Source organism: Podarcis filfolensis, assembly GCF_964270895.1.
Source record: "Podarcis filfolensis genome assembly, chromosome: 1".
Lineage (NCBI taxonomy): Eukaryota > Metazoa > Chordata > Lepidosauria > Squamata > Lacertidae > Podarcis > Podarcis filfolensis.
The window spans coordinates 119,689,792-119,978,149 of NC_139604.1; the positions used below are offsets into that span (position 1 = coordinate 119,689,792).

A 288,358-nucleotide genomic window follows, 5' to 3' on the forward strand; every position below is an offset into this window, starting at 1 on the left:
GGTATTGGAAGACAGGATTTTTTTTGTCCCCCTAGGCTACCTTCTCCGATGGTGGAGGATGGTATCCCACTGCTGGTGTTGACCAAAGATACAGCTGCCAGTCTGGTTAGCTTTCGTGCACTGAATTGGATTGGGGGGGGGAGAAGGAGGACATGCTGTCTTTCACTTTAGGCAACAGCATAGGCCACACTATCTGTCTAGCCCACTATATTCTGCTCTGATTTCCTCGGCTTTTTTGAACACGTGAAGCCAGAGATTGAACCTAGGACTTGGTGCGTGCAAAACATGTGTTCTCTGGTGAAGTTACGTGCCCTCCCTGAAGACCAGCCAAGCACAGAAAGTCTTGTTTCAAAGTGTGAAGTGCTTCTTCTTGAAACAGACTAAGAGACAGTGGTGCATAAAATGCGCTATTGACCTAATTTATTTAGCTTATGATAACCTTATTGTGTTGGAGCCAGAACACATAGGCTGCCCTAGGATTGAGCAGGCCGTAAAGAGGTAGGTGGACCAGTGGTCAGATGTAATTCGGGAAGAGCAAATGTTTCAATTCAGATTTCTCATTTGTCCAACATTAAGCTGAGATCTCCACATTTCCTCATTGCTTTGCAACTTTTTAAAAACTCAGCATTTAAGTGCAAATTTCTCTTATTCGCTTCCCCCCCCAAAGCAACTTTCCCATATATAATGCATTTTCGTATGCTGTTTTCATTAATACAGTTGTACCTTGGAAGTCGAACGGAATCCGTTCCGGAAGTCTGTTCAACTTCCAAAACATTTGGACACTAAGGTGTGGCTTCTGATTGGCTGCAGGAAGCTCCTGCAGCCAATCAGAAGCAGCGGAAGCCCCATCAGACGTTCGGCTTCCAAAAATAGTTCGCAAATCCGGAAAAGTCACTTCCGGGTTTGTGGCGTTCGGGAGTCAAAACGTTTGAGAACTAAGCTGTTCAAAAACCAAGGTATGACTGTATATGCACTGCACACTTTACCATAGTATTTGCATTTTTCTACACATTACTTGGCTGGAGAACTGTAATACAAAATTCAGAGACGTGCAAATTTCTTGGGGTGGCTGTTTTCAGTTCACAGCTTGTTCCAGAACTTGAATAAAATATGGGGGGGCAGTTAATCCCCACCCTACATAATTGCTTGCTTGATGGGACACACCCAGACCATTTGAATGGCATTGCTCATCTACTTTGGAGGGGCCCAATTTTATGCGGTAAGGCAAAGGGACTTTAGCCCTAGGAGCTGGCTCCTATGTTCCGGAAAATGTGAATTAGGTCGGTTCACCTTTAAATGCAAATGGAATTGTCTCCCCCATACCTAGTTGTGACTCCTCTTAACTGCTCATCTTGATCTGAATCTTTGGGCAGAACCAAAGACAGAATGGGGGAGTCCATAGGGATAATGAATCAAACTCCTCCTCCATCGCTAGATGCAGTATTTGCAACTTCACATGACTATAAACATTACATCGGTACCAAATTGACCCTGCTGAACACAATACTCATTAACAGCATTCTCTTAGAACATCTTTTAATGACCAAAAAATAAAAAATCAAATAAAAAAAAATCAAAACATTTCCACTGGTGTCTTTTATTAAGTAATGCAAAATACAGTACTAATTATGACACTCCATGCATTTGAAACAATATAAATGCAAGCCTACAGAAAAATAAGTGACAAAGAAACCCTCAATTAATTTTGAGGTAGTGTACAGGGCAGAAAAGTAGAAACACAATGGGACAGACCAACCAAAATATCTGTATCATTTTGTGCATTTGTCCCCCCCCCCAATTGTTCTTACTCCGAAATACATTTGTATTAAAGAACTTAGTGGGTCATTTTTGTTTCCATTGCATTTTAAAAAATATACTTCTTTATAACATCACCATTCTTGTACATCCTGCACCACACACAACCCAAACTTTTAAAGAACCATATAGAGATTTGATTTGTCCTTGTGATTCTCTCTTTCTCTCGCCCCCCCGCCCTCCTCTCTTTTTAAACCCTTCTCCTCCAAGAATTCAGGCACATGTGGCCTCATGCACAAAAAGTAAATAAGAAACCTACTTGAAGGGGACAAAAAAGTGTCACTCGAAGCGCTTGAGAGTACTAAGGACAGTCTAATAAATACTGATTTGTTTATAAAAATATCTCAGGATATAAAAGTGGGCAAAGGGTTGGTATCCAAGATGGAAAAGTCATCGTGTGAAAAGTGCCGCTTAATGTTTTATTTTTTTCCTTTTTAAATAATCAGATTTGGGTTTCCCCCATCCCTTTAAAACAGTACTATTGTGAATATGAATATATATTTTGTAATACTGTTGCTCAGAAGCCTACCGTATGCTAGAAGTATCAAATGTCACCTTTTGTCATTGTGATGTTTGTCTCCTTATTGCAACTTTGGAAGATGTTTAATTGAGGAGGGTTCCGTACAATTGTGCTTTCGTGAGGCTGTCCTTACGACTCAAGCCTGTACTTCCAGTCCGTTGAAACTGTTGCTGCTTGCTATGGAGGCTCGAATGGCTTCCTTGCTCAATGGAAGACTGGTGGATCTCTGAAGCCTCCATAGAACTCTGGTTGAGGGACTCGGCTGAGCTGTTCGGACTGACGTCAACGTATTCTCTTTTCAACACCGGGCTTCCGTCAATGCTTTTACTACTGCACACCTGGACTGTGATCCTTTCGTTCATTTTGTCTCTCGGCTCTTTCGTTTTGTAAGAGGAGGACAGCTTGTCCTGTTTGCAGCTAGTGCTGATGTCAATGTTCAGGCCACTGTCGGTCCTCAGGAAGCAAGAATCCACAAGCCTGCTCTGACAGATGTCGTCTCCCTCTGAGAAGCTATCGCCTTTGTAACTGGCGTAAATGGGACTCGACCGGCTGTCGGCTTTCTTGATGGGGCTTCTGTAGTACTGCTCCGAGAAACTGCAGGGCGAAAGCCTGCCACTGTTCCTGTAAGAATACGCACCGATATCCTCAACACTCAGCTGCCTCCAACGTCCCGGGAGGTCCTCTTCGGACAAGTTGGTGTTCCTGCACTCACTGTGCATCTTCTGCGATGCTAAAGCTTGTTGGGTAGTTATGGCCGAGAAATGATAAGGCTCACTTGCATAAGGCGACATAGTCCTAGTGAAGGTCGGGGAGTTGTTGTCGTCAGCCAGCTCCATGTGCTGGATGGACTTAGACTTTGCAAACCTCGGGCTCCCCTGGTGGTCATAACCTGAAGATGGCTTTCTTTCAAACATCTCATCCCGGCTGCTCAGGTAGATTGCTTGCTGAGAGGCGGTCAGCGTGCTAGCTTGGGCGTTCTCCTTCTCCTCGGACGTCACGCTGAAGCTGGAGTAGGAGCTAGAAGTTGGCAGAGAGGTAACGTATTCTGGGAAAGCTTCGTGGGAGAAGCTAGAATGGAAGCCATCTTCTTCGACGGTGCTGTCCGTGGAATTCTGGGACCTCAGGAACCCAACATCTTTGACTTGCATGTCAACACTCTGCCTCCTCTCCCTGCGTCTTTCATCAGGGCAGTAAAGAGCTGTATCGCTGCAGTAGATGTCGGACTTGTATTGAGGCCTTTGGGCAAGCTTTCCGACAGAGTCCTGGAAGGCGAGATCTCTGTTCGATGAGCTTGACAAGTGCGAAGAAAGGCTGTTGGGGTCAGGCTTTTCCAGGACCTTAGCAATGACGCAAGTCGGTATGTTGTCTGCAAAGGATGTATGACACAGAGGTACTGAGAGGCTGCATCCGTGCTTCTCCAGGTGGATGCTGACACGTTCCTGAAATTCAGATGGCAGCTGTAATAAACAGGAGGTGGGAGGAGAAAGCTGGGTGAAATGTGGTCAAATCAGGAGCTCACTAAGGCAGCAATAGCCAGCATGGCGCTGTTCAGATGTGGAGTAGAATTCCCATCATCTCTGACCATTGGTCATGCTATCTGGGGCTAATGGGAGTTGTAGTCCACAACATATGGAGGACACCAGGTTGGCGACTACTGTCTTAAGGCATCGTTTGTGACCCAGAAGCCCTAGCTCCTGAAGGCCACAAATCTGACTTCTTTTTTTTTTAAGGAAGGATGGAAACAATATAGTTGCATTCATCAGCTAAATATTAATTCAGGCACACAAACATGATTAATTGCACTGCCTAGTTAAGGATTTTAGCTGCTTACTGAATTATTATCAGTAATTTGCAATATTTTAACATATCTGCCCTCCCTTGCTTCCCCTCTTCTGAACTCATACACTCTGCTGAGCCTTCACTGTTGAACACAGAAATGCACTTGCAAATTGTCAACCCAGAATTGCAAGCTTCTGTTTTCACTTGTTTTCGTTGTGAATGTAAAGCTTGTAGCTCTCATGCTTTGGAACAACACCCCAAGGACACAATTGCACTCAATTTTTTATAAGTGTCGGACTCAGCAATGGCCCCGAATACAGTGTGGGGAAGAAGGCAGGGAGGATAAGCATGCACATTGCTTGTGGGTTTATGGCGTTACAGTAGCGGATTTTGTGGCATCCCTGCACAACAAAATGCCGAAAGTAGCTTTCAGGTTTGTTGCCATGACAAATATTTGCAAGAGAGGAGCTGTCCATGGCAGCAGGCTTTACTTTTTTAAACTGAAGTGTTTTGCAGGAGCAATGCACTGATCTTAATTTGAGTTTTAGGAAAGCACTCATCTTGCCAGGAAGCCACTACTAGTGTTAAGGCACCAAATTCATTGCAGGGTGTGTGTTAAACTACACACAGTGCTTTTCTCTCACTCTCGAAAAACAGGTGTCGGTACTCACCATGAAGTTGTTACAGTCTGTGCCATACTTTTTAACAACAACAAAAAGAGGTGCCAGAACTGTGTACCATTGAGTACCCCCTGGAAAAAAAGCACTGACTACACATTAGTTTAACACTAATGTGTGTGTGTGTTAAATCACACAATTGTGCTGGTTGCCCTTGAGTGGAAAATCTTTCTTTCACAAACAGCCAGCGTGGGTTCCCAGTCAAGATTCAGATATTGGTACATGTGAGGTGAGAGTTTAACCATTTTCTACCAAATGCAACCCTGAGATGGGGGGGCACCTGCTATTTTCATGGAGGGGGGAGTTCTCAATGGGTGCTTTGCTCCCTATGCAACTAATAAATGTGAGGTGCCTGATCCAGTTTCAGACTGCAGCAGGGGACCAAGAGTTGATGCCACCATTAGCACACAGCTGTTGTCAGAGTCCTGATCCATATCAGCCCCCCCCATCCATGCACAATCCTATTCAGTGAAGTATCTATAGGGTAGGACAGGTGCAATGGACCCCACCTTTGAAGGTAGTGGTGGGCTTGTGGCTACAAGGCCCTAGCCTTCTGCTGCCTTCTCCTCTTGTTCAGTTCCTTTCTCTGGACCAGAGCTTTCTGAACTTTCCATGTTGGGGACACACTTTTTAGACATGCATCATTTCGTGACACAGTAAATCAGTTTTCCTAGCAAACAGGAGGTTAAACTAACCCCTTTCCAGTCCCGGGAAGGTGCATGGGGAGCGTTTGCATGACACACCTACACACCGCAGCCGACACACTCATGTGTTGCGACACACAGTTCGGAAAGCCCTGCTCTGGACCCTGAACTCCTGACTCCTGGACCTGTGGTTGCTATTAAGCCTGTATCACTGCTAGCTTGAATGAAGACCTTACTCTGAAGTAAGCGCTGCTGTGTTCTGGGATGGAAGCCTGACAATAAGTACATTAGAACTGTACATGCTACGTCAGACTTAAGGTCCATGGAATTCAGCACTGTATCTCTAAACAGCCAACTAGACACCACCAGGAAGTTCACAAGAAAGATCATGATTACTATGGCCATCCCATTCAGGGAGAGAATGTTGGGTGGGGTTGAACTTAATTTCTTTTGGTCCAACAAGCACCACTGGGCTTGTTGGACCCTCTTTAGTCTTCCAGTTTAGCCTTGCAGTCCTTGAGTTATGAAAAGACTTCCTTTACTTCCACCCTATCCTTGCTGCCTTGCCACCCAATAATTCCAATCCCAGGAATCCCCTTCATCATCATCATCATCATCATAATTTATTTGTACCCCGCCCATCTGGCTGGGTCTCCCCAGCCAATGTCACACATTAAAAACTTCTCTGAACAGGGCTGCCTTCAGATGTCTTCTAAATGTCAGGTAGTTGTTTATCTCTTTGACATCTGATGGGAGGGCGTTCCTCAGGGCGGGTGCCACTACCGAGAAGGCCCTCTGCCTGGTTCCCTGTAGCTTTGCTTCTCACAATGAGGGAACCACCAGAAGGCCCTCGGCGCTGGACCTCAGCGTCCGGGCAGAACGATGGGGGTGGAGACGCTCCTTCAGGTATACTGGGCCGAGGCCGTTTAGGGCTTTAAAGGTCAACACCAACACTTTGAATTGTGCTCAGAAACGTACTGGGAGCCAATGCAGATCTCTCAGGACTGGTGTTATGTGGTCCCAGAGGCTGCCCCCAGTTACCAGTCTAGCTGCCGCATTCTGGATTAGTTGTAGTTTCCGGGTCACCTTCAAAGGTAGCCCCATGTAGAGCACATTGCAGGAGTCCAAGCGGGAGATAACTAGAGCATGCACCACTCTGGTGAGACAGTTGGCGGGCAGGTAGGGTCTCAGCCTGTGTACCAGATGTATGCAGGACTTTTAATGAGCGTGGACTACGGTTCATATGTTACCCTCCACTGATACTGCGGTTGCCTCGTCATTCTTTGCTCCTGCCCGCCCTCTCCCTTCCATTGCTCTTGAGGAGTAGAAGCAAGTCACAGCAGCAGCTGCTTGAGTGATTTTCAGAGATGCATTTAGTTTACATTACCTCGGAAAGCTTATGCGCCCTGTCGTAATTCTTGCTACACTGGAGCAGCTGAGCAGCTAAGTTGCAATCCTTCCTATAGAGCTCCTGTAAAAATAAAAATAAAAATGATATGGAAACAGAGATATAAACATTGAACAGCCTGATTCCTACAGCCGGCAATGAAATGTATGTATCTATAGATGTAATACCCCATGTATTAGGAAATACACTTATGGGCTTATAGTTCAATATAGTGCACATGGAATGGTAGAAAACTATTTTCAGGAACCTTGTGGTCTGAGGATGCATTAGAGTCCAGAGAGCTTCACTGGACTGCTGTGTGTGCTTTTGGGCTTCCCCATTTTAACCTGGCAACTGACAGACACATCCTTCCTTGTCCATGTGGGCGGGAACAAACAAGGATGACATCAAGGGGTTTATTGTCATCATGACCAAGTGCAATGGTTGCCATGGCTATCTAGTAGCCTTGTTTATTTTCGTGATTCGATGCAGTGTTGTAAAACATGCCAGCCGCCCACTATTACCATACACAGCAATTTCCGTTTCCAAAACGAGAACGGAAAACAAAACACTATGCATTACTTTGCTACAACACTACTCAACTTATTTGATAAAAAAACACACACACCACACAAAACAAAACAATTTGTTGTCTCCAGAGGCTCCTATTTTCCTCCTTTAATGCTTTGGGGGAAAATGAAAGCCACACTGATTGAAGGTCGTTTGGACACACACAAGTCTGCTATCACAGAAAATAGGGGCAAACTGGGTTCATGACCACTTTCCTTTTCTCTTCTGGACCAGAAGAGGCTGGTCTGTGGCAGTGCTACAGAATCCAGCGGCTTACAAAGATGGCACTGGTGCCCGAACCTCACTAACACTCTGCAGCAAAGCAGCAAGGATGCTGCTGTTGGGACGGTGGTTCCATGACACCGTCCCAACATGCTGGTGACTCCCCTTATGGGCAGCTCTCTCAAAATTATGAATAGGTGACAATATGGAAACGAGATAGGCTCCCATGGTAACAGGTAGTCTATAGTCTCAGCATCTATTTGGCTGGCATGACCACCCAAACCCCTATCTCAGGGGCAGCCAACGAGGTGCCCTCCACATGCTTTGGACTACAACTCCCACGTCAGTCCCAGCCAGCCAGCATGGCTAGTGGTCAGGAATGATGCTGTTATCTCTTCTTTACTCTCCACTGCCCATCTGAATATTTTGTTAAATAAATTCCAGACACTGAATTCCAGATCTTCAGGGGCCCTAGTTCGGGGTTGAAAGATTATGTGATGGAGGGAATAGAAAAAATCAGGGGTGATCAAGCTATCAATCAATTCTGGTCATGAGGACTATATAGAGTGCTGTTGCATGCAAGTCTTGCTTGGGGGCTTCTCATGGCCACTGTGAGGACAGGCTGATGGAGTAAATAGGTCTTTGGGCTGATCCAGTTGAGTTTTTCTTCTTTATTTTGCTTTTGTGTTTTAGACTCCAGTTCCCACCGTCCCTGACCACTGGCCATGCTGGTTGGGGCTGATGGGACTTTAAGTCCAACAACATCTGGAGGGCGCAGGGTTGGGGAATGCTGTGTTAACTTCAGGAAGTTCATGGCAGGAAAGTTTCCTATCTCATCCTGTCCCAGGTGATGGTGGTGCGGTGAAAGAGGGAAAAAGGGATGGGAGACTTTTCTTCCATTTTGTTCCTTAATTTAACTTACTTTTAGGACCCAGAGAGAATACAGGAGAAGCCTCAAGGACTGAACATGTTCCACGTGCCCCTCAAAGGGCAGACTGATGCTGTTTACTTCAACCAGTATAGCTGCTGGCAATCTTTCTTGAGTAACAATGAGAAGAATGATTTTGAATCGAATGAGCACATGCTTTCTGGCCTGAAGAACTGCTCTTCTATCACTTCCATCTTTCAGCTTGATTCACACATGCAATTAGCATTGTGATTGAAAATTCAGCTTGGGGACAATGGAGAGACTACCCCTCCCCCTGCTTGTTACTAAAAACCTACTCCTTGCATGGTATCCAACATAGCCAGGAGTGTTTTGTTTCAGTGAGGCTAACTGTGCTAATCACTGCCAGTTTGCATAAATTCAATTGCCATCCCTGTGTAGCCCGGGTATGTATGGGTGAGGCAGGCAGCTAGCAATGGTGTGACCCAGGGGTGCCAATTTGAATAAAATATTGGGTGGGGGGCAGGTAAGTCCTGCCCTACATAATCAATCACAAGATGCGGTGTACACACACCAGTTTCATGGCAATGCCCATGAACTTTGAGGGAGGACTGGCCCCCTCAAACATTTTATTGGGGCCCCCAAAGGGACTTCGACCCCTAGGAGTTGGCTCCTATGGTGAGACCACCATGCTTCGACTGGAGAATGCAGCTGGGGGTCTTTTAGGTGTCTCCACTGTGTGGTCAGTGATAGGACCACGAAAAAATATGGTACGGGGAGGGAACACACCCAGAAGAGATCAGATGCATTTCTGGGGTGGGTAAGACTTGTCCCACATGTTATATTTCCATAAGAGAAATAACAGTACAGTATATTGATTTTTTTTTTGGGGGGGGGATATGTTTAGATCCTATAGTAAAGATTTTCCCTGAAGCAAGTCCTCTTGATCCATCCTTAGGATTGCAGCTCAGCACTGTCTTATTTCAATTTCCAATTTATGGCTCAGTTTTTTAATTTGCTTATGCAAAGTGACCACAAGGATCTGACAAAAGAGGTAGAGGATAGAGAGAGGTGTGTTATATCTTGGGGAGGGCCACCTCCTTCCTCTGGTGCCACCAACGTGTGTGGAATTTTCTCATGGATAAAAGATTTTTGGCAGCAACCGACTGGGGGTGGGGTGGGTGGGGGAGAAGTAACACCTAAATTAGTCCTGGATTAGTTCTGGTGATTTTCACTGCCGAATCACACACACAACAAATAGGACAGGGAAGGGGGACTTGCGGACCTCCCTATGTTGCTGTATTCCATCTCCCAGAAGCCTCAGCTAGCATGGCCAACGGTTAGGGATTTAATTAATGAATTTATGAATCACTTCCTGCGAAGCGATTTTCAAAGCAATTTTCACGATAGACGATAAGGGCGATAAAAGCTTTGACAATGAAGCATATGTAAAATAATTTCATATATATATATATATATATATATATATATATATATATATATATAAATGAGATGATGAGTTTGGAGTCCAACAACACCTGGAGAGCCACATGTTATCCACCCCTGAACTAATAGAGAAAACTTCTTAAAGCAGCCACACTGATACAGGTACGTGGGATAGTTGAATCTGAGTAGTTAATCCAGCAACCCACAATCTCACATAACATATATTTCCATACGTGATCATGACAAATAGCCACTATTCAAAGTACTTACATTATCTTCTGACAATTTATCAATTGTCACCTTGGCTTCTATCAGATGGTTATTGAGGGCTATTATTTCGTGGCTTAAAGCTCTTTTTTCTTCTTCGTAATGTTGACCCTGCGAACAAAGACAATTCAATCAACGTCTTTCCCCTCACAACACGCGCTGTCAAATGCTGTTTCCCCAAGCTAAAGAGCAATTGTATGAAATGCCATTTCCACCCCCCCTTCCGAATATTTCTTTTCCTCTGCTGTGTTCTCTTCCTTACTAAGCAGCATATGACGGAGAACTGAAAGCACACTCGTTTTGCTTTTTAAAATAATGGAAGCTTGACATGGGGCATTTTCACACATCGGTTCACTCTGATTCCAAAGTTGGACATGTGGAATTGGTCTGTAATCCATACGTAGAACCTTCATTGACAAGAAAATATACAGGCGACGCTCAGCTTATGCCAGGTTGCCTTTCTGGGGAGATAGCGCGTAAAGCCAAAATTGTGTATTATCAAAACACATTGGGTTGCATGGTGGGTGGAGTTGCTAAAATCTTTCCCCCGGATGCCCATCCCCTTTCTATTTTTTAAAAAACTCTTTTTTGCCAAGTGTGTAAAGCTAAATGTGCACAGGTTAAATGCATGTAAGTTGCAAATGTACCTAATTTTTCTCCCATTCATCACAGACACATTAAAGGTAAAGGGACCCCTGACCATTAGGTCCAGTTGTGACCGACTCTGGGGTTGCGGCGCTCATCTCGCTTTATTGGCCGAGGGAGCTGGCATACAGCTTCTGGGTCATGTGGCCAGCATGACTAAGCCGCTTCTGGTGAACCAGAGCAGTGCATGGAAACGCTGTTTACCTTCCTGCCAGAGCTGTACCTATTTATCTACTTGCACTTTGACGTGCTTTCGAACTGCTAGGTTGGCAGGAGCAAGGACCAAGCAACAGGAGCTCACCCCGTCGCGGGGATTCAAACCGCCAACCTTCTGATCGGCAAGTCCTAGGCTTTGTGGTTTAACCCACAGTGCCACCTGCACCCCACAGACACATTGCAAGCCATTATTACAGCCTCTGATCCAAAGTTCAGTTTTATGTTCCTACAGGAAACTTGTGTACTCCGTGGAAGTTCCTAAACCACCAGAGTAAAATGCGAGTTGACCTGCACAGCTGGATTAAAAATATCTGAAGGCTCCTGAAACAAAGTTCTCAGCTATGAAACAGGTGGAAGCTGAGCCACGTGACTGCTGAATCACATGAGACAGCTCTTGACTGGACTGTACCATTTCAGGCTGCAGGTAGGGGAACTGCATTTTTGGGTGTTCACATGTTCTAACCCGCACAGAGAAGGGTTCCAGACAAACCTTCTCCTAACACCCCGATTTTCTATGTCTAGAATTAGATAGGAAAGGCATAGGTAGAGGCAACAGATGGACTCCCAGCATTAGCCTGACCCAGTCAGCCACTGGCACTGTAAAAGGAGGCCAACTCCTTTGCTAAGCTGAAATTTTGATAGTATAGAATAGATAACAAACTGGGAATTTAGTAAATAACACCTGGCTTGGTGACCACCTCTTATGAGTAGATGCCATTGGGATGATCCTCAGGATGAAGAATATTTAAGCCCATGGCTTAAAGTTCCCTTTCGAATCAGTTGTTTCCCAGTCAAATAATTCATTTACACACTTTTTTTTTTAAGTGTGCAAGAGCTATTGTGAAAATAGGCTGGACTGGTTCTCTAGAGTCAGCCATTTGCTAAGTCTGGGAGCCTGCAAAGACCAAATTAGGTTATGCATTCCACACATTTGCTTTCAATATGGATGCCTTGTTTGCTGAAACGTGCTAATTCTGCAAAGCAGGGTATTCATCTGAAGTGTCTTGGGATCTGAAATATCTATTCTGTCTGCTGACACACACATCTATATGCTCCATAATTCTCCAGAGGACATTTTCAGATTTGGGGGTGGAAGAGAAAGAAATAGAAATTCAGGGAAGAGGCACATGCAAAATTCAGCAAGGTTATAGTACAAATATGAAAAAAGAAGAAGGGTGTATATTTAAGGCCATTTGCTGTGACTTTCTTTTGCATACATTACAATGTCTATATTAGCATTAGAAGCAAATGCTCCACCCTTCCTTTTAACACCCCATTCTCTTTATTGCTATCTTCATTACTCAAAGATGCACCAAGGAAACGATCCGTAATGTAAAGCAAAAGAAATATAAGGAACTATACATTAAAAAGATAAACACAGTAATGGAAACACAATTCACAATCTGTTAAAACAAAAACTGGCTTGCAATGTTCACAGCACACCCAATAATCCATGTCGATTTCTGTTCTCTCGTACTTTACTGCACCAGTAGCCAATTTTTCCAAGCATCCCACCTGCTTTCTTTAAAGGAAAAGGAACCGATGCTAGTGCAAGTCTAGATAGTACAATTACTCTTCAGCATAGAAGTCCATTGAGGACAGGGGCTGAGGCCTCCATTCTACACTGCGTTTCACATTATGGAGGGTTTTTTTTTTAAAGAAGAAGAAAAAGCCTAAATCCTCTAGGTGAGGAAACACTTTTGTTATCTCACTAAAGAAGAATCCCCAATTGGAAGGCACACCATAATGGAGAGCCTGCTTCCCCAAGGCAGCACTGTAGGCAGAGCATTTAATTATGTAGGGCAATTTTAACCTATCTATCTATGCCGTCCAAACTCAGAAAAAGACTTTCTCATTTCCATCTGCATGAGAGTGTCATTTTTGCAGTTGTTTCTTTCCTAACTTCCTTTCCCATTTTTTAACCTACCTCCCCCCTCCCTCAATTCTCCACATGTACTTATATTCCTATGGGCGACAACTCTGGTCTCCTCAGGGAAACGTTCCTTAAACTTTGTGAGCTCTGTGGAATTTGTAGTAATATTTACTCTTGATTAAGTATATCGGCAGTTTTATCTGAAGTTCACTGGTGTCCTGTCTCCCTAGCATCCATTTGAGATAAGCATGGCTGAAGATGTGCTTTTATGTAATTGATTTATTCCATTCTTGTTGTGCCTTTCCTCCCTCTCCAAGGAGACCAAGGTAGCACACGTGTTCCCCTGACCACTGCATTTTTATCCCAACAGCCCTGTGAGATAAGTTAGGCTGAGAGATAGTAACCAGCTCAAGAGCACCCAGTGAGCTTCATGACGGAGCAGGGACATGAACCTGGGTTCTCCCACTCCTGGTCCATCACTCAGACCACTATACCATACTGGTTCTTTCCTACATGGCATAAAAGGAGAAGCCATGAATATACTGTGGGTGGTATTTATGGAATCATGGAATTGTAGAGTTGGAAGGGATCACAAGGGTCATCTAGTCCAATTCCCTGCAATGCAGGAACCTCAGCTAAAGCATCCATGACAGATGGCCAACCAACCTCTGCTCAATAACCTCCAAGGAAGTGTTGGGATGTTCCGTTCCACCTTAAGGAACATGCATGATTGTTGTGTGTCACATGCCTGTTTACACTCCAGCACAGCTTGCTGGGAACTTCCGTTTGTGTATAGCTTTTGCTTATGCTGCCTTGCTTTGGACACGAAGGAGATCAGACATGTTTCCTTTTGTCCTGATGTATGCTAAATAAACTGCTTTTAAATATGCTCACACAGCCTCTCCTGCCACTTCTGTTGCGTAGTGTTTACTCTGCTGTGTAGCGTGTCCTGGCTTCTGAAGCTCGGGTTGCAGATTCATGCTGCACCAAGGACTGGAGTTCGCCTGGCACACCAGCCGGTGGGCTGGAGCCAGCTGGGGGCCTGCCAATTGCCCCCGTTTCCCTGGTTGCATGCCAACAGGAAGGAGAACCCACCACCTCCTGGGGGAGCCCGTTTGACTGTCAAACTGCTCTTGCCACCATAAAGTTTTTCCTGGTTTTTAGTCAGAATCTCCTTTCTTGTAACTTAAAGCCAGTGGTTCTACCCTCCTGAGCAGGAGAAAACAAGCTTGCTCCATCTTCCATGTGACAGCCCTTGAGATATTTGAAGATGGCCATCATATCTCCTCTCAGTCTCCTCTTATTCAATGCCATTCTACTCAGAACAGGTCCGCTGAAGTTACTGGACATGACTGAATTGGGTTCATTTATTTCAGTGGGCCTACTCTGACTAGGGTTTAGTTGAATATACAACCCTCTGGTTAGAAGCCCTGCTTTTGGTGGACATTTGGAGTCGAGGCACTTATTATTATTATTATTATTACATATCTATCCTAACATTAGGGACGCGGGTGGCGCTGTGGGTTAAACCACAGAGCCTAGGACTTGCCAATCAGAAGGTCGGCAGTTCGAATCCCCGTGACGGGGTGAGCTCCCGTTGCTCGGTCCCTGCTCCTGCCAACCTAGCAGTTCGAAAGCACGTCAAAGTGCAAGTAGATAAATAGGTACCGCTCCGGTGGGAAGGTAAACGGCGTTTCCGTGCGCTGCTCTGGTTCGCCAGAAGCAGCTTAGTCATGCTGGCCACATGACCTGGAAGCTGTACACCGGCTCCCTCGGCCAATAAAGCGAGATGAGCGCCGCAACCCCAGAGTCAGTCACAACTGGACCTAATGGTCAGGGGACCCTTTACCTTTACCTAACATTCTTCCATGGAGATTATCTCCCATTTTGTCTTCACAACAACCTAACTTCTGTATTTAACTTACCCAACAGGGTTGTTGAGAGGATAAAATGCTGGAGGGATTACTATGTTTGCCACCTTGAGCATCCTTGGAGTAAAGTTAGGGCATGGATGTGATAAATAAATAAAACCATTGCCCTTTAGCAAACAATTGAGTTTGCCAAAAACCATTCGCCTCTTCAGTCTTCACTTGCGAGAGTAACATTTTCATTGCCGCATGCTGACTATTCCTATTCTTTCTTTGAAGAAGCTTTCTTGCTTCGAGAAGTTCAGGGCCCCACTCCCTCCAATATTTACTATTAAAATGAAACATGAAAGATTAGGTGTGATAAGCAAACCAGAGTCTTCTCCCAAACGTCTTGCTTTGTATCAATATGGCACAGCCCTTCCATCATCACTTTCTGTATCGCTGATAACTGACAGCGTGGGGAATTATTTGTACTGTGGGCCCTGAACAAATATCAAGGTTAATTATCCGCGTGTGTGGAACACAGGGCTATGATATAAAGGAGATTATTAAAATCAGAAAGTGGCAAACTGCTCACACTAAGCAGCTCCTGGGTGATTTCAAAGCACGTCAGAGAGTGATTTCGGCTTCCTTCCCACCTATCCGCCCACAGATTGAATTAGCTTTGTCCTGATCAACAGAAGAGGGACAATTATGGCCATGACAGGTCATGTTGCTCCAAACAAATTCATAGTATATGGATCATAAAACCCGTGATGTTAGTTTCGGCTTGATATCTTCCACACAGACAAAAAAGGAGACCCGGTCTTGTTTCCAGTAGAACAGTTCCAAAGGGAGAAGGCAAAAGCATGGGAGTGTAATTGGCAGGTTATTAGCTCTGAGCAGACCGGCTCAGAATTCACTCCGCCTATAAAGAAGCCGTCTCAGAGTGAGCAAACAGTGGTTTCTAATGCTCCCCTGGATGTTAATTTTTGAGAGGTTATAAGATCCGGAAGCCACAAGTGAGTGCATGCAACAGATATAAAGTGGGAATGTGTATGTTAATGAGAGCTGAGGAACTGACCAAGATAAGAAGAAGAAGAAATTGGGTTTAGTGGCTTGTTCTTGGAACATAGAGGTAACTTGGACTTGGGGGAGAAATTCAGTTTGGCTCATGTATAAGCACACATCTGCCTAATCTGTGCTTCCTGAAACAATACACGAACTGATACACAGCTAGACTTAGAAATCTGCACTTTTCTGAATTTTGTAAATTCATTATTTTATTTTAGTGGTTGCATCTATAACCCACATTTTTTTCTCTAAGGTGGCATACATGACTCTCCCCCTCCTTATTTAATCCCCTGCTGACTGGGGATATGAACCCTACACTCTCAGGTCCTGGTCCAACACTCTAACCGGTACGCCACATTGGCTCGAATTTAGTTCTCGGCAATGTAGCTCTCCAACCAAAAACGTGCATGGCAGTCCATATGTTAAAGGAAAGTATGGGTGGAAATGCCTTTACTAGTTTGAATGCAAACCCGCCAATTATATGCAATCCCTGAAACAATAGGCAAACTGTAACACAGCTATCCTAATAAATTCACACTTCCCTGAATTTTTGTACTTTAGTTCTCCAACCAAAAATATGCAGAAAAATCCACACAGCTGGGGAAACTGTGTATAAAAGTGCCTGCAGTGGTGAAAGTAGATACAAAAAATGCATTATATTATAAATAATGTGCATATTAGGCAAAATGGGATTTTAAATGTACACTTTAGTGTGCTGACAAATTTTTACAATGACTTTTTTTGTTTTATTTTAAGCAAACTGACGTGGAAATATGGCAAACCAGGGCTGCCATAGTTCAAAAAGTGAAAATCGGGACACAAAAGTTGTTAAGCTATTTTTCAGGGAATTTGTCAAAAAAAATATCAATGCTTCCGATGTGGGCTGCCATACGCCCGGACGCCATTTCCGGCGGGCGGATCCCAGCATACATCTGGGATGTATGGCCGCCCTAGGCAAACTGAACTTAAGATGGGAAAAATAAGAACCAGGAGAAATGAAAAGACTTGCTCATTCCTGGTCAGAGCCCTCATATGAGGATGATGTGTGCTGCACCACTAGCACCACACTACACAGGTACTTACCACGAGGAAAGGCCATGGCATAAGGACCCAGGTTCAATTCCTGGCATATCAAGGTTGGAAAAGACTCCTCAACCTAGAGAGCCGCTGCCAGACAATTCTGAGCTAGATGGACCAATGGTCTGACTCAGGAGAAGGCAGCTTCCTCTGTTGTTATGATATACAGTGGTACCTTGGGTTAAGAACTTAATTTGTTCTGGAGGTCCGTTCTTAACCTGCAACTGTTCTTAACCTGAAGCACCACTTTAGCTAATGGGGCCTCCCACTGCCGCCGCGCCACCAGAGCACAATTTCTGTTCTCATCCTGAAGCAAAGTTTTTAACCCGATGTATTATTTTTGGGTTAGTGGAGTCTGTAACCTGAAGCGTATGTAACCTGAAGCGTATGTAACCCGAGGTACCACTGTACATGAATCACAGAATTGCAGAGCTCTGATTGCATTCCCATCTATTTTGGATGCATTACAATGTGGAGAGTATTTGGTAGTTCGATAGGATGGATTGCATCCTGTTTGTTAAAATGCCCCTAACAGTGGTAGATTGGCTGGCTAAACGGAGAGTTTGAACCTTGTGGAATAAAGATTTTGTTCCATTTGCTCATGCTGTTTAGAGACATCCTCATAAATATTTGCATAGCTTCCGTAAAATAATTGAAGATTGCTGAACAAATCCTAATCATGTTAATTTCTGTTAGCAAACACAGCAAAGCAACAAAAGCAATGTTTTCACTTTGTAGCTCTGATCTGGAATTGCTAATGTTTAGGTGTCTGTTAAGGTGCTAGAACAAGCTAAGATTTATGACACAGAATTATAAACCCAGTCACTCATATTTCCGTTTTCATCCTCTCACCTCACCCACAAAGCTTAATTCTCTCTCTCTCTCTCTCTCTCTCTCTCTCTCTCTCTCTCTCTCTCTCTCACACACACACACACACACACACAGAGCTGCTGCCATACTGTCTATAATATGGGGAAAATAACAATGACCTACCTTTCCAGTTTTTTTGCAAGGGTTGCAGAGAAAATGCATGGGAAGCTCTTAAATTGAACACCTACTATATAGCAAAGCACATAGCCTCCACTTTGGCAATCAGTATTGTACAAGATCAGCAATTCAATGATGTCACTCCCAAGAACATCCTGATTTTGTCTCTGGTGAAATTATATTTTGAGACTACTAAGTACAGTAAAAGCATTCTCTCTAAGCCAAAATCCCAGAGACATCTAAAACCATTCAGAGCTTTTGCCATTACGGTTAGCTCAACACCAGTTATAACTGGGAATCCTATGGAACTCAGACAGAATCTGCTTATTAAAGCTGTACACTTAGAGACTTATGCCTACAGGTTTGGCTAAGAAAGGTAATATAATACAAGGCACTAACTTCTCTCTATTTTTATATGCATTCCTTTAAAAGGCACATCCCACATGACAGTTGAACCTTGTGTAATTTGTATTTCTCCTTTACCTAAACTTATGATTACCCACGGAGTTTTATATGCCTGTTGTCTTTGTCCATGGAGTTTCCTTGGCAGGGATACTGGAGTGGCTTGCTGGTTCCTGCTCCAGGTGGATCACGTTTATTCAAAACTCTCCACTATGACCTGTCCATCTTGGGTGGTCCTGCACGGCATAGCTCATAGCTTCTCTGAGTTGTTCAAGCCCCTTCGTCACGACAAGGCAGAGATCCATAAAGGAGCTGGACCATAAAGAAGGCTGATCGCCGAAGAATTGATGCTTTTGAATTATGGCGCTGGAGGAGACTCTTGAGAGTCCCATGGACTGCAAGAAGATCAAACCTATCCAATCTGAAGGAAATCAGCCCTGAATGCTCACTGGAAGGACAGATCCTGAAGCTGAGGCTCCAATCCTTTGGCCACCTCATGAGAAGAGAAGACTCCCTGGAAAAGACCGTGATGTTGGGAAAGATGGAGGGCACAAGGAGAAGGGGACGATAGAGGACGAGATGGTTGGACAGTGTTCTCAAAGTGACCAACATGAATTTGACGAAACTCTGGAAGGCAATGGAAGACAGGAGTGCCTGGCATGCTCTGGTCCATGGGGTCACGAAGAATCGGACACGACTAAATGAATAAACAACAACAACATGATTACCCAAGTGATTTAAGCATCCTCCAGGCTATTTGGATAAATGGGGTCATGGTGTTCTGGCCTTTTCTCTTTATGCTAATGGAAAGATACCATGAAAGACATTCTGAAGCTTGCAAATTGCTTCCACTGAAGCACTTAGGTGAGGAAGACTCATAACCTTCACAAGTCAGCTTCTTGCTTGGAAGAAGACAGGAACCCTGGCACAGTCTCTGAAACCTGAAGAGCTGTGAAAGTCAAAGGTGTACAAAAGACAAACACACAGTTTTGAGGGTCCATTCATCTCCTGTAATCACCTGGGTAGGGATGAATGAATCTGACCATTTCAGTTTCTTTCAGTCTTGCATTCCCCCAATTTTGAGTTCTGTTTGCCACATTTCCTTAATCAGCTTGCGATTTATTTTTTAAGTCCTCAAGAAAATTTGTTAGCCTTCCACAGTTTGTTTCTCCTAATATACACATTTATGTAAGGAATTTTGCCGAATATAAACATTTGGGCAAGCTATTTCCCCTAATATAATTAATCTTTGCTTGTCATTTTCAAAAAAATGTGTAGTATATTTTAAAGCATGCTTCCCCCTATTACAAACATTTTGGGTTGGAAAACTTCCTGGAATGGAGAGAGAAAACATGTGGTGTTTGGCAATAGCTAAACTAAATAAGTGAACTATCCATGCCATCCAAAATTACCCTAAATACTCAATTCAGAGCAAAAACGTTTGCATGATAGCTCAGTTGGCAGAGCATGAGACTTGTAACCTGAGGGTCGTGGGTTTGAGCTCCGTGTTGGGCAAAAGATTCCTGCATTGCAGGGGGCTGGACTAGATCAGTGGTGTCCAAAATTGTTTCAAAGAGGGCCAGATTTGAGGGTTTTTTAAGGATTTTACCCCAGGAACTAAACTGCCACAGGCCAGATTAAACCGACCGGCGGGTCGAATTAGGCCCCTGAAACGGACTTTGGACATGCCTGGACTAGATGATCCCTTACAACTCTACAGTTCTATGATTCAACCTTCATTTTACTCAGATCCCCAATCTGTTTTTATTGTGGATTATAGTAAATGATATCTAAACAGTGTGCATTCACTGCCACATTTATAATTCAATCCTGTGCATGCCCATACAGATGTATGTCCCACTGTGTTCAATGGGGCTTACTCCCGGGTAAATGGATATAAGATTGCAGCCTAAAAATCAGACCAAACCTGTGTGAAAGGCAATGTAGTGTAGTCGTTAGAGTGTTTGAGATTAGGACTTGGGAGACCAGCCTTCAAATCCCCAAGAAGCTCGTTGGGTGACTTTGGGGCCAGTCACTACCTCTTAGGGTTGTTGTGAAGACAAAAGATGAGAGAGGAAGAACTAGGCATGTTACCTTGTGCTCCTTGGGTAGCTTGTCCCTTGTTGTTGTTAAGCTGGGTTTTTTCAATATTGTGTTTTGATTGTTGCAAGCCACCCTGGGACCTTACACTGAAGGGTGGGCAAATAAATATATAAATAACTTGGAAGAAAGTCATAGACTTGTCGAGCTGTAGAGTCCGAAGGGCATCCAGCCCAAGCCCGCCACAACACAAGTCCCATGGAGAGAGATGAGACTCGCCCTTGTATATCTTAATGGGGAAAGTGTGTTGTGAGCTTAAACAACACGGAGATAGTTTGTAAATTAACAGCAGCTATAGACCTCATAAGCAGAAGTAGCGCTTTTACACTTGGGAGGATAACACTCTAATCTATTGTAGTCCAGTTGATTATAGCAGCTAAAATAGCCTCTTTGATGAATAGCGGTTATTTTTGTATTTTTAATTCTATAGAAGGAAGCTCTATTTTCAGTTTGACAAAATGATGGAGAGCCCTAGATTTGCTGCACGACTACTTTGCTGATTGCTCAAAGCTGGCAATTTTGTTGCAATCTCAGCTTTTAACGGTGATGGGTTAATAGAAAGCTGATAGCTCACAGGGAGATTATAACAGCAATGTAAAAACAGGTCGCTTTTCTCTTTTGTAAAGCAAGACGGCTCATCCCCTATTTTAAGGATTGCCCCGGATTTTAAGCCTTCTGCTGTTACAGAATAGCATCCCCATAGAACATTTTTGCTTCCCTTCCTTTCTACATGCTCATTGGCTTATTCTATTCACCATTATTAGTTCTTTGGATGATTTATAGACCACCCTTTACACGAGCCAAATAAGTGGTCAAATAAGATAAAAAGAGCCCATCAAATAACACCATCCTTAAAATGCACAACAACTTGTAACTGCTCACTAAATACCAGTTTACAAATAACAGCAGCTAACCCATTTATCAAAAAGAGTCCATCTCAGCCATTTGCCTGAAACTATAAAGAGAAGGGATGCGGGTGGCGCTGTGGGTTAAACCACAGAGCCTAGGACTTGCCGATCAGAAGGTCAGCGGTTCGAATCCCTGCGATGGGGTGAGCTCCCATTGCTTGGTCCCTGCTCCTGCCAACCTAGCAGTTCGAAAGCACGTCAAAGTGCAAGTAGATAGTCTCATGTGATTCAGCAGTCACGTGGCTCAGCTTCCACCTGTTTCATAGCTGAGAACTTTGTTTCAGGAGCTTTCAGATATTTTTAATCCAGCTGTGCAGGTCAACTCGCATTTTACTCTGGTGGTTTAGGAACTTCCACGGAGTACACAAGTTTCCTGTAGGAACATAAAACTGAACTTTGGATCAGAGGCTGTAATAATGGCTTGCAATGTGTCTGTGGGGTGCAGGTGGCACTGTGGGTTAAACCACAAAGCCTAGGACTTGCCGATCAGAAGGTTGGCGGTTCGAATCCCCGCAACGAGGTGAGCTCCTGTTGCTTGGTCCTTGCTCCTGCCAACCTAGCAGTTCGAAAGCACGTCAAAGTGCAAGTAGATAAATAGGTACAGCTCTGGCAGGAAGGTAAACGGCGTTTCCCTGCACTGCTCTGGTTCACCAGAAGCGGCTTAGTCATGCTGGCCACATGACCCAGAAGCTGTACGCCGGCTCCCTCGGCCGATAAAGTGAGATGAGCGTCGCAACCCCAGAGTCAGCCATGACTGGACCTAATGGTCAGGGGTCCCTTTACCTTTTATAAAGAGAAGAGGCCAGATGCACCGTTGCAGGTTTTAAATCAGAGATTGGATGGCCATTTGTCATGGACGCCTTAGTTGAGATTCCTGTCTCCAGTGGGTTGGACTAGATGGCCCTTGGGGTCCCTTAGAGGAAATCCTACAATTCTACTATCATCCAGGGACTCAAAGGTTCCATGGTCTTCAATATAAGCTTCACATGACCTCCAGAAAAAGAAAATATCCATGCTGGCATTTTGCGTTTGGAAAAGGCAGAAATCCAAATATCAGCTGAAGATTCCTTGTCATCTTCAGTCGTCTTTGCACAACTATGATCTCGGCTGATCAAGAGATACCAGGAACCTGTGCTTCTTATTAGCATAACAATGCACATTCCTTGAGAATTACACCCTTGTCCATCTCCGTCTTTAAAAGATATGCATGTCTTGTGATTTTTAAATTGCTTCTTTTTTATATGAATTGATTAAAGGCTACTTTCTCTATCTAAGGGAGGCCTGACATGATTTCCAGAGACTGGAATCAAAGACCACTGTGGGCCCAACTGCACCTTATGCTAAGTGCGTGGTTTGTAGCTTTGCCTCCTAATTATTTTTAGCTTCTAGACACGTGAGGGGTGGTGGTTTGTTGCTGCTGCAGGAGTCGCAGCATGCAGTGAGGGGACATAAGAACATGCGAAGAGCCAAAAGACTGTCTAGTTCAGTGCTCTCTTCTCCCAGTGGCCAGTCAGCTGCCTCTGGGAAGCCCCACAAGCTGGACCTGAGCACAACACCAACTGGGGTCCAAAGGCATAATCAGTGCTGGATTTACGTATAAGCTAAACAAGCTATAGCTTAGGGCCCCACTCTCTTGCCCCCCCCCAAAAAAAAAATGAAAGGAAAACAAAAACTGGATGTACATTTCCAAAATATAAGATAAAAAACAAATAAAATAAAACCTACATACAGCAAGAGTGTTTTGTGCTGTGTAGGCTCCTATGATGTAAGTCATGGGCCCCGCCTGCTAGCCTGCTCCCTAAAATATCACTCATTTCTATATATAGGGTGCCTACACTCTGCACGGACTGCAGGTTGCATGGCAACATGTAGCATGCAGCTGCAGACTGCAGTGCAGCACAGTTAAATGTTAAAATATGTATTTTAACATTAGATAACAGGTACAACAGCTGTTGTACCTGTTATCTAATGTTAAAATACATATTTTTGTTATGTGCAAATGGCTTTAGATACCTGTTAGGTTTACCATATAGCATATATTCAACACACAAAAAACAGCAGCAATTTGTTGTTGACAAAGGACAGCTGGACATATAAAGGGCCCCATTACCTTCAGTAGCTTAGGGCCTCATCAAACCTAAATCTGGCCCTGGGTATAATACTTCTAGCTGTGGAGGCAGCACATAGCTACTGGGTCTAGTAGCTACTGATAACCTTACCCTCCATAAATGTGATCAGTCTAATCATGTTTAAAAGTCATCCAAGTTAGTCACCATAACTCTCACTTGCGGAAACGAATTCCTTAGTTTAACTAGGTGCTGTGTGCACCTTTTTGTCTGAATCTCCCAGAGTTCAGCTTCATTGGGTGGCCTCAGTTGGTAGAACATGAGTTTCTTAACCTCAGAGTCATGGGTTCAAGCCCCATGTTGGGTACAAGATTCCCGCATCACAGAGGGTTGGACTAGATGACCCTCGTGGTCCCTTCCAACTCTACAATTCTACGATGCTATGATTTCTATGATGCTTATTGGTTGCCCTTTTCCGGACTTTGTAGGATAATGCTTCAGCTCACTGTATGATTGCTTGTAATCCCGTTACATTTTAACAGAAACTTAAAATAATACACAGCCTGACATTGATAAATAAAAAGAAAATTTATCTTTTTTCATAGCAATTAATACTATTCTGTATTGTACTTGTGTAGCATTTCAATAACATTTGTAGACACGGAGAAAGGCGAATTTAATTTTCATTATGTATTTGCATTTGACAATATTATTTAAGATCACATGAGAACTCTAAGATATTATCTGACAGCAAAAGCACTGTGCGCCTCTGAACAAACCTTTATCTCTCCCTTTTATATTAACACAAGAAAAAAGAAATGGTTTCTTGAAGTTTGATGCATGACAGGTTAAGTAACTTTGGGGGATTCTGCTGGGTAAGCTAAACTCTATCTGGAACCAAATATAGGAAACTCTCTTGTGATATATTTATCATGGCCATCATGAGACCTTTGAAAGTTGTCTCTACCATTCCTATAAGAAGGAAGAAGACAGAATTTCATCCCTAGCCAGCTCCCCCATTCCTGCTATATGTAGTCTGTAGCCAGAAGAATATTAGTGTTTGAGCATTTTTCAGGATGTCAATATGTAGGCATCTGATCATTTGAAGCGGATATTCACTGTGGGAGAATGACAGGGGAAAGTCATCAGACAACAACTTTTTTTTTGATTGCCAGCTGTTATTGCAGACGAGCTCTTTGTACAGTTTCTAGAGGAGGAGAAAACAAAATAACACAAGGAAGAAGTAAATGCAACGGTCTTGAACTGTTGCTCACCAGTGGACCCAGAATATCCTTATATGGGGGTTGCAGACCAATTAGAAAGTGTTTTTCTTGACAGCTCTTTAGAGCTGACAAAAGCTGACAGAAGCTGAAAAGGGCACCAGTATTATAAGTTCCATGCTTTTGTCAGTTACCTGCTTTTACAGCCCTTTTCCTAATTTTACAACCGAATGATTTGAGGTGGGCTGTGGGCACACTTGAAATTTTGAGAGAGTGCCGCAGGTGCCAGCCACAAATTGGTTGTCATGGGGGGCATGGTATAACCCCAAATGGCTGCTATTGAGGTGGCACAACACAAAATGGTTGCTACATCTGGAATCGTAGAATTGCAGAGTTGGAACACCAAGGGACATCTAGTCCAACCCCTACAATGCAGGAATCGCATCTAAAGCGTAAAGCTTGTTCAGGGTAGGAGATGCAGAGTCAACGCAAACAGGAACAGAGCAGGAAGAACGAACTTGTGAGTCGAAGACCTGCCACCCGCTTAGAGATAAATAAGACACAGGGACACATGAATTTAAGGTTAATGGGCTAAAGAAGGCCACAGCTTTATTGGTTACAGCATGTGAGTGGTATTGGCTTTAGGCATTGGATCAAACAATCTATACATGACTCCACCCCGCTCAGTGGGGAGTCATCTGAAGATTAACAACCAGTGGGAGGAGCTTGTTGATGCAAATACAACTGAAGCTTCCCCTGATGTCACCGGGAGCTGTGCCATGGCCCTAGCCACCAGCAGGGCATCGGACAGGATCCACGACCGCCGGATTCCTTTAACGGAATACCCAACAAGGGGAGGGGTAGGTGATGGCCACACCTGCCCTCGAACACACGTCACATATTCCAATGCCTAACCACCAATACACAAAAAGTTGTGACGGTTTGCTATGAGGTAGGCGAAAAACCAAGAGGCTGGTTCCAATTTGCCAAATGAATAAAAATTCCTACCAGGCCCTCTGGGCAACCGGGCCAACCAACCTGAGTCTATAGCAAGGTCAGACACATAACTATGACCTAAAGGGAAAGTGGGCGGGTGATCCGACGACGAAGGGGTGCAGAATGAGAAGATGGAGCTGCCACGGCCACTTGAATGTGGCTAAACCCCGCCCACAAGCCAGCCCTATTGGCTGGCCTATGGGCACGGCACAGCAGCCAGGTAAGCTGACGCATGGGTCCGAATACGCCCCCCTGCCGACATGGGAACCGGCTCCCACTCACAACTCCTCCCCTCTGTTAGGAGGCTTTGTGGGTTTTTGAGGGGATATTTTACTGAGAACTTTTGTGGGTGCTACAGCAGGCACCAATGGGTGCACTGGTACTTCTAGGCACTCCTGCCTTATGGGGTGACGTGAGATATATCACCAAGCGACAACTATGCTCCTTATCTCTCTGTTGTGGAGATCTTCTGATGGGGCACCTCTGGTGGTTCCTCATGCCCCTGATGTTTGGTCCATGTTCACTAGGAACTGAGCCTTTAGGGTAGCAGGCCCTGCCCCATGGAACTCCCTCTGAGTAGAAGTTCAGCAGGAGCCAGAGGCGACACGTCCTGTTTCGCCACCTGAGGCGAAATGGGAAGGTGACGCCCTGGTAGTACAGCCTCCCACACCCGGGCTGCAAGATCTCACTGGATGCCACTGCTGTCGCCACTGCTTCTCTGATAGCGGTGGAGGCGATGGAGAAGAAGAAGAGTTTGGATTTGATATCCCGCTTTATCACTACCCAAAGGAGTCTCAAAGTGGCTAACATTCTCCTTTCCCTTCCTCCCCCACAACAAACACTCTGTGTAGTGAGTGAGGCTGAGAGACTTCAGAGAAGTGTGACAATCCCAAGGTCACCCAGCAGCTGCATGTGGAGAAGCAGGGAAGCAAACCCAGTTCACCAGATTACGAGTCTACCGCTCTTAACCACTACACCACACTGGCTGAGTGCCTGCAGGGCTGCTGCCTCTTCAGGTTCCGCTGCCTGAGGCAAATGCCTCAGCTCGCCTCATGGGTGGGCCGACCCTGACTGGAACTAAGACTGCTTTCTTTCAGGTTTCTACTGCAAACGGTATTGTTTGGACAGGCCTTTGCAATATTGTTTTCTGTTTTTAACAAAACTGCATTCATTCATGAGGTTTTTATTTAAAAAAGCAGTGCTAATATGGACGTGCTTGCTGATTTCATTATAACATTGTATGCTGTATACCACCTTGTTATACTTTTATGAAAAGCAAGAATTATAAGAGGCAAACAAACAACCTACAATACTGCACACAAAACAGGTCATCCAATTTTCTGGTTTCAGTTTTGCTTTTTCCGCGTTCTCCCGCTGCCAGGGTCCTGAAGATGTGCATCCCGTTTTTCAGCATCCCTTCCTCATGCTAATTCCACCTTGGCTCCCAGGAAGACATTTAGGGATCTCATCAAGGGTAATTAGCAATGCATTCTATTTATTCTGTAGCATACCAGCTATTTGCTTAAAGAGCTTTGCTGTTTTGCTGTAACTGCCAGAGCCCAAGACATGTAGCCTGTGGAGACAATTTCTGGGCACAGAAGATGCTATAATACACACTTTTCTTTTTGCAAGGGTCAGGGAAAACAAGTTGTTGATCTGTATTCAATCTACCTCAGGGCATTTATCTATTATAGGAATCTGTTTCCTGACAGGAGCAAAAAAACAGATGAAAAGGAAGCAGAGAGAAGCTCTTGGGGAGAGTTCCAAAGCGGATTCTCTTCCTTAAACCCAAGTGAAGATATTAAAGCAGGAGTGGGGAATTCTTTTCAGTCCAGGGGCCCCAGTCCCCTTCCGGACCACCTTCGGGGGGAGGGCATAGGCCAATAGTGGGCGGGACCACAGGCAAAAGTGGGCGGAACAGTAGATGTGACTCAAATCTTTCTAAAGCAGGCTACTGTACTTTCTTCACATTGACACATCCTTCTCTATCCTCTATCCAGGGAAGCAGTAGGCGTGATGAGATTTCAAAGACATAGTCTAGCCAGGCAAAACCATTCAAGGACAGCCTACTAGGGATATGGCCAAGGAAGAACACCAAGACCCAGATAGAGAGGCCAGGAGGGATGCATTTCATGTTACAGAAATGTCATGCTACCAACCCACCACAACTGCTATCTGCTGGGCTTCACAGTAAATTGGAAGTCCCCACCTATTGAGACACGGAGGTGGTGCTGTGGGTAAAACCTCAGCGCCTAGGACTTGCCGATCGTATGGTCGGCGGTTCGAATCCCTGCGGCGGGGTGAGCTCCCATCGTTCGGTCCCAGCTCCTGCCCACCTAGCAGTTCGAAAGCACTCTTAAGTGCAAGTAGATAAATAGGAACCGCTTTATAGCGGGAAGGTAAACGGCGTTTCCATGTGCTGCGCTGGTCTGGCTCACCAGCTGCAGCTTCGTCACGCTGGCCACGTGACCCGGAAGTGTCTTCGGACGGCGCCGGTTTATGGCCTCTTAAGCGAGATGAGCACGCAACCCCAGAGTCGGACACGACTGGCCCGTATGGGCAGGGGTTCCTTTACCTTTACCTATTGCTTCAGGAGCCACAGAAAATCTGGACACAAAAGTTGAGCTTTTTTTGGTTTTGACATTGAACTTTTAAAAAATATTTTGGAGCTATTTTTAAGGAAGTTTGCCAAAACCTAGACTTCCAACAGGGGTTGCCATACATTTGGATTTTCCCAGACGTTTCACTGATTTCTAACAAGACACTGATTCAGACTGCTTTATTCTGGCTATGTCCAGAATACCGTAGGTGAGAGCCCTCTAGATGGTTGAAGATGGCAATCATATTAACTCTTCTCCAGGCGAAACAGACCCAGCTTCTTCCATCTCTCCGCATAGGACTTGGCCTTCAGGTCCCTCACCCCCTTTGTCTCCTCCTTCTAGGGATGTTCCAGTTTGTCAATATCCTTCTTAAACTGCTGTGCACTGGACACAAGACAGGTGAGGAATGACCACAGCATAGTGGAGTGGTACTATTACTTCTCATGATATCTGGACCCTAAACTATGTCAGAATCATAGGTTTTGGGTTCTGGAAACCTTGATTTCTTGAGTAAACACAAGGGGTTCCAGCAGATCCAGGACATCACACTACATAGGCTCAAGTGCCTCTTGGGTTGGTAAGAGCATCAGACTAGGACCTGGGAGACCATGGTTCAAATCTCCACTGAGCCATGAAGCTCATTGGGTGACCTTGGGATACAGTGTCTCAGCCTCACCTACCTCACAGGGGTTTTGTGAAGTTAAAATGGGTTGGGAAGTTTTTAATGTTTGATGTTTTATCGATTTTTAAAAATTATTATTATCTGTTTACCTCTATAATGTAAACAGAAGTACTCAACTGGCTGGCTAAACTGAGCATCTTGGGCTTGCCGATTGGAAGGTCGGCGGTTCGAATCCGCACAATGGGGTGAGCTCCTGTTGCTCTGTCCCAGCTCCTGCCAACCTAGCAGTTTGAAAGCATGCCAGTGCGAGTAGATAAATAGGTACCATTGTGGCAGGAAGGTAAACGGCATTCCCATGTGCTCTGGTTTCCGTCATGGTGTTCCATTGCGCCACAAGCGGGTTAGTCATGCTGGCCACATGACCCGGAAAGCTATCTGTGGACAAACACCGGCTCCCTTGGCCTAAAAGCGAGATGAGCACCACAGTCCCATAGTCGCCTTTGACTGGACTTAACCACCCAGGGGTCCTTTACCTTTACCCTTTTACCTATTATCTTACCAAGGATATGGGTTTGACTGCTTTCTTTTTATAAATTCCACCCTACATGGGATCATGGGTTCAAAGGGCACTCATTGGGTATTATCAGGGCTTTATTTCAGTTAGTGTCTGGGACGTAGTGATTTGAATGGTGACTGTGCATAACCACCAACCATCACACCTTGCCAACAAAGGTCCGTATAGTAAAAGCTATGGTTTTCCCAGTAGTGATGTATGGAAGTGAGAGCTGGACCATAAAGAAGGCTGATCACTGAAGAATTGATGCTTTTGAATTATGGTGCTGGAGGAGACTCTTGAGAGTCCCATGGACTGCAAGAAGATCAAACCTATCCATTCTTAAGGAAATCAGCCCTGAGTGCTCACTGGAAGGACAGATCCTGAAGCTGAGGCTCCAATACTTTGGCCACCTCATGAGAAGAGAAGACTCCCTGGAAAAGACCCTGATGTTGGGAAAGATGGAAGGCACAAGGAGAAGGGGACGACAGAGGACGAGATGGTTGGACAGTGTTCTCGAAGCTACTAGCATGAATCTGAACAAACTGCGGGAGGCAGTGGAAGACAGGAGTGCCTGGCGTGCTCTGGTCCATGGGGTCACGAAGAGTCGGACACGACTAAACAACTAAATAACAACAACAAAGGACTTGCACAAGCGGAAGATGTCTGGATGATGTGCATAGTCTAGATATAACACAAAGCAAGCTGGGGAGTGAGAGTAGGAAGGGATGTTGCTGTCATGTCCTGCCTGGGGGCTTCACAAAAGCATCTAGTTGGCCAGTTGTGGAGGAAGATGCTAGACTAGATGAATCTTTGGTCTGATCCACCAAGGCTCTGATGCTGATGCAAACCCCTACACTAACGCTTCTTTTATTTGGCGATCACTCGTAGCCGAGTAAGATTGTCTTCCATAAACACAGTTTTAACAATGAGTCCATAAGTGACAGTGGAGGCCAATTCTGGATCCACATGTCCTTCCACAGTGGGAACATTGGTTTCTGGGTGGGAGTTGATCGTGGTGTGGATTTGCCAAGCGTGCCTTCCTCTTAGCACGTTTCTCCCTTGCGTCCTGAGTTTGAGTAAGATACCTTTGGTAAAGGCTGTTCTCCAGTTGGAGCGCTCGCAGGCCAGTGTTTCCCAGTTAGCAACAGGACGAAAGAATAACACCCCCACCTCCCTCTCTCCCTCCCTCTCTCCCCTCCCTTTCCCCCCAATCGCAAGATGTCTATGACAAAAGTTACATGTAAACAAACTGTGAAAAAGACTATGTACTGAAAGTGGAGACATAAGATGTACTTTCCCCTGTTTATTTGTTTGTTTTGTAGCACAAGCACACCTTTAATAAGAATCTTACCTACCCTTCATCAAAAAAATCCAGGGCAGTGTGCAAGCGTAGGAATAAAATCTATTCACAAAACATACAGATGGACAATTTAAAAAACCAGTAGGTTCTTATTACAGTCTAAACAATTCCCAGTTTGTTGTGCTAATCCGTGCGCATTAACTGCAACTTCACTTTAGGTTCAGCCAGCTGTTATATATTGTGTTAGGCCAATGGTCCATCTGGCTGAGTATGGCCTACACGGACTGGCAGCAACTCTCCAAAATTAGAGAGAGGAAGTCTCTCCCAAGGCTACCTGGATATGCCAGAGATTGAACCATTGAGTTACAGCCTTTGGCATAACAAATCCATGATCTCAAGCCCTTTCCCAACGTCGTCATGGATATACAGAACCCATTTTATCTGAGCTTTTACTGATCAAAGCATTTTTGATGCCCACCAGCTACATGGTTAGTTTAGGGGCTGTATTGGATAATCAGCCTATAGCAATTTTTGCCTGTGCAGCAACTGAGGTTTTCTGTTGTTTTTATTATTCATAATTTCTGCAGAGCTTTCCTGTGGACTATTTCTGTATCTCATTAGTCCTCCTAATCAGGGGTGCCATTTCAGTAGGAAGAGGAGAAGCATTCAGCAATGTCCAAGGAGCAGCTTGTAGATGCATTCAAGGTTAAATTGTGAAAAACTGCAGCAATCTATTTTAGGAGCATCCGTTTTCCCCATACCTCATAGGAAATCAATAAAGAAGACAGAAATTTGGTTTAGAACAGATTGGCTTGCAATTGGATTTTGGGTGCATGAAGAGTCTCAGCGATTGTACCCAGGCTCTGGAACATTTTCCTCTGGGGAGACTTGCCTGGTGTCCTTGTTCTTTGGCTCTCTAGACTCTTCTATTACTACATTCATACCCCAATTTCCCTCAAATTAGCTCAAGGTGGCAGACACGGTTCTCCTTCCTCTGCATTTTACCCTCACAATAGTTCCCAGGTTGGTTTAACAGTGAATTGCTCTTCACAGGGAACTCTGGGAATTGTAGCTCTGTGAGGAGAACTAGGGTCTCCAAACAACTCTCTCAGCACCTCTTGTAAATAACAGCTCCCATAATTTGGGGGGGGGGGGGAAGGAAGCCTTGATTGTTTAAAGGACTAGTGTTAGGTTGTGGGTGAACATATCAGACGACACAGCAATTCTTCAAACAGCTCTTGTTTATTCAGAGGCCAGAACAGAACTGACTGAAGGGCTCAGTCAGCCTGCTTATATAGAGCTCCAGTACAATGTTACTGTAGCAACTTTCTAAAACTATCCAATCACTATCTACAGTATCCCCCTGCTGGCCCAGGGTGAGAACTTCAGTACATAACAACTACAGCCTTGCTTTAGATGTGTGGTGCAAATGCGGCTTAAATCAGGGATGGGAAATCTGTGCCCTTCTTGATGCTACTGAACTACTACTCCTTCATACCCTCCATCACTTTGAAGCCAAAATATATGACACCATCTTCCTGGATGCCATGTTCCCATTTTTTATTGCAATTTTATGCCTTGGTTCACCCCAAAAAGCTCTTTTATGTGGGCATGGTGCCCCAAAAAGTGCATTTTGGGGTGTTGCACGAGATCACAGACCAGGGAAAAAGCTTTTTTTGGAGGGAAACCATGCCATAAGATCATGCAAGATCACAGCAACCAAGATGGCTGCTGTCCTCTCACCATAACAAATGGGACGTCCCTGTTTTTCCGGGACACCCATCAGGTATAATCCCTGCATCCCTGAACCTTGACTATGCTGGCTAAGGCTCATGGAAGCTGGAGTTTAATAGCATCTCTGGAAGGCCATCCCTGCTTTAAAGCACACTGTGAAGATTCATGATCATACCATAAAGTTATTTGCTGTAAATAAGCATAACAAAATGTTTTTAGCTTTGCACCCAGATTCACAGCTCACACCTGCTTTTGAACAGAATTGGAAGTGCATGTAAATTCTCCATGCAAAGCCTTCATGTAAATTCCTCACCCCAAACAGCTTTTGGTATAAGGAGTGCCTGGAGTTCTGAAGTCTATCTTATATGTAAATCGGTCTCTGTGGTCTTATAAAAATAATAACAAAATCTTCATTATTCTTTTCAAAGAGCTTCAATCCAGATGATGATATTTAAGTTTTTAAGATTTAGGTGCCCCCACCCAAATCATGTGGAGCTCTCTAGGATACAGAGAAAAATAACTTCATAAACATTTTTCACTACCCAAGAGAGAGAGAAATTCATTAATATAAATTGCTCCGTTCCGTTCTTCTCTCCCCAATCCTCTTAATTTGAATCATGTTTTTAAAGCCAATGTGTCAAATAAATGAAACCTCTTTAACCCAAGCGTAATAACTATATTAAATAACTTATATTGAAAAAATGTAAGTGTTAAAGTGGGGTTTGTGTGTGGAATTATGGAAATTGCAATCCTGGGAAAGAAAGGAAGAAACAGATTTGGCTTCCGAAACCTCTTTAATATGTTACTCAAGTTCCTTTTGCCTCTGTTCGGTTTCCCCAGAGTAGCCTGTGATCCCAGCTGCTCATAATAATTGTTCCATGATGCTCGTATTAATGGTTAGTTAACACAGAGAAGAAGACCAATAATTCAGCTCCTTCAGAGGTGTGGAACACACAGTGATATACATCATTATATAAGACAGGAGACTGCCTTTTTGGGGGGCCATAAGGACATTTGTAAAGAGGGGGAACTATTGTGGGCGCCTCCCCTCCTTTTCTATTGGCTACAATGGGATGCTTCTTTCAAGCCAAATTTCAACAGGGACAGAGGTCCTAATGGGCACTAGGGAATGACTTGGTGGGCAGATGCGAAGACAGCACATTGGCAACTTCTGACGTAGGCCATGAAATTGCTACTGAGGAATCTGTGTGTGGCTGCCCTGTGTGGCAAATCAGTGAATTGCTCTCTTGGAAGTGAAGGATCTCCTAGACTGAGTCTGCCCACCCAGGCTGAACACTGGATCCTTCTAGGAAGGTTGATGAATGCAAATTTCTGCACGAAGCAGAGTTCTGGAGAAGGTAGATCTTGGTTTGACCTTGTTGAGGAAATTCTTACACACCACCAAGTCCTCTCAATTGACTTCGCTGTCGCATATGCTCCAACACTTCACAAAAAGCAATTGGGGCATTTCTTGCCCAATCACGCCACCAACGCCAATGTTTGCCAGCTTGCACCCCACCCACAACCACGCCAACAATGCTTCCCGACTCGCACCCCCACCACACAACTACGTCAGCTATGCTTGCCCGCTCACACCCACACCCACATACAACCACGCTGTTGACGCCACTCCCTTGCCCACCACCTTACCAGCTCATGCATGTGCATGCCCGCCAGTGTGTGCCACTCTGAACCGCCACCCACCTGCACACAACCAGCAGCCCCCCACTCGCTGCTACACATGCACGAGGAAGGCTGCAGCGATGTACTTCTGGAAGCAGCACTGTACTTTATGAAGCTGCACCCCTCCTTGTGCGTCTGTGGCAGGTGGTGACCAGCTGGACAGGAAGCAAAGAGTGTGTGGAACCAAGAGAGAGCGAAACCAAAACACATGTGTATTTCGGTTCCGTGCTCTTTTGGTCCCCCTTAACTGAACTCCTGGGACATCCTGAGATGGAATCAGAAGTCGGGTCAGCTTCCAGTGGCAGAAAGATATATCTAGATTTGTCTGGCAGGGCAAGAAGCCCAGAATAAAATTTAAGATATTAACTGATGCAAAGGAAAGGGGTGGATTTGCCCTGCCAGACTTTTAAACTTTACTATGAATCAGCAGCATTCTGCTGGTTGAAAGACTGGCTGCGTCTTGAGAACACAGACATTTTGGATTTAGAAGGTTTTAACAATGTTTTCGGGTGGCATGCATATTTGTGGTACGACAAGGTTAAAGCACATAAAGCATTTAAGAACCATATTGTCAGGAAAGCTTTGTTCAATGTTTGGATAAGATATAAGGACTTCTTGGAAAATAAAACCCCAAGGTGGCTGTCACCAATGGAAGCAAAAGCCCAGAAAAAGCTCAATATGGAGGCTAAATGGCCGAAATATTGGGAAATTTTGGAACAAGAAGGAGATAGATTAAAACTGCAGAGTTTTGAGAAATTAAAAAACAAAGTGCGAGATTGGCTTCATTATTATCAGATAACGGAGGCATATAATTTGGACAAGAAAATTGGCTACCAGGTGGAAAAATCAAAATTAGAAACAGAACTGTTAGAACCCAAAACTAAGATTTTGTCAAGGATGTATAACTTGCTGTTGAAATGGAATACACAGGATGAAACGGTGAAATCTGCTATGATTAAATGGGCACAAGATGTTGGACATAACATTATGTTTGCTGACTGGGAACAGTTGTGGACCACAGGTATGAAATTTATGGCATGTAATGCCTTAAGAGAGAATATTATGAAAATGATATACAGGTGGTATATGACCCCAGTCAAGCTTGCAAAAATATATCATTTGCCTGATAATAAATGTTGGAAATGTAAAGAAACTGAAGGTACATTCTTTCACCTTTGGTGGACGTGCCCAAAGATTAAGGCTTTCTGGGAAATGATCTATAATGAAATGAAAAAGATATTTAAATATACCTTTCTGAAGAAACCAGAGGCCTTTCTCCTGGGCATGGTCGGCCAATTGGTGCCAAAGAAGGACAGAACTTTCTTTATGTATGCAACAACAGCAGCAAGAATACTTATCACAAAGTATTGGAAGACACAAGATCTACCCACCTTGGAAGAATGGCAGATGAAGGTGATGGACTATATGGGATTGGCAGAAATGACTGGCAGAATCCGAGACCAGGGAGAAGAGTTGGTGGAAGAGGATTGGAAGAAATTTAAAGACTATCTACAGAAATATTGTAAAATTAATGAATGTTAGAATGATGTTGGATAGAAATTAAGTGGTTTCCAGCTGTAATGCTTTAAGAATATGGAAAAAGGGTTATAAATAGGTAAAAACATAATTAAAATGATGTTGGATTGGAAATAAGTGGTATTAGCAACAAAGTTAATAAGAATATGCAAAAATGAATTGATAATGGATGAAAATACTGAGTTATAAAATGTTAAGCTATAGAGATAAGATAAATGAAAGAGGGTAAGGATTTGCTGATTTGATTATTTAAATGGGAATACAAGAAGGGGAGGTGTGAGGAAGTCAAAGAAACAAGCAAATGAATTTTAAGTTATGAAAAATGGAATTGTTTTTAATTTTACTTATTTTTTCTGTGTGTTTATTCATATTTTTTTTGTTTCTTTTATTATGTGTTTTTGTATATCTGTTTCTGTAAAACCTTATTTATTTATTTTTTTAAAAAAGAAGAAGTCGGGTCAGCTTCTGTAATTCCAGGATGTCCTGGTAAAAACAGGACAGTTGGAGGGGCTGCTGTCCTGCTAGTGGGCTTCCCAGAGGCATCTGGTTTGTCACTATAGGAAATGGGTTATTGGACTAGATAGGCCTTTGGGACGCAGGTGGCGCTGTGGGTTAAACCACAGAGCCTAGGACTTGCCGATCCGAAGGTTCGAATCTCCACGACGGGGTGAGCTCCCATTGCTCGGTCCCTGCTCCTGCCAACCTAGCAGTTCGAAAGCACCAAGTGCAAGTAGATAAATAGGTACTGCTCCGGTGGGAAGGTAAACGGTGTTTCTGTGTGCTGCTCTGGTTCGCCAGAAGCGGCTTAGTCATGCTGGCCACATGACCTGGAAGCTGTACGCCGGCTACCTCGGCCAATAAAGCGAGATGAGCACGGCAACCCCAGAGTCGTCCGCGACTGGACCTAATGGTCAGGGGTCCCTTTACCTTTACCTTTAGGCCTTTGGTTTGATCCAGCAGGGCCCTTTGTATGTTCTTATGCCATGTCATCAGAAGCTTGGGAAGCTTCTTTAGTTGGGCTATTGGTCCATCTAAGACCTTCTGCATGCAAATCATGTGATTGGCCACTGAGCCCCAGCCCTTCCCTTCTCCTAAGACCATTCAACAGTCAAGGAACCAAGTAATTACAGAGTTGTGTACCTTCTCCATCTGCCTCACGCCATGCTAAATGAAATTGTTTTGGCTTGTTTTTAAGCCGGCATGAAGGCGGTTTCTAAGGACGGGTCTTGGCTTAGAAAGAACAAAGAGGCATTTGCCTGACAGCTGAGGCAAATGAGCTGCCCGCGTTTCATCTTTGTTTCAAGGCTGGTTCAATGTGCAGGTCGTGTTCATGCCTCATTAGCGAACGAGTGCAACTCGCAGAGGCCGTTTCAACTGTTTCTTTGTGCAGCTGTGATGGAGGAAGATGCTTTCAAACATTTTGGGGCAGGGGGAGAGGTTGGGGGCGGGACAGCGCGGGGGGAATGTAAAGCAACGCAGAACAAATGAGGTTGAGTGACAGGAAAATGAGAACAAAATGAAGCAAGCTCTAATGAGCCTTGGTGGTGGAGAGACATTGTCAATGAACTGTCCGTTTTTCTGAAAATGTATTGGAAGTTGTTGAATGAGGGAATGGGGATTTTGCCAGGCCCCAAATCTAGCATTTATTGTGAACCACACCACTTGAACTCACTTTAAAAATCCATTTAAAGGATTGCTAAGCTTTGTCTCTTAAACTGCTAATAAATTAAGGAAGGCCAAATCTATGTGCAGGAATCTGGAAACAAAGGCACTCTCATTGTGTAATAAGACCCTGGTGCCTTCAAATTATTTATTTGATGCATTTATCCCTCAATTTACAAACTGCTTATCAACCAAAAGTTACCAAAGTGATGCACACTAAAATCAAATAAGGTACAATATGAGATACAAAGGCTCACAAACTCAGTAAACCAAAGGTGACAAAACCATTTCTGAAGTTGTGTGATTGTGGTTACATATGTATGTGAGACACCATATTCTCTTCTCATCTACTGAATCATGGGGCAGATGCTTTTGGAAGGTGCTTTTGGGTCCCTATCTGATTAAATTCACTTGCTTTGAAACCACTAATGGTACAGGAGCCATGTCCTCATTTGCATCTGGTCGCCCTACCAGACTGGTGTCCTTTGAACACCAACGGCAACAGGATTAGTGATTCTCTGTTTTATGAATCAGATTCTTCTACTATTGTTACAGCTGCTGGCTGCTTTTCTAAGGCAGCTTGCTAGCTAATGAGTCCAGGGTGGTCAGCTGCTGCTGCATCTATAGTAGCTAATGGCCTGGTGATGGTCTCCTGATAGCTGAGGACCTCTTTGTCTCTTGGAATAAGGGATCCATCACAGCTCACAGAAGCTGACAACCCTCCAACCAAGGGGAGGTGACAGGTGTTTGTGCATTTGAGAAATAGTAGTTGGCAGTTTGGAAGAGGTAATGAGAGAGAAGCTCTGTCTGTTTCAAATTAGCTGTACCTTGGAGGTGCTGCTGGGGGCAAATGCTGCCCATGTTGCCCTCTAAGGTATCTTCTGCCTTGTAGGAAAGCCTGCTTGCTTCCAATTATGTTCTGCTTATACATTTGTAAACAAGACAGCAACTTAGCCTGTAACTAAGCCCCGAAGCACATGTGACTGAAATAGCTGTATAATGTTTCCTTCCTTGCCCCTTGCCGTCAGTTCTCACCATCCTTGGTTTCCCCTGTATCTATTTTTAGAATATAATCTCCTTGGCAGGAACATAAGGAACTGCCTTATACGGAGTCAAGCCATTGCTCCATCTCTTGCTTAGGGCTGACGACAACGACAAGCAGTGGCTTTCCAAGGTTTCAGGTGAAGGTCTCTCCAAGCCTTACCTGGAGAATGATCCTGAGACCTTCAGCACACAAGGCAGATACTGTGCCACTGAGCTACTGTCCTTCTCACTGATCCTAGGGTTTCAGATGAGTGGTCTTTCTCAGCCCAGCTGGAGTTGCCTGAGACAGAACCTAAGACTTTCTGCATACAACATGTGTGTGCTTCTTTTGTACCCTGCAAAGCAGACTTCCTCAAACTCGGCCCTCCAGATGTTTTGAGACTACAATTCCCATCATTCCTGACCACTGGTCCTGCTGGCCAGGGATCATGAGAGTTGTAGGCCAAAAACATCTGGAGGGCTGAGTTTGAGGAAGCCTGCTGTAAAGTACTATCAATATTATTGTTATGATATGCCTGGTGCCTTCATTATATATTTTTAGGTGCCAGGTGAACATTCGGCATCCAACCAGGCCTTTGGCTGATTAATATTCTACAGCCTTTTAAATGAGTCTGTGGGAAGGGGGGTTATTGCTTTGTTTTTAATTATTTGCTTGTTTTATGCTGTATTTTATTCTTTTTGCCCTGAGATTGTATATAAATATTATTATTATTATTATTATTGTTGCTGTTGTGGTTATTACAGTGGAACCTCGATTTTCGAACATAATCCGTTCTGGAAGACTGTTTGACTTCTGAAATGTTCAAAAACTGAGGAGCAATAGGCGGTCGGCAAAGTCCATTGAGAAAAAAGAAAAGCACACAGCGGAAGCCGTTCGACTTCTGAGGTGCGTTCGAAAACGGAAGCAATTAACTCTGGGTTTTCGGCATTCAGCTTCCAAAATGTTTGGCTTCTGAGATGCTTGAAAACCGAGGTTCCACTGTATTATTATTATTATTACTACTACAAAGCTGCCATAAGTGAACAACAACAACAGCAGCATCAGCAGCAGCAACAACAACAACGTGTTAATAATTACTATTACTAAGCTGCTTTAAGTGTCTAGTCCCTTTCATCCAAAGGAAATGATGAGTGCACCCCCAGCATGTCTACTCAGAAGTAAGACCCAATGACTCCAATGCTCCTGACTCCCAGGTAAGTATGTGTAGAGTATTGTATGGTTCAGCTGTCAATGGAAATTCTTACAGCACGGGAAGCATTTAACAATTCTGTCTACCAGATAGCAGTCTTTGAATAGAGTATTTGCTCTCCTCTGATATAGCTTCCCTCCCTTCATATGGCTGCCCTTTGCCTTCTCATGATTTAGGCGCTGATGTACACTATTATTATTATTACTACCATGACTAACACTTTAACACATATACATTGTCAACAGCAATGTATTACTAAAATTGCGAGCCATTTGCCTCTGTTATTTCTTTGCTCCAAGACCTGATATTTAACACTTAGATTCCATCACTGCACCAAATAACAATGATAACAATAATTTAGATACCATTACCTCCTTCACCCCAGCTACTCCCTCCCATTATTCTGGCAAATACGGCCAATAATTGAACATTAACTCCAATACGAGGGTTGCTCCAGAAAATAAGTAGAGCTGCTTCTCTTAGAAGTCGGAGGCAGCTTGGGATGTTTGCGAGCCTAACCATCCATCACGGGAAGATGCCTTGCACTGAGTCAGACCGTTGGTCCAACAGCTGGTGCTGCCTCAATACAGCTGCACACTTCCATCACCGGTCTCCATGCGGACCAGGACGTGACTTCTCCAGACAATGGAACGGCTGCAATCTCCTGTGTGATGTGGATGCCGTTAGACAGTTGAATGTGCATGTGTACTCTTATCTGTTTCCCTCCCTCCAGCCCGTTCTGCGTGGCCCTGGGTGCTGGCAACCCATGATATGCTGGGGGTCACAGGTGGGGAGAGTGCTGTTGTGCTAAAGTTTTTATTGAGGGCTTCCCATGGCATGTGGTTGGCCACTATGAGAATAATAAGAAGAAGAGTTTGGATTTGATATCCCGCCTTATCACTACCCGAAGGAGTCTCAAAGCGGCTAACATTCTCCTTTCCCTTCCTCCCCCACAACAAACACTCTGTGAGGTGAGTGGGGCTGAGAGACCTCAGAGAAGTGTGACTAGCCCAAGGTCACCCAGCAGCTGCATGTGGAGGAGCAGAGACGTGAACCCGGTTCTCCAGATTATGAACCTACCGCTCTTAACCACTACACCACACTGGCTCTGATGAGATCAGGACCTTGGACTAGATGGGACTTTGGCCAGATGCAGCAGGACATTTCTTATGTTCTCCACGCCGTCTGGAGCACAACTGCCCCATGGACTACTTTAAAAGGGTATCAGAAACTTTCCTGGACCATAAAGCTATCAACGGCTATGGTGATTAATGGCATAAGTGGCAAGATAAGCTGATTTCATCTCCCCACCCCATCCCTCTGCCTTATCTCCCCAAGTACATGGGGATAGACAGATTTGCATTTTATAATGGGTTAAACTATGCTGTTCAGATTTTTAAAATATATATAATAATAAAGGTCCCTTACCAGAACTGCAAGAGGCTGTGAAGTTGCAGGGTAGTGGTATAAATTGGTTACATGTTAAGCAAATTCCCCTCTTTATTAGGGAACCAAAGATACGGGCAAGAGATACACACTCTCTGAAAATATTTGAAACTTATATTTCATTTTGGGACTCTGAAAATGCTCTCACCTCCATTTTAAATTTTATAATCCCCACAGTTCTCCCCATTTGAGAATTCATGAGCAGTCTGGGAAATGGACCTTGGAATGGAAATCCATCCCTCAAAATGGGCAAAAATTGGTCCATCTAAATCCTTTATCTTGGAGTCTGCTAATGTACATGAAAATTCATTAAAAGCACTTCATAGGTGGTTTCTGATTCTGGCCCGCTTGAATCATATCTCAAAGTCCCCTCCTTTGCTGGAGAAGGTAAAATTCCAGAGGAACCTGACATCATATGTGGTGGGACTGCACCCCTGTAAGTTCTGGGGTTTGAAAATATCAGAAATTGGGACCATCACTGGACTGGATCAGTCTAGAGTTATAGCACAAGGGCGGAAGGATCCTGTCATCATATCCCACGACAAACTGTCTCCATGAGGCTTTGTAAATTGCAACTTCTGAAAAAGGTCACTGGACTTTACAGCAAAGTGGTGGCTCTTTGTAACCAATTTGTCATAAGAAACACTGGGTCATCAGATCCCTTTAAAATGTGATTTTATCTGGAAATGCTTATGATTTGTGGCTGTATAGGTTTTTCCTCTGCTTTATATTTTATGTTATGGATTCATGCACTACTCTTTCTTGGTGGTTAGCATGAGTGTTTATATCCCTGCCCATCTTTTCTCAAGTTTACAAATAACTGAAAAACAAAACCCAGCTGCTCTCCTTTTCTCCTATGAGAGAAGAGATGCAAGGCTGTGTACAAGGAGGCAGTAATTGATCTCTAAATCTGAAATCAACCAGAATATGGAGAATGCAGTTTAGGTAATCAGCCCTGCCTCAAATCCCTGTTGCCTTTTGTTTACTGTGGAAACGAGCCTGGTAAGACCTTGATCCTCACTAAAGCCTGTGTGCAAAAGCCAGCGCTGATGTGGAGGTTTTGCAGATAAGCTTCTGCTTGGGGAAGACTGCTTGTCGACGGCTATATAGTTAATCTCAGAACAAGCATGCATATTTAACTCTTCTTAATGTGAACTTGCCTTGATGCTAAATGATTATTTGGAACATTAAACCAAAAGGGGAACATTTTGGAATAGCTCTGCAGCTATAATGCCCCAACCTGGCCATCGGTGATAGCTGATTCTAATTGGAACCGGTAGGGTGGAAGGCAGGGTGACCAAGCCTAGATGGAGCCAAAGCTAACAACAAGCCAAGCCAACTAATTCCGGTTTTGTCCCCATCCTCCTCTGATTCCCACAAAGGCAACACTAAGGAAGAGGAAGCCAACTGCCCTGGAATGGCTATATGTAAAAAGGTAGGCAAGTGGGGGCTAGCTGAGTGCAGTCTGAGGTTGGAGGATCCGTGCCCCATTTGCCTGAATGGACCAGCTTCCATTGCTGACCACCTTCAGCAAGCTGCAACACTGAAGGGAGGGCATATATAGTGTCCATCCCACTTACTGTCATTGGTACACATGCTCCCTGCTTCTCTCTGGCACTGCTTCCTCATAAGGAGCCAAGGAAATTGGCTTGTGTTGGGTCAGGTCATTAGGTCTAGCCTAGGATTGTCTCCTCTAACTGGGATGAGCGCTCCAATATCTCAGGTGGAGGTATTTGCAACCCTGACCCTGGAGACCCGCACCATGCAAAGCACCATGCCATTCCACTGCAGTCCTTTTCTCAGTGCTTTCTACCGAGGAGATGCTGGAGTGAGGTCAGGAAGCATCATTCCCTTCTCCTGGACAACTGGTGCTCAGTGGCCTGCTGCCTCTGAACTTAGAGCTTGCCAAGTTAGGTTTTGGATGCAGAACATCTCAAGCATCCCTAGTTGGAAGAGGTGGGAGATGCTTGGGGGAGTGAGATGTGAGCTTATTCATGATGGGGGAATCGCAGTCTAGTTTGAGTATTAATTTGGTCAGCGGAGAATATGCTGAGGCTGAAATTTTGGACATGAAGTTTCATAGGGCACCTAATGAAGTTTCCAAGGCATTTGCCCCTGTAGCAGCATCTCGAGAATCAGGGAGGGAGAGAACGAGAGAAGGTGGAACCCTTCCCTGCTCTCTCCATTGCTGCTGCATCAGCTGCTGCAACAATGATGATAATGATGCAAGTGGACGTGGCGACTTTTGAAGGGAGGAGGCATTGGGAAGTTATGAGGTTGGGGGAGGGATCCAGATCCCAGCATGCTCATTGACTTCTTCCTGCATTTACAGCAAGGTTAGGGTGGCGCTGTGGTATAAACCACTGAGCCTCTTGGGGTTGCCTATCAGAAGGTTGGTGGTTCGAATCCCCGTGACGGGGTGAGCTCCCGTTGCTCTGTCCCAGCTCCCGCCAACGTAGCAGTTCGAAAGCATGCCAAAAAGTGCAAGTAGATAAATAGGTACCGCTCTGGTGGGAAGGTAAACGGCGTTTCCGTATGCTGCTCTGGTTTGCCTGAAGCAGCTTAGTTATGTTGGCCACATGACCCAGAAAAACTGTCTGCAGACAAACGCCGGCTCCCTTGGCCTGTAAAGCGAGATGAGCGCCGCAACCCCAGAGTCGTCTGAGACTGGACTTAACTGTCAGGGGTCTTTTACCTTTACCTTTTAGGGTGAACTGTAATATGGCCCAGCTGTCAGTGTGCCATAACCTCCAATATAATACCTGTGCATTGATGCCACCAGAAGCATGCTCAGAGGCCCCAACTTCTGGAAAAGACTGTGGGGCCCTGATGCAACGTCTTGACTTCATGTGCATGATGTCACAAGGATCCAGGGGATGGAGCTGAACATGGCAGTAACACAGGCCCAGCAACCGGGGGACCCCATTCTTCCTGCTGTGCAAGGGAAAGACGGGAGAAGACACCCCTGGCCAAGGGCGGCAGCAGCAGCAGGAGAAGCCACTGGCCACCAAAACTGTGCTGAGCCCAGCTCCATGTTCGCTTCCCTCCACCCTGTGAAAAATGGAGGGCCCTGGCCCCTTCAAAGAAACATTGGGAGACCACAAAGCGCCTCAACTCCTAGGCGTTGGTGCCTATGAGCATGGTAGAGACTGAAGTAGACTTGATTTGAAATTAACTAAGCTCCTTTTAGTTAAAGCCATGGTTTTCCCAGTAGTGATGTATGGAAGTGAGAGCTGGACCATAAAGAAGGCTGATCGCCGAAGAATTGATGCTTTTGAATTATGGTGCTGGAGGAGACTCTTGAGAGTCCCATGGACTGCAAGAAGATCAAACGTATCCATTCTGAAGGAAATCAGCCCTGAGTGCTCACTGGAAGGACAGATCGTGAAGCTGAGGCTCCAATACTTTGGCCACCTCATGAGAAGAGAAGACTCCCTGGAAAAGACCCTGATGTTGGGAAAGATGGAGGGCACAAGGAGAAGGGGACGACAGAGGATGAGATGGTTGGACAGTGTTCTTGAAGCTAATAACATGAGTCTGACCAAACTGTGGGAAGCAGTGGAAGACAGGAGTGCCTGGTGTTCATGGAGTCACAAAGAGTCGGACACGACTAAACGACTAAACAACAACAACAAAGCTCCTTTTCAAGTTTCGAGGGAGTGAGGAAGCTTGGATTGCTGAGCCTAATTCCAGACTAGGGGTGGTTGTTTTGGATTACAACTTCCCTCCTCCATAATCATTGACTGGCGAAAATTGTTGTTCAAAACATCTGGAAGGCACCAGATTTTGGGCAGCAGCCCTATACACTGACTTTTCTGCAGTTAGGAATGAAAATGGCGGGGAGGGAGTTAAGGGAGGGCCAAAAAGATTAAAATGAGCAAACTCACAGCTTCCAGGTGCTCTTATTGCGCTGGTGCACTATGACTCCCCCCTTTTTATCTCATACAGAGCCTGCTTGGGATGACATATTTTTTTTGTATCAAAGGCAGCATTTACAAGTTCCTTTTCCTGGCGAATTTCAGCTAAATAGCCATCGAAGAAAGCAGCTCTGCTAATGTTTGAAGCAAAGCTCTTAGATCCAGCATTAAAGGTGTCAAGACAAATGAGTTTACGTTGAAACCCAAAGCAAGAGTGGAGAGAGCCGCTCCCTAAACGAAAACTCATTGTTTCCTGTTTCTGCACTAGAAGGAAGCAGGGAGGGAAAGAAAGAAAGAAAGAGAGACTGCACAACACCCAAGGGCCACATTGTGCTTCTGATTATAATGTGAGGCAGAAATCATTCCATTGCTGCAACCGCCGAGCCCAGTCTAATTTCCAGCTTTTGGCGGGGAAGGGGGGGGTGGAATGGCAAATGAAACCAACCAATAAGAAGTGGATATCTTTGAAACCCTGTTCGTTTTGTATTTCTCCATCATCTGTTCTATGCTTGTTCCATCTCCCTAGTGCTACTTAGAAAGCTGGTTGTTAGTTTCAGGGATAGTGGGCATGTATCTGCCTGCAACAACAATAACAACAACAGCAATCTATTACAGTGGTACCTCGGGTTACATACGCTTCAGGTTACAGACTCTGCTAACCCAGAAATAGTGCTTTAGGTTAAGAACTTTGCTTCAGGATGAGAACAGAAATTGTGCTCTGGCGGCACGGCAGCAGCAAGAGGCCCCATTAGCTAAAGTGCTGCTTCAGGTTAAGAACAGTTTCAGGTTAAGAACGGACCTCCGGAACAAATTAAGTACTTAACCCGAGGTACCATTGTATTTGTACCCTGCCCATCTGATTGAGTTGCCCCAGCCACTCTGGGCAGCTATAGCATGTTTGTGGGGTACGATCAGGTATGATGGCAGGATTGGGAATATAAGAACTTAAGAAGCTGCCTAACGTCAATTTACAAATGGCTGACATCTGCTCCCCCCGAGGGATAGCCCCACTGATCCTCTGCGACCAGTTCCAGTCAGGCTGGCTGACAGCAGTTCTGAACACCCTTCAGAAACTGGGTTTTGCCCCTCAAGCCCTTCTAAGTCTAGGGTTGCACCAGGCAAAAGCTACAGTCAAGCAGAGAATCATAGACACGGAGAGAAAACAGGACTATTCAAGGTGCCCTGATTATAAAATTGGAGAAATCGAGAGAGATATAGCCGCACCGACGGCATATCTCTTCTTTCTCGTATCCAAAAATGCTAGAAGGGCCTTTACACTCACCAGAAGCTCGGCTCTGCCCTTGCTGGTCCTGGAAGGAGCCTTAAAAAAAGTCCCATATGCTCAGAGACTTTGCGCCTGTTCATTGGGGGATATAGGAAGCCCAGAGCACTTGTTCTTTAGATGTCCCTTTTTATGAAGAGGCAAGTAGTAAGACCATTGATCCCCTACTGGTGAGGCTCGCTGACCTCCCGGAAAAGCAAAAATTCGACCTTTTCCTGTTAGGCAAAGATCATAAGACGACCTGGATGGTTGCCAGATTCTGTGTACAGATCTGTAGGTGCAGACTATGCCCCAACTCAAACTAGTTCATGAAGAAAATCCCCAAACACGGTTCCATGGGTGACTCTGGGTCATATCTTTGCGGTAACTTATCTTAAAGTTTTAAGTGTCTATATGCTTATCACATTAATAAATTTTAAATTTATTGTTGTACATTGTTTTAACTGTTTGTTTTCTTTCTGGGATTGTACCCCCAAGTGTGTTTTATAAGCTGGTCTCTGACTGTAATAAATTATCTTAGAAGAACCTGTGGTTTCTAGCAACTGGTATTCAGAAGCATTAGTGCCTGGGGCAGAGCAACGGGAGCTCACTCCGTCGCAGAGATTCAAACCACCGACCTTCTGATCAGCAAGCCCAAGAGGCTCAGTGGCGGCAACTCTTTGCAACCACCCACAGATTTCCCTGCAGCCCAGAGAACATGCATCGACATTGCGATGTGGCTGCCTGCCACTACCTCTCCCATTGCTTCCTTCCTTCGCCACATCATAGGCTCTGCTGCATAGCAAACCAGGAGTCCTGTTCATTACAGCAGGTCGGGGGAGAGAGAAGGAAGGGAGGATGGCGAGAGGCCATAGGCCAGAAGCAAAGCATGTGCCTTGCATGCACAGGGTCCTGAGTTCAATTCCCGGTATGCCCACTTGAAAGGAACCAAGAGAGCAAAATCTCTGCATTGGCTGCTGTTCGTCAGAATTGACAACACTGGGGAATGTATGTGGGGAGTCATTTATATGCCAGGTCACCACCCAAAGATCTAAGGCAGATTCTTCAGTATGCGTTCAGGCGATCCAAGTTATCCACAGCATTCCATTGAGGAATCTTCCATATACTTCCTCCTCCTTCTCCAGTACCTGCATTCTGTTCCATTCTGCTTTTGATATTCCATCCCATGCCCGTCTCACTGTACTGTGCTACGTTTAAAGCAGGACGGGGAAGCCACCTAGGTTTATAGGCAATGCCACGGGAAGCAAATATTGATCATTAGCTCCGTCAACTAAGGAACGGTCTCTTTGATCCTGTTGGCAGGGAGAGAAAATATTGCCGCTCAGCTGATTTCACACATCTCTTAATTAGGCTACTTAATCAGAGTGCTTTTTGATCCGAGCATTATTGTTCCGCATTGCAATCTAGGGGGGATTTGTTGGGCTAAGATTGAACCTATGGAAACCCAGCCATATTTGCTTTGAGGCTAATAAAAAAGGGATGATCCTTAAAAAATCCCCACACCCCTACCCGTAAAAATTATTCCCATAGGTGCTGCCTCACAACCACAGTGGATTGCATAATTCAGATTTATTCAAACTGTTTAACTCTTTGTTCACCATGTTGGAAGAGAGGGGTTTTTTTTTTGGTTCTACGTGTTGTTTGCTATCATGGTGAAACTAGATGTTTCTGAAAACACACGGGGTCTGCTACCCAGACAGCAACCCCATGATAATTCCCCACACAGAGTAATGTTTCTCTTTCTCTTCACTGGTTCTCCCAGCAGCCAATAAAGTGGTGAGAGATGGGGAAAGGCATAAATTGATGAGATGACAATCTAGAATGCAACGACATTGAGTACAATTCTGGTCACCGCATCTTAAAATGGATATCGTAGAGCTGGAAAGTATAAAGAACAGGGCAACTAAAATGATTAGTTTTGGGGGCTAGAGCACCCCCACTACAGGGAAGAGTGACAACAACTGGAGCTTCTCCTTTTTAGTTTAGAAAAAGCCAAGTAAGCAGGGGGACATGGCAGGGGCATATAAAATTATGCTCGAGGAGAAGGCAGTAGATGAAGGGAATGCTTTTCCTCCCTTGCTGATCATTCTAGAGCAGGGTTTCCCAAACTTTGGTTTCCAGCTGTTATTGGACTACAATTCCCATCATCCCCGACCACCGGTCCTGCTAGCTAGGAATGATGGGAGTTGTAGTCGAAAAACAGCTGGAGACCCAAGTTTGGGAAAGCCTGTTCTAGAGCCTGCAGTCATCCAGTCAAACTGAATATTGGAAGATTCGGACCAGACAAAAGGCTGTACTTTGTACAGTGCATAGCTAAACTACGAAATTCTTGAAAACAAGATGTGGCAATGGACCAATAGAACCCAGAAGCATCTGGATCACCATGGTTGGAGACTATTGGGCAGAATAGGCATTTGCTCTGATCCTGGAGGGTTTTTTAAAAAAATTATATAAGCACTTCCAAAAACGTTTACCTCTGCTGCAGGTGGCAGAGGAGCTAAGGTGAGCAGCCCATCTGTGACTTCTATAGAATGCCAAAAATGAGAATGGCAATACTCTAGGTTGTTTCAAAGCGCATTCTGGGGCAGGTTGAAATATGTAGCTCTGATTTTGGCCCAGCACTAATCAAGTCATGTCCTAAGATTATACTTTTAAATGGGCAGAGCTGTTCATATTGTTTGCTTGGATGCAACAATGAATGCACTTTGCATTTTGTCTGTTATTAGCTCATTATGCATCCTGCCTGTGCCAAATTATAATTCCAATGCTTGTGATTAGTGGCTGTATTCTATATTTTTCTTGCATTGTCTGGTCTCTAGTTCATCAGGCTTCCCTTTTCTAAGTCTCACACTGAAAATCTTATTCAGCAACTTCTCCGGCTTCTGAGATAACCAGCAGGCATGGCACACAGTGTTTCAAGGATATCTTTGCCAGTAAATGGCTGTAAATGTTGCTGTCTTAAGAATGATATCAATCCTATTGAAATGGGACTTTATGCCCCTTGCCACACTTTTTCATGTTTTCAGTATTTTGGAGAAATTGTGGCATACACACAATGAGGGATGGGGGAGAAAATTGATCCAGTACGTATTTAAAGGCAAACCTACCCAATTCACTCTTTCTGAAAGAACAGGTGAACATAAACACAGCCATCTTTCAAAATTTGCCCTTCTCCAAATTTTGCAGTTGAATTATACAGAAAAGTGATATGCTCAAAAAACAAACAAACAAACAAACAAACAAATAAAAATGCTTGGCTAATAAAATGTGGGCATATAGTAGTCGTTGGAGGATGAGTAACTTTGAGGCCTTAAGCAGACCTTAGTGAAACATGGTAGATCCTTTAGGGAGAGACAGAAAAACACAACTCTCTCAATGCTAAAGTAAAGAATGGCATATTTTTGTGCAGTCCAATGAACCTTTTGTGTACTCTGAGAGAAGCATCTGTTTGACCCAAGTTAAGCGCAGGGGAATGTGTGCAAGGTTTTTCTGAGTTTTATGCACATTAGTGGGGTTAATGCAGTGATGCACTTATACCTTGGTGCATGGCAGTGAAGTCTACCAGCTAATCTTTTGCTCACCTAAGTGATATATCCCATTGGAATTCCATCCCAGAATAGAAATCTGAAGAGAGGCTGCAAAGCTATCACACCCCAATTAATTGGAATGAGCTTAATTAGGATCTCTGCTTTTCTGGCAAATCTCCCAGGGAACCCAGACTAATGAGAATGGATGCTGGTTGACTACTGATTAACTAGAAGAAGGTTAGCATGTGTTTAGCTTAATGAGCCTGGATTGGCCAGCATCTCTGTTCTAATGTGCACCTCGGAAACCAGGGTGTCTGGCCCTAGTTTAACAGTTCTGCGGTGCAAGGCAGCCTCACTGATCTGAATAGTCCAGGAGACATTAAAACTGACCAATAAAATGGGGAGACATTAGTCAGTGGTGCTAAAGCACACACTTTGCAGGTTGAAACAATCTAAAGGCAAAGTTTTTCTGACTACAATGGCTTGGCTTCTGCTTCCATTTCTACTCCTGCACATCCATTTCCCTACCTACCCAAGGTCTGGTCACTGCATTTGGGTCTACACAAGTAGGAATATGAGGTGGTGGAATCAATTGTGCTATTTTAGGCTGCAGGTGGAGAATGTTGTTTTGAATGTTCCTCATGTAAAACAAATCCCTGTAAGAAAAACGAAGTATTGCTAGCATATCAGAGAACAAGATTCTCACTTAGCATATTCCTCCCTGTGCTAGCTTTCTGCTTGCATGGAATTCACCCCCAGGAGCTGTCAAAAATGTGGTATCTGCTCCCCTGTAGTCCTACCTCACAAACACAGAGAAGCATATGTATGTTACCTTGAGTTCTACAAGAGAAATGCAGGCTATAAAGGCAATAACTAAAATAAAGTGTATCATTAAGATCCTTGATCTTCTTTTAGACTTGCCATATTTGGAGTGCTGTAGATATTTTTTTAAAAAAAAAAATGCTTTCCAGCAAACCTTTATTTTTACAGGTACATAAGCAGGATCACTATAGGTTAGCAAAAGTGAACTCAAGACTCCAAATTCATCATCTTAGCAATGAAGACGAGCCTGCAAAGGCTTCCAAAGGCTTCTTTTCTCTTTAATTTGGCATATACTTAAAGGTTGGTGCTGTTGCGTTGTAAAGTGCCTTGCAATCCCTTGCATGAAAGCACAGTAACAATGTAGTCTGAATGATTGATGGCGGCTGTTAAAACACCAGTCCAACGTTACCGTTTGCAATTCCAAACGCTGGCATCATCTATAAAGTTGTCCAGCAGGCCTGCTTAGGATCATATAGAATAATCCTGGATTTTACAGTGCTATGACCAACCATGGTAATTAGGGGAATTAGGATAGGCTCTGCCTCTTCCCTTAGGAAGAAAGGGTTTCACTGGAATAGAAGAAGCTGCCTTGTACCAGGACAGAATAGATCTTCCTCTAACCAGAACCAATGCCAGCTGCTGGCAGCAAAACGTGTTCTCCCTAACAGAGAGCATGTGTTGCGGTGGGGGCCAGCAGGCCACCCCACTGTTACTGGGCAGATCCGTTTGGATGTCCACAGGCAGTGATTGGGTAATTTAAGTCTCGGGGGAGACTTCAATGTTGCCAATTTGGAGGTGGGGTCAAAGGTTTTAAATACTGGGCACGCAGCCTTCAGCGTCCTCTTGGGCTGCGTGCACCGGATCACCCGCCCACCCTCCCTGAATTGGGGTAGTGTGCTTGCTTTGACCTTGCTATGCCTGTCATGGGGTCGCCTGCTGTTGGGGCAGGGGCCTGGTAGGAATTTTGTCCATTTGGCTGATTGGCTGGTGCCATTTGGTTTTTGCCTACTGCATAGCAAATCGCCACAACTTGTAAGGTTTGCGGTTAGGCATTAGTTAAAACTGGTTGGTGAAGGGGTAAGTGCCTACCCCTCCAATAGTGGTGCTGCAAGGGAATTCCGTTAAAGGAATCTAGGGGCTTGCCATCCTTTTCGTCCAAGTCCCTGGCATCGGGTTTGGGCCGTGCAAGCCCCAGGAGCATGCGGGTGAGAAGTGAGGGTCTGCTGCCCAGCTTCATCTCTCCCCAATATTGTTTTCCCTGACTGGCTTCCGCTGGAATCCGGAAGTCAGTTCTGTCCCTGGGGCAAGGACAGATAGTCGTAACCAATGCCTAAGCAACCACTCACATGTGTATTTAAATAAAGTTGTGGCCAAAATCATGCCAGAAACCTTAAACAAAAATTGATGTGTGAAGTGTGAGTTTATTTGGGGTGGCTTGGGGACCTCGGTGCGCAACAGTGTGAGCTGTAGTGGGCAGCTGATAACTGTCCAGTGTTGTAATCACATAGGAACATACCTTGTACTGAGTAAGACCATTGGTCCCTCTAGTGTATTGTCTACTGTCATGGTATTGCCAGAGAATGAAGGGGAGGAGCAGAGACAGGCAGAGGAAGGGGGGCAGGAAGTGGCGGTGGAGGAAAGAAGGGAAAGCCAAGAGGAGGGACAGCTCACAGATGTTGGACCAGAGCCTCAACGCCGCACAGTAAGTTCTGGTACTGTTATGTACTGAGTTGAATAGGATCCAAACTGCAGCAGTCTGATTGGTCCTAGAACAATAGGATCCAAAAGGCAGCAGTCTGATTGGTCCTAGAACAATGCAGCAGTATGATTGGTTGGCAGGAACCACCCAATCATGCTCCAGATAGAAGTGAATCCACAACCTGATTGGCTTACAGTAGAATTCCGGAATTAGCCAATCATGTGCAGCCCATTGTGTAAATAATGTATATAAAGCAGATAATTTGAGGGGATACATTGCTATAAAATCAGGCAATAATTAAATTACCTCCTAAAAAGAAGTCAGGATCAAATTAAAATCTAATTAGATGGCTTTCTGCAGGATTGGGGTTGGGAACAGTAAATGCTCATCAGGCCCAGCTGTTTACGCTGTTCTTATATAGGCCTGCAAGAGTGCTGGGAGGCCTCTTTCATGCTAGTTCTTATACAAAAAGAGAAGGGGAGTCAGGCTGAGTCCTGACCAAAGGCCTGGCAGAACAACTCCGTCTTGCAGGCCCTGCGGAAAGATGTCAAATCCCAGAGGGCCCTGATTTCTTGTGGCAGAGCGTTCCACCAGGCCGGGACCTTTATTTGTAAATACAAGATAAATATGGAAATGATGGTGGTGTTGGGATCAGTGCCCTGTTTGTGAAACCTCAGCTGGCACAGAAAAGGAAAACTTTCTGTCTTTCCCAGTCCTACCTGGAGATGCCAGAATTGGACCTGGGACCTTCTGCATGCATGTGCATTACTCACAACACCTCAGTGTAGCATTGCTCACCAATGTGATGCACTCCATGTTTTAGGCTGCAGCTCTCTTCACCCCTGAATACAGTGGTACCTCGGGTTAAGAACTTAATTTGTTTTGGAGGTCCGTTCTTAACCTGACACTGTTCTTAACCTGAAGCACCACTTTAGCTAATGGGGCCTCCTGCTGTTGCCGTGCCGCCGGAGCACAATTTCTGTTCTCATCCTGAAGCAAAGTTCTTAACCTGAAGCACTATTTCTGGGTTAGCGGTGTCTGTAACCTGAAGCGTATGTAACCTGAAGCATATGCAACCCGAGGTACCACTGTAGTAGTATCCGTTTAGACACCATCTCTCCAACATTTCACATTAGGAAATATTAGGGTATTGGGATGTGGAGGTACAAGGATTTCATATTCCCAAACCTCCATTTTATTTACTAGAGTTCATGGGCGGCACTTCAGCTAATATTCCCCACCCCTGTCGAGAAATCTGTTCCCATTTTTAGCAATCCGCTCAGTTAAGTTCTGCCAAAGCTCTATGCAGTTTGAGTCAAGTCTGATCTCTTGTTTAATAATGCATCAAAAAATAGATATCTTGCCATCACAGCCCAGAGCTAGCCAAAGAACACGGGGAAAGAAAAAGAACTTGCAGATATAACCGGAAAGCGCTACACCAGGAGGAGGCAAAATATGGCTTTTTGTAGCACGCTATGTTCAAAAACAACTTTTCACACATCAGAGAGCCAACAACATCTCAGCACTAAATTTTCCATGCCATATTTTCTGCTGGTCAGTGGGAACTCTTTTTATCTAAGGATATAATTCTCTTGGGACAAAGATAGATATTTACAGAAGGAGTATTCCTAAAAGTGAAAGTTATGGGCCAGGAGTTGCCAAGGTACCAGCAGCAGGCATCAATAGCACCTGCAATGGCTTCAGTAAATATCTGCTCAAAAATGCACAATGCACGAGGGTTTGCTCCTCTTGCTCAGTTCCTGTTTACACTGGCTTCTCCTACACTGAACACCACCCCCACCCCTTAAACATGTTGACCTTTTATTGGATGCCTGGAATGAGCACCCAGCCTTACTTCAATTTCAGGACAGAGGAGAGGTGCAAAAGAGCTTCTCTGTGAGTGAATGCAGCAGTAGCTGTCTCCACTACTGATGGAGGAAGCACATTTCTTTGAATGCCAGCAAAACGACAGCAGGCGTAACAAAGAGTCCTATGAGATCAAAGCAAAGTTCCATCTGGTTCCTCACATTGACAAGTCAGATGATTCCAGTAGGCTTAGAAGCATGAATGCAACAGTTTCCCCACACTGCTCCCCCCCCTGCAGCAACTGATATCCAACCACATCCTACCTCTGCATCTCTTGTTCTTGTAAAACTCTTTTTTCATTTCCCCTCTCCTCCAGGATGGACAAACGAAGCCTTCAAATGTCAGCAAATCTCAGCATCATATTTTGTTTACAAAGTGCCTAAGGTGTATTACAAGCATGCATACAATTCTATCCCACGTAAGTAACCCACCATCTAGATGCATCTATTGTAACATTGACACTTGTATGTGACATAGAAGCAAAGTGGATTCATTGCTTTGAAAAAAAGATTCTTGCCCACAAGCTGGTGGGAGAAAAATGAATTGCTTGCCCCACCCTATGATTTGTCATTTTCATTCCCAGTACCCAAACATACTCACCCTGTCTTTTTCATTTTTGCACCAATCATTGCTCAAATTAAGTGTATGTGGTATCATCTATCTATCTATATCTATCTATCATCTATCTATCTATCATCTATCATCTATCTATATCTATCATCTATCTATATCTATCTATCTATCTATCTATCTATCTATCTATCTATCTATCTATATCTATCTATATCTATCCATCTATCTATCATCTATCTATCTATCTATCTATCTATCTATCATCTATCTATCTATCATCTATCATCTCTCTCTCTCTATCTCTCTATCTATCTCTCTATTTATCTATCATCTATCTATCTCTCTATCATTTATCTATCTATCTATCATCTATCTATCATCTATCTATCTATCATCTATCATCCATCTATCTATCTATCTATCTATCTATCTATCTATCTATCATCTATCTATCTATCTATCTATATCTATCTATCTATCTATCATCTATCTATCATCTATCTATTTTTTTTTTATAATATTTTTATTTTTCCATATAAACACAATACAACAAACATAAACATACAAAAACAAAAACAAAACAAAAAACATGTATCATTTCATATCCTAATTTCATATCCTATCTTCCCCGACTTCCTCATGCCTCCCCTTTCTGTATTCCAGATTCTTATCGATTGTTCAGCAAATCTTCCCTTATTTTAATTTAAATTTAGACTATTCTTCCTTATTCTCCTTGTCTTAACCATTGCTAATAGTAACCATTTACTTTCCAGTCCAACATCATTCTAACTTTCATTAACTTTGTGATATTTCTTTAAATAGTCCTTGAATTTTTTCCATTCTTCTTGCGCTGCTTCTCTTCCCTGGTTTCGGATTCTGCTCGTCATTTCTGCCAAGCCCATATAGTCTATCACCTTCATCTGCCATTCTTCCAGTGTGGGTAGTTCTTGCGTCTTCCAGTACTTCGCAATGAGTATTCTAGCTGCTGTTGTAGCATACATAAAGAAAGTTATATCCGTCTTTAACACCCCTTGGCCGACAATACCCAAGAGAAAGGCCTCTGGTTTCTTGGGGAAAGTATATTTAAATACCTTTTTAAGTTCATTATAGATCATTTCCCAGAATGCCTTAATCTTCGTGCAGGTCCACCAAAGATGAAAAAATGTACCTTCAGTTTCTTTACATTTCCAACATTTGTTATCAGGCACATGGTAAATCTTTGCAAGCTTGACTGGGGTTATGTACCACCTATATATCATTTTCATAATGTTTTCTCTTAAGGCATTACATGCCGTAAATTTTATCCCGGTGGTCCACAACTTTTCCCAATCAGCAAACAAGATATTATGACCAATGTCCTGAGCCCATTTAATCATGACCGATTTAACCGTTTCATCTTGTGTATTCCATTTCAGCAGCAAATTGTACATTTTGGACAAATTCTTAGTACTGGGTTCTAACAGTTCTGTCTCCAATTTTGATTTTTCCACCTGGAAGCCAATTTTACTGTCCAGTTTAAACGCTTCATTTATTTGATGGTAGTGGAACCAGTCTCTCACCTTCCCTTTTAATTTCTCAAAACTCTGCAATCTCAGTTTGTCCCCTTCCTTTTCCAAAATTTCCCAGTATCTTGGCCACTTGGACTCCATATTTAACTTTTTAACTGCCTTAGCTTCCATTGGCGACAGCCACCTTGGAGTTTTATTTTCCAGCAAGTCTTTATATCTGTCCCAGACATTTAATAGTGCTTTTCTGACAATATGATTTTTAAAACTTTTATGTGCTTTAACCTTGTCATACCACAAATATGCATGCCACCCAAAAATGTTATTAAAACCTTCCAAATCCAAAATGTCTGTGTTTTCAAGAAGTAGCCATTCTTTCAGCCAGCAGAAAGCTGCCGCTTCATAGTAAAGTTTAAAGTCTGGCAGGGCAAACCCCCCTCTTTCCTTTGAATCCGTTAGTATCTTAAATTTAATTCTGGGCTTTTTGCCCTGCCAGACAAATTTAGATATGTCTTTTTGCCACCTCTTGAAACAATCCATTTTATCAATTATTTGCAATGCTTGGAACAAAAACAACATTCTTGGCAATACATTCATCTTTATAGCTGCAATACGGCCTAACAAGGAAAGCTTTAAGTTGGACCAGATCTCCAAATCTTTTTTCACTTCTCTCCAAGTTTTTTCATAATTATCTTTAAACAAATTCACATTTTCATATTTATACCCAGATATTTCACTTTTTTAACCACAGTCAACCCTGTCTCATTCTGGAACCTTTCCTTTTCTATCTGTGTCAAATTTTTCTCCAAAACCTTTGTCTTAGACTTATTCAATTTAAATCCTGCCATTTGACCAAACTCTTGAATTATTTCCAAAACTCTTTTCGTGCTAGCTTCTGGCTCTTGCAATGTAAGTACTAAGTCATCTGCAAATGCTCTCAGTTTATATTGTTTAGCTCCGACCTGAATCCCTTTAACCAACTGGTCCCTCCTAATCATATTAAGCAAAACCTCCAGGACCGATTATCTATCATCTATCTATCATCTATCTATCTATCTATCTATCTATCTATCTATCTATCTATATCTATCATCTATCTATCATCTATCATCTCTCTCTCTCTCATCAGATCAGATTCAGGGAAGATTGCTTGCTTGCTCAGTGACATAGTTTCATAATGGCATTGCTGCTGCCATACCCATTTCTGTGTCGGCACATCTCAGATTCATTCATGCAATCACTGTTCAACCTGCTTTTCCATCTGTGTAGAACTGCCTTTAGGGTGTGCTTCTGGCTTTCTAACATTTGGATTGACAGCAGACACAAGATCTCTCTCTCCCGCCCCCTCCCCCCAATTTGCTAGCAAGATGGCCAGTAGGTTAGATAGTGGAAAGCACCAGAACAGTCTGTTCAGCACCTCCTGGAGGGACAGCGTCCAGAATGATCGTCACAATCATCTAATGTACAGTTTGGCTCTGGTCCCGCTACACCTACATTGAATTGGAATTGTCAGTGGTGCTCAGTTATTTGAAGAACTGGAGCTATCAGGTTTGGGGCTGTAAATAGGCAGATGCCTGAGTTCCATGCAACCTTATTGATAGAGATGTTTAAAGAGCATAATTTCCTCTCTTCGTTTTTGGAGACATTAAAGCCACAAGTAATTGAGTTTGAGACACTTCATTGAAGAGGTTGGCAATGGCTCAAATGCTCTTTGTTTCTGTTATAATGGCACTAAATCAGCACTAAACAGAGTTAATTATAGAAAATGTGTATGAGGATAAAATGTCACCAGCAGAAACAGCTGGCATATCTACCTCCCATTCTACTTTCTCATCGTGTTATAGCTCTTCTTTTCCTCCCTTTTCTGAGTTTAGATGTCTTGTATTTCATTCCTTCTGACAACATAGGGGAATAATAATTTAAAAAACCGAAAGAAATTAGGGAGTGAAGACAAAGGTGGATGAAAGAAGAAGAGTTTGGATTTGATATACCGCTTTTTCACTACCCGAAGAAGTCTCAAAGCGGCTAACATTCTTCTTTCCCTTCTGTGAGGTGAGTGGGGCTGAGAGACTTCAGAGAAGTGTGACAAGCTGCATGCGGAGGAGAAGGGAAGCGAACCCGGTTCACCAGATTATGAGTCTACCGCTCTTCACCACTACACCACACTGGCATGACAGCATGACTTTGATTAAAATCCAATTTGAAGAAATAGCCAATGTTTTCACCGCCATAAAACAACAACAGAAAACCCCAGCTTATGATAAACAATCTTTTTTAATTGCTCAAGAAGATTGGGGATGGTAACAATGCCACTAATCCTGCCCTGATAGGTTTGTTGCTCAGATCCAGCACACAAATCTTAAATTCAAGAATGAACTTGTTACTGATAGACACACACACACATGTACTGTGCCCAGTTCTGAGCACCTCATTTTAAGCAGGACATTTACAAGTGGGAATGTGTCCAGAGGATGGTAACCAGGATGGTGAAGGGTTTTGGAAATCAAATCCTGTGAGGCCCAGTTGAAAGAGTATGTTTAGCATGGAGAGGAGAAGGTTAAGCACAGATATGCTAGCAGTCTTCATGCAGAAGGTAGGGCAGGCTTGTTCTCTATTGGTCCGAAGGATGCATGCTAGAATCCAGGGAAATATAGTTTTCATGGTTCCTGACATCATGAGCATGCATGACAACCAGATTCAGGAACCATGGGAAATATAATTCCTATGGACCCTGATGACTTGAGCATGCTCACAGAATCATATCCTAAGGACATCAGAAAGCACTTCACATAATTACTGACCCCACTGATGCTCTGTATCCTTGTGGTTCAATGATCCCATTAAAAAACCCATATATTCCAAGAATGGCTTCTTCAAGGATCAGTCCTGTTTACTGAGGCTACTTGGGCCTAAAAAGAGTATTGCTTGGATAGCAGAAATGGTAGCTAACTCCTCCCCCTAAAAGGAAAAGTTGCAGCATTTGGGACTTACTAGTTTAAAGAATGGGACGCGGGTGGCGCTGTGGGTTAAACCACAGAGCCTAGGACTTGCCGATCAGAAGGTCGGCGGTTCGAATCCCTGCGACGGGGGTGAGCTCCCGTTGCTCGGTCCCTGCTCCTGCCAACCTAGCAGTTCAAAAGCACATCAAAGTGCAAGTAGATAAATAGGTACCGCTCCGGCGGGAAGGTAAACGGCATTTCTGTGTGCTGCTCTCGTTCACCAGAAGCAGCTTAGTCATGCTGGCCACATGACCTGGAAGTTGTACGCCAGCTCCCTCGGCCAATAAAGCGAGATGAGCGTCGCAACCCCAGAGTTGGTCATGACTGGACCTAATGGTCAGGGGTCCCTTTACCTTTACGTTTAAAGAATAATAGAGGTGACACAGTAGAAGTTTAGAGAAAGTCTTGAATTCCGAAAAGTCTTTCTCCTCTCACAGCACTACAACTTGTGGAAATGCAATGAAACTGAACGTTGGATGATTCAGCACAGTTTTTTGTTTTGTTTTAGTAATTCTGCACGCAGTACATAGTTAAACTATGGAACTCAGTCCCACAGGAGACAATGACAGCCTCCAACGTCAGATAGATTTAAAAGATGATTGGACAAATTCATGAGGATAATGCTATCAATGGCCACTGACCTCAATGGCTTGGCATTGAAGGAATGCTTCTGAACATCCATTGCTGTAGACCACAGGAGGGGGAACGGCATTTGCAACTTGTAGCTGTTACCTGGTTCCATAGCAAAGAGCAATCTTTTTAAAATATGATGCCAATTTTATGCTGCTTTTGTTCTCAATGGTTATGTGCAGCTAAGGGGATGTCTGTGCACTTGAATGTGAACACACGCACAAAGTCAGAACCCACCCCTTCAATCCCCTGAAGCTACATCTCTGGAACAGACAGACATAATTTAATAATGTGCAAGAAGAAAAAGAAAAAGAACTTTGAACAGCGGAGTTCCAACAAGTATTTTACAAACAGAGAATATTGAACCGTGTATCCTACCACACAGGGAGACACCACAGACACCTGCAGCTCAACATAATCTGTGGCTATCTGGGTATGTCAAGGAGTGAGTGGAGGGGATGAAAGAGAGGCAGACAGAAGTCTCTACAAAGCGCAGTATGGGCTCTTTGCAAGAGGGCTTTCAAATAGCCCCTTGTTGCACTTTGGCTTCATTTTCATGTTCCCTGCAGGAATAGCCATGAGTATACAGCCAAAATGAACAAGATTGAACCATCTGCTCACTGAGGTGTCTTGGATTGGATCTGGGGGCATGCACTGCCTTAGCAGTTAGCACCCAAGCTTTAGGGCTTGAGTCATCAGCACCCTGTTTTCCAGTTTATGGTGGTGAAAACAATGTCTTGTAGAAAACAGGGGGTCTATGCTTTCCTCCCATATCCCCACCCAGACCATTTTCTCTGGACTGTGCTGGTTATGTGTGCTCTGGAGCCATTCTGAAGTATTATCTCTATTTTAGAAAATTAAATGAATTGAGCAGGGTCTGATGAATTTATGGAAGCTGCTGCTGTTTTTATGTTTCTGGAGATTGGTAAATTAGCTAAGCCTTTGCAAGACTCAGTCTGGTTTTAACACTGATGTGTACTTTCAAGGTGCTCATTTCAGAAGCATGTACAAGCACCTACTGATTAGTGGCTCCTTATTGTATTGTGTACTGATTAACAAGGCATAATATAAATAAAATTTCCTGGCTGCAGAACAGCCAACCATTAGTTAAATGGCAAGTGATAAGGAGAAGACCTGCTGATTGGTACATATGAATGATGACCAACTTGGTCTTATTTAGCCTTAGTTCGCTAGATGTGGAACCTTCAAATATTTCTCCCTCTCCCATAATACTATAATTTGGGGTTATCCAATGAAGCTGAATTTTGGAAGATCCAGGATAGACAAAAGGAAGGACTTTTTCACACAGTGCACAGTTAAACCATGGATTTTGCTGCTGGCGGTCACCAACTTGGGTGGCTTAAAAGAGGATTAGACTGTTAAGATTCCCGCTCCGTGATTGCAGTCATGGGATTGTTGTCTATCACATGACGCTGTATGTTTTGACTCCACAGAGTGGGAAGTGACGGAGACAGGATGTTTGTGTTACTGTGTTCCGTGAAGTGGGACTATTGTCCTTTGTTTTCTCTCTTTGCAGTCTTATGAGAAAGAGGAAGGAGCTAAGTCAGAATGCTCTGAGTGGTTTATGTGTAAATAAATGTAGATTAGCCAAATGCTGAGCTACTGAGTTCTGTTATGCAAGCTGTGCAAACTCTGCAGATCCCTAAGTGTGCTGATGTCTGTTGGCATCAGTCACTGTGACGTTCGGGCAGAAGAAAGCTTCTGAAGCTCCTGAATGATAGACCAGGAATGAGAGAACATGCCAGTCGGGCATGTGTCTCTACCAGGGTCCTACACGAGTGTGAGATGGATCCTGACATAGACAAGTTCAGGGAGGAGAAGACTATCAATGGCTGCTAGCAACAATGGCTATGATCAACCTCCACTGTTAGATACCAGTTGCTCCAGTCTGCAAGTGGTGATAGCACTGTTGCACCCAGGTTCTGCTTGTAGTTTCCCCACAGGCATGTGGCTGACAGCTGTGAAAACAGGATACTTTACTACATGGACCAATGCCTTAAGCCAGCAGTGTGCATACAGCTAAAGGTAAAGGTAAAGGTAAAGGTATGAGACACGGGTGGCACTGTGGTCTAAACCACTGAGCCTCTTGGGCTTGCTGATCAGAAGGTCAGTAGTTTGAATCCATGCGATGGGGTGAGCTCCCATTGCTCTGTCCCAGCTCCTGCCAACCTAGCAGCTCGAAAGCATGCCAGTGTAAGTAGATAAAGAGGTACCGCTGTGACCAGAAGATAAACCATGTTTCTGTGTGCTCTGGTTTCCGTCACGGTGTTCTGTTGTGCCGGAAGCGATTTAGTCGTGCTGGCCACATGACCCAGAAAGCTGTCTGTGGACAAACACTGGCTCCCTCACCCTGAAAGCAAGATGAGCGCCACAACTCCATAGTCGCCTTTGACTGGACTTAACCGTCCAGGGCTCCTTTACTTATATAGCTAAAAGATCAAAATTACAGCTCTCAGAAGAACCTAAATTTCCTGCAGCTGGTGGCTCAGCCCTAATGCAGTGATATGTAATTTTAGACTTCGGTCTTAATAGTCTTATTAGACTACTAATTGTCTAAAGAGGCAACCTGCTTTAGATGGGGAACACATATTACTTCTCCTATTTCTGCTCATTCTGCTGAGGGGAGTCTTAGACTTCTGTCCCTAAGTCCTAACCTGACAGCACCATCCCTGCTGTTATATGAATGAGGACAGCTTGTGATGCAACCCCATATTTCCCATTCCACCCAAAGTCTAAGCCATGGCATGGTGAATGGGAAGGCGATCAAGCAATGGTACGTGCCAGTTGAATCATGCAGAGTCATTGATGTTTGTTCTCCGGGTGAAATTGTGCATCTATTGCACAGCATGCATGAATAACGTGGCACGGCACTGTAAAGCAGGAGATGGTTTATAACAATGCATTATACAAGATATTTCTAGCTGGAGGGAAGAGATGGAACTAATTCACGGTTAATTCCCTTGAGTCCCTAATGTGATCTTCGGAGATGAGATTGCATTGACAGTAACTTGTACAATGGAAAGGGCTGCTTCCCCCAAATGCAGCAAATAATTAAATCGATAAGTAACTAGAGGTGAACTAATAACACTGCTGACAGTAGATGTCATAACATTACGGATTCTATTTGCTCCAAATACTGTTGTAGGAGCGTGGAGGGCCCAATTATAAAAAATCCATATCCATGCAAGCCGTCTAGCCACACAAACAGCAATACTCATATCTTGATTAATGTCATGCCTTCCTCTAGGCCTCCCAAGCTCTAGACTGTCTTATCTAAGCAGGGAGATATCCCTCACCCACCCTTCTAGGCTGAGAAAATGAAAAAGATTTAAGGAAAGATTGGCAATGTCTTAGGAGCTAGAGACACATTCCACATGAATGGGTCCACGAGAGCTCTGATTCCTTTTGAGAGGGGGGTCATGTAAGTGAAAGTGTGGGGTGGGGAGGTGCTTAACTCTCCCTCTGCCAGGAAGAAGCATTTTGTCTGGTGGAAGCAGGAGCTGCCATGCTAGTTCCCCAGCAACAGCATTGCTGTACCTTAGTGGGAGCAAGAGGAGGAAGGGTGATGCTGCGAGGAATTTGGTTCTGTCTGGCACAGGTGGCGCTGTGGTCTAAACTTACCATACTTACGGGACCGCCTCTCCTGGTATGTCCCACAGAGGACCCTAAGGTCAATGAATAATAATAGCTTAAAGGTCCTGGGCCCTAAGGAAGCCAGACTGTCCTCCACCAGGGCCAGGGCTTTTTCAGTGACGACTTCGACCTGGTGGAATGCTCTGTCCCACGAGACTAGGGCCCTGCAGGACTTGATCTCCTTCCGCAGGGCCTGTAAGACAGAGCTATTCCGCCTGGCCTTCAGTTTGAATTAGCCTGATCCTCTATTCCCTTTTCCTCTTCTATGAAGAAACCCTCTTTGGGACCCCACATTTAAATTCTTCCCTGGTCTCCTTGTTGGCCCTAGTAAGAGCAACTTGGGACAACCTGAGACAACTCTTGGGTTGGGGCAACTGCCTAAAATGTTTTAAAATGCTTTAAATGCTTCTACTTTTGGTTCCTCTGTTTTGTTTTTTTCGGGTTGATGTTGGCTATATGGTTAGTTGGGGTTGGCGGTTATAGCTATAACTATAAAGTGTTTATTACTGGTATTATTGTTCTTCTTATTGGTTTCTGTAGATTTCTTGGTTTGCTAATTGCTAGTATAGGATATTTTGTTTTTTAATGTTTGATGCTTTGTTGTATTTTTAGATATGCTGTAAGCCACCCAGAGTTGCTGGGGAAACGCAGCAAAATTGGCGGGATATAAATTTAAAAATATATTATTGTTTTATGAGGAATGGCAGAGTTCATTTTTAAAGGTGAACCTACCTAATTTGCCCTTTCAGATAAAAACATGTGAACCGAAGTGCAACTATCTTTTGACATTCATACTTCTCTGAATTTTGCAATGGAGTTCTCCAGCACATAACTGCACATACTTGGGTAAAGTGTGCATAAAAATGCATATATAGCTAAAAATAACATCAAAAAGGTGATAGATAGATATGGGGAAATTGTTTTGCAGAAATGGGTGCATTAGAAAAAAATTGCATACAAAAATGGGCATATTAGGAGAAATTCAGCATTAAAATTCACCCAAGTCATACTAATGAATCCTATATACTGATATATCCAAATATATGGATACCGCCCGCTTGCTGCCTGCTTATGTGCAGGGCTTTTAGCTAGGTGACCACGCAGATGTCTGTTTTTACCCATTTCCTAGCCATGGTTTGTCCTCTATTTATGCTGCAGGGTACAAAATTCCTGGGGGCCAACCTGCCTATGGCAACCTAGAATTCTCCAGGGTAGGCTCGCAAAAACTTTACCTCTGGGACAGGTAATTAAACAGCAATGTTTTGTCGATGTTTTCTCTTATAACTTTCTGCTGCTTCTTGTTTTTTTAATCCCTCTCTTCCCCTGCCAGCCATTTCCCAGCCGATAAGATAAAAGATGCAGCATTTTGGAAATTAGGGACCTGACAACAGCTCCATTTGACTGCATGCACCATAGATTTCATGGCAGCACTTTGCAGGATAATTAATACCAGTGCATGATATGTGCTGGCAAGAATGTTGCTTCATAGAAAAAAAAGGGGGCAGCTTCATTAATCTCTGAGATCACAATGGGCATCACCAGCTCCCTGTTTTAGCTCCATGTTTTGTCCACTCTTGCGAAAGACACCCTCCATGCAGTGGTGGCTGGCGCCCAGAGGGACTGGCGACGGGTGAGGGGGTGGCACAGGGCCCAGCAGTAAGTGGAACCAGAGCCAACTTGTTCTACTTTTGCCCTCAGCCTCCTCCCTGCTGCACTGTTTTCATGAGGACTTTTAAAGAGAGAATTTGCAAACTGATGTGGAAAAAAATAAATCCTTCCAGTAGCACCTTAGAGACTAACTAAGTTTGTTATTGGTACGAGCTTTTGTGTGCATGCACACTTCTTCAGATACACTGAAACAGAAGTCACCAGACCCTTATATATAGTGAGAGGGTGGGGAGTGGCATTACTCAGAAGAGTGGTGGGAATGGGTGATTGGCTGATCGGTGTGGTAAACCTGTTGATTGTTAACGACTGCAATTGGTCTTACAGGAAAAAACAAGGGGTGAGATGACTAAAAATAGCTATATCATGTATAATGAGATAAGAATCCAATGTCTCTATTCAGACCAGGTCTCTCCATGGTTTTAAGTTTGGTAATAAGTTGCAATTCAGCAACTTCTCTTTCCAGTCTATTTCTGAAATTCTTTTGTAATAAGACAGCTACTTTGAGATCTTGTATAGAATGTCCTGGGAGACTGATATGGAAAAGTGATCTTAAATTGGAAAAATGAGAAACTGAAACAGACAGATTCAGCCATCCGTTCTGAAGTTCAACAGGGAGCATTATTATAATTAATTAAATTTGTATAGTCAACGATCACAGGGTGGTTCATGACATAAAAATACAATGATTGCAGGCTCCAGGTTGGTTCATATGGGGAGAGGTGGTCCTTGAGGTGTTAAAGGTAAAGGTAAAGGACCCCTGACAGTTAAGTCTAGTCATCTCGCTTTACTGGCCGAGGGAGCTGACGTTTGTCCGCAGACAGTTTTTCCAGGTCATGTGGCCAGCATGACTTAAGCCGCTTCTGGCGATACCAGAGCAATGCAAGGAAATGCTGTTTACCTTCCTGCCGGAGTGGTACCTATTTATCTACTTGCACTTTGACATGCTTTCGAACTGCTAGGATGGCAGGAGCAGGGAACAAGCAACAGGAGCTCACCCTGTCGTGGGGATTCGAACTGCCGACCTTCCGATCGGCAAGCCCTAGGCTCAGTGGTTTAGACCACAGCGCCACCCGCGTCCCCCTTGAGGTGTTAAATGAGCCATTTAAGACTTTATAAGTCAACACCAGTTCTTCATCATCAAACCATGAAGACTGCAGAGAGGTTGCATACAGATATTTTCTGGGGGGCTGACTGAAAAGGCCCAGGGTGCACTAGATCCCAAGTCAGCCCCACTGCCATCACATGATTACACCAGGCCTGAGCTAAACCTGATCACCGTGCCAGCTCCAGGTTGTTACAGCCTGTGGCGTTTGCCCTCCTATGTGCGTGTCATCATACTGGGTTCATAAGGAAAAGGTTAACTAATTGTAAAATGACTAACCAATGGGAACCCAAGGGGCAGAATTAACTGTGTATAAGTTTAAACACAGAGGTTTTTTTTTAGAAGAGTTAAGACTTAGAGTGGTTGAGAAGACGGTCTGGAGTTAGACGAGAGAGGGAAGATAAGTCTGTGGTTTGGGCTAGTCTGGTGTGAGGGAGGGAGAGACTTTGTTAAGAGGAGTCAGTCAAACAGTTGAGATTCATTCAGAAGGTATTAGGAAGGTATAGGCCGGTAAAGAAACTAAAGTTAAGATGTTGTTGTTGTTGTTTAGTCGTTTAGTCGTGTCCAACTCTTCGTGACCCCATGGACCAGAGCACACCAGGCACCCCTGTCCTCCACTGCCTCCCGCAGTTTGGTCAAACTCATGCTGGTAGCTTCGAGAACACTGCCCAACCATCTTGTCCTCTGTCGTCCCCTTCTCCTTGTGCCCTCCATCTTTCCCAACATCAGGGTCTTTTCCAGGGAGTCTTCTCTTCTCATGAGGTGGCCAAAGTATTGGAGCCTCAGCTTCAGGATCTGTCCTTCCAGTGAGCACTCAGGGCTGATTTCCTTCAGAATGGAGAGGTTTGATCTTCTTGCAGTCCATGGGACTCTCAAGAGTCTCCTCCAGCACCATAATTCAAAAGCATCAATTCTTCGGCGATCAGCCTTCTTGATGGTCCAGCTCTCACTTCCATACATCACTACTGGGAAAACCATAGCTTTAACTATATGGACCTTTGTTGGCAAAGTTAAGATACTGACAGGAATATTATCTGAGAAACCATAAACTTGTTAACGTTTGTAACATAAACTTTGTTTTTTTGGTTCACTTTTAACAACTGACTGGACTCCGTGTTTTACCAAAGAGTAACTGGTTGATAAAAGTGGTAAAAGGGATAAGACAATTTAAGGATTGGAAAAAAAAAATTAGCGAAATTTGTCTGGCAGGGGAAAAGGCCAAGGATAAAAATGAAGATACTAGTAGATAAGAAAGAAAGAGGAGGTTTTGATTTACCAGACCTGACTTTATATTATGAAGCTTCGTGCTTGGTATGGTTAAAAGATTGGCTGACTTTAGAAAATACTGACCTATTAGATCTAGAGGGCCACGACAATAGATACGGTTGGCATTCGTACCTATGGTACAACAAAGTAAAGGTACATTAAGGTTTTCTAAACCATGTGATCAGGAAATCTTTATATGAAGTATGGGATCGGAATATAAACCTCCTGGAAAGAAAGACACCGTGGTGGATATCACCAATTGAGGTGCTGACAACAAAAAAAGTAAACATGGAAGGGGAAAGAGTAACATATGAGGATATTACTAGGAAAACAGACCAAGGGATAAAGCTCAAACCAAATGACCAAATTGAAAAGATGTTAACAGGGTGGCTGCAATACCACCAGATCAGTGACTTATTAAAGGAAGATAAAAAGAGAAATGGGTTCGAAGACAAAAAATCGAAATTCCAAATCGAGTTAATAGACTGTAAAGATAAAATTTTATCAAGAATGTATAGCTTATTGCTAGAATGGTATACAAAAGACGAAGAAGTAAAGGAATCAATGATAAAATGGGCAATTGATATTGGGCATAACATTGAATTGGATGCGTGGAAAAGATTATGGAAGGAGGGTTTGAGATTTACAGGATGCATGGCTTTAAAGGAAAACTTGCTAAAAATGATGTATAGATGGCATTTGACGCCAGTAAAATTAGCTAAAATGTATAGGAAAAAAGATAGAAAATGTTGGAAATGTAAAAAGGCAGATGGCGACTATTTCCATATGTGGTGGACCTGCGATAAGGTAAAAAAATTTTGGGAATCAATTTATAATGAACTCAAAAAAATATTTAGATATACTTTCCCCAAAAGACCGGAAGCGTGTCTATTAGGCTTAATAGGAACAGAAATTAAAATAGAAGATCAAAATTTGTTCATGTATGCTACAGCTGCCGCGAGGACCCTTCTGGCCCAAAGATGGAAAGTACAAGATATACCAACTATTCAGGAGTGGCAGGCGAAGTTGACAGAATATGCAGAACTTGCCAAACTGTCAGGGAGGATCCGGGACCAGGGAGATCAAAGATACCAAAATAACTGGAGTAAATTTATTGAATATTTAAAGAAGAATTGTAAAGAGGTCAAGACACTAGCAGGATTGACAGAATACTTCCAATGTATAATAGTACTAATATGAGAATGATGTGCGTGATGGAAAGAGGATAAATATACCAGTTGTGGGGAGGGAGGGGGGTCGCGACTCGGCAGAGTCAAAGGGAATGTATGGTGCTATTACAATTTGTTGGAAAAGAATATGTAAGGAAAACAATAAAAATTCACTTGGAGAAAAAAAAAGAGTAACTGGTTGATGGCAGCGGGGAAGAGAGCACAGTGGTGGCACAGGGCAGTGGCGTAGCGTGGGTTGTCAGCACCCGGGGCAAGGCAAGCAATTTGCGCCCCCTAACCCGTGGATTTGCGCCCCCTAACCCGTGGATTTGCGCCCCTAACCCTAAGCCCCAGATGTTGCGCCCGGTGCGGCCGGCCCCCCCCTGCACCCCCCACGCTACGCCACTGGCACAGGGATCAATAGACCGTTAAATGTCCGGGGACCCTGTGTGATCGCCATACAGCCATTTACCTACCTTTCTACCCAGACCAGCGTGAATTGGAGGGCTCCCGATGCAGCTGCCCTGTTAAGCCTTGTTACTCCCTGGTGAACATTTGGATCTCAAAGAACTGGTCCATGTTTGCTTCCCCAAGTTCCTTGGCATCTCTGCCCATGATCCTGTAGATTCTGATTGCACTTGAAATCTATGTCTTATCTGGGATTTTAGCAATAGTTTCACTCCTGGGAGGAGGAAAGTTGGCCAGACTTTTGCAGTGTCAAGCTGGCAGACCTCATGCATTTTTGTTCTTTTATAAAGGGCGACGACTTTGAAGATGACTTTGAGCAGTTGAAGTGATTTAAAGCATCTCGCTTACTATTTCTTTTCTGAGAACAGCTTTTTTTTTTTTTAGTATGCCCTGTGAAAGTTAAGCGTGGATGACCTAAATATAGGCTCTATAGAGGAGCTGCAACTCAAAAGACAATCAAAGTTTAGAGTCAGCCTGACAAGCTCATTTTTCTAGGCATTTGGTGATGATAGCTCTGAATTTTCTGATAACATCCAGAGTAAAGTCAATAATTTGAAGTGGGACTCAGGGATACTTTGCCCTTAGTGGAGAATATTCTAGATTAAATTTCTCCACATCCCAAAGCATTTTTTGAATAGCTTTTCTTCCTTAAAAGATTGGGGTTTCTTTTCTCTGATGGACGTAGATGATGACCACAATATGTGATTTCATATTTGAGTGGAACTACACATTATAACAGGCTGGCATGGGGTCATTTTTTACTTTCAGGAGAATTTTAAAAACATTCTGGTGTGCACAGGCGTTGATTGATCTTGGGCATGGCAGATGTGAAATGAATAACTGTGGAGTGTGTGTTTGCATTTAAAAGTTTTCAAATGTTCTAAATACTTTTAGATGGTTTTTAAATGTTTTTACTTCATTTGAAATTGTAACATTAATCTTATAAGAACACAAGAAGGGCCTGGTGAATCATGCCAATGGCCCATCTAAATAAATAAATTGTTGTATGTCTTTGTTTCTCAATTTGATCCTTTTACATGGTTTTATATGTATTGTGGCATTTTATGCGTTGTGACTACAGTTATTTTTATTGATCATAGTTTAGTAATTATTTACAGTATTATAATTGTTAAGAGTGAATATCTGTATAATTATTACTTGTTTGTTTAATTATTAATTGCTTGTGTTAAATATGTATTCTGTAGTTGACCTCCTTTGTAATGCTTTATTTTGAAATCTTTATTTTAGTTTTCTGTTAATTACGGTGCTTTGACTGTATATTCTACATTGAAACATTAAAATGCAGCCTCATCACAGGAGGAGAAAGGAAAAAAGAAAGAGGGGGAGGGAATCAAATTGACTCCAAGCCAAAGGCCAGGCGGAACAACTCTGTCTTACCGGCCCTGTGGAAAGAAATCAGATCCTGCAGGGCCCTGGTCTCATGAGGCAGAGCATTCCACCAGGCTGGAGCCAGAGTTGAAAAGGCCCTGGCTCTGGTTGAGGCTAATCTAACTTCCTTAGGGCCCGGGACCTCTAGGGTGTTGCTATTTATGGACCTTAAGGTCCTCCATGGGGCATACCGGGAGAGGCGGTCCTGTAGGTACGAGGGTCCTAGGCTGTGAAGGGCTTTAAAGGTCAAAAGCAGCACCTTAAATCTGGCCCTGTACTCCACCGGGAGCCAGTGCAGCTGGAAAAGCACAGGGTGAATATGCTCCCATGGCAGAGACCCCATGAGGAGCCTCGCTGCAGCATTCTGCACCCGCTTCTGGGTCAGCTTCAAGGGCAGCCCTGCATAGAGCGAATTACAGTAGTCAAGCCTGGAGGTGACCGTTGCATGGATCACTGTGGCCAGAAAGGTGAAAGGTGGCATACAAATTAAAAGTGAAATGAAAGTGTGTGTGTGTGGGGGGGGGAGGATCCTGTTTTTGAAGTTGCCAGCCAGATGCCTGTGGGAAATCTTCAATTCCCCTTCATACGTTTGGAGAGAAAATTCTCTCATCTGATGGCTTGGAGGCAAGTAAGTGCAGAGATCTGAAGCACATGGACAACAACTCCTGTCATTAGCAACCATTGGTCATGCTGACTGGGATTGATGGGAGATGTAGTCAAAAACATCTAGACAGCACCAAGTTCAGCGGTCTTTTTCCCCCAGTCGGAACTCAATTCTGACACCTCTCAAGTGGGTGCCATTGCCATTATAAGAGAACAAGGGAGGTGTTCATGGTGAGTTCCAGCACCTATTTTTCTAAAAAAAACAGAACTCACTCAGTTGATATAAAGAAAACACGCATTCTAATTTCCTGATCTGGAGTTTAAATGTGTGGCCAATTTGCGGGCAGAGATGTACCAAAATTTGATTCAGTTGGCTGTAGAAAGTTGCATTGTGCGGAAACCTGCCCTCCAGTTTCTTGACAGTGCCCTGCCCAGCCCAATCTGGCTCTCGTCTTATTATCCATAGACCCAAAATCAAACGATAATGTAAAATGCAGAGATAATAAGATTAAGATTATTAGCTCCATTAGCAATACCCTTCTATTGGAAACAATTTATTGAAATTCCCAGTGAAATCTGATTAAATAATATTTGGAATGTGACTGTATCAGAACGCCTCACTTGCCACAAGAGAGCAATTAAAGATACTTCAAGGAGGGATACTTGGGGTGAGATTGGCTCCTTTCTTTACCTTTATAAATAAGACAGAAAATACTGCTGTTCCACCCTCAACACAATAATCTTTAAAAAAGATAATTTGAATTGATAAATGCGTAAATAAATCTATTGGTTGTGTTCTTTGTACTGAATATGAGACTTTATAAGAATGTACCACTGGGCAAGTTACTGTTATTGTATGTTGTTCTTGAATTTCAATGAAAAACAATAAAAATTTATTGGGGGGCGGGGAAGAGAATTAACCTGAGTTAATTTGGGCTTTGGTAGAATACCGTGCACATCGCTAATAAAAAAGAACTCTGCCTATGAGAATTTCCCTGCCATTTCCCCTCCCCTTTGATAATTTTTGAATGTAGGGGGGCCACTAGGTGGCGCATCGGAAGATGGCTGACAATAACATCTCTCCGACCCACACGAGGTAATTTGGAGGCTATGATGGGGGTAATTAGCCTCCTTAACCCCCCCAGGATTGTGGGGGGGACGGCCCTTGCCTGCTGTGCCCTATACCACCCCCGAATTTGTGGGGGTAGGGGCACTAGGCACAAAGCCCTCCTGTGGGATTCCGGCACTCCTGGATGCCGTCCCTGATTCGCGCTGCTAGTTGCAAGCATCTTCAAAAGAAACAATTTGGACGAGATAAATTGCACATGCTTCAAGGAAAAAGGGGAGTAAAGACTGCTGACAGAAGAGATCTCTGATAACAAGACAAGAATAAAATATGAGAAGATACGTCAAGATACGGTATGACTGAGGGGGGAGGGGGAAAAAAACCTGCCTTCCTTTTTCTTATGTGATTTAACAAGAATCCCCTCCCCTAATGAGTCAGAAACTAAGGACTTAAGCTGTGGATTTAAGGCTGTGTGGAGATAAACTTTCGAACCAAAGCAATGTTTCAAGATGAAGCTGGAAAGCTAAGAGTTTTGGAATGACGCAGTTAAAAATGCCGTCGCCATTTTGGGAGGCATTGTTGGAGCTCTTGGGTCTGGGAGGAGAAAGAGAGAAATAGAGTTGTTTACATATCGTGGATCAACTTCTCGGTGGGATTTAAGAGCAACAAATGCCAAATTTATGATGGAAAGAGCGATGTTATCTACGAAGGAAATATATGGAAACCATCTGGACTTAGTGGAGGAACGGGAAATCCACACAGGATTATTATTTTGCTTATCGGCTTAAGGAGACTAACAGAAGAGATCGTAAAGGAAAAATAGAAATTATATGAACAAGATATGATGTGGAAACACCAAGATAAGACTGGATAGAATTATGAATTTTGTTTGGACTGATTGGGACTGATTTGGACATTAACGCAGTAATAAGAAGATGATCTGAATCCCCCTTTGGATCTTGAAGTATGGGTTCCCCCAACAAAATTTAAAAATTTGGCTTTGTAATTTGGAATTTATGTGATGTGATTTAATTTGATGTGATTGGCCAGTTAATAAATTTTTTTTTTTAAAAAAGATAATTTTTGAATGTATTTTTTTCCTCTCATTAATGGATGGAAAATGGTTGGCAGGGAATGCCGCTAGCATTTGGTAATTCTTCTTTGCAGCAGAATTTGATCAGTCCCAGGACATTTTGAGGTGAAGTATGTCTATTGATGGGAAGAGAGCTTAAAAACAAACTCATAAGAATAGTTTATGCCTGTTATATGTGGGTAGAGGTTGTGCCATAAAACATTGCGTAATAGAACCCTCAAGGGATTTGTCACAAAGATAAACCTGTCACGCCCTTGGACAAGGTAATTCAAGATGCTGTTATTAAGCCTCAGAAACAGAATGCAGAACATGGAGAAAGTGAGTGATGTATAAAATTCCTATGGCAGCCAGGATGTTCAACATTAATCTATAGGAAAGAACAATCCGCTCAACGTCTAATACTAAGATGGTGGCTGAGCGGAACATTGGAAAGACAAATTCTTCAAAGGGCCAAAGCAACCTTTGTAAAACTTAAGAACTGTAACCAGCACGGCTTTGAAAATCAGTGGATTTTCAAATCATAATCATCATTGTTAGCATGATAAATCTCAAATATTTTAAAATGCATTCCTTCATGGAAGTCACACAAGGAACATGCATTCACAGTTAGATCAAAGGCAGTCTCCAACCCTTATCATTAACACGAGTGAACGCCCCATTCAAATATAGTGAGCCATCTAATACGTTCTCCTAATGGCATGATTGCCGTTGCTGCCACAGTTTCTTCCATGCCAAGCAGAGGATGCCTTAAAAGCTCTCTTGCCCTGGGTTGCTGTTAAGTTGTGTTAGCAATTAGATAGGGCAAGGGGCTTGGGAAGCCATTTTCTATCTGAACGCCACATTCCCTTTTAGGCAGCATTCTGGAGGCCACACGCCAGTGGTGGGTGGGCCTTGAGGTGATAGTAGGCAGAGAAACAAATGTTAATTTCCGCATTATACAGCGGTCATGTGTCAGGGACTGGCTGGATTAGGAGGAATAGTAGGAGCCGCTGCCTGGGAGCCCCCCTCCAGGAGGACAAGAAAGATGAGGAAGAAGAAGAAGAGTTTGGATTTGAAATCCCACTTTATTACTACCTGAAGGAGTCTCAAAGCGGCTAACATTCTCCTGTCCCTTCCTCCCCCACAACAAACACTCTGTGAGGTGAGTGGGGATGAGACTTCAGAGAAGTGTGACTGGCCCAAGGTCACCCAGCAGCTGCATGTGGAGGAGCGGAGACGCGAACCCGGTTCCCCAGATTACGAGTCTACCGCTCTTAACCAATACACCACACTGGCTGTCACAGGACTTGTGGTGGTGGGACAGTGGGGAGGAGGCTGGGGAAGGGATGAGCTGGGAGGTGCTGGAAGCAATCAAGGCGGGTCTGAAGGAGTAGGCCCTTCCAGAACACTGGCTGGAGGCTGGATGTCTCGATGTGAGCGCAGATGCAGACAGGAAGGAATCAGAGGGTACATTTGCCATCCTGCAGCAGGACAGTCTCAGTCCTGCTGGCTCTCCTTCTTTCACACCCTGCTCCAGGGGAGTCCTGCATGGTGCAGAGCAAAGGGCCAGACAGGCCCAGAGGAGGAGTTCACCCCTATGTCACGGTCTCCGTCTGTTGGGGAGGGCTCCAGAGTTGAGAGGCCAGAGGAGAAAGGTGGGGCTGGTGGTCAGTTTCCAGCAAACTTCTCAAGCTGAAGGAGTCGAGCCAGGGAGACCCCGCTGTGTTTACTTTTTTGGTGAATGAAAGTCAATTGCATGCCAAGCCCCTAGCTTTTTCCTGACCTGCAGAGAACCAGCATTTCCCTGCCAGCCTCATGACATCATGTTTCTAGACCTACTCACAAATTCTTCTCTGTCCTCCTTCCAGGCAAGCAAGAAGCGCTCGCTGCCAGAGCTCAAAGGACAAGTTCCACTCAGGTAAAAACACTGAAGGAAGGTACAAAGCAGAGCTGGTGAGGAGTGTGGCTCAGGAACCCTCCTGTTACCTGGGGAGAGTCTGAAGGACCAGTTAGAGTGGTCTACAGGGTCATATTTGGCCCCCAGGCTTGAGGTCCTGCATCCCTGAGATATGGGTGTGGGCCTAACAGAGATACAGAGGGTCCTACTATGGCCTCACATTCACACTATACCTTTAAAACCTCTTTTAAACTTTAAGGAAGTTCAAACTCCTAAACTAAAAGGAAGAATGGCATGGTGGCCTCCTTAGATGGCCCCAATTAGAGTTGTTTTGATAAAAATCTCAAGGTTCTCCTTCGCACCAGCTGGAGATCTCACACAATGGAGTGAAGGGTCTACTGTTTTGTATGATCCTGTTTGACGGCACGGCAGGGGATGCAGTTGTGTCAGGCATCTAAATTTGGCGATGCCTTGTGACAAATTAGCAAGAATAATTTCTCGAGGGGAGGGGGCGTTTCCATTAAACAGCAACACTCTGAAGTCTCTTCCTTGAATTTTGACCCATTTTATAGGTGTCTTGTGCTTTATAATTCTGCAGGATAAGTCACTGCTGTTCCCATGCAGAAGCGGGCAACCTTGAGTAAAAGATAGTCCCTTGTTTAAGGGTATGCAGTAAATTTTATTGCAGAGCAAGGAGTCTGAACCTTGGGGTCTGAGATTTCTTTTCAAAACCCTCACTCAGCCTCCCCCAACCTGCTGCTTCCCAGATGTTGCTGGACTACAGCCCCCATCTGCTCCTGCCAGCATGACCAATGGCCAGGGATGATGGGTATTATAGTTGCAAGTACTTGGAAGGCAACGGGTAGAGATGGGGAAGGGAAGCCTGATTCTGTTCACATTGAAAGGCTCACCTATGTCAGTCACACTTACTGAAACAATATATGAACCAAAACACAGCCATCCTTTAAAGTTCACACTTCCGCAAATCTTGGAGCTGGGCAAAAGTGTCAAGCCACCTGAGGTTCAGTTCGTTTCAAGATAAATATTGCAAGAGATGGAGGACCATCTCAATGTCTCTACATGTGCTGGATTGATTTTGCATAATATGTCTGTTGTGATCCATTCCTGTGATGGTTCTACAGGCCAAAGGACAAGATATCAACCCGCCTGCCCCCCTAAATAAAGAATAAAATAATAAAATAAAATAAAATAGCAGGTTGCAACACTGGCAAAAAAAAAAAAAAAAGTTGAGTTGGGAGTAAGATTTAGATATTGAACGACTCTTATCTTCCCAAAGCTTAGGTAAAGGTAAAGGGACCCTTGACCATTAGGTCCAGTCATGGACGACTCTGGGGTTGCGGCGCTCATCTCGCTTTATTGGCCGAGGGAGCCGGCGTACAGCTTCCGGGTCATGTGGCCAGCATGACTAAGCCGCTTCTGGTGAACCAGAGCAGCGCACGGAAACGCCGTTTACCTTCCCGCCGGAGTGGTACCTATTTATCTACTTGCACTTTGATGTGCTTTTGAACTGCTAGGTTGGCAGGAGCTTATTCTTCATTAAATCTGAAGCCAGAGCCTGGAAGGAAGGATATTGCTCTGTTGACTAGGTAAGGACAAGAAGCCCCAATGTTTATACCAGGCCTAGCCAAACTTACACACCCCTTTTCAGCTTGAAAAAGGCTCAATGATATAAGAAGACAAGCCAATGGCCCACAGAACCAACGCAGTCAATAATATATGAAGACAGACCATCTTTGCCATTTCTGCTATCCCTATAACGAAACCCAGGTCATTTCTTCTTTGCTGGCTCTTTCCCTTCCCTGAACACTTGAATGCCAAGGCTGGAGTCTAACATCTGGACCACAAATCTCATTGCAGGTTATCCATTCCTGCCCTACAGTGATACGGTTAGGATCACACTGTCAAAGCTTAAATGTAAGTTTCTTCAGTGCCAGCTCTCTGTCACGATGTTATGCGCTTGAAGAATCATAAAGATATATAGAATAGTAATATAACAACCCCCTGTACTTACCATCCTGTACAATTTGTCTTCTAGGTCTTGATTAATTCTTTGTAAGGCTAGGTAATTGTTTTGTATCCTAAAACAAAGATGAAATCATATAATTAACATACCTCTGCACACTCAGCACCACACTGTTTAACGTCAATTTTTGCATAAGAGATTGCAATTTACTTCCCCCACTAACGCTTCTTAGCTTATTTGATCCTTGCTTTCTGCCGCTTAGCAAAGCCTTTTTGATTAACGGAAAGCTAAGATTTGCAGACTTCAAAATCCCACCCAGTCTTTGAGAGAACTGATTTGTAACAAGGTGCTTTGAGGTTTCAATCCTGGCTCTTGAGGCAGGGCCACAGCTCAGTGGTGGAGCATCCACTTTGCATGCAGCCTGGGTTCAGTCCCTCACTTCTCCAGGCAGGGCTGGGAACATTCTCTGTCTGAAACCAGGGAGAGCAGATCCTAGACAGTGTAGAAAATACTAAGCTAGACAGACCAATTGCCTGACTTAGTGAAAGGCTGCTTCCTAAGGTTATGGGTCTATTGACACATAAATCATTCTGGAGTTGTTGTTTTTTTTTGGGGGGGGGTAAAATGCAGATGCCATTTCTCATAAACTTGCCATGGTGCCAACGCAAAACGGCTGCCATGGACAACAAAAATGTACAATTATTGTATAATTTCATCTTGTCCTTATCTACCTTAAATAAAGTGTTGTTTTTTTTAAAAAAAGAAATTACACAATTGAATATAAATAGATGGGAAACGGCTATGTATAGTGAATACTTATCTACTTTTAAAAAATTTCACCTATGATCTTTTTCTTTTACCTCTTTATTTTTTCTTTGTTCTTTTTTTCTTTTTTTCTGATACCTTACCTTTCATTTCACTCCTTTATTGTGAATAGCATTTTATAGAGATATAAATAACTGTAAATATGAAAAGAGACAACGTATTCTCTAATTCTTTTCCTTGGTTATATGTATTTTCTTTTTCTTTTGTATTTTCTTTTGTTGTAAATATGTAGGTTTTCTAATTTGTACTTAATAAAAATTGTTTTTTAAAAATGTACAATTATTCTGTACCGGTGAGTACTCTTACAATTTTTTTTTTATAGGTATACATCTAATATGTTTTCAGTTTACCCCTCTCATGCCAATGCAGAGACTGATGCAGAGCTAGTCCTGCCATTAGGCAAAGTGAGGCCACAGCTAATTATTAGTTATTTGATTAATTGATATTGTATTTTTGCTTCCAGGGAGCAGGAGAGATTATTGTGGGATTTTCTGCTTCAGGTGCCACAATAATTTGGCTGGGTTTGGCTACTATGCACCTTTATTTTGGTGTGTGTGTGTGTGTGTGTGTGTTTACTGCTTTGCTTCAGGCCCTGAATGAATGTGCCACGTAGATGCTGGGAAACAGACACATTATAGATATACATTGGTAAATGGGAGAGCCAGCTGGGGTATACTTAGGCTAGTTAGTGTCTCTCAGCCTAACCTACCTACCACATAGGCTTCTTGTGGGGGTAAAGAAGTGAGAAAACTGTGTATTATGCCGAGAGCTCCTTGGAGCAAAGGTGAGATAAAAAATGGACTCCATAATATTTCACCCATCGTAGCTCCCTGCTGAGTATATAAACCCAGAATTGCTTTTTTTAAAAAAATGAAATGTCCCTGAGGAAACAAAAGAGAGGTTGAAACACACTGACAGTAGTGCCCTGGTGCTCTGGCATTGGTGAAATCCACCTTTTTGAAGCATTTTCATATCATTTAGCTTCGCCAAGTCAAAATTGTGTGCAGGGACCTTTTCTGAGAACAGTTTCAGTCCTCTGCAAAACCTGGCCCCTTTTTGTGATGAGGTAACAATGTTCTCAGCATAGCTCCAGGCTGACAACCTTTCAGAATGAGGATTGCCCAGTTGGCAATTACGAGAGGAAAACATCTTTCCAACGTATTTCAAAGAAATCATCCTAATGGAATATATTTGGATTAAATGTGCGGTATTTTGAATGCTACAAGATGAGATCTACAACCAGAGCCTAGACCCAGCATTCCACTGAAAAGATGTAGCACGGCAAATCTTATGATCAGTTCCCATTGCTCATCACTGTGAAGTTCATTTTCTAGTAACATGGCAAAAATGGTCTCTTAGAAGACAGCAGGGGATTGTAAAATGTGTCCTCTCTTGAATTACTGAGCCCCCAAAGGAGTCTTACTGAGACAATGCAGAACGCAGGTGGAAGCATAAGAAATGTTGCCCATGGTGAAGTTATTGTGAGGGAAAGGAAACTTTTGCAAGTGAAATCCCCTGAAAGCCCGTGTGAGACAGGGCTGGTGCTTGGTCTTTGCTCAGAACCGAGTTTTGACTTCAGAGTTTCACTTCTATTCTGATTCCAAAGCAAAAAATAAATCAAAACCAACCACACCCTCTGCTAGAGATCCTTGAGGGAATTCAAACCTTGCAAATGCTGCTGCCGACCAGATCTGCACCTCCCAGATGAATGCGCAGATCAGAACATGACTAGCCGCATTGGATTTTTCCACTTCCCCAAATGTTGCAGTGCAGTTCTATATATACAGCAATAGATTTCAAGGCAAAATATGTTACAAAATGTGTAACTGGATGTGAATTTTTTGTTAGGATCTCTTTTAAATTGCAGATTTAAAAGCAGAAACGAAACAGAATGAACAAATGCAAAAGTGACATGGGCCAGAAAGAGACGGATCTGTCCATCTTATCCACTTTTGAAAATGGACAGAAGATCTGCCAAGGAAGATAGAAACCATCTTCTGGGCAAAAGAGGCCTTGCTGCAGTGTTTTTTTGCTTGCTACTCCTGAGCTGTACAATATCCACCCATGGGCTGCATATTAAGCACATTTCCTTCCAGAATTCCACACATCTACAGCATTCACCAACTGTTTGTTGTTCTACTCCTTTGCTGCTCACTTTTTTGGTGTTCTATTGGATTGTTCTAAACTTGTTTTCCTGTCTGTATTCATTTGACAGTCAACTGCTTTTAAACTATTGGGGGAAGGTTGAATAAAAAGATTGTGAGTGGATGAATAACCGAAAGGGTTTATCCACAGAACCTTTTCCACCACTGGTCTTGAGCACTATTCACAACACAGCGACCTCTGAAAACATTACTGATAGTAGTTACTAATGATTTGGAGACTCAGTGTATGATTATGGGGATCCTCATAATAAGCCACACTTGGTGGGACAGAATATGCTACATGGAGGCTATTTTTCTTCCAGTCTTGGCAAATGTTGGTCCTTACTGGTCAATGAGCAAAATTAAAGTGTGATATTTATTGGCGTGTCTTAAAATGAGCCAGTAGGGCTGCAGCACTCTGTTAAGTAACTTGAGAATCAGCCCCATGAAGTTAGATGGTGCTTATTTTTGAGCAGACATATATATGATTGTGCTGCTAATCTCAAAAATGGGTCAAAGACTCACTTTTGGTCTTTGCACATGGGCCATGTTGAAGGTCCAAGAGAGGATTAAAAACGGCCATTTACGGAAGGAAGTTGCTTAGAAATTTGAAGGTGGTTGCTTAGAAATTTGCCAGTTAATGTTAGCATTTCCTGATGGCCTCCTTCAGCATTTCCAGCAGATTGCAACATTTCCCAAATTACCTAAAGTGAAATATGACATTTCTTTTGAGGAAAGGTCAGTGAATTCAACAACTAACCGTCTCAGCTTTTCAGTCACTTTTTCAAGTTCTTCCTGAGCACGTCTGAGTTCTACTTCAAGATATTGGCGTGTAGAATCAAATTCTGTTTCAAGCATTTCCAGTTTGTGAGTTGTGTAGGAGAGACGCTTGCGAAGTTCCCCCTTCTGTTCCTGCAACGTGCTGGAAAGACAAAAGATTTGCATCTGATTAACAGCTTGACGGAGGTCCTAGTGACAGAAGTGGTCACAGTCTGCGTAAATTATACTACTTTAATGTAATATAATGAATCATAGTTCTTAATTGTTCACATTCAGCACTGCTGTCATTATAGCTGTCCTGTGGATCAAGATTACAGGCTTGCTGCTATATGACATTTGGAAAATGTAAATCACCGCCAACGTTTGTTTTTGGAATTCGCTCAGGAACATACAAAACTGACTTATTCCAAGTCAGAATGTTGGCCTAAGCAGCTCAGAACTGTCTATTTTGGATTGGCTGTGGCTCTCCATTGTGTCAGCCACATTTATCAATTTATCCATTGGTTTATTTATTCAATTCATCCCCACTTTCTCCCAAAGGAGCCCAGGATGGAAAACACACAAGAAGTAAAATGACCAAAACATTTAAAAAGCAATTCCTGTACATATGCAGATTGGCAAAGATCTTCACTTTAAAAGTATTGTTGAAAGATAAAGGTCTTCAGTAGGAATCAAAATGACAACAGAGATGGTACCTGTCTAACATTGAACAGGAGAGAATTCAGAAGGGTACGCGCTACAACACTGAAAGCTTATTCCTGTGCAGAAAGGAATTTCTGATAAAATGGTACCTGCAGGAGGCTCTTTTTGTCAGAACGCACTGATCATTTGGCTATATCCTGAGTATAGGAGTCTTTTTCCAGTCTGGTTAAAAGGTAAAGGGACCCCTGACCATTAGGTCCAGTCGTGGCAGACTCTGGGGTTGCGGCGCTCATCTTGCTTTATTGGCCGAGGGCGGCGGTGTACAGCTGGTCATGTGGCCAGCATGACTAAGCCGCTTCTGGCGAACCAGAGCAGCGCACGGAAACGCCGTTTACCTTCCCACCAGAGCGGTACCTATTTATCTACTTGCACTTTGACGTGCTTTCGAACTGCTAGGTTGGCAGGAGCAGGGACCGAGCAACAGGAGCTCACCCTGTCGCGGGGATTCGAACCGCCAACCTTCTGATCGGCAAGTCGTAGGCTCAGTGGTTTAACCCACAGCGCCACCCACGTCCCTCCAGTCTGGTTACTTGATAGGAAATGACAGTGCATGGATCTGGGACGTTTTGCACACAAAACGCAAGGAGATGGATAAAACTGAACCCTTCTTTTCATGGAAAGAGATCTTCCATAAATGGAAAGCTCTTTGATGACAAGGAGACTCCCACCAACGGAAAGGGGAGCGGGGAGGTGATTTTTACTGATTCTCCCTCCCCACTGTGCTAACCTAGGCCCAAAGAACAATCAGCTTCAGCAAACTTTAGTGAACAGCAGCCATGAAGGCCTAAAATGAATGAAAAGGATGGAAACAATAGATAAATTCTAGGTCCCTTTGTGGAGGCTGCTTTTTGCTAGCTCTCAGTTGCAGTCAGACGAGACACTGGCTTCCTGAGTGATAAGTACATGTATGATAAGGTTAAAAAAATAATTAAACCTAATAACATGCTAAGAAAAGGGTGCTCTATCTAGGTCTCAGGACTCGCCATAGGCCACACCCCTTCTCAGTCCTATTTCATATCTTTCTCCAGTGTTTTCTGGGTAGAGAGCAGTGTGGAAGTGTGTGTAGAAGCTGGCCTATGGCACAAAGGTAAAATTGATATTTTCTGCCCCGCCCACTTTCGTCTCTAGACCCGCCCAACCACCCCTAGCATGGGGCCCCCAGAAAGTTGCCCAGAAGGAAATGTGGCCATTGGTCTGAAATAAAAAGGTTCTCCACCCCTGTGATAAAAAGGACAGCAACAACAACAACAACAGTGTCACAATGGAAGTGGGATTATAAAGACGGTTGGATTGTTTTGAAGAAAATACTCGAAGGTGCCAAAGTGACGATGACTTAAGGAAATGCCGGAAAAGCAATACAGTGGTGCCTCGCAAGACGAAAAGAATCCGTTCCGCGAGTCTCTTCGTCTTGCGGTTTTTTCGTCTTGCGAAGCAAGCCCATTAGCGGCTTAGCGGATTAGCGCTATTAGCGGCTTAGCAGGCTTAGCGGATCAGCTGATAAGCGGCTTAGGGATCAGCTGTTAAGCGGCTTAGCGGCTTAGGGATCAGCTGTTAAGCGGCTTAGCGGCTTAGGGATCAGCTGATAAGCGGCTTAGCGGCTTGGGAAAAAGGGGGGAAAAGGAAAAAAACCCCGCAGGAACTCGCAAGACATTTTCGTCTTGCGAAGCAAGCCCATAGGAAATTCGTTTTGCGAAGCACCTCCAAAACGGAAAACCCTTTCGTCTAGCGGGTTTTCCGTCTTGCGAGGCATTCGTCTTGCAGGGCACCACTGTACTTTCCCCTAGTTAGAGATGAACACCCACAATCTACAGCTTACATGAGCTACAGTTTAAATTTATTGCTCCCCCCATTGCTCCCAAAGAAGTCCAGGATGGCAAACACACAAGCAGTAAAAAACAGTTACTAATTCATATGCAGACTGGGAAAGATCCCTACTTTGAAAGACTTGTTGAAAGTGGAAGGTCTTCAGTGGGATTAAGGATTGATGTTTTTATTATGTTTTTAGATATGTTGTAAGCTGCCCAGAGTGGCTGGGGAAACCCAGTCAGATGGGTGGGGTATAAATAATAAAATTATTATTATTATTAGGCACCAAAAAGACAACAGGGATGGTAATTCTCTAATGTTTAATGGGAGGGAATTCTGATGTGTACTGTAGGTACCGCGAAACTAAAATGGTTTCTTTTCTTCCACACGGTTCATTTGAACAAATGGTCCTTTCTCTCCCATGAGGGGGGTTTGGGCATATTAACATGATGCACAGAAAGCTGAACCTCAGGTACTGAGGGGTCATAGCGCAGTTGTATGCTCACTTGCAGTTGGTTTCTTGGTCGATGCTCTGCACCCCAGTCATAGGATCGCAGACAGGGAAAGAGCCCTGCCTAAGCGTCAGTGCCAGTCAGATAAGAACCTGGATATGGCTGAAATCGGGCACATATTCAAATGGGAGCAAAGAGGCCTAGGACTGAAGGGGTACACAAATTACTTCCCCCACTCTGTATAGCTCCATATATGTACAACCATGTGGAAGAAATGTAGTGCAGATGCACAGTGATGCTCATGAACAGGACAGCACTTTCCCAATCACATATTTTTTTTTAAAAAATGAAATAATTTTCTCATATTTCCAATCTTAAGTTCAATACATTTCCACATTAGGTTGCAAATCACCAGCAATTCTGGGAGAATTTCTTTTACACATTTTTGTATATAGATATTTTCCCATTATACACACATTTTTGCAAAACAATTTCCTGTTGTTGTTGTTATTATTGCAATTTATTATCCGCCCATCGCCCTAAGGTCTCAGGGCAGGTTACAACAATTGAAACACAACATTAATATCAGAACACAACGCTAACAACAGTTTTAGACAACTTAAAATTACAGCGATAAGGTGGGTCCCGGAAATATGCACTGAAAGTATCAAAAGCCAGGGCAAAGAACTCACGAAAAGCTATACAAGGAAGGTGCTAGAATGCACCTCTGTGGGAAGTGTGTTCCACAACTTAGGAGCTGCCACAGGGAAGGCCCTCTCCTGAGTCACCCTTCCTGAGCTTCTGAGGGCAGTGGAGCAACCAAGACAGCTCCCTCCACTGATCTTAGCTCTCAGTAGGATGTGTAGGGAAGGAGAAGGGCCTATTTGGGGACTGTGTAATATTGGGCTTTAAACACTAATATGAGTGCCTTGAATTGAGCCTGGAAATGAACTGGCAACCAGTAAAAACGCTAATAATGCACCATTGCGTTTTATTTCTCCTAATATATGCATTCACACACACGGTTTACCATGGTATATGCATTTTTGTAGACCTCTCTTGGCTGAAGAATGGCATTGCAAAATTCGGAGAACTGCAAATTTTGAAGGATGGCTGTTTCAAAAGGAGTGAATTAGGTGAGATCTCAGATCTGGTGGTCAGTATAAGGCACCTTCCTGTGTTCCTATAGCAGGGAATGGGCAAACGGGTTCTTGTTTCTTTGAGCAAAAAAGGGACAGCGTTTAGCTAAGGCTGCTAAGTTTTCAGCCAGCTCCCATAGCTGGGATTTTAATAGCAGCTTCTCCTGGAAACATTTGGAGGTGAAAATGCTTATCTCCGTGCCCATTTCTGATTGGGGCAGACTTCCACCAGGGTCAGCTTCCTGCATGTAGAATTTGGCCGCAAGTCATAACTAATGAGAATAGCAGTTTGACCTCCTGGTTTCCTCAACTCCAGCTGCTATTAAAGACACAAGAGCAGGTCAGGGTGAGCTCCTCCACCCCGCTGCCCCCTGGCCAGCTGACAATGCTACAGCCAGTTTGCTTCTAATAGGTAATTTGGTTAAGTAAAGCAGAGATGAAATGAAGTCAAGTGTATATATAAGAATACACAGAACTATTGTTGGCCTGTATTTGCACACGTGTTTTTTTATAGATTTCTTTGCTGCTCTTTAAAAAAAACGAGCTTCAGAAAATGCATTTCAAAAAAAAACTTAACATTAATAGCAAATGGCAAACAGTGAAAAGATTCCTCCCGTCTAAATCCTGAAAAGAATGCATAGCAACACAGAGATAATGATCAAGGGTTGGCTTTCTGCAGGTAATGTTCCTCTTGAGCATAGAGCAGGCATCCCCAAACTCGGCCCTCCAGCTGTTTTGGGACTACAACTCCCATCATCCCTAGGACCAGTGGTCAGGGATGATGGGAATTGTAGTTCCAAGACAGCTGGAGGGCTGAGTTTGGGAGTGCCTGGCATAGAGGATCTACAGCTTGGTCTCCTCCCACTTCACAAGAGACTTCTAAGAACATAAGTACCTAAGAAGAGCCTGCTGGATCAGGCCAATGGCCCATCTAGTCCAGCATCCTGTTCTCACAGTGGCCAGCCAGATGCCTGTGGGAAACGCCCATGCAGGGCCCAAGCACAAGAGCACTCTCCCCTCTTGTGCTTTCCAGCAACTTGTATTTCAGAAGCAACTGTGGAGGCTAGTGGCTAGTAGCCATCGATAGCCTTGTTCTCCAGGAGTTTGACCACTCCTCTGTTATATATTCAGTGGTCAGCATTTGCCTGAGCTTGAGTCTGGACTAAGGATTCTGAGCCCCTGTGTTCTGATTCCATACATGATATCCAATCACAGAACATTTCAGGATTTGGGCCACTGCCATTGGCCCTTAAACTCTTGAGTTATGATTCACAGCTTGGGAGTTTAGACAGCCAATCATGTTGAGAGTGGGAGTGGCCCAGGCCTTCAGAAATGTATATAAGCAGTTGCTTTGCCCCTGTTGTCCAGTTCTGTTCGTTCAAATAAAGGTTCTTGTTGTCATCACTGTGTCTTGCTTCGTGGGAACGTACCTACACTTCAAGAACCATCCCAGCTTGTGGTCACCATTGCGTCCTGTGGGAGTGACTTCCTTTTATCTGACCTAAATCTTCCAATATTCAGCTTCACAGTATGTCCACAAGTCGTAGTGTTACGAGAGAGGGAGAAAAGCCCCTCTTCAGCTACAGTTTTTATGCCATGCATAATTTTGTGTTCTATCATGTCACCTCTTGCTCGCAAGCTTTCCTCACAGTGGAGAAACACCATCCCCTTGGCTTTACTTTTCTGAACCTAAAAATACTTCCCCTAGACATTAGGTTGGCCACTGAGAACAAGATTCTGGGCTAGGTGGCCTTGTGTGCCTTCATGGCATGGAAAGGAGTCATGTTCCCCCAGCAATAAAACATTGTGAGAAGAAAGCCTGGAGCGCTACAGGCTTCTAAACAGAGAGAACGCCATTGCTAACCTGACCTGGAGTCTTCATAATGCATTGCTAGTTTTTATTAACAAGATATCTGGTTTTGCTGAAGAGACAGTTCTGAGGGTTATATATCTGGGGGAGGTGAAGCTGCATGCTGGAGGAAGATAAATTACTCTGCTCAGACCAAGACATACAGGGGAGTTGCTGCCAAATTCAACAATGACTAAGGGAATCTAAAGTAGGCTGGACACGTAAGGAAGCTGGGATTGTCAAACATCAGCCTTCTGAGCCTCTGTAGTGTGCATTTCACTTCAAATTATACTAGATGATGCAGGTTGCCTAATTCTGGTAATCTGATAGGAAAAGGAAGAGAGTGGCATCATCATCATCATTTTTATTTGGATTTCTTACTCGTCTTTCACCATAAGGTCCCAGGATGGGTAACAACAATACAATATTACACCCAAATTATTCCTTTCCTCAGTAACTCTCTAACCTTTTTGCCCTGCTGGAGTATTGTATTTCCGAAAGACCAATTTCAGTACATAAAAACAGAAATTCTCTTTCTCAGTGAAATGCTCAGATGCCTTTGATGTGTGTATACAAACTTCCTTGCTCCCACCAAAAATAAAACTTTTGTATGTTCATGTCTGAGCCTAAGAAGAACAATAACAATAAAACACAATGTTAAAACCAGTTAAAGCATTTTACGTTCAGAAGAATAAGGCATATCTCTTGCCATAGACATACAAAAGGCGCCATCATGCTCTGCGGTTTGGTTGTTGTGGGGGTAAGGTAGGGGTGGGTCAGGCAGTGCAAGAATAGACAAGGGGTGCATGTGGTGCAAAGGGAGGTGGGTTTGGTTGAATATGGGGGAAGGGCTAAGAGTGGCAACAGTCATATATATATGTACACACATATATAGACAAGGGTAAAGATGTGCCTTCTCAGAATATGATGGGAGCTATACAATGAAGGAGTGCATGCTGAACTTTCCTCCATCCCATTTTCTGATTTTGAATTGTACCTCTAAAGCTTTTACCAGAAAACGAAAACTAGATAGATACATAGACACATGTTAAACGGCCACAGCTTTCAACACCGATGACGAGCACCAGAAACAGGGAGCATGTCATCCTCCTCCTCACCTGCCCAAAGAAACGAATTATTGCATAAGTTCCCTGAGAATGGAATCCTAGAAGGAACCAAGGAGCTATTCTGTTGCTACTTTTTCCACACAGAGAACCAAATTTCTGGGAGGCAGAGATTAAAGGTAAACACTTAAAAAAAAAAAGCAGACAGCTAAAAAGAATAAAGCAAGCCATCCAACCAACCTCTGGCTATGAAGAGATGGCTTGAGTCCAACAGCAGTGATATTGAGAAGTGCTTATTTTCAATGCTACGGTTGCCAACTGACCGGGTGGGGTAAGACTGCTCCCACACTTTTAATAACTTTTAAGAGACTCTGATTCCTTTTCCAGAGTGACAAATACCAAGAGTGGTTTAACAATCAATCCCTTTCCCCAGGAAACTCTGTGAGTTATTATTTATTATGACGTATTGCCTTTATATCTCTTCCTTCCTCCGTGGGACTTGAGGTGCTATACGTAATTCCCCTCCTCCCCATTTTATTCTCATGACAACCCTGTGAAGTAGGTTAGGCTGAGAGGCAGTGACAGATCCAGGGTCATCCATTGAGCTTCACAGCTGAGCAGTAGGTCGATCCCTGGTCTCCCAGGTCACAGTCCAGCACTCTAACCACTAGGCCACAATGGCTGTCCCACAGAAGTGCAACTGTGAAGGGAATGGGGGTTTCTCTAGGCACCCAGAATTCTTCTAGGGAAGCCAGGACTAAAGTGCTACCATAGTTGCTTTAAATGTATGGTGTGAATGTGGCCATGATCTCAATATTGCCCTGGTTGGAAGCAGGGAGGAAGACAAAGCTAGAATGAGCTGGATTTGGTTCCATCTATTGCTAGGCCTCCTGCTTCCATCATCCTACTAATCTCACTGAGCACCAGCCACAACTACATGGAGGGTGTCTTTCACAAGAGCAACCCAAACATGGAGCTGCTGCTGTCCATTGTGATCTTGCAGATTAATGAAGCAACATTTTCTATGAAGCAACGTTCTTGCCAACACATATCGTGTGCTGGTATTAATTACTGCAATGTGCTGCCATGAAATCTGTGGCGAGTACATTCAAGCGGAGCTGTTGTCGGGTCCCTAATTTCCAAAACGCTGCATCTTTTATCTGAGCGGCTGGCAAATGGCTGGCAAGGGAAGAGAGGAGTTTTAAAAAAACAAAAAAAAACAAGCAACAGCAGAAAGTTATAAGAGAAAACATCAACTTGACAAAACATCGCTGTTTAATTACCTGTCCCAGAGGGTAGGTGAAGATTTTGCGAGCCTGCCCTGGAGAATTCTAGGTTGCCATAGGCAGGTTGGCACCCAGGAATTTCGTACCCTGCAGTATGAATAGAGGACAAACCATGGCTAGGAAATGGGTCAAAACAGACATCTGCGTGGTCACCTAGCTAAAAGCCCTGCACATAAGCAGGCAGCAAGCGGGCGGTATCCATATATTTGGATATATCGGTATATAGGATTTGCTAGTATGTCTTGGATTAGGGATGGGTGAATCTGTCCATTTGGGTTTCTCCCAGTTTCTCATTCTTCTTATCTTAAGTTCATTTCTCCACCTTTCCCCGTCATTTTGCAAAGTTTTGTTTTTTTAGAAGTCCTCCCGAAAATTCATCAGCATTTTAATGCTGAATTTCTCCCGATATGCTCATTTTTGTATGCAGTTTTGCCTCATGCACACCTTTTTTTTGCAAAGCAATGCATTTCTATTTGTTAATTTTTACATATATATATATATATATATATATATATATATATATATATATATGCATTTTCCTGCACACTTTACAAGAAGACACATCACTTAGAGAACTGCATTGAAAATTCGGATATACGAATTCTGAAGGCTGGCTATGTTTTTGCTCACAAATTGCATCAGATTGTGCAAATTTAGGCAGGTTTGCATTTAGGTTGAATTTCTCTCCCATCCCTAGTTTGGATACATACAAGATGCAAAATTAGCATGTGATTTATTCAAGCATTTTAACTTCCAACAAGATCTGCTGTCTATATCACAAAGCAGAAGTTCACAGTGCAATCCTACGCATGCCTTCTTTGATGTAAGATTCATTGAGTCCTCAGGCAAGTGTGTTTAGGATTACAGCCTGAAGGCCTCATGCAGTTTGGAGAGCATCTCTCCTCCTCAGTCCTCTGTCTCTCCCTCCCCCCCAGCAATTAGGCTAAGAAATAAGGTCTCATCTCAAAATACATACAGCATTTCTTCCTAAGCCTAATCGCTACACAGGGTGGGGATTTGTGGGGGTATTTGTGTGTGGCAGTAGAGAAGGACCTCACACCAAATTATGCCTTCAATGCAGCAAATAGACTTGAAATCCCATTGATTTGAACAGACCATTCCCCACACATACCCATCATTATGGGGTGGAGGAGGGTGATTTTTGGAGCTGGTGGTGGTGGCAGATGGTGGATTGCACTGTATAGGATTGCAGTGTTAGGGTTAAGATAAGGGATGGGCTTATGCAACCTTTGAGCTTCTGGTGGACATTTCCCCCACCTGCCAATAATCAACCAGAGGGGTTGCAATGGGTCACTGGGATACCTCTAGGTACAGCCTGGTTTGTTTGTTTTTGAAGTCCTTTCACATGATCCACAAGAAAGGAGGCTGGTCCTGTTACTTAAGGTCCTTGGTTGGTTAGCTGGGTCCTGAAATTTTCTTATTTCCAAAACTAGGACCTTTGGGTTGGATTCAGACAATTGTTTTCTAGTACCTAATGTTTTGTCTTGCATGTTACTCATGGGAACCAAGTAAAACGAGGTTTCTGAATCTGTTCAATACATGATGGACACTACAGATAATACTGACTCTTTTTGCCTTTGGGTCAGATTCTTCCCAAGCCCTCATTGAATGCCTTAATCTTAAATGTGCGTATATGTAAACAAATGAATGTGTGAAACTGAGTGATGGCTGTATTTGATTTATATATACCAATTTTTCCTTCCTCACTGGGATGGTGTCAGGCCTGCCAAGAGAGCATCAAGGCAAACACACTGATGTACTTCACCAACCTGGTGCCCTCCAGGCATCAGCTGGTGCTGATGGGAGTTGTAGTCCAAAACCATCTGGAGGGCACCACGTTGGCAAAGGCTGATGCACTGTGTCCACTGCTTCAAAGCTTTGGGGAAGGCAACCTCAAAACCTGGGAAAATCGAATTCTGCATATATCACCGACTGAGCACATCCAGCAGCAGTGGCAGAACAAGAGCTGTGAAATGTTTAAGCAGAGGAAAAAGAAGAAGAAAACGAAGGCACAATGGGGACCAAACCCTGAAGAAGCAAAACATATATTAAGGCAGAGCTAAAGCAGGTTGGAAACCTAACAGAACACCAACAGGTAAGCAGACATGTAACAGGAAGTACTGTATGAAAACCACAGCAGCGCAGCATCAACATCAAGCACCAGTCCTAGTGTTGAATGCAATTTAACCATCTCTCTTTGGTGCAGCTCCTTGTATTTCCACTAAAACCCTTCTGCACTGGTGAGGAAAACAGATCCCCCTTATTTTTAAGTTCTTTATTAATATATATATATATCCACATTTTTCTTCTTTATGGTTGACATTTGTATCCCACCTAACGGTTTTGCAAAAGCAAACAAAAGCAAACAAACAAAACAAGAACAAAACATAACCTGGGGCAGGTGGGGGTGTTTAAAGAATGGATAGCATTCTATTGCTAAAGGTTAAAGCAAAAACAACACCATTATAATAAAGAAAACCCACAAGCATTTGGTGGATAGCACAACCGCACGTGTTCATCACTAGGTGACACTAGATTTAGTTGCATGGGGGGCACGAAGAGTCAAGAGTTTTCCTGTTCCTGTCCTGCTCATGTTGGAGAAAGGCAACAGACTTCCTGTATGGCTCCCTGACCCGTGTGCCCTCTAAGTCAGGGGTCAGCAAACTTTTTCAGCAGGTCCACTGTCCCTCAGACCTTGTGGGGGGCTGGACTATAATTTTTTTTTTGGGGGGGGGAGAACGAATTCCTATGCCCCACAAAAGACGCAGAGATGCATGTTAACTAAAAGCACACATTCTACTCATGTAAAAACATGCTGATTCCCGGACCATCCGCGGATCGGATTTAGAAGGCAATTGAGCTGCACCTGGGCCTTAGTTTGCCTACCCATGCTCTAAGCTATCCATAATAGCCACCATATTTCCCCATCAAAACACAGTGTATGGGATTCGCCTGACAGACCCCATCAACACAACCTGTGCAACAGGAATCCCCCCCGCGTGCCCTCCGCACCCCTGAAATTGGCTCGAGGGAGGGTGTTGGGTGAACTCCCACAAAAGTGCATGGGAGGGGGAGAGTGGGGTCATTCTGTCTGGCAAACTTATACATGCAGAGGGAATGTTTGTACAGTGGTACCTCAGGTTACATATGCTTCAGGTTACATACGCTTCAGGTTACAGACTCCGCTAACCCATAAATAGTGCTTCAGGTTAAGAACTTTGCTTCAGGATGAGAACAGAAATCGTGCTTCGGCGGCGCAGCAGCAGCAGGAGGCCCCATTAGCTAAAGTGGTGCTTCAGGTTAAGAACAGTTTCAGGTTAAGTACGGACCTCTGGAACAAATTAAGTACTTAACCTGAGGTACTACTGTAATGGTGTGATGTTGAATTCCACCTTCTGAGACTGAAATAATATTTACATGACAAATAAACTAAACATCTGTGCACTGGGGAAAAAAGCGACTTTCATTACTTACCCAAATATCACAATAGGGTGGGCCTGCTGAGTTTCGCTGTGGGGTGGGGTGTTCCAACATTCAGGCACCATCGCTGCAGAGAAGGTTAGGCCAGCCAACCTTGGTTCAGTATAGAGGCCAGGTGAAGAAGAGGACCAGTCTCCTGCATCTTTCATAGTTTTGTGGAAGAGGAAATGTGAACAAGTGTAGCTTGCTGTGCAAATTGCATTGCAACCATGTTTAGCAATCTAGTTAGTTTGCATGTCAAGCTACACCTGCTGGCGTTTCCTCTTCTACATAACTATGAAAGGTACAAGAGCCTGGTTTAATTTTTCACCTGGCTACCCTAAAATTCAGGTCATGCTCGTGCTTGGGGCACAGTCCCACTAATGGCCTTTGCACACGAGGAAGCACTTATTAAAAGAAGCATTCCTTGAACTGCCATGTGGAAAGCCATCCAGTCATGTGGAGTCCCACCTCAAGTCAAGGGCTGTTCCAAGACATTTTGCTGCCTGAGGCAGGCCAGCATATGCTGTCCAGAGACTGCTCCTTCCTCCAGCCTCGATGTGCAGCCATTCTACTCATCTAATGCCCCAAAAAGGGATCTGGAGGAAGGACTGAGCCCTGCTGATCACTTTGCTGCTGCAGCAAATTCTGTTTAAATATTGTTTGCATCCACAGAATAGCAGAGGTAGCACAGGTGCCCAAGTGATCTCTGATGAAGGACCCTACGTCATGTTGTCCACAGGCCTCTGACAAGACCAAAAGCAGGACATAAATTCCACACAGAATATATTGTTTTGTTTTATCTCGCTTGTTTGATAAACTCAGAGACTGTGAAAAGTAATGAGGATTAACATCGGAATGATTTATGGGCACTATCGTGAAAATTATGAAAGTAGTAGAAGTATGAGATGATCAGACTCCCTCGACCTCAGAACATGGGAAGATACCTCCATTTTTTAAAATAATTTGGTATAATATTTGGACTGTTTGATTATTGAATAATATGTATAATTTGGAATATTTAATATGGTTTGATTGGATTTTTAAAGTGAAAAATTTAATAAATAGTATTTTTTAAAAAAAGACAAGCCCAAAAGCAATATCCTTCCCATGTGGTTGTTCCTCAGTAACTTCTATCCACTGAGCTTCTATATACAAGAAAATAAGAAGAGGCTTGCTCAGTGAAGCCAAAGGACCATCTAGGCCAGGATCCTCTACTCACAGTGGCTTGTGGGAAGCCTGCAAGCAGGACCTGAGTGCAACAGTGCTATCACATCTACAGCCTGGAGCAACTGGTAACCAACAGCAGAGGCTGAGAATAGCCATAACAGTCATTGAGAGCCTTCTCCTCCCTTAATTTGTCTCATCCTCTTTTAAAGCCACCCAGGTTGGTGACCATCGTCAGCGAATTCTATGGTTTAACTATGTACAGTGTGAGAAAGTCCTTCTTTTTGTCCGTCCTGAATCTTCCAACATTCAGTTTCACTGGATGGCCCCAAATTATAGTATTATGGGAGAGGAAGAAATACTTGAAGGTTTCATATCTAGTGAACTAAGGCTAAATAAGACAAAGTTGGTCACCATTCATATTTAACAATCAGCAGGTCTTCTCCTATCGCTTGCCATTTAGCTAATAGTTGGCTGTTCTGCAGCCAGGAAGTTTTTTTTCTATTATGCCTAGTTAATCAGTACACAACACAATAAGGAGCTGCTAATCAGTAGGTGCTTGTACATGCTTCTGAAATGAGCACTTTGAAAGTACACATCAGTGTTAAAACCAGACTGAGTCTTGCAAAGGTAACCGTGGCTTAGCTAATTTACCAGTTTCCAGAAGCATAAACACAGCCGCCGCCACTGCCAATAAATTCACCAGACCGTGCTCAATTCATTTAATTTTCTAAACTAGAGATGATACTTCAGAATGACTCCAGAGCACACATAACTAGCACAGTACAGAGAAGATGGGCTGGGTGGGGATACGGGAGGAAGGCATAGACCACCTGTTGACTTCAACTATCTGGCATGTTTTCACCACCATAAACTGGAGTGGGTGGAGAACAGGGTGCTGATGACTCAAGCCCTAAAGCTTGGGTGCTAACTGTTAAGGCAGTGCATGCCCCCAGATCCAATCCAAGACAACTCGGTGAGCAGAGGGTTCAGTCTTGCTCAGTTTGGCTGTATACACATGGATGTTCTGCAGGGAACATGAAAATGAAGCCAAAGTGCAACAAGGGGCTATTTGAAAGCCCTCTTGCAAAGAACCTTGTACTGCTCTTTATAGAGGTTGCTGCCTACTTCTCCTTTTTTCCGTCCACCAGCCATTGCCCCACCTTTTGACACACCCAGATTATGTTGAGCTGCAGGTGACTGTGGTGTCTCTCTGTGTGGGAGGATATATGAATCAATATTCCCTATATGTAAAGTACTTGTTGGAACTCTGCTGTTCAAAATTCTTTTTCTTTTTCCTCTTGCTCATTATTAAATTATGTCTGTCTATTCCAGAGATGTAGCTTCGGGGGATTTTTTGGGGTGGGTGTGGGGGTTGTTCTGGCTTTGTGCATGTTTTCACATGCAGGTGCACAGACAACCCCTTAGCTGCACATAACCATTGAGAACAAAAGCAGCATAAAATTGGCATCATATTTTAGAAATATGGCTCTTTGCAATGGAATCAGCTAACAGCTACACAGTCCTAAATGACTGCAACTGTTAGCAAATTCCATTGCAAAAAGAAGAAGAAGACACAATTGCCTAGAAAATGCCCAGAAAAGGCATTTAGTACAGACAAATTACTGAGTAGGTAAGCAATAATAATCTTGAAATATCTGCAGCTACCAAAGGCAAAATGTAACTTAATAACGGGGATGAATAAACAAAGCAATTTATTATAAAGCCAAGATCCTTTTCTCAGTCTGGCTTTAGAAGACAAGGCTGCAATTTTAAAGGCCTCGCATTGCATTCCGACAGTTTTGACTCTTAATGGAAAACGAATAGTGAGAGGCAACTTCAACAAAGACTAAATATCTTATGTGAAATATTCACAAGAAAGGTGTCTCTAATGTGTTGGGTTTGGGGCCCGGGTTTATCTGCTCAATGCCCTCCTCTGTCTTGATCACCTGTGTGTGTGTGTGTGTGTGTGTGTGTGTGTGTGTGCAGGACTGCTCGTGGGATCACAAATGAGCAGGGATTACATGGAGTGATCAACTGTATAATGTAGCCCCTCCATATTAAATACCCCCTGTATGAGTTCCATCGGGGATGAAGACCCTTTATTGCCACCTGTTTGCTTCCTGGTTCATGCACAGAAACCAGATGAATCTTAGTTCAGCATTGAAAACAGGGCCAAATCCACCCTATAAATCACTTTAAACATTCATGGCGTCCCCCAAAGGATTATAGGAAGTGTATTTTGTTAAGGGTGCTTAGAGTTGTCAGGAGGCCTGTCTTTCCCTCGTAGAGCTACAATTCTCTGAGGGGTCTAATTCACAATCCCTTTTCAGAATTCTTGAAATTATAGCTCTGGGAGGGGGATAACAGCTCTCAGCACTCAATGAGGACATGGAGCAGGAGCAGTGATAGAGTGTGGCCTGAGGAAAGTCCTTAGGGTGGATACAGGCCTTAGAGGCTATGTTTGACCTGAGATTCCTCACCCGCTTTCAAGCATTATAGCAACTCCAGACCCAAGTACGGGTTGGAGAGCCAGCATGGTGTAGTGGTTAAGAGCGGTAGACTCGTAATCTGGTGAACCAGGTTCGCGTCCCCGCTCCTCCACATGCGGCTGCTGGGTGACCTTGGGCTAGTCACACTTCTCTGAAGTCTCTCAGCCCCACTCACCTCACAGAGTGTTTGTTGTGGGGGAGGAAGGGAAAGGGGATTGTGAGCCGCTTGGAGACTCCTTAGGGTAGTGATAAAGCGGGATATCAAATCCAAAATCTTCTTCTTCTTCCTACCCCTCATGAGGAAATTTGACTTGCAACTTGACAATCACCTGACATCACAATGACATCAGCGGATGGGCTGAGCTCCGTCATGGAGTTGGCCATACAGCCATTCCAGACATACATCTACCTGCACCATAAGATGGCAGGTGTGGGGAACTGGTAGGCATAGCAAGCCAAATTGGGACCCAGATTTGGCCCATCGGCCAGCAGTTCCCAACCCCTGCTTGCTTTATAGATCACCCAAAGTTTCTTTATGCCTCTCTTCTTTATCTCAGCGGTACTGGTGACATGCTTTGCTAAACGAGACTTTAAATAATTGCTCCTAAGTGAACCAATGCTGAGAGATGCACTGTGCTGTAATAAATGTGGCATATATATATATATATATATATATATATATATATATATATATAAAACCCACCCAAAGGGATTAAATAACTTCCTGTCAGAGATAATCAGTGTCAGTTGTACCCACACTAATCCAATTCAAAAGTGTAAGGCTGAGAGATAATGAGCAATTATATGACTTATTTATTTGCCTGGCATATTAGAAATATGAAAACGAAGCTACCAACGTTGCGAAATGGTTTCATCTCCAGCAAAAGTGGGTTTGGAGGGGGGAAGAATCTGACACAATCCGGAATTAATTCTCATCTGGAAGAAGGTCGTTTCCTTGAAAAGCCAGCTAGGTGGGGGAATTGCAGTTTGACGAGAACCCCGTTTAGAAACCAGCACTTGCTGAATCAGTGTAGGCACCAATTTCTATATGAGCAATATTTTTATTTTGTCTTTAGTATGAAGCTGGTGAGATTTCCCGTAGGGAAAGGGCTTCCTTCTATAAATAGACCTGCAAGTGCTGAATATACTGTATTTCAGATTAGAAATAAGGGAGCTTTTTTATTACACTGTGGCACGATAATGCAATTTGTCTTCCCCACTTCCCTCCCCTCCTCAACCTCATTATTGATTCACTTTTAGTATTTTTCTATGCTGCAAAGCATGCTTGGGATTTTCTCAACCCACCCTGCTGCAGATAAGATAACCAAGGGAAGTTCCAGAGTCAAGCGAGGCCTTGATCAATGTGATGGCCGTGTGACATTTTGCTGTGACACCCATAATAGGGTAGTTCATCATCTTTGGGGGTGTTCCTGGGCCACATGTGTGCAGCCCCCGTGTGTGGTCAGCAGGGCAGTCATTTATGCATTGCCAATGAAGGGAAATTAGCTAGCATAAAACAAGGCGGAAATCTGCATCAAATTTACATCTGATTATTTGTATATATACATGCACATTTAGAAATAATGCCTCGGGGAGGGGGCAGTACACCATTTGTTTTGTTGGTTAAAACTTATCTTTTTCCCTGTTGGGTTGGCACCCTTAACCCTACTGGATTCCTACCAATCCAAATGGAAAGCTACACTGCATGAAAAGCTAAGAGGCTTGGGGTTTTCCCCACAGGCCCTGATAGCTGTAGGTTATGAGAAAGCTAGAGCAATAGTCCGCCGACGAATTTGGGATGTGGAACTGCAATGCCACGTGAGCGAGATGAATAAACACCCAGCAATAAAAGATAATGGGTGAGGATTTACCCCAGCAAATTATTTGACAAAATTACAAATACAGTGGTACCTCGGGTTAAGTACGTAATTCGTTCCGGAGGTCCGTTCTTAACCTGAAGCACCACTTTAGCTAATGGGGGCCTGCTGCTGCTGCCACGCTGCTGGAGCACGATTTCTGTTCTCATCCTGAAGCAAAGTTCTTAACCCGAGGTAATATTTCTGGGTTAGCAGAGTCTGTAACCTGAAGCATATGTAACCCGAGGTACCACTGTACCTAAATACAGATGGTCATTTACCCTCGCAAGATTCAACGTGCTGCCATCTGCCTTATTGCAGGGCAGATTCGAGGGTAAACTATACGCAGAACGAGTCTGCCCCTGCGGCTTGATGGAGGTAGAAACTGTCTCTCATGCCTTGTTACGCTGCCGTTTCTACGGGGATATACGCTCGGTATTTATTACCCCTGCTATGCAAAAATCTCCAAATGAATCCGAACTTCAATGTCTAAAATCCCTGGTAGAGGACAAGGATCCTGAGATCACATTAAGGGTAGCCAAATTCAGTGCGATTGCCATAAAACTTAGGGAACAAGCCGTGCTATCATAATGATTAATGCCTTAAAGGTTAATTTTAGGTTATATTTTAGTGACTAAGTTTTAATTTATATATATTTTTAAACTGTTGCTATATCTGTATTGCCCCTGTTATACATAATTGCAAATTCAAATGTATCCCTATCGTGTTTTATGACTTCCTTGATATTGTATGTGGGCTGGAACTGGTCTGTGACCGAAATAATAAATTCATTCATTCATTTGCTTTGTATGCAGAAGGTCTCAGGTTCAGCCCCTGGCACTTCCAGGTGAGGCTGGGAGAGAAGCTTAACCTTCTGAAGCGGCTCCACGCTTGTGGAATGCTCTCCCCAGGGAGGCTCGCCTGGCACCTTCCTTATGTATCTTTAGGTGCCAGGCAAAAACATTCCTCTTCTCCAAGGCCTTTGGCTAATTCAGGGGTCAGCAAACTTTTTCAGCAGGGGGCTGGTCCACTGTCACTCAGACCTTCTGGGGGGCCGGACTATATTTTGAAAATAATAATAATAATAATAATAATAATAATAATAATAATAATAAACACATTCCTATGCCCCACAAACAACCCAGAGATGCATTTTAAATAAAAGGACACAATCTACTCATGTAAAAACACGCTGATTCCCGGACCGTCCACGGGCCGGATTTAGAAGGTGATTGGGCCGGATCCGGCCCCCGGGCCTCAGTTTGCCTAGGTAAAGGTAAAGGAACCCCTGACCATTAGGTCCAGTCGTGGCCGACTCTGGGGTTGCGGCGCTCATCTCGCTTTATTGGCCGAGGGAGCCGGCGTACAATGTGCAGGACTCTTCATGTTCTGGAGGTTAGTGGAGGAGGAGAGCTAGTTGGAACGGAACTGTCCAGTTGCTGAGTAAAAAAAGCAGCTTCTGCCTCCTCTCTGTCAGAGTCTGTACTCACATTGAGACTCTCAGCATCCTGCCCTGTCCCAGAATGTCTTCTTTCTCCTGCCCACCACCCATCCCCGTGTTCACTCAAACCTCCTGCTTCTAGCACCTCCCAGTTTGTCTCTTCTGCAAACTGGTCCCCCGTATCCCACCATCACTGTCCTGGGTCTAAGTCTTCTTCCTCTGTGTCATCCCTGGGGTGGGCAGTGCCAACCACTCCTCCTCATCCAGCCAGTCCCTGACACTAGCCCTAGCAGGCCAGTCTCCACTGCAGTTAGGTGATTCTGGACTTAATAGTCTCATTCCAAACACACACACTGGCCTAACTCTGTATAAGGCTTATGTTCCTAGCGATTATAAATGCCAACTCAAGAGACTCTCCTAGAGCTGCCTTGGCACCCTTAAAGTTCAGTTGTTGCCTTGGAGTAAAGCCGAAAATCTGTGTTCAGTTAAACATGCAGAATGCATTCATTTTCCCCCTCCAGGGATTATATCTACCCACTTCCTCTGAGTACTGAATGCGGAAGCCGACGGCTCCTGTTATGACTGGGATGGGTTCCTAGAGTTGCTTTTGTTGCGAGGGTGTATTTTTGGAATAATATTCAAAGGGGGAGTGGAAGCAATGTAAGAAGGAAAGACAAAGGAGAGGGAACAAATACCACCAGTGTGAACAACAAGCCCTGGATATGGGTAGAAGCCAAGGCAACGCAAGGCATTCAGTAACCATTGACTTGGCTGAGACGTTTCTCCTCTACGGATGTAATTTCCTTTTTTATTATTAAAAAAAGTAACAAATAGTAATTAAGCATTACAGAGCTAAACAGAGAGAAGAAGAGTGTGGTGTTCAAGTCTTTTTAGTAACAGTGAGTATATCACTTTGGGTGGTCTCCAACTGACATGTTCCATCAGCACCAGGATTTATCCTCTGGCAACAGAATTTACCCCCTCCTGCCTCCGTGTCCCTTCTAAATCTGTTCTAGGGGTTCCTCCAACCTGCCCCGTGAACATATATGGGGAGGGTTCAGGGCATGTGTGTGTGTGTGTGTGTGTTGTGTTTGTGGGAGGAGAGTTCCATTGCTTAAGTGTAAATCCTTACACCTGGTGTAGCTCAGTTGGTAGAGAATGAGACTCTTAATCTCAGGGTTGTGGGTTCATGCCCCACACTGGGCAAAAGATTCCTGCCTTGCAGGGGGGTTGGACTAGATGATCAGGGGCAGAGCTTACCCCCCCAACCAGCACTCCCTGGAACTCATTTCTGGCACCTCTCAGGTGGTCACCATTGCCATTATAAGAGAACAAGGGACCTCTTTTTCTATCACTGATCCTCATGGTCTCTTCCAACTCTACAATTCCATGATGCTATGATGGAATGCATTGGTTGGGTGCTGCCATTTGTACTCAAAGTGCTTTCCGTATTCAAAACATGCCACATGTGTTACCTAGCTGCAGTCCTTATATTGATCCTGCAAGGAAGTCAGTATTACTATTCTTCCTCACATCTCCCACACCATCTCCTTACTGCTCCTTCAACTCACCTGGCCCCCTCACATGGCCTTCAACTCTGCATCCCTGTCTACCCACCTTACCACCCCATTCTCAAGCTCCTTCCTGCCTACATTTTTGGGGCTTAAACTGCTACGGGGCCACTTTGCAAGCAGCAATGAGGTCTGGGTAACCACTGTTATCTTCTTCAATGGGTTTGTTCCACAGCAGATCGTCACAGCTTTACTACATCTGTGCTACTGACTCTCAAACCTTGGGATTGTTGAAATATATACAAAATCATCATCATCATCATCGTCATAATAATAATAACAGAATTGTGTCCTGTGACTAGACAAATTTAAGCAATGTGGACTAAAGTAACTTCTTGGGCCCTCCGGGATTAGGGGCCCTGAAATGTAAGCTTCATTAGTTTCATAGTAGATCTGCCCTGCTCTACAGTTGGTTCCAAACTCCCCCATTCTCCACTCCTATTCCCAGCAGTGACGTATGGAAGTGAGAGCTGGACCACAAAGAAGGCTGATCACCAAAGAACTGATGCTTTTGAATTACGGTGCTGGAGGAGACTCTTGAGAGTCCCATGGACTGCAAGAGGATCAAACCGATCCATTCTGAAGGAAATCAGCCCTGAGTGCTCACTGGAAGGACAGATCCTGAAGCTGAGACTCCAATACTTTGGCCACCTCATGAGAAGAGAAGACTCCCTGGAAAAGACCCTGATGTTGGGAAAAATGGAGGGCACAAGGAGAAGGGGACGACAGAGGACGAGATGGTTGGATAGTGTTCTCGAAGCTACCAGCATGAGTTTGACCAAACTGCGGGAGGCAGTGGAAGACAGGAGTGCCTGGCATGCTCTGGTCCATGGGGTCACGAAGAGTCGGACACGACTAAATGACTAAGCAACAACAACATTCCCTCACAGCTTGTCCCAGTTCCAAGGTTCTGCTTCTGCTGCTGTTCTGAGATGAGAAAGGAGTGAAAAGGAAAAAGTCTTTCTCCCCTTTGCCTCATTCTCCACCATCAACAAAAGAAAAAGCTTCTGTCGGGTGAAGGGGAGAAGTATTTTCTCCTCTTCATTCCCATCTACTCCACGAGCATCCTTTTTACATGTCTAAAGAGTTGGCCGAGGTGTCATAGGAACAACTGATCAGTGATGCCTCTAGAAGAAGGGCTAAGGCTTTCTCCTCTCACCTGGCTGGAAGCCACACCATCCCAGAGGTAGGAGAACAAAAGTCTAGTGGCTGGTCTGGGTTAGGTGCTGAGATCTAGGAAAACACTGAAGCTGGACTTGCTCTCTGTGTTGAGTTCAAAGCTATGGCTTTGAGGGCCTCCCTGGAAACGCAGTGAAGGAGCAAGATTTGTTAATGCTATGAACCCTGCTATCTTCTGATCAGCTTGTATATACATGTGTGCGTAAATAAAATCATTTATCAAAAAGATACCACGGTCTTCTGTGACCTTCATTCCAAGGAAACTGAACCTAAGGTATATGTCTCTCACTCTTCAGAGATTGGAGTGTGTGTAACAAATGCATATTTTTAGATTAGACTTATTTTGTCACATAACACAGAAAAATGCCCCTAGGTGACTTACAATTTAGAATAATCATAATAATACAAGAGATGTAAAACTTTTAAAACAGAGTAATGACAATGATAAACCCACCACAAACTCTGAAATATTTAAGCTGTTTCCCCTGCAGTTACCAATGGCCACTAAAACTTTTTGAAATCTAAAATGCCTTGGTGAGAACGAAAGCCTGAAAGCTGCACCACAAAATTCAAAGAAGTGTGTGTTCTGAAAGCTATCCGCCTTCTGATCTTATGCAATAGTCCAGGTGGTACGAATTAGGCAGCTTCCTTTAAAAATGCAGATGGAACAAAATTCTCCTCCATCTGGGCCACCTGATAGATAGTAGGAGATGGGCGAGATGGTGGTTCACGTCACATTTTAAGGCAAACTTACAGTACCTAATTTGCACTTCCGAAGACAATTTGCAAACTGACGCACAGCCTTCCTTTTAAAGTCACGCTTCTCTGAATTTTACAATGCTGAAACAATGTGTAAAAAGGAAGACTATGGTGCTGGAAAGGGTGAACAAAAATGCATGTATTTGGGAAAATAAAATTGCACAATATTACTATATTCATTCTACCTCTTCTCATCCTCTGCAATGATATGGAAATCTTGAGTTGTTCTAGTGTGTGTGTGTGTGTGGGGGGGGAATGATGGTCAACCTCAAGAAATATTTGGAGGCAATTTTGCAAAGTAGCCTTCTTTTTCTGTGTGTGTACGTGCGGTGGGGGTTGGGGAAGAAAAATCTCAGAAAGCTTTTCAGAGAAATGTTTTGGTTCGGCTTGGAAAGATCTGCTCAGTTGCTACTGCAGCGTTCTGTCCAGTTATCTAATGCAATACCATAGCTTTGCCAAGAAATTAATCAAACGGAAGTGCCCCAGTCCATCAGAAATCCTGAAAACCTGTTTCTTGCATGTCCTTGACATTTGTCAAAGGGTACAACATGCAAATACTCTTAGCAAACGTTGGCTATTCTTTTTAGATTTTTAAATTTTGTTTTAAAAGATGCCGTCTGAAAAAGAAAGAAAGAAAAGATCCCAGCAGGTGTGAGCAATCACTGTACAATTAATTCCATTATGAACTAACTGAATTATCTTCCCTTCCATCCTTTAAGCCCACTGTTGTCGAACATGTCACATTTAATAATTAAAAAACCCTGCAAATTCAGGTGAGGTTTAAAGCCACCTGGCTAAGTCCCGTCAGCTGCTCCTTTGTGCTTTCTGCTCAAATTCAAAGAAGGCTTTGCAGCAAAAGAGAAGCATCAATCCTTTTTCTTTCTCATGCATATAAAATCTGGCGGGCGTGGAGCCTTTGATGTACATTATATAAAAAAAAACTTAAAATGACTATATTAGAGCAACATTTAAATTTAAATGTATTTAAATTTAATGCAATGACACACAGCCTCCCCACATTTGATAGAGAGCTTCTCGGAAAGTTCTGTCTGGTTACAGAAAAGACGGAGCGAGTTAAAGGCAGAGTTTCTATTGCGATCTGTAAAGTGGCATCATGCTGTTGGTTTTCTCTCTTTTTCTGAGTTTTATTTATTTATTAACGTTCTTATGTTACATTGGTAAACATCATCATATTACATCACAAGGCTTATTATGATATAATTTTCAGCATGTATGCAAAGTTTATATACAAAGTTTATATACCTAAAGAAAAGACACAAGGACAAAAAACTATTCCAAAATCATATCTGTACCAACACTTTGGACTTCCTGTCTATCCCGTTGTATATTCCTTTTTTACAAATGAATGTACTCTTATTATTGTATATTTCTTTACATTTTATCTAATACATTCCTATATCAATATGTACCCTTGGTCTTATTTCTCAGCTCAGTCTCTCTCCAACGTCAATCGAATGCTAGCATAGATAGCGAACCTTTACTGTATTTTTGAACATATATCTTATATCTATCCCACTTTCCCATAAAATTTTGTTTTGAATTGCCTCTCAGGCTATTTGTCCACTGCGCCATTTCAGCAAATTCTTGTAGCATGTTTGGCATCATGCTGATAGTTTTCAGCTACCTGATGGTTCATGGGGAAACAACTCTTTGTCCCAGGATGGGGAGTCTCAGTCCTGGTGCCAAATTTGGCTGTCTAGGTCTTCTTCTTGGGACTTTCCCTAGTTCACATCCCTTACTGACCTTCCTTCACAATCCTGGCTGGGATGTCAAGCCCTGCTAGCTGCTTTAAGACTTTAGATGACTCGAAGCTGTGGCTGAGACAACGCCTCCCCAAATTCAGCTAGCAGGGTCCACTGAGAGCTCTCCAGGGTCCTGCTTTTTGACTGGTCTTGGACCTTATCTGACAGAGGCTCTGGTACTCAGCGCCAGTTCCCCTGTGGTCTCCAAGCAACGGGAGAAAGAGGACAACTGATATCCCTGCTCTCCCTTCCCAACTGAATATGGACATACTCAGGTGGGCACTGCTGCAGTGAAGCCTTCTCTAGCAACTACTGGTGGTGTATTTACTAGTAATGATTCAGAGTCCAAGAGAAATTCAGCACCTGCTCTTCCCTTCAAATACGGGGTTCGAATCAAAGGTTGAATGAGACGGAGGATGCTTTTCCACCCAGATACCTCCTGTATCCCCTGAAAAACCTCTCTAGAGAGCTGCAGATCTTCTTGAATGGTGTGGACTTCGTTATGGGGAACAGCTGGGAGAGGAGCAATTTGGGCAGAGTCAGATAGAGGAACTTTGAGCGAGTAGGACCCCACTAATGCAATATTCCTCTGCCTGACTTTGGGTAGTTCCTCCATACCACTGCTACCTCTGACACAGCCCACACCATTCAGGAGGGGTGTGTGTGTGCAGGGAGTGCTGCGGGTGAGGGCTGCAAGTGGCCTACTGTTTCTGCAACCCTGGAATTCAAGGCTCCTCAAAACACTGCCAAAGACATGTTGGTGAAGAAGACAGAAAATCAAAATGGTGGTAAAAATAGAACAGCAAAACTAAGCAAGCAACAATTAACTATACAGTGGTACCTCAGGTTAAGTACTTAATTCGTTCCGGAGGTCCGTACTTAACCTGAAACTGTTCTTATCCTGAAGCACCACTTTAGCTAATGGGGCCTCCCGCTGCCGCTGCGTTGCCGGAGCAAAGTTCTTAACCTGAAGCACTATTTCTGGGTTAGCGGAGTCTGTAACCTGAAGCGTATGTAACCTGAAGCGTATGTAACCCGAGGTACCACTGTACTGTAATGCACCCCCACACCCTGGGGTGTTATGGTTCCCTCTATGATAGAGGGCACTATGTTGGTTAACGCTGGTGTAGACCAGGTCTATGCACATTTCAGTTCATACCGGCAGACTGTGTGTGTGTGTGTGTGTGTGTGTGAACATATGGGTCCGAGCAGCTGATAGCCTCTAAAGTAGCTCTGTACTAACTACCCACATCCTTCAGCAATTCCTGGTTCCTTTTTGTTTTTCCCTCAATAGGAATATCTGAATTGTTTCCACAGATGTCACAGAATAGGGCATTTTGCTATCTTTCAAAGGGTGAAACAAAACAGAGGACATTAATCCTGAGCAGTGCTTTGCAGCTAATGCACTTGTCTCAGAGAATCATCTGGTGGTAGATTGAGAGATGAGAGGGAGGAAATTGAAAGATTAAAAGTTGGGAGAATAAAATGGAAAATAACAATTAACGAAGTTGCTGGCTGATTATAAGCTGCAGACATTACTGGCTTAAAATGTGCATTTCAAGGATTTTAAGAAATGTTATGTGTATTACTGATAAAGCAATCTTCAACAGTTCAGATTTAATATATATTAATTTCCAAGGATTAAAATATTGATAGAATTTATCCTTTCCATCTCTTTAATCTTCAATTTATTGTTCTTTCATATATATATATATATGGCTGCCATCTGCCAAGAAAGTTCTCCCTGAGCTGCTGTCAGCTTGGTTACTGTTATCTTAGCATATGCTTTCCTCTCAGAGAGCTGGGTGGTAATCTAAGAAAGGAACTCATAGGCTGAAAAACCATCTGAGTTATTGCTGTGATTTTCTAAACACAGACAGAGCTGATGATACTACCGCATTGGCAATTTCACTGCATAGTCTCCCGCTGGTCTCCTTTTCATTCATTCTGACCTGACAGGTTAAATAAGAATGAAAACTGAAACCTAAATGTATGGTAATATTTCAGAGTTACGGAGTAAACTTTATAGAACCAGTGGTCTAGGGTGTGGAGTGCATGAAATGGTGCAGAGTGGAGTGGTCCTGATCAGTGTCCTAGTCAGATAGCCAACCATGCCCTCTTACAGAATCCTCCTTTCATTCCTCCACCTCTTCTGTACCCCCATCCAAAAAACACTCAAAACTGTGGTCACCAAGTCTCTCTTTGGACCGTTTTAGCTGTCCCTCACCCTTTACATTCCCCCTCCAGTGTGCAAAACTGTTCTCTATCCAGAGCATAAAACTGATCAAATTCCATGTATGTTGAGTCCTCTTATAGTTGTTACTTAATGTTCCAATTGTGGGATTGCTTTTGATTCAATATTCTGGGGTCCCCAACCTGATTCAATATTCTGGGGTCTCCAATATTTTCAGTTCCAAGGAATATCTAGTTTTTTAACATGTACACATGTATTTTCCTGAACAACCAGCCACTAGTTATAGTATGAATTTAGTATGAATTCCATGAATTTCATGGAAACTCGGCTTTTGTCAGAAGTTCACAATTCAAATTCAAATTATTGAGTTCGCTTGAGAGCAGTCATGGAAACAACCCCTGAAGGAGTGGGATCTCTTACAATGTTTATCCAGAGATCATGAGGGAATTGTCTGTATTTACTGCAAAGAAACTTGGGAGTGAAGCATTAATATGAGTGAGAACTCACTGGTTTTAGAGACCCGCAGCACTCCGCATGTTTGACCACGCTAACACTTTGCAAAGTCTGTGTGTGTTGTAGGAGGGAATCTATAGCTCTCCAGACGTTGTTAGATTAAAATGCCACAGAATGGAAGATGGCAGGATCCCCAAGGATGTGCTCTATGGGGAGCTGACTTCAGGCACCAGGCCCCTTGGCAGACCAACTCTGTGTTACAAAGATGTCTACAAATCTGACATGAAGGCTGGCCACATCAACCCTGCAATGTGGGAATCCACATTGTGCAGATGACAGTCAGTCAGGTTGTGCCTCCACAGCAGTGACCGGAGGAGGAATGACCGCTGGGAGGAACGCAGAGAGAAGAAATGCCCTGTTGCATCTGCAGCAGCCCAACCAGATGCCTTCATCTGTCCCAGCTGCAACAAAACATGTCTCTCCTACATTGGTCTCTACAGCCACAGCAAGCGCTGCAACCTCCCAACACTTTGACTTCACCTCCAAAAGCACATTCCTCCATTGCATTCCAAGACAGATGGATGCCATCTTGCTGGCTGGAGCTGTTGGAGTCCAACAGCATTTGGGTGACCTCAAGTTCCCCATCCGTGATGCAAAGCCTTTGTGAAACACCTCTAGGCATCTCTTTTTAGCAGGCCTCGATGAACCCTCATGTGACTGTGTTAAGTTGTCTTGGAGAAAGGATGTCTTGTCACCAACTGATGGAATCATAGCACTTTCATTGCTGCTAATAGCTGTTAGGCACATGTAGTGCTTGAGAGGAATCAGCCTCTGTGTCTAACAAGACTGATATAGTACCTGTGCTCCTTTAATGTGCCCCTTAAGTGCATTAGGAGCATGTAAATGTTGGAGAAACTAAATGAGCCAAGCTCAAATACCCATCGCAGAGAACGCACTATGAATGCAAGTGAGCTACTGACACTATGTCATCTGCCATCGTCCCAAGCTGAGGCTACGAAACGCTGAATATTCAGAACCAGGGGCTCCTTTCCCATTTAAGAGACCCACACAGAGGCACACATCCCATTCTTCAACCACGGAAGCATCCAGTTATGGTTAGCTGCTTTATAAGGGACACCTGTAGCTTCCAACAGCACCGAACCATGTTCAGAGCAGCATCAGCAGTAGCAGTTTGCTAATTTAGTTAACAGAGCTTCCAAGATTCCACTTCTGCACATTGTAGAACATAGGAAGCTGCCTTGGGACAAGCTGAACTATGAGATCATCTGGCCCTGTATTGTCCAATCAGACTTAGAATGGCTGTTCAGAGTCTTAGGCAGAGGGTCTTCCCATTACCTGCTCTCTGCCCATAGCAGGGGTGCCATCTCACCCTCAGGATTGTGGGAGCCCATCACCATAACACATCATATTCACATGCCTGCACAGGTGATGTCACATCCACTATGTGCAGGAATGTGCATGTGACGTCGCATGTCCGTGTTGTGGTGGCCGACAGCAGCTCCTCCTCCTCCTCTTCTCCCCAGTGACTGAGGCACCCTTTTCTGCTGGGAGGGGTTCAGGCTCTGAGGCAGAGAGAATCTGACTGCGCATCTGTACCCCCCTCCCCAGGAAAAGGTGCCTTGCTCGCTGGTTGTGGAGGGCGGAGCTGAACTGCTTCTATCTCAGAGGCAGTGCTGCCACAGTCTCCTGGCTCATTGACTTTGTGGGTGCCCAGCTCCCATGCTTATATTATTGTGGGTGCCAAAGCACCCATGGCCCCCTGGAGTTGCCTCCTATGCCCCATAGTAACAGGAGATTTCAGGTGGCAAACTTGGGATCTTCTGCAGGCAAAAGCATGTTCTCTCATCTACATCAGCAGGAAGGAAGAATTATTGCAATATGAAGGGTACCTAGTTTTCAAGCATGGCATTTCTTTTGCTTTAAACTATATTGTGTTTCAGTAACATAAGAACATGAGAAGAGTCTGCTTGGGTCAGGTCACTGGTTCATCTAGTCCAGCATCCTGGTCTCACAGTGCCCAACCAGATGCTAGAAGGAAATCCTCAACAAGCAGCCTATCATGAGAGCCTTCTCCTGCCCTGTGGTTTGCAGCAACTGGTATTCAGTAGTTATGTGAAGAAGTACTTCCTCTTATCTCTCCTGAATAGCCCAGAACTTTTCCTCTTGCTCTCACAGTGTTATGAAAGCGAAAGTGTAACATCTCTCAGTCTGCTTTCTCCATGTCAAGCTTAATTTTGATAACCCACTGCTGCCATGTTCACAGTTGTGCATGGAGATGTCAAGAACTCAACCCAAGACCTACTCAGGGTGTCAGTGCGTCCTATTTTACAGAGCACAATCTCAGTGTGAAGATTTCTCAGAGGACAGACCTCTATTTGTAGGAGCCCTCTATGTGAAAAGCTGTCCGATCTTGGTTGGGTTTAAAGATAAAGGACCACAAGGGAGAGCAGAAGCCTTGAAGCTGCCCATTGACCACTAAGTAGCAGTTGAACAGCAGATAGAGCAGGTACACAACTCACTTACTCACAGTCTCCTCCATTATGGCAGAATGCACCACAGTTCTTTTTAAATGATAGTAATGATTTCCAAATTTCCATCTGTGCATATACATTAGCATATGCAAATGCTGTGCAAATCTCTGCCCCATATTTGGTTATCTATTGCTGTTAGTTACAGACGGGGGAGGAATTTGTTTCAGCTTGCATGCAAAGCCAAATCTATCCCATCTGCACTTTCCAGAACAACATGAGAAGCAAAAGACAGTCTTCCTTCAAAATTTGCACTAATCGGAGGTTTGCCATGCATGTCTCAGGGAAAAGTGTGCATATAAAAAAATTAATGAAAAGAACATACAAAAATGCATTATATTAGGAGAAATTGTGTGTGTGTTCGTGTGTGCCAAAACTGCAAATGAAAATGTGTGCAGCAGAAATCCACACTAAATTGCTTACGAATTTTCATAATTTTTTTATTTTTTTAAAAAAGCCAAGTCCAACAAATTGCAGCAAGAATGCAGAGAACTGAATTTAGGATCAGGAAAAATAATGAGAAACTGAGATAACTGAATCTGACAGATCCACCCACCCATCCCTATTATCAATTTCCTTTCATCCTAATGTATAAACAACCACCCTAAACCTTCTCTATGCAAGGGTCTGCACCACTGACCTTTCAAAAATAAGGAGACACACACTCTCTCTCTCTGGTCCCACTATAATTCGAAAGACTGGCAGGTGGGCTCCTTCAGTAAGAAGCTCCAGGGAAGGAAAGTTCACACTGAACTTGGAAGTTCACCCCTATGCCTGTCTTTTACTCTACACCAACTTCTAGAAAGCTACTTTCTCCATGGCATTATTTAAGCTTCGCAATTAGCATTTGGCAGGAGAGGGGGGACTGTTCCCCTGAATTTCATGTGCAATTTCAACTTGCATAGTCACCCAGGTCCAGCTTAGAATTGTGGAATTGTAGGGACCCTGAGTTTCATCTGCTCCAACCCGGTGTTGCTGTCTCTTTCGTTGCTTGCTAGAAGTTCTCAGAGTTTGATCTGAGGCTCTGTCCGCTATTGAGTCTGGTGAGTATTTGTCCTACATGGTTTCATTCATTGACCGCTGGTCTCATGAACTGGAGAGTCTTGCTGGTTGTTGACTGCTTTTTTTATTTTTAGACTGATCTTTGACCCTCAATGGGACGGGGAGCATATTCTTGGCAGTGCACACACCTCATGGCAATTTTTAAACAGAAGTTGGTAGTAAAACTCCTGCAGTGCCAAGCTCTTGTTATTGACCTCACTCAGACAATAAGAACATCACAATTATGTTCCTTTGAGGCAAAATACTTCTCACTGCTCAAGCGACTGGAGTTTTTGTGAAAAGAAATGGAACCGTTCAGACTCTGTGATGAAACGAAAGAGTAGGACAAGCATTTAGCATTTTAAACTGGTAGTTTCTGAAGCCACTGCACTTGTTGTTGTTTAGTTGTTTAGTCGTGTCCGACTCTTCATGACCCCATGGACCAGAGCACGCCAGGCACTCCTGTCTTCCACTGCCTCCCGCAGTTTGGTCAAACTCATGCTGGTAGCTTTGAGAACACTGTCCAACCATCTCGTCCTCTGTCGTCCCCTTCTCCTTGTGCCCTCCATCTTTCCCAACATCAGGGTCTTTTCCAGGGAGTCTTCTCTTCTCATGAGGTGGCCAAAGTATTGGAGCCTCAGCTTCACGATCTGTCCTTCCAGTGAGCACTCAGGGCTGATTTCCTTCAGAATGGATAGGTTTGATCTTCTTGCAGTCCATGGCACTCTCAAGAGTCTCCTCCAGCACCATAATTCAAAAGCATCAATTCTTCAGCGATCAGCCTTCTTGATGGTCCAGCTCTCACTTCCATACATCACTACTGGGAAAACCATAGCTTGAACTATACGGATCTTTGTTGGCAACACTGCACTTTAGATCAGCATATTTTTAGTGATGCAGAGTACTGTTCTGTGCTGCTTTACTCTCTGGTGGTGAAATCTTTATGCTGAAATCTGTACGCTGATTTTATTGTTTTGTGGTTTATTGACTTTACTATTTCGATTGCTGTAAGTCCCCCAGAGCTTATGCTAATCAACTTCACCATTATGGATGGTGGCTGACAAAATCCATCTCAGAGTAGACTGATTGAAAACGCTCAAAAATAAGTTAAGCCACGATTAAATAAATAAATAAATAAATAAATATGAACAATATCTCTGGTGTGTTGAAGATTAACATTGTATGCTTGGGGCACTTCTCCTAAAAACAGATATGAGGGCTGAAATTTCCGATTTGTTAGTTTTCAAATTAGTTCAGTTCCTAGCATTAGTCTGCATTGCTTCCTGTCCCTTTAAAGGCAATGAGGCCTTTTAAATTTATCTGGGTTTTTTCCTGCAGAAGCGCATATGTGCATGTCCTTTTTTTAAAAGAAAAAGAAAAAAAACCTTCAAAAACTGTTCTGGATAAGGAGAAAAATGGCACCCTTGTGCATGGTTCTATATTTAAAGCCAGCCTGCTATGCTCAACTGGTTCCCTATAGAACTCCTTAACTGGGTGCTTATCAGAAGATAATATTCAAAGCACTGCATGGGATTCTATTGTGCAGAGTGAGGAGCTGGGGTTGGGTGGACCAAGCTTAATTTTGCAACACCAAGTGCAATGAGGCATTGCTTTCCCCCCTCTTTGTGTGCGGAAATCATCCATAATTGCTTGGAACACACTGGTTTTCTTCACAGTACTTTTAGGTGCACACCTAAGTGATGATGATGATGATGATGATTAACATACCATTAAAATCCAAGAAGGTAGACACACATTTCCCGCCTATGCATCATAGAAGTATATTTTTCAGAAAACCAGGTTTGGCTACAGCTCCCTTGTGATCATATGCTCCACATGTACCAATGAACCTGAATGGCTTTAAGAAGTGTTTAGACAAATTCAAGGGATAATAAAGGTATCAATGACTGCTGGTCCTTATGGCTGTGTATCACCTCTGGTATCAAAGCTGCTATACATCTGAGAAAGCCAGTGTGGTGTAACAGTAAGAGTGTTGGGCTCCGACCTGGAAGACCTGGGTTCGAATCTCCACTTAGCCACATGAAGTGCACTGGGCAACTTTGGGCCAGTCATTGACCAACCCACCTCACAAGGTTATTGTGGAGATTAAAAAAGCAGAGGAAGAACCTTGTACACCACCTAGAGCTCCTTTTAGGAAAAGGTGGAATTTAAATTCAACAAATAATGATAATAATAATCCGAAACACCAGTGGCTGGGAAACACAAGTGGGGAAAGTACTATTTGTTGGGATACTGCCAGGGAGATGGAGGCATCAGGCAGGCCTCCACGTCGTCTCCGGACGATCTCCAGTCTTCTGTTGGAACAACATCAGTCAGTTAGCGACACGAGCCTCAGATACATTCCAAGACTCATGCACGCCCTTTTCGCAGAGTTTCCACAACGGAAGATTCAGACACGAGAGCATATTTACAGCTTTAGTCAACGTAGATCAGAACAAAGGAAAAACATGACTGCTTGCATCCATGTCCAGGAAAACAGCCAGAACAAAAGCTATATACAAAACGGAAGTTCCCAACGAGAACAGTGCTGGGAGTAAACAGGCATGGGACACACAACAATCATGCCTGACTCTTTTAAGGTGGAATGGAACTATATCCTAACATCCTCCCCCTTTCTGTGTAACCTGTAGTACCTGTGGTTCAACCCAATTGCAACCTCTGTACATAAACCTTAAGTTGTTCTCTCTTAACAACCTTAGACAACAGATCAGCAGGAATTTCATTTCCTGGCATGTAGGACACCTGAATGAGTCCTTTCTCAATACACTCTCTTGCACGATGTAACTTAATCTGCAAGTACTTGGTTCTCAGGTCTTCTTTGTGGGCTTCTCATAGGCATCTGGTTGGCCACTGTGAGAGCAGAATGCTGGACTAGATTCCCTGATCTTGCCACACTCTCTTACGTTGATACCTGTTTGCAGCTGTAAATATGCGGCTTTCACTCCCTAAGCAAAAGCTCATGGGTAGTCAATGCTTCCATATTAAAAACTAAAGCAAAACTGCAGTTATGTATTCTAGAACAGGAGTGGGGGACCTGCGTCGCTCAAGGTGCAGTTGGACTATAACTCCCACCATTCCTGGCTATTGTCTATGCTGGCTAGTGCTGGTGGGAGTTGAAGTTCAACAGGATCTGAAGGCCTACAGGTTGCCCATGCTTGTTCTACAGGATGGGATTCACCTAGCGAGCCCCATCAATGGAAGCCCTGCATAAGGACTGCATGCGCAATGTGGCTTCCCCCATCTGTTGCTCCTGTAAATGGCTCTGGGAAGGTTTGAGAGAATCATGCACAGAGGGAAAAGATGGGAGATCATTCCATTTGTTGTCTTTCAGCTAGATCTACTATTTTCTGTGTGTATACGTGGGATAATAATAATAATAATTTGTACCCCGCCCATCTGGCTGGGTCTCCCCAGCCACTCTGGGTGGCTTCCAACAAAGATTAAAAATACATTAAAATGTCACACATTAACGATGGGGGTGGAGACGCTCCTTCAGGTATACTGGGCCAAGAGCTCCAATATATTCTAACCACACACCCCAATGACCACAGACAACCACACCACCGATTCCTAGCACAAAGGTAACCCATGCTCACTGAAGGACAAAACTAGTTTACAAGTCACACAACTGGCTCACAGTTTTTGTCCCACAAGGTTTGGGATTTTATTTCTGCTAGGAAGATATGCCAAAGAATACTCACACAAAGGAGCACATCAGCCCCTCATAAAATTGGTTCTTTTTGCAGGAGGTGGTGGAGGAAAGACTGGGTAAGTTATCATTAGGTGCAGACAGTTTTGACATTCTGGAAAGATGGATGACAGGTGCCTGAGTTTTGATTCCAGTTACTCCACTGACATGTAGTTTTGAAACTATAGTGTCAGCTTCCTACAATGGAATAATTAACGCAGGCTTAATGCAACAAAGGCATTGCCCATTAAAGCCACTGCTAGCAATTAACTTGACAGTTTTACTCTAAGCACTCGTTGCAAGAGCTCTTCTCATGTCCTCACCCTGAAGCCATTCAGCGATTATATGTCTGATTAAGATGGGTGGGGATGGAATAGCTGTTTGGGAGAACCCAATGGGAATAGCCTTGGACAGCATCAAAAGAGTTATCAAATAAGAAAATGTTCAGTCAATGCCAGCTTGGTGAAGGGCAAATAACAGGAGGCTGAGCTAATTGGGCAGAGAAACTTCAAGGGAGGAAGAAAAGAAAGAAAGGTATGACATTTGTCAGGTTCTGTAATCTAGACCTGTGCACGGTGCTGTATACATATAGGGAAGAGCCATAGCTCAGTGGTAGAGCATTTGCTTTGTATGCAGAAGCTCCGAGGTTCAATTTGTGGCATCTTAAGGTAGGACTGAGAATGGGCCCTGTCTGAAACCATAGATTAGCTCAGTTGGTTAGAGTGTGGTGCTGATAATGCCAAGGTTGCAGGTTCAATCCCTGTATGGAACAACTGCATATTCCTGCATTACAGAGGGTTGGACTGGATGATCCTCAGGGTCACTTCCAACTCTACAACTCTAAAAGCCTATGTTTATGTTCCAAATACCAAGGGGTGTCTACACAAATGTACCTGAAGGAGCATCTCCATACCCATCGTTCTACCCGGACACTGAGGTCCAGCGCCGAGGGCCTTCTGGTGGTTCCCTCACTGCGAGATGCAAAGCTACAGGGAACCAGGTAGAGGGCCTTCTCGGTAGTGGCATCCGCCCTGTGGAATGCCCTCCCACCAGATGTCAAAGAGAACAACTACCAGACTTTTAGACGACATCTGAAGGCAGCCCTGTTTAGGGAAGCTTTAATGTTTGATGCATTACTGTATTTTAATATTGTGTTGGAAGCTGCCCAGAGTGGCCGGGGAAACCCAGCCAGATGGGCGGGGCATAAATAATAAATTATTATTATTATTATTATTATTATTATTATTATTATTAACCTTCTGCATGCAAGGCAGATGTTGTAAAGATGAGCTCTGGTTTTGAGCTATGCTCACTGAATTGAATTTGAATATAAATGTTAAAAACATGTTTTTATTTAAAGGAATGACTTGAAACGATGCACTTAACTCACTCATGAAATAATGCATATTTCAAGAGCTGAAGTACCAGAAGTTAAAGTGGTGTTCACAATGATGTGCTGTGATTCCAAGGGTGCTATTATACCCCACAAAGCTTGTTGCATACACTTTCTTGTGTTCTGTCACTTTAAGCATCCTTACGGCTAAATCTTGTGGATTCAGAACACATCACGACACAGAGCCATGTGGATTCCAGTTCTACTAGAAGGTGCAGGCACAAATCCATTCATACTTAGTTCTTCGGAATCATGTCATGCCTTTTGCTAATTGACTGTAGCACAAAGAAATTGCTGCATGTATCATGTCCCTGCTTATTCTCTTTTTAATGATAAAATAACCCCAATATTCTAATGTTTCCCCATAGAGCAGTTGCTCCAGACCCCCTGGTCATTGTGATCATCCCCTTTCTTCACCTTTACCAACTCTCCAATATCCCCCCACTTACACATATTGACCATAATTGCAGTATTCCAAGCTGCCCGTTATTCACTAAAGAATTCAGCTGACTTGCTAATTAGTTACATTGCTGCTTAATTGTTCTAAGACAATATTAAGGTCTTATTGGCTTTTTCAAAAGGCTTTTTTCACATTCTACGAGTATCTTGGGCTTACAGTTGCCAGGATACAACGCAGCAACTCACATATTTCTTTTTAAACTTCCCACAATGCAGTGGGTGAAAAGGTCTGCACAGACAACCACTGAATTGGTTGCTATACAAGCCCCGGTCATCTGCTGTGCACTTGCAAGCTGATTATCAGCTGACCAGGGCTTGCAAAGCACCATGTATGATTTTGTTTTAAAAATAAATATTTTTTTATTAGTTGTCCAATATGTACCATGTATGATTTTCATGGGGGCCTGCATACCAGAGATTCCCCGTCTCTGTGACATGCAGAGCTCCCTGCCCCAAGAGGCAAGAGTAATTTGTCTTCCATGTTCTACTAGTGACTTAAGTCATTTAAAGGAGCCATTGATTCTATACCACTAAATTCATTTACTGTTTGCTGTGGCTACCTGGGTCCCAAATGTTCTTTTTTTGTCCTCTGTTGTTGTTCAATGATGAGGTGATCATTATTAGTAAGTAAATTTTTATTTATACCCGCCCTCCCCGGCCAAGACCGGGCTCAAATATCAAATACATTAAAACACAATCGAACAATTGATTAAAATACAGCTTAAAAATTAGAATCAAGATAAAATTAAATGACTGCCCATGAATTACAACCATAGGGGTTGGGAACCTCAAGTATTCATCAGGGTCAGCTATCCATGTTGGTCCCACATGAGCTGATAAAAGGCCAAAGAGGGAACTTACAGGTACTTAACCCGAGGTACCACTGTATAGGGCTTTAAAGGTTAAAACCAGCACCTTAAACCTCACCCTGTACTCCACCGGGAGCCAGTATAGCACTGGGTGAATGTGGTCCTGCGGCAAGGACCCCGTAAGGAGCCTCGCAGCAGCATTCTGCACCCGCTGGAGTTTCTGGGTCAGTTCAAGGGCAGCCCCGCATAGAGCAAGTTACAATAATCGAGTCTGGAGGTGACCGTCGCATGGATCACTGCGGCTAGATTAGGGCGAGAAAGGTAAAGGACCAGCTGCTTAGCATGACGAAGGTGGGAAAATGCCACCTTTGCTGTAGCTGCAACCTGTGCCTCCATAGAGAGGGAAGTGTCAAGGTTACACCCAAACTCCTGATGGAAGGCGCTGGCAGTAATTGAGCCCTCACAAGAGATGGGAGTTGGCCCCCCAAACCCATGTCGTCCCGATCCAGCCAGAGGACCTCTGTCTTCGAAGGATTTAACTTCAACTGGCTCCCACACAGCCATCCAGCCACAGCTTCCAAGCATCTGGTCAGTGTGTCTGGGGCCGAGTCAGGATGGCTGCCCATCAACATATAAAACTGGGTGTCATCAGCATATTGATGACAACCCAGCCCAAAATTCCAGACAAGCTGGGCAAGGGGGCGCATAAAAATGTTAAGAAGCATCGGTGAGAGGATTGCGCCCTGTGGTACTCCACACAACAAGGGGTGCTGCGACGACAACTCCTCCCCTAGCGCCTCCCCACTTCTTTTTTATATTTTGTTAACCAACTCCTTTGGTGAGGAATCTAAATCGGTGTGTAAAAAATATGAGTCTAGGTCAATAGAACCTAAGGCGGGTCATGCTATCCTGGCACATGAAACAGAAAATCCTACAAGCACCTCCCCACCCACTCCGTCCCTGGCAGCCAAAGTATGAACAGTAATAAACAACAATAACAACAAATGAAATAAGTAGCATTTTGCTGCCCTTTCATGACAACCCAAATTGGCTGCCTGAGGCAGGTTCCCCATTCTGCCTAACGGCAGGACCAGCTCTGCATTTTCTTGTACACTGGAGATTCCCCTCCCCCTTTAAAAATCTGCATTTGCTTTGAACTTCCTTAAAGGATAGAAACTTAGAATATAATTATGTCAGACAGGCAGATGGAGGATTTTAAGGGCAACAATTTGGATCTTCAGCTTGGTAAACCTGCTTGTGCTGTTCTTGAAGAAAGCCTTTCATTCTGAGGCAGAGGTGCACACCCTGTGGCCCTCCAGATGTTATTGGACTCCAACTTCCATCAGCCCTGGCCAGTTTGGCCAGTAGTCAGGGATGATGGGAGCTGCAATCCAGGAACAACCGAGGGGCCAGAGGTCTCCATCCCCATTTTGAAGGCATGACAACATAGTGTTGATTGGGGGAGCCAAATTAACTTCTGGGTAGGTGAGCTGTTTATCACTCAGTGACTGCAGCAATGTGATGTTCTGCATTGATGAAACAGGAATCAGATCAGTCAGCAAAGGCAGAGCTAGCCTGGTGCCTGAAATCATCTTCGACAACTGATTGAAGCAGTTCATGCCAATGGAAATTGAGTAAGTTAATTGGTTTTGATTCCCACAGCCACAGGCCTCTACGGGTCAGTGTGCACAGTCCTATCAAATAAATGGTGATTTGTCCTCATCCTGAACAGCTGATGTGTATGAATGTACCTTATTTGAAAGGTTTTCTGATGGTCAGGCATGCAGAACCCCGCTTCAGTGCAGGAAAGGTAGTAGCTAGAATCTGCCAACTTTCTCAGCTGTAAAATTCCTTGAAACTGCACGAAGATCAGAAAACACTTCTGATCTCTCTCTCTCTCTCTCTCTCTCTCTCTCTCTGAGCATAATCATAGCCATTGTGTACACAAGACAGGTACATTTTTTTGCACTAGGTATATGTGCAAGCTGGATTTAGAAGAGGCAGAGGAACCAGAGACCAAATTGCAAACATGCGCTGGATTATGGAGAAAGCCAGAGAGTTCCAGAAAGACATCTACTTCTGCTTCATTGACTATGCAAAAGCCTTTGACTGTGTTGACCACAGCAAACTATGGCAAGTTCTTAAAGAAATGGGAGTGCCTGATCACCTCATCTGTCTCCTGAGAAATCTCTATGTGGGACAAGAAGCTACAGTTAGAACTGGATATGGAACAACTGATTGGTTCAAAATTGGGAAAGGAGTACGACAAGGCTGTATATTGTCTCCTTGGTTATTTAACTTATATGCAGAATTCATCATGCGAAAGGCTGGGCTGGATGAATCCCTAGTCGGAATTAAGATTGCTGGAAGAAATATCAACAACCTCAGATATGCAGACGACACAACCTTGATGGCAGAAAGTGAGGAGGAATTAAAGAACCTTTTATTGAGGGTAAAAGAGGAGAGCGCAAAATATGGTCTGAAGCTCAACATCAAAAAAACGAAGATCATGGCCACTGGTCCCATCACCTCCTGGCAAATAGAAGGAGAAGAAATGGAGGCAGTGAGAGATTTTACTTTCTTGGGTTCCATGATCACTGCAGATGGTGACAGCAGCCACGAAATTAAGAGACGCCTGCTTCTTGGGAGGAAAGCAATGACCAACCTAGACAGCATCTTAAAAAGTAGAGACATCACCTTGCCAACAAAGGTCCGTATAGTAAAAGCTATGGTTTTCCCAGTAGTGATGTATGGAAGTGAGAGCTGGACCATAAAGAAGGCTGATCGTCGAAGAATTGATGCTTTTGAATTATGGTGCTGGAGGAGACTCTTGAGAGTCCCATGGACTGCAAGAAGATCAAACCTCTCCATTCTGAAGGAAATCAGCCCTGAGTGCTCACTGGAAGGACAGATCGTGAAGCTGAGGCTCCAGTACTTTGGCCACCTCATGAGAAGAGAAGACTCCCTGGAAAAGACCCTGATGTTGGGAAAGATGGAGGGCACAAGGAGAAGGGGACGACAGAGGATGAGATGGTTGGATAGTGTCTTCGAAGCTACAAACATGAGTCTGACTAAACTGCGGGAGGCAGTGGAAGACAGAAGTGCCTGGCGTGCTCTGGTCCATGGGGTCACGAAGAGTCGGACACGACTAAACGACTAAATGACGATATGTGCTAAAGGTATACAAGATGGCTGGTTTGCAGATGAAATAATTTTTGGTCTACAAAAGTTCTAAAAATCCTCTCCAAATATATCGCCTCAATATTATCTTGAGATATGGGTCACTCACTTGCTGAACCACTGCAAAATGAAATTAACCCTGGATTATTGACCCTGTATTAGTGGAGCTTAATTTCTTCCATGATATGTGAAGACCTTGTTGGTTTCAACATTCCGTGGGTCATTTCTTTATAATGAATTGCTGCTCTAGCTTGAGGCATTGACTTGCTGAGCAGCATTAGAAGTTAGATCACCAGTCTCAGCTTTCCACAACCGGCATGTTGCTGTAAGAGTTTTCTCTCCTGGTCAGTACTGAACTAATCACCCCATTAATATTCATTCTTATTACCAACTGAAATTTGACCTGAAAATCAGTTAAATTGGTGCCTGAAATAGAAAGATCACTTAGGCAGAAACGGCCGGAGTATTTCCTATCCCTTATTTGAAATTAGCATTTAAAAATACATTCACCTAACTAAAGTGAAGTGTCATAGTTTAGTGGAAGAACGTGGGCTTTGTATGCAGGAAATCCCAGGGTCAATTCCTGATATCACATTCACTGGCAGTGTGGTATAGTGGTAAGAGTACTAGACTAGGCTGGGGGAGAACTGAGCTCAAGTCCATCTTTGCTGTGACTCCTGCAAGACCTGGTCTATTTCCACCTGGCCTAGGAGAGCCGGACCCTGGCTGACTCCAGGTATGAACCTTGCACCTTAACTGTGAGCAGTGGTGGAGCTTCATGCTCCAGCACCGGGGGGTGGAGAGCAGGCGGGGGTGGGCTGGCGTGCATCCTGGGGCATGGTGCACCACCAGCAGGGGCGTGGCACGCCACCTGCAGGGGCGGGGCACCCAGCATGGGGCAGCCACGATGGCACCCTACTGGGATCGCGCTACCAGGGTCGGTGCGCTCCCCCCGCACTCCTCTTCCTCTGGCTGTGAGTCCTGCAAGAATTGCTGCTTGGGATGCCTAGAGAGACTACTGTATTGAGGTGGGGCATTGTTTAAGAGTTTGTCTTGGGGTTAAGATTTAATTTTGGAGATGCTTAATTTTTGCTGTTATCGATGGATTGTATTTATATTCCACCTTCGCCCTCCAAGGAGGTTGAGGTGGTGTACATGGTACACCTTCTCTTTATTCAGTGTGGTGTAGTGGTTAAGAGCAGTGGACTCGTATTCTGGTGAACTGGATTCGATTCCCTGTTCCTCCACATGCAGCTGCTGGGTGACCTTGGGCCAGTCACACTTCTCTGAAGTCTCTCAGCCCCACTCACCTCACAGAGTGTTTGTTGTGGGGGAGAAAGGGAAAGGAGGTTGTCAGCCGCTTTGAGACTCCTTAGGGTAGTGATAAAGCGGGATATGAAATCCAAATAATTCTTCTTCTTCTTCTTCTTCTTCTTCTTCTTCTTCTTCTTTCAACCCCATAACCACCCTGCGAGGTAGGTTAGGCTGAGAGGCAGCAACTGGCCTAGTGAGCTTCATGGCTGAGCAAGGATTTGATCCCTGGTCTCGCAGGTTCGAATCCGACACTCTGACCACTTTACCACCACTGGGTCTCTAAACAGTAAAGTTTTAGATAGAAGTGCAGCACATCCAACAACAGATGGGCCTATGGGCCTGCTCAGCAGTGCCAGATTTAGGGCACAGCCAAGCAAGGGGGCCCAACATTGTGAAGATCCATAACTGAGAAGATCCATTGGGGGCGCCAAGTTTTGGCCTTGCACAGGGTGCCATATTATGGAAGAAGAAGACTAAAGTCCGCTCCTGCTACTCAGTCTGCTGTCCAGGTGTTGGTGGACTACCTCCCCTTCTCCTCCATGTGTATGCCCCCTAAATCTCCCTAGTGGTCCCCTTGACCCCCTGGAGCAGATTTGGGCAGGGTGTGGGGCACACACAAGGGGAGGAAGAAGTCCAATTGCACATGTGGAAATCCTTCAGCTGATGGGACTTGTTAGCCAAACCTGTCCAGAAATAATAACTCTCAACGTCCCAACCGTTGACTGTGGTGGCTGATAGGAGTTTGAGTCCAAGGAGATCTGGAAGGGGCACCGACTCTCAATATCTGCTTTGGCAAGCAGCACAGATGCTTTAAATGGTAATAATAATCCCTGTGTTGTCGTTTTGCCAGCCTGGGAAAATGGCAGAAGGTGGTGTGTAAACCAGACCGCTTATGACAGCCTGGGAGCAGACAAGCCACCGCCAGGCTCACCACCATAGCATGCTGATTTCAGATTACTTCTGCGTGGGTTCGTTTAAGTATATGTCTTGTTCATTTTAGATTAGCTGAGTGGAATGATCACCGATGGCCCTCTATGAGGACTTGTCATTCGAGGAAAATGTTGGCAAAGTCATCCGGGAACAGGGGACAGCACTGTGACTCATCCGGAGAGGATCTTGTGTATGCAGCAGGCACAACATTTTAATGACGGGGAATAGGAAGCAGGGGCAACCCGTGGAATCGCAAAGGGTTTTGAGTCACAGGTGACAGGTCCCCCCTGCCTTAATTACTACAGTCTCACAGCTTACAGGGGAATGCAAGCTGGAAAAGGCTGACAGGCCTCCAGTATTCTGCCATTGTTTTTGTTTCCTAAACCTCTTGAAGAAGGATTGGCAGCATCTGAGACGGCAGCGATGTATTCCTAGGGTCCCTCCATGGTATTTGTGGGTGTGGGTGTGTGTTTTAAAGGCCAAAGCTGGGCCACAAAGCAATTGCTTTGCATGCAGAAGGTCCCAGATTCAACTCCCAGCATCTTCAAGGTAGAACTGGCATAGACTCTTTGTCTGCAATCCTAGAGACCGGCTACCAGACAGTGTAGACAATACTGAGCTAGATGGACCAACGGTCTGACTCTGTATAAGGCAGCTTCCTGTGATCCTGTGTTGACTGGCATCCGTCTGTCTCAGGAGACAATGGAAGAGTGCTCCTTCTGGGGTGAAGTCATACTGTTGGAGAGTTACAGCGCCTGCTGTGGCTGTAGAGACCGATTCAGGAGAGACATGTTTTGTTGCAGCTGGGGCAGATGAAGGCGTCCGGCTTTGCTGCTGCAGATGCACCATGATGTTTCTTCTCACTGTTCTCCTCCCAGCGGTCATTTCTCCTCTGGTCACTGCTATGGATGCTCAACCTATCTTGTCTGTCTCCAGACAGTGTGGGGTTATCTGCAAGGGATTCCCACACAGTGGGGTTGATGTCGCCAGGCTTCATGCCATGTTTGCAGACATCTTTGTAATGCAAGGTTGGTCTACCAATGGGTCTGTTCTCCCTGTAGACCAAGTCTTTGGGGATCCTGCCATCTTCCGTTCTGTGGACATGACCAAGCCAGTGTAGACGTCGCTGAGACAGGAGTGTGAACGTGCTGGGAATGTGGGCTTGGGAGAGCACACCTTTGAGACTCTGTCCTGCCATGTGATGTTCCTGTGTAGATCCTATTAGACCAAGGGTGCAGAACCTAAGGAACAAATGCAACTCTCCAGGCCCATCTTGGTCAGACTCTACTTAGATGACACCCCTGTGACGTTAACATATGAGAGTGCTGGAGGTGAAATAGTTAAACAAGTTACCCAATCAGAACCCAGGGGGTGGAGTCAGAGGGACTATAAAACCAGCTCTGGGAGGGCGAAGGAGGAGTTCGTTGGGAGTTGGGTGGTTGGTGGGAGTGGGAGTGAATTGGGATAGAGTCTGTGGGTAGGTTGAGTTAGTGTAGCGAAATAAGCTGAGTCAGGAACAGTTAGGAGCTAGGAAGACAAGTAAATATCTGAGAGGTGCTTTAGTGAGTGAGAGCAGGTAGCGGAAGTTATAGGTCTGGATAGGCACCCCATGATTGTAATGGACCGATACCGTTTGTGAAACCACACGCTTGTTAAACTGCAATAAATAAACAGAAGTTTATGTTCCAATTTAACCCTGACTAGACCCAGTATTGTACCAGGTAGGGCCTGGGTGGTGGCAGCGAGAAATAAAGTGGTGGCACAGGGATCAATAGACGGTGAAACGTCCAGGGACCCTGTGTGATCGCCGCAACCCCCTCCATAAGTCACCTTCTCAATAGCCTTGCTCCATGCCTTCATTGGATGCTTTTTCCTCCGTAAAATGTCCTTGAACTGTGATCATGCTACTTCCTTGCCTGAATGGAGAGTGGGCATGTCTCTGTTGGCAGGAACCCCTGGGTTTTTTGTATGGCTGGAATGTAGCCTACTTCAGAAAGGGAGCAGCCATATCAGTTGCTCTGCCCCACTTTTGCCTTTGGCTCAGCCAACTACCAGCATGCATCCCCCCCCCAGGTTGCCTATGATGGGACTGCTGAAAAAGCTTTCACCCCCCCCCGGGCATTCAAATGGTTGCTCCCAGAAAAGGAGACTGTAAGCCCCTATCCATAGGGTTAAGTGAGTAATTGCGTTTGCTGCCTGTCCTTGCAGTGGCCTTTTAATTGTGGCTTGTCAGCACAATTTGCAGGCTTCGAGTAATTGCGGAGCTATTTTCTTCCCGAGAGATTATTTTTATATGCATACGCTCTAATTTCGGTTTCCAAATTGGGAAGCTCTAAGAATGGAAGTACTCATCTTTTCCCCCAAAGATGCACAATTCAAAAAAAGGGAAAGAGGATAGGGTGGGTGGGGAGAGAGAGTGAATGGGCAAGACTTGAGAAAAAAAGGACGTAGGGCTGTGCCAATACACTCGCAGCCAATTAGCAGGAGTGAAGCGGCACTCTGCTTCAGTAAACAGAGAAAGCAGGCTTCGAAAGGGAGCAGCGCAAGGAAGAAGATGCTCCCTGGAGTCTGTACATTGTTACTGGCTCTGTTGCAAGTGCCACATAATATGCATTTGGCATCTGTAAGAAATCAATCTTTCAGGGCAGTGGCAGCTAGACTTTGGAACTCCCTGCCTATTAATATCAGGCACTCACCTTCACTGTACCTGCTCAAAGCTTTTTGTTTACTTGTTTAAGCAAGCCTACCCAGATGCATAAAATTGACGAGTATTTTAATCTGCAATTTTACTTTATAATGTATGTTTTAAAACTGTTGGTTTTATTTTTGGGGGGGGGAGGGGGAAAGCAGGCTAACCTGCTTTTAACATTGATTCCCACCCCCCAGTAATTTTAATGCATATTTTATGTAACACACTTAGAAGTTTTGATGATTAAGCACTATGATGTTAAATGAAATTGTGAATATTTTCCCCCTTTCCTAGAATGCTATATGGTTATGCCAACTTGGGACTCAGCAAAATTAATATGGCTAAAGAGTCCCACATAAAAGACTGGGGGTTAATTATAGAATTGTAGAGTTGGAAGGGACCATGAGGGTCATCTAGTCCAACCCACTGCAATGCAGGAATCTTTTGCCCATTGCTCCCCCCCCCCCGGAGTACTCAAAGGTATGCAGTCCCTGCACCTTTCCCCCCCTACAATAAAGGCGCTGATTAAATGTGTGGCATTTACTGTAACAACATCATAGTGAGTGCCACCACCTTTATTTCTGTAAGAAAAGCACTGGTTTTGTCCAAGGTAGGGTTTGAACTAATAATAATAATAATAATAATAATAATAATAATAATAATAATAATAATTTATTATTTATACCCCATATTATTTATATGGGTGGCTTGCAACAAAACACTAAAATACAATAACCTATTAAACATTAAAAGCTTCCCTAAACAGGGCTTCCTTCAGATTTCTTCTAAAAGCTTGGTAGTTATTTTTCTCTTTGACATCTGGTGGGAGGGCGTCCCACAGGGCGGGTGCCACTAGTGAGAAGGCCCTCTGCCTGGTTCCCTGTAACTTGGCTGGAACAAAATGAAACTGTCCAGACTTGTTCTTTTTACTGATGCCAGGAGGTGTAATGTTGCTACGTTTATAACACTGAGTATTTATTTTATTTTTTTGCATGCTGTTGTATTTACCATATGTTGCTGTTTCGTTACTGCTGTTATTATGAAATGATTCTTACAACTGTTAGTTTTTACAGTTATGATATATTCCATCCAAGGCAGTTAGCTCAGTTGGTTAGAGTGCGGTGCTGATAACGCCAAGGTCATAGGTTCAATTCCAGACACGCATTCCTGCTTTGCAGCATGTTGAACTAGATGATCCTCAGGGTCGCTTCCAATGCTACAATTCTACGATTCTCATTGCCGTAAGTCACTTTTTAGGCAAAAGGCTGCATACAAATAAAGTAGTTGTGCTGACGAAATAAAGCTGCTTGAGCAGTAAGTGGCAATCGCCCAGGGAGGCTCTGTTTCCTATTACTGGTATGAGAGCATTGTCTTTAACCTTTGCATTCTCCTGCTCTACGAAGGCAAGTAGCAAAGTCCCATTTAATGCTGGCAAAACAGGTTGCCCTGATACAGCAGGTGGCTCAGTCTAAGCAAGGCATAGGCAAACTTTGCCCTCCAGATGTTTTGGGACTACAACTCCCATCATCCCTGACCACTGGTCCCATTAGCTAGGGATCATGGGAGTTGTAGTCCCAAAACATCTGGAGGGCCAAGTTTGCCTATGCCTGGTCTAAGCGATAACTTGTCAGGTAAAAAAAGTCTTAGAGTGGCTAGATTGATGGAAGCAATACGAGTCATGTGGAGATGTTTGTGGATCTTGTAAATAATAATAATAAAGCTGCTAACAAGAAGTTGATAAATACGGTATGTCCCTGGCCTGCAAATACCAAAGATTCATGGAGAACATTCATACCTCCCCTTTCTCCTAACTTCCCAGGAGCTGTATAACTCAAACTATCTACACATCATCCAGGGTTCACCCACATGGTATCCTTCAGGTATTGTTGGACTACAACGTCCATCATCCTTGGCTACTGGCCATACTGACTGGGGCTGATGGGAACCAGAGTTTGACAGCATCGGGAGAGCACATCCCACTCTGTTTATATACCATAAAAACAACTATAGGTGCCAGAGGCTGAGCCTGTGAACTTGTACATGCTGTGGCATGAAATTGCCTCCTGAGAAAAAATTAAAGAGGCCCAGTGAATTTCAATTTCAAAAATGAACCTAAGAAGACTTCTTTTTAGTCTGGAATGTGCTATTATTATTTTTTAGTAACAATATATGACAGAAAGTAGAAGAAAGCCAACATTGAGTTAGTTTTGTATATTCTAGCCAATGATGGAAATGAAATTATGGACTTCAGAAATGCAAAAAAGAAAAAAAAGTGATATGCTATTCAATGCTATGCATGTCTACCTAGAAGCAATTCCCATTGGGTTCAACAAGGCTTGTTTCCCAGTAAGGTGGTTCTGGGGTTGCACCAAACCAGTCTTTCAAACTTATCCATTTGAGGTGGAAAGCAGAAAAGAAAAAGAAAAGAAAAAAACCTAATTTCAAAGGCAATGAGATACGTGTGTGAGATAAACTTTCACTTTGTGTTTTGACAGCTAAGGGAAACACTTTCAAATTCTGGTCTGGAGAAAACGTAATTGGCTTCACTTGTTAGTCTTCAAAGCACTTTGATGGTAACATGGCCTGCTGCAATGAGCAGGGCTCACATGCACACAGAATGGCTTATGGATTGCAGCTCAGGTCTCTGAAGTTGAGCATGGAGTGGGGTTTAACTTAACAAGCTATCAGAGGCAGCAGAAACCTACGGTAATAAAAGTGATATTGATTGGAGGGAAACAGAAGACTGTTCCGAGGCTGTATTTCTTAACTTGGGCTGCTGACAAAAATAAAACAATAGATATAAGGGGGGGGGGCATGTGGACAGTACCAAACAAAGAAAATGTTTTGGTGGGTTATTTCTGGTTCTAGGATATTCCACCCCGTCTCTCTCACACACATTTCACTGGAGTATTGTTGAGTCACCCAGATACTTCAAGGCATTGGTATATTTAGATGATGCAATTCAGGTCTGGTTCCAGCACACAGCACTCTTAGAGGCATTGTGGGAAATTAAAAATGGCCACCAATTGGTGCCTATGGGAGCACTGTGGAAACTGCCACCAGCAGGTAAGTTTACCAGGAGTAACTAACATTGAAGTGGACTCACCAGAGGATACTTTATGACTTCCCCGCTCAATGAGGAGCCAGTCCTGACTTAATTAGGTTAAGTCCTGATTTAATTGTGGCCTGTCCACCAATTTTGCTGCCCTCAGGGTAGCTTGACTTCAGGGGATAAGCAAGGATTCATTGGAGCTTTGGAGGCCATGTCAGGCTCAAAAGCCCTAGGTTAGGACTGGGCAATCTGTGGGCCTCCCAGGTGCAGCTAGACTGCAACAAACATCATTCTTGGCCAGGCTTGATGTGGTTGATGGGAGCTGGAGTACAACAACATCTGGAGGGTCACAGGTTCCTCACCCCTGCCCCAGAAACTCTAAACCTGCTGCTGCCTGCAATGCAATGCAGTGACTTCTCAAGAACATAAAAAGAGTTTGCTGGATTTGACCAACAGCCTATATGGACTAGCATCCTGCTCTCACAGTGACCGACCAGAAGCCCACGAGCAAGACCTGAGTGCTGTTGCACCTTCTGAACTTGTGATTCCCAGCACTTGGCATTCAGAGGTTTACTGCCATTGAAAGCCTTCCCACAACACAAGACAACTCTCTATGAAGACAGAAAGATTCTCGAAGCACACACTTGCTTTACCAGCTAAGGTGACTTTTCAAATAGCTGGCCCTTGCTCGCTTCAGTGGCAGCTGTCACCAAGTGGCACTTACATAGGTTTAGTATTTCCTGCCGGTGCCTAATGTTATCGTTCTGATCTACATTATGCTTGTGCAAAGGTTAATGATTCTTACATCCATCCTCCTTGTGCGAGACATTTGGCAGTAAAAACCTCTGACACCAATTGGCTGAGCTGGTCTAGTAGCTCCGAATGTTCAGTTGCCCAAGGAGCAAAACAGTCTGCATAGCAAGGGCGGGGGGGGGGAGAAATGGTCATTTGGGATTGCGTTAAAACCCAGGGCAATATGGCACCTTGTACGAGACCAAATTTGATGCTGCTCACCCCCATGCCGCCTTCCCAAAGCCGGCTAAGAGAGGTGCTGGGCTTTGGGAAGGAGGTGTAAGGGCTCTGGCAAGGGCCTAGAGCCCTCCCTTCTTCCCAAATCTGGGCACGCATTAACTAAGTTTTGGGAAGAGGCAGGAGGACTCTAGGATCCTTCCAGATCCCTCATGCCGCCTTCCCAAAGCAAGTGCTTGCTAGGCCTTGAGAAGGAGGCAGACTGATGGTCTGTGTGTGGTTTGGGAGCTGCACGGTCAGGGAAAAAACAATGCTATCCAGGGTTGTAAAGACTGTGACGAGAATAATTGTGCTTCCAGGTGCCATAAGAAAGCTGCAGAGATAGCACAAGATAGTGCATGATCTCTTTCAGCTTCTGCCTTCTGGAAGAAGGTACAGGGTCATAAAGACTAGGACTAGCTGTCTGAGAAACAGTTTTTATCCAAATGAGATTTTGGTTTTAAATGCAGTGTAAGGAGTCTCTAGGAACGCGGGTGGCGCTGTGGTCTAAACCACTGAGCCTCATGGGCTTGCCGATCGGAAGGTTGGTGGTTCAAATCCCCGCGATGGGGGTGAGCTCCTGTTGCTCGGTCCCAGCTCCTGCCAACCTAGCAGTTCGAAAGCACATCAAAGTGCAAGTAGATAAATAGGTACCACTCTGGTGGGAAGGTAAATGGCATTTCAGTGGCTGCTCTGGTTCGCCAGAAGCGGCTTAGTCATGCTGGCCACATGACCCGGAAGCTGTACGCCGGCTCCCTCGGCCAGTAAAGCAAGATGAGTGCCGCAATCACAGAGTCGGACACGACTGGATCTAATGGTCAGGGGTCCCTTTACCTTTACCTAAGGAGTCTATATTGTATTTAAAAATGGGGTATCAGAGTTTTTAGGGGGCTAAACAGGTTGGGATAGCAGGCTTATTGGTTTTTGAATGTCTTATGTAGATTTTTCAATTTTGTTGTTCTGTATGGGACAATGACAATAAAGATTGTATTGTATTGTATTGTATTGTATTGTATTGTATTGTATTGTATTGTATCGTATCGTATCGGAAGGTGCCCCCTCGGCTCAGCACCCTGTGAGGGGGAGCCAGTTACACTGCCCTAAATGTGCATTTGTAAAACTTCACACAGGAGCAAGCTGACTCGGAAGAGGTCCTGGGACATAGTCTAGAAACTGGTGCACTATAAGTCTAAGTGGGGGTGGGTTAAGGCAGATGGTTTTGCCTGCTGGTAGGATTTGCTGAAGCTCGTCTTTTGGTCTCCCGAACTCTGTGATTCTGTCACGACACACAGCTACACATTCAATATTTCTAGTATTATCTATTGAATTTGTACTCTCCCCTTCAAGCCAAAGGTTCCCAGATGTAAGCAAGTGATAATATTCTGGCTGTGAGGAGTTTTCACTTGCTGACTTCTGCAAATCGAGAGGCTGTTAGAAGTACAAGAGCAGATCAGGCTGTGCTGCAGATTCCATCCGCGAACCCCGCCCCCCAACTCCCATCACTTGGCACCATAACAGAACTTTGCCCATGATGGCTAAACCAAAAGTTAAATATCACACTAGTTAACAGTGCCAGCATTCCGTGCCAATGCATAATGTAATGCTGAAGCCCTTAGAGGCTGACCATCTCCCCCCCCCAAAAAAAATCCAGCTTCATCCAGCTTTGTTTTGTAGGAGCACTAGGTAATTAAATTGCAGCTGGTTTTTATTTATTGTAAATGCCTCGTCTGACTTGGCTAGGAAAACAAAGTGTCTGTACCTCTGAATTATCCATCTGTATGGCTGCATTCTGCTTCTTAAAAATGGTCTGTTATTGCAGATCCGAACATTAAATATTTAGAGGCCTAGAAGTTCTTGCATTTGTTATACTTTGGGCTGGGTTTTGGAGGGTGGAACAGGCATGGTTCAATAGATGCTTGAGAAGCCTCTCCACCACCACCCCCGCCGCCGCCCTTTCTATATTTTAAGTCCCAGGCAGGCATCAAAGAATAGGATGTTCATCCATTCCTTTGTGGGCCATACTCACTTGGGTGGATAGGCTTGATTTTAACGCAGCTATGTAAAGTGTTGTTGCAGATCAAAGTGAGCAAGAACAATTCCAGGAATAAATATGTATAGGGTACAAGGCAGGAAAAACCCAGCTGCCTTCTCACTTCAGCAGTTAAGGGCCTTGTTAGAGTGAAACATAATGTATGCCTCAGACTGTACTTTCATTGCACTCAAAGGACTATGGTGTGTTTTTTTTGCACTTGTTTGTAGACACGGTTTGGGGCTGTGCGCTTTCGAGTCAGCTGTAATTAGTGGGATGTGTGTGTGTGTGTGGTATTTATTTATTTATTTATTTAAAGCATCGTCAATGCAAACCTATACAGCCAACCTACATAAATGCAGATCCTTTTTTTAAAAGAACAAGTTTGTGATTAATTTAGCCTCACTCCCAAGCTCCGAGAATCCACACTCAGTCTTGTGAACACAACTCTGCAGCCTGGCAAGTCTCTAATAATTAGGCACAGTCTGCTTCAGCAGGTATTCTGGCAGCTGGGGAGGAAAACAGCACATGGGCATTTCAACAAGCAGTTTCCCCTGTACTCGTGGCTAATTTCTGAGGATTTCCCAATTCTCTCTCCACCAAAGTTATCGTTAGGGCTGCAGTTCAAAAGGATCAGGTGTGACACAGGAGGTCTGCACACTTCTTCCACCAACAAGCAGAATTGCTGCACAGAGATGTACATGCCTCTGTGTCTGTTCATAGAATCTTCTTACACCAGTTTCTGCGTTTCGCCCACACACTGCTGATTTCATTCGTTCTTTCTCCTCTAACACCATTGGACAAAAGCAAATGAAAATGAGAAGAATCCAAGTTTTCAAAATGAGGGAGCTCAGCAGACCCCTGTGATGTCATTTGCTTACATTTTTTTTGAATTCCAGTATGAGCTGACCTGATCCCTGCCTCCTGGACTAATGTGCTGATTTTTCTTCTCTCTGAATTTTGCAACACAGTTATTGGCTTCAAAACATAACAAACATGCATTTTAAATGTGCTTTTGAGATCAAATAATTTTTTTCCCTTTTATTAATTTCATAACGTTTATATATCTCGTGGTTTGCTTTTAACAAAACTAAAAGCTGTTTACGAGTAAGTGAAATGATGAAATTATCAGTAAAGACAATTGTAAACAACTCATTTTAAACATTAAAAATAATTAAAAACCTCATTAAAACACATGCCAATATTCTACATATCTAGGTAGGCTTGCCAGAAGAAAACCTGATTAAAACACTAAGCTAAAAACCTGATTAAAACACATGTCAATATTCTACATATCTAGGTATGTTTGCCGGAAGAAAAATGTTTGTAGCTGGTGCTGAAAAGAGTATAAGGCGCTGTCTGATGTCAAAAGGCAGGGAGTTTCAAAGTATGTGGGCTGCCACAATAAAATATCAATTTCCTACAAATATGGAACTCAGAGAAGTATCATGATTGAGAAGGCTGGGGGCAGAAGCCACACCTTCAGAGAACCTTGCAAATACTAATTGTATCGGAGATTTCTACAAGAGGAGAGTTCCAAAAGCTAGCACTGCCAGTATCTTCTTTCCCTGAAGATGCCACCCAGAAACAGTGCATGACTTTTTTTTTTAAAAAAAATGCTTTTATTAAAATGTTTTTAGTGTTACAAAACAAACAGGGAAAGGTACACATCTACTGTCTGCACTTTCAATTCATATTCTTTTTCAGTTTGTTTATATTAAGTGAGAGATGCTTTTGTCATAGACATCTTGGGGTTGGCTTCCATCAGAGCGAGGGGGTGCAATTCCTTGGCTGCAGGACTGTTTGAGTTTACAGTGGCTTCCAGGGAATTGCTGGAGCAACAGCTATTACTAGGAATGCCTTGTGTGTTCTACAGGGATCTGTCCAGGGTCCTGAACTACTGCAAACTAGCCTGCTCTGCAGCTGTTGGCAGCACCACTGCAGGTTCCCTGCAGCCTGAAAGCCAACCTTGGTAGATTTGGGGGTTTAGCCTTCCAAAGATGCATTTTGGACCAAACTCAAGACTTATCAGAGTCTGCTGTTGGTTTAAAAGTGTTTCAAGACTGGGAATTTCTAGGAAGGTTGCCAAACTGAGTGCAGACATTGAACCATAATGAATGTCCTACTTCATGGTCATTGGGTCCATGTTGGCTGGGGCTGGTGGAAGTTGTAGTTCAAAGTACCTGAAGGACACCAGGTTGGGAAAGGATGAAGCCAACGATTCAGTTATTGGTAGGAAAGAGATATCAAAGACAGAAGAAAATAACAACTCGAGTTTCAGATTCAAGTGTGCTATAAACATTTATGAAGTCTCGTATTTGGTTCAAGCTCCAAGGGCTGCTAGAACTTAAATATATATCATATGGCCAATACTGAAGCCAGCATTCCAATCTAATATGGACTGCTTTGTGCATGTTTTATTTTAAGAAATATACCAAGAGATACAAAACAGCTTTGGTGGTAGATTGCAAAATAATTTCTGTTGGTGGAAAATCATGCAAAATGTAACAGTAATCCATTTTTCTATAAGTATGCCTGTACCCCTGTGTACAAAAATATTTTTTTGCATTTGTATTCAAATAACTTTCATTTGGAGTAGACTCATTGAAATTAATGGCCATGGCTAACTTGGGTCTGTTCATTTCCATGGGTCTACTCTGAGTAAAAGTTGCGTGAATACATCCCATGATATCCACAAATATAATATTTTTACCTGTTCAATAAATGACCTTACTCTTATGCTGTACATTGTCTGATATATTGACTAAAGCCTGTATACCATTGGTCTCTGGACAGAGTATTATCTTTTTATTTTATTTAAGACATTTTTATACCACTTAATTATTCAAATTTCTAAGTACAATGGAGGCTAGTTCATTAGGGCAAATGAGGCTGTGCCACACCAACCTCAGTCTGTCCTTTGCCAGCCCGTGATCTGCCAACCTTTTAATTTCAATCAATCAAGGAACTGCCCTGCGTGTCTGCTTCCTCCTCCTCCTTTGTCTCAATGTTGCCCCTTAAAGAACTCATCAGGGAGGAGGATGGGAACAAATTTAGAACAGGTTGGCTCCATCCATCATTTGCTCTGGCTCCACTCACTATTTGGGTTCCCTACTTTCTGCCCCACACATCCCAACAGACACCAGCCACCCCTGCCTGAGTGGTGTACATAAAAGCAATCCACAATAAATGGGCCAATAAAACAACAGAAATGTATCATAAAATCCTATTTCATGCAGCAGAGTCAGCAAGAGCCCAAGTTTACCATTGAAGCCTGTTTGCATCATATATAGTCACAAATCTATTTAAGTATTCTTAGGCAAGACACTGACTTTTACACACTTCCGAATAAGTGCTACTTAACCTCTGCTGAGAAACTATTGTCCTTCCTATTCTTCACACAATGATGAGTCACTTCTATGTCTATTTTAGAATGACAAATGGAATACTTCTGATTGACTCTCTACTATACAACAAGCCCATGGTATAATCTGACTCTTAATAGCAAACAATCTTGTTTTGCATGAAGTATGTACCAAGGACTACTGGACTGACTTCAGTCTTGCATACCTGAGCAACTGCTACAATAGATACCAAACACAAGAAATGAACTTTGATTCCAGCATGCATTCGTGATATTCTAACACCTTGTAACTTCAAAAATCCCTTACTGATTTTTTAAATGTCTAAAGATAAATCATCACACAGTGAATCTAGAATGATTTGTAATAGATCTTTTATTTTCCTGCAGTTTTGCCCTGCTTTTTCTGGATAAACTTTCCCCTACATTCCAGAATCTTGCCTTGGGTATAATGAAGTTCTGGCTTCAACCTTATTGACTCTGCTCCTTAAATAATATTTTTCAGAGCGCTGAATGGTTAAGCTGGGAAGTAATCATCACTTGTTTGAAATAAGGACTGTATTTGCCATCGTGGCAATTTCACCTCCTGTTTTGCCTTATTAATCTGGTAACTTTAATTACTGGGATACAAATATCCCAGGAAAGTGATCAGATAATAGCTGTACTCTGAGTGAAGCACCAATGTGAAATTTAATTAGTCTAGTTCAGTTCCTTCATGATGAAAGTCATACCCAAGAGCCTCAGATATGTTGACTCAAATAGATCATCCCACCCATCTCTATTATTTATACAGCACCTTTAGATTTTTATCCATCATTTGGACTGGCAGCAGAAATCCACCAGAAGCAGGGAGAAGAATGGCATATCCTAGCCATGGTTCCCCCTGGTTCCCCCAACCTCGTTCCCCCAACCTGGTTCCCCCAACCTGGTTCCCCCAATGTGTTTTGGATTCCCACCATTCTTTACCCTAACCTCTGACCTTGGCCAATTTCTCCTTACTTGGAATCTCCTAGTCTCTAGGCTCATCTAGACTTTCCAGATACAGGTCCACACTTTCAAACTGTGTGTCCGAATGGGTTTTCTTTGTCCCCAGTGCTTTTTCCATGGAAAACCTGGTTGCTGTTTGCTCAAATTCAGTGGTAAAACACAGGTTTTCTGAAGAATGGCAGATGAAGATGATGGACTATATGGAACTTGCCAAACTGCCTGGGAGACTCCAGGACCAGAGAGAAGAGACGGTGGAAGAAGACTGGAAGAAGTTTAAAGAACATTTGAAAAAATATGTTAATATTTAAATCTTAGAATAGCTTTGGAAGTGGATATAGGCTGTAGGGTTAGAAGTAGAAGATAGTGTATTTTAAAACAGTATTATCTGTAAGTAATAAAATGTGAAGATTTTTATGGTTAAAGTAAGCGTGATGAAAAAAATGGTTAGAAATGATGATATATGTAACTGCTAAAGATGAGGTAAAATGAAAATCAGATAGGGCGGATTTGGGGAAGCCCACCTAACAATGTTTAGAAAAAATAAGGACAAGACAAGAATTTGTTCGTATTGTTTGTTTTCTGTTTGTGTTGTTTATTTGTGTTATAAAATGAATATTTTTTGGGGGGGAAACAAACAAACACAGGCTTTCCTGGGGAATGCGCTGTAGTGGTGGTGGTGGTGATGGAGAAACCGCTTGGAAACACGGAATAGAGGTAAGTTTGGATGAGCCCTGTGCTAATGCAAAGGAAAACGGAAGGAAACACTTTAAAAAATAAACTGATGCAGCATAAAATGTCAAGCTTCATTTAAGTCAACGTTATTCTTTCTACTGTACCATCAGTGCACACAGAACTTGATATTGTTATTTGTAACATAGGACATCAGTCAATGAAATAGTTGTGTGCACACAAGGATTAGTGTTAGGAAAACCAGACTTCTCCCCCTCTCCTCCCACCATGTGCCCCCACACTGTTCCCACATCTGCTCCAGAGGGTTGGGGGGAACCCCCAGAATGGATTTAGGGGGCATACAGGGAAAGCTGAGGAGAATATTCCATTGTGCAAGGATAAATCCTTGTGCTGACAGCACTGTAGCCTTAGTGTTATGTTGAATACAACCCATAATAAGCAAAAGGAAAGTCCCAGCTCCAAGAAATCTACAGCCTAAACTAGCCTTTGCCAACCTGATGCCCTCCAGACAGTGTTGGACTCCAACAAACGTAAGGTGAAGCATGTCAGGGCAAAAATGTTTAATTCCCCATAGGGCCTGAACTGACAGTGATGGACCAGGAATGAGAACTTGGGGTCACTAGGATAACTTGACGAAGATGTTGACCCAGTGTGTGGCAGTTGTGAAAAAAGGCAAAATCCATCATTAGGAAAGGAACTGAAACGAAAACTGCTAATATCATAATCTATGGTGGGACTGCATTTGGGATATTGTCTACAGCTCTGGTGACCTCGCCTAGAAAAGGATATTGCAGAGTTGGAAAAGGGTCAGAAAACCACAGCCAACATCATCAAGAGGGTGTCATGGCTCCCCTATGGTGAAAGCTTGCAGTGCTTGTGACTCTTTATAATTATGCATGGCATGGAGAAAGCAGATAGAGAAAAGTTTTTCTCCCTCTCCCGTGACATTAGAACTTGTGGACATCATCCCTGACCACTGGTTATGCTGCCACTGGCTGATGGGAGCTGAGAGTCCAAAACTACCTATCGAGGGCACCAGCTTGGTGAATTCAGTCCATCCTAAACTGAAACAAAGTAAAATTTTTGTATGGCAAGGGGCTCATCATCCCCCTGAGTTTGTGGCATAAACCAGATTTAAAATGTAAAGCCTTTTTTTAAAAGAAATAGTTATGAATAACTAAAATACCCAAGATGGTAAGGAATAAGAAAATGTGGTACTGACAAAGAAAATATCAAGGCTTCCTCTCTGTGGTGCTGCACAGTTCTTCTACCTGTACCAATCTTTGATGGCATATAATCATTCTCCTGACCCACTCTCCAGCAAAGAGAATATGATATACAGGATTACATCACAGTATTGAAGCACTGCTTCTTGCTGAGAAGGTTTGATGTGAAGAAGAATTCTGACCCAGCAGTTGTTCCGGCTGCCATGGAAGCAGACAATAGAACCCTGCCCCTTTCACTGGGCGAGTGCTGAGATCACACATTTTGCTTCTTTAGAAGAACCAAGCCCATATGACTCAGGCTGAATCCATCCCTGAGCGCATTTCTCTGGGAGTGAGTCCTACTAAATTCAACATTACTAGAGTTTCCTGAATAGACATACCTAGGATGATGCTGTTTGGGCTTTTGCGAACTTTGCTCGCTTTTTAGACTATTTGCTACTTGCTCGTTCATTTGCACAGTTCATTCATCTTATTCTCTGAATTGCCTTCACTTTCCCACAGCAACATCATGGCATAACAACATCTGATTGGCTACGAAGTTTTTGCAAAATCAAATCATTCAGTTCAGGACCCCAGATTCAGTGGGATCACTCTTGCAACTAATCCAGGAAGGAGAAGGAAGGAAAGTAGAAGCCAAGTGAAACAAGGGTGAATGTTGAAGACTGGAAAAGAGATGAATCTCAGTATCCATGGGACTTACTTCTGAGTAGACAGGTTTATGAATGTGCTCTAAAACTGCTACAGTAAACCTCAACATTGAAACCAAAGAATCAGAGCTCTACTATTTAGTGTTCCCATCTGGCTTCTCCCGTCTCCACATCTTTACAAAGATCTGTCTTGGAGTTCATGGTCCATCATCTATCTTTCAATTTTCTACAGTGGGAGCACCTTTCCAGTATTACTACCTTTTAGTAAATATAAATGGAGAGGTAGAGTTTAAATGAAGCCCTGTTAATGAACCCTTAACAACCCACTCACATCAGCATGCACTCTCTCTGTTTTCCTTTTAAAGCTGGGAATCTAAAGATGTCGCTGAAACTCTCTCATGACGAGAGGAAATTATCTCAATTTTTACTTGTGATGATTTTGTGGGTAGCTGAGATATAGGAGGGACAGTCAACGTGGAGTCCTCCAGAAGTTGTTGTTGAACTATGGCTCCCACAATCTCTGGTTGAGCTGATTGGAATTTTAGTCCTGCAGTTTCTGAAGGCCACCATGTTGGCAAACCTCCTGAGCTACAGGAGAATGATGTGATTCACACACGTGGTTGTGATGTTGTGATGTATATGTAAATGATATTGTGCAAATATCAGCGTAATTACAGTAAACTAGTATGCGACAGCATGTATTATGTTAAATGTGTAGGTAAGTATATCAGGTAAATTAAAATAAGTGTTAGGCTGAGGTGATAGCACTGAGAGGGAGTGGTAGAGAGAATTTGGAAGATTGTGGCAGGGTTAGTGAGATCATAGAATCATATCGTTGGAAGGTACCACAAGAATCATATCTAGTTCTGTGGTTCCTGATTAGCTAGTACTGCGGGCCCCCTGTTTTTCAAAAGCCAAGCCATGGACCCCTTACTTTTGAAAATGTTGTTGTCTCTATGGTAGTTTTTTGTTATGTGAATGGTGTCACAGTCCCCTTGGGTGGATTATGTGGACCCCCTGGGGTCTGAGGACCATCAATTGGGGACCACAATGCAAGTCCAATCCCCTGCAATGCAGGAATCTTTCCACCAACATGTGGCTCAAACCCGCAACCTTGAGATTAAGAGTCTCATGCTCTACTAACTGAGCTATCCCATCAATATGGAGGATTGTGGGGCTCTCGGGCTCACCACCAGTGGTAAGGTCGATGTTGACTCTGAGTAGCATGCCCAGGCACCGTTCGTGAGGAACTCACTGATGTCACTCTTGATAATTAGGAGGTCCATTTCTACCGAAGGAAGTCCAAGATGAACCTGTCCCTCTGGAGTGGCGAGTCATGGCTGCATTCAGTATGAGGCCAACCAACACCTCCGTGTTCAGGATGCTTCCACCTGCCAACACCCTTAGCTTCTTGCTGTGATGGCCTGGGAATCTGATTCAGAGGCTGAATCGGAGGAATCCCAGCCTGCACAGGAGTCCCCGCCTCCAGGGCCGGCTGAGCCGGGGCAGGGGCTTGAATCTGAAGAGCCCCACCTGTGCTGGATCCTCAGGAGCTGAATCCGCTCTGGCCCCGGAGGTGATCGAGGACCCATTGCCTGCAGGTGCTCCTCTCCCAGCCCTGTCAGGGGAAGGTGAGGTTGCCTCTGGGTCCAGTAACTCTCCAGCTTCTCCTGAGCTGCAGAGGCTCAGGGCAGAGAGGCGGAGGGAACTAAGTTCTCTCAGGAGGAGTGCTTGCCTTAAGGCCAGGGAAGGTGAATCACCTGTGGGCTGGGACCGCCCCAGGCCTCAGAGGAGATAAAGGCCAGTCAGCCCAGTCCCAGGTTGCAGGAGCAACATTGTTGGAAACCTGTTCCTGCCAGCACCCTGACCTGCTCGTCTGGAGTTCATGATCACGCCCAGCTCCTTGCCTTGGACCCCGCTTCACCCTTGAGGGACAGCCTCCAGACCCTTGACCCAGGACCGGACTCAGACCACGCCGCACGGTACCCCCCCCCTCGGAACCAGCACACATGCCTTCCTTGTGCGGTGGCCTGAGCACTGAAAGCTCATCCAGGCCAACAGGATCTTGCTGAGGCTTCCTCAGCATCTTTGTGGTAGCCTCTCCCTCCTGCCTGATGGGCTTGGCTGGCTGCCCCAGCTGGGGAGGCTGGGGTAACTGCTGGTGGATGGGCCGTGGCATGGCCAGAGCATCCTGAATATGAAGGCACTGCTGGGTCTCCTGGCTGGCCTCTACACCGAGTGCAGCCACGGCTCACTGCTCATCTCGGACTTCCTCGAGTGGAAATGGACCTCCTGATTATGAAGAGTGACGTGGGTGTGTGTTATAAATGGAAATGTGTTGCTTAAAACAATATATTAGAAGAGCACCATGCAACCCAGATGTGATAACTCCAGGTTGTGCTCGTGTTGGGACAGCACCAGAGGCAAAGAAACCCAAGTATCTATATACAAAACTGCCTTTTAAGCCAAGATGGCAAAAATAAAGAGAGAGCTGGTTGCATATCTAGAAGCAGGATGCTCTTTCAGATTTTCAGGAGACAGAGAAGCCTGTCCCCTCCTCCAGCAAGGTTTTAAAAGCCCAGCCCTTGCATACACTCAAGATGAAATGGCCCCAAAAGGAAAAAAACAAAGCATATTTTTAGGGAGTGTATTGCATTTACTTATGAGTGTATTGCCTCATAAAACTACAGTGGTACCTCGGGTTAAGTACTTAATTCATTCTGGAGGTCCGTTCTTAACCTGAAACTGTTCTTAACCTGAGGTACCACTTTAGCTAATGGGGCCTCCTGCTGCCGCACGATTTCTGTTCTCATCCTGAAGCAAAGTTCGTAACCCGAGGTACTATTTCTGGGTTAGCGGAGTCTGTAACCTGAAGTGTCTGTAACCCGAGGTACCACTGTATAGCTATTTGCACTGGATGTCAGACAGCCTGTTTTCTGCAGGAAAGGGGACCTGTGCCTTTGGCATGCATGCGGAGTATATCAGTCCACTTTATTACTTTAAGAACAGATTGCAATTGTCCCCTTCTTGCTGCCATGATGCAACCCTGATGTATTGCTGTTGTGGTTTGGTTTTTTGTTTAAAAAATTGTTTTATCATGTAGTATATATTTCCATGTTGTGTCCTGCTCTAGGATTGAGTTTAATGATGAGTAGAAGATGCCTAAATAAATGAAAATGTAGAAGCAGTCAGTTGCACAGAAAAAGAGGTACCTTTGACTAGTTAAAGCAGCAGTAGCCAACAAGGTGCTCTCTAGTCATTGTTGGACTACAACTCCCAGCATTCATAGCTATTGGCTATGTTGGCTGGGGCTTGGAATTTGTGTTGGCTGCTCCTGAAATCAGTGTTTGAAGTTCTGGGGCTACGAAGCCTGCTTAGCTTTCCGTGGTTCTGCTTGCCCCAGAATACCTTCTGTTATGATGTTATTGCTTTGTTTGGAGGAAACACATTTTCTTTCAACCCCACTTTCCCATTTGCGAAAGGGACAGATCAGTGATCATATCTTGCGGTATGTGATTGCAGAAAAATGTACAGCTATGAAAATTTGGGCCCTTCTTGAGCTAATGCCCAACAGAGTCTTTGTGTGTGTGTGTGTGGGGGGGGGGAGTTGCATGACAAAATCATTGAGCTGTGGCAGAAGCAAGAATTAACTTACATTGAATTCACAATTCGGGAGCTTTTCTGGCTGAATAATGAGGACCGGAGCATAATTCTGTTGACAATATTTCCCTTCGCTTGAAAAGGCCTGGGCAGCCCATCTCTTCCCATTCCTTCAACTTCTTCAGTCGAGGGAGCTCCGAATATTGCCAGACCACTGACTCCCATCATCCCTGAGCATTGGTCATGCTGGCTAGGGCTGGTGGGAGTTGGAATCCAACAACATAGCAGGTTGCAGGTTATCCAACTCTGTTCTATATGGTATGGAAATACTGAAAGGAAGTGTAACATCTTCCGCAGTTAGGCATGCCTAGAGGCAATATCCTATACGTGGGATTTGATTCAGTGCTGTTCGTTCCCTGACTGGTGGAATTTGATAACTAGAAGGCAACATGCACGACGATGGGTGAATAATGCAATCTTTCCCCAAAATGGTGCCACCCAGATCTTGTTGGACTACAGCTCCCATCATCCTCAACCATTGGCCATGCTGGTTGGAGCTGAAGGGCCACAGGTTGCCTTAAATCAACGGAGGACACAGAAGAGGACCCTTCGCTCAAAGCAGCAGCAAAGCTCTTCACAGGAAGGAAAGTAAATACTTTTGGACTACACAGACTCTTCCCATCCCCATGTATTTGTAGACCACTAATGAACCATAACGAACCTCCAGGCTAGTCCCTGATGGCCATGAGGCCAAGCAGGAATGAATGAGAAATGAAAGAAAGCTACCAGTGTCAAGGGTGTGTTCAGAAGCAGTGTCTTCGTGAATACTAATCCTGCCTGCACTTCCCCCAGCTAAGATCCAGCTAAAGGAACCCAGTCAGTTTTCCTCTTCCCCCCCGTTTGTGTTCGTCTACCTTTTCATCAGAATCCACAGAGCTTTGCAACTTTCTGACACTTTTTAATAACTTTGTGGCCGCCCTTTTGACACCAACGAGTTTGAAAGCTGTATTCTGTTGGCTCTACCGATGGCAATGGCTTACTGGAAGCTGTAGGAAAGACTCTTGATAAACCCCAGATCTTTAAACAGAAATGGAGAACCTGTTGGACTCCAAATCCCATCAGCCCCAGCCAGCACTGCGAATGGCCACGAATGATAGGTACCATAATCCAACAACAGTTGGAGAGCCACAGGTTCTCCATCCCTGGCTCAGAAAACATTTGGATGGTAATATAAACCTTGTCAAAACACAGGGAGGATGTAACATAGCTCCAAACCCCACTGTATTGCATACAGTCCAAATCCTATGCATATTTACTTTGAAGAAAGTCCCATGGACTTCAGTGAAGCTTATTTCCAAGTGTGGACAAGATCATTCACACTTAATTGTGCGCTGTACAAAAACAAGTCGTAATTGGTTCCATAAGAAATCTATGGCTTTTCCTTCCTTCCTTTCTTTTTTAATGCCTTGCAACGACATACAGAAACGAAACCTCCCAAGCAACACTCAAAACATGAGCTCGGAAACTTGCACATTTTCCAAATGCCATCTCCCCTTTGACTGAAAGCAGGGGGTTGATGCTAAGAAGAAACTTCTACAGGCAGACAACATTTTGAACACAGAAGAAATGACTCAAAACAAAACCCCAGCTAGAAAATAAACATAAAACAAAAAAACCAAACACCAATATTACACCATTTACACTGAAACAAACAACAGGCAATTGGATGCTTTGATGCAAAGTTGATTCCCACCCAGCCCCTCAACTGACAGCTCTCTCTTCCTCTTCTTTCCCTGTGAATTATTTGATCTGGCTTGTTCTCACTGAGCAGAGGAAGCATGCTCTGGCAAGAGACCCAAGTGGTGGCTACTGCGTTTGTTTAATCGACTGTATCGCTTCCTATTTTATCTGGCAATGGAAACATGGCATTGTGCAGACAGAGGCTCCTTCTGAAATAGACATCTTTGCAAAAGGCTCTCAACAACCACCCACCACCCCAGTTTCCTCCAGACCCCTGAGATTTCCAAAACCAGGCAACCGAATCTACTTCCAGATAGCCAAAGTACCCCAAATAAAGAAATGAATGGTCTTCAATCAGTATAAGACCCAGCAGACAGCCTGCTTTATAACAAGCAGTGCAGGAGGGCGGGTGGGAAGGGAGGGGAGGGGAAGAAGAGAGAAAGAAAGAAAGAAAGAAAGAAAGAAAGAAAGAAAGAAAGAAAGAAAGAAGGGGAGACCCCCAAACTGGTTGACTTACCTTATTTTCTCCATCTCTGCCGCAGAGGCCTACAAGAAATCAAACAAACAAGGTGCAAGTGAATGGAAAGGGAGCAGCAGCGTTCACTCGGCAGATTTATGCATAGTTCAGGCTATCCAAAAAGGCTGGCTGGCAGGCTTGGCTGGCTGCTGCCGCCGGCTCCCGTCTACCGAGCCCCGGCCAGACCCGGACCCCAGATCTGCATGGGAGCAGCAGGGCTGCACGTTGACTGGTGAACTCCCGAAGAACGCAGCAGCAGCAGCGGCGGAGGCAGCAGCAGCAGCGAACACGCTGCAGAAAGGCTGGCGAGCTCCCCAGGAGACATGGGCAACACGGAATGACTCAGTTTGTAGCGCCCAGGCGAAGAAGGCAGAGGAGGAGGAGGAAGGTGGAAGGAGAACCAGTAACAGGTTACTGTGCCGAGCGGGTTCCGCAGGAGAGAAAGTTGAAATCGAGGGGTGGCCCCGTCCAACAGGAGCCAAGGGAGGGAGGGAGGCAGGCAGGCAGGCGCGCACCAACGTGGCACATAGACGCTGCCTCGATCTCCAGTTTCTCTCCTCCCTCGCCCTCCCCCCTCCCCCCAAAAAACCCCCACACCACCTTGGAGTTTTTAATTCATCACGTTTCCCCGAGATCTCGGCAGATGGAGCGCGCGCACGCAGCTCGAGCGAGAGTTTCAGGGATCGCGTTAGGGTTGGTTTTTTTGTGTGTGTGTGTGTCCCCCACCCACCCTGTAATTCATGATCTTAATTCATCTCTCTCGCATTCCGCCTTGCCCTTTAAGATCCACGCCGGGGTCCCTTTGATCCGCACCGGCAAGAGGGTGGGGGGAAAGTTTCAGGCGGACTCCTTTTTTTAACCCCTGTTCCGCCAGACCCGGCCAAGGAAGACACCCCTCTCCAACAGCGCTTGACTCTTTGGGAGCCTGAATAACCCTTTGCTTCCTGAGATCTGCCCAGATGAAGCCACCAGGATGGTGCGGGGGGAGTTCGGATTCTGTTGCAGCTTTTACCATACTAGTGTGTCCTTCCTTCCTTCCTTCCTTCCTTCCTTCCTTCCTTCCTTCCTTCCTTCCTATCATCTATCTATCTATCATCTATCTATCTATCTATCTATCTATCTATCATCTATCTATCATCTATCTATCATCTATCTACCTATCTATCATCTATCCCTGCATCGTTTCATTTCTTTTGAATTCTTTCCCCTTTCAGTGTATGGCGTGCAACCATTTTATTCACCCTCGATCGACACAATTCTCTCCAATATTTTGAGCTGTCAGGCTTCTTTTGGCTCCGCCTGCCCTTCACACACATCTAGAGTGGGTGGGCGGACTCTTCTGCTTTCCCCCTTCCATCCCAGTTTTGTGAATTAGAGGATGAAAGCGCCAGGGCGAGTCTGGGAACCCGACATCTCAAAAGTATATTCCCATCCTTTTTTTTTAGTCCCAGAAGATTAGAAGACCTGTCTTTTCAAAGCCTCTTGTTTTAGATAATCCTAAAGCACATTTCTCCCCTACCAAACATAAAAATTAAAAAAGAAACTGGGAAATGCTGTTTAAAGGTGCTAGGAATTGTAGCTCTGTGAGGGGGGAACTACAGTTCCCAGAATTCTGGGCGGGGTGTGTGCTTTAAATGTATGGTATGTACTTAGCCTGTGCAACAGATGGTGGTTAGGTAAGAAAAGGAAAAACGAGGCATGATCAGAACAGCAAAAATGAAAATCTACACTGAAATATCAGTGGCGTTCGTGTTCTTCAATTGCCAACAGATCCCTATTTCTCTCTCCCCCCCCCCCCCCGCGTCCTTCCTGGTTTTTTCTCTGGCCCAGTCACTTATGATCTCATGATGTGGAAGTCCTTTCCTCACATCCATTGTTGCCTTGGCAATGCCTTGCAAAATGCATCGAGAGGCAAGCCGAGCCCACTGATTGAACGGTTCCCCCACACCAATTCATTAACATACAATATTGCAGCGCGCAAGATGAGACGACTTTTCTGAACACCACCCCGCTGGTTCCGATCCGGGGAGTCCTAAATGCCAAATGATAACCGCCAGTGTCCACTCTATGCAAGTGGAACCTCCAAAAATGGATGGGCTTGTGCACTGGGGGAAGGAGGGTGTCCTTCTGTGCTCCACAAAACAACCCTCCTGTGCTGATGATGCAGCGCAACCCTGAATTCTCATCCTTTCACGAACGTAGGAGACAGAATCACGGCGCCCCTCTCTGCACTAGCAAACGCCTTTCCTAAGCTGCTATGTGGAGCTAAAAGGAGGAGGGCAATGAGGAAGGGGAAGAGCTCATAAGGACATGGCACTCCGCTATGTGCTTCATACTGGGCACATAGTTAGAGTATGGAACAGGCTCCCACAGGAGACAATGCTGTCCACCAACTTGGGTGGCTTTAAGAGAGGATTAGATAAGAGAAATTAATGGAGGATAAAGCTCTCAATGGCTAACAGCCACGATAGCTATGTTCTACCTCCACATTCAGAGGCAGTAATACTTCTAAATACCAGTTGCTGGAAACTGGGGGAGACGAAGAAGAAGAAGAGTTTGGATTTGATATCCTGCTTTATCACTCCCCTTAAGGAGTCTCAAAGCGGCTAACATTCTCCTTTCCTTTCCTCTCCCACAACAAACACTCTGTGAGGTGAGTGAGGCTGAGAGACTTCAGAGAAGTGTGACTAGCCAAGGTCACCCAGCAGCTGCATGTGGAGGAGCGGGGAAGCGAACCCGGTTCACCAGATTACGAGTCTACTCCTCTTAACCACTACACCACACTGGAGGAAGTGATCTAGGTCAATGTTTCCCAAATTTGGGTCTCAAGCTGTTTCCCATCACCCCTGACCACTGGTCCTGATAATTGTGTGGACACGCGGAGTCCCCTCAACCCCAGGCGATCCCCGAGCTGAATAATCCTTCTGTTGTGTTGGCAGGGCGGTCCTTCCCCCTACCTGGCCGATCCCCTGGCAATGCCCCCCCCCCAGGTGGGATTGGGCGAGGTAGGCAGAGACCTTCAGGTATCCAGCCTGGGGAGGGCAAAGCCAGCCCCTACTACCAGGAGCCGCACTGCGCACGACCACGCAAAAGGCACCCCCCATTTGATGTGGGGAGCGGTCATTAGGGATGATAGGGGTTGTAGTCCGAAAACAGCTGGGGACCCAAGTTTGGGAAACACAGCTCTAGATGTTGTAGTCCAAATCCCAGGATCTGGAGGGCCACAGGTTCCCCATCCCTGGCATCAGTCAGTTCCAGGCTGGTGCTGGAGCAACATGAGTAGCTTCTCGCTGAGTCTGGTATCTGGCTTGTTTTTCCTAAGCTAGCTCCATGGGTATGCACCTTGTCTTACCTGACTAGAATGTACCTCCTTGAGCTCAAGGCAGTTGTCCAGAACAAGAGAACCAAGCTGGCAACATGACCAGGAGATTTCGCAAGTTTCTGCTGCACCGGCATACATGGTTGGTGGGTTGCATTTAACGTGGTATGCTCTGGCTGGAATGCCAATTGCTGGACTACGACAGCCTGGTCCAGGCAATGGTAACCTCAAGACTTGATTACTGTCATGCATTTTAGGTGGGTCTGCCCTCATAAATGGTCTGGAAGCTGCAGGTAGTACAGAATGCCATGGCCAAACTGCTCACAGGAACAGGTTACTGGAACCCTGCTACTCTGCTGTTGAGAGAAAGCTATGCTACTGGGCCAGGTTCAAGTTACTTGGATTAATTCACAAAGCTCTAAATAACTTGGGCCCAAAGTAAATTAAGGACCTTTTCATCCCTTATGTTCCATTTAAGTCAACTGACATCCTCTGATAGAGCACTTCTGGTGATTCCTGCATGTCCCTGAGGTTCAGTTTGCTTTCATGTGGCAGGTCCTGTGCCAAACAGGTAGAAGTTTGGCAGGAACTTCAGATTCCTAGACCATAGAATTGTAGAGTTCCCTCCTTCCATCCAGGCCTCTTTTGAAAACATATTTTTTTCCAGATAGGCCTTTTGCAACATGATCTTGTTTCCTTTTAACCAATTGGTATTTATTGATGTTCTTAATTCTTTTAATGGGTGCTTTGTATGTTGTATGCCAACCTTGATATACTTTATGAAAGTGTGGATTATAAATATATCACTAAAAATAAAATAAAATAAAGGTGTGTCACAAGCTGTGCAGGCATTTTCTAGCATGTTGCTCTATACATTTTGGAGTAGGCAGCTGTTAACGCCATGTCATCTTGCTTTATCATACAGCCGTACAGATGATAGGTGTTAAAAAGCCATGTCCAAATGCATACTTACAGATTGCTGCAATGGGTTTCCCATACAGGCAGAGATGGAAAGGCTTTTAGTGTTGTGCTAACATTCCAAAAGCCTTTTATGTTTCATTCAGCTTTAGCTTTTGCAAAGATGTCTGCATCAATTTTTTATTGTGTTCAGATGCATTGTTCCATAAGTAAGCCTACTCTAGTAGTACAGAAGGTTAGAAGCAAAGTTGTTTGTGAACAAAAGTTACTGGGGTGTGTGTGTGTGTGTGTGTGAGAGAGAGAGAGAGAGAGAGAGAGAGAGAGAGAGAGAGATATTTTGTAAAAGCACTGGTGATGTCAAGTGGATACCCTTTTCTGGGTAGATATTCTGTTAAAGGACTCAGACAAGAACTTTGATTGAACCAACAGCATCGATGGAGGAGAACACTGAGCTTTGCAATTGTGTAATAGTTGTGTAGTAGCACCTTTTAATGGATTGACTGTAAGAGTTTGAAAGCTTCTGAGATCACCAGCTATTTCCCATGCAGAAATAAGTAAAGGGGCTGAGTTTACTCATACAACCAGTCCCTTGGTGTACTTTCTATAAATACCCAGCACTTATATCTCAATGCATTAGATGAATCTGTCCTTAGTTCCAGTTTCTCATTGTTGGCTATTAAATGAGAGCCTGCATGATGTCATGAGTAGCGTTGCGCGATATCTGCTTTCCAGTGTCATAATATACCACCTGCTAAACTTTGTGATATGGCAGTATATTATGATGTCAGAAGAAGAAGAAGAGGAAGAGTTTGGATTTGATATCCCGCTTTATCACTACCCAAAGGAGTCTCAAAGCAGCTAACATTCTCCTTTCCCTTCCTCCCCCACAACAAACACTCTGTGAGGTGAGTGAGGCTGAGAGACTTCAGAGAAGTGTGACTAGCCCAAGGTCACCCAGCAGCCGCATGTGGAGGAGCAGGGAATCGAACCCGGTTCACCAGATTGCGAGACTCCCGCTCTTAACCACTACACCACACTGGCAGGGAGGAAGAAGGCAGCTGCCAGCCATGGAGACAATGAGCATCACTGTGCACAGCTTCTGCCGCTTCCTGTCAAGTCCAAGAGGGCGGCACTGCTCTAGACGGAGTACATCAGCCAGGGCACCACATACCAGGGCACTGTGGAGCTGCCTCTCCCAGTCTCTTGCCTCCTCCTCCAGCGCCTGGCACATGGAGGATGGAGCCTTGGCCCCACAAGGCATGGGGCGAAGCTACTTCCTCCTCCAGTGCCTGGTGCACAGAGGAAGGAGCCCCTAGGGTGAAATTGTTCTTAAAGGTAAAGGTAAAGGTAAAGGTACCCCTGCCCATACGGGCCAGTCGTGTCTGACTCTAGGGTTGTGCGCCCATCTCACTTAAGAGGCCGGGGGCCAGCGCTGTCCGAGGACACTTCCGGGTCACGTGGCCAGTGTGACAAGCTGCATCTGGCGAGCCAGCGCAGCACACGGAAACACCGTTTACCTTCCCACTAGTAAGCGGTCCCTATTTATCTACTTGCACCCGGGGGTGCTTTCGAACTGCTAGGTTGGCAGGCGCTGGGACCGAGCAACGGGAGCGCACCCCGCCGCGGGGGCTTGAACCGCCGACCTGACGATCAGCAAGTCCTAGGCGCTGAGGTTTTACCCACAGCGCCACCCGCGTCCCGGTGGTGTCCCGGTGAAATTGTTCTTAGGCGTGCTGTTTTGGAGGTCAGTGACATGTGTGGGGTGCTGATTGGCAGACGGAAGCACAGTTCCCATGCGTGCATCTACTTCTATCCTCCTGAGTTTAAAGCAGTTGGCCTGAAACTGAGAGGTGAAATACTGTCAGGTCTAAATTGCATAGTAATAATAATAATAATAATAATAATAATAATTTATTATTTATACACCACCCATTTGGCTGGGTTTCCACAGCCACTCTGGGCAACTCCCAACGGAATATTAATAATAATAGAAAAGCGATAAAACATCTAACTTTAAAAACTTCCCTAAACTGGGTTGCCTTCAGATGTCTTCTAAAAGTCAGATAGTTGTTTATTTTCTTAACATCTGAAGGGTGGGCGTTCCACAAGGCGGGTGCCACCACCGAGAAGGCCCTCTGCCTGGTTCCCTGTAACCTCATTTCTCGCAGTGAGAGAACCGCCAGAAGGCCCTCGGTGCTGGACCTCAGTGTCCGGGCTGAACAATGGGGGTGGAGATGCTCCTTCAGGTATACTGAACCAAGGCCATTTAGGGCTTTAAAGGTCAGCACCAAAACTTTGAATTGTGCTCAGAAACGTACTGGGAGCCATTGCAATCTAGCTCTCAAACTGATCCTGGATGATGCATCGATACACCGCCCAGGCCTAGTCATGAGGATAAAATGGAGAGCCACCCTGAGCTCTTTGGAGAAAAGGTGGGACATAAATGAATAAATAATAATAAATAATAAAGCTGGCAGCTGAGAACTTCTGGCCCTCAAGCTGTTGCTGAATTCTACCAGCCCCAGTGTAGCAGCTGGAGTGCCAGACAAGTATTAAGGAGGCCTGGGTTCAAAATTTCAGCTAGCCATGTCACTCGCTAGGTGACTTTTGGCCAATCTCTCACAACCTTGCAAGGTTGCTGTGAGTATAGCAACATAGGAAGCTGCCTTGTACTGAATCAGATCTCGGGTCCATCTTAATCAGTATTGTCTACACTGACAGACAGTAGCTCTCCATCATTTCAGACAAGGGGCGTCTCTTAGACCTACCTGGAGATTTCGGGAATTGAACTTGCGACTTTCTGCCTGCAAGGCAAGTGCTCTGTCCATGAGCTATGGCCCTTCCCCAGATAAAACCACTGAATGAGACAAGAGGAAGAGAGTGGTCCTCCCCCCTTCCTTTCCTTCTTGCTAGGCTTGTATTTTGAAAATATCAATCCATGATGACCTTTGATTCGAATGGCTTCTACTTAAAATACGCAGAGGTTTAAATAAAGATGGGACAGTACTACATACCACTCTCTGTGTTGGTAGTTCACCTTGGGGGGAAGCTTAACTTAGCATGACCTCACAAGGAACAATGATCTAAGAATAACATGAACTGAGAAAGTACCAGAAACCAGGAGAGTGTGAAATCAAATACCCGAAGGACTGTGCCTGCCTCTCTCTCTCTCTCTCTTGGGCGAGTGCACTGCTCTTTTTGGTATGTACCATACCTTGCTTAATAACTTGTGTGGGTGGGTGTTGAAACATAGCACAGAGAAACAGTTCGCTGGGATGTTTATAATTACACCAAGCAATTTAGGCACAGAGGTTGCTGTTCAGGAAATCGGGGCAATAAGTGGCTGTTAAATCACAGCAGTATTTGGGATATGATTAAACTTCTGTGGGCATCCTTTCAAAAGCCCTTAGCTGATGGGACCTTTGAGATTTGACCTCCTGGGCACCCCATCTTGACTCTGGCAAAAGAACTGTCTGTTTTTTGAGAAACTGGGCAGATTGGTAGGTATTGAACCGGTGGGACTTAACAAAGCTGATGATCAGCAGCCTGGAAACCAAGCCTTACAGGGAAAGGCTGAAGGAGCTAGGTATGTTTAGCCTTGAAAAAAGGAGACTGAGAGGAGATACGATAGCCATCTTCAAATAACTTAAGGGCTGTCACATGGAAGAGGGAACAAGTTTGTTTTTTCCTGCTCTGGAAGGTAGTACTTGAACCAATGGCTTCAAGTTTCAAGAAAGGAGATTCCGACTAAACATTATCTTTCTGACAATAAGAGCTGTTTGACAGTGGAACGGTCTCTCTTGGGAGGTTGTGGACTCTCCTTCTGTTATGTACTGAGCTGAATCCTAGAACAATAGGATCCAGAATGCAGCAGTCTGATTGGTCCTCAGGAGCCACCCAATCCAGCTCCAGGTGGAAGTGAATCAGCGACCTGATTGGCCTGCAGGAGCAGCCAATCAGGCTTCTGGAGAAGGTGTATCTGCAACCTGATTGGCCTGCAGGAGCAGCCAATCAGGCTTCTGGAGGAGGTGAATCTGCCACCTGATTGGCCTACAGGAGCAGCCCAGAATTAGCCAATCACGTGGGGCCCATTGGGTAAATAATGTATATACAGCTAGACGTTTTGGGGAAAGTTTCATTCATTGCTACTATGAGCTGAATAAAGAGCATGAAATTCACACTCGACTCCAAATATATTTCACCTTCCTTGGAGGTTTTTAAGCAGAGGTTGGATGGCCATCTGCTATGGATGCTTTAGCTGAGATTCCTGCATTGCGGGGGGTTGAATTGGATGAACCTTGGCGTCCCTTCTAACTCTTACAATTCTACGATTCTATGATGGAAAAAGCAGGTGGGTTTTATTGGTATATTTAGATCCCAACTTTCCTCCAAGGTAGCATGCATGGTTTTCTCCTCATCTTATTCTCAGAACAGCCCTGTGAGGTTGATTAGACATAGGCCATTCATACAATACATTTAAAACACTATGAAACCACTTTAAACAGTCATGGCTTCCCCCACAAAATCATGGGAGCTACAGCTTGTTAAGCATGCTGGACTTGCCAGGAGACCCTGTTCTCCTCACAGAACTACGATTTACTGAGTGGTGTAACAGTCAATCCCTATTCCCAGGGAACTCTGGGAATTGTAAGGAATAGGGTTGAGCAGAGCTTTGGCTGAGATTTAGAACTTGTTTTCATATCAAAGCTCAGTAAGTGAAATAACAAGGATGGTGGAAAAGGCACTGGCTTTTGTACAGACTGCTATTCCTTCAAAGCTGACTGTTGTCAATATCCCCCACTCTTCCCCAGTCAAGGTCATAGTCCCCAAGACTGGTTAAGTTATTTTGTTCCACACAGTGGCGTAGCGTGGGTTGTCAGCACCCAGGGCAAGGCAAGTAATTTGCGCCCCCTAACCCGTGGATTTGCGGCCCCTAACCCGTGGATTTACGCCCCCTAACCCGTGGATTTGCCCTAACCCCAGATGTTGCGCCCGGTGCGGCCGGCCCCCCTGCACCCCCCACGCTACGCCACTGGTTCCACAAATACCTCACCCTCGTAGTAAAAAAATACAATGAAATAACAAGTGATTTCCTGCTCTTTCTTAATACCCAGCACTAGTTGCTTGAGGCAGCTACTTCATTCTGCCTAATGCATACCTGCCAAGAGCCCCGAAAAACTGGACATCCTATTTTTTCATGCAAGATCTCAGCTGCCATTTTGGGTGCCACAATATTGCATGCTCAGGGCCACACTCTAGACCCAAAAAGCATTTGGGGGTGCTCTAGAGCGTGGTGTGGGTCACATGATTCACCCAGAAGCACTTCCCAGAAGACACGCATCCGAAAAAGTTGGATGGTATGCTAATGATAGGGACGTACCAGTTTCTTGATAAGCAATGCATAGGATTAAGATGTTAAATTGCAATGAGTAGAATGAGTACCGTGCTGCATATTTAATAATATTTTGAGCTTTGATTAGCAATAGATCCAAGCTCCTTGTATTATAACAAATAGGAGCTAATAGGGTTGGGTAGGGTAGAAAGGTGCTGTCTGTATGACAAAGCAGGTAAAAAAAAGTCAATAATACATTAATACAAAAGAAATGAGTTAGCAGGTGTGGAGCAGCACTCAGAATCATTTTGGTCTGATCCAACAAGGCAATTATTATGTTCTTTAGCACCCCTGAGGTCCCCCCCTCTCAACCCCTCCCCCATATATTGAATTAAATGAATGTGTCAATATCTTTGAAATAGGAGGGTTAATGTTATCCGATTCCTTGAATATATCTGTATCTCTAAGTCTGCCTGCCTGTCTGCCTGTCTACCTATCTCAGTCAGTAGAGCATGAGACTCTTAACCTTAGAGTTATGGGTTTGAGCCCCAGGTTGGGCCAAAGATTCCTGCATTGCAGAGGGTTGGACTAGATGACCCTCGTAGCCCCTTCTAACTCTACAATTCTATACATCTATCTATCATCTGCACACATTTCCCCTGAATGTTCTCTCAGCTCTCCAAATGTTCGTTTCGATCTTTTCCAAGCTGTGGGTTTGTGTGTTGCCTGGAAGAAACAGGCTCTGTTTAGCTTATTATTGAAAGAGGGGCGTCCTACACGGCTCCTCTACACACACGAAAGGCTGGAGTGGAGCCTGTACTGGACTGGGATGCTATTTTAATAGCCGAAAGGTCACCAGAAGTCTCCCCGTGGTCCCTCGACACCCTCTCTTGCGCAGCGCATTAGCATTCCTCTCCGCAGGTCCCTTTCTACTAGTTTGAAAGAGTCGGCTCTCAACTCCTACACAAAATGTGGAGTTGTTAGGATTTGCAGAGGAGACATTAAATCAGCCTCTGGAGATTCCTTTGTCAAAAGGAAGCCATATTTATTAAAAGTGCAGTTGGCTCTCCACATGTGTCATATTCCCTCCCGCTTCCCTTGGCCTTTCCCCTCCTTCCGGCACATCCACCCCCTGCCCAGGGTGGGGGAAAAGCCCTCTGCAGGAACATCCAGTGAATATTATCTAGTGGCTCGTGCTTGTCATTCTGTCCTGTGTGATACTATTTTTAGAAAGGGATTTTCATCCAATTGCCGTTCAGTAGACTAGTTGTCAAGGCAAACACCGAGAAGGTGGTTGAGGTTGAATTTGTCAATGATTCAGCAGTGCGGGCTGTTGTTAGCAAGCCAGGCTCGCCTCTCTGATAATAATGTGCGCTCTGGCATTTCTGAGAGCCGGTGTGATGTTGCAGGTAGTGTGTTTGGCCCTGAAAGTGAAGGACCTGGCGGGCTCTAATAACTCCCCAGGGATGAAGCTTACATCTTAGCGGTCCCTGGACCAATAACAATGCATAGCATCTGTAGCAATGCTTTAGAGCACTTAGCACAAAGGTGGGCAGTGGGGTTTTTGGACTATGTCATACCCTCCAACATTTCTCTGATGAAAATAGGGAGATATTATTCTATACCTTCCAACATTTCTCCAGTGAAAATACAGACATCCCCTCCAACGTTTCTCTGATGAACATAGGGACATCCTATTCCATACCCCCCAACATTTCTCCAATGAAATAGGGGTGTCCTAAGGAAAAGGGGGACATTCTGGGATCAAATCAGAAATTGGGACAGCTTCTGTAAATCCAGGACTGTCGCTAGAAAATAGGGACACCTGGAGGGTCTGCTATGACTCCCACCACACCAAGGCAGCATGGCCAATAGTCAAGGATGATGGGTGTTGCGGCCCAAAACATCTGGAAGGTTACAGGGTCCCCACTAAGGGGTTAAATCTGTAAATTTCAGTTTTTCATAGCCCCCCCATCTTGAGTTCTTCACATTTCCACACCCCTTTGCATTTCCCCCACATTCTTCATTAAAATTGTTCGGCATTTTATTGCGAATTTCTCCTAATAGACACTTCTTTTTTTTGCAAACCAGCATCCTGTAACGTAATGCACTTTCACATGATTTTCAGCAGTATATGCATTTTTATGCACACTTTGTCCTACTATATGCATTTTGTATGCATCACTTGGCATGTTTCAGAAGATGGCTGCACTTACATTTACAGTTTTGGGGAAGCTAGAATTAGGTAGGATCGCCTTGAAATGCAAACAGAAGCAAATTTGTTTGCCATCCCTATTCCCCACCGTGCCCGAGTAGACATTAGTGAGATAGATAGACCAATAGCCTGATTTTGTTTAATGCAGCTTATGACAATCAAATCATAAGCTGGAGTAGGTTATCACCTGTACTGTGTTGTACAAGGGACTGCCTTTCAAGAACATTCAGAAACTCCTGTGTCATAGAATCGTAGAGATGGACGGTATCCTAATTCAGGAATCTCAGCTAAAGAATCCCAGACAGATAGCCAACCACCCTCTGTTTAAAAACATCTAATGAAGTTTTCCATCACTTTCCGACGTACTCCACTGTTGCAACAGCTCCTACCGTCAGAAAGCTCCTCCTAAAGTTTAGTTGGAATTTCCTTTCTTGTAATTGAACCCATTGCTTTGGGTCCAACCTTCTGGAGCAGCCCTTTGGGTATCTGAATCTGGCTATGATATCACCTGTCAGCCTTCTCTTCTCCAGGTGAAACATACCCAACTCCCTCAACTGCAGATGGAACTATTAAGAAGGAGTCACCAAAATGAACACATCTGCAGTTCATTTAGAGAAGTGAAATTCAAAGTGGTGGGTTTGTTTCAGAAGGTCCAAAATGAACCGGGACCAGGGTGATGGTGTCTGAGGGACCATATTTGCCTGTATGGACTTGCCTATGCACAAAGATCACCATTACAGGCCTGCTAATCCCACCTACAGGGTTCAGTATTTTAAATATGTCTAGCTCACTTTTTAGAACAAGGCCCTCACAAAACGGCATCCATAAAAACATATACAATACTATGTCTATCTATCTATCTATCTATCTATCTATCTATCTATCTATCTATTGATCTATCGATCATCTATTGCTATAGAATCAGAAACTTTCAAAAAACAGTGAAACAATATATCTCCCAATTATATAAAAAATCAGTAGCACAAAATATTATTATGATATGCACTCTCTTATTCTTGCTTCTGGCATTGTCAGACTGGTATTCCACTGATCATATATATACTATTATATGTAACAATACTGATTAGACTATGGTCCCCACTGTTAAAAGACAGACACTGTAAGGCACAAACCAAGAATTCTTACATGGGCTAGGATCATATTCCTGGGAACTGAGAAAGAAGCAAGCACCGATTGAAACATCAACGCAGTAACAAATTGCTAGGTTTTCAAATGTGAACATGGAACTGAGCAATTAAGCAAATTATAGACATTTAAGGCCAAGAAAAATCATCCATTGACTACCTACCAGCCCCCACCCCATGGAAGCCATAGTTACCAGTAAAGGATGGTAACTGTGGAATAAAGCCAGAAAACAGAGACATCACCAGAAAGAGTTACGTTAAATTCAGGAGATCTGGGTTTAACTCTATCCCTTTCCCATGGTTAGAAAACCAAGATGAGCGCTGCAACCCCAGAGTTGTTCGTGACTGGACTTAACTGTCAGGGGTCCTTTACCTTTACCTTTGCTTTAAGCTTCTCTTCATCCTGCATTTCCATTGCATGGACATTTTGTGAAACTCCACCTTTCTGTCATTCCTACCAAATGGAGAACGTGCTGGGGTGTCTTCCAAATGGGGCACTGAGCTAGCAGTCCCACGTGCTGCCTTCTTACTTCTACCCAGTCCGAGAGGTGACTCTGACTGTCGACCTCCTCCTCCTCTGACTCAGTGTTGCTATTGCAGAACTCAGCAAGGAGGAAGACAGGGGACCAGTTAGCGTTAGTTGCCTCTGCCAGTCCTGGGTTCTGGCTCCACCTGTCCTTGAGCTCTCTGCTTTCCACCCCACCAGTCCCAATAGCTTCCAACCCATCATGAGGTCTGGAAAACTGGGGAGGCTGTAGCATACAAATCAAAGTGATAGAATGCAGACCTGGAGGTTCTTTGGATCTGGGACGTCACATCTGTCTCCTCCACCTCCCCTGTAAAAGCTTCTTAGCAGGAATTTTGCAAACCTCCCGTTTAAGCCCAGCAGCGAGAACCATTTGTTTGCTTAGAGATTATTGAGGGTCCCTGAAGAGTGAGGTTGACCAATATTGAATTTGTTAATGCAGATAAAACAACTTACAAGACGCTGGTTTCTAATAATACCAAGGTGTTGCTTTAAAGATTAATTAAACTCTAACATATTGAGCCAGCCTAGTAGACTCGTGAATAAATTCCCGGTGACATACTGGGTTTCCTTTGCTCCCAGGGTTTGTTGGAGCTTGATGCATGGCAGAAATGGCAAACTTCTGCTGATTATGCTCCCGTCTTGTTTGCTACGGCTCTTGCATTCCAAAGCAGTTGCTGCGTCCCGGCGGACTCTTGATTCAATAGGCTTAATTACAAAGTTGAAAAATTGAGTCATGCGCACAGGTCAAATTAGAATGTACTTAATATCCCTCCAAAGGAGAATTTGGACCAGTTTATCTACAGGGCTCCCAACTCCTGGGAAAATGAAAGCACAATCCAGATCAATAATGCTATTAAGGGCTGAATTAGAAATGAGTTCAGACAGGAATCGCAAGGTGATCATGTTTGGACCACATGCTGGTTTGAATGGAAAGAGCTACAGTAAAATAGACTTCGTGACACCAGTGTATGGACTACTTAGGAACATAGGACGAGGCCTTATATGGAGTCAGACCATTGGTCCACCTAGTTTAGTATTGGCTACACTGGCTGGCAGCAGCTCTCCAGGGTTACAGGGAGGGGGTTTCTCCCAGCCCTGCCTGGAGATGCCAGGGACCTTTTGCCTGCAAAATCCAGGCTGTGCCACCAAATTATCATATTTCCCAACACCTCACAGGGTATGTTAAGCTTAAGTATGTGCATAATTTCTCATCTCCTTTCCCCCCACCCTAAAACTAACTCTAACTCTTTGCTTGACATTCTCCGTTATTTATTTGTGGCTCTCATCAGACGCCATCACTTCACAACTCAGAAGATCCAGACTCATCAGTTGAAAAGCATCAACTTGAGAGTACAATACAGTGACACTGGATTTGTATAATGATGACACTGAGGCAATTCTACTGTAAAACGATCTGTACCATTAAACTCAAGAAACATATTCCTTGCAAAGGAAGAAGGGGAAGAGAACCCCCCCCCAACCTGTGCTTTCCAAGGCTGCTAGACAACAATTTTTGATGCAAGATAATGTGTGCAGCATGGGAAGATTTGCACAACTGAGGCAACAGTTTCCTAGCAACCATAGATCCTCTACGAATCCTTTCACTGATAACCATTAAAATGTATGTTAAATAGCATTAGGCACTGAAAAAAGAGAGAAAAGAAATGGAATCATGAGGAGATTCACGAATTACAAAGACTGGGAACTGTTTAAGCAGTGCAGTGTTCAAGTTTTTGATGTAAAATATATCCATGCCCCAAAATAATGATGCTACTCTCAAAATAGTTATCACTATTTTTCTTATTACATTTATTACCTGCCCTTCATCAGCAGGTCCCAGAATGGGTTGCAGCAATTTGAAATTGCAACCAACCCTAAATTAGGCTGCCATTTAGTAGTGGGTCCTAACGCGGGTGGCGCTGTGGGTTAAACCACAGAGCCTAGGACTTGCAGATCAGAAGGCCAGCAGTTCGAATCCCCGTGATGGGGTGAGCTCCTGTTGCTCGGTCCCTGCTCCTGCCAATCTAGCAGTTCGGAAGGACGAAGTGCAAGTAGATAAATAGGTACCGCTCCGGCGGGAAGGTAAGCGGCGTTTCTGTGCGCTGCTCTGGTTCACCAGAAGCGGCTTAGTCATGCTGGCCACATGACCCGGAAGCTGTACGCTGGCTCCCTCAGCCAATAAAGTGAGATGAGCACCGCAATCCCAGAGTTGGCCACGACTGGACCTAATGGTCAGGGGTCCCTTTACCTTTACCTTTAGCTAACCTACCAGTTGAAGATCAATGTCATAGAGGACCAGGGATGTGCATTCTGCTTCCCTCCCCGACCGATGCTTTGAAATAGCCAGGTAGAAAGACCTATGTTCTCATTTACAAGAGAGGCCAATGAAAGTCTTGATCCTGGCTCAGAGGAGAACTTTGGAGACAACAACACCTGGCCTCAAAGTGAGCTCTACAAGGTCTGAATTTCTTCTCCATCTCAGATCAAAATCTGAGCTACAGAAGAATCCCTGTCTTCTATGCCAGCTTTCTCTAACCCAGTTCCCCTCCAGATGTTTTGTACTGCAACTCCCCACTAGCCTCACCAGTGTTGGGGAAGCTTGCACCACACTCTTCCTTTCCTTAACTTGGTGACAATGGGAGCAGCAGCAAGCCACATGGGCAGGAAAAGAAAGAGAGGGGAGATTTTTATTTCTCCTTCTTCTACCAACTGCCCATTGCACTGATCCTACTTTGCATGGGGAACATTGGGAGATGTCATTCCCACAAAGGCTTCACAATTGTATTATATTTTTAATTAAGAATGATGAGGAAGTTTGTCTGGGCCACCTGCAGTAACAAACTTCAGGGTCTCAAAATTGCAATTGCAGCAGTCTTTGGGAAAACTACATCTCCCATGAGTCACTGGGATCCGATGCCTGGCACATTGCTAATTAGCCAGTACACCAGAGCATCTGAGAAGGAAGTGAGGAAGTGGGGGGGAAACCCTTTCCCTGGGGAGAAAGGCTGGCAGGCTGGCAGGGACCACCTCTGGAGATAGGTAGTTTTCCCGAGCTTCTTGAATTGGCTCAGATTCAGAAAATTTATCTGAGTTCTCCACCCCCCAAAAAAGGGGATAATTAACAAGGTAATCTGAAATATGTTTTAGAGAGCTCACACATCCCCAATTTTTATTGGACAAACAGCTTCACATAATTGAAAAGTTTATTTTTGGGTGAGGTCAGCCTATCAGGGAACTATTTTCCCCCCTGAAGGTCTATCTAGCCATTCCCTTCATAGGGCAAGTTTTTAATATTCTAGGAAGTGGGACTAGTGTTTCCTCCTGCTGCCCATGATATTCAACCCAAGGACCTTCAGCATACAGATCAGGTGAGCGTTTCATGTGTCTTGAATAATATGCTAAAATTGCTTTCACTTTTGAGGATCTGTTTCTTTCACCGACACCTAAGCCACTGCCCATATGCTGAGCCCCATGGCTGAGAGAGGTTATCCTTCCATCCTACTGGATGCCATATGGTGGCAATTGAGAAGACTCAAACAGAAGGATGAAACTTAAGCAGGGTGCTTTAGAGAAGTCTCGGGATATTGAGCAAATAGGCTCTTCATATTATGAGATCATGTATCAGGTGATGCATTCTTCCCACGCTTATGAGTTAATTATGAAAAAAAGCAATCAATATCACACCAGTGTTTTTCAACGGTTATTTTTTAACCACATACCAAACTATACAAAACAATGAATGCCTGTGAATGGATCTCCCCATCCCATCTCTTTAAAGTTCGGTAAAAAGAGGCAACAAAAGAGGGAGTTCAGAGGGAATTCACCAAATGCCAAACCCAAACAAGAAGCTTTCAAGCATTATCCATTTTAACTGGTACCTCCTGAACTCCTGGCTGACAGACAAATAGCTACTTTCCACAGAGCTGACCAAGTAACAACCCATATGGCGGAGAACTGTCCCAACACTGGCACTGTTGCACCTTAGCTGAATGGGGCTGGAGAGAGCCAGGGTGGCAGAGAAGTCAAAGATACAGGGGTGTACTAAGGAAGACAACCCAGTGCTCCCACCTGGGCAGCCCCAACTTCGCATCCCTATCTGCCCCCCACCCTGGCCCTACAACACAGGCTGCTACTGAACCTGCTGTGATATGTGTGCCTACATTTATCCCTATTATTATTATTATTATTAACCCACCCTAAGGTCCCAGGGAGGGCTACAAGATTACAATACAATACTCAAAGCAATTCAAAGCAACCTACAATAGGTTTCAGTCTCTGTCAAATGGGGGGGTATTTATTTATTTTTATTTTTTGCTGAATTTTGTACAGCAGCGGAAATACCAAACTGGTCAGTATAACTATAATGAGAACAGAGAGCCACTGAAAATAATAAAAACATGACTAACTTAGACCCATAATTTTTAATGGTCCTACTCAGAGTAAAAAACTACTCGGATACAGCTCGATATGACGGTGGGTCAAAGGAAATGGGCAGAGAGATGTTTCTGGCTGATGGGCCACAATGGCTCTCTCATACCAACTCTCGCAAAAATTATTGCTTGTCTGTTGCCCTTATCTAAAGGCAAACTCCTGGGAATGATCAGAAATGGTCTTTTAAAATGAAATTGATAGGCACCAGTGCTTTATTTCCCCCGATATTCCCCATGACATATAGGAGCAGAGATCGCACAGTGTCTCGATAAGGCCAAAGAGCGAAAGTCAGTGAGATGAATTATCGGCTGCTAACAGTTACACTGCTTGACAAAGGAGAAAACTTATAATGCAGAGTCATGGCATTTCCACTGGGAAGGTTAGAATAGATGTAAAATCAATATGCTGTTATCTGTTTCTCGTTGTACTTTTTTTGGACAGGCAACAATAACCTGAAATGGGGTTAACTATCCTTGCTAACTACCATGATGTCTGAGGGATGGGGTAGGGAGATGTGGGGAATATTTTTATTCAAAAAATTGGCTATTCATGGGGTGGCTGGGGATAGAACATAGGCCTCCTGAAAAAAACATAGAAGGGGGAGGGGGTTATTTCTGGAATTTTTTGTGAGGCGTTGCAATGTATAGTGCCCCATTTGCACTATACATTTTAAACTGCATCATAGAATCATAGAATGGTATAGTTGGAAGGGACCCTAAGGGTCATCTAGTCCAACCCCCTGCAATGCAGGAATCTTTTGCCCAACGAGAGGCTCAAACCCACAACCGTGAGATTAAGGGTCTCATGCTCTGCTGACTGAGCTATTCTGCCCACCCCCTATATGAATGACTCCCCCAAAAAAATCATGGGAACTGCAATTAATTAGGGGCTGATGAGAAGGACATTAGGCTTTCTAGAGAAGGGGGAGGGTCAGTGGATGCTGGTCGTGGAAGGGGGACTGGTGCTTTTGAGCTCTAAATACAATATGGTGTCATACCCTCCAACACGTTGTGGTGAAAAACTGGACACGTGTTTTCTCCAGCCGTGCTCCTGCACGAGTCATATGATGCACACAAGATCACGGCCCCCAAAGATGCGCCTTTTTCGGGGCCATTCTTTTGCTGCACCCCAAAATGTGCATTTTTAATGACAATTAATTTTTAATTTTTAATTGGATGTCCCAATTTTAAAAGGACAGTTGAGAGGTATGTGGTTTTAGTCTGTATATTTTTTGTGTTCTGAAACAAGTGCACACACCCTCTCTCCCCCTTCCTATGCCTATCTATCTATATCTATCATCTATCTATCATCTATCTATCATCTATCTATCTATCTATCTATCTATCTATCATCTATCTATCTATCTATATCTATCTATCATCTATCTATCTATCTATCTATCTATCACCTATCTATCTATCTATCATCATCATCTATCTATATCATCTATCATCATCATCATCTATATCTATCTATCTATTATCTATCTATCTATCTATCTATCTATCTATCTATCATCTATCTATCTATCTATCATCTATCTATCTATCATTTATCTATCTATCATCTATCTATCTATCTATCATCTATCTATCTATATCTATCTATCATCTATCTATCTATCATCTATCATCTATCATCTATCTATCATCATCTATCTCTATCTATCTATCATCTATCTATCTATATCTATCTATCTATCTATCTATCTATCTATCTATCTATCATCTATCTATCTATATCTATATCTATCTATATCTATCTATCTATCATCTATCTATCTATCTATCATCTATCTATCTATATCTATCTATCATCTATCTATCTATCATCTATCATCTATCATCTATCATCTATCTATCATCATCTATCTCTATCTATCTATCATCTATCATCTATATCTATATCATCTATCTGTCTGTCTATCTGTCTATCTATCTATCTATATCATCTATCTATCTATCTATCATCTATCTATCTATCTATCTATCTATCTATCTATCTATCTATCTATCTATCTATCATCTATCTATCTCTATCTATCTATCTATCTATCTATCTATCATCTATCTATCTATCTATCTATCTATCTATCTATCTATCTATATCATCTATCTATCATCTATCATCTCTATCATCTATCTATCTATCATCAGGAGAAGAAAAGGCTAAGGAATAAACGCTACACAAATCCAGAGTGGAGTCTCTAAGACAGTTGGATGGTGCCTTGTACGTCTCTTTCCAGCTACTCCTTCAGCCAAGCTACTGCCAAATGTATTTCTCTGCTTTCCTTTGGACCACATCAGCAAGGTCGAGAGGCGGGTATTGTCATCTGGGTAGCACAGGACCTCCACACACACTGCCCAGGTTTGCTCCCTGGGAGGACACTTCAGTCCCGCTAACACAGCTTAAAAACATGGGAGGCAGCAGCTATGAGTTGCCAATCTCTGTAGCCATAGCAGGCACTGTGAGTCTCCTAACAAACAAAATGTCTGGTCTATTGTAGCAAGGGATGAAATGGAACAAGTAATTGGAGCAACATTAAATGCGCAGAGGAGTCAGTGCTCTCCCCTGCATTGCGGCGAAATGGGAGGCGGGTTTCTCTGCTTGAACCGACGTTCTCCAGAGCCAGCCCAATCCCTACACAGTTTGGATAACCCTGATGTTCTCCAGATCCCCAGACGGGGGCTGGGAGGGATAAACGCCCAATGCCTAAGCCAAGGTCTCCCTACATCTGAAAGTTTAATAAAGTTGTGTCCAATTTTAATCCCATAACACGTTGTCGTGAGTCATTATTCCTCCCGCCCTACCACTGAACTGGGGCCCTCCCACAACGTGAGGCTGGCACCTTCCCAGCCAGATTCGACTGAGTGGACAGCCCCTGTTATGCTCACTCACAGAGAGAAGCTATTTGTACCTCGTCTCTATTCAGAACAGAAGTGAAGGAAGGCGTCCAGTTCTGGCATCCAATGAAATGTAGGCATGTTCAAGGGGGCATGTTCCAGGTAGGAGATCCTGAGCCAGTGCAAACAGGAACTGAGCAGGAAGAACAACTGGGCTCTTGTGAGCTGTGGATTTTGGAGGGGATGTTTATGGAGACCTTTTGTCAATGCTATAGGAGATAAAGGCACACAGGCACACGTGGGCCTCAGACTGGTGGCCCTTGCGGTAGTTATACTCACCATATTATTATAGTAAGCAAGAGGAGACACAAGCACAGTGGACGCTCGGGTTGCGAACATGATCCGTGCACGTTAGCAACCCGCAGTGTTCGCAACCCACAGTGGTGCGTCTGTGCAAGTGCGGGTTGCGATTCGGTGCTTCTGTGCATGCGCAAAGCACGATTTAGCGTTTCTGCGCATGCGCGACTGCCGAAACCCAGAAGTAACCCATTCCGGTACTTCCAGGTTTCGGCGTGTCCGTAACCTGAAAAAAACGCAACCTGAAGTGTCTGTAACCTGAGGTATGACTGTAAACACTTGGCCACTGCCCAAAGCCCTCGCTCCAATATCATATGTGGAATTGGGGTAGGCTTTATTCCTGAAGCAGAGGAGGGGAATTCTATTTGCAAATGTTTTCCCCTCATTGTCCCTTCCCTTTGATGAATGCTTATGAGCATTCTCTCTCATGCTGAGCAGGTCTTGCTGCCTATAGCTGTGCTTTTTCTTCTCCTCAATCATCACACACCACTTTGCAGGCTGCTCTCTAGCTTCCTGGCTGCCTGTGACTGTGATTCAGAGCGCTCGCTTCCTGAAATAGGATTTGTCTCGAACATTGTGTGAGTTGCTCCACAGATCGCTCTTCTGTGCAAGGAACGCTGAATTCAACCGGCTAGCGGCTGCAGACCTGTGATGCGCATAAGAACAGTTTGAAGAAAAGCCTTGGATAATTTCCACCCAGATTATTTTTTAATGCCAGATGGAGAGGCTATTCAAGGGGCAGCTTTTAAGCCCACTTGTAAGACTGTGCTAGAGACATGGAGGGGAAACTGTGCTGTGAGAAAACTACACAAACACACAGTAAGTAGCAGCAGTCCCAAAGCATTCCCATATAGGCTTTTTGAGAATCCAGCACCCCGAAACTTGAGATTCAAGAATGATGTCACGTGGCCTGGTGATGCCCCAAAGTGATGAAGGAGTTTGGATTTGATATCCCGCTTTATCACTACCCTAAGGAGTCTCAAAGCGCCTAACAATCTCCTTTCCCTTCTTCCCCCACAACAAACACTCTGTGAGGTGAGTGAGGCTGAGAGACTTCAAAGCGTGACTAGCCTAAGGTCACCCAGCAGCTGCATGTGGAGGAGCGGGGAAGCGAACCCGGTTCGCCAGATCACGAGTCCACCGCTCTTAACCACTGCACCACACTGGCTCACATGGTATGAGGTGGGGCCTGGTGATGTCACAGAGCTGTCAGCCCAGCAATAAAGGGGAGGAGTCTAGCAATAAAAAGGGGAAGCCAAAGGTGTGAGGTCCTCCTGAAATGGAAGATGGGAATAGATATTGAAAATGACTTTGAGGAGGCAACGTAACTGGTGTCATGCCTCCATGAGTCCTTGCAGGAGGCACCAATGGCAATCAACAAGGTCAAGCTGGAGGGCATGCCTCCATTCTCAATGTACAGAGATAAAGTACAAAGAAAAGCATGAGAGGTGATTTGATAGCCATCTTCAGATATCTGAAGGGCTATCACATGGGAGATGGAACAAGCTTGTTTCCTCCTGCTCCAGGACCTGAACCAATGGATTCTGACTAAACATTAGGGAGAACTTTTTGACAGTAAGAGTGGTTTGACTAGGGTTCCCATATTTCAAAAAGTAAAAAACCAGGACAGACCCCCCCCCAAATGCCAGATGTATGGCAGCCCTATGTTTGACAGGTGGAATCTCCTTCATTGAATGGTCATCTGTCACGAATGCTTCAGCTGAGATTCCTGCATTGCAGAGGGGTGAACTAGATGACCCTCAGGGTCCCTTCCAACTCTTCAATTCTATTATTCTGTGATTCTTGGGTGGCAGTCTGTGGTTGCCACAGCGCAGCAGTCTTGCAAACACTATGCAAAAGGATAGCTGTGCTCGTGGTGATTGCCACATGCAATCTACCTACTCTTCAAGACTTGCTATTGAATGAGCTCATTTTTTAGCTTTTGTCAACACCTCAACATGTATGAGGCTTCTGAAGCTGAAGCAGCCCTGACAACGTCAATGGGAGAAGATGGATTTTGTGAAGTCTTGGCAGTCTTCAACAATCTGGGGGTGCCAGCATCCTCTTTGTCCATTCACTCTCTTTTTTATATATCTTGGATGCATGGATCTCTTTTGCTCTGGGAACAAGTCTTTTGCAGGCGTGTTACGGACAAAACTGTGCATTGCGCACAACGGCCTGAGGGAATAAATATATTTCCAGAGCACTGGAAGCACATGACTGTCAGGCCCTTTCAGATTCCCAGGAATTAATTAATTAATTAATTAATTGCTGGCATCCCCTTCAGGTAGGCTGATCCCTAGTTGTTGAGAACTTTGCTAGTTGTGATCAAAAAACTTAAACCTGCCCTGGTAGCAAACTGATCCCATGATGCGTGGCAGAGAAAGAGAGAGTGAGTGCAAATGTGCACACTGCCGCATCATTGCCAGCTGCGCGCTTCATCAGTGGCCTCAGTCCCTGGCAGTTATCTCTCCCTGCCACCCAGGAAGTAACCTGAAACTTGTCCTCATCTGCATCCATTGCTGAGCACTGTAAGGTCCCTGGGTTGTGGGTCATGACCCAGTCTTGCTCAAAATTACCCCCTGAAGCTACTATTGGCGCAGAGAGGGAAGCTTCTAATTGGAGCCTTCTCCCTGGAGCTAATAGCAGTTTCAACAAGAGAGGAATTATTTTGATGTGATCACAACATACAGGTAAAGTATTGACCCCTCTCCTCCCTGTGCTCACTGTCTATGACAGTGGTACCTTGGGTTACAGACACTTCAGGTTACAGACACTTCAGGTTACAGACTCCGCTAACCCAGAAATAGTACATCGGGTAAAGAACTTTACTTTAGGATGAGAACAGAAATTGCGCCATGGCGGCAGTGGGAGGCCCCATTAGCTAAAGTGGTACCTCAGGTTAAAAAACAGTTTCAGGTTAAGAACGGACCTCCGGAACGAATAAAGTTCTTAACTCGAGGTACTACTGTACAGTGGTACCTCGGGTTACATACGCTTCAGGTTACATACGCTTCAGGTTACAGACTCACTAACCCAGAAATAGTACCCCTGGTTAAGAACTTTGCTTCAGGACGAGAACAGAAATCGTGCTCCGGCGGCACAGCGGCAGCAGGCAGGAGGCCCCATTAGCTAAAGTGGTGCTTCAGGTTAAGAACAGTTTCAGGTTAAGAACGGACCTCCAGAATGAATTAAGTACGTAACCAGAGGTACCACTGTATTATTATTAATTATTATTATTATTAAATGTGCACATTAGATGCTTGCATGCATTTAACATCATGTGTAGTTTGGTGCTTGGTGCTCATGAGATGTGCAAACTGTAGTGTCAGCATAACCCATGGTACATGCAGATTCCCTCCACAGTGCAGAGATGGGTTGCTGGGGAGTCCAGAGTCGCAATGCTAGCTTTCCAGCAGGTGTGTCACTGCTGCTGTCCAGGAAGAGGGTGGGTGAGACAGCAGGGAGGTCAGCAGAATGCATCTGACCAATCTGAAACTCTGTTTGGCTTTTGAAAGGGAACTGCAATAGCAGGGACCCTTGTGTTGTAAGACCTGTTATGTGAGGACCTACCACCCCATCCCTTTCAGAATTTATCTTTGAGGAGGGGGTGGTAAATGAAGGACTAAATTAATGAGGGGTTGTTGGATGTCTGATCCATCCAATACTTTTGGTTTCAGATTAATTCCAAATGGTAAAACCTATATGTTCCAGAACATCCCAGGTGATAGCAGTGAGTTCTCTGCAGTCTGTGCCCATCCCAGTATAGATCCCCATTGCTTCATCTTCCCATTTAGCCTGGTTTGTCTGAGGCACCTAGGTCAATGGGAGGGGAACTGAAATTGTCATAATACCCAGTTGATTCAGATATACATGGTCAGGAGCATGCACCTTCATGCAAATTTTGAAACAGGACTGAAAATCACGATGGAGAAGTTAGAGCCTTAGCTGCACATACCACAGAAAACACAGAATTATAAAACTGGCAACGTGGAGGCCATCTACTCCCTGCTCAATGTAGAATTTACTAAGTTGGATGCAACCACAGCATAACAACGAGTCCTCAATCAGATGTTTTGGACTACAACTCCCATCAGCCATAGGTAGCATGGCCAATGGTCAAGGATGGTCAAGGATGATTGGTTATGCTGGCTAGGGCTGATGGGAATTGCAGTTCAAAACATCTGGAGAACACCAGGTTGGTGAGGACTGATGGTATGCTATTTTGTAGATGCTACGTTGAGTAGGAAGCTGCAGTAGATGGTCTCAGCATGGCCAATGGTCAAGGATGGTTAAGGATAGTCAATGGTCCTAGCTTTATAAGTCTGTGTTTCTATAGTATATTAAACTAAGGCTATAAACTGCTTCACCAAAGTGATTAAATGTGAAAACATGTGCACAGACATGAAAGGCACACACATTCCTTTGTGGGTGCTTATTGCCCAAGGATACAAGAATCTTCAGCAAAGGAAATGTGAGCACCTCCCAAGGTAGACTGTTCCATTTTTGAATAGCTCTTACAATTAGCAAGCTTCTCCTAAGTTTTAGCCTAAAGGTAAAGGTAAAGGGACCCTTGACTATTACGTCCAGTCGTGACCGACTATGGGGTTGCGGCAGTCATCTCGCTTTATTGATCGAGGGAGCCGGCGTACAGCTTCCAGGTCATGTGGCCAGCAGGACTAAGCCACTTCTGGCGAACCAGAGCAGTGCATGGAAACGCCGTTTACCTTCCCGTCAGAGTGGTACCTATTTATCTACTTGCACTTTGACGTGCTTTCAAACTGCTAGGTTGGCAGGAGCAGGGACTGAGCAACAGGAGCTCACCCCATCATGGGGATTCGAACTGCCGACCTTCTGATCGGCACGTCCTAGGCTCTGTGGTTTAACCCACAGTGCCACCCATGTCCCACCAAGTTTTAGCCTGCGTCCATACAATTTTCATCAACTGGTTCTTGTTCTATCCTCTGAACAACAGAGAACAAATCTGTGAAGGTGCAGTGCAAAATTAATCAGAGAATGGTTCTCAGGAGGCCATGATGTAAATCCATCTCTCTGACAAAGTGCTGAAAATGCTAGAATTGTTCACAAACTCTGAAAGGTTCCATTCATTTTGGATTCCAGAATAATGAAATAAATATGAAAGTATGTCTATTTGTTAATACAATAGATTTAAGTGCATTTCCCTTGAAATCCATCAGCAGTTCCACTCCTATTGCATCTGCAATATTTGATACATGCATACAGAGACAGAGCAAGATCTTAAACCCAGCCATGAGAGATACAGCACGTTGGCTGAAAAAAAATGTATATAAGTGGAAAGTGATTATTTAAAATCCATCCTTATGGGCGGATTATGGGAGGCACGCTTTTCATGAAAGAAAACCAGAGTGCTGAGCAGAAGAAGGGAATAAGCTAATGCAAACAAATGTGATCTTTCACAAGTACGCTCTGTCTTCCTTTTTCTATAATTAACTGTTCTTTTAGTTTGCAAGAGACTCGTTTTGCTAATCTAAAAGGGTAATTGCTTTTTACCCAAGCAATGTAGGTTTCAATCGCCACAATCTTGCACCTTCCCTCCCTGTATGTATGGAAAGCATGGAGCTTATCGCAAAAAAAGGTAGTAGGATCTTGCTTGTCCTAAGAGTTAGGACTGTGTCAGGGGCAGCATTCTAGAACAGTTAAGGAGCCAGGCACCTAGGGCCAGGCTCTAAGAGCAATTGGGATAATAGCTCAGTGATTAGAGCATCTGATTTGCACACAGGAGGTCCCAGGTTAAATCCCCAGCATCTCCAGTTAGAGCTTGGAAAATCCAAGATCAGAGAACAAGCCAGAAGACCCTCTGAAGTGCGGGTAGACTTTGTTGCTCAAGTACAGTTCCTCTAAGACAGAAAGCTCTCTTATACTCCTTCCTGTCTTGTAGGAGCCAATGACCATTCTGGGTGGAGTCAGTATGGAAAGTTATTCCCTGAGAAGCTGCAAGGCTCATCATATGTGGTAGTGCTCAACAGTTTCTGACATCAGCACATGGAATATAAAGGGGCATGAGGAAGAATGAGCTGTGAGTGATCCTAATGGGGTAACTGTGCCCCTGAAGGACCAGGTGCACAACATGGAGTCATTTTGGACTCACAGCTGTCCATGGAGGTGCAGGTTAATTCTGTGTCCAGGGCAGCTGTCTACCAGCTCCACCTGGTACGCAGGCTGAGACCCTACCTGCCCGCAGACTGTCTTGCCAGAGTGGTGCATGCTCTAGTTATCTCCCACTTGGACTACTGCAATGCGCTCTACGTAGGGCTACCTTTGAAGGTGACTCGGAAACTGCAACTAATCCAGAGTGCGGCAGCTAGACTGGTGACTGGGAGTAGCCACCGAGACCATATAACACCGGTCGTGAAAGATCTTCATTGGCTCCCAGTATGTTTCTGAGCACAATTCAAAGTGTTGGTGCTGACCTTTAAAGCCCTTAGTGGCCTTGGTCCTGTATACCTGAAGGAGCATCTCCACGCCCATCATCCAGCCTGGACACTGAGGTCCAGCTCCGAGGGCCTTCTCTGATGGTTCCCTCGCTGCAAGAAGTGAGGTTGCAGGCAACCAGGCAGAGGGCCTTCCCGTAAGTGGCGCCTGCTCTGTGGAATGCCCTCCCAGCAGATGTCAAGGCAATAAACAACTATTTTACTTTTAAAAGACACCTGAAGGCGGCCCTGTTTAAGGAAATTTTTAATGTCTGACGCTGTATTGTTTTTGATATTTGGTTGGAAGCCACCCAGAGTGGCTGGGGAGACTCAGTCAGATGGTGGGTTATAAATAATAAATTATTATTATTATTATTATTACTAAGTGAGGTGCATAAGGGTTTCAGCTTGATGTAATTTCCTCCTTACGTCAAAGCTCTCCTAGTATAGCTGTACAGCCAGCACAACACCACTCTGACAGTAGAGTCATATCCAAGTTAGTAAACCAAGGTTAAGTCAAAGTTACCCCGGTTTGGGTATAAATGGGAAACTGTGGTTTAAACAAACCACTCTAGAAGTGCCCAAGTATATCCGTGAGGAGAAGAGGAGAGATGGCCGGAGGGGTGGGATGGGGGAAAGCAAAGCAAACAGGCCTCTCTCTGTCCTCACTGGTAGAATGAAGCACCACTGATGAGGGAGGGCTCACCATGCTTTCTCTTGACTTGATAACCATGGTTTATTAAGCTAATATTGCTACCTCTGAGCTCAGTCTATGTGCGAATAAACAGAGACGAATCTGACATCACCCCAGGAAGGTCTATAGGTCGGGGATACAGCAGCGGGTTCCTTGTTCATCTCCAGGTGGAACTGGGAATGTCCCATGCCTGAAATCCTGGAGAGCCACTTTTAGTGAGTGTAGATGATAACTGAATTAGATGGACCAAAGGTCCCACTTGTTATAATGTTGCTTCCTATGTCCTTAAGTTCAGTATATTCAGAAAGTTGTGTTACAACATTTCAGTCTCCCCAAACACTTTGCTGCAGACCTCCAAGTCACCGTAAGTTCAACAACGACAACAAGACTTCAGAGGGGCACTCCTATGAGAAACTGCTGAACTTGAATTTAGTAGCAAATGTTATTCCGTTGAATCTGGGCTCAAGTGAGGAAGATAGCAATATAATCTTATCACCCATGACTGCTGTTGTGAATGAGTCATTCCATTCATATCGTTTATGCATTTGGCCAATGCATATAAATGAGGTGTAACTACTGCATGCCCTTTGCATTTTGTGGCTCTTTCTCTTGCTCCACTTTCGACAAACTTTTATATATCTGCACATATGAATTGCGTCCAGACTTCGGGTGCAACCCTAGCTCCTTGATGTTGTTGCCTGGGGAGGTTAGAAAACCAAACAGGCTCCTGTCCACCACCCAGCCTCCACTGCCAGGCTAGTCCACCATGCAAGGGGGAGGGGGGCTTCGCCATGCTGGAGGCCCCATGGCAGGTATAAAGTTACTACTGACTATTTTACCACTTGTGGTAGCCAGCAGAAAGCCCGAAAATTGGGAATTTGGGAGTCGGGTGATGGAGGCTTTGGCTCTGCTGCATCCAAAATCTGGCATATCCCATAAGGGGCAGAGATTTGTATCTGTCACTATGTTCCATGATTCCTCAGCCTCACTTAAGCTTTTGTAGTTGGAGTCAGTCAGGGCCCCCAGGGCAGGTGGGAAAGGGCCTGCAGGACAGGTAGCAGGTCTTCCAAGACTCATAGCCATAATCCCTTGTTGTGAAATTGATTCAAGATGCTTTATGGGAATATTTCATACACACCCACACACCAAATGAAGATAGCACAGCTTATGCCACAATACATTTGATAGGCTTTAAAATGCCACAGGACTCTTTCCTGGCTGCTTTGCTCCAATAACTGGAGCCATGCATGCAAGATGGTGCATCATGCAAGAAGGACCTGGGATCCCTTGCACCCTTGGCAAGGAGCTGTATTGATGCCCCCACCCCCGCCAATTAAAAAAATATCCATTTACTGCAATAGTCACATTATAAATTACTACATTTTATGTGACCCAAGTACTCAAATGTTCAGAGTGCGGGCGAGGCAAGGTGGAAGGGCAAAAACATTCACACACTTTTGTGCCGTGGCACAGGAATAATAATAATAATAACAACAACAACAACAACAACAACAACAACAACAACAATAACAATAATAACAATAAATTTATTTATACCCGGCCCTCCCCGGCTCAGGGCGGCTAACACCAGTAAAATTACAGTAAAATCATAATAGGGGTAAAACCCCAATTTAAAATACAGGTTAAAATGCAATTTAAAATGCAGCCTTATTTTAAAAGTAGCCCATAGATCAAAACCATAAGGGGAGGGAAAAACATAAGAGTCAGACTGAGTCCAAACCAAAGGCCAGGCGGAACAGCTCTGTCTTGCAGTCCTTGTGGAAAGATGTCAAGTCCCACAGGGCCCTAGTCTCTTGTGACAGACAGTTCCACCAAGTCGGGGCCAGTACTGAAAAGGCCCTGGCCCTAGTTGAGACCAATCTAACCACCTTGTGACTTGGGACCTCCAAAATGTTGTCATTTGTGGAGCTTAAGGTCCTCCGCAGGGCATACCAGGAGAGGTGGTCCCGTAGGTATGAGGGTCCTAGGCCGGATAGGGCTTTAAAGGTCAAAACCAGCACCTTAAACTTGACCCTGTACACCACCGGGAGCCAGTGCAGTTGGTAAAGCACTGGATGAATGTGATCCCGCGGCAAGGAAGGATGGATAGCTTCTCCTGCGTTAGATCTCACTGCGGCAGCACTGGTGCGGCAGCACAAACATATGTGTCATATACTCCATCATCTGATAGGTGATTTTTGCACATCACCGCCCCCTGGGTCTGCATCTCCAGAGGGTGCCAGTTTTCACGAATGCTGAAAACTCCTCCAATCACATGGCAACTTTGCTTCTATGTCTCTGAACCATTGTCACAACTGAGCTTGTGCAGGTTATGTAAGGTTGCCTGAAATTGAAATGTTCGGCAGGACTATGTGTTATTAGTTATATTATGAAACACCAAATACAATACAGCCATTGCAAAGTTGAGCTTCCTGCATTAGCCTGAGTTTATTGAAGACCTTGGAAATCTAAGCTTCAGGCAAGCTGCTAAGACCTTTTTATTTTGTCAGGCTTGTAGTGTGGGTTAAAGTTCTGTCTCCTGGTTTTTATCGCTGAGTTGTTTTATCACGCTCTTGGTTTTACTGTACGAAATTGATTTTAGAAATATGAACTGTTTTCAGTGCAGCTTGAAGACTTTTCCTGCATGTTTGTTTGTGAACTGTTTTATCGTATACTCATTTATTTTACTTGTTTTCTTTAATATATTCTTTAATATATTCTTTAATATATATATATTTTGGAATACACATGGTTCAAAATTGTCACAGTGCCCACAATATGGATTGCATTATTAAATTCTACATAGTAATCACCGTTATTAGAATCAAAGAAGAGAACATTTAATATCTATTTTGGAAAGTGGTTTGTCTATCTGTCCCTGTTCTCCTTAGGTTCCGCTGCCTCTCAAGATATTGTCACCAAACTCAGCTGAAGGGTTCCTGATGTGAAGAACAACAACAACAAATCAATACATTTTGGAGCTCTAGTTTTTCATTTCCCAACACTTTTTGAGAAATGAAATTCCCATGGGGAGCTCCAGGAAGGGGCCAAGTTGGAATTCTTGACCAAAGAGAAGAGGATCTACATTACTGAAGACATTGTGTGAATAAGTCCAGAGGTTCAGGGGCTGGAATTCCAAAGGAAACCCACATTTATCTATTCATAAAATACTACAGCACTGAAGCAGTCAGAATTCAGCAGAGAAATGTTTCTATTACAACTGTCCTCTGGATTCAGCACAGAGAACTGAGGCAGAAAATGATCAGGGAGGGAATTTAGTCCAAGCTGAACATTCAGCAACCCCATGAAATCGCCCGTGAGAGAAAGAAGGTAGCTGCTGGACTTGTAACATGGCAGAGAGGGACTTTTACCATGTTAAAAGCAAAGTGGTTAAAGTTAATACGCAGGATGCATCTGCCTGTCAGCCTCTGCCCATCCCACATGTATGCTATAGAGCTCACAGCCCCACAAATTCTAATGGCAGCCCTCTGAACTGTGAGGAGGGGTCAGCTTTGTTCTTTCCTTTTTGCAGGACCATCCACTTGCTATTCAGGGTGCTGACCTGTAATGGAGCATAGAGCTTTTCAGACGGAATTGCCTTCCATCCAGAACCTTGCCTTAAGGCCATCTTTGACATGGCACAGGCGGCCAAGGACACCTTGCAAAATTGCAGCAGTATGGATGCCTGGTGCTTTTATTAAATGACTGCATTTATAAACGTGAACAGGGGAAGAGGAGATGTTGCACACAGGTCTTCTGCCCTCTTATGCTGCAGACTACACACACACACACCTACCTTTCTTTCTTTCTTTCTTTCTTTCTTTCTTTCTTTCTTTCTTTCTTTCTTAAAAAATCTATAAGGCTTCTCTTGACTTCAAAGTGACTTAACATTTTTCTTCCCCTAAGGGCTCAGCTTGAGGTCATCAGTTTGTGAATGGGCCAGGATTATGCAACCAGGAAGCCAGTTTGCTTGGGCCTCCCCTGGGTTAAGTTCTTAAGGTCTCAGTTTAGCACCAGCTGGTAGGAGACAGGGGCAAGGGGAGGAAGCTGGCAATTGCATACATTATTTCAAAAGTGAATTTTTAAAAGGGGAGTGTGAACGTTTTCTCTCATGTTAATTGGCACCTCAGGGGTGAAGTATCATGTGGATGATACTATGCAAGTGAAACTGTTTTTGCCGTCTCCAGAAAGTGAACCCTACATATACGAGGTGTCTTCTGAACACAGAAAGCTGCGTTATACTAAGGTAGACTGCCAGTCCAAAGAGCTTTTTACACAAATAGGTGTAGAGGTGGATTTCTCCTCACTTATATTACCTGAATTTCTTTACACTGAGATGCCAAGGGCTGAAATTAGGAAATTAGGATTTTGTGCATGTAAAGTCTGTGTATATGTACTTCCTCCACCCTTGCTGGCTCCCGGGACTCAGGAAAGGAGGATTTGAACCCATAGCTTCACAAGCACAAACCAAACTGAACTACTGCGCAAGACAAGAGAAGAGATTTTTTCAGAGGAATTTGCTGAGGATTTTCTTTCCCTCGCCCTTCTGCAAAAAGAGGGGCAGTTTGCCAAATGCACTCCAAATACTGTCAACCAGTGTACATTTGTGTGTCACCGTTTTGCTCCGCACAATGCCCCAGGTATGATGCTAAGTCCGCGGCATTGTGGAAAATGGCAAAATGGCAGCCAGATCGACAGATGTCACTGCTGTTACTTTCAACAACAACAGGGTGGCGGTGAAACTCTTAAGAAAAAAAAGGAAGAAGCTCTGCTATTGCTGATAGTGAGCTTTGCCCTTATGCCCTATTTTTGGCTCAGCTGCAGAACATAGAAAGCTACCTTCCACCAAGTCAGGCCATGGGTCCATCTAGCTCTGTGTTGTCTACACTGACTGGCAGTGACCCCTCCAAGTTTTCAGGCAGGGGTCTTGGATCAAACCTGTGACCTACTGCAGACCCTCCAAGTGTTCCTATTTTACAGGGATCGTCCCAGATTTACAGAAGCCGCCCTTGTTTCTGATTTGATCCCGGATTGTCCCGCTTTTCCCTAGGACACCTGCATAATAATAATAATAATAATAATAATAATAATAATAATAATATATTTGTACCCCACCCATCTGACTGGGTTTCCCCAGCCACTCTGGGTGGCTCCCAACAGAATATTAAAAACACAATAAAATATCAGACATTAAAAACTTCACTAAACAGGGCTGCCTTCAGATGTCTTCTAAAAGTTAGATAGTTGTTTATTTCCTTGATATCTGATGGGAGGACATTCCAGAGGGAGGGCGCCACCACCGAGAAGGCCCTCTGACTGGTTCCCTGTAACTTCGCTTCTCGCAGTGAGGGAACTGCCAGAAGGCCTTCGGAGCTGGACCTCAGTGTCCGGGCTGAACGATGGGGGTGGCCCCTTCAGGTATACTCAAAGAATTGTTGGAGGGTATGGAGTTATGTGACCCCCAAGTCCAGGAGATAGGTAACTATACATCCTTTAGAAGACATCTGAAGGCAGCCCTGTATAGGGAAGATTTTGTAATGTTTTTAAAAATGTTTTTATATTTGCTGAAAGCTGCCCAGAGCGATGATGATGATCGAATACAATGTCCCTATTTTCATTGAAGAAATGTTGGAGGCTATGCTACTGCAGATGCTCCACCACTGAACTACGGCCCCCTCCCCCAGACCCATGAGAAACATGCCAAATAAAGTGGTTTTGGGTTGGCTCACCATGCTTGAACTTCGAGGCAAGGAGGCAGATTTCCTAGCAGGCATTCCATCCCTTTGCAAAATGATGGTTTCTCCCGGCAGGACAGGCCTGACTTCGCATGAAATCCCATCGCCGTATCTCTCATGGGGAGGGCCTGTATCCAAAGACAAGGACTTCTCCAGCTTGCGCAACCGCGCTCTAGCCACCAGGTCATCGCTCCTCAAGCTCTCCAGGTCTGTCTCTTGGTGTGACTTCCGGGCCACAGCATCGGCTTTCCAGCCCTCAGGGGTCTTCTTCTTCATCCGCAAGTCATCCAGGCTTCTACCACCCGAGCCCAGGCTACTCTTCAGCTTGGCGGCCCGGAAAGCTCTCAGACTCACAGGGTCTAGCACCCTGAACGTGACCTCGTTCAGGAACTGTGAGAACTTGAGCTTGGCCTCGATCTTCTCTTCCACGACAGACAAGGAGCTTGAGGACCCTTGGCTCAGCGCGCTGAGGTCAGAGGCCGACGAGCTGCTTCTCTTCTGCACCTTCCGCCTCTGCAGCTTCTGGCTGGTGCTCCCTGCTTTGGCTGGGTAGAGTGAAGCGTGCTCCAGACCATGAATGTTTTCACCCCATTTCTGGTTGTGTTTCAATCGATGGGATTGATAACCTTCATCCTTATTTTTGCTTTTAACAAAGCTTTTAGCCTCTGACCTTCCACCACTTTGGAGCTCAAAGCTGTCCTCGCTGGAGCTGCAGGGTTTGGAATAGCTCGCCATACCCAACATGCTCAAATGTCTGCTGTCTAGGCTGCTTCCAGCTTCAGAGGCACGGAGATAGGCAGCAGCACCGCAACATGGTCGTTCTTCAGCCATCCCCCTAGGCCCTTCTGGCTTGTGGAGTCTCCCGTGTGCCCCACTCTCCGCCTTGATGTGTGTTGGAGATCCTTTGGACAACAGCTCCATGGGATCTTTTCTTTTACGTATCAGAATGTTAACCTATTGCCAGCAAAATGGCATCTCCCTCTTCTTTTTCATCCATGCAAAAGGGCCGTTTCCTTGGCAAAATACACCCCTGGTCCAGCTGCCACAGTTCACATTCCCTAGTCACACATACCCACCAAAATTAGATCAATAGCAAATTTGCATCATTTTAATTAGTTGTACCAATCAACTAAATCCATAGTACATGCAATCTCCCACCTCCTGCCCCGGTCCCCGTCGCTGAGAAACGTGGGTTTCCATCGATCAAGACAAGCATTTGATATATTCCTGCCTGTTGAACTGTGAACTCATCTACATTGATGTGAATCAATTCACACTAAGTAAGCTCTGGGGCAGTAACATTGCAGGGCTTTTTTTTTTTTTTAAAGTCAGATACTAAAGAAGGTCATATGATAGTATGAAATGCCCTGTTCTTTGTTAATGCACTCTGCTCTGTTATAAAACACACACACAAATCTATGAGGACCCATCAGGCCATGGAATAAGATGTTTAGGGGGATGATCTGGTCCCCCTCCCCCACTGCAGCAGTGTCCATGCACAGAGGATTCCCCTTCAATGTATATGCAATGGGGGACATGCAAAGACACTGTTACCCATAATATTATGTGGAATGGGAGGTCACATCCATCCAGTCAGTCCATCCTCTCCACCCAATGTTCTGGTGCTCTCGGGAAGACGTAACTTGCACTGTGTGGAGGAAGAGGTCTGATGACATGGGAAGCCCACAAAGACCTCACGTTCTCTCTAATATTCTGCTGTGTTGACTTTGTGTTTTCTCATCCCATGGGATCTACTGATCTTATGGGAATCTTCCATATGTGGACACTGAACCGTGGGTGGGGCTTCGTTTTGCCTTTAGTTTCCGTGCGTTATTTATCATTTTTGTTGAAAATGTTGAGAATTATCATTATATTCACTGAAAGGAGTCTTACTGCATTGGTTTAGAAACTCAAATGATGATCAGCTGTGAGTCAAACCAAAATTGCCCTTCCTGGACAGAGATAACCTGCTCACATCTTGTAAAAGTAAAAAGCAAACTCTGTGGCACAATATTACCTACAGATCCAAAACTCTTGAGAATTGCCAGTCAGTGTCAACACCTGCTGATTTTATATGTATATGAGAACAGGTGGTATCCAACAGCTATGAATCCCTAATCAGTCAATTCACCTATCTCATTTACCACTTTTCTTGAAATTACAGTTTGATCTTTATGCTGTTGAATTGCCTTTCTTTCCCACCCCTCACTGATGACTTCCTGCTGTTGCCTGTAACATGGTCAGGGTTCCTTTCCTTTCCAAAGACTATCACACAGAAGAAGAAGCTGAAATGCTGTACAACTCCACAGGGGTCTGGGGAAGTTCATCACTCTGCATCAAAACGGTCTTGGGAAGGTTCTTCGGAATTTCTTACAAACTGCGTGGCCCAGGATCCCTTGCGACACAACGAGAGTGAAGGTATCTCCCTTGGCAAATCAGCATTCCACCTGCATAGCTGGGCAGCTTGGAGGACTAAGAATGATGCATTCTGAGGCACTTATTGGGAATACATTGCCAGCTTGATCACGGAGGGTATATAAAGAATTTGGGCAAAGGTTAATTGAAGCTTATTTAGGTGCCAAATGACATTTGAGAGAGCTTTTCTGAACACCTCCAGGTCTGAGCAAAGGCAGAATCAGACTGAAGGAACCCACCACCACCAAGATTAATTGATTCAGTGGGATGACTCTGCAAACCATAGATCAAAGAGTTTCAAATGGGCGCCCCTGTACTGTGAAAAGAAATTAAGACTTTTGTGCTTGGGAGGTAGGGGCAAAGATTTGTCCTTTTCCTTTGAACTGGGCTTACGTTTAATTTTTTTTTTTAAGGGCTTTGTTTTCCTGGGAATAGTATCACGAGCAAATGAAATCTCCTGTAGCAAAAGGAGGAGAACTGCTGCCAAGGTTGTTATGACAACTGGAAGTTTCCTAAAGAAGAGCTCTGAAAGATGTTTTCGTTTTGTGGCAAGAACTGTTAACCACCGCCTGCAGTTACCCTGTAAAAAAATATTTTCCCTCCTGGTCCTGCAAAAGTGCTGGTGGCAGCATTTGCAGGTTAAATCAATCAGCACCCTGCTCCTATGAATTCTGAAGATACGATACCCATAGCTGTCACTTCAGCTCACGGGGCACCTGTCAGCTGGGCCTGTCACATGCGTAGTTTTAATCTCATTTGGCCATTATTTTTTACTAGCAAAAGATTGGTCACTGTTATGATGTGTGTGGTGTATTTGCAGAAAGGGTTGGTATACTGCAAGATGCTGCATTGCCCTTGTCAATTTATTTATATATACTGCATTTTCCACAGTAAATCTGTGCTCAGAGTGGTTCCGAATCAAAATCTCAATACAGCAACATAATGGCAATACATAAGGGGACTGCAACAGAACAATGAAATATTAATAATCAATAGCTGCTCATTTGTTTAACATGCATAAACATTTAACCAAGCATAGAGCTTACTGATATGTCAAGTCAAAATACCTATGAAGGACCAGGTGCGCAGCTTGGGAGTCATTTTGGACTCACAGCTGTCCATGGAGGTGCAGGTTAATTCTGTGTCCAGGGCAGCTGTCTACCAGCTCCACCTGGTACGCAGGCTGAGACCCTACCTGCCCATGGACTGTCTCGCCAGAGTGGTGCATGCTCTAGTTATCTCCCGCTTGGACTACTGCAATGCACTCTACGTGGGGCTACCTTTGAAGGTGACCCGGAAACTGCAATTAATCCAGAATGCGGCAGCTAGACTGCTGTTTGGGGGCAGCCGCTGGGACCACATAACACCGGTCCTGAGAGATGTGCATTGGCTCCCAGTACGCCATCCCTTCAGATGTGAAGGAAATAAGCAGCTATCTTATCTTTAAAAGACATTTGAAGATAGCTCTGTTTAGGGAAGTTTTTAATATTTAATACTGTATTGTTTTTAACACTCAATTGGAAGCCACCCAGAGTGGCTGGGGAAACTCAGCCAGATGGGCGGGGTATAAATAATAAACTATTATTATTACTATGAAGCAACTCCTTTAGGAAGCCTTCTTGGGATGGAGGGTGGAGCAGAAAAGAAAAGAAAAGAAAAGAAAAGAAAAGAAAAGAAAAGAGAAGAGCTAATGGTAAAGGATCCCTGAACAGTTAAGTCCAGTCAAAGGTGACTATGGGGTGGTGGCGCTCATCTCGCTTTCAGGCCCAGGGAACCGGTGTTTGTTCACAGACAGCTTTCTGGGTCATGTGACCAGCATGAATAAACCACTTCTGGCACAACGGAACACCGTGACGAGTGCCAGAGTGCATGGGAATGCCGTTTACCTCCCCGCTGCAGCCGTACCTATTTATCTACTTGCACAGGTGTGCTTTTGAACTGCTAGGTTGGCAGAAGTTGGGACAGAGCAACAGGAGCTCACCCTGCCGTGCAGATTCGAACTGCTACCTTCCGATCAGCAAGCCCAAGAAGCTCAGTAGTTTAGACAAGAGAGCCACCCTCTGTGAGGGTGGAGCAACACAGATGAAACCAACCATCCTCTGATGGCAACCAGAGAGTCTCTCTCCCATCACAGTTCTGGAAATAGCTCCCTTATGAGGGTTCTCATCCCTCACAGAAGCTCCCTTTCAGAGGTTCCTAGGGCTGGAGGGGAGGGCAGTGTCAGGGACCGGCTGAATGAGGAAGAGTGGTGGGCCATAAGCAGAAGCTTCATTCATTTCATAGTAGATTCCCAAGGAGGAAATAGAAGAAGAAGACATGGACGCCAGATCATGGGGGTGCAACACTGGGGAACAGTCTGGGGAAGGGCTGAGCTAGAAGCAGGAGAACTGAGCCATCAATGAGAGTCTGAAGGAGGAGGATCTTCCAGGACAGGGCTGGAGGCTGGGAGTCTGAATGTCAGCACAGACTAAGACAGAGGGGTCAGAGATTGACCCTTCTACTCAGCAGCTGGACCGTCCCAGTCCTGCTGGCTCTCGTCCCCCTCTGACACCGCACTCAGAAGAGTCCTGAACATACAGGCCCAGAGGAGGAGCCCACCCCCTCGGCGCAGTTTCCATCTGCTTGGGAGGGATCCATATTGAGATGCTAGACAGGGAAGGGTGGGGACAGTGGTCAGTTTCAGGAATGCCTTGTCAGGAGCCAGGCCCTGTGACTGGTAAGGCCTCGCAGGACTGGAGCCTTCCTGAGTTTGGCCTGGAAGGGCAAGGTGTGGCCGCTCAGGTGAGGCTTGACAGAAGACTCGTAGCACCTGGTGGCAAGGGCTGGGAGGGGTATATAAGACCAGCATTTCCCTCTGACTCTTTGCCATGACAACACACTACCCACCTAGCTGTCTTCAGCTTCCTGACTCCTGGTTTCCTGACCCTCGGACTCTTGGCTTCCTGACTCCTAGTTTCCTGATTCGTGGGGTGTTATGTACTGAGTTGAATAGGATCCAAACTGCAGCAGTCTGATTGGTCCTAGAACAATAGGATCCAAAATGCAGCAGTCTGATTAGTCCTAGAACAATACAGCAGTATGATTGGTTGGCAGGAACCACCCAATCATGCTCCAGATAGAAGTGAATCCACAACCTGATTGGCTTACAGTAGAATTCCGGAATTAGGCAATCATGTGCAGCCCATTGTGTAAATAATGTATATAAAGCAGATACTTTGAGGGGACTTTTATTCATTCCTCCTCACCAATATGAGCTGAATAAAGAGCATGAAATCACTTTGCGACTCTGAGTATATTTCATGGACTCTTGGCTTCCTGACCCGGGACTGCTGATTCCTGCTTCCCGACCTCTACCCCGGTCCCGACGTACCAAGCTGGGATTCTGACTGCCTGTAACCCGGACCGTGACACGCCTTAAGCTAAATGAGATGAGACAGAGGAACTCTGCTATGCTTTCTGTGAACAAAAGCTAATTGCATTTCATGTCTCACATTCTTTCCTGTCCTGAGGATGACCTGTGCACACCTGACAGCTCCTTGACAGGCAGGGCAGGTGGAAAAAGCCACCCGCTGGTGACCAGTGCAGAGTCTCTCACCTCCAGGAGCAGCGGGTCCTGGTTTGCTGCCTATGGCTAAATGGGAATGTGATGCCCTGCCACCAGCAGAGCCTCCCATGCCTGGGTTGCGTGGCGATGCCCATGAAGTGGCAGCAAGGTCTCGTGAGATCTCATGGAGTGCATGAGATCTCACGAGATTTTGTGGGCTTATGCTGCCTGAGGTGGCTGCCTCAGCCCACCTCACAGGCTCACCCCTTTCTCCATATTGCTAATTCCAGTAAAACAGAAATGTCCCTTCCATGGCCGCCATTTTGTAACTGGCACCTCCAGCATTCAAAATTCACACTGTGCCAACTAGTCCAAAAAGGTGGGTGACCACTGTTTTAGCAGAGGTTCAGACCATGGGGATCCAAAGTTCAGCCCAAAAATCTGTCTCCCGGGGGTGGGGGGTGGGGGTGGGAATGAAACCTAAACATGAAAGGGGAAGAAAGGAAACCAAATAAATTATGGGAAATAGGAAATGAAAGAGAACTGTGCTGCTCTTCCGATTGGCCACTATGGTGGGAAAGTGAGTGGAAATAATGTACCTAATTAAATACAGTTAAATATGGCAAAGAGAAGTAAAGTGCTGTTGGAGAAAATAAAAATTGCTGAAATAAGGCCCAAGACTCCAGAAGCGGAACTGAGAGGGCTGGAAATGGCTCTACTGCTAAATGGGGAAATCATCTAGACTAGAATTAGCTAGATTATTTCCATTTGGAAATTATGGTTAATTGTTCACACTCTTAAAATTACCTTTTGCTTCTAAAAATATATATATATCCATAAAAACCATGAATGTACTGCTTGTAGGAAAAATGAATTTAATTCTGGTTTTAACTATTTTTATCAATTTAATTCCTATATTTATATAGGAATTATATAGTAAGTTTTCAACTTTTTCAGATCCAGGGCCCACCTGCAATCCAAACAAGCATTTGGGAGCCATTTTATTAATGCTTTACCACACATTCGTTATGCTGGCAATATTACTGTTGCAACTCACCTTAGGTGAGTCTACAATACAGCAGTGGGTTCTTTCCCACTAGTTGAAGACCAATGGTCTAAGCAGTTTATTTGAAAACCTGTTAGTCTTCCCATCCCCCGTTTCCTTTCCACAGTACCCAGAGAGTTGGCTGGGCCAGGAATCAAGTTCCAGAGGTTAGAGGGCAGATATTCACTTGGTGGTAGCAGTGAAGTCCAAAGTAGGAGGGACTGGGTTAGCAGGTTTGCTAGCCTCTCCTCTTATGGGGCAGGCTACTGTCTTAGACAGATATGATTCATAAAGGTGGATAGCTCAGTTGGTTAAAGTGTGGTGCTAATAACACCAAGGTTGCAGGGTCGGGATAGCTGCATATTCCTGTTACGATATGGATACAATGCTGCTGCAAACTGCTAGCTTGAAAAGTAAACATGATGGGAATGTTGGGACTGTCCGTGGGAAACAGAGGGGCAGTCAATTCACAGTGCGAAGCACCAGAATTAGCTCAGAGTGTAATATGAGCTCTTCCGTTTGTTCCTGTCCAGGAAGTGCAGGAAGTGTTTGTCACTACACTGCTGGAGTTTGAAGAGAGCAGTCATGTTTTTTGTAACGCTGCAAAGACAGAAATAAAGGCATGTAAATACGTTTCTGTCTATCTCTTTCCCCTGCCAGGGGGCAGGAAAGAGGGGGTGTGTTCTTCCCATGTTTGAGAAGAATCGCCGATCGAGACCTTGCCTGCGCTTGCTGGGGAATGCAGCCAGGGAGGTCAACAGGGAATCAAGCCGGGTGCCTGGGATTGTTGCCAGTTTCTCCTGGTATGGGCTTGAATTCCAACAATTCCTGCATTGCAGAGGGTTGGACTAGAGGATCCTCAGGGTCCCTTCCAACTCTGTGATTCTATGATTTGAAATACTGCTATCAGGAAATATTTTCCAATTGAAGTGTATTTTACATTGAAGACAGATTGATGCCTGCTAAATGAAGAATCAGCTATTAAACATTCTCATCGTTTTTGGATCTCTTACACTGAACAGAGTTGCTTTGTTGGGTGGTTCTTTCCCCTCCTAGTGTTACTGTTCTTCTCAAGCAGAAGGAGCTCATGGGGTGGAGAGGAACTGTTACGCTAGCTTCCTGGCAGGTGGGCCATGGTTGCTCACTGGGAGAGAGAGTGGTGAGGTCAGTGCAGTGCAAACACACTGGCAGGAATACTGGATTGGCTCCTCCAACGTGTTTGTTCTATGCTGGCCTCCACATTGCCTCACGCTTTCCCTTTGTGGTTAGCAACAGTAATCCATCTGCCAGGAAGCTAGCCTATGGTTCTGCCCCAGCCAGTGAGCTGCTTCTGTTTTTGTGGTATATATGGGAGAACTGAGGTTGCAATTGTAACTTATCCAAGGGAGGCGATGATTAAGATCCTGTCTCCCAAACCATGATGCTGTCAACTAGGCTAAATGGCTCTTGTTAATATTGAATGGTGAGGGGTGGGTGGGTTGACTGGATGAATGAACGCTTGGAATAGTGAAATCAACGCTTCAAATATCTGCCGAGCGATTCTACAGAAATAGCAGAAGGAGAGCCAATTAGAATGAAACCGGCTCTGCTTGCATATAGCCAAGATGGGAGGGTTTGCCAGGCTATCAAAGGCAGCATGGGAGTCCCCAACAGGAAAGAGTAATTCCACATGCCAATGGGAATGTCACATTGACGGGAAGAGACATTCAAAAGGCAAGCTGAACATCGCGGTGTTGCTTTTCCCCTGTAGCTTTTGGCTTGGCTCTCCTCCTTGAGTCACTTGCAGCCAGTAGGACTTCTGATTGTTCTCCTGAGTGGGGTAAAAATGTCAGAGCTCACTGTACGAGAGCATGTTGGAAATAAATAGCAACCATGGGGGAAATGGTAGGTAAATGTCATTTTTGATTACTTGATTGTCTTGAGAAAGAAAGAAAGAAATGCATGGAGGGAAAATAACACTTGACAAGCTTCTGAAAAGAAGTGATGTGGAATTTGCTTCAAGACTCCCTCTAGCACAAGCAGTCGTTCACAAAGCAGTGAAGCACAGTTTCAGCACGGGGCAAAGTGTTTTGAGCAAAGGACCATGGCATTCAGGCTGTCCACCAATCCTAAGAACCAATAAATAAGACTGCAATATGCAGACATAGTGCTGTTCTACTAATCTGTGGTGTGACCACATTTGGAATATTGTGTAAAGTTCTGGTTGCCTCACCTCAGAAAGGATATTGCAGAGTTAGAAAAGGGCAGCCAAAATGATCAAGAGCAATTCTTCTGCAGCGTTTCAGACTTTCAAGTTTGTAAGGCAAGTAAGAGGTGGCACGGTCCATAAAATTATGCATGGCATAAAGGAAGAGGATACAGAAATGTTGTTCTCCCTCTCTCATAACACTAGATATTGTGGGCACACAATGAAGCTGAATGTTGGAAGATTCAGGATAGACAAAAGAAAGGACTTCTTAATGTAGCCCATCGTTAAACTGTGGAACCACAGAACTTGCAGCGATGACTACCAACTTGTTGTTGTTGTTTAGTCGTGTCCGACTCTTCGTGACCCCATGGACCAGAGCATGCCAGGTACTCCTGTCTTCCACTGCCTCCCGCAGTTTGGTCAAACTCATGCTGGTAGCTTCGAGAACACTGTCCAACCATCTCGTCCTCTGTCGTCCCCTTCTCCTTGTGCCCTCCATCTTTCCCCAAATCAAGGTCTTTTCCAGGGAGTATTCTCTTCTCATGAGGTGGCCAAAGTATTGGAGCCTCAGCTTCAGGATCTGTCCTTCCAGTGAGCACTCAGGGCTGATTTCCTTCAGAATGGATAGGTTTGATCTTCTTGCAGTCCATGGGACTCTCAAGAGTCTCCTCCAGCACCATAATTCAAAAGCATCAATTCTTTGGCGATCCGCCTTCTTTATGGTCCTGCTCTCACTTCCATACATCACTACTGGGGGAACCATAGCTTTAACTATACGGACCTTTGTTGGCAAGGTGATGACTACCAACTTGGATGGCTCTAAAAGAGGATTAGGGAAATTCATGGAGCATTAAAGCTATCAGTGGCTACTAGCCATGATGGCTATACTCTGCCTCCACTGTCAGAGGCAGTAATGCTTCCGAGTACCAGGGCTGAAAACTGCAGGAGGGCAGATTGCTTTTCTACCCTGGTCTTGCTTGAAGGTTTCCACAGGCATCTGGCTGGCCACTCGAGGAACAGGATGCAGGACCAGTGGTGTAGCATGGGTTGCCAGAGCCTGGGGCTGTGCGGAAGGGTGGGTGGGAGGGGAACAGACAGAATATACATGCACATTCAACTGCCTAATGGTATCTGCATCACCCAGAAGATCATAGCTGCAGAGATAAGAAAAGAAGAGTTGTTCCATTGTCTGGAGATGTCACTTCACAAGGAGAAGCTGTTTTCAGTGGAGTCCAGTGATGGAAGTGCACAGCTGTATTGAGGCAGCACTGGGTGTTGAAATTTTGCACCCCTAACCATTTTGTGCCTGGGGCAACCGCTCCTGTGGGCTCCCCCCTCCCCCACTACGCCATTGTGCAGGACTAGATGGGCTTCACCCAGTATGGCTCTTTTATATTCTTAAATGGACCACAAGTCGGTGTAGCTGTTTGAGAACTACTTATGAATTTTGAAAAACACTGAGATTTACATGATGCCTACCTTATTCTGTTTTCTGCTCCAGGCAAAGACCTTGTTTTTATTTTGTGAGCCTTTTATTGTATAATTTTAAACACACTGACAGTTTTATGCTGCTTTGTGATCTTCTGGCCTTTTAGTTTGCTATGTTTTGCTTATACTTACATTTTAATTGCTTTATTCTTTTTTTGTAAACCACCCTGGGAATATGGCATAAAAATACCTAGAATGGATAAATAAGAAAAAACAATTTGGCAAAATATTTCATCTCACTGGTCCCAGTTAGTTCAACGTACCGGTTAAGTTACTGAATTGAAGCTTCCAAAACGCCTTTAGAGCAGGCCTAGGCAAACTCAGCCCTCCAGATGTTTTGGGACTACAACTCCCATCATCCCTAGCTAACAGGACCAGTGGTCAGGGATGATGGGAGTTGTAGTCCCAAAACACCTGGAGGGCCGAGTTTGCCTATGCCTGCTTTAGAGGCAGCCCTACAAGAACCTTCTTCTAGTTGGGAGTTAGCACTGCTTAATCTTTGCCAAAGGTTCTGTGGCCACATGTGCACACCCCATGCAACAAATCATAGCAGTGGAAGGCAATCAAAGGTCTGACTTTTCCACACTGCCTTAATTATAGTAATATGAGCCCAAATTGCAGGTTCTGGGGAAACAGGAGGCCTGGCTTGCTTATTCACTCTGCAGCATGCAGATGCTGGGGTTGAATGCTGTCCTCAATTTCCTGTGACTACCCCAGTCATTGCCTCTGTAGTGTGTGCCATTTGCAGTATAGGAAGTATAGTATATGGATGGAAACAGAGAGAGAGAAAAAAAAAATCAGGGTTAGGTTACATTATCTCCTTCCATGTTCAAGCACCTTTTCACAAGCATCGGTGCTGGCTTCAATTGCCCGGGAGCACTTGCCAGTTTCTATCAGCAAAATGGAAAGGAAAAGGTCAATTTGTGAAGATTCAACTCCTAATGAATGTTAGGAAAGAAGAGAATGAGCAATGCTAACTAGAGCGACTGAGTGGAGATGTCAGGTGGAATGGCGGAATTGACATCACCTGAGTGGATATTTCAGGATGGGATGGTGCCATTGACATGAGCTCTACTCCTGCTTTACAAAATGGATCTGTCATTTTCCTGTGCCTGCCAGCAGCAACATACATCATCATGGCCCAGTGGAAAGTGACAGAATGCAGGGTGGCTGTCTGCCACCTCCATTTGGTACAGCGGTGGAGACCCTACCTGCCTGCGCATTGTCTCGCCAGAGTGGTACGTGTTCTAGTTATCTCCTGCTTGGACTAATGCAATGTGCTCTACATGGGGCTACCTTTGGAGGTGACTCGGCAACTACAACTAATCCTGAATGTGGCAGCTAGACTGGTGTCTGGGAGTGGCCACCAGAACCATATAACACTGGTCCTAAAGGATCTACACTGGCTCCCAGTACATTTCCGAGCACAAGTGTTGGTGCTGACCTTTAAAGCCCTAAATGGCCTCAGCCCTGTTTACCTGAAGGAGCATCTCCACCCCCATCAATCAGCCCAGACACCGATGTTCAGCTCCGAGGGCCTTCTGGCAGTTCCCTCAAGATACAGGGAACCAGGTAGAGGGCCTTCCTGGCAGTGGCGCCCTCCCTGCCGAACGCCTTCCCATCAGATGTCAAGGAGATAAATAACTACAGTGGTACCTCGGGTTAAGTACTTAATTCGTTCCAGAGGTCCGTTCTTAACCTGAAACTGTTCTTAACCTGAAGCACCACTTTAGCTAATGGGGCCTCCTGCTGCCACTGCGCCACTGCCATGCGATTTCTGTTCTCATCCTGAAGCAAAGTTCTTAGCCCGAGGTACTATTTCTGGGTTAGCGGAGTCTGTAACCTGAAGCGTATGTAACCTGAAGCGTATGTAACCCGAGGTACCACTGTATAAAACTTTGAGAAGACATCTGAAGGCAACCCGGTATAGGGAAGTTTGTAATCTTTGAAGTTTTATTATGTTTTTATATCTGTTGGAAGCCACCCAAAGTGGCTGGGGCAACCCAGTTAGATGGGAGGGATACAATTATTATTATTATTATTATTATTATTATTATTATTATTATTATTATTATTATTATTATCTGCATGTAAGGCAGATGTTCTATCACTGAGCGGCAACCCTTCCCCTAACATTTGCTTATCAGGACTGAAATCTGCACAGGCCTGACTCTTTGAGCCATGTGTTCAAAGAATCTATATTTTTTTTTTAATACATGATTGACCCTGTGAATGAAGCTAATTTAATAATGAATAACACGGCTTCTTTTGTAGGAGGCACCTGGAAACGATTCCAAGCATAGAATGCTAAAAGGCTCACTAAACAATAAATAAACTAAATGATTAAATCCTGTCAGGAAACAGTGATGGAAGATGCTTTCATATGGTGGAACTGAATCTCAAGTGAACGCCACATTTTGGGGACCAGTTGTTTCCTTGCCTGAAGCAAAAGAAAGTAACTAAGTTTTTGATGTGGATAAATTTTTACGGATCTTTAAAAACAGCTTCTTTTTTTAAAAAGGAGAAGAAGAAGATAGGTCTGAGTGAAAAACAAATTCTGGTTGCTTAACAAACATAGCACACCTTTCCCATACCTCTTTCACCCAGGGAATTTCAATGCATCATTGTTTGCTGATGCATAAACATTATTTGCCTCACGTTCTTTCTCACATCAAGGTATTCCCACTTCACACGACCAAATTCTGTGGATTGAAGGAATCTGTGTAGACTCTTAACACATCTCTGACTCTTTGCAACGTCGTCATAACTGCCACTTGCAAGGATCCACATTTTGACCATGCCACCACAGTGGTGTCTGGTGCCCATTGGAACTAGCAGGTATGTCTGAATTTCCCAGACATACTCGGAATACTGCACTTGGAAGCAAAGGCGTAGCTAGATGATCTTGCTCCCCTGCCAGAACCGTCCAGATTGCGCTCCTTAGCCACGGACAAGAAGAAGAATTTGGATTTGATATCCTGCTGTATCACTACCCTAAGGAGTCTCAAAGCGGCTAACATTCTCCTTTCCCTTCCTCCCCCACAACAAACACTCTGTGAGGTGAGTGGGGCTGAGGGACTTCAAAGAAGTGTGACTAGCCCAAGGTCACCCAGCAGCTGCATGTGGAGGAGTGGAGACGCGAACTCAGTTCACCAGATTACGAGTCTACCGCTCTTAACCACTACACCACACTGGCTCTCTCAAATTAGCTCTTCTTTCTACCTCTCCTCCAACCACCACCCCCTTCCACCCATTCAATTCACTCTCCATTTAAAACCATTTCTTATGAGGCAATAATCAATATTTATATTTACGGACATATTTTTAGTCGATTTTGTGCCCCCCCATTGCCTCCGCCCCATGCAGGGTCCCACCTAACCACCCACTAGCTACGGCCCTCCTTAGAAGCAGTACTCGGGAGAAAATTGGGAAAATGTCTGGGAAAATCTGGATGCATGGCAATCCATGTCGGCAGTGTCGATTTTGTGATTTTTTTGGGGGGGGGAAGCTTTTCGAAATATGGCAGCAATATGAATCATAGAACTGAAGGGATCCTCTGCACATAGCTGTCAACTTTTCCCTTTTCTTGTGAGGAATCCTATTCGGAATAAGGGAATTTCCCTTTAAAAAAGGGAAACGTTGACAGCTATGCCTCTGCAATGCAGGAGTCACAGCTAAATCCTCATTCTCTTTCCTGATGGAATCTCCAAAGGCAACGTTGACGCCAGGAGAGAGGAAGCTGACAACAATAATTTTTTTACTGGCACCCCGCCCATCTGACATAATAAAATATCACACATTCAAAAGCTTTCCTATACAGGGCAGCAGCCACAGCACCCCTCGGACTTGTTATGTGTATGAAGGCAGATATGTGGGGGCAAACTGTGGGGGCAAATTGAAGTTGGTGTGGTATTTTCTCATTCACCCAAATAGAACAGCCTCTGCTGCTACCATGTGTATCTGAAGAAGTGTGCATGCACACGAAAGCTCATACCAAGAACTAACTTAGTTGGTCTTTAAGGTGCTACTGGAAGGGAAAAAAAAATTTTGTTTTATCAAAAGGGAGTTGATCATGGGTTTATTGTAAGACTTGCAAGGTTGCTTTGCCACTATTCCAGACTGTACACCAGTTCCAGTCAGTTCACCGACTCACAGTCAGCCAAGTCCTCCTCAGAATAGAGCCACTGAAATTAATGAATCTTCAGTTAATTGTGTCCATTAAGTTCAGTTGGTCTACTCCGAGAAGGGCTAGCACTGAATGCCACATCCTTGACAGGATACAACTAATGAATCCTATCAGTGAAAGTGCAGCGCAAGGACTCCCATTTGCATAATGAAGCTTCCCCCTGTGGGATGTGAAACACAAGAGCAGTCAAGTACAACATTCCTAGAGTGAACATGTTTACACATGGGGAGGAATGTTTGTCCAGCCATCAGGTAAACTTCCTGTTTCCTTCTGGGCTGGGACAGACTTCCTCTGCATGTGACTAGAGGTGGGTGTGGCCTCACCTGTGCAGGTAATGACAAAAGCACAGGGCAGGGCAGCCATCTCTCTCTCTTTGACTACATGCATCGAAGAAGCAACATCTGCTTAGCCAAAGATGATCTCTTGGCTTCCAGCCAAGAGAGGACAAAGGGATTGTCTCCTTATGAGATAGTTTCCAGGTGTATGTTATTTTTCTAAGCTAAGTCTGCCTTCTGGGATCCGATTGTGAACAGAATGTGAGTAAACTCTTTTTATACTTTTATAGAAGACTGTGTCATGCCTTATCTTTTATGAGGGAATAAAGGGGAAAATACCAGAACAGTTATTACAGAGGCTTTAGCGAGTCTGAGTAAACGCATCTGCTTTGAGTTTAAATGGGGAATGTTACTCTGCTAAATTGTGAACTTGCTTACACAAGCTGGAAAGGCTATAATCAAACAATATATCCTCTCCTGCATCCCTGAACATTCCCACCCCCACCCACCCCACTGCTCAAGGTACACCAATGGTCTGACTTGGTATAAGCCAGCTTCCTAATTTGGTAACAGAATCAAGAGATGGGTGGATTGTTATTTATGGCAAACCACCCAGAAAACTTTAAGTCATGGTGCACCATACAAAACGTCATGATTTGCTCTACAGGTCCGCTCCCCTTCCCGGGGTGTGTGTGTGATGTTGCAGGCTAGCATCTGGGAATGCCAGTGACCCAGATTGGGGGTGGAGGGATGCCACCCATGTCATGGGGATTCCCAGCTGCGTCACGCCCCCGGCCGACCAATTGATTTGATGTATGTCACAGGGCTCCTCCTACTGGTGGTTTACCCTTAGTGTGACTCCCTGCAGATGGGCAGGAGTCGGGATATAGTCTGGCTTCACCCAACGCCTAAGCCAAACTGCTCACATCTGTAGCCAATAACGTTGTGGCCTATTTTAGCCCTGTAATTACCTAAATTACCCGTGTCTCTGTGGGTTTATTATATAAGGGAACTACGGGGCCTGGGGCCTTGTCATGCAAAACCACTAGGGCTGAATGAATTTCTATTTTCAAGACATAGATGGTGCTGAGATGCATTCATGATTTCAAATATGGCTGATTAGTCCCGGCCTGATCGCCACACTTTTCTTCACTCTAGTAAGGTTGTTGGTTGGAGCCCTTGAAATATCTATTTCATGGGCTTGTTACTTGCTTGATTATCTCGTATATGTTCTTAAATGTCTGCAGCTACACTTTAATCAATTAACCAAACCAGGAAATCCATGCAAGCTTGCAGCCAGGAGTGGATCTACTATAAATGAATGAAGCTTCTGCTTATGGCCTCTAATTCCAGAGGGGGTCCAGAAGCAAATTTAGTCCACATTGCTTTTAAAAAAAATGGATCTAGGAGACCCAATCTGAGTCACGTTGGTTTGAGTCAAACTGATTATTTTTCTATTGTATTGTCAGACTTGGGGGTTTCTATCCTCCATCAAGGATCAAAGAAGAAGCAATAAAGTTTATATTTATGGTTTTATTTAGCTCTCATGGTGCAAGATAAATAATCCAGTCCTTCACTCCATAGTGACTGATGTAGCTCACTTTGAGCTCCCCCACTTCTTTCCCCAGCAACAGCCTGTGGCCCTACGGGTGGCTCAGGAGTCAAACGTCTTAGAGCCCTTTGCTCTTGAATTCTAAGTGAGCGGCGAGTACACAGGGATGGCGGGGCTTTTATGCTTTCCAAGGATGTCTCTGCTGGCAATTCTCCCCCTCCCCTTCCTTTTCCTAACACCAGTGGCGTAGTGTGGGTTGTCAGCACCCGGGGCAAGTAATTTGCGCCCCCTAACCCGTGGATTTGCGCCCCCTAACCCGTGGATTTGCGCCCTCTAACCCTAACCCCCAGATGTTGCGCCCGGTGCAGCCGGCCCCCCCTGCACCCCCCACGCTACGCCACTGCCTAACACCTCATAACTTGGCAGCTCTGAGTTCTGCTGCAATTCAAGCCTGTCTCCCTCTTCTCTTGAAACTACTGGAGAAGCGGGGGGCGATCCTCCCCACTCCCCCTCCTCCTCCGAGGGAAGCAAAGTGGGGGTGATTCCCAGCTTTCCCCTTCAGTCCAGTCACTGACATGTATCTATTTCAGGCTTCCTCAGACTTGGCCTTCCAGATATTTTTGGCCTACAACTCCCATGATCCCTAGCTAGCAGGACCAGTGGTCAGGGATGATGGGAATTGTAGTCTCAAAACATCTGGAGGGCCGAGTTTGAGGAAGCCTGATCTATTTCAACAATCCCAAAGTTTGAGAGTCAGTAGCACAGATGTTGTAAAGGTGTGGTCATCTGTTGTGCATCAACCCCATTTAAGAAGATAACAGATAACAACCCAGACCTCATTGTGGTTGCAAAACAGACCCGCCCAACCCCAACAGTTCAAGCTTCAGGTGGCTAAAAATGTAGGTCTGCCACTGCTTTCATCCCCCCAAAATACTGATCAGTTGGAAGTCAGAGGTGCATTATATTTCTATATTAGTTATATTTTATGTCTATTTGTGTCAGTAGCTCAAATGCAACTCTCACCTGCAGTTTTAGTATCTGACTGGTATATATGCTGATGAACACTGGGAATATACACATGCATGTCTAAGTAGCAAATCACATGGTTGAAGCACAAAGCACACCCCCATAGATGAAGAAGCACCATCGCATATAGAGGCTGTTGTGCTGTTATCACACTGCCTCCTGGCTTAAATGTCATACTTCAAGACTTACAGACCTGAAAAGAACTGGGATAAGAGTTACTGTCCCTAAATGAGGTGTCCCCTTCTCATTCCATCATCATGCCCCCGTAACAGCTGTTTGAATATCCTACAGAACAACAACAACAAAAATCTTCGGCAATCTTGCAAATCAAGTTGTGCTTATGTAGTTGCATGGTTATTTTATACAGTAAACCGCCCCGTGATCCTCCAGTGAAGGATGGTATATAAATTTAATAAGTAAATAAAATTAATGTCATCTCTGCATCAATCACAACAAACGTTGGGGGAGCTGTCAGCAACGAGAGACTAATGCCTTGCGTAATTTAAGCAAACAATCCGCTATGGAAATGTTCCTCAAATGTTTAATCCAAATAGCTGAACTTTGTTTTTATCGTGCAATTGCCAGCTCTCTAATTAATAAATTGGAGAGGGATGTCTGCCTGTGATTTCCCCCCACAATTCACCTCCCCCGTCAAAAAATGACAGGGCTGGTTTCACTCTTGACAGCCCATAGTGCGTTCGCAATACACATCCCTTTTAAGATGAGATGGAATGGGTTTGCTTCATGACATGCATTATGCAAATGAACGAAGGACAACTCAATTTTCTCCCCCCACCCCACCCCGCACACCCAAACCTTACCCTGACACTCAGTTATAAATCATTACACCATTTAGTTTCCTCTCGCCATGGCTGTAGCAAGCCATGCCCTCCTAATTTGCCATCTTTTGTACCATAATGCATTAAAAAGCTTCCTTTATTTCGGAGGCAGCAACCTCCGCCGAACGCAGCGATCGAGCATGTTAAATCACATTAAGGCAAGGCAATTCAGATGTCGTATTGCAGCGCCACAGTTCCCACACGGAAGACTCGCCCCCCTCCTCCTACCTGTAAGATTTCTAACCCAAAGGCATGCTGTGCATTAAATGGGGTGGGGTGGGGGGATGAACGATACTCACTTGAGAAGGTTTGCTTAGGCTATGCTCTTCTTTCCCACTGCCTGCAACAACAGTGCTGGAAAAACAAGTAGCTTATTAGATCCATGCAGCTTGAGCAGTTCCCACTGATATATATACAATATATATTCTATCACATTGGGTAGTTTGATGCTCTAGTGGAGAATCTTCTTCTCCTGTCTATGGCAACCTGCATAGCAAAACTCAACAAATGGTTATTAAAGGTTGCTCGCTTAAAATAAATAAATAAATCTGGCAGTGCTTCCCAGTGATGTAGCAAACTTTAACAGCATCAAGGAATCAATGAGACCCATTTCATTTATGTCTAACTGGTTTTGCTTGTTCCATCAGACACATGAGGATGGTGTGAATGGAGGGGTTAGGTTAAGTAGGGATCTGTGCAGTCTGCCAAAATCTGTCGTTCTTTCCTCACGGGGTCTTTCTAATGGCTACTGAGGAGAGCCTAGAATCTGGAAGGAGGCAAGTCTCTTATTGCCACTGATTTGGACTTGTATTCCCCAATTCAGGTTTTTATACCCTCCAGCATTCCTCAGATGAAAATAGAGACATTTCTCATTCCCTCACCAACTGACCCTCCTCAACCCCCCCCATGTTTTGTCTCCCACCCACAGAACATTTCCTATCACAAGAAGTGAGGGTGCTATCAGCACTAGGTAAAGGTAAAGGACCCTGAACAGTTAAATAGTCCCTGAATAGTCAAAGGCGACTATGGGGTTGTGGCACTCATCTCACTTTTAGGCCAAGGGAGCCGGTGTTTGTCCACAGACAGTTTTCATGGTCATGTGGCCAGCATGACTAAACAGCTTCTGGTGCAACGGGACACTGTGATGGAAACCAAAGTGCACAGAAATGCTGTTTACCTTCCTGCCACAGCGGTACCTATTTATCTACTTGCACTGGTGTGCTTTCAAACTGCTAGGTTGGCAGGAGTTGGGACAGGGCAACGGGAGCTCACTCCATCGCAGGGATTTGAACCGCCAACCTTCTGATCAGCAAGCCCAAGAGGCTCAGTGGTTTAGACCACTGCGCCACCCTCATCCCTACTATTTCCACTACACCAACAGGACACAGTACACACGCTCTCCACCATCCTGATTGCATTTTATCCTGATTGTATTTTATTTTATTATTTGCTAGATTTGGTGGAGAAACACACGCTGATAAATAAATTTTATAGAAGGGCCAGATTAGACATGGACACACAAAGCATTGCTTTATTTTTTAAAAATAAAGATTCCTTGCACTTGGCTTCCCTCCTAGGGTGGCCCGGCCCTCTGTCTGCACCTAGAGCTGGCACCTGATGCAAGGCTGGGTCTCTGCAGCTGCAGTCTCTCCTTCTCCTTGCCTGTTCTCCGGCAGCCACTACAAACTGCCCAAGGGAGGAGGGTGGAAGTGACAGCCATGGAGAGGCCATGGAGAGGCAATGGGGTGCTCCCTTGCAGCCTCCACAACCACCTCTCAAGACAAGCGGTGGCTCATCCAGTACATTTCCAAGCACAATTCAAAGTGTTGGTGCTGACCTTTAAAGCCCTAAATGGCCTCGGTCCTTTATACCTGAAGGAGCATCTCCACTCCCATCGTTCTGCCCAGACACTGAGGTCCAGTGCTGAGGGCCTTCTGGTGCTTCCCTCATTGCGAGAAGTGAGGTTACAGGGAACCAGACAGAGGACCTTCTCGGTAGTGGCGCCCGCCCTGTGGAACGCCCCCCTTCAGATGTGAAGGAAATAAGCAGCTATCCTATCTTTAAAAGACATCTGAAGGCAGCCCTGTTTAGGGAAGTTTTTAATATTTAATGCTGTATTGTTTTTAACACTCAATTGGGAGCTGCCCAGAGTGGCTGGGGAATCTCAGCCAGATGGGCGGGGTATAAATAGAGGACATCAGGTAAGAGATGTCTGCCCTAATTTATTATAGATATAGAGCACCTCCAGAAAATCAGAGGAGCAGCAGAATGACCGCTCCCCGCTTAAAACGGGGGGCGCCCTTTGCGTGGACGCGTGCAGCCCCTAGATCTGGAGCGGCTCCAACAGCATAGGCTTGGCTTTGCCTTCCCTCAGGTGGGATACCTGGAGGTCTCCGCCTACCTCAGTCAGTTGTCCAATCCCACCTGGGGGAAGCGTTGCCAAGGAGACCAGGCCAGGTAGGGGATGGATTACCTGCCCACACAATAGAGGGAGGATCTTACCTGGGAATCCTCACTTGGCTCCAGAGCTTCTCCCACCCTACCCACCCTCAGTTAATGTCTTATTTTGCAGGTTAACTTTTCTTCACACGTTTTGCAGGTTAACTTTTCTTCACAGGTATGCGGGCGCTGCTACGTTAAGGTCGCTGTTAAAGGGCCGGAAAGGAATTTCCCTGCATTGGCAGGTTTCGCCTTTCCCGTAGCAAAACGTCACAACTTTGGCGGTATCAGGCCTTGGGCGGAATCCTTTAGTCCATCTTCCTCTTTGCGGCGGTGATACCAGGGTTCCCTGTTAAAGGGGTTTCTGAAGGGAGGCTTTGACCGTACGCCGAAAGGTCGTCATTGCTCTCCCCTGCGGGAGTGGCTATCTCTGCTTGAACATATGTTCTCCAGAGCCGGCCCACCCCCCCCACACTGGATAACCCTGATGCTCCCTAGGTCCCCGGCTGGGGAGGGAGAACGCCCAATGCCTGAGCCAAGGTCTACCCACATTTGAAATTTAATAAAGTTGTGGCCAATTTAATCCCATAGCACGTTGTCTTGAGTCGTTATTCCACATGACGGGGGGGACCGCACGGGATCTGGGGACTCCGCCTGTCCACGCAATAACAACTATTACCCTCATACTTTGCTTGTGGACTTTCCAGAGGTATCTGGCTGGCCACTACAGGAAGCAGGATGCTGAAACTTTGGCCTGATATGACGGCACTCTTCTTACTTTCATGAAAAAGAAGAAAAGGAAGCAGAGGGGAAAAACGAGCGAGGCTCTTGTACACCTGAAATAAAGAGAGATTGAAAGCTGACGCAGGCCAGGCCTTCAGGGATGAGGGGAGGGGGTTTACAACATGCCATGATAAATGGTGCTATTAAGTTCCTTCAACAAAGGTGTTCATAATAAAAACATCTGGACAAAATCTCTCCAAATGAGAGGCATATTATTATGGCAGCTTGTGAGCTCCTTCTCAGATATAATCAATTCCATTCCTTCCTTCCATTTATCATTCCATGCACATAGCCACCTATCACCACATCAGTCACACTCAGATCCCAGCTGCCTGGCTACTGCACACCTACACACAAACCTTCCTACACTTCCCATTCATTTCACATTATATTGGGCTCTGAATGGCTCGTTGAAAACCACACGATGCACAAGAGGCTGGTGGCATTTTATTATTGGGATTTCTTTTTTTTACTGCTCTATTCTCTATGCTCCCACCTATGCACACTGGGGGAATTATAATATAAATAATAAACTTTTATTTTTATTTTTTAAAAAATCTGTGTTCCATTTCTGAACTAAGGCTGCAGTCCTAAACTAATTTCCTTTTTTTCTTTTTGGATAATTTTATTGTTTATTTAACATAATTGTTACAAAATATAAGCAAAATACATACATACATACATATTTCAAATAAGCACATATATATGAAAAAAGGAACAAAAGAAGAAAAGAAAAAAGAAGAAAAAATAAAGAGAAAAAAGAAGAAATGTTGGAAGAATTTCTTCCAAGTTTATTCTACAGATATCTCAATATGAAAATAATAATAAAATTTCATTGATTGACTTCCATCGCTTACACTGCACTTCCTATATACATTTTAAGCAAGATTGTATCTGTTATTCCTTATTTTTCCCATACAATCTCACACAAATATTCTAATCAATAAGTTTTCTAAATCTCTCATAAATCTATTCTAAACACAACCAATACCTTACATTTAATCCTTGTCTACATAGATAATCATTTAAGCATTTCCATTGTTAAACTAATTTTCTTGGCGTGTGGATCATCTCTGCATAGGGGACCAACTATTATCCATTTCCCGGAGTTACAACTTTCTACACACCCACTAATTTTAAATTAGGAGGCAGGAACCACCAGGAGGGCTCCTTTCTTGAACTGATCACAACTTTCTGTTCATTTTGTCTTGGGATAACCAAAGGTGCTTCCAAACTGTTGCTATTTTGCAGGTAGGATTCAGTTGCAAATTCTGGTTTCTCAATTGAAGTGATTTTTGTGATCTTGTGCAACAGATTCACCCCTCCCTCCCTCTCCTAAAGGCCTTTGTGTGTAAAGAAAGTGAGGGGGAAATGCACTGGAAACACAACATATCAATTCATGATGTCATATAGCCCACTTGCAAAACAAAGAAAAATGAATGAATGAATACTCAATAATTATCCATTATCATATGTTGTTGTTTCAAGAGACGATGGAGCGTGCCTCCAGGGGGGTGAAATCAAACCTCTGTATTAGCAGCACCAAAGTGACCTGGGCACAAGCCTGGGTAGTCCTGGGCTTCCCAGATGACAAGACCCTCCTCTCTGTCAGGAGTTCGGCCTACACTTGAGTAGGACCCTGGCAGAGACACATGCCCAACTGGCATGTTCCTCCCCTCCTGGTTGATCGTCCAGGAGTTTCATAAGAGCTTTCTTCAGCCCGAACATCACAGCGACTGATGCCAACTGACACCGGCACACTTAGGGATCCGCAGAGTTTGCGCAGTTGCGTAACAGACCTCAGCAACTCAGCATTTTGGCTAATCTACTTTATTTACATATAAACACACACGGAGCACTGCAACATGGCTTCCTCTCTCTCTAGCATCAGACAGCAAAGAGAGAAAGAACAAAGGACAATAGTCCCACTTCACGGAACACAGTAACACAAACATTCTGTCTCTGTCACTTCCCACTCTGTGGAGTCAAAACACACACCGTCATGTGATAGACAAAAATCCCATGACTGCAATCATGGAGCAGGAATTCTAACACTCTCAGCCTCACTGATGTGGTCCAAAGGAAAGCAGAGCAGTATGTTTGGCACCAGCTTGGCTGCAGGAGTTGCTGGAAGAAGGCATACAAGGCGCCATCCAACTGTCTTAGGGACTCCACTTTGGATTTCTGTAGGCTTTACTCCTTAGGCTTTTCTTCTCCCACAGGTATCCCACAAGGATCAGAGTTTTCCTTTTTCTAAATGGTTTCCCTCCCCAGGTTGACGAGCCCCATCTGCCCCTCCCCTCTGCAACTCATGCAGAAACTGTCTTCTTGGCCTCATCCACTGAATCTGCCAGATCCTGTCATTGCATGCAAGGGAAGTTCCCAACTCACCAATGGTTTGAGACCCGTTGGCTAGCTTCGACTGGCCGGCATTCTCATATAATCCCCCCCCTCCCAAATCAGATGAATACTCAGTAAACCAGTTGACTGGAAATAGGAATGGGCAAATCTGTCAATTTTGGCTTCTCTCCTTTCCTTATTTTTCCAATCTCCTGTTCAGCACCCCACATTTCCAAATCAGTCTGCAAATTTTATTTTTTTAAAAGAAATTTTCTTTAGCATTTTAGTACAAATTTCTCCAAATGTACACATTACAGTATGCCATTTCCCTAACACACACCATTTTGCAAAGCTATTCCCTCTAATACAATGCATTTTTGTAAGCTGTTTTCCCAAATGTATGCATTTCTGAGCATATTATTTGGTTGGAGAACTGCACTGCAAAATTCAGAGAAGTGTGAGTTGTGAAGAATTGCTGTGTTTTAGTTCACATATTGTTTGTGAAGCTGTGAGTTAGGTGGGTTTGCCTTTAAACATGAACTGAATTTAAACATGAACTGACACCTTATTTAGAGATCAAGAGGTTACCAAGAAGGCCCAAAAAATCTTGGGAGATTATTTTGAGATAAATTTGAATACCACGGTTGAAAAAAGAGTAATCTGGGACACAAGCAAAGCGGTCATGAGAGGGTTTCTGATTCAACAGAATGCAATAAAGAAGAGAATTCAAAATGAGAAAAAAGATAAAATCTTGGAAAAAAAAAAAGAAGGAGAGAAGAAATTAAGAGCGAAACCAAAGTCGCAAGAGATTCTGAGAGAAATAAAACTATATCAAGTACAATATATGAAAATGATAAATCAGGAAGTAGAATGGAAAATTAAGCAGATGAGACAAAAGACATTTGAATCGGCTAATAAATGCAGGAAACTGCTAGCTTGGCAGATGAAGAAAAGACAAAAATTAAACACCATCACAAATCTGGATGTGGAAGGAAAGAACATACAGAATCCATTGGAGATTAGAAAGTGCTTCCAGAGATATTTTAAACAACTATATACACAGGGGCCACAGAAAGAGACTGATTTAGACCAATTTTTAAGAACAAATGGACTACAAAAAATCTCTCAAGAAAATAAGATAATGTTGAATCACAAAATTACAGAACAGGAGGTTGAAGGTGCCATTCAGAACATGCAGTTGGGTAAATCTCCAGGGCCGGATGGTCTAACCTCCAAATACTATAGATCTTTGAAAGACTGGTTAATTCAGCCACTAAAGGAGGTCTGTAATGAAATTTTGGAGGGGAAAAAGGCGCCAGAGTCGTGGAAGGAAGCTTACATTACACTTATACCGAAAACTGAGTCTGAAAAGACACAACTCAAGAACTACCGCCCCATATTCCTGTTTAATGTGGATTACAAAATTTTTGCTGATATCTTGGCTAATAGATTAAAAAAGGTATTAGTTGAAGAGATACATAAAGATCAAGCCGGCTTTCTCCCAGGTAGACATCTGTCTGACAATACGAGGAATATAATTAACATTTTGGAGAAGCTGCAAGTGAACATCAATACCAAAGCAGTTTTAATTTTCATAGATGCGGAAAAAGCTTTTGATAATATTTCGTGGAATTTTATGAAGAAAAATCTTCAGGGAATGGGGGTGGGCCAAGGGTTTGAAAATGGTATAAGTGCAATTTATTCAGAACAAAAGGCTAAGTTAATAGTTAATAATGTGATGATAGAGGAATTTAAGATAGAGAAAGGGACACGACAAGGCTGCCCAATTTCCCCATTGCATTTTATTTCGGTTCTGGAGGTTTTGCTGAATATGATTAGAAGGGACCGTCTGATTAAAGGTATTCAGGTCGGAGCCAAACAATATAAATTGAAAGCTTTTGCAGATGACCTAGTTTTGACGTTACAGGAGCCAGAATCTAGTACGAAAAGAGTATTAGAATTGATTCAAGAATTTGGTCATGTGGCAGGATTTAAGCTGAACAAGTCAAAAACTAAAGTGCTTGAGAAAAATTTTACACCAATTGAGAAAGAGAGGTTTCAGAAGGAGACAGGTTTAACATTAGTTAAGAAAGTAAAATATTTGGGGGTTAATATGACTGCTAAGAATTTAAATTTATTTAAAGATAACTATGAGAAATGTTGGATAGAAGTGAAAAACGATTTGGAAATATGGTCAAATTTGAAGCTTTCCCTGTTGGGTCGAATTGCAGCTATAAAGATGAATGTATTGCCAAAAATGTTATTTCTGTTTCAATCATTGCAAATTTTGGACAAGATGGACTGTTTCAAGAAGTGGCAGAGAGACATTTCCAGATTTGTCTGGCAGGGCAAGAAGCCTAGAATAAAATTTAAAATATTAACTGACGCAAAGGAAAGAGGTGGATTTGCCCTGCCAGACCTTAAACTTTACTATGAATCAGCAGCATTCTGCTGGTTGAAAGATTGGCTGCTTCTTGAGAACACAGACATTTTGGACCTAGAAGGTTTTAACAACGTTTTTGGATGGCATGCATATTTGTGGTACGACAAGGTTAAAGCATATAAAGCATTTAAAAACCATATTGTCAGGAAAGCATTGTTCAATGTCTGGATAAGATACAAAGATTTACTGGAAAATAAAACCCCAAGGTGGTTGTCACCAATGGAAGCGAAGGCTCAGAAAAAGCTCAATATGGAGGCCAAATGGCCGAAATATTGGGATATATTGGAACAAGAAGGAGACAAATTGAAATTGCAGAGTTTTGAGAAATTAAAAGATAAAGTGCGAGATTGGCTTCATTATTATCAAATAAGAGAGGCCTATAATTTGGATAAAAAAATTGGCTTCCAGGTGGAAAAATCAAAATTGGAAACAGAACTGTTAGATCCCAAAACTAAGATACTTTCAAGAATGTATAACTTGCTGTTAAAATGGAATACGCAGGATGAAACGGTTAAATCTGCTATGATCAAATGGGCACAAGATATTGGTCACAACATTATGTTTGCTGACTGGGAACAGTTGTGGACCACCGGTATGAAATTTACGGCATGTAATGCCTTAAGAGAGAATATTATGAAAATGATTTACAGGTGGTACATGACACCAGTCAAGCTTGCAAAAATATATCATTTGCCCGATAATAAATGTTGGAAATGTAAAGAAAATGAAGGTACATTCTTTCACCTTTGGTGGACGTGCCCAAGGATTAAGGCTTTCTGGGGGATGATATATAATGAAATGAAAAAGGTATTTAAATATACCTTCTTGAAGAAACCAGAGGCCTTTCTCCTGGGCATAGTCGGCCAATTGGTGCCAAAGAAGGATAGAACTTTCTTTATGTATGCAACAACAGCAGCAAGAATACTTATTGCAAAGTATTGGAAGACACAAGATTTACCCACCTTGGAAGAGTGGCAGATGAAGGTAATGGACTATATGGAATTGGCGGAAATGACTGGCAGAATCCGAGACCTGGGAGAAGAGTTGGTGGAAGAAGACTGGAAGAAATTTAAAGACTATCTGCAGAAACACTGTAAAATTAATGAATGTTAAAATGATGTTGGATTGAAAATAAGTGGCATTAGCAACAAAGTTAATAAGAATATGCAAAAATGAATTGATAATGGATGAAAATATAGAGTTATAATATGTTAAGATATAGAGTTAAGATAAACGAAAGAGGGTAAGGATTTGCTGATTTGATTATTTAAATGGGAATACAAAAAGGGGAGGTGTGAGGAGGCCAAGGAAACAAGCTAATGAGTTTAAAGTTACAAAAAACGGATTTGTTTTTAATTCTTTTTTATCTATTTGTTTTTTATATTTTGTATTTTTATTCGTCTTTTTTCTTTTTTATGTATTTTTGTATGTTCTTTTTTTTGGTATCTTTTTCCTTCTATATGACTTTTTTCTATTTTGTAAACTTATGTTTTTGTAAAATCTCAATAAATATCTTATATATATATAAAAAATAAACATGAACTGAATTGAATTTCTTCCCCATCCCAATCTGGACGTGGCCCTCAGATTCCCAGAGCTGTGACATCTCTCTAGTGTGAATGCAGAGCGAAGCACCAGTTCTTGTGTCTAAACTGGCACCTTATATAACCAGAACAGTGTGCTACCTTGCCTGCTGCTCCTTTCCTTTCTCTTGCAAGAGCCTCCTTTGTGACAGAGAAAATGTGCTTTTCTGACAGAATCCATAGCTGCCCTTCTGCACTATGATTAGAAAGCAGATCAGCTCTCCAAAGTCGTAGCTAGATCCCAAATGAATGCCTGGCTGCTGTTCTAACAAGAGAACTTGCTGCCATCAGATAACTCATTGGCACAGGACTCTGTCCCTATTTGATATTTAAGCCAAAGGGAACCTTAGCAAGCTACCAGAAGGTTTCTCAGATTATAGATTATGATCACCCCCCCCCCCCACAGACATACACATATCCCTGAGTGATGGGACACACAGGACAGTGTTTCCATTTGGAGTAGAAAGTGCCAAAGGCTGGTGGTATCTTTTTAACAATCTGTTTCTTTCCCAACTTACAGCCTAAGCAGATATTATGGGGGTGGAGAAGCAAGCACACAGGCAAGCAGTGCTAGATTCACGACAACATCACTCCCAAAGCAATAGTGTGCGGCACTCTTGGAAACTGGAGCCCCAGTCTGTTTTGCTCCAGGAATAATTATTTATTACATCCCGTGTTTTCTATGAGAAGCCTTCAGGTTTCTTCCTCCCTCTTTATCCTCACAACAACCCTGTGAGGTAGGTTGGGCTGAGACATTGTGGCTGGACCAAGGTCACCGGCGGAGTAGGGATCTCAACCCTCATTTTAGTCCAATGGTCTCTATATTCAGACTAAGGGTCAAACGAAGCATTGCATCAGCAGAGGCTGGCCCATTAGGGTGAATGAGCCACTGCCCTACCAATCTCAGCTGGCTCCCACCTGCCTGTCTCCTTGCTATCAACCAATCAGGTGCTGGCTCTGCTTCTCATGTACTGTTCGTCTCCCTGCCTCCTACCCTTCCAGTCTCAATGAACACCAACCACCACCAATGGAGACCAATCGCCATTTTTTTTTTACCTCCAGAGGCAGGTTCATTTCAACAAATGGGACTCTGAACCACCAGCCTCAGTCCACCTTCAGTCCACCCCTATCTGCCTTCCTCCTGCCTTCTCGTCCTTAGTCGTAGTATTGCCCTTTGTTGCATTGAGAAGGGAGGAGGATGGGGACAAAAATAAAATTAGTTGACTCTGCCTATCATCAGCTATGCTTCCACCATTCTGGTCTCCCAATGGTCACTGCCACCACTGACCACAAGTTCTTTCATGTAGGTCCTACATGTAGGAATCTGCAGAGACTGAATTCCCACTTCCTGGCAAAATGGGTAGGAGGAGCCTATCTGGGAGTGGGTGGGGCCATGTTTGCATTGCCTCCTAATACACCAGAGGGGAAGTTACCAGGTTGTAGCTGGCAACCCTGAGTTTTCGCCACCTAAAAAAATATTGGTGCTCTCTTTTTCATCATGGTCAATATCACCATGTCTTTCACATCAAAGTCTATCACATCAGGCTTGGGGTGGAGCTATAAATAAAAACACAGTAGCTGCATAACTCCCTGACCTGGAAATGTCTAGTAAATAAGATACAGGCACATGTGTGTGACCTGTCCCATTATATTGCTTTCCTCTTTCAGATTTCATTAAAGTCCCTGGGCTTGAAAGTCCAGAAATGCCAGACCTCTTCCAGCCTGCAGGCAGCAGGTTTTAAAGCCTGCTTACAAACAGAGCAATGCATTGCTCAAATGTGACAACTTCCTTAACACCTCCAAAATTGAGGGCACCTCTAAGGTGATGTTGAGAAAAATGACGCAAGTTTCAGCTTTCTCCTCTTCCCTGCACTCTTGAGCCTTTACCCTTGGAAGCAGATGGTCTGTCCCTGGTGCCAAATGCTGTAAGGCCCCCAGTTCCTTCCCAAGCAATCTGAGCCTCTATCGTCTTGCCTGCCTCTGCTCTGCCATCTTCATACCCCTGAGGGTTCTGGGATACCACTGGAAGGTAAGCTGCCTGTCGCAGGAGGGGGAGACAGCCTAGTTTCCTAATCTCTGTCTCTTGGCCTTCCCTCCTCTCCAGCCTCCACTTCTGCCTCTGATTCTGGACTGCCCTCTGCCGCAGCCTCTTCCTGCTCACTAAACCCTGTTACCTCTTCAGCTTCCAACACTTCCTCTTCCCAGTCTGCTACCTCTTCCTCCTCTGACCATTCAACGTTGTCCCACCACCAATCCCCTGGCTCTGAATCATTTTCCCAGGGGGATTCCCCTGGGGGTTGCCCACTTGGTGCCTCTCACTAACTCTTCTGCATCCAGCCAGGCCATGACACAGGAGTATCATGGGTAACACAAGAGGGGAGATTGCTGTGGCACTAATGCCACCTGGATGATTGGTTGAATTTCTCTTAAAAATTCCAGCTCAGATTTTTTCGGGTCATATATACCACATAAAATACATTTCCCACCACATATACTTACAGAGATCTCAATTCTCTCAGCTCTGGTCCTTATATATCCAAAATGGCACCACCTGCACATTTCAGGGAGGCATCAAGAGACTTGGGGGAACCCCTAAGTTTTGCATGTATTTTACACTTATATCCCACTTTTCTTCCATCATGGAATCCATGATGGCATGCATGTGGTATCCTGGCACTAACAAGACGTGCACCTGCTTAGCTTCAGCTAGGGAGTCACCTCTTGTGCCATTCAAACCATATACTGGATTTTTAGAAGTATACGAAGTATTTAGGTGGGGGGAATCTTTGGGAGCTATAGAAAACACCTCAATGAAGACTGAGCATGCTCAGTGGGCAAGGAATGCTGGTGGCTGGCGACGAATAGAACAGCGTGTCTGAAACCCTCAACAGAAAGAATTCCCACTGCAGCTTTTTGTTGCAAGTCTTGCCATATTTCCAGTTGATATGATTCAAGGAAGGCAGTGTCTTTAGATAGCCCTAATATCTGGTGTATCCAGTGAAGAACGCTGTTGCCAGTGAAAGTTCAGGGCATAATTAATGTGATAGGTGCCTCCGGACTCTTTTGTTCTCTAATCTCTGATATTCAACAGTGGTGTTCTTTACATGAAAGCGTTCACATTTGCTTTGATCTGTGATCCATAATAATGGCAATACAATATTCCTAACTCTCCTCTCAATATCAGAATTACACTTTGATCGCATTATGGCGAATCTATGGGGCAGAGCGCTCATATTCAGCAGCTGACGCAGTCATCGGGGTTATGCATTTTTGCATTTACATATAATGTAGTCGTATCAAAGATGTGCTGAGAGTGAGCAGCAATGGTCAGAAGACTACTGAAAACAGTCCCATAGGTTCAGCGGCGGGTGCTGACGCACAGGAAATATCAGCTGGCCCAGTTATTTTACTTTAGGCTATAAGGGATATAATTAGCAGTTGCTAGGGAGAAAGAACATAATTAAGCTCTTTGACAGGCTTAGTTTAAGGAACTGATGATCATGAGTGAGGTTGGGGAATATTTCCAAAAATCTGATGCCGAGCCTGCCAAAGAAAGTTATTATTCATCATTTATATTGCTTTTTTAGTGTGCGCTGTGCTTTACAATGAAAATTGCATTAGTTTTTACAATGAAACGGTGAGGTGGGCCATGCCAACAATTATTTTGATTGAACAGATATGGGGCTACTGCTAAGAGATATTAGCTAGTGATTCCATAACTGGGTAGCTATTTCAGCCAAGATCAAAGTCCATCATTTTATATTATATAGGCTCTCAGCAGCACTGTTTCCTCATGTGGCAAGCCACCTCACTACAACTTCTAGGTGAATAACCTTCTGGATTGACTCCATCAAGACTGGCCATTGGCTCCTCATGGACAAGAAGAAGCATTAGAGATGTTCCTCTCTGAGTGGAAACTGAACCAGGCTTTGGTAAGCCTCTTGTGTTTTCTTTGGTCCTGAATCTTGGGTTTTCTGGTCCTGCTTTGCTTCTGCTAATACCACTTATTTTCAGTCCAACATCATTATTAACATTCATTAATTTTACAATGTTTCTGAAGATAGTCTTTAAATTTCTTCCAGTCTTCTTCCACCACCTCTTCTCCCAGGTCCCGGATTCTGCCAGTCATTTCCGCCAGTTCCATATAATCCATCACCTTCATCTGCCACTCTTCCAGGGTGGGTAGCTCTTGTGTCTTCCAATACTTTGCAATAAGTATTCTTGCTGCTGTTGTTGCATACATAAAGAAAGTTCTATCCTTCTTTGGCACCAATTGGCCGACTATACCCAGGAGAAAGGCCTCTGGTTTCTTCAGGAAGGTATATTTAAATACCTTTTTCATTTCATTATATATCATCTCCCAGAAAGCCTTAATCTTTGGGCACGTCCACCAAAGGTGAAAGAATGTACCTTTGCTTTCTTTACATTTCCAACATTTATTATCGGGCAAATGATATATTTTTGCCAGCTTGACTGGGGTCATGTACCACCTATAAATCATTTTCATAATATTCTCTCTTAAGGCATTACATGCCGTGAATTTCATACCGGTGGTCCACAACTGTTCCCAGTCAGCAAACATAATGTTATGACCAATATCTTGTGCCCATTTAATCATAGCAGATTTAACCGTTTCATCCTGCGTATTCCATTTCAACAGCAAGTTATACATTCTTGAAAGTATCTTAGTTTTGGGGTCTAACAATTCTGTTTCCAATTTTGATTTTCCCACCTGGAAGCCAATTTTTTTGTCCAAATTGTAGGCTTCTCTTATTTGATAATAATGAAGCCAGTCTCGCACTTTATCTTTTAATTTCTCAAAACTCTGCAGTTTCAATTTATCTCCTTCTTGTTCCAAAATTTCCCAATATTTCGGCCATTTGGCCTCCATATTGAGCGGTCCTGCTTTGCTTCTGAAGGAGCATCTCCACCCCTATCTTTCAGCCCAGACACTGAGGTCCAGCGCTGAGGGCCTCCCATCAGATGTCAAGGAAATAAACAACTATCTCACTTTTTGAAGGCAGCCCTGTTTAGGGAAGTTTTTAATGTTTGAAGTTTTATTCTGTTTTTAGTGTTCTGTTGAGAGCCACCCAGAGTGGCTGGGGAATCCTAGCCAGATGGGTGGGGTATAATTATTATTATTATTATTATTATTTATTATTATTATTTATTATTAATCCTGACTACTCTTTGGTGTAGGCTCCTGGCTTACTTCAGACAGCTGTCTACTTACATTGCCTTGACATTGGTTTTCAAAGGCACAAGGAAAGACTGATCCTGTTGCTCATTTCAGACCTGAGAATTATTATTATTATTAGTAGTAGTAGTAGTAGTAGTAGTAGTAGTAGTAGTAGTAAATTTGTTTCAGCTGCACCAAAAGCCTCTTCTGACTGCCAAGATTCAGTCCCCTAACATGTCAAGTTGATAAGGAGATAGAGCTCCTGGAAACAGTATTTTCTTCCTTAGTGAAGAATCTCAGCTCACATCTGTGACTGACTGATGGGACAAACTCAGTTGCCTGTCATTGTCTCAGAGAAAGTTAAGCTGCACTCTGTCCAACTTTCCCTCTGTAAGCAGGAACATTGAAAGCTGCCTTGTAATGAGTCAGTTGTTACTGTCTATACCAGATGTTCCCAAACTTATCTGGCCTACCGCCCCCTTTTCAGAAAAAAAATTACTCAGTGCCCCCTGAAAATCTACCTTCTTTAAGCGAATAACAGAAAGATGCAGCAACAAATTTGCATTCTTTCATGTATCTGTATTTCTATCTACAACCTGCTGGCTCAGTCCTATCTGCCCCTGGGGTGGAAATGCTGGTGGTCAACAAAAGAGGTTTAAAGACTGTCTCAAGGCAAATCTTTAAAAATGTAGTAAAAACACTGACAACTGGGAAACACTGGCCTGCGAGCGCTCCAGTTGGAGAACAGCCTTTACCAAAGGTGTCATGGGCTTTGAAGACACTCGAACTCAGTACACAAGGGAGAAATGTGCTAAGAGGAAGGCAAGCTTGGCAAATCCACACCATGATCAGCTCCTGCCCGGAAACCAATGTCCCCACTGTGGAAGGACGTGTGGATCCAGAATTTGCCTCCACAGTCACTCACTCATTGTTAAAACTGTGTTTATGGAAGACAATCTTACTCGGCTACCAATGATCGCCAAAGAAGAAGAAAGATGCAGGAATGTGGGGCGTGTCTCACAGCTGGCATGTGACTCCCAGAAGATTGACCAATTAGGAATGTGGTCCTTAACCTCTTCACTTCTTCATGATAGATCAGACATTCCTAGCCTGGTGCACTTCAGATGTTGTTGGACTCCAATTCCCATCATTTCTGACCATTGATCATACTTGCTGGGCCAACATCTGGATAGTGACAGGTTGGGAAAGGTTACCTGAAGGAGTGTCTCCACCCCCATCGTCCAGCCTGAAAACTGAAGTCCAGCTCCAAAGGCCTTCTGGCGGTTCCCTCACTGCAAGAAGCCAAGTTACAGGGAACCAGGCAGAAGGCCTTCTCGGTAGTGGTGCCTGCCCTGTGGAATGCCCTCCCATCAGATGTCAAGGAAATAAACAACTATCTGACTTTTAGAAGACATCTGAAGGCAGCCTTGTTCAGGGAAGTTTTTATTTTTTTTTAATAAATGTTTATTAGACTTTTACAACACATAAAAATCAGACAAATACATATCAACACAAAAAACAAAAAATACACACTTAATAAAAAAGAAAAAGAAAAAGAATCCACTTTTAAATTTCAAGGTTCTATAACCCTCTTTCCTGACCTCCTCACATCTCCCTTTTTTGTGTTCCTCTTTATTCCGTCAAGTTCAGCAAATTCTAACCCTCTTTCACATCTCCTTTATAATTGTGTACTCCCACTTGTTATATCTCTAATTCCCCTCTTTTTTTAAATCCTTTTTTTCATACCTCTTTTAACCATATCCCAAATGCCGTGTTACCTTTAGATCCCACATCATTTTAACATTCAAACAATTTACTGTATTTCTGTAGATAATCCTTGAACTTTTTCCAGTCCTCTTCCATCAACTCTTCTCCCAAGTCTCGAATTCTGCCAGTCATTTCTGCCATCTCCATATAGTCTATCATCCATATAGTCTATCATTTCAGGGAAGTTTTTAATGTTTGATCTTTTATTGTGTTTTTAATATTCTGTTGGGAGCCACCCAGAGTGGCTGGGGAAACCCAGCTGGATGGGCGGGGTTTAAATATATTATGATTATGATTATGATTACGATGCACTGATTGACCATGGCTCTCTGAATTTTCTGACAGGAGTCTTTCTCCCACCTGTACATGACAGGGATTGAACCTGGCAACTTTTGCATGATAGCCCACAGCTATATTGGATTTGCAGGTGCTTTAGAAAAGCAGCGCCTATCAGTTTAACTGTGACTTCTTGCAAACTTAAGTTAGGATGGAGGCATTGTTGGTATGGAAGAAACTCTTTGGGAAAAGGAGAAGATGGAAGCACTTGTGTCTGTGCGGTAGATTCTAGGATATTGGAGCTGGAATCTAACACCCCCATGATGAGGGGGGTTGTTTGATCGTGTTCCTGGGAGGGGTCACAAGCCCATTTAAGGAGCAGGCTCAAATTCAAAAATGGCGAATTTACCATCTCCCTTACAGTCTGATCCCTCTTCTCCTTCTGACCGCTCATCGTTGTCCCACCACCAACCCCCTGGCTCTGAGTCTCCTTCCCCTGGGGGTTCCCCAGCTGCTGCCTCCCCCAGTCCATGACAGACACACGCTTAGACTCCCCGCAATACTCTAGATGCCTTTCTTTTTTGTCTTGAGAAAACCTCTCTTTCAGGTGACGGAACCTATAAGAGCTATTCGCTTCAAAACCTTAGCGTTCAATCCTAGTTGGCTTAGTCTCAGTGGATTCAATCCTAGCTGAAAGTTCCTTCTAATTTTAGACAACCTGAAGCTTCCCTCCTTCCCCCCAGGGTTCCCAACCTCTCCTCAGTCTTGTTATATTATTATTTTTCCCCAGATTAGGTAGAGCTCCACGAGAGGCGTATGGCACATGTATCTCCTTTAATGCCATAGACGTCTCTTGCAATATGGAGCTTATGGAAGCTTACTAGGGTTCAGCCTCCCATCAACAGCTATTTTTCATTTCTCACCACTCCCAGACAGACATCCTGCAGTTGCTGACTGAGCATACTCAGTCCTTGTTGGGCTGTTTTGAGGGGGTCTCTTCTCCCTCCTTTAGAGTATTCCTCCTTTTTTTGTATTTCTGCAAACTTAAGGGTTCCCCAAAACCTTCCTCTTATGTACAGAGGGCACCATTTTTAGCTACAGAAGCAACAGCACTGAAAGTTGGAAACAGAAGGGGCCATGATTGGCTTCCTGGCAATGTTCCTCCAATTTTCAGACAGGTCAGACATGCCTTGTAACTGAAATATCTCCTTTTCAATCAAATAATCTCCCTGTCGATGCATGTTATAACTCACCACTCCTGCTTTCATCTGGACTCTGCAAATGAAAAATAACATAGCACTGTAAAGCTTTTATTTGGAGTACAAAAGAATGAAAATAATTTCTATTCCTGCTGACATAAAGTCAAACTGCTCTGTGAATAAAAGCACAGTTGCTGATCAAAAGCTTTTGATTTACTGCTGCCATAAAATAAGCTTCGCCAAGGAGAGCATCTTTGTGGTTGCCCCATGCGTTCCAATGGGAAACCTGCTGCCAAAGTTTTGTGTGTGTGTGTGTGTCACACACACACCACACACACACACACACAGAGAGAGAGAGAGAGAGAGAGAGAGAGAGAGAGCGCGATCCTCTAAGTATCCCTATTTTCCAGGGTCGTCCCTGATTTAGAGAAGCCATCCCAGTTTCTGATTTCATCCCAGAATGTCCTGCTTTTCCTTAGGATGTCCCTGTTTTCATTGGAGAAATGTTGGAGGCCATGGAGTTATCCAACCCCTTGGCCATCTGAAGGTAATCCTGTATAGGAAAAGTTTTTTTTTAATTTTTTTAAAAATATTTTATATATGTTGGAAGCTGCCCAGCGTGGCTGGGGCAACCCAATAATTTATGCACCTCACTGCACCTTTAGAATTCACATTTCCTTCGTCATTGAAAGAAGGCCTACCCAGGGCCAGACCAAGAGATTCTACTGTCTGAGATGGACAAGATGGCGCCCCTCAGTTCCACATACAGAAGTCCACCAGGCAGGCATTTGAATCATAGGCCACATCCTCAAAACACACACACACAGAGCAGCACGGTGGTATCTGAAGAAGTGTGCATGCACATGAAAAGCTTATACCAAGAACAAAGTTAGTTGGTCTCTAAGGTGCTACTGGACAATTCTTTTTTTATATATATATTTACACACAGAGAGACACACACACTCACTCGCTCACTCTAAAAGCAGCACGGTGCCAACCCTTTCATGAAAAGCAGTCGGTTCCCAAAAGCCTATTGGAATAAGCAAGTCTACACCTGCCAGTGGAAGTGTTGCAAGCAAAGCTGCCCTATCTCATGGATAAACCAAAAACAACACGAGACGGTGAGTGGAAAATGAGTCCTTCTGTATTTTATTTCTGCGCAGAAATAGTTGGTCCAGTGGGGATAATTTCCACAGAGAACTGGACCCAGAATAAAGGGTTCCATACCATTTTATACAGAGATTCCAATAAGTTTAAGTTTCATATCCAATCACAACACTCATTTCCTCTCACCCCATTTCCTTATAAGGCACTTAACCCTGTGATTACTCTAAGTTTACTACAGTGGGAAGCATGTGTACTAGATACCAGTTTAGACAAAGAAGCTTCTTCATGATCTGCTAGAATTTTATTGCAGGATTAGATTTCACCTCAGTATTGTATTTCACTCCAGTTACCGAGCATAGTCCGACCACAGTCCAAGCAAACTCAGTACGTCAAACCTTATTCTCTGTACAGTGGTACCTCAGGTTACATACTCTTCAGGTTACAGACTCTGCTAACCCAGAAATAGTACCTCGGGTTAAGAACTTTGCTTCAGGATGAGAACAGAAATTGTGCTCTGGCGGCGCGGCAGCAGCAGGAGGCCCCATTAGCTAAAGTGGTGCTTCAGGTTAAGAACAGTTTCAGGTTAAGAACAGACCTCCAGAATGAATGAAATGCTTAACCTGAGGTACCACTGTATTTCCTTACTACGGAAGGACAGCAAGGAGGGAGCCAGTCTAGCTTCTCTAGGGAAGGAGTTCCAAAATCTTGGAGCAACCACCAAAAAGGCCCTTTCCCACGTCCCCACTAAGCATGCCTGTGGGGGTGGTGGGGCCTAGTGAAGAGCCTCTCCTGAAGATCTTGAAACCCGGGCTAGGTTCTTATGAGGGAATATAGTCTGTCATTGCACAAACTGATAATAGGGACTGTTATGCACTGAAGCTCTCACCCTGGACGAGGAGGGGGATACTGTAGATAGTTTTCACTCAGGTCCACATATGCAAAAAAGGATTGAAAGTGACGTTCAGTGATTGGATAGTTACAGAAAGTTGTTACTGTTGTTTTGTAGTTGAGCTCTATATAAGCAGGTTGGCTGAACCCTTCAGGCCAGTTCTATTCTGGGCCTGTGAATAAACAAGAGCTGTTTGAAGAATCGCTGTGTCGTCTGATATGTTCACCCACAACTTAACAGGGACCTGTTTTTAGGAGCATAGGAAGCTGTCATACTGAGTCAGACCATTGACCCATCTAGTTGACCCATTCCCTGGTCCTGAATGGGGTAACTGTGCCCCTGAAGGACCAGGTGTGCAGCCTGGGAGTCATTTTGGACTCACAGCTGTCCATGGAGGCGCAGGTTAATTCTGTGTCCAGGGCAGCTGTCTACCAGCTCCACCTGGTACGCAGGCTAAGACCCTACCTGCCTGTGGACTGTCTCACCAGAGTGGTGCATGCTCTAGTTATCTCCCGCTTGGACTACTGCAACACGCTCTACATGGGGCTACCTTTGAAGGTGATCCGGAAACTGCAATTAATCCAGAATGCGGCAGCTAGACTGGTGACTGGGAGTGGCCGCCGGAACCACATAACACTGGTTCTGAGAGATCTGCCTTGGCTCTCAGTACATTTCCGAGCACAATTCAAAGTGTTGGTGCTGACCTTTAAAGCCCTAAACGGCCTCGGTCCTGTATACCTGAAGGAGCGTCTCCACCCCCATCGTTCAGCCTGAGGTCCAACGCCGAGGGCCTTCTGGTGGTTCCCTCATTGCGAGAAATGAGGTTACAGGGAACCAGACAGAGGGCCTTCTCGGTAGTGGCGCCCGCCCTGTGGAACACCCTCCCTTCAGATGTGAAGGAAATAAGCAGCTATCTTATCTTTAAAAGACATCTGAAGGCAGCCTTGTTTAGGGAAGTTTTTAGTATTTAACGCTGTATTGTTTTTAATACTTGATTGGGAGCCGCCCAATCAATAATTATTATTATTATTATTATTATTATTATTATTATTATTAGTTCTGTATTGTCTACACTGATTGGTAGCAGCTCTCCAGGGTTTCAAGCATAACTCTCTCTCTGTCCTACCCAGAGGTGCTGGGGATCAAACCTGCATGCAAAGCAGACACTCTACCACTAAACGACTTCTTAGAGCTCAGTTCCCCTCTTGCTTGAGTTTCTGTGGAGAATTGGGTTCAAGGAGAAGGATTAGGACTTCTCCCCTGCGTACACTTGCAAAATAGCTCTTTTAAATAATAGTGTCAGATGCAAAATCTCAGCCTGCAGCTGGTAGGTGGAATGATGCATTGAGCATGTGGAAGCTAGATTACATATATATTTTAAAAATCACAAAAGGCACTTCCAGATTCCAGGCCAAGCCACCCCTTAAATATATGGCATGTTTCTGAGCATGCATATTTAAGGCATCGTTCCAATGCCTCCTGGTAACTAAGCAGGTAAATATAAAGAGCAAAAATAAACCGTTAGCAATTTTCTAACAGAAAACTGGGGGCGGGGGGAGGAGGGAACGAGAAGACTACCAAGAGCATTAGTTTAACGTCATGATTGTTCAGACCCCCCCACGGGATTTCAGTTACAAGACTCCCATTGATTCTAATGGGAGCCATGTTGCTAAAAACACTGCGCAAGATTTGTGAAAATGTCTCCTTGAGTTGAAAATTAGATAATTCCGTACCTCCCCCCCCCCCCCGCCCCAGCCCACACAAACCTGTGCCTCCATCCATTCCTGCAACAGATCTTGGAAGGGAGAGAGTAAGAATATATGTTCACAGAACAGTTAGCGAGGAGCAAAGCTTTAATGTCCTTTGAGCCAATCTGAAGCAGGGCTTTTTCTTAATTTTTATTCATTTATTGCATTTCTCTTCTGCCTTTCTTCCAAGGAGCTCACAGCATGACACAGTTTCCCCCTCCCTCCCTCCCCAACACACACTTTAAGCTCCACACAACCTAGGATGACCGGCTGCAAATGTGGACAGCATTCCTGCACCTTTGATGTTTGTGTAGAAATGTGAATTTCACAGGTGTCCTGTGTCGTACAGCAGGTGTAGCTTGCACAACTTTTTTCAAGGTGTGGGGACCCTGCCCTCTTTTCCTCCTGGCTACAACAACCTTGCAAGGTAGGTTGCACTCAGGTTTAGCTACTGTTTGAAGTACTCCCCAGTGAGCTTTGAGACTGCATGTGGCATTGAACCCATGTCTCTTCACTCATAGTCCAACCATTATGTACAACTTTCCCCAGCAGGACTGAATCCTGCTCTTGGTCAGAGGTGGGAGGAGGTGACATAACATCTCCTTCTTCCTCCTCCCACACGTATGTTTAACTGGGGTTTGTACAACCCCAGTTTAAGATTAGCCCCATCCCCAAATTGATTCAGGGCTTAATCTAAGATGGGTGTTGTTATGTACTGAGGTTCTCACCCTGGGCCAGCAGGGGGATACTGTAGATAGTTTTCACTCGGGTACACATATGCAAATAAGGGATTGAAAGTGACGTTTAGTGATTGGATAGTTACAGAAAGTGGTTACTGTTGCATTGTAGTGGAGCTCTATATAAGCAGGCTGGCTGAACTCTTCAGTTCAGTTCTGTTCTGGCCTGTGAATAAACAAGAGGTGTTTGAAGAATCGCTGTGTCATCTGATATGTTCACCCACAACTTAACAGGTGTTCCCCAGGTCAGCTCAGTTTGGGTCTAGGGGCTGGGGGATATGTGCCAGTCTACTATGAATCCATCGGTTCGAGACCTACCCTCCGGAGCAGGAGAAAACAAGCTTGCTCCCTCCTCCATATGACAGCCCTTGAGATATTTGAAGATGGCTATCATATCTCCTCTCTATCTCCTCCTTTCCAGGTTAAACGTATCCAATTCCCTCTGTTGGAAAACGCCCTGGGGTGCCCCTGCAGCCCCTGAACTCTGAGAATCCTCCGGTATGCGCAGCTCTGGAAAAGGCATTTCCCTTCTTCTCCAGTGCACTTCAGCGACATATATCAAATGATATATGCACACTAATCTTCTAGCATAACACAGCAAGAAGCGTGAGACATCGCAGAGCTAATCTACGTATTTATTTACACACTATGTACAGACAAAGGAGTCATGGTGTCCACTCTCTCTCCAGCTCCTGTTAGGATTCATTCCCTGTGTTGCAGTCAAGGGATTGCTTTTATCACATAATGGTGTATGTTTTAATTCCACATTGTGGGAAATGACGGAGACAGGGTGTTTGTCCTGCTGTTCTTTCTTTTTGCTGTCTGATGCTGAAGAGGAAGGAGCTGAGTCAAGATACTCCGAGTGTGTATATGTAAATAAACGTAGTTTAGCCAATAAGCTGCACTACTGAGTCTGAACACTGACTACCTATACTCTGCTGATCCTGAAGTCTGTTGATGCCTCTTGGTATCAGTCGCTGTGGTTTTCAGACTGGAGAAAGCTTTTGAAGCTTCCAAACGGCCAAGAAGGAGAGAACATGCCAGTTGGGCATGTGTCTCTGCTGGATTCCTACTTATGTTTAGGACCTCCTGACGGCTCTGAGAGAAGAATAGGAAGAAGTAAAAGCAAAAGTACAGTACAATAAGTACATACAGTGGAAAAGCTAAGACTGTCTTCCATTTCCACACTCTTCCCAGACAGGCATGTGATTTACACCAATCTCATCTACACCAGTCCCATGGACTGCAAAAAGATCAAACCTCTCCATTCTTAAGGAAATCAGCCCTGAGTGCTCCAGCATGAGTCTGACCAAACTGCGGGAGGCAGTGGAAGACAGGAGTGCCTGGCGTGCTCTGGTCCATGGGGTCACGAAGAGTCGGACACGACTAAACGACTAAACAACAACATCTGCAGCATCAGAGGCATGAAATACTAACACCCTTAACTATTCCTCATAAGGCTTGGTTTCCAGACCCTTGGTCATCTCGTTTTGCCCTCCTCTGCACACTTTCCAGCTTGTCAACATCCTTCTTAAATTTTGGTGGCCACAACTGGACACAGTACTCCAGGTGTGGTCTGACCAAGGCAGAACAGAGTGGTACCATTACTTCCCTCGATCTGGGTGCTATACTTCTGTTGATGCAGCCCAGACTAGTATTATCTTTTTTTCTTTCTTTTTTTGCTGCTGCTTCTGCTGCATCACACTGTTGATTCAGGTTCAGCTTGTGGTCCACTAAGACCACAATAATGCTTAGAATAGCATTATAAAAATATCATGGTAAAAGCTTTTGTGAACTGCAGTCCACTTCAGATGCAGGAAGCATTATTCTGAGTTACAGGCGAGAGAAAGCGTGTTTGTGTGTATACACACATGCACACACATGGTGATGGTAAACAGCGAGGCCAGGTGGCAATGAAAGGCAGAAATGTACAGACCATGTTAATTATGTAATGGAAATTCACAAAGCAATTGCTGATAACACAAACATCCTTGCATTGGTGAACCAATTAACATACAAAACCCCCTGAATTTCATTGGTCTTGGTTCAAACCACAAGTAATGGATAAGAGAACTATTGCATAAATCAAACCCCTGCGTCCAGTCACACTTCCCTGCGTCGCTCTGCTGGAAGTTGATCTGGCAGGAGAGCAGAGTTGCAGCGGTCCCGTCCGTGTGAGATAAGGGATAAATCAAGTCCAAAGACAGCTCAGTTCTTATCTCTAGAAGCGTTTATTTACAAGGCAATAAAACCGTCCGAAACTTCAGACATTCTCTTCCGTGCTCCAGGAGCACACACGCAGCTTCTGCTGCTCACCGAGAAGTGAAACTGAGTGAGGAAACAGAAAGACTTTGTGCGTCACTTCTCTGCGACAAGCCCCTCCTTCTGCTCCCCCTCCTTTTCTTCTCAGACACAGGACACACCGGAGTACTGACCCTGTCAGTTCCAAACTCCACACCCCCTCTTGTCCTGCGTCTGGAGATAGTAGCCATCAAAGCTTTCCCCATACACAGACCCTCACAGAACTCCTCGTGCTTCTGGAAGGTTAATGGTTTTGTGAAACCATCAGCGAGGTTCTTTGTTGAGGGACAGTATTTCAGAGCAACTAGCCCCTCATGAACGCTCTGACACACATTTCGGAAGCGTATGTCCAAATGTTTGGTCCTCGCTTTGAATTGCCCTGTCTCAGCTAATTTAAGGCACGGTTGATTGTCTTCATGCACCACAACGGGCTGACAATCCTCTTCACAGATTTCCTCGACCAAACACACATAGAACTCCAGTTCTCTGCAAACCTCTGATAGCGCACTGAATTCAGCTTCAGTAGATGAAAGCGCTATGAGACTTTGCTTTCGGGACCTCCACCCAATCACTGAGTCCCCAAACTTCACCACTAGGCCTGACACTGATTTGCGGTCCTCAAGGTTAGCCCAATCCGAATCCACCCAGGCGGTCAGCTTGACATCACCCTCAGCTGACATCTTGAGGCAAAAGTCTTTGGTATCTTGCAGGTAACGTAGCACCCGCTTAACACCATTCCAGGCCTGCACACTAGGACTTGAAGCCTCTCTACTGAGCAGATTGACAGCAAACGCTATGTCTGGTCTGCTCCACTGTGACAGATACAACAAACTACCCAGAGCTGACTGAAAGAGTTCAGTGTTTTCGAACACCACGCGTTCTACTTGCTGACACTCCTTCACGTACCCTGTCTCCATGGGTGATCTGGCACCTGCACAATCAGACATCCTGAACTTCTCAAGCAACTGCTCAATCTTACCTTTCTGGCGAAGCAAAAAACTTCCATCACTTGCTCTTGCGATTTCTACGCCTAGGTAGGACTTGACATCTCCAAGTTGCTTCAGCTTGAACCGCTTACCAAGCTCCTTAGCAAACTTCTCCACCTGTTCACTTGTCCTTGTCATCAACAAGATGTCATCAACAAACACCTGTGCCACTTGCTGTTGCAAACCTGAATCTCTAATGTAAAGACAACTGTCTGCAAGAGATCTCTTAAAACCTAGCTTTTCTAAGGCTTCATGTAGGCACATATTCCAATTCCTGGCAGATTGGCGTAACCCATAGATGGATTTGTGCAACCGCCACACAACGCCTGGCTCACTGACTTCGAACCCTGGAGGAGGACGCATGTACAACTCCTCCTGGAGATCTGAGTTCAGGTAGGCGACATCTACATCAAAATGGTTCACCTTCCAACCTCTCTGAGCTGCTATTGCCAACAGCATTCTCAAAGTCTCCGCCCTAGAAGTTGGCGAATAGACCTCTGTGAAGTGGACTCCGCGTCTCTGCGTAAATCCACGCGCCACTAATCTCGCTTTGTACTGTGGCTCTCCTGCTTCTGTGGGTTTAAGACGGTAAACCCATCTGCAGCCTACAGCTTGCTGGTTAGCCGGCAGCTGTGTGAGTGAGAACACTCCTAGAGACTCCATTGAGTTCATCTCCTTTTGCATCGCCTCATGCCATTTGCTGGCTTCTTCCCGAGGCAACTTCTGAACATCCTCAAAGGATTCAGGTTCACATCTAGCCACACCAACCCAGACACTCGTGGCTTCATACCTTTCAGGTGGCTTCCCTTTGGTTGATCTTGCTGACCTCCTCAGCGTGAATTCTGGAACTGCGCCTGATTCACCTGGATCAACCCTCCTTTCTTCTATGTCAGAATCATCCCCCTCTGACCTGCTGCGCCGTTTAGGGCGAACAGCTGGTTCTGCTGGCGAGGATGATTCACTCCTTGGCTCAGACTTGACAGAGACCTGTGGAGGGGTCCTGGGACTCCCTTTTGGAGAGATACGGAGCCTCTCCCTTGGAGATCCCGGCTCTGGACTCTGTGGCTGTGGACTGTGCTCATCAGCAACAGGTTCAGCCTCACCCTCTTCCTCTTCCTCATCTGATTCTACCAGGATTTCCGGATTTCCGTGAAGCCGCTTCCACCCACTCTGCTCGCAAAACTCAGCACTGCCGCTAATAAGCAGCTTGGACTGGTTGCCAGTAGGGTATGCGAAGCGCCACGCCTTTGAACCCGGCTCATAGCCTACAAAGATCATCTTCCTGGATCTTGGCTCACCTTTTCTGCGCATGGCCTTTGGAATCAGAACCCAAGCTGTAGATCCAAAAGTGCGCAGAAAATGGACCTTCGGCTTTTTCCGATGAAGCAGAAAGAACGGTGTGTCCCCTACACTGGAATTGAACACTCTGTTCTGCAGGAAACAAGCCGTTCGGAAACTTTCGGCCCAAAAGCGCTGTGGCAGACCTGAGTCTGCCAGCATAGCATTCGCTGACTCCTGTAGCGTGCGAAACTTCCTCTCTGCAACCCCATTTTGTTGCGGAGAGTGGGGGGCCGTCAGTCGATGACTGATACCCTTCTGCCTGAAGAACGATTGCAGCGCAGAACCTGTAAACTCCCCCCCACGATCGGACTGAAAGGACACTACTTTGGTAGAGAACCGTAGTTCTACCGCTGTGATCCAATCCCTGATCAGTGCAGCTGCCTCTGACTTCTGTTGCAGTGCAAATAGCCATGCATGTTTTGTAAAATTATCAACCAGAACCAAAACCCACTTAGAACCAGCTAACGAAGGTGTCGGCATGGGTCCCGACAAATCTGAATGAACAAGTTCAAAGGGTTTACTGGTTTTCCTCTCAGACCTGGGATATGAGCATGTTACAACCTTTGATTGCTTACAGGCTTGACAATCTAGGTATTTGTCACATGCCTTGAACCTGCACCCAATGGTGTTGTCAGTGGCCTTCCTCACATATGACCACCCTGCATGTCCAAACCTGCGATGCCATAGGTGTAAGCAATCATGGTGTGGTGGGACATTGGCACACTGCCCTTGGGCATCTTCAATGGACTCTCCACTAGCCCCATTTTCCACCAGCCCCATTTTCCCACCAGCCCCATCTTCAATGGGCATCTCGATCATAAAAAGCGTGCCTCTTCTCTGGACACTGTGAATCTTCTTCCCATTCCTGTAGAAGGAACACACATTGTTAGAAAACAAAACATCAAACCCAGCAGCCATAAGGGCTGGCACACTTAGAAGACAGTGGGCAAGCTCTGGTACCACAAAAGCTTCTACCCAATGATCTATGAAAGAGCAATAAAGAAGCCCAGTTTCAGTCAATGGTCTTTGAGACCCATCAGCCAAAGTAACATAACGTCCAGTTTTAACTGTCTTGCAGTTCCTCAAATGCCCAGACGATGTCACTAAACAATGCGAGGCGCCTGAATCGATGACGAGAGATAAAGAGTGTCTCTGGTTGTTTTCCACAGATGCCAAGGCGATGCTTGCACTCCCATCGGTTGCCATGGCGACAGCCTCTCCCCGGCTAAGGCTCTTGTCTTTTCTCAGAGACGCTAGCGCAGCTGTGAGGTGGTGATAAGACGTCTTGTCTTTGTTTTTCTCCCCGCCTGCAGCTTTCCCACGCCGTTGCTGGGAACCTGCCCTGGGAACCTGCTTTGTTGACGTTCCACGCCGGCCAGTGACCTTGGCAGCCTGGGCCTCAAGCGGATGCTTCCCAGCGCTGTTGGACGTTGCCTCAAAGCACAAACAACTTTCGCAGCCTTTCGCTTTCTCAGAGCTCTTGGAATGGCCTGCCTGGCCTGCCCCCCCACTGCCTTTTGGGGTGCAGCCTGCGCTCTCTTCCACAGCTCCCAGCTGCTCTCCAGCACACAAAGGTGTCGAAGCAGAGAAACAGCTTCCCGGAACAGCCCCCTCTGATGTGGCTCCCACTCCGGCCTGGAGCTTGCTCCCTTGGCCCTCGGCTTTCTCCCGGCCCTTGGCTCCTGCTGAGCCTTCGCACAGGCTCCTCAGCACCTGCCACGCAGCCTGAGCCGATTTAACGCCCTCCAGGTGGGGCAACAGCAAAGCGTCCACGCTTGCTTTCAGCAGGCAAAGCTCTCTCTGCTCTCTTTCACTCAGCAGAGCAGCATGCATGGGTGGGGCCGGCTCCTTCTGGGCTAAACTCCAGAGCCCTGTGGCCACAAACCACCCCCTTGCTCCTCTTGACCAGGCCTCCCAGTTGGCCCCATTCAGCCTCTCACCGGGGTAGCTCTCTTGGCTCTGCTGTGCCTCTGCAGCAGCCATTCTTCCCCCCTGGGGCTTCAGCGTACTCACAAGTTTGCCAGCATGCCGGACCTCCGAAGCAGCCGTTCCTTCTGGCTCTTGGCTCCGCTCTCCGGCACCTCCCTTCTGCCCTTTCCTGGCAGGAGATTTACAGCAAACCGACGCTGGTAATTTCCTCCCTTCTCACACTTGTCAGGAAACGCGACACGTCCATAACCTATTGCATAAATCAAACCCCTGCGTCCAGTCACACTTCCCTGCGTCGCTCTGCTGGAAGTTGATCTGGCAGGAGAGCAGAGTTGCAGCGGTCCCGTCCGTGTGAGATAAGGGATAAATCAAGTCCAAAGACAGCTCAGTTCTTATCTCTAGAAGCGTTTATTTACAAGGCAATAAAACCGTCCGAAACTTCAGACATTCTCTTCCGTGCTCCAGGAGCACACACGCAGCTTCTGCTGCTCACCGAGAAGTGAAACTGAGTGAGGAAACAGAAAGACTTTGTGCGTCACTTCTCTGCGACAAGCCCCTCCTTCTGCTCCCCCTCCTTTTCTTCTCAGACACAGGACACACCGGAGTACTGACCCTGTCAGTTCCAAACTCCACAAGAACAAGTGGATCAAGTATATAAAGAGGAATGGAAAAAAATTTGTGGACTATTTGGAAAACAATCGTAAATATGTAAAAATGTTAGCAGGGTTAAGGTAAATTCAACAGTATAGTGGTACCTCGGGTTAACAGACGCTTCAGGTTACAGACTCTGCTAACCCAGAAATATTACCTCGGGTTAAGAACTTTGCTTCAGGATGAGAACAGAAATTGTGCTCTGGTGGCGCGGCGGCAGCAGGAGGCCCCATTAGCTAAAGTGGTACCTCAGGTTAAGAACAGTTTCAGGTTAAGAACGGACCTCCGGAACAAATTAGGTTCTTAACCCAAGGTACCATTGTATAACATAAACTAAATTTGTGTTGCCTCTCAAACTATTTACAAAATTATAACAGTGGTATAATGTCTATGGCAGGATTTGAGTGACCCTTATATAGTGAAACATACGAGAAATAAGTCAAAAGGTACTAACTGTTGTAAGAATGTATTAGAAGGATTATAAAAAATAACTCAATAATGATAGGTATATTCATTACTAGAATAAGGCTATAAGAATAAGGAAATGATAGGAGGTCCAACTTCACCTTTTTCTTTTCTTCTGTTTTTTTCTTTCTTTAACTCATGTTAATAAATAGATAAGACATCAAAAGATAGTAAAAATGCGAATCAGTTTAATTTATGTAAGTAAACAGAATACTACTTGTATATGGTTTTTGCTTACATGGATTATATATGTGTTTACTCAAGAAGATGTACAATACATATGTATATGTATATGTTATGCGAGATATGCTATATGAAATGTGTCATATGATATAAGAGATTGTTAATAAAGAAAAAAAAAGGTGGGGGAAGAGAACTAAATGTTTGTATAAGAATATGCAGAAATGATGGGAAAATCAAAGGAACCAGGGAAGGGGAAGAAGGGAAGTCATAAATGATTGTTTTATTATAAAGTAAGATACAAATGAGAGAAACGTTTATCTCAATGTGAATGTGGTTCTGGAAACTGTAATAATGAAAAATAAAAATAAAAATTATTTATTCAAAAAGTACCATATTGGCCCGAATATAAGCCGCACCCAATATAAGCCGCACCGTTAAAATTCAAGGGGGGGGGAGGAAGGGAAAAAAAAAACCCCAAATATAAACCGCTACCTTAAAATTCCGCAGGCACTCACACCCGTTCTGTTTTACCACAAGTCTGTTACAGCAGCGATATCGTAAAAACCAATTTTTGTAAGGTCACGAATTTAAGCCACACTTTAAATTTTCACGGTTGGAATTTTTTTTTGGGGGGGGAGTGCGGCTTATTTTCAGGCCAATACGGTAGTAGCATGCAAGCTCTTGGTGCATTGTAGCTGTGACTTTAATTGTAACTGTAGCCCATGAAAACTAATGCCGTAATAAATTTGACCGTTTTAAAGGTGCCACAAGACTCTGCTGTTTTGGCTGCAAGGAATTAACATTCTTCCCACTCTAGAAATAAGAGCTTTGTGGCTGTGTAAAGTTCAGGGCATTTATTGTGGTCTAAGAATGAGGCTCTTTTGTTTGATGCAGGCTAATAAGTCAAGATGCCACGGGACGATGTCATTTTGATGAGGTTTTTGCTTCATTCTGTTTTGCTTTTGTTGTAACAGGCTAAACCATTTAGTCTTCTGGAACGTGCAGGATACAGGACCGCAGCTTTCCATGCAACTTCCACACATTATTGGGAAATGACAATGCACCATCTAGTGGGCAGCATATTGAGACTCTCTTTAAGGGAGGAGATATTATTACTGTTGGTGCTGTTTTATATCTGCAGCTCGTGCTCTCCGCTCGTAGGGAAGGTTTGCACAGACGGCACTCTCTGTTCCTTGGCAGCGATGCTAACAAAGCCTAGCTGAGCTATAAGCAAGAGGCCTCGGCTGGCTCAAGTGCCATCTTTTTCTAATGAACAAGGACTAAATCAGCTTTGCTTGATAGGGCACAATCAGAGGCATGCAGTGTTTCTATATATGAGGCTTAAAGAATTCCCCTCACATGCAATAGCCCAATGCAGGTGGTGGACACAAATTGCCTGAGCTCTGGCAGAACCATGGTAGCAGGTCCTGCCTCTCCAGACAGAGATTAAAGCACTGATTCAACTAAACTAGGCATGGCCAAACTTGGCCCTCCAGACGTTTTGGGACTACAACTCCCATCATCCCTGACCACTGGTCCTGTTAGCTAGGGATGATGGGAGTTGTAGTCCCAAAACATCTGGAGGGCCAAGTTTGGCCATACCTGAACTAAACAGTTATGTCTTTGGCAGCCAGCACACTGAGTCCTGCAAGTTCAATGGGGCATGCTCTCTTCCTCTCCCCGTGTGACCCCCGAGCACCCCCAGAACAGCGCATGGAGGGAGGAGAGGGGGGAATTGTTCCATCTGGCAAGCAGAAAGGCTTGCCCTGATGGAATAATCATGCAACACTTAATATACAAGCGTATGCATGTTGGTTCTAGGTAAAGGACCCCTGGGCAGTTCAGTTGAGTCAAAGGTGACTATGGGGTTGCGGTGCTCATCTCGCTTCAGGCCAAGGGAACTGGCATTTGTCCACAGACAACTTTCCAGGTCATGTGGCCAGCATGACTAAACCGCTTCTGGCGCAATGGAACACCGTGACTGAAGCCAGAGCGTATGGAAACGCCGTTCACCTTCTCGCCACAGCGATACCTATTTATCAACAGTGGTACCTCAGGTTAAGTATCTAATGTGCACGTTTAATAATAATAATAATTAATAATAATACAGTGGTACCTCTGGTTACGTACTTAATTTGTTCTTGAGGTCCGTTCTTAACCTGAAACTGTTCTTAACCTGAGGTACCATTTTAGATAATGGGGCCTCCTGCTGCTGCAGCGCCGCCGGAGCATGATTTCTGTTCTCATCCCGAAGCAAATTTCTTAACCTGAGGTACTATTTCTGGGTTAGCAGAGTCTGTAACCTGAAGCGTCTGTAACCTGAAGCGTCTGTAACCCGAGGCACCACTGTATTCACACTGGTATGCTTTTGAACTGCTAGGTTGGCAAAAGCTGGGATAGAGCAACGGGAACTCACCCTGTTGCATGGATTAGAACCACTGACCTTCCGACCAGCAAGCCCAAGAGGCTCAGTGGTTTAGATCACAGCGCCACCTGCTCCCTCTAGGTTCTATGTACTGTTTGTAATAAAGTTTCAGAGGTGCATGTGAGATCTGCAACAAGATGTTGCAGTGTGGAGTGCTCCTGTTTAGGGTTCCAGCCAGCCAGCCAGCCAGCCAGCCATGTCCTTTTCCAGGACACACCATTTTACACTCTCCCTATTAGAACAATTAGAACCCTCAACAAACTACAGCTCCCAGAATTCTTTCGGGGAAGTCATGTCTGCTTAAATTTCTATCATTGCACTTTAAATGTATGGTGTAAATGTGGCCTTTTAATATGAGCTAAGTGAAAGTGGCTATGGTAAAACAGAGAAGCCCTTTTGAAATCATTGCCTTATGTTGTTGCTTGTCTCCAGCTCATAGATATTCATCTATGCGGGATGAAGATACAGCTGGGGAAGGAAGGGGGCATTGGAGGAGCCCAGCATTCTGTTTCCTGTGTGCTGTTTGCCTGACAATGAAGTCCCAGCGATGTTGGGACGCTGTTCTCCAAAACTGTGCCGCTGAAAGGGAAATAGCGGCATTCTGTGATTAAAATCGCTATCAAATCTACAAGCTGTCTTCCTTCCAAATGTTTATTCAGGAGGCGTTTTCAATGCAGCTGGGAATCTGATTATTCACTGATGAGCAAGACAGTCTGTGCACTGAAACTCTCTCACATGCACCTCTGATTGACAGAGTCAGCTCCAACTCTTACTGAATACCCACTGCTGTTAAAACCGAATGGAGCGACGAACTGCATGCAAAGTCAGTTTGTGACAGGGGCTTGTAGACCAGAGCAGAGATGGGGAACCTCAGACCCAGGGCCAGATGTGGCCCTCCAGACTTCTCTATATGGCCCTCTGAACTCTCTCCAGGTCACACATGCCTCCGCGGTCCTGGTTCACACCTTCCATCAGGGTTTTTGCCTGGCTAGAATGTGTCCTTGAACTGTGACCATGCTTCTTGGTTACCTGAGGTGGATCTACACAGGAAAAAAAGCTCTATAAATAAGTAAAAAATTAAATTATTATAACAAAAGGGGGGGGGGAACCTGTATAAAAATCGCATAGATTTTTCTTTTTTGCTCTCTGGCGCCATCTGGTTTTGCATGTTAATAACACATTCAAGGAGAAGACTCCCTGGAAAAGACCCTGATGTTGGGAAAGATGGAGGGCACAAGGAAAAGGGGACGACAGAGGATGAGATGGTTGGACAGTGTTCTCGAAGCTACCAGCATGAGTTTGACCAAACTGCGGGAGGCAGTGGAAGACAGGAGTGCCTGGTGCGCTCTGGTCCATGGGGTCACGAAGAGTCGGACACGACTAAACGACTAAACAACAACAACAACACATTCAAAACGTTGTTTATTGACTAATGTAACTGAGTCCCTGGATGGGGAATAAAAAAGGATGTGTGACTGCGAAGCCTACTAGACAAGGGGAAAAAGCACACATGTTCCTCTTGAATCGGATTTGCGGATGAATCCTAGTTCAGCCACTGACACTCATCAGACCCGGAATGTGAATTTCACACACAGCTCCACCCACACCTTTGTTGTGGAAAAGAAGCAGCAAACATATGTGCAAGCTGGGCATGCTTTTGGGCAGTGGTAAGGTGAACGCCGAGAGGGATACTTTCCCTACTGCATAGCAATTTCGGGCACTGGACCCATCACACAACCCAGTTGCATATCCTATGTGGAGGAGAGTATTATTGCCATAACCTCCAGAATGCATAGATCCCATGCAGTTCATTGGGGCTGGCAGGGGGGAAGGCAGGGAAGCCAACAGAAGATGGAAATGGAGCCAAGGAAAAACAAAGCTAGCTTAGTACAGTTTTGACCCCTTCCTCCCCGCTTGCTCTCTCCCTCATCTTTAGGCTCACTTCACTTAGTCTAAAATAACCTACGTAAATTATTGTTGCCTGATCTGCTTGCTTTCTAGTCTTTGCTTACTGGTTGGATAATTCCCTGTCTCTCCTAGAAATGCTGAGAAAGGATGAAAATATGAATTGTATTCCTTCTTTTATTAAGTTTGCTAGCCCACCCATCTAGAAACCCACTATGCTTTTTAACTTGTAGCCCAGTGTTTTGTAACCAGTATTTGTCAAAAATTGGTTCCTTGATAGTCCACTGTCTTCACCAGCTTTATTCCTATCTCTGAAAGAGTAAAGGAAGATTTTTAAGGGGATTCCGAGGAAGGAACGTGGTTAAGCTCCATTGTCAGTATGAACACCTATTACAGTTTCTGTAGCTTGGACTTCCAGCTACAGTCAACTTTAAGAATACAATGTATTTGTATTCAGGATAGTGTGCTTAATTATTATTATTTTAAGGCAAACAATTCATTATTTGCAAAGTGTTGAACAAGGCGACCATAAATGATGGTGGAAGGAGAGTCACTAATTAGACACCAGAGTATTGTGCTTTTAATGACACTGTGCACTACCGACTAGCTAGGAATAATTCAGACCTTTAAGCAGCAGGCAAGGACAAGCCTGAATTCTGATGGTGTGTTTTAATATGGAATGTAAAAACAGCAGGCAGAATATGTGAAACTAATGGGATCCTTGGTTTTCCTAGCCAAAGCAAAGTGAAAACAAAAGAAAGGCGCTCTGTTGACCTAGCCTCAAAGCATATAAGGCCACCCACCCCATTGAAGCTAACCAAGTGCCTGCCTAGACCTCCCAGGATTCACTTTAGATTCCATAATGGAAAAAGGTAGGATATAAATCTAAGGGGGGAAAATAAAAAATGGAGAATTGACGCGGGTGGCGCTGTGGGTTAAACCACAGAGCCTAGGACTTGCCGATCAGAAGGTCAGTGGTTCAAATCCCTGTGATGGGGTGAGCTCCCGTTGCTCAGTCCCTGCTCCTGCCAACCTAGCAGTTCGAAAGCACGCCAAAGTGCAAGTAGATAAATAGGTACCACTCTGGCGGGAAGGTAAATGGCATTTCCGTGCGCTGCTCTGCTTCACCAGAAGCAGCTTAGTCATGCTGGCCACACGACCTGGAAGCTGTATGCCGGCTCCCTTGGCCAATAAAGCGAGATGAGCGCCGCAACCCCAGAGTCGGTCACGACTGGACCTAATGGTCAGGGGTCCATTTACCTTTAAAGATGACAGAATGCTATATAATGATTCCTCTCTGCTTCCAGCTGTGATTTCCCCATAGCTCCCCAGAACATATCTAGCCCTGTTTAAAGATAAACATCTCACCCTTAAAATATGACCTTGAGCCAGTGCTTGTCTCCATGCCTAACTTACCTCGCAGGGTTGTTTTGAGGAGAAAAATGTAGAGGGGGAGAAGTATGTAAGCCACTTTGAGGTCCCTAGAGCAAAAGGTGGAATAGAAATGTAACAATAAAATAAAAATGCCATGTCTGCCATGAACTAACAGCATGGCTTTCAATTCCTCATTATCTGTTAAGTAGAAATAAGAGATGTAGGATATAATATAATGTTTGAGGATTGGGAAAGATTGTGGAAGAAAGGGGTCAAGTTCACCGCATGTACTGTGTTAAAGGAAAATATAATGAAAATGATGTACAGATGGTATTTGACTCCTGTAAAATTAGCAAAGATATATCATAACTGTGACAATCTATGTTGGAAATGTAAAGAAAAGGAAGGAACCTTTTATCATATGTGGTCGACCTGTCCCAAGGTGAAAGATTTCTGAGAAAAGATTTATAATGAATTGAAAAAAATGTTGAAATATACACTTATAAAGAAACCAGAGGCCTTTCTTCTTGGAATAACAGGTTTGGAATTGCCCAAGAAAGATGTTAAATTATTTTTGTATGCCACAACTGCTGCTCGTATTTTGTTAGCTAAAAAGTGGAAAACCCAAGAATTACCAACGATAGAAGAATGGCAGAAGAAGATGATGGATTTTTCAGACCTAGCCAACCTAACCGGAAGAGTCCACGACCAGAAGGAGGAGGAGTATCAAGAAGAATGGACAAAATTTAATGATTACTTAGTTAAATATGTTAAGTTAAATTAACTGAAAACAGCTTGCAGACACTTAATTGGCTTAGGATTTTATTTATGTTAAGTGATGAATTAATATGTTTAATTTCATAATGTGAAGATCTAAGGATGTTAATGTCTAAGTTAAATTTTATAAGAACCGCGATTTGGAAAACGGTTAAAAGGATATGCAATGAAATTCAACCAAGGGGAAGCGAGGAAGTCACTTAACAATGTTAATAAGAGTAATTTTAATTAAGGCTATGATTTATGTTTGTTTGTCTTAAGTGTTTGTTTATAATGTTGTGAAAACCAATAAAAAAATTTTGGGGAAAAATAATAAGTAGGAATAAGTCACTTTCCTCACAAATTCCTTCTTATGGAAAAGATGGCAGATAAGATTGAAAATTAAAAGCATGCCGTAATTCATAAAGAGGCATTATCTAGGGCAGGTGTAGCCAGTGGTGTGGTCTCCAGGACTTGTTGGACTCAAGCTCCCATCGTCCTTGACGGCTTGCCATCCTGGCAGGGGCTGCTGGGCACACGAAGAGCGCCATGTTGCCTACCCCTGAACTAAAGGGAGATGAAAACGGCAAAGAAAACTTTGGGCGTGACTTCGAGCTGCCATTTGAAATAAAGCTTCAAGGGATAAAAGAGAGCTGGCATAAGCTGGAGGTGAAAAACAATAATTCAAAACATTTCAGAGAAAAGGCTAAGAAACGGAGGAAAGAAATAACTTTTCACGGTAAGAGTTACATATACCAGAGGCCTTTAGTCTTTATCAACTTCTGCAGATAAGATGCGGGACAAAAACTTGAGGCAGAATTGCCATTTGATTTCCAGCGGGAACACGAACTGCTCTCCTCGCAATAACTTCTTCTTTTTATCAAGGCACTCAAAGATTAAAACGTCTTTGAGAGTCGAGATAAAAACATTATTGCGAGATGAGCAGTTAGCTCGGCGCACCTGGAAATGAAATGGTTTGCGGAGCTCAAATACTGAAAACCCCGGAGAAATGCCGTAATAAGACAACAGGCGGGTTAAGCTGACATCTCTCCAGCATCTTGGAAATGACTCATTTGATGCAGTCGCCTTGCCTCATAACTCACATCAGAGACAGGTGGCTTGATCCTATGACAAAATGGCGGTGGCTGTAGTCAATATCCTGTGCTCATTCAGGGCCAAACTGGACGGGATGATTGTCATGTCATTTGACATTTGAGTAGCTGATTTAACTTAAACAAATTCCCAGCATGGAGCAAGGGAACCTGGTCAGAACCATGGCATGGCGGTCAAGGGGGTGATTTCCTAGCAATCCCTTTGGCCTGGTCCAACACTTTGTTGTTGTTGTTGTTGTTGTTTAGTCGTTTAGTCGTGTCCGACTCTTCGTGACCCCATGGACCAGAGCACGCCACACACTCCTGTCTTCCACTGCCTCCCGCAGTTTGGTCAAACTCATGCTGGTAGCTTCGAGAACACTTGTCCAACCATCTCATCCTCTGTCGTCCCCTTCTCCTTGTGCCCTCCATCTTTCCCAACATCAGGGTCGTTTCCAGGGAGTCTTCTCTTCTCATGAGGTGGCCAAAGTATTGGAGCCTCAGCTTCAGGACCTGTCCTTCCAGTGAGCACTCAGGGCTGATTTCCTTCAGAATGGATAGGTTTTATCCTCTTGCAGTCCATGGGACTCTCAAGAGTCTCCTCCAGCACCATAATTCAAAAGCATCAATTCTTCGGCCATCAGCCTTCTTTATGGTCCAGCTCTCTACCTGGTGCAAAAATTCTGCACTTAACCTGTAGGCAGGGTTGGACTAATGCCAGCACATAAACGGCTCAGGGCTGCAATACCTCAAGGACCGCCTCTCCCCATATGAACCTCCCCAGACCCTGAGATCATCTTCCGAGGCCCTTCTTCGCATGCCTCCTCCTCGAGACGTCCGGAGGATGGCAACACAAGAACGGGCCCTCTCTGCAGTGGCTCCCCATCTGTGAAATGCTCTCCCCAGGGAAGTTTGCCTGGCGCCTTCACTATACACCTTTAGGCACTAGGCAGAAACGTTCCTTTTTAACCAGGCCTTTGGTTGATCTGATTTACATCTAACACCCTTTTAGAATGTGGCTCTTTTGGGCTTTTTTTAATGGGTTATTGTTTTCCATTTGATTTTATATGTTATGGTTTTGTTTGTGAACCTCCCTGAGACCTCTGGGTATGGGGCAGTGTATGAATTGAATAAATAATAATAATATTAATAACACAGGGGCTTAACAGTTGGCACTGGCTGCCCATATGTTACCAGACCAAGTTCAATGTTCTTGTATTAATTTGCAAGGCCCTTAACGAGTTGAGTCCAGGATATCTTAAGGACTGCCTGGTCCATTATATCCCTGGCTGATCACTGAGATCTTCAGGGGAGTCTCTGTTAGTGGTCACCCATGGCTCAGATACATGGCTTATATCAGGGGTAGCAACCTAAGGTCTGTGGGCCGGATGTGGCCCAATCGCCTTCTCAATCTGGCCCGCGGACGGTCCGGGAATCAGCGTGTTTTTACATGAGTAGAATGTGTGCTTTTATTCAAATCCTGCTCACGATTTCATTTGGCTACAGTTTTTTCTCAAATAGTCCGAAAAGAACTTCCACTCTTCAACAAAGCTCTCATCTTTTTGATCTCTTATTTTTGCCATCAACTTTGCCATCGTTGCATAGTCCATTAACTTTAAAATCCATTCTTCTTTTATGATTAATTTTAATTAATCTTATCCATTGTATGCTTTTTATAATCTTTATGTATGCCATTTAGACACTTGGGTAATTAAGCAGCATTTAAATACCATGGGGGGGGGGGAAACACCTTCAATGAATATTTATGTTCCTGAGGGCTAACAATTTAATATAAAATCAGTATTGAGGGAAAAGAGAGATCAGGATCTGACCAGCTGAGTTTAAGAATCATACAAAATAAAGAAATAGTGGTGACAATCCAGACAGACACACACACAAAAGTTGTGGTGTTTTTGTTGTTTTTTTGCAAAGCTGTTGAGATTTACGAGTAACTCAAAATCTTTCTGAGCTTTTTTAAAGAAAATTTGCCAAAATCTACACAGGGATGCCATGTCGATTTACACCCAGGCACTGTTTCTGACGACCAAATCTCGGCTATGTCCGGGAAATTGCCCTACAGTGCCTCTAATTACTGTTTATTCTTTGATTGCATATCCCTTGGCTGTGTGTTGGCAAAGAACAGGGATGCTCCTTACTCTGTTCACTGAACTATTTTAACCTTTCTTCTAGAAGTGTAAAAAGTCACCAGCATAGTTGCAGATTTAATTACGAACACCACCACCAAATATGCCTTGGTTTTTTATTTACACTTTGGGTTGCTTTTTCCCTAGCCAAAATTAATTAACATTTTCATTGCATGATAATTAGGCTATCAATCTGAACAATCTGAACTCCCTCCAACAGCTATTGGGTAACCTCAATCAGTTACATACGCTTGTTTGTCTCAGAGCCTTGCTTTGAATTTTGCAGATCAATATAGCCTCTGAGCAGCCTTGTAATTTAAAATTGTTCTGGATGCACCTGAAGTGCAAATTCTCTTACCTTTATATCATTCTCCGCTCATGTCTGCAGCTGGGCGTGAGCCATACAATTAATTTCATGTCATGTCATATCATATAAAATCCTCCAGGCGGCATTCTGCTGTATGTTTAAAAAAACAGTGGTTTTTTTTTGGGGGGGGGGAATGCTATTTTAATCTTTCTGTAGAAGACAAGAGGAAAGAAACCTTGCATCCATATGCAGATGCAATTAAGAATGTAAGGAGGGTCCTCCTGGGTAAGGCCAGGGAGGTATCTAGTCAATTATTCTGTTCTCACAGTGGCCAGACAGGTGCTCATGGGAAACTTGCAAGCAGAACCTGAGTACACTGGAATTCTTTCCACCTGAAATGACGAGCAACTGGTATTCAGAGGCAGGGACAGATTTAGGTTTGATGAGGCCCTAAGCTACTGAAGGTAATGGGGCCCTTTATACGTCCAGCTGCCCTTGTTCAACAACAACAAAAATTGTGTTGAATATATGCTATATGGTAATTTATGGACCTAATAGGTATCTAAAGCCATTTGCACATGCAGAATGTAGGCACCCTATATACAAAAATGAGAAAACCAGTGATATTTTAGGGAGCAGGCTAGCAGGCAGGGCCCATTACTTACTGTCAGGAGTTTAGCGTACACTCGAGTAGGACCCTGGTTGAGACACATGCCCAACTGGAATGTTCTCTCCCTCCTGGTCTTTTATTCGGGAGCTTCAAAAGCTTTCTTCTGCCCGAACATCACAGCGACCAATGCCAACAGACATCGGCACACTTAGGGATCCACAGAGTCTTTGCAGCTTGCGTGACAGACCTTAGCAACTCAGCATTTTGGCTAATATACTTTATTTACATATAAACACACACGGAGCACTGCAACATGGCTCCCTCTCTCTCTAGCATCCAAAAGCAAAGAGAAAAAGAACAAAGGACAATAGTCCCACTTCACGGAACACAGTAACACAAACATCCTGTCTCCATCACTTTCCACTCTGTGGAGTCAAAACATACACCGTCATGTGATAGACAACAATCCCATGACTGCAATCATGGAGCAGGAATTCTAACACTCCCAGCAGTGCAGACACTCCCAGAAGCGACACCTGCTTCTGGAGAAATCTCACGTGATCTCGCTGAAATCTCATGTGATCACATATTCTCCATGAAATCTCCTCAGAAACTGGTGCTGTTGATGGCTTCACTTCTCCACTGGTGGCAGGAACAATGGTGTGGGGACAGGCAACAGAAGTGAGGCTGATGTCATCTCCTGGGTTTCTACCACTTGAGGCAGGCACCTCACATTTCTTCATCTGGGTTGGCCACTGTGAGAACAGGATGTTGGAGTAGTCAGCAGACTTTTTCAGCAGAGGGCCAGTCTACTGTCCCTCAGACCTTGTGTGGGGCCGGACTATATTTTGGAGAAAAAGAAAAAGAAACCTGAGGTACCACTGTATACCTTTGACCCTTAAAGCTAATAAGAAACTTGCCACCAGGAAGTAGGAAATGAATTGGTTTATTACACGGAAATGAAAAGAAGATAAGGGTATACGGGTGCTGCTTTAGACAGTAAAGTTGCAAATAGTTATTCAGTACATACATTCTATAGAGTAAATCAGTTTCCAGCTGCCCCAAAGCAATGTGCCACAATACTAACCTTAATATAAAGAAAAATAAAGGGAGGGGTATATATGACCTTGGAGCAAGCAGAACAACCAGATGTGTGTTCTGCAGGCGTTAAGCTCTCCCCTTCAAAATCCTATGTCAGCAAGGCAACAGAGATCTCTCTTCTGCACCTTTGACTCTTAACTAATGTCTGTGGAGAAGCCAGGGGTTTTCCTTAGTGAGTGGATTACAGAACAAGTTCTTTGAAATGCTGTTTCTTGCTTCTAATGTACTTTTGTGTGTTTATAAGATAGGTTCGAAGTGAAGAGGACATGACCTTCATTTTGGAAAGACCACATCTTTATCTCTGTAGATCCTGAATCATAAATTTGCCTTTAAAAAAATCTTCAGTGTCTGTTTGGAGTCTAGTTCCTGCTTGCAGGAGGCTGTTAAAGAGTAGATAGACCTCCCTGGCAAATACAAGGATTGGTGTGCTCTCATCTTTTCTGCAACTATTAGGGTCAAGATGTTAACATTTCTTCTCAGGTCACAGATAGGGTCACAGATAATTCATAAGGAGAATTTTTTATATTAAACCTTATGCCAGCTGTACTGGTGCCATGATCCATAGACAGAGACCTGGTAAAAAAAGGCCAGACTAACGCCCATCGTTACAGGGCTTGCAGGTGTCCACCCATCCGACCAGCCATGATTTTATTTGTATGCCTCCTTTCCATAGTTCAAACCATGCTCAATGTGGCTTACAACATGAAAAAAACACCCTAATCACAAGCGTAATAAAAGTTTTAAACAATAAATAAAACATCAAAACTACACAACCAAATTAAACAATTTCCACCTAAATCCTAATAAAATCTAAAATAAATATACAAAAATTAACATCAATAATAATAATAATAATAATTTATACCCTGCCCATCTGGCTGGGTTTCCCCAGCGACTCTGGGCAGCTTCCAGCAGAATATTAAAATACAATGATTCATCTAGTATTAAAAGCTTCCCTAAACAGATGTCTTCTAAAAGTCTGATAGTTGTTTATTTCTTTGAGATCGGATGGGAAGGCGTTCCACAGGGCAGGCGCCACTACCGAGAAGGCCCTCTGCCTGGTTACAGTAACAGCAACAACCCCCCCTTAAACAATACCCCAGCCTCAGAGTCTGTTCAGCAGCCTCAGCTTTTGTAGCTGGAGTCAGTCTGGGCCCTACCCTCCCAGACCAGGTGGGGAAAGGCCTGCAAGGCAGGGGAGAGGTATTCCAGGATGCACTGCCAAGATGGTCTCTCGTCTCTCCAGAAGCCTCAGTTTCTGTAGCTGGAGTCAGTCTGGGACCCACCCTCTCAGGCAGGGGATGGAAAGGCCTACAGGGCAGAGACCGGCAGGTCTTCCAGGTCCACACACTGAGTTGAATTTTGCCTAAAGCAGGGATGGGGAAACCTGTTACTGATGTTGTTGATGTACAACTCCTCTGTGACCATTGCTGGCCATGCTAGCTTGGGCTAGAGCCCAACAATATATGGAGGGTCAAAGGGTCCCCATTCCTGAGCTGAACCAAAGACAGAAGAAAAGGTCCCTTAATAGGCAAGCCATGCCACTAAGCATGTCAACGCTAGTTAGGATTACCTTGCTACTGTGCCTTTAAATGCAGCCTGGTGAACGGAAATCAAATTAAACAGAAATGAAGCAGATGTCATTTCCGCAGCTCAGTTCCACTTTTGGGTATTGAAAGCGTATGGTAGGGACAGGTAAAGAGCTACCTTACTCACAGAGGGCAATGCCATCAGTGACTTCTAGCCACAATGGTCATTGTTCCTTCTTCACTGTCAAAGGCACTATGCCTCTGAATACCAATTGCTGGCAATCACAAGTGATAGGCCTTGTGTGGGATCCAGCAGGACTCTTACGATGTATGACGCACACGCACCCTCTCTGCCAAATTGACCTCCATTACGTTCCTCTTTTGGTTAATAATTGCTGTTCCCTTTTTAGCCGCTCAGGACCTAGAGTTTTCTGGTGACCGCTCCTAAAGGTGGACCTTTTTGTGATGTCGAGAATCATTTTAAACTTATGCATCTTAAAATTGCAGCCATTATCCTAATACAGATTGCAATATGAAATCTGATGAAGCAGTGCCTAAAGCAGGGGAACATATTGGAATAAATCAGTGTTTCTTGGAAGGTCTTTTTGCTTCCTTTGCCAATGGTGATGTTCTCCCCGCCCCTCATTATGCCGAGCAAATGCCTGAACCATGAATGAGTTTGTAGTCATCATGCCCAGTTATCATACTTTCTATAATGATCTTGCTTTGTAGCAATCCATTAAAATAATTGCAATTATTCTATAATCAGATGAGAGGTATCCCTTGGAGACAGAGTGTGTCTTTTTTCCCCCTTCAAAAGTCACACTGATGTGCAAATTAAAGGGCATAAATAGGATCCAGTTCCATCAAGCATGCACACCAAATGAGTACACAAACACTCAACAAGATGAAGAAGGTTTGAATCAAATTAGCCCAAATTAGCCCAATGAGATAATCAGCGGTGAATGGTGCCTCTGGGACTGGTAGGGTGGAAGTCATGGAGGTCAACAGTAGGGGGAGCCAGAGCAAATTACAGTCAGAGCCAACTGATTCTACTTTGGCTCCATCCATCTCCCTGCTGAGTTCCACAGGAACAAAATGGAGACTAAGGAGGAAGAAGCTGACTGATCATGTCACCCACTGCCTGGACTGGGTGAAAGAAAGAAGGCAGATAGGGGCTGGCTGAGTGCAGAGGGGGGTTGGTGGGAGCCCCACCTCCTTCATTTTAATAGACCAACCTTCACTGGATATAAACAGTATCCTGTGGTGGCTGGTGCCCATTGGAACTGGTAGGGTGTAATGCATGGAAGCCAAAAGTAGGTGGAGCCAGAGCAAACAATGGGGGAAACTAAGGAGACTAAGGAGTAAAAGCTAAAGGGACCCCTGACCATTAGGTCCAGTCGTGACCGACTCTGGGGTTGCGGCGCTCATCTTGCTTTATTGGCCGAGGGAGCCGGCGTACAGCTTCCGGGTCATGTGGCCAGCATGACTAAGCCGCTTCTGGCGAACCAAAGCAGCGCACGGAAACACCGTTTACCTTCCCTCTGGAGCGGTACCTATTTATCTACTTGCACTTTGACGTGCTTTTGAACTGCTAGGTGGGCAGGAGCTGGACTGAGCAACAGGAGCTCACCCCGTGGCGGGGATTCGAACCACCAACCTTCTGATCGGCAAGTCCTAGGCTCTGTGGTTTAGCCCACAGTGCCACCCGCATCCTGAGACTAAGGAGTAAGCTCTACACAAATCCAGAGGGGAGTCCTTAAGATGGTTGGATGGTGCCTTGTACGCCTCCTTCCGACAACTCCAAATGTATTGCTCTGCTTTCCTTTGGACCACATCAGTGAAGATGGGGAGGGGGGCGTATCTTGTTGTCTGGGCAGCGCAGGACCTCCATACAAACTACCCAGGCTTGCACCCTGGGGAGGTTACTTCAGTGCTGCTAACACAGCAGTTTGACTTTACCCCTGAAGGCCCCCTCTGTTGTCTCTTGAGACAGACAACAACTCTCCACTTACCTGTCAATATCTTATTGCAAACATCCCGGTAACCGGCTCTATCATTTCTTCTTGTGAATGTAACGTCCCATGCGAATCTTGGTTTGGCTGGGTTTTAGCTTTTATGTGTATGTCTCATGAAGTTCTATTTTGTTGTTTGGGCCATACAGATAAAACAACAAAAATACTGTATAAGAATTCAGAATGAATTTTGGCTTCACATGGAGTATTGTGATAACCATCCCAACAACAGAAAAGATTTTGAACTATGGAACATACACACTTCAAGACTAAGTAGTTGGTTTTTTGCGTAAGATCACACAGGGCAAATTTTGGAGCAGGGAGTATGCGGTTTGGTTTATCCCTGCTCTTGCCTGCAGGGGAAATATGTAATCTGTCACTGTGACTAGACCCAGAACATTGCTTTAATCATCAAGGGAGGCAGAAGCTTCCATTCACCCAAAGTTCAAAACTCTTAATGCACGCTGGAGAAGAAAATACATGAATTCATTGCAGTCTGCCCCTTAGGCTTCTGCCTGAAGCTGACAATATAGAGCAGAATAATGGTACATTGTTTAAAAAAGCCACAGGAGCTCTTGCTTCTATTTGTGCTTTAAATGAACCAAAATGGGAAAGAATGACTGTTATTTCAAACTTTTATAAACTACTTTTCCTCCGAGGAACTGTAGGCATACGTCACCTTTCAGCCACATAAATGGTAGTTTGGGTTGAATGTTCATTTAACAGAGCCTTTTCCAACCTGGTGCCTTTCAGATGCTTAGGTTTTCAAGTCCCAGCAGCCCTAGCCAGCATTGCCAATGGCAGTGGCGTAGCGTGGGGGGTGCAGGGGGGGCGGGCCGCACCGGGCGCAACATCTGGGGTTAGGGCAAATCCATGGGTTAGGGGGCGCAAATCCACGGGTTAGGGGGCGCAAATCCACGGGTTAGGGGGCGCAAATTACTTGCCTTGCCCCGGGTGCTGACAACCCACGCTACACCACTGGCCAATGGTTAGGGATGATAGGAGTTGTAGCTAGGAAAGTGAGAGAAACAGATAATTCAAGCACATATAATTCAATTACAAAATTTATATCAAAAATTATAAAAATACAAAAAATAATAATGAAAATTACACAAACACACAAAAATACAAATTTTGGTGATTTCATTCACAGTCCCTGGGGAAAAAAATACTGTTATTATTACTGAAGTTGGAGGTGCTAACTTCTTATTATTCTAAAATATTTGCTTTATTATTATTATTATTTAAAAAATCAGGGTGCTCAAGCTATAGACCGGGGGAAAATTGATTTTGTTGGCATTTTAATGAAGAACTACGCAATACAGTCATACCTTGGGTTGAAGTAGCTTCGGGATAAGTATTTTCGGGTTGCGCGCTGTGGCGACCCAGAAGTAACAGAGCACGTTACTTCTGGGTTTCGCCGCTCACGCATGCACAGGCGGTCAAAATGACATCATGCGCATGCGCGGAAGTGGCGAATCGCGACCCGCACACACGCAGACGTGCGGACACAGGTTGCATTCGCTTCTGGATGTGGACGGGGCTCCAGAACAGATCCCGTTCGCATCTGAATGTATATCTTGAACCAATAACCAAAACAGGACACAATTATCTTTCCAAATTCCCACTTCTCTGATTTTTGTGATGCAGTTCTCTAAGGGCTCATCCAGGCTTCCTTTTGTACCATGCACAGGTCCATACTTTAAAGCATAGTATCCAATATTTTTGCCTGGCACTCCTTGTCATTGAATTGGAACAAACAGCAATCTGCAGAAAACACCTGAATTGCCATTTGTTCCAATTCAGCATTGAAGAGTGTGTTTTCCTGGAGAAAACGGTGGGGCAAAAAAACCACACCTCCCAACACTTGAAGACAAACCTTTAAAGCATGAACCTAAGATTGCACTGTTATGCACTTAATAGTAGCTGGATTATGCCTCATGGTTGTTTTTGTTTTTAAAGTATTCCCCAGAATCTGCAATGCTATGCACACTTAACCAGATTCACCTATATTTGCATGAGAGTAAAAATGCACAGGATTAAGCGAAAGGTAAACTTTAAATATTGGCAGCAAAATCTGCAGCTGTTGAAACAGGCATGAAACGATGGCAGCTCTTTCTGAAACTCAAAGGATGCGACTTCAATTGATGTCTTTGAAGTCACGTTCCCAAGCTTCAAATAAAGTCTTTCCACTGACCACGAAAGCAGGCTGTTGATTCTCCTTTATTGTAAAATGCACATATACAGTTATTTCCCTTGTTGTGCTCTGCACTGCTCTGATTCCTCGTTTATCAGCTAAACAGCACTTAGGCGCTAATTGGTGCTGATAAAACGCCATGTCCGGAGAGCTCGCTGGGGTTGTTAGCGATCAGCCTTGATTGATAACAGCTGAGCAACCCTGCTGGACCCAGAGCCCTATGAAACAAAACACTCCAATTAATCATCCGAGATCCCAGTCCTCTGAGCACATAACCTCACAAATTTAGCTGCAGGTTGATATGTACACGCTTTAAAATAACTGCATTTTCCCATCTAAGAAAGAAAAATCAGAAAGGAAAACGAACACCCCCCATTTTCATTGTATGTCACTGAGCACAATTCTCCACCCAGTTCAACTCAAGCATAAACAATGCTTCTGCTGGAGTTATAATGGTGTTCCATTGTTTCTGAAGGTCACGTCACATCCTTTTTCTGTTGTCTCCCACCGCTGTGAAAACCAAGGACGAACATCTTCCATATAAGTGGATGTCGTTAGATGTCTCCATCTGTTCTCCCTATTATCAGGCTCACAGCTTGCCGTTCGTTGTGCTTGTTAGCATACAGCCAGATGTTTCTGATCTGTTCACCGATGGGCTTGTACGTTCTTTGAAGCCAATAACACGCCCCCATGTGCATTATCTGTCCCTCGTGATCTCTGAGTGGCTCTGCTATGTCCACCTGGGCAGGGCTGGTCCCAGATAGTGCTGTGCCAAAAAATGTCCCCGCTTGGTCCTTCTCATTCTCCATCACTTGATGAAAAAAAGACACTGCACACCTGAAGATTATCAAAAGGGAGATCAGGGCTGCGGCAAGCTTTTTGTTGCACCTACCTCACTTTCAAAGGTGGCCAAGGGATGTCTGCCACTGTCTTTTCCTTCATTCAGCAAATCATCTTTCCAATGGTCTGCATTGTGTAGTGTTTCTCAGTGCTTGTGCTTCCTGACAATACCATGACATCCTCGGGTGGGCTATCCTGGGAACACCAGAAGGTGCAGAGGTTGCCTGCCATGTACCTGACACCTATTCCTTTCTTCTTTTTAAGTGAAGTCTTTTTGTTGCTGCTGCTGCTGCAGAAATAAGGGTGGAAATATTTATTTTAAATATTAAAGGAAAGACTTTGTTGTTGTTATCATTCATCACCATATAAAATTTATATACCGCTTGAGTGTAATAATAAAGCCTCTACAAACAAAATTAGAATAAGGAATCTGATTGCACACTTGTTGTATGTAACATGTGAACACAGTTTCATCGTGGGCAGGTAAATGAGCATGAATACCAAGGAAAGGAAGCAGATGAGCCCAAGGATTAGCAGTGAGCCATCTTGCTGGGGTGATGGACCTCAATCAAAGCCCAATGATGTTGATCTTGGACCCTGGCCCTGACTCTGGCAAACTTAGTTGTTTTGTTTTCTTAGCGTACTTTCCTTCTTTTAGGTGTATCTTATACATGACATATATTTATACGTGCTAGTAAAAAAGAAAGAAAGGTAAAGGACCCCCGGACAGTTAAATCCAGTCAAAGGCAACTATGGAGTTGTGGCGCTCATCTCGCTTTCAGACCAAGGGAGCCAGCATTTGTCCACAGACAGCTTTCCGGGTCATGTGGCCAGCATGACTAAACTGCTTCTGGTGCAACAGAACACTATGACAGAAACCAGAGCACACGGAAATGCTGTTTAGCTTCCTGCTGCAGCGGTACCTATTTATCTACTCGCACTGGTGTGCTTTCGAACTGCTAGGTTGGCAGGAGCTGGGACAGAGCAATGGGAGCTCACTCTTTCAAAGGGATCCGAACCACCAACCTTCTGATCGGCAACCTCAAGAGGCTCAGTGGTTTAGACCACAGTGCTACCCGCATCCCTATGCTATAGTAAACTGCTGCAAAAAGGCTGGGGAAGAAATTATAGTACAGGAAGTTGCTTTATACTGAGTCACGCCATTGGTCCATCTGTCAGCAGCTCTCCAAGGTTTCAGACAAGAGTCAGTCCCTGCCCAGCATGCCAGGGATTGAACTTGGGACCTTCTGCATGCAAAGCAGATGCTCTCCCACTGAGCTACAGCCCAGCTCAGTCGAGTTTGAGCCCCACATTGGGCAAAAGATTCCTGCATTGCAGAGGGTTGCACTAGCTGATCCTTATGGTCCCTTCCAACTCTACAATTCTATGATTGCCTTCTTCCATTTGAGCACAATTTTCTGGTGTAGTTCCAGAGGGGGTGGAAATGTAATGGGTATATATGAGCATGTTACATATTCAGGTTTGAAAATAGGCTGTCTTTTTAATTGGACTCTAGTTAAGCTAATTAAAAATGATCAACATTATTTAGAAGAGGAAATGCACATACACACTGTCAAGCCATTTTACAGGGCAATGGAAGCCGCTGGAGTAGATGTATATTACCAAGGAGGCATATAGGAGGCAATGCAGTCAAGCAATCTACATTGTAAAGAAATTAAGGACTGACATTATTCAGCCAATGTCAGTCCTTATTTTCAACTTTGCCTATCCCGATTCAATTCTGTGTGAGATGTTGCCTTTTCAGCTCATGAATTTGTTCTGAAACAAATCTAGCCTTCAGCAAGTCAATGTTTGATCACGGTGTTGCCATATAATCTTGTCTGTCCATAACATAAAGGAAAGTAGATTACTCTTAAGAAAACAAAAACTGAAGTCTTTGAGGGCCTTGGCCAAAGGTGTCAATAGCTTTTATGAATCTGTCTTTGTGATAGTAAGACCAAACCCATCACAATATCAAAATAATATTTACAAAATATTTTAATGAACTGGATTTTAATGAACTGGATGCACAGTTGGGCCCAAGATTCACGGGTGGTGAAAGCAGGGAGGCCATTTCGCCAAATATTCTCAAGAGGACAAAGGAAATTCTCTAACACAGGCATCCCCAAACTCGGCCCTCCAGATGTGTTGGGACTACAACTCCCATCATCCCTGACCACTGGTCCTTTTAGGGATGATGGGAGTTGTAGTCCCAAAACATTTGGAGGGCCAAGTTTGGGGATGCCTGCTCTAACAGCTTATGAGGAGCTTGGAAATGTTTTTTTTAAAAAAACAAAAACCAGAAATACCTCTTCTGAGAAATTTTGACTTGGTCCTAGGAAGTACAGTCATACCTCGGGTTAAAGTTGCTTCAGGTTGAGTGTTTTCGGGTTGTGCTCTGCGGTGACCCAGAAGTAACGGAATGCGTTACTTCCAGGTTTTGCCGTTCCCACATGCGCAGATGCTCAAAATGACATCATGCGCATGCACAGAAGCGGCAAATCGCGACCTGCACACGCGCAGACGCAGGTTGCATTCGCTTCAGGATGCGAACGGGGCTCCAGAACGGATCCCGTTTGTATCCAGAGGTACCACTGTAGTATGAAGGAAACTCGCTGCAATTATTTGGGGCAAAGGAAACACACTTTGAATTACGCTGGTAGGAAAATTGCCTCCGACTTCAGAAAATCTTCTTTGTGATGTGCACACCCATACGGCGACTGAAGCACCAGTCCGGGGAATTCTTCCTGCACAGCCAAATGGCGCGGAGAGCAGAAAGATAATGGTGTGATGCCCAGAATAAGTGCCTGCCTTTCTTACTCCTCACCACAGGCGGATGAATAATGAAAACGCTGTGGACAGGTAATCCATATAAAAGCTGACAGGTGGACAAAAACACCTTGATGAAGTCATTCAAATAAAATTATGTCAGCCAGTTTGAATGAAGGCCCCTGGGAATTGGAAAAAAATATACTGGTATATGCACACCCACCCACCTGCTTGATAGGGAACTTTGGAAGAAGCATCTTCACAGACGATGTCAGGCATGTTTTGTTCTTTATGCTCAATTTTTATTCCTATTTTTAAAATACAATTTCAATATCAAACAACAACATGAGCAATAACAAATAGGTTAGTTATGGCTTGTTGCTATTTCTCACATCATTATAATGAATATGTATAACGGACATTAGGTGAGTCTATAAACCTCTATACCTGTATTATGTTTTTATTTTTACAATGAAAGGAGCACCCTTGACAATTGCCCTACATTTATTGGGATTTTACTAACTCTGAACTTCCTACTAAGCTATGCTTCTTGAAGTCAAGATTTAGCTAAGCAGTAGCACAAGGTTTAGCTCTGTTTCTTGGGAGATCAAAGGGCAGAAAATGTTTAAAATTAAGGACAGATTTAGTCACTGTGAAATTATCTAAATGTGACATTGTTCGCACCTGCTATGGTAAGCATTTCACAGGAGCAGAACCCTTGTGGTGGACTTCTTATAAACTCTGGTGTAAGAATGGGTGGTGGGATGCGGGTGGCACTGTGGGTTAAACCACAGAGCCTAGGATTTGCCGATCAGAAGGTCGGCGGTTCGAATCCCCGCAACGGGGTGAGCTCCCATTGCTCGGTCCCTGCTCCTGCCCACCTAGCAGTTCGAAAGCACATCAAAGTGCAAGTAGATAAATAGGTACCACTCCAGCGGGAAGGTAAACGGCGTTTCCATGTTCTGCTCTGGTTTGCCAGAAGCACCTTAGTCATGCTGGCCACATGACCCAGAAGCTGTCTGCGGACAAACGCCGGCTCCCTCGGCCTATAGAGCAAGATGAGCGCACAACCCGAGAGTCGTCCACAACTGGACCTAATGGTCAGGGGTCCCTTTACCTTTAAGAATGGGTTAAAAGTTATTTAGTGAGAACTTCTGGGCATTTTCCAGAGGGTTTGGGATAGGCAAAGCCATCCCGACTTACCTTTTATCCCCTACCACTGCTGCTAATTTTGCAGTGGTAGTAGAAATCAAGCTGTTCCACTGGCTACCAACCCCACTTTCCATCATAATTTTGACCCTGGTATATCAGCGGAAAGCATGACTAAACCTAGAGTTATTTTTAAAAACGTATTTATTGATTTATTTTCATTAGCACAAATCACAAAAAGAATCCTACCTCACAGGGGTGCTGTGAGAATAAGGTGGGGAGGAGGGAAACGATGTCCGCCACCTTGGGTTCCTAGGAGGAAAGGTAGAATATAAATGCAATAAGTAAATAATCAAAAATGATATTGGTACACGTTTCCCTCAGACCCTCGCCTCCCCTTGTCCCTAAGTGTTTTCATTGCATCAGTTAAGGTCAATAAGGTAGTAAACATTATCTGAATGTTTACAGAGTTTGACATAGTTTCATCTATAGTTATCTTAACAGATCCACCCTCAAACCTAAAACGATTAAGCATGTAGAATAACAACCCTTGCAGAGGGGGATCAGCAAGGGAAACCTACTCCTGCCATTTTGGGATTCATTGAATGTGTCAGGAAAGAAGTAGATTAGTGTGACCTATATGAATTGTGCTTAGACCTCCAAAAAGGAAATCAGCCCTGAGTGCTCACTGGAAGGACAGATCCTGAAGCTGAGACTCCAACACTTTGGCCACCTCATGAGAAGAGAAGACTTCCTGGAAAAGACCCTGATGTTGGGAAAGATGGAGGGCACAAGGAGAAGGGGACGACAGAGGACGAGATGGTTGGACAGTGTTCTCGAAGCTACCAGCATGAGTTTGACTAAACTGCGGGAGGCAGTGGAAGACAGGAGTGCCTGGCGTGCTCTGGTCCATGGGGTCACGAAGAGTCGGACACGACTAAACGACTAAACAACAACAACAACATTAGACTTGACTGCTGTGTGAAATATAGTAATCATAGGAGAGAGGTCAGATTGATAACTGGCTAGATAACAGGAAGCAGAAATATGATTTAACATTCGCTTACCATTATAGCCACTGTACATGTGTTAGATATGGAGCAATGGTGTGTTGAGTCTGCTTTTTACAGCCACTGCATGGTTGCCTGTAGTTGTGTCTGTTGGGATACTGCCAGGGAGATAAAGTCCATCATGACTCCACGTCGTCTCCGGACGTCCATTGATCTCCCGTAGACACGCAGTATCAGCAATTAGCGACACGAGCTCCAGAAATAGATTGCCACATTCCTGGGCTGATGCACGCACACAGCGAAAGATGCACAGCAGGAGAGCATATTTACAAGTTTATTCAGCGTTGGTCAGAACAAAGAAAAAACATGACTGCTTGCTTGCGTGTTCAGGCACAGAGAGAGAAACGAAAGCAATAGAACACATAAACATCCTGTGAACAGGAAATACGCAGACTCTGTGACTCACAAAGCCTGCTCCCTTTTAAGGTGGAATGGAAATATCCTAACAGTGTCAAGAGAGCACAACGTATCAGCTCCTGCTTGTGTATGAGACTAGGACACTGGTTGTACCAATGAAGAAAAGGCATGGCCTAGAAAAAGACCCAGAGTGATGTTTTCAGCCTACAGGCCTCAACAGGCGTTGTGCATCCCATCTCGCCTTGCTTGCTGCTGTTGCCGCTGCTCCTGCCACCATCTACTTGCTTCTGCTGCCGCCACCTGCTCTGCCACTGCTGCTCATCCTGCCCCATTCACCACTGCAGGAGAAGCGGCCCCTCCATTGTTGCCAATTTTGGGCGGGATCTTGCCCAATATGGCTGTGATCTTGCCCCAAATTGGCGTTGGTGCCAGTGGTGTTTCTCCTCTGCTGGTGGAGGCAGAGGGGCAGACAGGGCACCCATGGGTGTGCCACCTGAGGTCTTCTGTTCCATGAATCAGAGGCCACACCTGCCGCATGGCTGTGCCAGCTCTGGGCCTGAGGTCTCTCCATCCCTGCCTTAAAGTTGGCCAGGGATGAGTATTATTCAGTTCATGGGCTACTCCAGAGTCTGGATCCAGAGAGGAGTTGCCTTTCTAAGGGAAGGAGGTATATATCTTGAAGTTTATGGCACAACAACAGCTAGGCCGCATTACGTGCCTATGGAAGGTAAACAGCAGAAAGTGTGTCTTCCCAATCTGGCTCTGAGTTAAGGAAGTTTATTAAGTCATTACTCATAGCAGATCCCTGCAATGTAATAAAACTTGTGGCTAATCCCATAACTGTTTTGCATCTTCATTCTGAGATGTGTTGGGTAATCAGCGACTAATGCCTTTTATCGTGGCGTATTAAAAAAAAGTTTCCAGTTAATTGTGTTTCTGTATTGCATATTTAAGCAGGTTTAATAAATTAATCTCAAGCTAACAAAGTTCAAGATAATGAATAAATGTCAATTAAATTGGTTGGTGTTCTGAATTGAGAAACAGAAGATAATGCAATTATTTTCCTTTCTTTCATCAGCAGCTTCATTTTTCAGTTCTTGGCTGTTCACCCTCGCCGCCATCCACTAATTGTTTTGTGAGTGCTAGGGATGTGAAGGAATTGTTGCATTGTTTTGTTTTTAGTAATACAGTCATACCTCGGGTTACACCTGCTTCAGGTTGCATTTTTTCGGGTTGCAGACCGCTGAAATGCAGAAATACCGGAACAGGTTACTTCCAGGTTTTGGCGGTCGTGCATGCGCAGAAGCGCTAAATTGTGCTTTGTGCATGTGCAGAAGTGTCGAATCGCAACCCACGCGTGTGCAGACGTGGGTTGGGAATGCTGTGAGTTGCGAACGTGCATCCTGCATGGATCACATTTGCAACCCGAGTGTCCACTGTAAATATATAATGTCTTACCAAGGAGGCTAGAGCTGCTATTCTATTTATACTTGCTTGGGAGGAAGCCTCACTGAATGTAGCTTTCAGTGCTTTCTATGCCAAAAGCCACAGGCTCATTCAAAACTCTGGAGAGCTGCTGACGGCCAGTGCAGACAACACAGCACAAGATACATAGACTAAGCTTGGTCATTTGATTGCCCTTTTTACCCATTGCTGTTTTTTTACTTGTATATATTATTTGTTTTAATGAACCTTTTAATGAGGGTGAAAGAGGAGAGCGCAAAATATGGTCTGAAGCTCAACATCAAAAAAACGAAGATCATGGCCACTGGGCCCGTCACCTCCTGGCAAATAGAAGGGGAAGAAATGGAGGCACTTTCTTGGGCTCCATGATCACTGCAGATGGCGACAGCAGCCATGAAATTAAAAGACGCCTGCTTCTTGGGAGAAAAGCAATGACAAACCTAGACAGCATCTTAAAAAGTAGAGACATCACCTTGCCAACAAAGGTCTGTATAGTTAAAGCTATGGTTTTCCCAGTGGTGATGTATGGAAGTGAGAGCTGGACCATAAAGAAGGCTGATCGCCAAAGAATTGATGCTTTTGAATTATGGTGCTGGAGGAGACTCTTGAGAGTCCCATGGACTGCAAGAAGATCAAACCTATCCATTCTGAAGGAAATCAGCCCTGAGTGCTCACTGGAAGGACAGATCCTGAAGCTGAGGCTCCAATACTTTGGCCACCTCATGAGAAGAAAAGACTCCCTGGGAAAGACCCTGATGTTGGGAAAGATGGAGGGCACAAGGAGAAGGGGACGACAGAGGACGAGATGGTTGGATAGTGTTCTCGAAGCTACCAGCATGAGTTTGACCAAACTGTGGGAGGCAGTGGAAGACAGGAGTGCCTGGCGTGCTCTGGTCCATGGGGTCACGAAGAGTCGGACATGACTAAACGACTAAACAACAACATGGCTAAAGAGTTTTATTTCTCGCTACGCAGACAGCAAAGAAAAATACATCCTCTCTCTATGAAAGCAGAGAGCAACTGGAACAAAGGAACAAAGGAACAGAGGAAAAACACTAACGTCACATCCGTCTCCCGTGAGACTTCCAACAGCCTGGAATGTCTCTGGAATGTAAACAGAGTCTTGTGACTCTAAGCAGCTGTACAGTGGCAAAACAGAAACTAACTTTCCCCACCCCTGCACAGCCCGGACATTTTCCTCACCCTGACTGGCAAGTTCCATTTGGGGCTGTTGGATTGGATAGCTGGAATGCCTGGCGTGCTCTGGTCCATGGGGTCACGAAGAGTCGGACACGACTAAACGACTAAACAACAACAACAACATTGCTTGTTTAATGTTGCCATGGCCGTTGGCTAATGCGAATAAAGTTTATCTTACCTTATCTACATAGACTACGGTTGCAATCCTGAACCTTGTTATCTGGGTGTAAGCCCCATTAATTCAATGTCAACTACTTCCGAGTAGACGTAATTAAGGTTGCTGCCTTTGCTACATTGCAAGGACATTGTGTTGCCCAAACCACACCCAAGGTTGTGACTTACTTTTGAGTAAACTTACGGAGACTAAGGCTGCAGTCCTAAATTCACCTGGGAGTAAGACCGATTGCTTCAACAGGACTTGTCTCCAAGTAAACAAGGAATTAATCTACACTGGTAAGTTATAATGTTAAAATGCATTATAAAACCATGACACCAGAGGGCACTGTAGAGCAGCGGTCTGTCGCCAATGGTAAAATTGCATTGGGAGCAATATTTTTTTATAGCTTTTTAAAAATAGTGTTTTCCAGATCAGTGTAGATCCAGCCATGGTTAGGAATGTGCAGTAAGATTACACATGCCATATACAGTAGCTACCCAAAGGGAGACTATATGTGCAAAGGCTCATCTGGGAGTAAGGCTCACTGAATTCAATGGAGCACCTCTGAGTAAGCCTGGCTAGGACTGAGACAGATGGAGAATCTGCCTCTAGAGCCAATGTAAAAGGAAAACACGGCAACATTATTTATGTAAAGACCTGCCATTGGGGGGGGGGGGGAGGCAGATTGAATTATGTTTCATTGTGCAGAGTGCAGAAACAATGAAGCTTTTCTTTAATTAATACACATATGGACAAAATCGACACCTTTTTGCATTCCTAACCATAAGTACAAGGGCTGCCAAATCTCAGGTGCATGGCACTCCTGTTCTTATTGGTTGACGTGGCAGCAAAGGAGCGATAAATTGCCTGCAACAAAAAACTCCTGCAAGAGATTTCCGAAGGCAGAAGGCGGCAGTGAGGTCATGAATGCTGATGAACTGAATGCTGCCCCAGTCGATTCCTTATGGCAGAGAATTAAAAGCAGGCTTATAGAGATTACTGTACAGGCAGCTATGGATTATCTGTCTAATATGCATCTCATTTCATGATGCCAAGTTATAGAAGTTAACTCTATTCTCGAGCCGTATTTATATGGCTAGACATTCTGTGCACTTTGCACTCTCTGATGCAAGGCACTGCAATCAACCTATCCAAACAGCAAACAAGAGGCCATCAATAGCCTTCTTCAGGTATCCACTATGCATATAGGCTAAACATTCAGGGAGAAAGATATGAAGATGAGCACTCTAGCTGTTCCAGTCACTTTCTAGGATTTGGAGGACAAATCCTTGGTTTATAAAAATGCGTGCATTGTCTCCTTTTTTCAGGTTGTAATGTCTTTTCTACAGATGAGTTATATTTGATAGGAGACATTAGTGTTGTGTACAGTATAAGGTTGGGGAAGAAGAGAGGGGGTAGGGTGGCGAAACTTATTTGTATATGGTACCCACAATATACAAAATACAGCTCCAAAATCCCACAAACCTCAATTTCTTGTAGGGGAATCGGAGCAGTTGCAATAATGGAGCTATGATGGTCGTGCCTTCCTCTTCTGTGTGTACTGAATCTGGCAATACAGTGCCTAAAGAGGTCTTACTTTCACCAGCTGAAGATGCTATACAGAAGGGAGTGAGGAACCGGATCCAACCAGTGGACTGGATCCTTATCTCAATCCCCTACATCCTCACAGTGTGACAGTGTGACAGGTAAGTAGGAATGCCCATCTGTCAATCACATAATAATAATAATAATAATAATAATAATAATAATAATAATAATAATTTGTTTGTTTGTTTGTTTATACCCCGCCCATCTGGCTGGGTTTCCCCAGCCACTCTGGGCGGCTTCCAACAAAATATTAAAATATAGTGATCTGTTAAACATTGAAAGCTTCTCTAAACAGGGCTGCCTTCAGATGTCTTCTAAAAGTCTGGTAGTTGTTCTTCTCTTTGACATCTGGTGGGAGGGCGTTCCACAGGGCGGGTGCCACTACTGAGAAGGCCCTCTGCATGGTTCCCTGTAACTTGGCTTCTCACAGTGAGGGAACCGCCAGAAGGCCCTCGGAGCTGGACCTCAGTGTCCGGGCAGAATGATGGGGGTGGAGATGCTCCTTCAGGTTAGCATCACAATAACATCAGCAGACCCTACAAGCGGCCCTATTTTCCAGGGGCAGTCCTGGATTTACAGAAGCCACCCTGGCTTATTATTTAATCATGGAATGTCCCGCTTTTCCTTAGGACATCCCTATTTTCATTAGAGAAATGTTGGAGGGTATGGAGTTATGCATCCTCTGAGCCAAGGAGATGAACCTACCAGGACCCTGAGATCATCTGCTGAGGTCCTCCTTCATGTGCCTCCTCCTTGAGAGGTCCAGAGGGTGGCAACATGAGAATGGCTCTTCTCTGCAGTGGCTCCCCGTCTGTGGAATGCTCTCTCCAGGGAAGTTTGCCTGGCACCTTCCTTTTTAACCAGGCCTTTGGTTGACCTGATGGACATCCTATAACCTTTTAAAATGTGATTCATCTTTTTTATTGGGTTATTGTTATTATTTTGATTTTATATATTGTGACCTTTCTGTGAGCCACCCTGAGACCTCCGGGTATAGGGCGATATATAAATTCAATTAATAACAAGAGGAAGAGGAAGAGGAGCGAGGAGGAAGAGGAAGAGGAAGAAGAAGAAGAGTAGGAAGAAGAAGAACAGGAGGTGGAAGAAGAAGAGGAGGAAGAAGAAGAAGAGGAGGAGGAGGAGGAAGAAGAAGAAGATGAGGAGGAAGAAGAAGAAGAGGAGGAAGAAATTGCACAACCATTAGAAGGCACCCAAAGGCAGCCATTTTTTAGTGTTTAATAGGTGGCATATAAAGGATAAAATGATGATGATGATGATGATGATGATGATGATGATGATGATGATGGAGGAATAGGACGTCCCTATTTCCATCGGAGAAATTTTGGAGCATATGCATCAGCCTACCCAGTTTTGCAGGGCACTCTACCCAGAAGCTCCAACAATCAGCTGATCATCTGAGCTCCTGGGCACTGTGCTATGCAAACCCAAAAGATCTGCAGACTGTTGATGCTTGCAAAACTCTGCACACAGAGCATTGCACAGGGCTTTGCATGTGCCTCTGATTGGCAAGTGTTCACACAACTCCAGCAGAGGGAAGTGGCTGGAGGATTCAGGAGGAATGGCTGGAGTGCGTGTGTTTGTGCCCCCACTGCTCCCAGGGGCCATCGCTTCCTTCTGCCTAATGGTAGGGCCATCTCTGCCCTTTTTTACATGTGTTTCTGCATCTTTCTGCATTCTGTATTCTCTCTCTGCTTAAGAAGTAGCTCATTTTTCAGATGGCTATTTGACAATCAAAGCTGCTTGAGTAGTGTTATGCCACAGTGAGATGATGTACTTTGATAACTTAAAGATAAGCTTGAAATCTCTTTTGTCAAATGGCCAGAAAGGGGAGGGGAAAGATAGAGAGAGGAGCAGGTTCGACAAAAGAGGCCTCCAGGCCAATTTAAGGAGTCTGAAAGGAGCGATTTGAAGGTAATAAGAAGCTACTGGCTATTTACACTATACAGTAACTGCAGTGTATTACACTCTCTTAAGATCATCCCTGGAAGTTGTTCTGTGGAAAACTCTATTATTGTGAGGCTTTCTCGTTTTTATTAAGAGAGAACAGGAAACTGTAGTACCAAGTGCGTTATACAGATTGAAGATTACAGAGGCACAGAAGAAGAAAATATACGTTATCTGTGCCACTGATTCGATTGACAAAAATAAATGGAATTAAAGCTCCGTCAGCAACGTTGGTTATCTTAAATGAAGGCAGTAGTTAAATGGTCCATCTATACTCATTAAAAACCCCACCACTTTAATAAGCTTTTGTTGTGCCTGTTCAGAGGAATTTTCGGGATCCTCCAGACATCGTGTGTGTGTGTGTGTGTGTGTGTGTGTGTGTGTTGGGACGAAGGTGGGAAAACTGGCCTAATGCAGTGATGCAACGGAAGTCTGTAATGTCCTGGCTCAGAATATAAATTTGCCTAGCTTGTATTCCTTGCATGCACTGTGAATTGAATGCCGGGTCCCTGAGAAGTTCTGCCACTGAAAATGAGAGTTTGCAGATGCACAGGATCCATTTGCAGTTTAAGAGCTGTTGTCAATGCTACACACGGAGCAGACCCACTGAAATTAGTGGGCCTGATTAACTTGGGTCTATTAATTGGAGAATAATTGACAAGCTACACATTTATGCACCTGTAGACCCTCATGGGATGCGGGTGGTGCTGTGGGTTAAACCACAGAGCCTAGGACTTGCCGATCAGAAGGTTGGCAGTTCGAATCCCAGCGATTGGGTGAGCTCCCGTTGCTCAGTCCCTGCTCCTGCCAAGCTAGCAGTTTGAAAGCATGTCAAAGTGCAAGTAGATAAATAGGTACCACTACGGCGGGAAGGTAAACGGCGTTTCCGTGTGCTGCTCTGGTTCCCCAGAAGTGGCTTAGTCATGCTGGCCACATGACCCGGAAGCTGTAATCCAGCTCCCTCGGCCAATAAAGCAAGATGAGCGCCGCAACCCCAGAGTCAGTCACGACTGGACCTAATGGTCAGGGGTCCCTTTACCTTTATCAATACCCTCATTTTACCGGAACTAGACACAGTATTCCAAATGTGGCTACACCTAAAGAAGGCGTGGCTAACCTGTCCCTTGCAGATGTTGCTGAACTACAACTCTCGTCATCCCCAGCCAACGTGGTCAATGGTCAGGAATGATGGTTAGTATAGTTCAGCAACCTCTGGAGGGCATCAGGTTAGCATAAACGCTACCAGGATCACACATCTGGGTGGCAGCAGCTGCAAGAAAAGGTGTACTTGTGGGGCAGGTACAATTTCACGAAACCTTTCACCCATACACTGAGGAGTTTATCAAATCCCTTTCTACCAGCGCTTCTCAAACTGGGGTTCCCAGCTGTTGTTGGACTACAACTCCCATCATCCCTGACCACTGGTCCTGCTAGAAAAGGATGGTGGGAGTTGTGGTCCAACAACAGCTGGGGACCCAAGATTGAGAAACACTGTAATATCTAGCTCATCTCCAGCGAGGAAGAAAATCATTGAACACCCCAATGCTCATTTGCCCTTTCCCACCACAGCAGTGCCTGATCGCTTCTTTGGAAAGTGAGGTTTTTGGAAGCTACATAGAAGCACGAGCAAGATCTCCCACTGAAGTGAGAATGGAAGCCAAATGTAACACTGGAGGACCTTTTGCACTGGTTTTTGACGGCTGTGCTATTTTGTCTTGTGGGACCCATCCAATTTGGATAGCTTTGAAAGATAGGTTCATGGAAAAGTCTATTGATGGCTATTATGTTCTGCCTCCACTGTCAAGACTAGGGCTGGGCGACAGCAGCTTTCCAACATCTCAGTCATATCACCAGCCAAGCACTGCGGTCTGGTGATATACCACAATGTTGAAAAAACAAGCAGCAACAGCTGGGAAAAGATAGACATAACATTTTACAAGGACAGGAAGGCAAACCATGGGCAGAATAATCGTCACACAGAGTAAGGATATGGTTTGAAATGCTTCACCTGTAGCTTTATAAATCATTTAATGTGTCAAGACAAATGGATGTTGTTAATATTGCAGTTGTTGTATAAGGGATTGTTATTTTGAATGGAATATAATTGAGATGAATAAGATGATGGAACGCAGAAACAAAGCAAATCATCAAACCATCAATTCTAGCACGCGGGAGGCCACCTAAGTTATATAATTTGGCATCTGAATGATTGGGATTAGTAATTGTATTATAATTTGGCATTGTTATAATGAGGCTACCATTGGATTATTGTGTAACTGAAAACTAATAAAAATTATTATTTAAAAAAATGTTGAAAAAACAAGCTGCACTGGCCTCAGCCTGTGTGGCGCCAGGTGAAACTGCCACAGCTCTCACCACAGGAGCCGAGGTGGTTTCACCCCAGCGCTTCGCGGGCTGGGACAACGCAGCTTGTTTGCGCAGCTCAGCTGGGGCGCAGGAAGGCTCTGCATCCCCAGCTGAACTTAAGCTTCTCCCGCCCCCCAGCTAAGCAAGCCCCATACCTCCTTGGCTCCCACGCCAGGCATTGGGGTTCGTTCAGCTGGGGGTGGCGTGGGGAGCAGGAGCAGTTTAAAGAAGCCAAGGGAGGACTAAGGTGTATCAGCTCGGTGATACAGCTTCCTCTTTCCTCTGCCGTATGAGGTATGATGGCGGTTTCACCCGGCAGTATATCGCAGGTGAAACCGCCGCTGCTCCCGAGTCCCTCTGCTACCAGTGGCCTGATGTTGAAAGCAGTGTTGGTTGTGTCGGCATGCAGAGGGTTGCAAGGCCAGCTGGCTAGCCCCAGCTGGGTTGTCTCCTTCCAGCCACCCCGCTGCGTAGACCCATCGGCCTCTGCTCTGACGTAAATCATCGACCCAGGCTTCAAAGCCAGGGCACGCTATATCAGCGGAGCGAACTGCACACTCAGAATAGGCGTGAGGCTTGTGGAAGCATACTACAACTACGGATTTATTAATAATAAATCAGGACAAAGAAACATGTCGTCTCTCACTTTGTCTTCTCAGAGAGACAGAGAAAAGCAAAAGCTATACACACAACGGAAGTTCTCAGCAGATGGTGCTGTTATGTAAACAGACATGTGACATGCAACAGTTCCATGTCTGCAACTAAAGGTGGAATGGAATTTTCCAACAGGTTGCAGAGGGACTTAGGAGTGGTGGCAGTTTCACCTGTGATACACCACCGGGTGAAGCTGCCATCATGGTCTGTCAATCATACCAGTCCTGGTGCCAGGGACTGGACTGAGGAAGAATGGTGGGACCCCCCTTTTTTTCTGAACCTTCCCAAGGGCAGGAGGACAGTATTGATTGAGAACAATGGTTTACAGAAGGGCATAGTCCAGAGGGGAAAAGCTGGGAAATACTGGGTGAGGAATAGCTAGAAGAGGAGAGGCCAAGAGAGAGGATGTTACGAAAAAGGAGCAATGCTGCTGAGTTCTCCAGATGGCTGGAAAGCCAAACAGGATGTTGATGTTTTGGGACTGTACCGTGGGAACAAGGGACAGTCTATTCTGTGCACTGAGCACCGGATGTTAGCTCAGAGTGTCACATGACCCTGTACTGGAAGTACATGGGAGGAGTTATTCTCTCTCTGCTGTTGGTGTTGAGAGAGTGCAGACACGTTTTCTCTGTACTGCTGGAAAGACAGAAATAAAGGCATGTAAATACATTTCTGTCTGTCTCTCTCCCCTCCCTGGGGAATGAGGGAGGAGGGATGGTGTGTTCTTCTCACGTTTGAGGAGGATCGCCGAGATCTCGCCTTGTCTTGCCGGGAGCTGCTGACGGGGGAGATCAACAAGGAATCCAAGCCGGGCACCTGGAGAGTGGCCAGTTCCTCTGACTAAGGCTTGAATTCCGACAGAGACAGCTGGCAGATTCAGTGTCATTGGATAGCATTCCTGACACACATCCCTTCGCCTAGTACTAGAAGGGCTTGGAAAGTGTTAGAACAGAAAGCGCAATGGCAAGAAGCTCAGACTACCCGATGTAGGAGTGACGTAGATTAAGGGGGACGGAGGGGGTAAACCTTTACTGGGAGCAACACCATTTTTTGAGATATATGCATTCCTTTGTCTCTTGCTGTGGTCATTCAAAAACTTATCTGGTAAGAACACTCCTTTCATTTGATCTGCTTATTTACTGCCGCCAGGGGAGGGATCGGATTCCCTGAAGTCTGACACCTGGGCAATGTATCGATACATCGCCCAGGCCTAGTCAAGACGGTAAGCCTCTGAGTAATACCAGTTTCTGGATTTCACCAAGTGGTCTCTGGGTGGCCACATTGAATAAAGGAAGCTTGACTAGATGGGATCGGCTGAACCATCAGGACTTTCCTTACCTTCTTAGATTTTGCATGCAGCAGAGCTAGGCATGAGCAGCAGAGCTCTGCTACATGGGAAAGGACAATGACTTGTTAAGGCAATAACAACTGTGAGCAAATCTTAATGGGTGATACATTGGAAGGTGGTCCAATAGTTTTGCGTTAAAGGTGCCATTAGTTCATTTGGATCTGCTTGTGAAGATAAATAGATACTAGGGGAACAGTTATACTCTCACTCTTTTAAATTGCTGACAGTAATCTGCTCTTATGAGGTATTAAAACTTAGCTCTTTGGCTGCAGTCTTCAAACTCCTCTCTAGTATTATTGTCTAATAGTCATTTATTAATTAGGTTTTAGGAGCCTTTTTATTAATGTTCCCACTATAGGTAGAAGCTCAAAGTGGACTGCCCATTTTAAACAAAGAATCTTTATTAAAACACAAGCTGCTGAAAGCAAGGGATGGGTGAATCTGTCCATTTTGGTTTCTTATCAGTTTCTCCTTTTGTTTTTTTCCCCTATCGTAAGTTCTGTTCTCCACATTTCTACATCAGGGAAGTGCGAATTTTGATCAGTGTCTGTGTTTCAGTGCAGAGAGTTTTTCAAGCTCTTTTTCTGCAAAATGCAAAGTGGTGTTTCGAGCAGAATGTCTCTCCAGCTATATGTGTGGGTGTCCAATCTGGCTTTCTCTCAACTTTACTGCTGCCTGCTACAGCTCATCAGGGCTTGGTGAGAGAGAGAGAGAGAGAGAGAGAGAGAGAGAAATATACTCTGAGTCGAGAGTGGATTTCATGCTCTTTATTCAGCTCATAGTGGTGAGGAGGAATGGAAGTTCCCCCACAATATCTGCTTTATATACATTATTTACACAATGGGCTGCACGTGATTGGCTAATTCCAGGATTCTCCTGTAGGCCAATCAGGTTGTGGATTCACTTCCACCTGAAGCTGGATTGGGTGGCTCCTGTGGACCAATTCTACTGCTGCATTGTTCTAGGACCAATCAGACTGCTGCATTCTGAATCCTATTGTTCTAGGACCAATCAGACTGCTGCATTCTGAATCCTATTGTTCTAGGACCAATCAGACTGCTGCATTCTGAATCCTATTGTTCTAGGACCAATCAGACTGCTGCATTTTGGATCCTATTCAACTCAGTACATAACAGAGAGAGAGACTCACATCTTTGCTCCACCCAGTTTTGCCTCTGGCCCTGCCAACGTCTGCCTCTGGCCTCACGCAGCACTAGCATGTGGCTCTCTGGAGAGGAAATGCAGACCTTGGGTTGAAAAGGGGTTCCCCAGCCCTGTTGTAACATTTAGTCGAGAGTCCTTGAGTACTTCATTTCCAGTGGCATCCCTGCTGCCCCAGCCCTGTGCCAAGATGGCAAGATGAAACGGGTATATGTATGAAAAGATTAAATGAGTCCCCCTAAGATTCCGATCTGGCACAACCTTTCTTCTAAATCAACGTGCATTAAACATGAATGAATTTTTTCTCCCCCCTGGAACTCAATATTTGACCACTTTTAAGCTTCAAACAATTAAGAAGGAAGCCAGATGGCAATGTAAAACTCATCAGCAGATTTTGTTTGTGTCTAGTGGCATGGCCCCAGGACTCAAATACATTGGCAGGCAATAATATAGTTTATCAAAGATTATGCAGATTATGACCTCTCTGTGGATCCCGTAAATATTCTCTTGCACAGCTTGATCTGGAAGGCTGAAAACTGTGATCTGGAATTCATCCCTTTGGAAAGAAAGGGGAGGATGGTTGCATTTTTATTGATGAGGGAGGAACGAAAACTATTTTAGTAATAAGGAAAAAAAGCAACATACAAAAGTATAGCAGATTATAGAGGGTTGGGAAGAAACAAAGCTACAGAAAAACCCAACTCTCTTCCAACCCAGTATTCTGGATTTGGGGTAGGTAAGTTTGGGGTGGGATGAGATGTTCCTGGGCCTAGCTCTGCTGGGTAAACCAGCCTCCCACCTGCTGGCACCTATGAAGTGGTGTGAGCATCATTGTTGGTGTGACACTCTCGCATCCACCCACCATTTATGTGTGTGAGTGCCAAATGGTCTCCAAATGGCCGCTCTGGAGGTGGGGAAGGACTGAGCTGGTCTGGATTCTGTTGGCTCCTAAGCTGGTCCTGCTGCCATCATGCAACAAGCATTTGGTCCAGTCCGAACATCACCACCCTGCTCCGCCTTCCATGGCAGAGGGAAGATTAGGCCTGTGCTATTGGCATTGCTCAGGAATTGCAAGAAAGCAAAGAACCAATGTTGTTTTGAATTCTAGTGGTTAAAATCAGTGTAATTTTGACAGTCAGTCAGTCAGTTTTATTGCACATAGCCAAAGGCTGCCGCAATGTACACAGAAACATTCAACAATTAAAAGAAAATGCGCTGGATCAATACAAAAAACTTAAAACATTTAGATTATCAAGACATTACCTACTCTAAACAGAGCTATAAAAGTACCTTAATATACAGGTTAAGACATTAAACAATAAAATTTATATGCTAAAATCATCACATGGCCACTAATATATTAAAAAATAATGTTAATTAAGACAATGTGCAATTATATTCGGAGTTTGGTGATAAAGACAGAATATAGCTTGATGTAGATAGGGTCAAATAAATTCATCTCCTTTACAGTTGGTGGCTATCTTGGCTATATAATTTGTTCTAATTTTCCTAGTGGCAGTTGCAAAGAGTGCTACACGCCAGGTCACATACTTATCTGTGTCTGCGAGGAGATATAAAATCAAGTTAAGTCTGTCATCTCAATTCAAAGCGATGTTCGATTGTATTCAACCGTACAAGAAAACCCACTCCTTGATCTCAGGAACCATCCTGCAAAATTTGGATACAATACCTTAGGAGGAGTCCAAATGTATGGAGAACACACAAATAAACAACTTTGCAAAATATATATGGTTAATAAAAGAAACACTCTGCTTATGCTTATGAATGTTTATCTAAGAGCAGATCCTAGGGAAGGATCACAATTTTTTATTTTTATTTTTTTAAAATGACATTGAAATGATGTGTTTGTTATTCTTAATTTTAAAAACAAAAGTTGACTTTACAATATATTTAATCTCTAGATTTCTTTTTGGAACTGTACGTGGTCTAACTCTGTACATTTTGGAAGCAATCAGGCAAGTGTCAGTACAGTGGTATCTCGGGTTAAGTACTTAATTCGTTTCGGAGGTCTGTTCTTAACCTGAAGCACCACTTTAGCTAATGGGGCCTCCCGCTGCCGCTGCGCCGCCGTCATGCAATTTCAGTTCTCATCCTGAAGCAAAGTTCTTAACTTGAGGTACTATTTCTGGGTTAGTGGAGTCTGTAACCTGAAGCATCTGTAACCCGAGGTACCACTGTACTCCAAAAGCCACATATCAATGAATATTGTGGGTGATTGGTGTGTGGAAGAAATAGTCGGTGGAATATGCTGATGACTATATAGTTGCATCATTTCCCCAGTGACTTTTATGTTTTCAGCAACACTGATAATGCAAACAGTTTGTTTGAAAAAGCATTGCCTCCCAAACCTGTTGAAGTAGAAGCAAATTATGAGTTTTATAAGAGTGTTCTCATTAAAACATGACATCTCGCTTCTCAGGTATGTGATGGAACTGGGTTATATTGCATTGTAACTGCTAATTACCGTCCCTGAATATGTCAAAATCGAAAATAAAGATCTTTGCAGAAGGCAATGTGGCAGTGAAGTATAGTGGATAAATTTAGAACCTGGGGTCCCATTCCTCCCACTACCAGCACTGAGATGGTAAATGCGTATCTCAAGTCCTCCTGATATAGCTGAACTGTTGCTCCCGTTGTCCCTAACCATTGGCAGGTGGGCAGGATCCTGCCTGCAGGCTTCCCACAGCTATCTGGTTGGCTGCTATGTGAACAGGATACTGGACTAGATGGGCTATTGGTCTCATCCAGCAGGCTCTTATGTTCATAGATCTAGCAAATTCCATTGGGGTGAGACTTGCCACTAACATGTGTCAACAGAGGGCTGTAGAATTATCTCTTTAGAGAAAGCTTCAAGTGGTGTTGGAGCTGCATCAAACAGTCTATCAGAATATTTGTAAGCTGCTGCAACTGGGATAATGCTACATCATGGCAATGGCCCGGTTTGTACATTGCGCTAACCATGGTTTAGTGTGAATGTGGAGTGTGCAGGCTCCAGGAGAGGAGATCGCAGTCACTTTGTTCCTTCCTAGCCAGTCTGTTGCTGTGTTGTGCTGCTCTGAACTAAGCCATGGCTTGGCTTAGTGCATCATTCCTACCAAGCTCGTGGTTTAGCTTCCCCCAGACAAACCATTGAATGTAACCAAGGGTTTGTCCTACAGTTTACTGCTCATGGTTTGTCTTGGAGAGCGAAACCATGAGCCCAGTTTGGATGACATGCTAAGTCAAGCCATAGCTTAAGGCACAGCAGCAGTATGGCTAAGGAGAAACAAAACAGCAGGGATTTCTTCTTCAGGAGTTTGCATGGTTGTGCAGTCACACTAAGCCATGGTTTAGCATGCTGTGTGGACCAGTGTCATTCCCAGGAGCACTGCTGAGGGTAGATATGGCTTCTCCCACAGGCCTGCAAAACTGGGACATTAGCAATCACCCAAGGATGCCTCATGCGGTCTCTACGCACCTGCCCGTTATGAGTGAGTGTCTTCTTCACAATGGCAAACAGTTGGCTGTCTTGTCTACGCGAGATGCCTGTACATAAAGGTGGTTGCTTGAGTTTAAAGTTTGGAGCTGAAAGAAACAAGAGTAGAGTACCACTGTGAGGGGAGAGAGGGAGGGATAATTGAAGAAGCCTTCCCACAGGGAGTAAATAATTAAAATGCTAATAGACCTAACTAGACTCAAAGATGTTTGTTCAAACATCTCCCCAGGGTAGGTGGACATGATAATGGAATTGTATCTTGCTGCTATTTCTCCACAGCAACAATATCTCTTAGAAATACTTTGCGCATCATGCTAAGAGGGAAGGTGTCATGTGACGCAAATGACAGAGACTCTGTACAGATCCTGAGATCATGCAGCAATGATTGTGGGTTCCTGTGTAACAGAAAACTAATCCGTCTAATGGCATCTCCAGGCATCCTCCATGTATTACTGCATTCATAAGGGAATTTCTGGCCTGGGTAGAAGTCTGTGTTGCTAAGGGGAAGCAGGTGGCCTGCTTGCTTCTCTTCATCAATACCACTCTACAGTTCAGTGGAAGCTGATCCATTTGAGGGAATGGGATCCTGTTCCACCAATCCAACTTGTTCTGTCTGCCCTCAGCCAGCTCCCATCTGCCTGCCTCCAGTACACCAAGTGGCACTGGCTGTCCCCTTCCTCCTCCGTAGACTCAGTCTCAGTTGGCCTCAGCAGGGAGGAGGATGGGGGACAAAAGTAGAATTAGTTGGTCCGGTCTGTCATAGGGTGTCAGGCTTTGAGGAATCAGCTTCCTTCCTCTGTGGCAGTAAAACAAAGATCAAATGAAAGGATCTTCTTACCAGTTAGAATCTTTAATAATCACAGTGAGAGAACAAAGAACCTGTCTCCCAGAAATGGCGGTGCTCCCAATTAAGGCTTACACCCCCTCCATCCCTATTAATCTATGTCACTCCTACGTCTTGTAATCTGAGCTTGTACCCTCTGTGCTTTCTGTTCTGAGACTTTCTGAGCTCTTCTCGACCTTGGGAAGAGCAGAGGGATGCTGTCCAATAACTGTGAATCTGCTAACCCTCTCTCTTCCAGTGTTTCTTCTCCTAGGTGTTCCCCATCCGGTATTTCTCAGCTTCTGCCTTCTGAACTATGCCTCAGCACACTTCTATAGCCAGCAGCATAGCATGGGTTGCTGAGGTCCAGGGCACTGTGGGGGCGTGGCAGGGGCAGGGCACAGGTGGTGAACAGAGCCTGTCGCACCAGCCCAGCCCTAAACGTCGATGCCACTGGAGCAACCAAGCTGCAGCGGTCTGATGGGTTGCCCACGTCACCGCAAATGCCACTTTGACTGAGATTGCGTGCCTTAATTTTGATGCAGGCGAAAGTAAAAACAGGTGGCAAGGAGGGTGCCTGTCACCTGAGGTGAAAAGAACAAAAAAACTGGCACCGGGAAACTATCGGCTCAGCCCATGCTCCTTCATATTCTCTTTGCTTTCCTAAACCTGTGTCTCGAGTAGAAAAGGGACGGCACTCTTCGGACATCCCTGCTATCTCACTGCAAGGGCCGCTGCCTCTTCTCTCTCTCTCTTTTAAAAAAAATATTTATACATTTCAGATATATACATTTCACTGCTTTTACAATCATTTTGACATTTTAAAACTTGGCTTCCTTCATCTTCTTTCTGCAGTTCCTTACATTTATTTTTAATGTCTTCTGCATATCCAACTTAACTTACTCATTTATTTATCTTCTTTAAATATATACTCTTATGTAACTGCAGGTTATTACAATAATCCTGCCAGTGTTTTTATCAGTTTACAATTTATCTGTAAATATTCAATAAACCATTTCCATTCTTTTATTTAAAAAAGTTTGTTATCTTGATTTCTTATTGTTCCGGTAAGTTTCGCCATTTCTGCATATTCCATAAGTTTTTGTATCCATTCTTCCTTTGCTGGGACTTCTTTCCATTTTGGGGCAAGTAACATTCCTGCCACTGTAGCCGCATACATGAATAGGTTTCTATACAGTTTAGGTAGCTCTGTCCCTATAATTCCCAAGAGAAAGACTTCTGGTGTGTGGTTTTTTTTTTTTTTACAAACGTTATTTTAAAACATCTTTTTCATTTCATTGTATATCATTTCCCAGTAAGTCTTAAGCTTACTACAAGACCACATGAAAGGACTGATTCCTCAGCTGGGCTGAGTGTTTGCTGTGAGAGATTGACAATATTGTTGATCATGTTGTTTGGATTGGTAGCCTGTGGGTTGGAAAGGTTAGAGAGTTTTTTGTTTTTTTCAGTAACTCCAGTTGAGAGTGGTAAATGGTTTGTCTTTCCTTGTGGAACTCTTGACAAGCTAGGTGATTCCTTGTAGAGTTGTCCAGTACAGAGAGTTCCTCCTTTATTTGCTTCTGTTTAGAGTACAGAATGCTGATCAGATGTTTGAGCAGCTTCTTGGAGAAAGTGTGGCATAGTTTCTTTGGATATTCAGTAGGATAGGTGGATTGTAGAGGGTTCTTAATTCTAAGACCCTTAGGTATAATGTCCAGGTTCTTGCAGTTAGTCAGGAAGGAGATATCAGTCTGTACCTGTGCAAGTTTCTTTGTGAGGCTGATGGACTTCCATTTCATGCAGCTCAATGTGGTGCCTTGCATGATTCTAGATTCAGGTAAGTAGCCGTGTTAGTCTGACACAGCCGAAATAAATAAATTAAAAATAAAAAAATTGTCCAGTAACACCTTAGAGACCAACTAAATTTGTTCTGGGTATAAGCTTTCGTGTGCAAACAAACTTAGTTGGTCTCTAGTTGGTCTTACTTAGTTGGTCTCTAAGGTGCTACTGGACAATTGTTTTATTTTTTTATTTACAAGACCACCACATATTGAAATACTTCATTGTCACTTATACAACTTGTATACAGTGAGATTACACGAGCACCTCCCACTCAGCTCCCTTGTTGTTGTTGTTGTTTAGTTGTTTAGTCGTGTCCGACTCTTCGTGACCCCATGGACCAGAGCATGCCAGGCACTTCTGTCATCCACTGCCTCCCGCAGTTTGGTCAAACTCATGCGGGTAGGTTCGAGAACACTGTCCAACCACCCCGTCCTCTGTCGTCCCCTTCTCCTTGTGCCCTCAATCTTTCCCAACATCAGGGTCTGTTAGTCAAGTTCTCTTAATCAAAATTAATTCCCCTCCTTTACTGACGCACACCCACCAAACCAACCTAACAGCCTACGGATAGAAGCTGTTCTTTACCCTGTTGGTGCGACTAATTTGCCATCAATTTGATTTTAATTAATTTTTATAATGAAATGTTTTTAGAATGTTGGATTATTTGATTGTTGTTAGCCGCCCTGAGCCCGGCTTCGGCTGGGGAGGGCAGGATTTAAATATTTTATTATTATTATTATTATTATTATTATTATTATTATTATTATTATTTTATTATTATTATTATTATTATTATTATTGTATTAATCATGCTTCTATATCTTCTGCCCGAGGGCAGGAGATCAAGAAAGTGCCGGCCAGGGTGTGAATCATCCCTGAGAATTTTCCTCACTCTCCTGAGGCAACGTTCTTCTGCTATTTCATCCAGCAGATTCATGGGACAGCCCATAATATCTTGTGCTGTATTCACCACATATGATAAAAAGAACCTTCTTTCTTTTTTACATTTCCAATTATTACATTATTTGATTTAGATTTATACATTTTTGCCAGTTTACTTCGGTGTTAGATACCATCAATGCTGCCTCTTCTCTCACTTGCCTCCGGCTTGCCTCCCTTGCCGGCACCCCTGCCCCCCCAGCTCCCAGAATCCTTTGGGGAAAACCATTGCTGTTTAAACGTGTGGTGTGAAGGTAGCCCTAATAGGCCTCTTGTCTGGTTCAGCAGGGTGACTACAACTCACATCATCTCCAGTCAGGATGGCTACAAGTTCAGAAATGTTGGAAGCCATAGCCCAACAACATCTACAGACCATGCATCGGGAACGTTGTCTTACAGAGCAGCCCATGTCAATAACTCCTGTGGTGTTTTGCATTAGAGCACCCAGCTTATCTGTTTTTATTGCTGAGTGCCAGGCTGTGTGTTTTATTTGGGAGAAGCCTAGCTATCTTTAGCCTGCGTCAGTAAACATGAATAATCTGCATGGAAATCTTTGTGCAATTTCTGTTGCTGCTCCATTAGGTTAGCTGGCAGGGTATCAAATTTACGCATCACACCCAATTTCTCGAGGGTGGTGGAGGATATGAATTTATTACTCATAATTAATTACATTGCTTTTCTCATGCGTGGTTCATAAGGTGTGTAGCGGCCTCTGCTGGTGCAAATTCAAAGTAATAAAACAGCTTGCAAATCATAGCCCAGAGCACTTTAAAGTGCTATAGGTCTTTTTCAGTCTCTCTCACACGCACATTCCACCCATCCCAGGTAATACAAAATAAATTCATGTTTTGGAATGTTTGTGGAGATGTGGTTTATTGAGTTTCCACACATTCACTGTATAAACTGTCAGGCATAAGCAAACTGAGAGAAAATATATTATTAGTATTTCACCATTTCATAGGCAAAAGATTCCCTGAAACAACCCCAAAATCTTTTGGTTTGCTTGTTTTCCTTAGTTTAGCATTTTATAGTACAGGTAAAAGAAAATTTCATATAGAATTTTTTTCAAGATGGGAAGACCCTGTGCAGTAGATTTAATTGTGACGAAGATTGATTTGTAAATTGTCAGTGCTGCTACAATAACTTGAGATATGAGATAACTTGATCATGTGACAGAGGGTTGATTCCAACGTTAGCCCTACTCAGAGTAGACCCCACCTCCACCTTGACAGATCAAGAGTTTGGATTGCTCAGTCCCTGGTGTTGTAGTGATATCGGTTTTTTAATTACCTTCTTATGGCTATTGTACTATTCTACTTGGAGTGCTTCTTCTCCTTAAACCGATTTGAGCTCAAATCTGTTTGTGGGGGAATGTGCTATAAAACACACTGACGATGTAATACTTCAAGAGATTATGTATCTTTTTGTGTTTATTGCATTTCTGAATTGTCTATATAAGCTGGCTTGTCATAAGCAAGGTGAAAGAAGAGGCATTTGCTGTTGTGCTTAGTGTCTATGTTATCTATCGTTTAATGTGCCGCACTATTCTCTATTTATAATAAAAAAATAAGAAATGTGAGAATAAATTGGCATTGAGGGAGAGGAAGGATCCCTGTCTAAGGTCCTGGAGGGCAGCTGCCAGTCAGTGTAGACATTATTGAGCTAGATGGCCCAATGGTCAGACTCTGGGACAGGGGGCTTCCATGTTCCTTAGGAGAAGGGAGGGGATAGCAAGGGAATGTGACCCATTGCTGGGTACATGGTTATTTTGAGGTGCACTCTGGTAGCACCCCATTCAGGAGGCCTCACAAGATGACAGAGCCACCAGCACATCCACACCCAAGCTGTGTGAGGCGTAGCAGAAGGCGGGAGCATAAGCGCCAACTCTAAGGGGCCCAGACCCCTTCAGGTCTCCCACAAAATATTTGGGTGCTGCGCCCTCAATTGACCGTACGGAGGTATCTCAGCCTAGTTCTCCACCGTAGCCACATGAGAGCACAGTTAACACACCTCATCACCCACCCACCTCCCTCTCTCCCAGGGCGTCTTCCCTCCCCATCTCTCCTCCAGTGGCCTCAGCCTGGACCCAGTGCCCCATGAGTCCCCAGACCATGGAGGGTGTTATGTATGCAGGCATTGTAGACTGAAGCCAGGCTGCATGCATGCAATACAGTCCCAGGCCTTCAAGCCTCCTGGAGTTCAGGAGCTTCATCTACATCACAAAAGACAGAGAAGATTCTTAAACCCTCCAATGACATTGCTAGTAGCTGGTAGGCAGCCAATCCCTGATGAGATAGGGCCAGTGTTGTGATTTGCTAATTGCAGCCTTAAGGTGACCTATCACAGGCCAGCTTAAGGTATATATACTGGACCAAGCGCTCCTGTTTGTCATTTTTATTCTTCTTGTTCCTGATGTGCCAATAAGTCCTTTTTTGAGCTGAATTTCGGTCTTGGGTCATGCCTGAACCCACCTACACTTCAGAGGGGACTTAGTCACTGCCTACTGGCATCTGGGCAGGGAAAGAAGGGGGCAGCGCATGGGCTGGACCTGCCATCATCTCCCGGTGAGCTCCTCTAAGTGCTGGCACCAGCCCAGGCAGCTCTGCCTACTGTGCCCAGAGACTGGCTGCCTGATCTTCAGAACGGCTGGGCAAGGGAGGAAGGTGGCACAGCCTCTGCTGTGCTGCTAGGCCTCACTTTGGGCTGTGCTTGCTTGGCTTTAACCCCCCCTCCCTCCTTCCACTGTGTGGGTTGAGAGGATGATTTTGCCCAATAGAGTGGTACCTCGGTCCTCAAACGCCTTGGTCCTCAAACAACGTGGAACCCAAACACTGCAAACCCGGAAGGAAGTGTTCCGGTTTGCAAACCGTTTTGGGAAGCTGAATGTGCTCCATTTTGAGTGTTACGCTTCTGATCTGAGTGCCACACTTCTGTTTTGATTGTTACACTGAGGTCTGTCTGTTTTTGCTATTTATTTTGCGTTTTTGTTTTTGCGGCTCTTTTTTGTTTTTGTGAATATGTGGAATCCAGTTCAGCTACTGATTGATTGGTTGTGTGACGGCAGTACATTGTTTAGTGCTTTCATTTTATGGATCAATGGTCTCGTTAGATAGTAAAATTCATGTTAAATTGCTGTTTTAGGTGGGGTTTTTTTTTTTTAGTCTGGAACGGATTAATCCATTTTGCATTACTTTCTATAGGAAAGCACACCTTGGTTTTGGAATGCTTTGGTTTTGGAACAGACTTCCAGAATGGATTAAGTTTGAGAACCAAGGTGCCACTGTACCTCTCTTATCTCCAGGCCAGTACAACAACTAGGTCTGGATTGCACTCCATGTTGTTGTGCAATGGTAGTGAGACCAGCTTGAGATACATTGGATCCCAGGCACTTCAGCCCTGTGTCTCCTCCTCACCCTCAGAGTAAACCGTCACATATTTACATGTACAAATATGAGCAAAGGGTGTTTAGTGAGATAAGAGAATTAACAGAGTTAATGCAGAATGAACGTCCAGAAATAGCACTGCTAAGGTTAAATTTACGCAAGCTGTGAAGGATATACTCACAAATTTGTTGACAGCGGCAAGAATTATCATAGCCAGGAATAGGGGAAAAAGCAAGGTGGATACCAAATAGAAGAATGGTACAAAGACGTGTGGTATATAACAATTAATGATAAATTAACATGTGCTATTAAAGTAAGAAGGAGGAAATGGAAGAGAAATGATTTTGAGGAAATATGGATAATATTTGTGGAATTCGTATTGCTAAAACAGAAAGGGGTCAAACCATCTTAAGAAATGTTACGTTTTTGGAAAGTTGGATAATAATTGCGTGGACAGGCAGAGTCCCCAGATCCCGCGCGGTCCCCCCGTCATGTGGAATAACGACTCAAGACAACATGCTATGGGATTAAATTGGCCACAACTTTATTAAATTTCAAATGTGGGTAGACCTTGGCTCAGGCATTGGGCGTTCTCCCTCCCCAGTCCCCAGCCGGGGACCTAGGGAGCATCAGGGTTATCCAGTGTGTGTGTGGGGGGGATGGGCCGGCTCTGGAGAACATATGTTCAAGCAGAGATAGCCGCCCCCGTTACGCCGCCGCCGCAGGGGAGAGCAATGACGACCTTTCGGCGTACGGTCAAAGCCTCCCTTCAGAAACCCCTTTAACGGGGAACCCTGGTATCGCCGCCGCAAAGAGGAAGATGGACTAAAGGATTCCGCCCAAGGCCCGATACCACCAAAGTTGTGACGTTTTGCTACGGGAAAGGCGAAACCTGCCAATGCAGGGAAATTCCTTTCCGGCCCTTTAACAGTGACCTTAACGTAGCAGCGCCCGCATACCTGTGAAGAAAAGTTAACCTGCAAAACCTATGAAGAATAGTTAACCTGCAAAAGAAGACATTAACTGAGGGTGGGTAGGGTGGGAGAAGCTCTGGAGCCAAGTGAGGATTCCCAGGTAAGATCCTCCCTCTATTGTGTGGGCAGGTAATCCCTCCCCTACCTGGCCTGGTCTCCTTGGCAACGCTTCCCCCAGGTGGGATTGGACAACTGACTGAGGTAGACGGAGACCTCCAGGTATCCCACCTGAGGGAAGGCAAAGCCAAGCCTATGCTGTTGGAGCCGCTCCAGATCTAGGGGCTGCACGCGTCCACGCAAAGGGCGCCCCCCGTTTTAAGCGGGGAGCGGTCATTATGGTAAATAGGTGCGGTGCACATTCTTATTTGTATTATTACTTTAATAAAAAAAAATGTTTTTTAGGAATGCACCATCTCAGGGGCGGAGTGTGGTTGGCTTGCTCCATTACCATTGAAGGTGAGGATTAAGGGATAGTGCCGAAGGCTTCATGGGAGAGGTGCTTATAAAAGAGAAGCCTCACTCCATAATTTTATTTCATTCTCTGCCTTCCTTTCTATTTGGTGTGAAGCATCCAAGCACCAGCTGCTGTCCAGAGCACAGAAGCAACATGACACACAGACCCCATAGGCTTATTAGATGCAGGAGATTTTATACAATATGCTAATAATAGCAATTTAAGTGACTTGATTCCAGAAGCAAATAAGAATGTTTCACTGTTGTGAGAATATAAAGTGTCGTTGTCCTGTTTGTGAATTAAATATACTACCTTATTGCACTGTCTTTTTACTTTAACCTTGTTTATAGCATTTGTACTCCTGATGAACACGGCATAATACCAGTTTATTAATATCACAGCAGAACTACAGTGAAAAATAAAAACATTTATAAGAAAAGTAGTAAAAATGTGAAATTACATGTATTATATTACCTGATACTGTAAAATATGCATCCCTTCTTTACCCTTATTCAGTGCTGGTTGACTTTGTATTTTGGTATATTGAAAACTAATAAAAAATATTTCGGGCAGGGGGAAATGCAGAAAATAATGCATTTCCTGACCTCTGATGAGCATGGATTGTGGGAACTTCTGCTCCCATTTTCGATGGAATTCTTTGATATCCCTAACGGCATGGAGGCAGAGAACATGATGCTGGAGTAGATGGGGTTTTGGCCTGACCCATCAGGGTTTTTCTCATGTTCTTCAAGATGTGACTGTTCTCTGACTAATTTTTGGAAATGCTATTGAAATGACAGCCTCCAAATACTTGACATATCACTTGATCTCAACCCTATCAGACTTGTCATGAATGAATTTGTCATCCATTTTGTTGTTATTGTTAAGTTGTGGGTGAACATATCAGATGACACAGCGATTCTTCAAACAGCTCTTGTTTATTCACAGGCCAGGACAGTACAGAACTGAAGGGCTCAGTCAGCCTGCTTATATAGAGCTCCAGTACCACGTTACTGTAACAACTTTCTAAAACTATCCAATCACTGAACGTCACTTTCGATCCTTCATTTGCATAACTATCTACAGTATCCATCCAATCACTGAACGTCACTTTCGATCCTTCATTTGCATAACTATCTACAGTATCCATCCAATCACTGAACGTCACTTTCGATCCTTCATTTGCATAACTATCTACAGTATCCATCCAATCACTGAACGTCACTTTCGATCCTTCATTTGCATAACTATCTACAGTATCCATCCAATCACTGAACGTCACTTTCGATCCTTCATTTGCATAACTATCTACAGTATCCTCCTGCTGGCCCAGGGTGAGAACTTCAGTACATAACAGTTATGGTTAGCATTATTCACAGGTTCTTATGTTCTCATGACCAACTATCCATTTGTTCCAAAGTTCTCCTTGGAGCGGACCCTCCATTTAGTTGTTAGCATCCATCTGTCTCCGGAGACAATGGAGGAGTGCGCCATTCGGGGGTGAAGTCAAACCACTGGAGAGTTACAGCTGTATTGTAGAGACCAATATGGGAGAGACATGTTTTGTTGCAGCTGGGGCAGATGAAGGCATCCAGTTGTGCTGGACATCTTCATTTTCTCTAGCTGCAACAAAGCATGTCTTAGTAGCTGACAGGAACAAGAAAGAGAGACTAATTGGTTAAATGGTAGAAACACCAGAGGAAACATTGAATAACCACTTTAATTTCACAGTAAATTAGTTTTATTCCTATTAAGAGGTTCTTTGTGCTTGCTTTCCTTAAGTGTTTGCCTTTTGAACATGATATTTGAGGAATATCGCAGTGTTTAGATTTGCAGAAGCCACGGTTTAAAGCCACGCTTCCCTTTCCTTCCTTGATGGGAAACTGATAACTTCCGCACAGTCCTGCGGCTTTCTAGAAAAGTGATGCAACAGTCACCTATTCCAGAACTAAATAATTGCACTTAATGTAAGGGTAGGCATGATGCAACAGAGTAAACCGTGATTTAGAATGGCAGGAAGGCCAAGTTGACCTCTCTTTGTTGCTGTTTGTTTCCACTCTCTCCTGAATTATAAAAAGGGCAAATAAGCTCAAAGATGCTTTTGTGCAAAATGTCACTTGACCACAAGGAAGACCATTGAAATCAATAGGTCTTGAAGTTAGTTGTGACTGAGGGCCAAGTAACACTTTACATTAAGCACACTTTAAAGGTCCCTTTGCACCTTATCCCTCCAACCCCCAATTTCATTGCTTGCAAATAGGGAAGGGAAATCAGCTGGGGCATTTCAGCCCCATCCCCACAATGCCTTTTTCATTTCCTTATATGTTATCTGCTGAACCTTGTTTGCTAATTCCAACTCCAAAGCCGCAATAGTACTATAACATGGTAACAGGGTCCTATACAGTGGTACCTCAGGTTACATACGCTTCAGGTTACATACACTTCAGGTTACAGATTCCGCTAACCCAGAAATAGTACTTCAGGTTAAGAACTTTGCTTCAGGATGAGAACAGAAATGGTGCTCCAGCGGCGTGGCGGCAGCAGGAGGCCCTATTAGCTAAAGTGGTGCTTCAGGTTAAGAACAGTTTCAGGTTAAGAACGGACCTCCGGAACGAATTACAGTAAGTACTTAACCTGAGGTACCACTGTACAACTCACTTGGCTTCCTCTTGATCAAAGGGAAGAGAGGATTGTTTCTAAGGAGATAATGTGGAGCAAATGCCCCATGCCAGAATACAACACATTCCCAAATTTGGCTTATGGTGACTAGGGATGTTTAGTTCTTAACATTGCCACATTCATTTGTGATTTTGTTTGGGTTTGCCTAGTACACACAGTTTTGCAAAGCAACCTCTCTCTTCTTTGTAATTTACATGTTTGCACAAATGTTTATGCACACTTTCCCCTATTGCACACTCCTTGTACAAATTTCTTGGCTGGAAAATTGCATCGCAGAATTCGAAGAAGTACAAATTTTGAAGGATAGCTGTCTTTCAATTTGCATTTTAGTTTTGAAGGTGCAAGTTAGATAAGGTCACTTTTAAACTGAATTGAATTTTTAACACTCAAGTTCAACATGACCCACATGCTGCCAAAATCCCGTTTTTTAAAATGGAATTCAGGTTCTCAGGGACGCGGATGAAAGAGAGGTCTAATCCAGGGGTAGGAAACCTGTGGCACTCCATATGTTGTTGGACTCCAAGTCCCATCAGCCCCATTCATCATGGCCACTGATCAGGGATAATGGGAGTTGTAGTCCTGCAACATCTGGAGAGTCAAAGAGCCCCCATCTCTGATCCAATGGAACAGTGACATGGTTCCTAAACTTTATCTGGGGGGGTGGGAAACCTGTCCTGCTGTCCGGCCTTTGATTGAGCCAACTCTGAAGTAATGTTCACATAAACAGCCATGATATATTCTCATGCTGTCTGAATCCAATTATCACAATCTTATGGCTATTCTTGAGTCAATTGGATAAATACAGTTATGCCTTCGCTCATACCCAATCATAGTATTTGAATTTTGTCCAGTATTGCTGTTAAGCTAAATAATCGTGCCCTTTTGAGGCGCAGCTAAGCACTTTACTTAGAATAAACAAGATTGCACACATACACACACAACCCCCCCTTCTCTTATTTTTATAGTTTCCCAGGCACAAGGAGACAAGTGTTTCCATAGAAACAACTGGAGATATATAATTTGAAAATAATGAATACTCTACAACAACAGTGAACAATAATTTTTATATTAGAAACTCCAACAGTGGGGTACAAGGATGAATTGAGCACCCAACCAGGGAGCTTTAGACAGTGCATCTAGTTATTAAGGTTCTCGGCCTTATTGATTTCCATTAATTGTAAGCTCCCAATTCCCCTGTAGCCACACGAACCCATCGTCAACACTGCAAACGAGGTCAGGTTGAAACAAATTCCTCTGACCGAAAGATGTCATTGGAGACCAAGTCAAATGGCTTTTTAAAAAGTACAGCCACACTTGGGTTATGCTTTGGCAGGGCTGGCCCTATCATTAGACAGAGTGAATCAGATGCCTCAGGCAGCAGATGTCATGGGGCAGGGAGCAGACAGGTCTTTCTGAGCCACACAGTTCACTCTGTGCCAGAACACAGAGACAGTGTGTTGCAACGATTAGAGTTTTGAGCTAGGACCTAAGAAACCAGGATTCAAATCCCTATTCAGCCACAAAGCTCAGGATGGCCCTCAGCTTAACCTACCTCTCAGGGTTGTTGTGACGATAGCATGTGGACAGGAAGAACCACGTGTGCCACTTTCAGCTCCTTAAAAGAAAGGTGGGCTAGAAATGTACAAATAAATTGAGCTGGCCTACTGCTCTCCCTGTATAGTTAAAGCTATGGTTTTCCCAGTAGTGATGTATGGAAGTGAGAGCTGGACCATAAAGAAGGCTGATGCTTTTGAATTCTGGTGCTGGAGGAGACTCTTGAGGGTCCCATGGTCTGCAAGAAGATCAAACCTATCCATTCTTAAGGAAATCAGCCCTGAGTGCTCACTGGAAGGACAGATCCTGAAGCTGAGGCTCCAATACTTTGGCCACATCATGAGAAGAGAAGACTCCCTGGAAAAGACCCTGATGTTGGGAAAGATGGAGGGCACAAGGACAAGGGGACGACAAAGGACGAGATGGTTGGACAGTGTTCTCGTAGCTACCAGCATGAGTTTGACCAAACTGCGGGAGGCAGTGGAGGACAGGGGTGCCTGGCGTGCTCTGGTCCATGGGGTCACAAAGAGTCGGACACGAGTAAATGACTAAACAACAACACTGCTCTCCCTGTGTTCCTATGTAGTTGTGCCTTCCCATCACCCACTGAGTTTTTGGCTGATGTGATACTAATAATGCCATTGCCAAAACATTGCTGGAGAAATGGGGATAGGGTAGTTTCTCCTCCGCCCCCAGGCAAGCAGCTAATGACACACCAGGAAAATAAACCTGCACTCATTTGCATTTTATCTGCAATCGGGATGCTCTTTGAGACGTGTGACATTTCTGCTTATGCATTTTGTTCAGCTTTCCCAGCTCTCACCTGCATGGATACAGAATTAATGTGACATCAAGGCAGAAGAGATTTGTTCACGGAAATAAATTAACAGCCCCGAAGTCCTAACTTATTTATTAGAAGCCTGCAATTGCTCATCAGGTTCCTTGACGGGGCTAATTTATTCCATTCTCTTCTTCCAAAGCAGTCTTTTCATATACGAGGTATCACACTTTACTGCCAGTGGACTAACAGGGGGAACTGATAAATATGCAGAAAGTAAAGTAGCACAGCTCACAGGCATGAGAATCTTGTAAATCACACCGGAATGACTCTTCTTGTTTGTTTGACACCATCTATTTATGCAGCTAAATATATATATATATATTCTTTTTAAAAAATGTTATCCTTGATTTGTCTGGTTCTGAAAGGCCTCTGAGATAATAGCAGATTTTCATATAGTTGTTGATTCAGCTTACAAGTAGCCCCTGCTGTGTGCACAGTGCCAGCCAGGGGCTGCATACTTGCTGAGAGATGAAGAATAGCAATACTATTAGTACCATTCTGACTAATGTTCCCTTTGACAATCTATCAGCTCTTTGGCAGGATGAAATGAGAGAGAGAGAGAGAGAGAGAGAGAGAGAGAGAGAGAGAGAGAGAGAGAGAGAGAGAGTGTTGGGTGGGGACATAATCCAGCCACACTAGGCAACATCTTGAACATCTGGCTCATTTTATTATTGCAAAATAACAGAAATGAAAAGGAAACAACAGCTCACATTAACAATAAGAATATTTCATCAATCCTGTTGGCATCCGTCTGTCTCAGGAGACAGCTTCACTCTGATCGACTTCAGTCAGCACAAGGGATGAGAAGATTTCTGAGTGCCGAGAAAGTTCTCTTTCCATGATAAATGGGTTGCTCTAGGATGCTGAAGACCTGCAGAGTCCCACGGAAGGAGACTCTGAACAAGGGCATTGTACATACATGGGGTTGGTCCGTCTGTCTTGAAAGACAATGGAGGAGTGTGCCATTGGGCATGAAGTCAAACTGGTTATATATATATTAATTTTCCAATATAAAAAGCATACAAAACAGACATCTTATTTATCACCAACAGCCTCTTTTTGACTCCCCTCAGCCTTTCTGATGATTCTCCGTTCTATTTACTTCTTCCACATTTCTCGCTTAATATTGCACTACCTTAATATCTTATTTATCCCTTATTTTTTTAACAATATTTCTACCTTACATTTTCACAGAACTTCCTGAAAACCTACAAATGTTATTTGATTATCACATAATATTTGCATATACTCTGTAAATTTAATCCAGTCCTCAGTGAATCTCTGGTCACGTCGATTCCGGATCCTTCCTGTTAATTTATCAAGTTCCGCGTAATCTGTCATTTTCATTCTCCATTCTTCAATCGTAGGCAATTCTTCTTGTTTCCATTTTTGGGCCAACAATATTCTTGCTGCTGTTACTGCATATAAAAACAACTTCCATTCTTTCTTATTAACTTAATTTCCTATTATTCCTAGTAAAAATGCTTCTGGTTTCTTAATAAATGTATATTTCAACATTTTTTTTATCTCATTATATATCATCTCCCAAAAGCTTTTTACTTTTTTACATTCCCACCACATATGATAAAGTTCCTTCTTTTTCCTTACATTTCCAACATTTATTACTTACTTTATAGATCTTTGCTAACTTCACTGGTGTAACATACCATCTATACATCATCTTCATGGGCATGAAGTCAAACTGTTGGAAGGTTGCAGTACCTGCTGGGGCTGTAGAGAGTGATTCAGGAGAGACATGCTTTGTTTGGGGCAGATGAAGGCGTCTGGTTGGACTGCTGCAGATGCACCATGGCGTTTCTTCTCTCTGCGCTTCTCCCAGACATCAATCCTCCTCTGGTCACTGCTATGCATGCACGACCTGACTGATTGTCTCCAGGCACCGCGGTCATCTGCAAGGGATTCCCACAGGGCAGGGTTAATATTCTCAACCTTCATGTCAAGCTGGCAGACATCTTTGTAACGCAGAGTTGGTCTGTCAATGGCCCTGGTGTCAGACGCCAGCTCCCCATAGAGCACATCCTTGGGCATCCTGCCAATATGACAATGTTGGTTCTCAGCAGGAGGAATCTTCTATAGGTCCGACTTCAGCAAAGGTTCCACCATATCAACCTCTAGTGGTAGCCATGCCCTCCACTTCAAGCAGTTCTCTGCTATCTGCCTGATTGACAAGGGAGGCCCCATGAGCATATGGTTTGGAGCATCTGCTTATAATGCACATAAATATTTTTTGCCTTCTTCAAAGCAAAGTTAATGGTGCATATGAAAGGTTCAGCAGATGATCTCAGGTAACAAGAAAGCAGATGCTGATCATGGAAAGGGAGCGGGAGAGGGAAACAAATGTCAGGTGAGAAACTGAACTGCCACAATTTGTTTCATCATAGCTCTGCAACTCTGTAAGGACTAGGAAGGGAAGGTGACAAGACCAAAATAGATGAAAGTGGAAACTTCAAAGCTTAGACAACAGTGACTTAAAAGCTAGTTAATTGCAAGCAGAAACACACTGCAGAAAGGAGAGTTGCTAGAAGATCCCATTGCCCTCCTAGAAGTACATACAGCGTGGCTTAACAGTCAATCCCTCTTTACAGGGCACTCTGGGAACTGTAGCTCTGTGAGGGGAATACAGGTCTCCTACCAAGTCTTAGCACCCTTAACAAACTACAGTTCCCAGGATTCTTTGGGGGAAGGCAAGATTGTTTAAAGGGGCACCATAGTGCTTTAAATGCATGGTGCAGGTATGGGCAATATTCTATTGGCTACAACTGCAAATGGCTACATCTGTCTCAACTCCTGCCTTCCTCTCTCCCTGTGCTCCCCTTGCTGCAGTCTTGGCAAACATTCCCACTGCTAACACTGTATAGAAAAACATGCCCGGAGTGTCTTTATGGTGTAGTTACAGCATGTTTCCTGCTACCTTTTTGCTATCAAAATCAGCATGGCTTCAGGGAGGTCCACTGCAAAAGGACCTTAATACACACCTTAGTGCTAGAGAGACGTCACCTTGCCCCCCAGTCCTTCAAATTGCGTGACACATTCATTTTGCCTTCCTAACTCATGAGAGACCATTGCACAGCACTTGACATGAGGAAAACCTGAGTCACCCTGTTAAATCAGTTTCCTGCAATCATGCGGGAAAATGTTAATCGAAGAACACTGTCACTCTAATTCTCTAAAGGGAGCAACAGGCTTATTGAGAAAGGTTTTGAGTCTATTGAACGTTTTCTGTCACTTTTTGTCAAATCGATACTGTCTCTGACGGTGAAGTAAGTGTTGTACGTATTGGGCTTCTTCGACGTGTTATCTTTACTCAACCAACACAGGTTTTGTTCGGAAGGAAAGCCTAATGGCTTTTCAAATCATGCAGCATGTAGTCTTTGCTGTAGGAGGATAGATCCATCACGGACTATCAGCTGTCATAGCGAAATTGAACCTTCTTTAAGACAGGGGGGTGGAATCTGGGGCCCTCCAGGCATTCTTTACCCATCAAAAACCCAGCTCAGAGATGTACACTTTGTTAAGAGTGAAATTGTGGAACACGGGAGTGCCAGAGCATTGCACAACAGAGGCAGGGGGTGGGCAGGAATGACACAACAAGGACCATAGGGCTGCCTGAAGTCAGCAAGACTTTCTCAAGACTCCTCTCCCCCACTCCTGTGAAAACAAGGAAGTGCAAGCCAGCATATATTTCTAAATAAATGTGTGTTGTTGTTGTTGTTTTCCAAAAGACATCTACTTGTAATGTCCATTCCATCTTTTTCTTCAAAGACAGATAGTGGAAGGTCAAATACCTGAGTTTATGGTGTGCCCCCTCTTCCCCACCCTTATCAGTCAGTACACATGAGGCAATATTTATATGAATAAACAAACAAATCACCTCCAATGGCCTTCTGGTGGTTCCCTCACTGCAAGAAGTGAGGTTGCAGGGAACCAGGCAGAGGGGGCCTTCTCAGCAGTGGTGTCCTCCCTGTGAAACGCCCTCCCAGCAGATGCCAAGGAGATAAAGAACTACACAGTTTTCAGAAGACACCTGAAGGCAGCCGTGTACCAGGAAGTTTTTAATGATTGACATTTTATTATGTTTTTATATGTGCTGGAAGCTGCCCACAGTGGCTGGGGAAACCCAGCCAGATGGGCGGGGTATAAATAATAAAATTATTATTGTTTGCTGTAGAGGAAGCCACCAAGTGCAATTCAATTGCTCAAGTCAAGTCAGTTTCTCAAGATATAATGAAGGGAGGGACCAGGCAGCCTCAGGCATCAAAATGTCTTGAGCTGTTCCTGATGGAGTGTGAGTGGGTACCATATTCCCCTCGCCCCATATCTTAGACAGCCAAATGTAATGAGCCGGTTCTGTTGGGATGAATGTCTCCTTCAGGACTTGCTTATGGGTTTTGCAGAACCATCCAGTCAACCTACCATTGTAAACAGGATGTGGGACCACGTGGACCTTTGACCTGTTTCACTAGGACTCCTCTTATGTTCTTTCCAGTCAAATTTACTCAGTTTAAGCAAGCAGAAACGGAAGACAGAGATGTGTACAGGGAGAGAGAAGAAATGGGGGGAAGACATCTTTTTGAAGTGTTGTAATGCAAATAGTTGACAACTGGGCCCACACTATTGTGCTTTCCACAGCTTTAAGAGTTGCCATTCCATAGTCTGAAGTGTGGTCTTTTGCATCTTTTACAGTGTACTAGTATGTTGCTATGGTTACACAATTGTTCCCCCCTTTGCAATAACTCAGAAACCACAGTATTTGCTCTCATCTAGACAGATGCACAAACAACCTTGTATATTACTCTCCATGACCTGTTTAATCTATTTCATACCCTTTAATATTTCTCTGATGAAAATAGGAACATCCTATTCCATAATAATGACAATAATAATTTTATTATTTATGCCCTGCCCATCTCACTAGGTTGCCCTAGCCTCTCTGGGGGGCTTCCAACATATATAAAAGCATAATAAAACAATAAACACTTTTTACAAAAAAAAACTCCTCCCATGGTTGGCCACACTGAGAACAAGATCCTGAAATAGATAGGCCTTTGACCTAATTCAGCAGGCACTTTGTATGTCCTTGTGTTCAATTTCAGGACTCAATTCTCCTGAACTGTGTGCTCAGACTACCTAAAATTTCCTCTCTTTCTCTTTCTTATTCCAAGCCTTATTTTACCTGGTTGCATTATGAGGCAGACAGATGGCTATTTAGGGGTAGAATTCCCATGACAGAATTCATTGCCTCATCTCTTTTCTTCATTCCACGACTCAATTGCCTTTATTACAAGAACCAAGATGATTACTTATGGTGTCCTGCAGAGGGATTGTTTTCCCCCTCTCTCCTCCCTGTCCTGCTCCTTTGCTGCTACCAGTATTTTTTATTTAATTATTATTCTTTACTGCTGTTCTGCAGTGCCTCCCTCTTTCAGCCTGTTATGCTTTGTGATGTTAAAATTAAGAATACCATTCCGAGAGCTTTAATGCACAAGGAACCTGAATAGCTTAGACACTGGGGTGCGTGCATGTGAAGCTTCTCATCGTGTACAGATCTTTGGTGCAATTACTCTCACGCCAGGTTTTTATAGATGGCCCCATTTATTTTCATTGAGACAGAGAAAGATGGATGAAGTAATGACACCCATTGTCCAACAACTGCTGCATATTAACCAGCCCATAACTATAAATCCAAGGGAAGAATTCACTTCTGGACTCACAGCGCTCTAAGGAGTTCAGACCTTTATGACTGCAACCAGTGATGCTACAAGGATAGGGCTTTGGGGCAGGAGCCCAGAAACCCATCAGCAGTATGAACGTCAACCTAAACATAAGAGGGTTGCCTCACCACATTATAAAGTAATGGGAATTACCATCAAAAGAACCTTTCCCTTCCCTTTTGATTTGTTCAGTTTCGTATCTATAATTACCGGATGGTACTCTTTTCAGTAGGGATGTATGGAAGTGAGAGCTGGACCATAAAGAAGACTGATCGCCGAAGAATTGATGCTTTTGAATTATGGTGCTGGAGGAGACTCTTGAGAGTCCCATGGACTGGCAAGAAGATCAAACCTATCCATTCTGAAGGAAATCAGCCCTGAGTGCTCACTGGAAGGACAGATCCTGAAGCTGAGGCTCCAAGACTTTGGCCACCTCATGAGAAGAGAAGACTCCCTGGAAAAGACCCTGATCTTGGGAAAGATGGAGGGCACAAGGAGAAGGGGACGACAGAGGACGAGATGGTTGGATAGTGTTCTCGAAGCTACCAGCATGAGTTTGACCAAACTGCGGGAGGCAGTGGAAGACAGGAGTGCCTGGCGTGCTCTGGTCCATGGCGTCACGAAGAGTCGGACATGACTAAACAACAACAACTCTTGATTGAAACATTTGCATGTCATGCTAAGCCAAACCATAGTTTTGTTCAGTTTTGAGATGCACAGGTCCATGATTTGTAGGCACAGAACCAAATGGTTGGTTTTTCTTCCCCTTCCCCTTTTTCGTTTTTTGTCTCAACACTTTCCCTGGGGAAACTTGCTGTTTACCACTGGATCAGAACAAACCTCAATCCACTGAAAACCCAATTGACTGTTTCTCCAACTCAGTGGTAAATAGCAAGTTCCCCTGGGGAAAGCAAGGGGTCAAAAGAAATCCCCACTCATACCCATGCCTACAAATCACAAACCTGTGCCTAGAAGTCACAGCACATACAAAAGTGAGGGCGTGCCCTTGTTTAGTCTGGAGAGAGCTAAAACCTGGATTTGAATGATATGCCAAGCCAAGCCGTGTGTTAGTTCAGCTCAGCTCAAAACAGCACCCAAATGACTAGGAAGGAGTGAGCATGATCTCCTCCCCAGGAGTCTGCAAACTTTTGGCCTGGGGCAACCCAGTCAAATAAGTAGCGTACAAATAAATAGTAATCAAAGTGATAATAATAATAAGCAAATTAGTACATTTCAGTCCATGTCACTTTCATATGTGGTCTATTCTATCTTCTTTCTGCATTAATCTGCAAGGGAGATTGTTAAAAATGGTCTTCCTTCTCCTTATTCTGGTGGGTGTCTCTCTAAGTGAAACAACAGCATTAATTTCACTAAAATTATCTGTGGGATGACTTGCTCTCCTCTTCCAGCACAGCAGCCCAGGTTCGCCTTTATGTATGAATGAACTGGGTCATGATCACAGTCGTCGTTGCAGCAAACTGCTTTATTATCTCCATAACGCAGGTGCGGAGGCGGGCTGTTGAGCTTGATAATGACTTGCCTAAGAGGACTCAGATCATCACTGCAGTGAGATTTAACCCAGGGATTTCTTGAGTCACAGCACACAGGTTTAACAATGTCGGTGGGGACAGGACAAAAAGATTGAGAGGCCTTCTATGCAAACGCGCGCGCGCGCACACACACACACACACTGCTTAAATGTCTTTAAGAATGCTGATGGCCACTCAGCTGAAGGAGACTTGACTGAGGTTCAGAGATCACAGTAGGGAAATGTATCACCATGGGGTAGAAAAACAGTAAAAGCTGTAGGAGGAGACTGAAATTTATGGACAAGTGATGTATCATAAATAAATACTCTCCCCAAGTAGTGAATGGCCAAACAGAGAGAAAGGGGAAATGGGAGCAGCAAATAAAATGATAAAAGGGGTTCATTGTCGAAAGTGGCCATTTACATTGGCCAGGAAAGCCAGAGAGCCAATCTCTCCTTTGTTAGCCTCTTTTTCACAGCAGTCTGCAAGGTTGATTGAAAAAGGCCAGACTGGCAGGGGTGCCTTTAGCTCTCTGCATGCCATAGATTAGGGCTGGCAACAGAGGAGCCCACTGGAGTTTCCATTCGGGCTGTTGCCATTGACTCAACATCCGTCAAATCCTCCTGCCCAGTTCCTTGGCATAGTGATTTGTTGACTGTGATTTGTTGATTTGTTGTATAAAATTCAGCAATCAAACTGAGAATAATGTGCCATTGGGAAAAGAAGGACGTCAGGATAGCAGGACGCATCTGGAATGTTGCCACTGTGTAGTGCTCTGTGTTATTCCCTCGTCATTTAAACTGGGAGCATATTCTGCATGCCGCGGAGATGTGGACTAGATGTGGACTAGATTCACTCCATCTGAAATGATGTTCTAAAAGCAAATTGCAGGTGCAGTGGGCTTGATCAGGATCTTGACGTGTGGGGTCTAGGGGGCTATAACCAATAGCAGCTCAGTCACTTGTACATACAGTGGTACCTCTCGTTACGTACTTAATTCGTTCCGGAGGTCCGTTCTTAACCTGAAACTGTTCTTAACCTGAAGCACCACTTTAGCTAATGGGGCCTCCCGTTGCTGCCGTGCCGCTGCTGCGCGATTTCTGTTCTCATCCTGAAGCAAAGTTCTTAACCAGAGGTACTATTTCTGGGTTAGCGGAGTCTGTAACCTGAAGCGTATGTAACGTGAAGTGT

The 288,358-nt window shown here is 44.3% G+C and overlaps 1 protein-coding gene and 2 long non-coding RNA genes across 3 annotated transcripts; 1 reads left to right on the top strand and 2 right to left on the bottom strand.

Moving 5' to 3' along the window:
• Nucleotides 1–1,581: 1,581 nt before the first annotated feature.
• BEGAIN (brain enriched guanylate kinase associated) lies at nucleotides 1,582–179,463 on the bottom strand. The gene is made up of 8 exons (XM_083614916.1): nucleotides 178,452–179,463; nucleotides 144,488–144,516; nucleotides 89,200–89,289; nucleotides 80,885–81,046; nucleotides 77,204–77,270; nucleotides 10,217–10,324; nucleotides 6,823–6,906; nucleotides 1,582–3,792 (listed from the first exon to the last, which is right to left on the bottom strand). The coding sequence occupies exons 1-8, from the start codon at nucleotides 179,376–179,378 to the stop codon at nucleotides 2,419–2,421; spliced, it is 2,841 nt and encodes a 946-aa protein (XP_083471042.1). The 5' UTR covers nucleotides 179,379–179,463; the 3' UTR covers nucleotides 1,582–2,418.
• On the top strand, nucleotides 138,162–138,753 carry LOC310747068. Its single transcript, XR_014540879.1, has 2 exons — nucleotides 138,162–138,314; nucleotides 138,485–138,753. It is a non-coding gene; the product is annotated as an uncharacterized lncRNA (long non-coding RNA).
• An 82,781-nt stretch (nucleotides 179,464–262,244) lies between the features above and the next one.
• Nucleotides 262,245–264,585, bottom strand: LOC310766625. The gene is made up of 4 exons (XR_014550285.1): nucleotides 264,476–264,585; nucleotides 263,405–263,480; nucleotides 262,914–262,991; nucleotides 262,245–262,457 (listed from the first exon to the last, which is right to left on the bottom strand). It is a non-coding gene; the product is annotated as an uncharacterized lncRNA (long non-coding RNA).
• Nucleotides 264,586–288,358: the final 23,773 nt, after the last annotated feature.

Bases quoted from the DNA above. Each gene is read 5' to 3' on its own strand.
- BEGAIN (XM_083614916.1), bottom strand. From the start codon at position 179,378: ATGGAGCTGTTGTCCAAAGGATCTCCAACACACATCAAGGCGGAGAGT. The intron at 81,047-89,199 runs GTAATTAAACAG...TTGTCTTTCCAG, and splicing joins TCACCTACCCTCTGGGACAG to CACGTTGCAGGAACAGAAGG. The intron at 3,793-6,822 runs GTAATGTAAACT...TGTTTATTACAG, and splicing joins GGGCGCATAAGCTTTCCGAG to CTGCCATCTGAATTTCAGGA.